At 45.7% G+C, this 288,358-nt stretch overlaps 1 protein-coding gene across 2 annotated transcripts; it reads right to left on the bottom strand.

Annotated features, from left to right (window-relative positions):
* Positions 1–92,125: 92,125 nt before the first annotated feature.
* PROSER2 (proline and serine rich 2) lies at positions 92,126–276,836 on the bottom strand. 2 transcript variants are annotated; one of them, XM_069228652.1, is made up of 4 exons: positions 276,702–276,836; positions 235,137–235,316; positions 131,239–131,518; positions 92,126–95,449 (listed from the first exon to the last, which is right to left on the bottom strand). In XM_069228652.1, the coding sequence occupies exons 2-4, from the start codon at positions 235,239–235,241 to the stop codon at positions 94,440–94,442; spliced, it is 1,395 nt and encodes a 464-aa protein (XP_069084753.1). In that variant the 5' UTR covers positions 235,242–235,316; positions 276,702–276,836; the 3' UTR covers positions 92,126–94,439. The 2 variants fall into 2 exon arrangements, with proteins under 2 accessions (XP_069084753.1, XP_069084754.1); XM_069228653.1 differs by lacking the exons at positions 235,137–235,316; positions 276,702–276,836 and adding an exon at positions 131,605–131,710.
* Positions 276,837–288,358: the final 11,522 nt, after the last annotated feature.

The raw sequence follows: 288,358 nt of genomic DNA, 5'->3' as shown, positions 1-288,358 counted from the left end.
AGGGAGACACAGAAGAGCTTCTGTGTCTCCCAGGAGTTTTAAAAAAAACAAATAAATTCTCGGGTGCGATGCACCAGAGGATTTTCTAACCCCCTCCCTGGTGTCGGCCACTGGTTGTGACCCGCACAAGGGAGGTAGTGCGGGCATCGGCCAGTGGCCGCCGCCCGCACTTAACAGGTTACGTTTTATTGATGAAAAATAAAAACACATTACTAACATCCATGCAGAAAACCATAATACATAGAAAAACCCTCATAGTGCTGAGCAAAGAACCAAGGATATAACTTTTGCAAATCACAGTTATTAAACTAATTCTTCAGTCGCAGGGTCCAAACTCATGGGCCTGTTTAAGTGATGGGGGCAAGATGAAGAACATGGAGATATAACTTCGAAATATAGTCAAATCTCTTGCTTGCAAAGAAGCAGCATTAAGACCCACAAGGTCCAGAAACCAACCACCAATTAACTTTTACGTAACGATGCTGTCTATATTACTTTAAAAGGGAATAAACCTAAGGCAGACACATCAGTTTCAATCAATCAAATAATGCGTCCAAGCCTCTTTCGGGGCCACATTGTGATCTTTAGCTGTGCGTACCCCCAAAAAACCTAGAAGGTCAACAGCAGTGGCAGAAGTGAGAAAATTTGACCCTTCCAGCCTGCTGCCTCTATTGTGTGGTGCAGCTGAAAGGTCATAAGATTTGGATTCTTACTCCATGTAGGCCTAAGATTTGTTTCCATATCACAGCTCTGCTTATAGATTAGGCTGTCGGGGCTTGCAAGAAGGTGTCCTCCCCAGACTGAACCTTCGGGTCCTTTGTGAAACACTTTTGCTCTGATGACAGAAAATGCCTCATCTGATTACATTCCCGCTCTTCAATGTATATAAATCCCTCACTAAGCTTATGTCGCCCATTTCAGGTGGAAATGAGTCTCAGGACCCTGACCTGGCTAGCTTTTGCTGCATTATCCAATTATTTCAGCTTTGGTTCCAGCTGAGTGAGTGAGACGACTACACACTAATCTGGTGGTTCGCAGTTCAACCACTTTCTGTCCTCTCGATTACCATTGTTCACATGTTAGTGACTCTTTGAGATAACTGATTCACTCTGAGTTCACTCTTCACCAGCCTACCTTTCGCTTCCTGTAAACCCTCCTGAATAATGTTATGTTTGTCTTGATCCGCTATGTAGCTGACCATCACAGATCTCACATGATACAGAAATTGTGCCATTTTTTAGGTGCTTGCTGTTCTATTTTGGGGGCACTAGAAGAGAAGAGGAAATGTGAATTGCACACTCTGAAGTATACTGCTAAAAAGAACACTAGCTTCACCAATAATACAAAGCAGTTCTCAGTGCATAAATATGTTGTCACACCACAAGGAGAAAATCACAATTACATGGTGGCTGCTGCAAATTAGCTGTGTTCCAGGATGTCTTCCCCACCCTTGTTCCTGGCACCACTACATAGGTAGGTGGCATAACTCAATTCTCCAGTTCCAATTTCCACCAGCGAGCCGAGCCATGAGTAGGTCTCCCAATCCACTCTCATGATGGAATTATAGCTCATACTTCACTTTGGATCCTCTTTGGTCACCACAACTGTTCCACCACCATTTTGAAAGACCTCCGGGCAACCTTGGAAAGTTGGATGCTTATTCATTCCAGATTTCTAGGCCCAACAAAGAACCCTGATCCAGATGATTCATCGTTTGAGTAGATGAACGTTTACGACACCGAGGGTGTGACACGTCGGAGTTCTCCCCTGATTGGGACAGCAAAATAGGCTTGTGAATGTGCTTGTGGTCGACTTGCCGCACCCTCAACTGGTGTAATTTTATGAGTATGCAAGGACCATATGACTGCATTACGCCACTAAACTGAGCACAATTTCGTAATCAGGATAGGTTGGACCATAACAATTGTTTAACTCCTCTGTTTTTTTCATATGTATGTGTTCTTTCTGATATAAGTGAACTAAAGAAAAAGTCAACAAAAGACAGATGAAATAAACTTGTCAAACTGCTGGATGGATAATCTGCTCTGAAAACAGATTCATTTAATGTCAAGGATTCTTCCAAAATTAAAAAAAGGCAGTGGATTTAAATCTGCTTTAGTATTGCACAGATTATTTTACTGGGTAATTTAGGGGGCAGGCATACAACGTTTGCACATGGCAGTAGCATGCTGAGTGGCCCTCCACACCAACACAAGAACGCACCTCTTCTCGCTGTCCTATTCCTTTCTCTGTTGCTTCTTTGCAGCCAAGTCAGGCCTAAGTTGCTCCTATGATGTAAGAAGACAGCATAAGCATATATAAATGGATGTGCAGTTACATGACGGATTGCATCATACCACACATAGGACATTAAATTAAGTGCATATATTGTGCACACTATTGCTGTACACAATGGCTTCTTAAAGACAGCATTGCAAGTCGCAGCACCACTTGGGAATTTAACTTTTGGCTCTCAGTTTTCTTTGAAGCACAGCAAGAATTGACTAACAGTTTCTTACTAGTATTGTGGGATACATTTAAAGCTGAAGAATGATGCGTATTTAAAAATAATACCTTAGTTTCAGGAATCCGTGGTTATGCCTTATAAAGTAAAGCTCTCATCCGAATTCCTTAGATGGTGATCGTTCAGCAGTGGCAGATAGTGGAGTATATTGTTCAACCCAACAAGTGTAGGACTGCACTCTGAGATGTTTTAGTTGGAAAACAGATCAGAATTTTTGTGCCTCCCTAGGAAGGTATACATTTCGGCCCAGATTTACTAAGATTTTGTGGAGCAACCCAGATGCAAAACCCATGGTGGGACTGGATTTACCAAGAAATGCAAATCAAGATTTGCTTGGTTTGCATGAGAGTTTATCCCAAAAGGAATGCAATGCAGAGCATTGCACTACCTTGCATCAGGAAGGTGTCACATATGCAGAGCACAGGTGTTCCTGTGTACCCACCCATGTCTTGTGACACAAACCCCTATTTACTAACGTCACTTAAACATGGGTTTGTGCCAAAAAGGTGCACCTACCTGTGGCTGGCGTAAAAAGGAGAAATATCTTTATTTCACTGTGTTACTTCTTATATTATGTGAATTTCTATTGGGTGACTTATCACCCGGTAGTGCATCCATCTGCTAATATCCTCTTTACGTGTCTGCTGCATTCTGTATCACACATACACAGAAGAATAAGGCTCTAAGAATATCAGATCTGGAGTGGTATGTTTGTTCATCACGCTCACTACATAAAGCAGAACGAACAGAATGTACCTGTTCTTGTCTAAATGCTCTGGTGTCGATATTTTGTGTTTGAATAACTGAACATATGCCAGGTCAAATACACATGAGGTCAAGGTCAGTAGGACTTCCAAAGCTATGCAATATGCCATCTGACATGATATTTTAGGGAGCCAAAAAAAGGTATCTAAATCTGGAGCATTTTGATTTTGAGCATTGTCCAGCACATTAGTGCAACAAAGCGACCTCCAAATGATTGCAGTAATGTCAGTGCAGCAGATACTTTGTTATTGTTCAGTTCTCAAACCAAATGCAGTACCGGAGATAAGAGTGGAGAACGTAATATCACTTAAATGTTACACAGTTTCAAATCATTTAAGAGGTCGCCATTTTTATATGTTTCCAACATAACACTGAAATTAAGATGCATTTTGGCAAACACCTGTGGGCCTTATGACAGAAGTGAACACTGTGGTGGTCATTATGACCGCCAGGGTTAACATGGCGGTATTACCGCCAACAGGCTAGCGGTAATGAACGCAAAATTATGATCATGGCAGTGATCCCTCCCATAGACAGCCAATGTACCACACCAACTGCCAGCGTGGTACGAACACCGAACTCGGCGGTAGGCACCTACAGGCAGCCGGAAGACAAGGATACGCCCACCATATTATGACATAGCACACCGCCATGATTTCCAGGGCGGTAGCAACGACACCAAAAGCCTGGTGGAAACAAATCATTTAAAAGGAGACACTCACCTTTAGGGACACACAGGAGTCCGCAATGGAACCTGAACTGCAAGTATTCCCGATGCTGTACCACGCCATTGCCGTCCTGGAGCACCAACGCCGACGAAGATGACGATGGTGAGTACTGCCGCCTAGCACATAAGGGTGGGAAGGGGGGGAGTGACACACACATGCATAACACACACCACACACCCAGTAACACATGCACAGGAATAAACAGCAACAGAACCCGGAGGAAATAAAAGAAGGACACATACACAGTTCTAACCACTGTATTCCTTTTCTATGAATATGGAAAATGCAAAAACATTCACAACTGCAGGAATAAAAAAATGCAGGCCCAAAGGCCAGTCCAAAGTAACTAATGCCCACAAGGCTCCTCCTTGGCCTTGGATGTCTGGAGGGCCTCCTTGCCCTTGGAGTTCTGGGGGGCCTCCTTGGCCTTCAATTTTTGTGGGGCCTCCTTGGGCAGGGATTTTGTTGGGGCATCCTTGGCCCTAGGTTTTGGAGGTGGCCCCATGGTCTTGCCAGTCTGTTTGCGAGAGGGCAGCACTTTAGCCCTCCGTTTTGGGGGGGAGGAGTGTCCTTGGTGCGGGGGGCCAGTTTCTCACTCATGTGCCCCTTAGTGGCAGCTGGAGACTTTGGGAGTGGCAGCTGGAGACTTTGGGGGTGGAGCTGTGTCAGACTGGGTGCTTGGGGTACTGGGCTGGGGTGGTGTGACCTTCCTCTTATGGGCAGGAGGCGGGGAGAGTGAATAGAGGACAAGGCGGGCAAGGAAAAGGTTGTTAGGAACAGTGGGGTGGGATGTGGGAGGAGGGATGGGAGTGGAGGTGGAGGTGGAGGTAGAGGGAGTGGTTGTAGGAGGAGGAGGTGTGCTGGACTTGGGTGCAGGTGCATGGATATTGTGTGTGTGTGAGGTGGAAGGCTGTTGGGGGTCTAAGTGCGAGCGTGTGTTTGTTACTGGAGGGGGCAGACAGGGTAGGGGAGGGCAAACATGATGTGTAGATGGATGTAGTGGTGGTGTCTGCAAGTGAGGTGGGTGTGCTGCATGTTGTGGTGATGGTGACTGCGCATGTGGTGTTTGGGGTGCTTGTCTGCCGGTCTGCTGTTGTGGTGAGTGTGGGCAAGGCTGTGCAGGTGGCAGGATCTGGGAATGTTGATCCAGTGCATGCAGGTATGAGTGAGGATGTGACTGTGAGGGAGGAGGAGGATGGGGAGACATTGGAAGCAGTGGATGATGTTGTGTGTGCATCTGGGTGTTGGCTGTGTGAGTGCTTGAGGACTGAAGTGTGCTGCCTGTGTTTGTCTGTGCGAGTCGTGTGTGTTGTTGTGGGTGCATGCTTGTCAGAATGTGTGCGTGGGATGGGTTGGAGGAAGGAGACTGGGACTGGGTAGTGGTAGTAGGAGGGGTATGGATGAAACAGGGACACTCTCTGCCATCAGTGAAGACGCCAGAGCCTGAAATGATCTCTGTAGGGCCGCCAGCCCACTGTGGATGCCCTCCAGGAAGGCATTGCATTGCTGCATCTGGAATGCTAGCCCCTGGATGGCATTCACAATGGTTGACTGCCCTACAGAGTTGGATCTCAGGAGGTCTATAGCCTCCTCACTGAGGGCAGCAGGGCTGACTGGGGCACAGCCTAAGGTGCCTGGGGCAAAGGAGATGCACACCCTCCTGGGTGAGTGAGCACGGGCAACTCAGTGGGGGGCTACTGGGAGGGCGGACTTGATACAGGGGTGGCAGTAGAACCTGTAGCTGGCGTGGTCCCAGAGGGGTCCTCCACCACCAGGAAGCTCCCATTGGAGGATGATTCAGAGTCACTGGTGTCACCTCCTGTCCCCACTGTGGTGCTCCCCTCGCCCTCCATCCCAGTGGTCCCCTTGGTGTCGGTGGACTCTGCCTCCTGGGTACCGTGGGCTGCAGCTCCCTCACTCACTGGTGCCCGTGCTCCTTCACCAGATGATGCTAATGCACACATGGGCAGGATGACAAAAGGAGAGAGAGGGGAGAGAGAGAAAGGGAGCACAGGGTCAATCTCAGCACCAGAAGCACAGATGGCAGATACATTACTGGTGCACACTGAGACTGAGAACGGGCAGTATGGACCACACTGGCATACCATTGGCTAAGTACCACAGCAGGTAGGCTCCAAACACTGCCAGCCACACACTAACTGGGACCAGCTAAACCCTGCCTGACATGGGACGTCACCTACCTAGCTGTCTAATACATGCTTTCAACATTATTATCCTGAGCTGGACCACGCAGCAATATCTGAACTGGCATAGTGGGGCATCCACTGACTAGTACTCTGCACCCAAATCCCATGCCAGGCATCAGATATGGTTGACATACGCACTGTACTCACCCCCTTATGGCTGCTGTGATGCTCTCAGCAGGCCACCACCAGTATGCGGGCCATCAGGGGAGTCAGGTTCCAATGGGCACCTCTCCCTCATTGGGAGACCATCTCCAACTGGGCCTCCGTGGTCTTCCGGGCCCAGCGTCTCAGGTCCTTCAACCATTTCCTGCAGTGGGTGCTGCACCTACTATAGACCCCCAAGGTCTGTATGTCCTTGGTGATGGCACGCCACAATCCCTTCTTCTGATGGGTGCTGATCTGCAGAGGAAACACAGAAGGTGGGACACCATGAACCTGACAATCCAGACTGTCACACATATGGCCAACAAAAGGCACTTCCCCTTATCAGGCACACATATGACTCGTACTCCTGCATTGACGCTGCCACCAGCCATTCCCCCCACACTCCTGACACACTGCCAGCACACACACACATCTCTATTCAGTCATGTTGCATGCAACGTACCCATGGTGTACTCGCCTGTTGCTCTGGGGGCCCATTCAACTGGCCATACTGGGGTAGGACCCCGTCCACGAGGCACTCCAACTCCTCTGACGTGAAGCGTGTGGCCCTTTCCCCTGTAGCACGAGCCATGGCAGGTTCCAGAAACAGGTCACAGCAGCACACACAGAGGAGATGTTGTTCTGTGAAAAGTCAGGAATCAAATGAAGTAGTATAAAGGAAATGTCGGTCATGTCCACGGTGGTGAACACCGTCACCGCCAGCATTGATCATCATTGGTTCCCATACTCCATGAAGGGCCATGTTAGCTAATGAGGAATTGCAGGACAGTGTGGACCGCCTTTCGCCATGATGCCAACGCCAACAGTGTGAGGTCACTTCCACCTGTCCTGAATACAGGACAGGTGGGTGCCATTTTCTAATACTGGTACACATGTACAGATTAAATAGTGCGTCATTGTAGTTGAATGTACTCACCTACAAAGTTCCAGTGTCCAACATACAAACATGCTCTGTATGCACTGCTGTAGTGTGGTCATGGTTCCTGTTGACACTCCTTTTCTACATTTGGGTCCCTTAGGTACCAACCACTGCAGAGGAATAGGCAGAGGCAAACACCGGTGTACAGACCCCTTGTGGACATATCTACACTGGAGGACCGGCATATCATACTCACCTATCTTCTGGACAGGGCCACAATCACAGAGCTTTATGCACAATTGGAGCCTGATCTGCTACCTGCTATCAGTAGCACCACAGAAATCCCCCCTCTTGTGCAGGTACTCTCAGTGCTCTATTTCCTGGCAACAGGCTCCTTCCAGGTGACAGTGGGCTTGGCTGCAGGGATGTCACAGCCAACGTTCTCTATCGTGCTTGCAAGGGTTTTATCTGCCTTGCTCAAACACATATGCAGCTACATCACATCCCCCCGGGTAGATGACTTACCCACTGTGAAGGCTGGATTCTATGCAATAGGACATATACCTCATGTTATTGGAGCCATCGACGGGAGCCATATTGCCTTTGTCCCCCCAGGGACAATGAACTGGTGTACAGGAATCAGAAGAGTTTCCACTCTCTCAATGTACAGATGGTGTGCCTGACTGACCTGTACATCTCCCACCTCACTGCCAAGTATCCAGGGTCGGTGCATGATGTCTTTGTCCTGAGTAATAGCAGTGTCCCACAGCTGATGGCACAACTACAAAGGCACAGAGTGTGGCTTATAGGTGAGTCTGTGTCCCCACCCGATGTATGTCAGTGTATGCCTTCAGGAGTCATACTGTGCAAGTCTAATGTGTGTCCCTCACTTCTTTATGGTGATTACGGCTACCCAAACCTGTCCTGGCTCATGACACTTGTTGGGAATCCGAGAACAGTGGCTGAACATGGGTATAATGATGCTCATGGGTGTACCACGAGGATTGTGGTAAAGAACTTTGGTCTCCTGAAGGCTAGGTTCAGGTGCCTCCTATGCTACTCCCCAGAGAAGGTCTGCAGAATTGTTGTTGTGTGCTGCATGTTGCCCAATTTGGCCCTCAGACGGCATGTAACCTATCTGCAGGAGGAGGATGGTGACAATGCAGCTGTGGCAGCAGTGGACACTGAGGATAGTGAGGAGGAGGAAGAGGAAGAGGAGGAGGATGTGGACAACAGGTCACATTTGAACCAGTAGTACTTCCAATGGCACTCAGGTAAGACTGTAGAACTAAGCAAGACTACATTTTAGTGTTGCACTGTGTGACTGCAGCATGATGCCAGTCATTCTCTTTCCATCCCACCTGACCGTCACCTCTATCTTCCCTTATTGCAGATATTGGTGTTGTTCGAACAGTGTACTGCTGTGATGTGTACAGACTGATGAGATGCATGTGTTGGATGGATCAACATGTTCATAACAGTTCGTTACATTGTACATTACCTGTAGATAAAGCACTATCACCCAAGTTGGGTCCAAGGGTGTTTATTGAAAATAGTTCTACAATGGGAAGTGCAATAGAGTGGGGTGATAGTTGGGAATAGTCCAGGGTATTGGTCCAGTCTGTTTGTAGCACAGGTCCTTAGTCCAAGGGTCTATAGAAAGGGGAGCAATGGCAGTTCAAAGTGGACAAGGTGACACAGTGGAACACTAAGGGGACATTTAGGAGGGGCGCATTTCCTGGCGGTCGTCTTGGTCTTGGCAAGTGTCTCTGGTGTCTGTCTTGGTCGCAGGGAACGGTTGCGGGGGAGTTCACCTTCTGCAGGGAGAGGGGTGCTGGTGGCCTGTGGGTCCTGTGACAGTGCCTCCTGTCCACTAGCTGCAGCAGATGTGGAGGGCTGGTCAGTTGACTGGCTAGTGGAAGAGGCCCGCTGGTGTGATTTGTACTCCCTCATGATGTTGGCCATATCACCCAGCACCCTGCTATGGAGACCACGGTGGTGTTGAGGGCGTGCAATTCTTTCCAGATCTCCTGATAGTGTTCCTCCTGCAGCCGCTGGTTCTCCTGCATGATGTCTATCTCCTGACCTATCTTGTCCTGAGACTGTTGGTAAGCCCCCAGGACATTGGTGAGTGTTGACTGGGGTCCCTGTACAGGTGGGCACACTGATGATTGACGTGTCTTGGAGACAGAGGTCTGGGGATGTTGGGTGGCTGCTGTTGGATACTAAGGGGGGAGGCTCTGTAGTGGAGTGGGTGTGGGCTAGGGTATCCGACTGACCAGTGGTCCCTGATGGGCCAGGGAGTTCATACAGATCCAGAACTCCAGAGTTGCTGTCATCACTGGGGGCATCTTCTGGTGGGGGACTGGGTAGCCGTGGCACCTCCTTGCTGCTGACAGTGGCTGGGGCACCTGTAGGGATTCAAGTGGTGTATTATGCTACATGTCTGTGACATATTCTGCATCCCTAGTTTCTCCTATATCATTGCTGTAGCCCTGTCACCTTTGTGTATGGTGATGTGTTGTGGGATTGTTAGTTCTCCATACTGTGCATGCATTGGTGGTGGGTGTCCATGCAGGGCTTGAAGGGATGTGCATGCACTGGGGTATGGTATGCAGGGCTTGGCATTTGGGTTAGCTAATTGTGGTGGTGCACTGTGCGGGATGGAGCGGAGAGATATGTTTCAGAGTGAGGGATTGTTGTGGCATGCAGATATAGGGGATAGATAGTAAAATTGACTCACCAGTGTCCAGTCCTCCGACAACTCCAGTGAGTCCCTCAGGATGCAGGGTTGCCAAAACTTTCTCCTCCCATGCTGTCAGCTTTGGGGGAGAAGGTGGGAGTCCACCGCCAGTACTCTGGATGTCGAGTTGGTGCCTTGTTGCTATGGAACGTACCCTCCCCCGTAGGCCGTTCGACCTCTTCCTGATGTCATCCCTTGTTCATGGATGCTGTCCCACGGCGTTCACCCGGTCCACGATCCTCCGCTACAGCTCCATCTTCCTGGCAATGGAGATCTGCTAGATCTGTGCTCCAAACAGCTGTGGCTCTACCCTGACTATTTCCTCAACCATGACCCGCAACTCCTCATCAGTGAAACGGAGGTGCCTTTGTGGGGACATGGGTGTTGTGTGGTGTGTGTGTTGTGCAGAGGGTGTAGAGTAATGTGGTGGGGTGTGTGGTTCTTGACGGATGAATAGGTGGTTGTGGTGTGTGTGTGAAGTTGTCTCTGTGATTTGCGTGGCTAGCTATTGTGGTCTTGTCGTGTTGGCAAAGGATTGTGGGTGATGTGGGTGTGTGTTTTATAGTGCTGTTGGTGGGTATGTGTGGTGTGTGTATTTGTGTCAGGTGTGGGTTTTTAGTTCTGGCCAATATTGTCTTGTTTTGTATTTGGGTGGCCTTATCCGCCGTGGCGGTGTTCACCACCAATGGTTTGCAGTTGTTGAATGTCCGCTGTGGTGATTGGTGGGTCATTATTTGGAGGGCGTAGTGTTGGTGGCGTAACGGTATGGGTGGTAGTACCGACAGTTTATCACGTTCAGTGGGTCTGGCGGGTTTTGTGGTTGTGGCTGTTTTCTGTCAGTTTTGGATGTATATGTATTAATGTGGCAGACGGATGTCCGCCTCCGAGATAGTAAACTGTAAACTTTGCACTTGTATAGTGCACTACTCACCCGTTAGGGTCTCAAGGCGCTGTACGCATACCGCTGTGGAACCCCTCCTGGCTTTTCCCTGTGAAGTGCCCACTCCTGGACAGCCCCAGGGTGAAGCCAGGCATCCAAGCGCTGTGAGGGCTGTTGTGGAGATTAAGCAAGCTATTGCCCAGAGTTACAGAGTGGGACCCATTAATTAGATTAGGCACCGATTAGATTAGGAAATTGAGCCCAAGACCCGCCGAGGTGGGAATTGAACCCTGGTCCCGGGCCAGATATCTGCATCAGGGTCTGCCGCTCTAACCATTGTGCCACACTTCTCCACTTGGAGGCAGTCAGCACGACGGTATTCCATTTTTACCGCCAATGTCATAATGAGGGCCTGTGTGTGCTTTCATACACGAGTACAAGCAATGACAGTCACCGCAAATGTCAAGTGGGGGATGTGGGGACAGGAGAAACAATAAAAAATAAATAAATGAATGAAATGTACCTTTCCTGCCGTTACCGTTGACTACTGCTGCCTCACTCCTCTGCTCCTGATGATTGCACAGGCTCCCCTGCAATCCTGGCACTGCTTTCATGCTATGCATAGCATAAAAGCAGCACCAGGATTGGTATGAGTGGCTCAGATTGCGGCCCAGACACAACCAAGGGGTCTGTGCAGCTTCTCCAGCCCGGCTGTGTTGAAACCTAAGTGCGCATGTGTGTTTGGCCAGCTTGAGACAGCCAGCCAAACACACCTGCGTACTTAGGCGCACTCTCTCCTTCCCCCTCCCACCTCCCGTGACCCAGCCCTGCCCCACCCCGCACTGCTGGCTGAGGCAGCAGATGAAAAATAAAATGATAGTCAACTATTGTTTTATTTTTCATCTCCTGGCTCTTGGACAGGGGGGCGACGCTCCTCTACCATTGTGGAGGAACCACCCCTGAGTACAAGGAGCCTACGTAAGATTACAGTAGAATTTCCAGTTTTTTTTAACAAAATGTGGGAGTCATTGAAAGCTTCACATATCCTCAGTGGCCGTAAAGCGTGTGTTCTTTAAAGTTGAGCACAGCTGATGATGTTTATAATCTGCGGGTTTTAAAAAGACACTGACGCAGAAATGAACGAGCAGAGACCCAAGAACCCAAACACCGAAGACTCAAATAAATGTACAGTTTTTGCAGTTAAATCGAAAGCCAGGCATGATGTTATAGTTCACAAGTATGCTTAATTTTTATTTACGCTCCACAAAGTGATTAGATCAAACATGTTTAGAGATATGGGGATTTTTCAGGGTATGGTGGGAGGAAGTATGGGGGAATGAGGTTTTTAGAGTTCAGGGTGTGCAGACATAGAGGACGGTAATGGGTTGTATGGTTCAACTCTGTTTGTTGACAATTTACACATATGCCCGCCTACAACCGCTGGCCAATGGGGAGCTAGAGAAATCTTTGCTTTCTAGTTGTGGATATTAGCATTAAACTATAGTTACCAACATATCCCTCCCTCCCCACCCCACCCCACCCCCTGGAGAGTACCCATCAATGTAGGGTCTATTAGTCTTTCACTGGTGCATAAGCATTAGTGTACAGTGTTGGTATATCTAGCTAATCTTATGGAGGCGGAGAAGTCACAAATATCTGGGGCATGTCAGTTCGCAAAACTCCTTAGATAACACGTTGATAAATAGGGCCAATGTCTCCCTCTATGAATCTGCATGTGCTGTTAATGTTATGGTAAGCTTTTCCATTCCCATGACATACCACAGTCTATGTAACCACGGCTGACGTGTAGGGTGTTTACGAGTCCCCCATACTGCAAGAATCATCTGGTGTGAAGCTCCTAAGGTAATACTTATGTGATAGTCTCTTCGTAAATAAAGTGGATAGCTGAAAGAGTTGGGTAGGCCCAGAAGAGTATAAGTTGGAAATCTAGGAAGGGTTGTAACTAGACAAGTGTCTACTTCCTTTAAAAAAGCCTCCCAAAATGAAGCTACTGTGGGGCATTCTCATAAAAGGTAAAGTAGGGTTCCTTCCTGCCTGCAGTGACTCCAGCAGTTCAGCTTCGGGCAAGATTATCTCTGTGAAGCCTGAGTGGGGTACGATATCAATAGATCACAATTTGTATGGCTGTTTCACTGCTTGTGGAGTTAATAGCTGCATGTCTAGCGCAGTAATATTTGTCCCCCCATTCTTCTATGAAGAGCTGTCTACCTAATTCTTGTTCTCAACATTTCTGGCTTGGAGCTTTATGTAATGGGATCATTGACAAAAGTAGATTATGGGGGACCGCCAGGGCCGGGGACCACGGAAGCACTGCCAACAGTCTGGCAGTGCTTCCCAGCCCATTCTGACCGCGGCGGTAAAGCCGCGGTCAGAAAAGGGGATCCAGCGGTTTCCCGCCGGATTTCCCCTGCATGGGCTGAATCTCCAACGCGGCGCTGCAAGCAGCGCCGCCATGGAGATTCCGACCCCCTTCCAGCCATCCTGTTTCTGGCGGTTTTTACCGCCAGGAACAGGATGGCGCGAATGGGTGTCGTGGGGCCCCTGGGGGCCCCTGCACTGCCCATGCCACTGGCATGGGCAGTGCAGGGGCCCCCTAACAGGGCCCCATAAAGATTTTCACTGTCTGCTTAGCAGACAGTGAAAATCGCGACGGGTGCAACTGCACCCGTCGCACCCCTGCAACTCCTTGTTGCAGGGCCTTTCCCGCTGGGCCGGCGGGCGTTCTTTTGGCGGTCGCCCGCCGGCCCAGCGGGAAAGACAGAATGGCATCCACGGTCTTCTGACCGCGGAGCGGGCATTTGGCGGTTCCCGCCAGGCGGGCGGCTCCCGCCGCCCGCCAGGGTCAGGATGACCCTCTATATGGCTCAGACACTTTCGATCATTACTTTTCAAAATGAGTCATTTTTCGAACGCTGTTAGTGGATGGATCGCCCCCCTCTAACAGAGCTGTGGGATAGTCAATGTCTGACCTGTACATAACGTAGTCATTCCAATTCTGGGAGCTTGTATTGGTGCCTCATCTCATCAAATGGGATGGGGCCGTCTTCATTAAAGAAGTGACTGATGGAGGAACAGTGTGTTCTTTGCCAGTGGCGAAAAGTTGCTGGACCCATACCAGGGGTGAAATCGGAGTTTCCCAAGAGTGGGATTAGGGGCGAGGAGAATGTGATAAGGCCTTTGTGTGTGGTGACAGAATCTCAGGCCCTCAAGGTCGACCGTGTAACTGGGGAAGAATATAACCCCTATGCTTGCTGAGGCAGTCTCACAACTGGGTGCCAGTGGCTGTTCGGTCCATAAATAGCCAGTGTTTTTCTGACCCTGCCTGCAACCACTCCACAAGGTAGCGGATTGCGCTGCTTGGTAGTATCCCTGGAGGTGTGGGATTCCCAGGCCTCCCTCCCCAGAGGTGCAATAGCTCCTTTCCCTGTGCGGACGCTGTCCTGCCCATATGAATTGGAATATGGCATTTTGTAGGAATCGCAGAACCCCTACTGCCGGGTCGATAGGAAGGGTCTGGAACAGAAAGAGTACTCTCGGAAGGACCACCATTTTTACAGCAGCAATTCTGCCCAGCCAGGAAAGGCGATAGAGTCGTCATGAGGCTAAGTCTTTAGTGATCTGTTTGAGTAACGCCTTGTAATTAAGGGTGGCAGTGGTATCCTAGGTAGTAGATAGTTGGAGACCCAGATATGTGATAGAGTCTTTTCTCCATTGTATGAGAAGACATCTAGCAAAGAGATTTTCTTTGGCCGGTGGGACCGTAAGAATGAGAGCCTGTGACTTATTAACATTTACGGAGAAGCCCAATGCCATTCCAAACTGCTCGACCTCCTCCAGGAAGGCTGGAAGAGCCATTGAGGGGTTATCAAGAGCAGCCATAACATCGTCTGCGGTCAGGCAGATGGAGTGTTCTCCTACAGTGAAGTGGGCCTCTGTTATATCCAGGTTATCATACACTCTTTGCACAAATGGTTCCATGTAGAGGGCAAAAAGCAAAGGCGATAGAGGCCAATCCTACCTTGTCCCTGTACTGATGGTGAATGAAGTTGATGTTACACCATTAACGCAAACCAACACCCTTTGGGAGCTATAATTGCTTAATATCAAGGCGCGAAAGCGTTCCCCAAATCACATCAGTGCCATCTCTAGATACAACCAGTGGACTCTGTTGGATACCTTTTCATGATTGACGGAGAGGAGAACTACTTGTCGCTTGAACCAGGGCGCCTTATCGAGTATGTGTAGCAGCTATTTGGTATTATCGCCGCACTGCCAGTGGAGAATAAAGCCTGACTGGGCAGGTGATAAGAGTCCAGGCATTAATGGGTTCAAGCGGGCTGTCAGTATGCTTGTGAAAAGTTTGAAGACGTTATTTAGGAGGGAGATAGGTCGATAGGACCCACATTGTTTCACGTCTTTCCCCAATTTGGAGATGACGCTTATAAATGCCTCCAGCATTGTCAGGGAGATAGTACCTGGGCCAGTATAAGAACTGAAAAGCTTGGTGAGGATTGGGACTAAAGTCATGCAAAAGGTTTTATTGAATGAAGCCAGGAACCTGTCCGAGCCTAGTGATTCATTTTTCTTCCGGCTCGCAATCGCCACTATAACCTCTTCTATTCGAAAAGGTGCATTTAGGTCGCGTGCCTGATCAGGACTGAGTCAGGTTATGTTTAACCCCTGTAGATACTGTGCAGGTCGCTCCAGCGAAAGCGTTAGAGCTGTGTACAGGTCTGCATAGAAAGCTCAAAAGTGGTCTGCTATGTGGCACTCGCCCGTGATCTCCCTCCCATCTCCCCCTTCTAAAGCCTCAACCTTCACTTTTTGTCATTGGGCTTGCAGTCTGTTAACGAGGAGTCATCCACTTTTGTCCTCTCAACATAGAATGCATGTTTCAGACATAGCAGAGAATACTCTGCCCTATCCATGTCAAACCCTGCCAGCTGTTTGTTGGTGGCCTCTAACTGCTGCTGGTACGGTGATGTATGTGTTCTAGTTCCCCTACCCGGTCCTGCAGTGTTGCACGCTGTTCTTTTCGTGCCTTAACATCTGCCGCTTATAAGGCAAAAAAATTGCCCCCTGATTACTGTTTTCATAGTATCCCAAAGAAGGAAGCTGGGGGTGTCAGGGCCAGCATTGGTGGGGAAGAAGTCATACATCACAGTAGTAATCTGCTGTATCACTTTCGGTTTATGCAGAAGAGTCTCATACAAGTGCCAAGGGAGATGTAGGTGTGTCGTTGGCGGAATCGCTATTTTCACTGTTACTACTGCATGATCTGATAGGGGTCGGGTATCTATATCACAATTTTGGATCACTTTAGTCCCTGGAAAATTATCTAACGTTGCGTATGTTTTGTGGGAGTAGAATGTATAGTCATGTGAAGTTGGGTGGCATTCTCTCCAGAGATCCGTTAGGCCCATTTCCTGAAGCCAACACTTACAATCAGTGGATAATCCTCCCACCCCGCCTTGTCTCAGGGCAGATCGGCCTAGGATGTTGTTAAAGACTATTCTGAGGTCCCCTTCTATCAATATTAGTCTGTCTTGCATGGCCATAGTCTCCACCACTGAGCAACGGAGGACAGATTCATGACCCTCATTGTTTGTGTATAGGGAACCAAGAGGTGCCGCCTTATCTCCACTACTTTGGCCTTGATTATCCCCTGAAATGAGCGGGCTACCGAAATGGCTACCCCTGCTGTCTGAGTGATCGTGGAGGAGAAAACCTGTTGTGGGAATGTTGTAGTATGGAGGGTGTACCAATCACTTTACATCAAGTGCGCTGCCTGTAAAAGACAGCTATCTGCCCCTGATCTTACTAGAGCACGGCTAGTCTTTTGACAGGGTTTTTCAACCACCTTAACATTCAATGATATTATGCGTAACCTGACCCTTATGAGCAGTCCATTTCAAAGGTGGCTATGTATCGCTCTTCCATGTGCCATGTCCTTCAAGGGTAGTGACAGTCTACGCTTTCATATATATCGATAATGCTCAATTTTTGCCACTCAGGGGAGAATGTCATGGGATGTGGGTACTCTCTTAAGGGAAAAAGAAAGGAAAATCCCTCTAACAGAACAATGATGTTGGAGTAAGGGTGTAGATCGCAGGAGGAGTACAGAGACCTCCGCTTTCCAGATCTTTTCCTAGCTTTCTGGCTTGTTGAAATAGGAGATGCCTCCCCGGCCATGGGCAGTTTTATTCCCAGGAGGTCACAAGCAGCTTTTAGAGAGCAAATTTGATGGAGCACGTCCTCTCATTTGAATATGAATTGGAAACGGATGACCACACAAATATGAGAAGCCATGCTCTAGAAGGAAGGTGGTCACCAAGCAATAATCTGCGTTTCTGCAGTGTCAGAGCTGATAGGTCCCGATACAATGTTATGGTGTGACCTCTGAACTGTACTGGATGTTGTACTCTTGCCTTATTCAGTATCTGCTCTTTCAGGGGAAAGTTGTGGAGACACACCAGTATGTCTGTGTTGCGCAAGTGCCAAGGCCGGGGAAGACCCACTCTGTGTGTTCTATCCACTTGATCTGCTTATCGTCTGAGGTACCCAAGACCTGAGCAAAGAGAGCCTGTACGTAGGATTCCACATTTCCATCTTCCGCTTCATGTGGAGCCCCCCTGATTCTGATGTTGTTACACCTAGACCTATTGTCTAGGTCATCTGTGTGGACCTGGAGGTCAATATGTTGTTCTTTGAGACAAATTACCTCTTGTTGGAGTTGTAATATTTCTTCTTTTTTGGGCATCTCTCTGTGTCCTCCAGTGCTGCCACTCTGTCACCCAGTTCAGCCACATCAGTGTGGATCACCTTCCTATCTATGGAAAGCTCCTTTTTGACTAACTGGAGGTTGTATTTTAGGGACATAAAGAGCGCCTCCACAAAGGAATGGGTTAATGGGCCCTTGACGTCTTCACCCCTGGGGAGAGGGTCTGGGTTGAAGGGCACAGGAGGGCTTTCCCCCTGGCCCCTTGCAGATCTTGAGAGCATGTCTAAGTATGCATTCCTTTTTGCTCCTCACCCCTCACCTCGGGGGCAGCGAAGGCAGTCCATGCCGTTAGGTGCACCAATGGTGTTATTGTCCAGTCGCTTGTGGTATGAGATAGAGTGTCCGAAATGAGCGCCACATGGCGTCTGTGGGGGGGATATGGGGGTGGGGGTCCTGCAGGCCAGCAGGGGTTCTCAATCCATCCCCCACCCCAGGTTCCGGGTATCCCCTCTGAGGGGGTTTCTTTCCTGTGTGTCCCTTGATGAAGAGGTCAGCCTACGAGAACTGATAAAGTAGGGCTCTCGGTGTGTGTCCTAGAGTGTAGCGTCCCAACCCTGTGCAATGTGTGGGCAGCCATCAGGTCCCTCCACCAAACCCACGCGCCCAGTCCCGTAGCGGGGCAGGGGGGCACCAGACCCAGCTGGAGGTCCTGCAGTGTCCCTTTAAATGGGCCAGTTATCGTCCTTTGCTCAGTCCTTGCTTTGGAAGCGTGGTGCAAGCCTCTAATGTAATTTTGGTCCCTAGGGCCCTCTGAGGGAGCTTAAAAACCTCCAGGCCTTTCATAAGTAGCTGGGTCGACAGGCCTGATGGTGCGATTGGCAACGAGGGTGCTGCGATCAGAAGTCTCTCATCTCCTGGTGAGCATCTGCTCGCTCTCCTCTGTGAAGCTCCACCTGTTGCTGCTGCTGCCTCTGCTGAGATGGAACTGAGAGCCTGCATCCACCTCCTGCGCCTCATCCCTGGTGGCCTAGTGGACATCTGTATGTGAGTATCTGTGCTTGCCATCTTTTGCTTATTTTCTGTGCTTTGTCATCTTTATTTTCATTTATTCTATTTCTTCTTTCCTGTCTCTAGCACCTTTCCCTCTCCCCGCACTTCGTTCCTCAGCTGCTGCTGCCCCGCCTCCTTCCCTGCAAAGCGTTTCCCCGCCCTCCTGCCTCCCAGCTGACTTGACCCCCCAACTCCCTCCCCCTCTTAATGGCGGCTGATGCGTGGCTGTGCCAAAGGCGTGCCAAAGGCAACCCTGTCTATTCCTGTCCGTGCCTGGACTGCACCCACCACCACGAACCCTGGTCCTCCAACGATCTGTTGCTACAACACGAAGACCCTCCACATGCTGAAGACCCTCCACATGCTGAACTCAGGATGCTGTACCACCTGTCTTCTCGAATAACCTAGAGGCACCCATGGACCGCTCTCCTGCCTCTGCTGCCTCCGCACCCTCACCCTACACCAGATGCCGGACCCTCCCAACATTGGGCTATCAAACACCCACCTAGAGCTCCTCCGCTGCATTCTCCTCAACATGTGCTTCCTCCACAAACACGGGGTAGAACTCTGTGACCTGCTAGACCTCACCCGCCGGACATCACCTTTCTCCCCTAAATATGGACGAACCCAGCATCACCAAACATCACCATTGCCATCCCCAGCGACTACAAACTACTCCACAAAGGCCGTCCCTCTCGACCAGGTAGTGGCTTGGCCATCATACACAAATCCCCCCTCTGCCTGACAACCAATGCAGAAGAACACTCCCCCTCATGGAGCACCTCCATTCCGAGATCCACGTCATCCCCAAGTCCACTGTCTGCAGCAGCCTCATCTACAGGCCACCCGGCCCCCGCACAGCCTTCAGTGACTCCATCGCTAACATCATATCTTCCCACACACTTGACTCTATGAACTACCTTCTCCTTGGCGACCTTAACCACCACATCAACAACTGCAATTACATCAACGCCGCCTCTCTGCTTGAGAACCTCACAACAATAGGCCTCAAGCAACAGGTCACCTCTCCTACACACATCGCTTAACACAAACTTGAACCCATCTTTTCTGCCAGCAACAACATCACTGTCGACGACATCTCCACACTACACTGGACCGACCACCACTACATTCATTTCACCATCACCACAGCGACCATCTATCCCCACACACTCCACTCCTCAAGCAGTAAATGGAACAAGATCACCAAGGAACAGCTCACTAACACCCTCAGCAAATCTCTTCCTCCCCTCACCACAGACGAAAACATTGCAGCATGGAACTTCCACCAATGGATCTCCAAATAAGCCAACACCCTAGCACCACTCCAAAAGACCTTAGCAAAATACAAAAAAGCCCAGCTGGTTCTCCCCCACACTCCAGGACTCCAGGTACACACGCAGACAGAAAAAAAATGGAGAAACAGCAAGCATACGGAAGATCTAGCAGCCTTCAAGTCTGCCACCACCTCATCAGATCCACCAGGAAAGCCGCTCTGCTGGACCCTATCAGTGCCACCGCACATAACACCAAAGAGGTGTTTGCCGTGGTCAAGGAACTCGCCAAACCGCAATCGGAAGCAGCGGACACCATTCCATCCCAGGACCTCTGCAATAGACTTGCCACCTTATTTCACTGAAAAATCAAAGACATCTACAATAGCTTTGACCTCAAGACCTTCCAAGCCCTCCAACAACCCTTCAGCTCAGACCCTCCGAACGTGCACAGATCCTGCACTGCTGGACCACCCTCACCATGGACGAGACACGCTCCATCATGAGCGACATCCACTCCAGAGCCCCTACTGACTCCTGTCCTCAACACATTTTCAACAAAGCCAACACCTCCATCACACCGAGCTCCAACACACTCTAAACTGTTCCATGGAGATGGCTACCTTCCCCGAGCACTGGAAGCACACCAAGATCCACCCAGTCCCCGAAGAAACTCCCGTCAGAAACCCTGGACCTCATGAACAACCACCCCATCTCTCTGTTTCCTTTCCCAGCCAAGGTCATCGAAAAGTCCATCAATGCACAGCTTTGCAAACACATTGAGGACAATGTCCTGGACATCTCCCAATAAGGCTTCAGGAGCAACCACAGCATGGAGACCGCCCTCCTCAGCGTCACAGATGACATCCGCTCACTCCTCAACTGCGGGCAAACAGCAGCCCTCATCCTGCTGGACCTATCGGCCACCTTCGACGCGGTCTCACATCACTCCCTCTGCTCCAGACTCGAAGCAGCTGACATCCGCGGAAAGGCCCTACAATGGATATGCTTCTTCTTGTCTGACAGAACACAGAGAGTCAGACTCCCGCCTTACCTATGAGAACCTACTCTTCAACATTTACATGGCCCTGCTTGCATCCATCATCAGGAACCATGGACATCATCTCCTATGCTGACGCACCCCAGCTGATCATCTCACTGACCAAAAACCCCACAACTGGCAAGAAGGATTTCCACAACGGGATGGAAGCCGTCACTGCCTGGATGAAAGACAGCTGCATCAAGCTCAACTCGGACAAGACGGATATCCTCATCCTGGGACCATCCACATCAGCCTGGGATGACTCCTGGTGACCTGCTTCCCTCTGCACCCCTCCACCTCAACAAACCATGCACGCAATCTCGCCTTCATCCTGGATTCATCACTCACCATGACCGGCCAAGTCAACTCGGTCGCATCCTCCTGTTTTCAGACAATCCAACTTCTCCGAAAGATCTTCACCTGGATACCAAGCGACTGCAGCAAAACCATAACCCACGCCTTGGTCACTAGCAGACTCGACTATAGCAACGCCCTCTATGCTGGCACCACCCAGAAGAACCTGAAGAAGCTACAGCACGTGCAAAAACGCCTCCGCCAGACTCATCCTGGACATCTTACAATGGGAGCACATTACCAGACACCTAAGGGACCTCAACTGGCTCCCCGTCAAGAAGAGGATCAATTTCAAACTCCTTGTCCCTGCATACAAGGCGTTCCACAACCTAGAACCCACCTACATCAACCATGCATCACCTTCTACTCCCCCACCAGTCCTCTCCACTCCACTCTACAGGCACTAACCATCGTACCCCGCATATGGAAGACCTCGGCTGGAGGAAGATCCTTTGCCTACTTCACGGCAAAGAGCTGGAAGACCTTGCCTCTTCACCTCAGGCAGTCACCGTGTTGCCTCAATTCAGGAAGGACCTTAAGACCTGGCTCTTCAACTGAAGCACAGAGGACTGACCCCTCAGCGCCTTGAGACTCTTTTGGGTGAGTGTATGAAAATGCCACTGTTGGCATGGCTACCCCCTAACTTTTTGCCTTTTGTTGATGCCAGCTTTGATTGAAAGTGTGCTGGAACCCTGCTAACCAGGCCCCAGCACCAATGTTCTTTCCCTAAAACTGTACCTTTGTCTCCACAATTGGCACAGCCCTGCACACAGATAAGTCCCTGTAAAAGGTACCCCTGGTACCAAGGGCCCTGTGGCCAGGGAAGGTCTCTAAAGCCTGCAGCATGTATTATGCCATTCTGGGGACCCCTCACTCAGCACATGCACACTGCCTCACAGCTTGTGTGTGCTGGTGGGGAGAAAAGACTAAGTCAACATGGCACTCCCCTCAGAGTGCCATGCCCACAACCCACTGCCTGTGGCATAGGTAAGTCACCCCTCTAGCAGCCCTTACAGCCCAAAGGCAGGGTGCACTATACCACAGGTGAAGGCATATCTGCAAGAGCACTACGCCCCTACAGTGTATAAGCCAATTTTGAGACATTGGAAGTGCAGGGTAGCCATATTGAGTATATGGTCTGGGAGTTTGTCAGAAACAAACTCCACAGTTCAATAATGGCTACACTGAGTACTGGGAAGTTTGGTATCAAACTTATCAGCACAATAAACCCACACTGATGCCAGTGTGGGATTTATTGAGAAATTCACACAGAGGGCATCTTAGAGTTGCCCCCTCCATGCCAGCCCAACTGCTAGTGCTAGGCTGACCGGTCTCTGCCAGTCTGCCACTTTCAGACAAGTTTCTGGCCACTTGGGGTGAGTGCCTTTCTGCACTCTGTGACTAGGAACAAAGCCTGTCCTGGGTGGAGGTGCTTCACACCTCCCACTGCAGGAACTGTAACACCTGGTGGTGAGCCACAAAGGCTCAAGCCTGGTGTTACCACGCCTCAGGGTACTATAGCTAGTGGAGATGCCCACCCCCTGGACACAGCCCCCACTTTTGGTGACAACTCCGGGGAGATAATGAGAAAACAAGGAGGAGTCACCCCCTCAGCCAGGCCCGCCCCTAAGGCGACCAGAGCTGAGGTGACCCCCTCCTTGGAAAATCCCCCATCTTGTTTTAGAGGATTTAGCCCAATAGGAATGGGGATGGGTTCCCTCTCCAAAGGGAGAAGGCACAAGGAGGGTGTAGTCACCCTCAGGGACAGTAGCCATTGGCTACTGCCCTCCAGCCCTAGCACACCCCTAAATTTAGTATTTAGGGGTGACCCTGAACCCAGGAAATCAGATTCCTGATGACCTACAAAGAAGGACTGTCTAGCTGAAAAATCCCATAGAGAAGAAGGAAGACGACAACTGCTTCAGCCCTAGCCTTACCCGCCTGTCTCCAACTTCAAGAATTAATGTACTTACCTGCACAGTTTGGATCTTGTGGTTCTAAAATAAATTAAGAAAATAATATTTTTCTATATAAAAACCTATTGGCCTGGAGTTAAGTCATTGGGTGTGTGTTCTCATTTATTGCTTGAGTGTGTACAACAAATGCTTAACACTATCCTCTGATAAGCCTAAATGTTCAACCACACTATCACAAATAGAGCATTAGTATTATTTATTATTACCTCTGTCAAGCCTCTTGGGGAACCCCTGGACTCTGTGCACACTATCTTTCACTTTGAGATAGTATATAAAGAGCCAGCTTCCTACAGTGAGTAGCTGCACTCTATAAATATGACTAATTGATCCGCCTTCAGTAATGGCGTTATACCTTTCCTCCACCTCAAGGTGCCAGTCTTGTCCACCCACATGGGCGGCCTCTGTCGCATGCAGGACATCTCTTCACCCACCGGTCAACTCATTGACCAGATCTCCAAAGCCATGTGCTGCTCCAGGAGGTCCGTGGGGCCCCCCACGTGGCACTGTCAATGCCAGGCGATACGCTCCTGTCTTCTCAGGGAGGCCACAACATACCCCGCTCCTAGCGAGAGCTCTCGTGGAACACAGGTTCTATGCCTTCCAGTCAGGCTTTGGTGGATGTAATTGGCGCTATAAACTTCTGCACATTCCTGGTAACCATGGCATCACCCTCTCTGGGCCATGGGCGAGCCCTGTTACGATCTCTCCATGAGGTCGGGAAAGCCCGGTAATGAGTGCGCTTAGTTGTGGGGTTGCCTTGCAGGCCTAATGGCTTGCCATTGCAGTGCTGGCCTGCGCAGCTAGTCACAGTGCTCCTAACTCCATCAGCCTAGCTCAGGGAAAGCGAGAGGCATCTATAGGAGGCTGGCCTAGCTTTAGTGGGTACTTGATGGCACTTACACCTTGTGCCAGGTCCAGTTACCAATTATCCCTTATTAGTGGATTATTAGTGTTCTAGCAGCTTAGGCTGATAGAGGTAGCTATAGCAGAGCAGCTTAGGCTGAACTAGGAGACATGCAAAGCTCCTACTATACCACTTATATAGGTACTATATCATAAAAAAAGACAATACTCAGAGTTACTAAAAATAAAGCTACTTTATTTTAGTGGCAATGTGCCAAAAATATCTCAGAGGATATACTCCCTTAGGAGGTAAGTAAAATACACAAAGTATACACACAAACCAAAATCAGGTAAGTAAAACAGTCAGAAAGTAGTGCAAACACTGTAGAATACAATAGGATGCAATAGGCCTAGGGGCAACACAAACCATTTGCTAAGAAAGTGGAATGCGAACCACAAATGGACCTCTAGGCTAGTGTAGTGTGTAAAGGGTTGCTGGGAGTGTAAGAAAACACTAAGGGTGTCCAAGATACCCCACACCAAAGCCCTGGAAAGTAGGAGTAAAGTACTACTATTTCCCCAGAAACACACTAAACTCGTGATGGAGGATTTTGCAAAGACCACAACAGACTGCAAAGCACTGAAGATGGATTCCTGGACCTGAGGACCTGCAAAGGAAGGAGACCAAGTCCAAGAGTCGTGAAAGTGTCCGGGGGGGGCAGGAGCCCACTGAACCCTGGATGAAGGTGCTAAATGGCTGCCTCTGGATGGAAGAAGCTGAAGATTCTGCAACAACGAAAGATGCTAGGAACTTCTCCTTCGTACAGAAGATGTCCCATGGAGTGCTGAAGGGTGCAGAGTTGTTTTTTTGGCAAAAGACCACAAACAAGCCTTGCTAGCTGCAAGAGTCACAGTTAAAGAAAAAGGGTGCTGCCTGGGCCCAGGAAGAACCAGGATGTCGCCACTTGGGAAAGGAGGCAGAGGGGGCCCTCAGCAACGTAGAGAGCCCACGCACAAGAAGGTAGCACCCACAGAAGCACTTGAACACAGGCTCAAGAAGTCTGAACACAGTGGTCATATCAACACGGCAAAAGAGGGTCCCACGAAGCCATAGATAAACTCAGGGAGCTGAGCATTGAAGGACAGAGTGCTGGGGACCTGGGCTTGGCTGTGCATGAAGGATTTAGTGGAAATGTGCACAGAAGCCCTAGTAGCTGCAGTTCATGAAGTCCACAGGATTACTGTCTGGAGAGGGGAGGAAAGGACTTACCTCCTCCAAATTTGGACAGTTGGACTACTGGACAGTCTGGGTCACTTGGGCACACCACCTGTGTTCCAGGGGCCATGCTCGTCAGGATGAGAGGGATCCCAGAGTAACGGTGACGCTGATGTTTGGTGCCTGCTGGAGCAGGGGGAAGATTCCGTCAACCCACAGGAGATTTCTTTGTGGCTTCCAGTGCAGGATGAAGGCAGGCAGCCCCCAAAGCATGCACCACCAGGAAATAGTCAAGAAAGCCGGCAGGATTAGGCGCTACAATGTCGCTTGTAGTGTTCTTGCTACTTTGTTACAGTTTTGCAGGAGTCCTGGAGCAGTCAGCGGTCGATCCTTGGTAGAAATTGAAGAGAGAGGTGCAGAGGAACTCTGGTGAATTCTTGCAAGTCGTTATCTGAAGAAAAGCCCACTGGAGAGACCTTAACTAGCCCTCAGAGGGGGATTGGCCACCTAGTCAGGTAAGCACCTATCAGGAGGGGTCTCTGATGTCACCTGCTGGCACTGGCCACTCAGAGACCTCCAGAGTGCCCTCACACCTCTGGATCCAAGATGGCAGAGGTCTGCAACACACTGGAGGAGCTCTAGGCAACACCCCTGGGGTGGTGATGGACAGGGGAGTGGTCACTCCCCTTTCCTTTGTCCAGTTTCGCCCCAGAGCATGGACTGGGGGTTCCCTAAACCGGTGTAGACTGGCTTATGAAAGGAGGGCACCATCTGTGCCCTTCAAAGCATTTCCAGAGGCTGGGAGAGGCTACCCCTCCCCAGCCTTTAACACCTATTTCCAAAGGGAGAGGGTGTAACACCCTCTCTCAGTGGAAATTCTTTTTTCTGCCATACTGGGACTGGGCTACCCAGACCCCAGGAGGGCAGAACCCTGTCTGTGGGGTGGCAGCAGCGGTAGCTGCAGAGAAAACCCCAGAGAGCTGATGTGGCAGTACCTGGGGTCCACAGTGGAGCCTCGGGATGCATGGAATTGGCACCCCAATACCAGATTTGGCATGGGGGGGCAATTCCATGATCTTAGACATATTACATGGCCATATTCGGAGTTACCATTGTGAAGCTACATGTATGTATTGACCTATTTGTAGTGCACACAATGGTGTCCCCGCACTCACAAAGTCCGGGGAAATGGCCCTGAACTATGCACTTAACCTTCAGCAAGTGAAGGTTAGACATATAGGCCATCTCATGCCACGAACAGATGTACACTGGGTAAGTGACATTTTCCGTTCGATGGCATGTCTAGCTGCAGATACACATGCTGTGCATAGACTAGTAAGCAGTTACCTCCCCAAAAGCGGTGGTTTAGCCTGTAGGAGTTGAAGTTGTTTGAAATAATGTTCGTAATACTGCCTGTCCTACTGTGGCTTGTTGTGTTGTTAACAAATCCACACAGTAATGTTTTCTAAATGTATGAGACGTAGACAATGTGGCTGCCTTACAGATTTCTGTCATAGGTATATTTCCTAGAAAGGCCATTGTGGCGCCTTTCTTTCTAGTGGAGTGTACCTTTGGTTTAATAGGCAGGTCTCTCTTTGCTTTAACATAGCAGGTTTGAATACATTTAACTATCCATCTGGCAATGCCTTGTTTGGATATAGGATTTCCTGCATGAAGTTTTTGGAAGGCTACAAAAAATAGTTTTGTGAAATTGTTATGTTCTATCAATGTAATACATTAGTGCCCTTTTGATGTCTAATGTATGTAATGCCCTTTCGGCTACCGAGTCTGGTTGTGGAAAAAAGACTGGGAGTTCAACAGTTTGATTTAGGTGGAACGGTGATATAACATTTGGTAAAAATGTGGGATTTGTGCGTAGAACCACTTTATGTTTGTGTATTTGTATAAAGGGTTCTTGTATAGTAAATGCTTGTATTTCACTTACTCTTCTAAGAGATGTGATAGCTATTAGGAAGGCTACTTTCCAGGTTAACTATTGAATCTCACACAAGTGCATGGGTTAAAATGGTGGACCCATGAGTCGTATTAATACAATATTGAGGTTCCATGAGGCATTTATAAATGCGGTAAAATATGGAGGCATTGAGCTTAATGCGTATCCTTCAAGGAGTTTGTTGCTTCCCATATTTGAAGAAACAAACTTCGAATATGGGAAGTCACAAACTCCTTGAATCTTTACGATTTGACTGTATTGCAGACAGCAAGACAAAATAAGAGGATACACATTAAGCTCAATGCCTCCATATTTTACCGCATTTATAAATATGCAGTGTATATGTTTTTCTAAAGGCTTTACCGCTGTTAGTCAGAGTTGTGTGGCAACAACATAATGGACACTCCATGTGCGGGTGATTTAATTTCAAGCTCTATATATTTATTTTCTCCACTTTGGCAATTTGTTTTGAATATTCCCTAGGAGGGAGATAGGACCAATATGCTATGCTGCATTTGAAGATCGAATCCTAATAGTGCATATTGTCTACTTTATTCTTACCACCATATCAGGAGATGGATGTTTTTGTAGTATGAACACACACACCTTTTCTCTAGATATAGAAGGACATATCACTCACCTCTAGATCGTTACTGTATATGATGTCACTATTTTCATTACTCATCTTACTAGTATAAGGCACTGAGCTTTTCTTTTGATTATTTTCTTTTCTCAGTTGGTCTTATCATGGTCCTGGTACAAACCTTGATTCATTACCAAGGTGTACAGTCAAATATATATTGATATATCCACACATGTGATAAGCAACTTCTACACCGAATGCTACAAGACGACCGTATTGTGACACAGATCAAATAACTTACAGTCTTTAATGAGGTATGATTCTTTAGTATAATCCTTGGTGGTTCTTTTATTGCCTCTATATAGATATCTTCTCTCTTCCTCTCGTTTGTTCGCCACTAGGGTCACTGATATGCATTTTTGTAATCTTGTACGATGGGTGACACAACGACTCACTCCATAAAATTCTTATCTATGGGCTATATCCATTCAGCATGCCTACTATTCCTTTCTCTAGCAATCTAGGCGAGCACCGATCGGTTATTTGCTAACCCACCTAACACAAAAGGAGGGGTACAATATTTTTGGTGATGGCAAAGATCGTACACTAGACATTGGAACTATTGGCTGACCCTGATATGTTTTGGATATTGTTTCACAGCCTTGAAAAAGTCGTTTTCACGACGAAACACGTGTCGGCTGTATATACATGGATTGGTACAACGTTTGCTGTTTTCATTGAATACCCAAGAAGAATAAAGGACTTACATCTGGAATGCTTGGATGTGCCGTGGTTCTTTCAACTTAATTGACAGATCTAGTAGTGTTGTGTACCATGGTTGATGAGCCCAAGTTGGTGCTATTAGTATCAGTTTGAGTTTGTTTTGACTTAATTTGTTTACTAGATACAGAAGGAGTGGGAGAGGGGGAAAAGCGTAAGCAAATATCCCTGACCAACTCATCCATAACGCATTGCCCTTGGATTGAGGGTGTGGGTACCTGGACGCAAAGTTTTGGCATTTTGCGTTTTCTTTTGTTGCGAATAGGTCTATTCGTGGTGTTCCCCAGATTTGAAAGTAAGTTTGTAGTATCTGTGGATGAATTTCCCATTCGTGGATTTGTTGGTGATCCCGACTGAGATTGTCGGCTAACTGGTTTTGAATTCCTGGGATGTACTGCGCTATTAGGCGAATGTGATTGTGAATCGCCCAATGCCAAATCTTTTGTGCTAAGAGACACAGCTGTGATGAGTGTGTCCCTCGCTGTTTGTTTATGTAATACATTGTTGTCATGTTTTCTGTTTTGACAAGAATGTGTTTGTGGGCTATTAACGGTTAAATTGCTTTCAATGCTAGAAACACTGCTAGTAGTTCTAGATGATTTATATGAAGCTGGCTTTGCTGAGCGTCCCATTGTCCCTGTATGCGGTGCTGGTTGAGATGTGCTCCCCACCCTATCATGGAAGCATCTGTTGTGATCACGTATTGAGGCACAGGGTCTTGGAATGGCCGCCCTTGGTTTACATTTATAGGATTCCACCATTGAAGCGAGGAGTGTGTTTGGCGGTCTATCAACACTAGATCTTGAAGTTGACCCTGTGCTTGTGTCCATTGTGTTGCTAGGCACTGTTGTAAGTGCTGCATGTGTAATCTTGCGTTTGGGACAATGGCTATGCATGAAGACATCATGCCTAGTAGTTTCATCACCAACCTCACTTGATAGTGTTGGTTTGGGTGCATGTTTAGTATTACATTTTGGAATGCTTGTACCCTTTGTGGACTTGGAGTGGCAATCCCCTTTTGTGTGTTGATTGTTGCTCCTAAGTATTGTTGTATTTGACATGGTTGTAAATGTGATTGTTGGTAGTTTATTGAGAACCCTAGTTTGTGAAGGGTTTCTATGACATATTTTGTGTGTTGAAGACACTGTTGCTGAGTGCTGGTTTTTATTAACCAATCGTCTAGGTAAGGGAATACGTGTATGTGCTGTCTCCTGATATGTGCAGCTACTACTGCAAGGCATTTTGTGAATACTCTTGGTGCTGTTGTTATTCCGAAGGGTAACACTTTGAATTGGCAATGTACGCCTTGGATTACAAACCTTAAGTATTTCCTGTGTGAAGGATGTATGGGTATGTGGAAGTAAGCATCCTTGAGATCTAATGTTGACATGTAGACCTGTTGTTTGAGCAAGGGAATCACGTCTTGGAGTGTCACCATGTGAAAGTGATCTGATTTGATGTAAAGATTTAGGGGGTTATTACAACTTTGGAGGAGGTGTTAATCTGTCCCAAAAGTGACGGTAAAGTGACGGATATACCACCAGCCGTATTACGAGTCCATTATATCCTATGGAACTCGTAATACGGCTGGTGGTATATCCGTCACTTTACCGTCACTTTTGGGACGGAATAACGCCTCCTCCAAAGTTGTAATAACCCCCTTAGTGTTCTGAGGTCTAACATGGGTCTCAGTGTTTTGTCCTTTTTTGGAATTAGGAAATACAGGGAGTAAACACCTGTTCCTTTCTGATGGTTGGGTACTAGTTCTATTGCTTCTTTCTGTAACAACGCTTGGACTTCTAGTTGTAACATATCCAAGTGTTGTTTGGACATGTTGTGTGCTTTTGGAGGCACATCTGGTGGTAATTGTAGGAATTCTATGCAATAACCATGTTGGATAATGGCTAGGACCCATGAGTCCGTAGTTATGTGTTTCCAATGTTGGTAATAATCTGTGAGTCTCCCCCCAACTGGTGTTATATGTTGGGGATTTGTGACATTGGAGTCACTGTTTAGTTTGTGGGGTTTTTGGGCTTTGGAATTTCCCTCTTGTTTTAGGGAACTGTCCACCCCTATATTGTCCCCAAAAACTTCCTCTTTGGTATTGGCCCTGGTATGTGGGTCTGGCCTGTGAGGTAGAAGGCTCTGTGCTTTGGGCCCGAAACCCCCCTCTAAAGTGTGGTTTCCTAAAGGTGCCTCTGCTGTGTGGGGAGTAGAGCGCGCCCATGGCTTTGGCCGTGTCAGTGTCTTTCTTTAGCTTGTCTATAGCTGTATCCACTTCCGGCCCAAACAATTGTTGTCCGTTAAAAGGCATATTCAGCACAGCCTGCTGTATCTCTGGCTTAAATCCGGAGGTGCATAGCCATGCGTGTCTCCAAATGGTGACCGCCTTGTTTACTGTTCTGGCGGCTGTGTCTGCTGAGTCCATAGCCGATCTTATCTGGTTGTTGGAGATACTTTGGCCCTCCTCTACAACCTGCTGGGCACACTTCTGAAACTCTTTGGGAAGGTGTTCAATGAAATGTTGCATTTCGTCCCAATGTGCCCTGTCGTATCTTGCCAATAATGCCTGTGAATTGGCAATTCGCCATTGATTGGCTGCTTGTGCTGCCACCCTTTTCCCCGCAGCATCAAATTTTCGACTTTCTTTGTCGGGTGTTGGTGCATCCCCAGAAGTCTGTGAATTTGCCCTTTTCCGGGCTGCTTCTACTAACACTGAGTCAGGAGTTAGCTGTTGGGTAATGTACACAGGGTCCGTAGGGGGAGGTTTGTACTTCTTCTCCACCCTAGGTGTGATGGCTCTGCCTTTGACTGGGTCTTGAAACACCTGTTTAGCGTGTTTTAACATGCCTGGTAACATTGGCAAACTTTGGTACTGGCTATGTGTTGATGACAGGGTATTGAATAAAAAGTCATCCTCTGTAGGTTCTGAATGCAACGCTACGTTATGGAAGGTAGCTGCTCTGGAAACCACCTGCATGCAAGCAGTACTGTCTTCTGGTGGTGATGGTCTTGTCGGGTACCAATCCGGACTATTATCAGATACTGGTGCATCGTACAGATCCCATGCATCTGGGTCATCTTGGCTCCTCCCTGTGTGCGTTGGTGACTGCATCATTGGGGGTGTTGCAATTGGTAACAGTTGTATTGAGTGCTGTGGCGATGGCTGTGGTGAAAAATGTGGTGGTGTCTTTTCTTTAGCCACCTTTGCCTTTGGCTGCGTTTCTGTTTCATGGAAAGCAAGTTTCCGCTTCATTTTAATTGGGGAAAGAGTTCTTATTTTCCCTGTGTCCTTCTGTATATGGAGCCTCCTCTGTGTATGGTCTGGTTCTCCATCTCTAATTCTTGTCCAAACTTGTGGCCTTGTAGTTGTGAGGAAAGGCCTTCTTCTTCCGTATAGGAGCTTTGTTTCGGCTCCGAGGCTGGATGTTTCGGCACCGAAACCTTCTCAGCTGTCTTTTTCGGCTCCGATGAAACCTTTTTAGCTTACGGAGTACCGACCTCTTGGTGCTGAGTTTGGTCGGAGCCAGTATCTCGGTGCCGAGTATATTCTGTGCCGGTATTTCGACCGGAGTCGTATGTCTTTGGCTGCTGTGTGCCCTTTTTCGGTGCTGATGCTTGGTCACCGTGCTTACGGGTAAAGCCATGGCCTGTTGGTGGTGGCGTCCCCTGGGCTTTCAAACATATTGAGTGAGTTTTGGCAGTGGCAGGTTTACTCAAGGTTTGCTGCCTCGCTGGCTGCTCGTTCTCAGGCTCTTCCGAATCAGGAATGGAGAATGTCGTGGTGTCCGGCCGGTGTCGACACCATTTGAAGCCTTCGAGCTCTCCGGTCCCTTAGCATCTTCTTTGACCGAAATGCCCGACAAGCCTCACAGGTATCCTCTTTATGTTCGGGGGACAAACACAAATTACAGACCAAATGCTGGTCTGTATATGGATACTTAGCATGGCATTTGTGGCAGAAGCGGAATGCGGTCCGTTCCATGAGCTTTGAAGACGCACGTGGTCGGGCCGACTAGGCCCTGCCGGGGAGTTGAAGCCCCAAGGGGCTGCCGGAGCTCTTCTTCTCTTCGGTGTCGATGTGCTCTTACTAACCCGATACCGAATGCAAACAATACTGTCGAATTTTCCGAATGTTATCTAACACGGAGCGAAGAGGAACACGTCCGAACCCGATGGCGGAAAGAAAACAATCTAAGATAGAGTCAACGCCCATACGCAATGGAGCCAAAAGGGGAGGAGTCCCTCGGTCTCGTGACTCGAAAAGACTTCTTCTTCACAATTTAATAAATGACAAAAGCTCCAAATGCAGAATTAGTTATATAGAGTTCCTCTAAGGCCATGATCTTAAGGTTCTGCTTCATATGTCTCAGCCTGTGTGTCATTTTTAACTTTTGAAATGTTGCCAATTGTTGTACCTTTTACCAAAGGCTTAAAGACCTCCAATATCATTAAATATGCAGATCCCACATTCATGTCAAAGTATTGCTCAATCTCTTATCTTAGAACCTCACTATGATTAGTATTTTTCAATAACCGTTTAAGTCATCTCAGATCATGCTGCCAGACTTCCATCTTCTCCCATCATCATACTCACAGGGGCATGGTGCAAAAGCAAGTTTATTCCTGTTGGTGAGGATGGCCTGGGTGCCACATGTCCTGCTTGTTGTATGCTGTAGAAATCTGCTTGTGGAATATTGAGGGCCTCCAAAGGAAAATTGAGGATGCATACTTTCTAGCTTACATAAATTATTTTCACTTGTTAATATTACAAAAGACTTGGGCATTGGCCCCCCGGGACATCGTGGCATATCTTGGCATTAGCAAACGAACTGTAAAAACACACATGCTTGGACGCCCCGCTGCGTGCCTAGCAATTTACACAACAATCAACATTAATGCCAAAATCGAAGATCTATAAAGGATCACCCCTACCTGCAAGTTGTTAGATTATCAGAATGTTTCCACGACTGTGAACAGCCGCTGCTGATAATTAACACCTATATCCACCCTAAGCCTACTAAGAAGAAGAAAACAATAGATTTCCTACTGTCAATTATTGCTGATCAAATGGCTTCCAATCCTATGCCTTTTATTTTTATGACAGGCCACTTCAGTATGAACCTCTTGCAGGTAGCTGTGCACGACCAAATAGTGAATACACAAAACTGGATCTGGCAAATTCCCTCATTTCACCCATGGATGCAAAGGAGAGACAGCAAGGGTTTGGCCTTTCTCAACAACAGAGCACCTGGGAACTTTAAATGGCCAGACTAAACCAGATGTCCACTCTCAATCTACCTTTCACTCAGCAACAGCAAACTCGATCTTAGATTACACACTGGTGACTCTTCCCCTATTCCCTAGGGTCTGCTTCTAAGAGATAGTAATTCGACTGGGAAGTGACCAACTTCAAAAGATCCTGCTAAACCTACACTATAGGTTCCATGACCAGGCTCAACAGGACTTGGGCACGGTCTCCACTATCAACTACAGAAGGCTAAATTGGACAACAAGATCTATTGCCCAACTGGAAGTCAAAGCAAGGAATCAATGGGAGGCCATATTCAACTTGTCCTCTGACCCATTAGAGCTGTGGGCCCAGCTCTCGGTCCTCCTTCTGGCACAACAAGGGCATTCCTTGAGCAAATAAAACCCTTTACTGGGGGACTGCCCTAGGAAGCCTTCAGCCTAACGCATCACAGCAAAAAAGAAAGTAAGCCATGCTCTTAGGCTCTTTTGAAATGCTCCATGCTCTACAACATGGAGGTGAGATGTATCCAAATTGAGACCCCATACAAAGAAATCAACATGGAAGTCAGCTAAGTCAGAGACAGACCAGTACTGAAACAAGCCTCTTATAGCTACTAGAGGAAGGATACCAGTGCATTTTGGAGACTGTGAACCATTCCACAGGAATTAGGCCCCCCATCCTCTAATATCTCAGAAGAAGCATGGATTGCTTACCTTAAGGAAATGTTCAGGCAGTAAGACTGTATTGGCTAAACCTGAAAGAGTGCCTACAAACTTAGGGGGTCATTATGAACCCCAGCAGTTCAGCCCGCCATATAATCAACACAGGCAGCCTGACGGTGGAGGGAATCATTATCCGACGGGGCTGCGCTGCTGCCCCTCGGATAATGATCCCTACTGCCACCAGCCTTTCCCTGGTGGGTTCCCCCGCCAGAGGAAGGCTGGCTGAAGGGATGCTCCGGGCCCCTATGGAGGCCCCTGCACTGCCCATGCTCTTGGCATGGGCAGTGCAGGGGCCCCTGTGCAGTGCCCTATCGTGCAGGTCACTGCCCGATTTACGCGCATCTTCATCCATGTGGAGCTGTCAGCAATGTCCCGGCCCAGCAGAATGTTCTTTATGCGGCCGGCGGGGTCCCAGAGGGGCTGACGGTCAGTTAAATGACCGCCAGCCTGAACACGGCAGTAAACACCCCCGTGTTCATTCTGAGGGCCTTAATGGTAAAAAAAAAAACACATGATCCCATCCTGTCAGAGGACATAATAAAAGTAATCACATCAAAGCAACATTATGGAGCCCCAGGCCCCAAAGGCCCACCAAAGGCCATTTTCAAAGAAAATCCTCAATACTGGGATGAACACCTTTGTCACCTTTACAACTACACCTGGCAGCTGTCAGGGTCGATTAGCGACCCAATCTGCAAACCAGGAAATAAGTCATTATTGTGAAACTAATGGTTAATAACTTTGCTACACAGGGAGGCAAAATGTTGCTGGCTGAACTAATTGAATGTGCAGCGCAAAAATAACTAGTCCTGGTAAATCAAACAGGTTTCATCAAAAACACAGGAACAATCACACATATCTTAATGCTTACCCTGTTAATTGACAAAGCCAGGTCTTGCTTTCAAAACCTTCACATTTGCTTTGTGGATTTCCATTCTGCCTTTGGTGCGGTACAGCTGTAAGTACTTGGGTGGGGAATCTCTCCGACACTCCTCGGAGCCATCCAATTGCTATATACCAATGCAAGGACACTGGTAAGACTGGGCACCGGGTCAACTGTATGGAGGAAAATTTACACGAGCAACGGTCCAAAGCAAGGATGTGTCCTTGCCTCATTCCTGTTCAATTTGTACTTGGCAGAGCTGACAACAATCCTTAACAAACATAACTCGCACACCCATACACTGTTCAGATTTAATGCCTCACACATGCTGCATGCTGACAATGTAGTTCTGATCAGCTACATGAATATTGGCCTTGCCTGAAAAGTCTAATTAATGCCACAGCAACATAAGTGGCAAAGCACAGGCTCCAAATTAATATTAATAAAACAAAAAATGTGTTATTTAGCTCAAGACGGTGCCCACCACCAACATTTCATCAAAAAGACTCAGCCTTGGAATCAGTGACAGAGTACAAGTACCGGGCAATAACCTTTGATTTAAGTGGCACATTCGCCAGGCACTGCTGCTAGATTCAAAGAAAAAGCAATTCCCTGTCAGCTTTCTCCTTCTTTAGAGACACCTTAAAGGACTTGTCTCTCCAACTGTTACTTCAAGTTGTGGCCACAAAATATGTACCCTCAATAGCATATGGAGTTGAAGCTCTGTGGGGGACAGCAGACAAAGTAATTGAAAATGCAACTGCTGACACTTATTGGCGGGTGTTCAGCTTCCCTCCGCATACTTACCCAGCCCAAATAAGACTTGAATTTGGACTACGGAGGCAGAACCTAATTAGTCTTGGTTCTAACTTAAAAACCTGCTACAAACAGATAGGAGGCACACTAAGCAGTGTTGTGTGGAGTGTTATATCTGATCCTTATAACACCCAGGCACATGATCATATAATTCTAGCGTTAACAAATTGCAGGCTGAGTTACTCTAGGTCTTATCTATCACTAAAGCTGCTTTCAACAGTCATAAATTCAGCAACCAAAAAAAGATCACATGCATGAATGCCAATAGGCTCATATGGCCTCCTAAAGCCACAGCCATATTTAGGAGATCTTTTTGGGGTTATGGGCAAAGTTCAACCTGCTGAGCCATCGGCTGGGCAGTTTTACCACCTTATGCTACTCCCTGGCTTGGCTAAGACAAACTATGGTGACTGCATGCCGGCTGTGTCAATATGCAAACAAAGACATTTGTCACATTGTCTGTATCTGCCTCATACTGAAGGTAGAGCGAAAGAGACTTTTGAAGCACCACATCCTAAGGAACTGAATTTGCATGTGCTGACATATGTAGTAGGCTGAAATAGCCTATTTACAAGTAGAGGATTTAGGACCTCATTACAACCCTGGTGGTTGGTGTAAAAGTGGCAGCAATACCGCCAACAGGCTGGCGGTAATTACCTCCAAATTATGACCAGGGCGGATAGATCTCAGATAGACAGCCACTTTACCACACCGAGCGCCAGGGCGGAAACAACAGGCACCACGGTGGTAGACGCCTACAGCCAGGCGGAAGTCAATCTTCCGCCTACTATATTATGGCATGCCAAAACGCCACCTTTTCCTGGGCGGTACCAACGACATCAAAAGCCTGGCAGAAACAGACCTCTGAAGTGAAAGGACTCACCATTGGAGACACAGGGAACAACCACGTCGCCATGGAGCCCGAGCTGCATGTCTCCCCATGGTATTCTATGTGCTGCTCCACCATGAACACCAACGCCGGCGGTGAGTACAGCAGCCGAGCTCACAAGGGAGGGGGGAGGAAAAAGAGTGACACACACACACACGCACAACACTTCCCACCCCCCCAACACCATAAACACAATCAGCTGCAGTAATAAAACATATTTACCCCGTACCTCGGATGAATAATGCAAGGACAAAAGGATTTTGAAAAAGTGAATGTAATGAGAGCAACACATAAAGATAAATAATTTAGGCAAGATAACAGATATATACATATGTACATAAAAAGGGACTCAGCCCAGTCCACAATGTTCGTAGGCCACATGGCCACAGGCCAAATTGCAAAGCCACACATGGCACCAGCCACAACATGGAGAGAACACTGCAGGGGCATCAGTTGGGATATAGGCAGGCACCTCAGGGGGATGGGAGACGGGGGGGCACCTCAGCCGGCAGATGGGACAAGACTATTGGTCCTGGAGGGGGCAACATGCCCTGTGCTTGGTCCTGGGGAGTGCAAGGCCACAGTCTCTCAAGTGGGTGACTTACCCACATGCTCTGGAGGGAGCAACATGCCCTGTGCTTGGTCTGGGGAGTGCAAGGCCACAGTCTCTAAAGTGGGTGACTTGCCCACATGCTCTGGAGGGGGCATCGTACCATGTGCTCTTGATCCTGGGGAGGCTGGGGTAGGTGGGTGACTTGCCCACATGCTCTTGAGGGGGCATCGTGCCCTGTGCTCTTGATCCTGGGGAGGCTGGGGTAGGTGGGTGACTTACCCACTGGTTCTGGAGGGTTCATCATGCCCTTTGCTCTTGATCCTGGGAGGCTGGGGTAGGTGGGTGATTTACCCACTGGTTCTGAAGGGGGCATCGTGCCCTGTGCTCTTGATCCTGGGGAGTGCAAGGTCATAGTCTCTCTGGTGGGTTTCATACCCACTGGATTTACAGGGGGCAGGCCGCACAGCAGCCCATGGAGGCAGGATTACATATGATCCACCGGCGGTGACGGCTGCTCAGTGGTGGTGCTGCTGCTGGTGGGGGGAGGCTCCAGCCCATCCCCTGCAGCCTCCGACGGCTGCCCACTGGAGGTGGTGGTGGTGCTGCTGATGCTGGTGGCGGGAGGCTCCAGCCCATGGTTGGTGGTGGGGGCTCTGTCAGACTTCCTGCCCCAGGCCCCTTGCCCTTCCTGCCTGCTGCTGCTGGCTCCTTGGTCTTCCTGGCAGCAACTGGGGCATGCTCATTGGTCTTCCTGGCAGCAGCTGAGGCAGGCTCCTTGGTCTTCCTGGTAGCAGCTGGGACAGGCTCCTTGGTCTTCCTGGCAGCAGCTTGGGCAGCCTCCTTACCGTTGAGGCTGCCTGGTGCAGGCTCCTTCACCCTCAGGACATGTGGCCTGGATCCTTTCCTACCAAGAGTGGGTGTGGTGACTACTGGGCCCATGGACTGGGTGGCTGAGGTGCTTTGCTGGGTTTTTGCCACCCTGGACAGACATGCAGGACAGGGGGAGGAGTAGGGAAGAGGTAAATGGTGGATAGGAAACGTTTTTTAGGAACAATGGGGTGGGAAGAGGGAGAAGGTTTGGGAGTTCAGGAAGAGGGAGTGGTTGTAGGAGGTGCCTGTTTGCTGATTTTGGGTGCAGGTGCATGGGCTGAATGCTGTTGTGAGGTGGATGGCTGTTGGGTGTCTGAGTGCTTGCGTTTGTGTACCTTGGGAGGGAGGGGGACAGACACAGTGGGAGAAGAAACAGGGGACGTGTGCATGGCTGTTGTGGAGGTGTCTGACAGTGAGGCGTGTGTTCTGCTAGGTGTGGTGGTGATGCTGGTGGTGGATGATGATGTAGTGCATGCAGGTGTGAGTGTAGAGAAGGAGACAGTGGAAATTGTGAATGTTGTTATGTCTGCATCTGGATGGTGTTTGTGTGAGTGCCTGTGGGATGATGTGTGGTGCTTGTGTTTGCCTGTGCCACTCTTGTGTGTTGTCTTGTGTGCATGTGCGTCTGCCTGTGTGCTTGGGATAGGTTGGGGTTGAGGAGAATGGGATTGGGAAGAGGAATTTGAAAGGGGGAGGGTGGAAACAGGGACAATGGCTGCCATCAGAGAAGAGGCCAGAGCCTGGATCGATCTCTGATGGGCCGCCAAGCCAGTGTAAATGCCTTCCAGGAATGCATTAGTCTGTTGCATCTGGGCTTCCAGCCCCTGGATGGCATTCACAATGGCTGACTGCTCTACAGAGATGGTTCTCAGGAGGTCAATAGCCTCCTCACTCAGGGCAGCAGGGCTCACTTGGGCAGGGCCTGAGGTGCCTGGTGCGAATTATGCCCACCCTCCTGGGTGAGCGGGCACGGGCAACTCAATGAGGGGCTGCTGGGAGGGCGGTGCTGGTACAGGGGTGGCGGCTATACCTGTAGATGGGGTGGTCACAGAGGTCTCTGCCACCACCAGGGAACTTCCATCGGAGGGGGCATCTGTGTCAGAACAGCCCCCTCTGCCATGGTGCTCCCCTCGCCCTCCATCCCACTGGTTCCCTCAGCGTCAGTGGAATCCGCCTCCTGGGTCCTGTGGGATGCAGCTTCCTCCGTTGCCGGTTCCTCTGCTCCCCCACCAGATGATGCTAATGCACATAAGGACAGGGAGACAAAACAAAAAGGGGGGGAGAGACAAAGGATACACTTGGTCAATGGCTGCACCAACACCACTGTTGGCGTACACAGCACACTCACACACAGGGTACAGGCCTATGCACTATGCATTGCACTACCAGTGATACTGCTAGCCACCAAGGCATGGGGAGGGGCACACACAGGCAAATCCAGCATACCTAGAATCCATGCAGCCTTGACCAGTAGTGGATGCCTACGAGCTAGGTAGCAGGATTTGTCCTTCAGAACCCTAGCCACCATGTCAGGCTTGGCCTAGGGGCACCCACTGACACACATCCCCCACCCGGATACCACCATACCATACGTAAGTTGTAATGATGGGCACTGTACTCACCCCCTTGTGGCTGCTGTGATGCCCTCAAGCACCCGTCCAGCTCAGGATGGGCCACCGCCAGTATGTAAGCCATCGGGGGGTCAGGGATCGACGGGAACCCCTTCCTCGTCTTCTGTGCCCAGCGTCTCAGGTCCTCTCACCGTTTGCGACAGTGGGTGCTCCGTCTGCCATAGACCCACAGGGTCCGCACTTCCTTGGCGATGGCACGCCATATACCCTTCTTTTGATGGGCGCTGACCTGCAGAGGAAATACACACAGAAAAATAGCATTAGTCAGACAGTCCTGCCTGTTACACTTATGGCCCACCATACGCCTTCACATCACCATTTCCACACGCATGGCCCAGCATACAATCTGTATGTCGCCCAGGGGACATCCACTCACCCCCCTTACATGAGGCCTTCACTCACCACTCCATGCATTCCTGCCACATGCATTGTGCCCACAGTGTACTCACCTGTTGGTCTGGAGGCCCATACAGCAGTCCGTACTGGGGTAGGACCCCATCCACCTTTCTCCAACTCCGCCGAAGTGAAGGCAGGGGCCCTTTCTCCAGTCACACAGGACCATGGTAGCTTCCAGACACAGGTCACAGCAGCACTTGCAGTGTAGGTCCTCTCCTGTTGAAGGTCAGGTAGCAAGTGAGGGATCAGATAGAAAATGGCGGTTACGTCTGCGGAGGTGCATACCGTCACTGACGGCATACATCACTATTGGCCACTGTAACCCATAGGGCCCATTTATAACCAATGAGGAGTTGCATGGTGGTTCCCTACCGTCTCCCGCAACGGTGCACAATGGCAGTGGAATTACCTCACTTCAACCTGTCCCTCCACAAAGGACAGGCGGGCGCCATTTGAGGGCGGGGGCTGGATAATTACTGTGTCACTATTTTAATTTTGACATACAGGACAATTCTCACTGACCCATTACAAGTTGAAAGCATGCATTGTACTGTTGTTGCCCCATTGTTGCTTTTGTGACCGGCTCCTCACTCTTTTGCCCCATAGATTGCTACAGCTGCGGTTGAATAGGAGATGGAGACATATCCCTGTGTACAGACCCCTGGTGGACTTGGCAACAATGGAGGACAGGCACATCATCCTCACCTGTAGACTGGACAGGGTGTCAGGACTCCAGTAGTGCGCGGGAGCAATTGCCCATATATTGAAGCCACCATCTAGGTGAAACCACGCACATTGTGTGGTAAAAGTCATCTGCCCAGACATTTGGGCATTGGTGGTTTAATTGCTTTCGTGAACATTTGCCACCTTAAACATTAGATGCCACCTTGAAACATTATCGGAACATTAGAGCAAGTTATCTGCACTCTTATCGTTTGTCAATACACGTTGTAATGGACATAGGAAATGGGAAAGTCAAGGAAGACTTCATTTCCGACCTTCCTCTGCAGAAAATTACTTCGGGTGTGGTCAGGTTATAAATACCTGTCACACTCGGTTAACCGATGCTTCCTATTCTGAGCGTCTTTGGAGAACGGGTCCCTTTTGCGTCTCTGCCTGAGGTTCCTCCTTCCTGTCTGAATCTGCTCGCCGCCGGCTCGCAGCAGTGAGGACTTTCCTTTCCTTTAGGGCATTCTTGACCTCTCGGTGAACTCCGAGATCGGAATTTATTTAGATTTAAGAAAATGTTCTGAACGAGTTGCTTTGCAACATTGTTTCCTGTTGGCAGTTATTTTCCGTGTGACTCAAATTAACCATTCTTTCCTTGTAGCATTTGCCTTTTGAAGTTGAATACACAATTGCTTGTGTATATTCCGCTAACTCTGTGCAATTCAAAGTAATCATGTGCTCGGCCACTTTCTCTGCGAAACTCGGCTACACAATTGCTTATGTTTATTCCGTTTAAGCTAAGGTGTAATTTTCCTACATTTTGAAAGCGCTAATTTCAGGTTATAAAATCATTTGAGTTTCTATGATATTTCTTAGCTGAAGAAAGTGACATTGTGCTAGGTTTACATATTCTTGTCAAAATCGAAGTAAGTTTAATTCATCAGAAAGATCAATACTATAATTTCAATTCACCAGAATGGCATTAAAGAATTCTAATGTTAATGTATGATTAATAATTATACAGGCAATATTTTTGCAGCACATTTTGACATGCAGTGATTTGGATTTCTGGAGTAACAGTCATACAGAATTTTATTTCTTTGGACAGAAATAGAGATTAGTGAAAACTTTGAGGGGCAGTGAATTGTTGTTGAATATCTTTTACTGCATGTGCTGTATTAACCTTTTCCTTTCCAGATCTCCCTCCTGGCTGTACCTTTCCAACTACCAATTCCCCCCTTCCGGGCCCCTCTAAAGTTCAGCGCCATAACGGCATCTGACTTTGGTGTTGCCTGGAAGTGGGACCCTTATCAGCATCGTGCAGATCCCGAGAACTTGGACCTCCTGACACAAGGTCACAATCATAGAGCTGTGTGCCCAATTGGAGCCTGACCTGATATCTGCTGTCCGTCACCCCACTGGGATCCCCCCTCTTGTGCAAGTTCTATCAGTGCTCCATTTCTTGGCAACTGGTTCTTTCCAAGTGACAGTGGGCTTGGCAGCAGGAATGTCACAGCCAATGTTCTCAATAATGCTGACAAGAGTGTTGTCTGCCCTGATTAAGCACATGTGCAGCTACATTGTAGTTCCCCAGGTGGAAGATTTGGCCACAGTGAAGGATGACTTCTGTGAAATTGGACATATCCCCAACATAGTTGGGGCGACTGATGGAACACATATTGCATTTGTCCCCCCCCGTCAAAATGAATAGGTGTTCAGGAATCATAAGAGTTTCCACTCAATAAATGTACAGATGATGCGCTTGGCGGACAAGTACATCTCCCACGTCAATGCTAAGTATCCTGGGTCTGTGCATGATGCCTTTGTCCTGAGGAATAGCAGCATCCCAAATATGATGGGCCAACTAAAGAGGCACAGGGTGTGGCTAATAGGTGAGCCCTGGTTACCACCCAGTATATGTTAGTATATGGGTATGTGTGGGCAATATGGGATAGTGTGTGGCTAAATGTTGTCTCTCAATATTTGCAGGTGACTCTGGTTACACCAACCTATCTTGGCTGCTGACCCCTGTGAGAAATGCCAGGACAAGGGCAGAAGAACATTACAATGAGGCACATGGGCGAACCAGAAGGGTCATTGAAAGAACCTTTTGGCCTCCTGAAGGCCAGGTTTTGGTGCCTCCACCTAACAGGTGGATCCCTGTGCTACTCACCCAAGAAGGTCTGCCAGATAATAATGGCATGCTGCATGTTGCACAACCTTGCCCTGAGACGCCATGTGCCTTTTCTGCAGGAGGAGGAGGCTGTAAATGCCCGTGTGGCAGCAGTGGACCCTGTGGACAGGGAGGATGAGGAGGCAGAGGAATAGGATGAGGACAACAGAACAGCAGTGATCAGACAATACTTCCAATGACACACAGGTAAGACAGTGTTACTTCACATTTCATTGTCATCCTTTTGAAATTATTTGGCACTGGCATGCTGTTATTTCCCACTTCTATGCCCACTTACTGTACCCTTTGGCAATTCATTTTACAGATGTTGGTGCCTCACAATAGCTCCTGGTGTGATCACTGCAGCCAGCTACAGGTCATTCATATGTGCTCATTCACTGTTCAGTTGAATTTGCAATGTTTGTAACTGGTTAAATGAATAGATACTTAAAAAATGTGACATAATCCATACTTCTATTTTTCAAAGGGTGTTTATTGAAGTGCTAAAATATTGAGGGGCACGTGCAATGGGATGGGGTGATGATGGAGGAAATTCTAGGGTATAGTTCCAGTCTGTAGCACAGGTGCATTGGCCATGGGGACATAGGAAGGGGAGCAATGGCAGTTCAAGATGGACAGGGTGACAGAGTGGGACACAAGAGTGACAATCAGGAGAGTCTCATTTCCTGGCCAGGGTCTTGGCAATAGTCTCTGGCTTCTGCCTGGATCGCAGGGAACATTTGTGGGGTGGTTCTCCTTCTGCAGGGGGAGGGGTGCTGGTGGCCTGTGAGTCCTGTAGTGGGGCCTCCTGTCCACTAGCGGCAGCGGAAGTGGAAGGCAGTTCAGATGTCTGGCTAGTGGCAGGGGCCCGATGTTGTGTGACTGCCTCCCTCATTATATTGGCCATGTCTGCCAGCCCCCTGCTATGGAGACCAGGGTGCTGTTGATGGCCTGCAAGTCCTACCTGATCCCAGGTACTGTCCCTCATGCAGCCGCCTGTTCTCCTGCACATTGTCCAGGATCTGGCCCATCGTGTCCTGGGAATGTTGGTATGCTCCCAGGATCTCTGCAAGTGCCTCCTGGACAGTCGGGTCCCTGGGTCTGTCCCCCCGACGCACAGCAGTCCTCCCAGTTTCCCTGTTGGCCTGTGCCTCTGTCCCCTGAACCGTGTGCCCACTGCCACTGACCCCAGGTTACTGATTGTCTTGGGCATGAGGTGTGCCCTGGGGTCCCTGTAGAGGTGGACGCACTGCTGACTGACGTGTCCTGGGGACAGAGGTGTGGGTACGCTGGGTGGGTGCTTTGGTGGTGTTTCCAGATGGGGGAGGCTCTGTGGTGGTGTATGACTGGGCCTGGATAACCGACTGTAATGGCATGCAGGTAGGGGGGTGATAGTAGTAGAGAGTCGACTCTCCTACTCCCGCCAGGCCCTTAGGATGCATGATTGCCAAGACTTGCTCCTCCCATGCTGTTAGTTGTGGGGGAGGAGGTGGGGGTCCACCGCCAGTCCTCTGGATAGTGAGTTGGTGTCTTGCTGCTATGGAATGTACCTTCCCCCGTAGGTCGTTCCACCTCTTCCTGATGTCATCCCTAGTTCTGGGGTGCTGTCCCACAGCGTTGATCCTGTCCATGATCCTCCGCCATAGCTCCATCTTCCTAGCTATCGATATCTGCTACACCTGTGCTCCAAATAGCTGAGGCTCTACCCTGATGATTTCCTCCATCATGACCCTTAGCTCCTCCTCTGTGAATCGGGGGTGTACTTGTGGTGCCATGGGTGTTGTGTGAGGTGTGTAGGTGAGGGTGTGTTGGGTAATGTGTTGGGTAATGTGTTGGGGTGTGTGATGTGGGGTACGTGAGTGGTGTATAGGTGTGAGTAGTGTGTGGCTCTAGTTGTGTCTGTGGTCTTGCTGTTTTTCTGGTGGCAATTGTTTGTAGTCATAAAGGGTTGTGGGTAATGTGGGTGGGTGTTTTATAGTGTTGTGAGTAGATGGGTGTATTGTGTGTATGTGTGTCAGGTGTGTGTTGTTTGAATTGTCCAATGTGGTGTTGTTTTGTTTGTGTGTGTCTATTTTGAGTGCAGCAGTATGTACCGCCAATGGTTTACCGCCGTTGAATGTCTGCCGAGGTGATTCGTGAGTCATAATATGATGGGCGTTACTCTGTTGGCGTAACTGTGTGGGTTTGGATACCACTAGTTTATCACCGACCTCTGGTGTGGCGGAATCGTGTATGTGGCTGAATAGTGACGGATTGGTGTGTGTGTGTGTCGTAATATGGTGAATGGATATCCGCCGCGGCAGCAGTATGTTTGTGGCAGTCAGCGTGGTGGTAAGTGGGATACAACTTTGAACGCTAAATGCACTGACTGCACTTAGTTTACCTTTGCCCACTTATCTTGTAATCTGTAAGAGCAATTAGTACTTTATTGAGCAATCTTTACTGCTAAATGCACTGATAGCGCTTTGTTCATTTTTACCTCCCACTTATCTTGTTACCTGCACATCCAATGAGCACTTTACTTAGTGGGCCTCTAAATTCACAGGTGCAGTCCTTATAATCAGTTGTTTGCACTCCATCCTTTTTTATCCACATACTGCAACTTGGTAACACACTAGGCACTTTTGTGCAAAAAAAGCAATAAACATTTTAAGATAAATGCTGCTGACGGGGATATGGACTATGGCACTGAGGATTCAAAAACATAGGGAAAGTTGGGCTTTTATTGTAGTTTTAACAATGAGCTGATTGTTTTACTTAACTTGATTTAATTGTAAGTTTTTTATTAACTGAATAATAAAGCTATTCATTTGTATTTGCTGTATTTGCTGAATGCAGCTGAAAAACTGTCCAGCGAGACAGGACCACTTTGCCAGTGTTCAAAGGGTTTTTTCTACCAAGCATTATATTAATCACACCACTGAAGTCCCTCCCAACCAATATAAATCCCAGAGAGGGGTATCCCAATACTAATCTCAGAGAGGCATCCAAAGAAATCGCACCTTGCCCAAGCAAAAATGTACTAGCCAATTGCTGTTTGGCATACATAGGCAATAGGCTACAGTGGTATCTCCCACTGACCCAGAGATCATTATATACTTATCCAGTTTTTAAAACTTTACTTACTTAGGACTACTACCCCTTCTGGGGTATAGGCCATCAACCACGACTCTCCTGACACCTCTATCCTATGCCTTTGCTTCAATCTGACTCCAGGTGTAACTCATCTCCTGGCAGTCACACTTGAGGGCCTCAGCGCCAAGTGTTTCTTGGCATTTCTCTGTTCTTTTTCCCTTGAGGCTTCCAGGTCAGGGCTTGCCTCGTGGTGTTTGATGCAGGCTTGAAGAGGGTGTGACTATTCAGCCCCAGCATCTTCTCATAATTTCTTCATGAGTAGGGAGTTGAAAAGTCTGCTGCCATAGGCCATTATTGCTGATGGTTATTGACCAGTGGATTTGGAGGATTTTCTTCAGGCAGGTTTTGATGAAGGTATGAACTTTGTTGGTGATGGTCACTGTTGTGCTCCAAGTTTGTGCACCATACAGAAGGACTGATTTTACACTGGTGTTAAGAAGCCTGATTTTGGTTTGCAGTGTTAGGTCCTTGGAGTTCAGATCTTGTTTACCTGAATGAAGGCAGCCCTTGCTTTTTTTTTTTTTTTGCCTTGATGGCAGTATCTGTGCCGCACTGCTGATCTATGAAACTGCCCAAGTAGGTGAAGGCCTCAACGTCTGGCAGTGCATCGTGCAAGAGTAACTGCAGCTGTGCTGGCCGTGGTCAGGATCTTGGTTTTTCCCCTGTGCATGATGAGACCAAGTTGTGCTGATGTGGCTTCCACCTCGTTGGTCTTCTCTTGCATCTGCAGATTGGTATGAGAGAGTAGGGCCAGGTCGACTGCAAAGTCCAGTGCTCTCTTGCAAGGTTTCTATGTGTTGTCCTCCATGGACTATCCTGTAGGTCATTCTCTTGTAAGAGTTCCTTAGTGGCATAGGAGATCCAAAGGGCCTCTCTTTCCACGCTGTTGAATGCCTTCTCATAGTCGATGAAGTCAACGGAGTGGGGAGTTCCATTCCATCAACTGCTCAATGATGATGCGCAGTGTTGCAATCTGGTCTGTAAAGGATCTACCTTTGCGGAAGCCAGCTTGCTGATCTTGCAACTGAGCATCTACTTGTTTCTTCAATCTTTTCAGGATAAGTCAAACACTTTGCCTGGGGTTGGTAGAGCAGTTATCCCTCTTTTCTTTGCACAGTAACTCAGGTCACCTTTCTTGGGGATCTTCATGAGCTATCCCTCCTTCCATTCTGACAGCAACTTTTCCTCTTCCCAGATCCTTGAAAACATGGGGCAGAGCAGGTCTACTGATATTTCCATGTATGCCTTCACTGCATCGGCAGGAATGTTGTTGGGTCCTGCTCCCTTCCCATTCTATGATGTTTGATGGCTTGCCGTATTTCTTTCTTGTTTGGTCTGCTGCAGTTGATTTAAAAGTCCAAGTCAGCTGGCAGTTTGTCTGGTGAAGACTGTGGCACAGGCTGATTCAGCAGATCTTCAAAGTACTCCACCTATCTACATTGTTGACCTTCGTTACCCTTGAATGTCTTCCCAGCTTTGCATTGAACAGGTCTTTCTGGCTTGCTGTATCCTAGTTACGTTGTAGAATTCTTCCACGTTTCCATGACTTGCTGCTTTCTGGGCTTTTGTAGCAAGACCAGTGATGAATCTTTGCTTGTCTGCTCTTAAGCTTCTCTTTGCTTCAATGTTGGTTTTGGTGTATTTGCCTTGAGCTTTTGCTTTATCTGCTCTTGTTCGGCAGGAGTTGACTGCAGCTTTATGTTCCTTTCTCTCTTGGATTTTGCAGAGAGTCTTGGTAGAAACTCATTCTTTATGCTGCTATTTCTTTGAGTGGTCATTGTTTTTTTGATCTTCTTACTGGGTCTCTGTCGTCTTCTAGTCCTTGCAAGACTTGAAACGTGTTACTGAAGGTGAGAGAGTATTCACTCTGTTTCTGTACAGCTTTGATGAGGGTGGTATTTTATCGCTGGCGTTGGTTTGTCGGTCCATGCTTTCTTCAGCTTTAGTTTTATCCTAGCCACAACCAGGTTGTGGTCTGACCCCACATCCGCTTCTTTCATTACCATCACATCCTGCAGGGACCTCTGGAAATTCTTGGCAATGTAGACATGGCTGATATGATTCTCTGTTAAATGGTCTTATGACACCCACATTGTCTTGTGTATTCCTTTGGATGAGAAAAGACAAACTTTCCCTGCTTGGCATCAGCAAGAAAAGTCTGGACAGAAAAAATGGCTCCCGGAGGAATGCTGCTGTATTCTGGACACGGGAAGACAGCATGCAACATACTCGGGGAGTAGCACTGATCAATCACAGACAGCTGGAAGTCAAGGAAAGACATGGGTCTTCCTGTGGTTGTCTGATGATAAACAACATACACATTTGTGTGTTCTCATTTGGATCGAGTGGGTAAACAGTTTCTTGTACCAAGTGTGAGTTTTGCGGCTTGCAGTGTATGGTTGAAGCACCTGGTCATTCTTGTGCACGCCACCCATGTACTTATTGTAATAATGTATATATGTGGCCTTGTGGACTTCGGCCATCTGGGGGAAGTACTCTTATCATGAATTGTAGTGAGCACGTACACATCAGGCCTTTCCAAAAACTTGACTGCAAGCAGTTCATTGGAACACAAAACAGTACTCTGGGATTTTTTTAAGCTTCTTGCAAGCAAGCTCCCGCAGGAATCCTTTACAGTGACAAAGAACTGTACCGCAGACCACAGTACCAGCTTTGTAGAGCTCACTGAACAGCTCTACTCCTGTATAGAAATTGTCCACATAAATGTTATAACCCATGTGAAGGAGTGGCAGGATAAACTCTCATACAATCTTTTCTTTGACCCCTAATGTGGGAGGGCAACCTACAGGGTTTAGCGTGGAGTCCTTCCCTGTATAAACTTTCAAGTTGTACACATAGCCAGTAGAGCGCTCACAGAGCATGTACAGCTTGATGCCATAGCAAGCTCTTTTGCTTGCAATGTACTGCCTGAACAGCAGCCACCCTCTGTACAAGATCAAGGACTCATTGACTGTTATATTCTTTCCAGGAGTATTGATCTCTGTAAACCTGGCAGACAAATGTTCTACAACAAGCCGAATCTGTCATGGTCTGGATGGTCCCTGGGCAATGCAGCAGAATTGTCACTGAAATGCAGCATGTGCTGCAATAGCAAAAAATGATCTGTGCTCATGTACGGTGCAAAGATTGGGGTGGGTACCTGCACTAACCCCATTTTGAGTGTAAGGGCCAGAAATATCTTCAACTCCTCCAGGGAAGAGGGAGCCCACTGTATGCCATAGAACGGGGCCCTAGAGTGCCTCCATGCCTCCCTCAGAATTTGTGCAGCATACACATTTGTTTGCTGCACAATTTGCTGAATGTGGGCAACATCCAAATAAAGATGTACGTAGTCAATTGGCAAAAAGTTGGCCGTATGGACTTTACATCCAGTGTCACCAGTAAAAGGTGGAATTTGGGGCTGAACTAAGTTCGGGGACAGCAAAGAGAGCACTCTCTCTCTGCTTGCTGCCACAGGCACCTGCTCTCTAAGTTGGGCTAACTCGCTGGGGTCCTGCTGCACAGACTGTGCTTGTGAAGGGACAGCATGACTGTCCTCATTGTCTTCCTCAGAATCACTGAAAGAGGAGTTGTTGGATGGGACTCCTCTGAATGAAAAATCACTCCCTGATTCTGCTCCATTGTCCTGTCCCTCAGATGCTTTCCCAGTATCCTGATCCTGCCTTACAACTGTCCTCTATAACACGAGTTAGGGCCTGAAGCAGTCATCCAATGAGATGCCATCTCTCCCACTCGCTAAACTGGCCCTCTAACACACTAGCCTATGTAGAAGGCAGATATGTTGTTCGGAAAACTGTTGGTGGGTGGTTGTGTGTATGATGTTTGCCATAGTAAATGTCAATCACCTTACCTTTTCTTCTTCTTCTCTCTCTGTGTATATATATATATATATATATATATATATATACACACACACACACATATACAGAGAGAAAGAGAGAAAACATATATATATATATATATATATAGAGAGAGAGAGAGAGAGAGAGTCAGTCAGTTGGATTCTTTTCACATTAAAAAAAATAATAATGTTGTTGCTGCACTTGTCTAGTATAATAGGGGAAGATCCTTAACCTTCTGGAGTCAAAGAAGAAGGCTCTGTCTCCCTTACTGCTATTAAGGTTGCACGCCAGTACTTTTAGTTTAGGATTCATACAATAATTTTCCATGCCAGGGCACCAGGGGGAGTCTTTGGTGTCACTGTCTGGTGAGTGTTCTCATTTACAAAGAGCAATGATTGTCTCCCTGCTGGGTCCATGTTCTGATGCCAACATTTCAGGGAATTACTTGGGTTAGTTGCTTTCTTATCCCTCCAGGAAGCCTACACACCTTATGTTATTCTGCCATGCTCTTACTCTAACATCTTCTGCTTTGTTCTCTATACTATGAGATGGTTGTCAGCTGCAAAACTGTTACATTCAGCTCTCTGACCACATCTTCATGTTTGGATATGCAACCCTGTCTCTAGCACAATGTTCATCATATTCCTTAAATATTGACGTACAAGTACTTTACTATTTTGCCTAACTTGGGGCCATATGTATGAACACATTTTCCCATAGACACAAAATGGGTAAAACTCTTTGATACAGCTTGCCCTTGGTTTCCAAACCAAAGATAAGTGGAAGGGGCAGAGAATACATCTTTGTTCCATATCGTCTTCTTTTGTGCTGTGTCATGTTCTTGCAAACCAAAAAACTATAAGGATCTGGTCCCAAAATATCAAGCTGGAAATTTTAGTAAGGTATGTGACTAAGCCAAAAAGAATAATCTCAGAACATTGATACAGAAATGGAATGACCTGCACTCCTCTCTGATTTCTTCTCACTAGCACCTTCCTGGTACAGCTTGGATGGAAGGAGCCATGCTGGTTGCATAAATGTGATTATTTCTACAGACGTAGGTGTGACACATTTTGCATAAGTATTATTTATTATCTGTTTCATGAAAAACTATCAAAATGTGGTTCTTTAAGAGATTTAAAACCAGCTATATTGGTATATTTTCTTTCTTAAGTTGTAATACTTACAAAAGCATTTAAAACAGGAGTTTCCTTTACTTGAATCCTCCTTTCTACATTAATTTGGCTGAACACCTTTCAAACTAAAAAGTAAGAGAGCACGTAAAACTGGGCGAGTCATATCAGGGGCATACCAATTAAGAAGAAAGGGGTATGCAGAAATGGTTGGCAAGCATAGCTGCCATGTTTCCTAGGCCCATGTGTGATGTGCTGCTATAGACTTGTAGTTCTGATTTGTAATGGATTAAACAGGACTACAATTACTAAAATAAAAAGTAAAAAACAGGACAGGATTAGCACATTACACATGGATATGGGAACCTTGACAACTATGGGTGAGGGGCGGACTTTGGAAAAAGATGTGAGACAGAACAACCAACATAACAAAGATACATCGATATACTCTAAAAGAAAGATATGCAAAATATGAGGAAGAAGCAGCATCTAATAAAGAGGAGTAAGACTGAATTTATTATAAAATTGGCTTGGGAAAGCATTGCCACATACTGCAAAACGTGGTAGCGGTTGTCTTCAGTCTCATGGATTAGCTCAATTGCTGTGATGTAGCAAAGGAGCTAGCTGATGTCACATTTGGCTCTCGCAAATTCAAATAAAGTTGATTTTGATACCGAACTGAATTTAAATAGCATTCATTTTTTTAGTTTAAATCTCTTATTAAATTTGAAGAAATTATCAAATACAGATGTGGGAAGGGGGGTCCAATAGAGGAGGAGGGAGGAGAGGGAAAAGGAGAGAGAAAGAGGGGAGGACAGGGGAGGAAAGAAAAGACCAGGATATAATATATGCCCATCACAGAAACCAATGAGGGGGGACAGTGAATGCATAAGTAACAATAGAGCCATTGAGGTCTTAACTGCCCCTGAGGCACACCACCAGTCAGTCTAAGCACCCAGAGATATCTAGGGCAGGTGAATTCCCAGAAGTCACTGGCCAAGAGGTGGATGCAAGAGCCTCACATTTTATCAACCTGGGGTAGTGATGCTTCCACTGAGGTGGTGATCTTTTCCATAGCCAACCTATCTTACATTCTACTCAGCCAGTAGGAATGTGCAGGCACAACATCTTTGCTTCAGTTTGACAGGAGAGCTTGTTAAGCCACTCGCAGTGCCAAGGTAATCACCTTGCTCCTAATAGACCTTAGTGGAACAGCCAGGGGGTCAGGAAGTCCCAGCAAGGTGTAGCTTGGAAAATGGGAGCTATTAGTGCAGAAGATATCATCTACATTCTTGAGTGACTCCTTCAGGTATCTTTGACATTTGGGATAATGCCCGAGGAGGTGAGTAAGGGTGCATACCTGACCACAGTGGCACAAACTGAGACCCGTGGTGCCGGCATTCGAGTTCACCACCCTGGCTGGGGTGTACTACCAGTAGTGGATCATTTTGACAAATAATTCTTTCCTTGCTGCACCGATTATGGAGGTGCGAGTTCTATGTAATAAGGCAGCCTATTCATGAGGTTTAAAAATGTAGTCTAATTCGGCTTCCCTCCTTTTCTTGGGACTTAGGGCCAGATGTACGAAACTAAATTTTTGCGACTCGCAAATTGCGAGTCGCAAATTGAAATGCAGGTACAATGTCAGTGTTGAAATAGCGACTCGCATCCGGAGTCGCAACGCAGAGAGCGAGTCCGCTGATTGCGAGGTCGCTTTTTGCGACCGTGCAAAAAACAAACTCGCAATTTGCGAGTGGGTGTCGCAAATTGCGAGTTGCTTGTAAATTGGTTGCAGGTGCTGCAGAACACTCCAGAAACCACTCCAGAACACTCTGGAAACACTTCCTGGCACATGATGATGACATCACAGCCAGGAAGTTTACAAATACACCTGGGAGGAGGGAGGACCACCCTTTTTAACTGCTGAACTGCACACAGGAGAAACAGCAGCTGCAATGGAAGGAACTCCTAGGAAGAGAAAACTTAAATTCTCAGAGAAGGAGCTGGAGGTGCTGACAGATGAATGCTGTCAGCACTATGACAAATTATTTGGGAAGGCAGCCCTCAATGTGTCAGAAGCCACCAAAAGACAACTGTGGCAGGAGATCCAGGAAAAAATCAACTCCCTGGGGGTGAGCCACAGGAGTGTTGAAGAAAACAAATAAAATTGGTATGACCTCCACTCCCGGACCAAGGAGAGGGTGGGCTGAAAGGCTCCGGGAGATGAGAGGCACAGGAGGGGGACCATCTTCAGTACCACCACCCACACCCCTGGAAGAAAGGGTGGAGGAGACCCTGGAGCAGGAGGCAGTGTCTGGATTTGGAGACCTGGACACCTCAGAGCCCACCACATCAACCGGTGAGTACCATGTGACATGCCTGTACCCCTATCAATGCCATACCCCCACCCACCATGTAGACAGGGGCATGCTCAACCAAGATAGCTCCATTTCAGGGTAGCAAACACCAGAATGATGCATTATGGGAAATGTAGTCAAGTAGGCAGTTCATAGGCAATTGTTTATTAGGAAGTGTGCAACAGATAGTAGACACTGACAGTCTGTTCCCCATGTCCCACAGGTCTCCCACAAGACACCACCACAACCCACAGCAGCCAGCCACATGAGGACAGCTCAGGAGCCGCCAGCACTCCCACCTGCACGGCCAACATCATCCCTGAAATGTCCACACCTGCTGCAACTGTGTTCCAGGAGGCTGCGCCAGCAACAGGCAGGAGTGATACAGTTGAACACACAGGGCAGCCACCGCTGCGCAGGCGACGCAGGTACAGGAGATCAGGGCTGCAGGCTGCGTCCGGCCGTCAACCTCCCAGCAACAGTGAGGCACAGTTGCTGCGTGGTCAGCGCCTCCAAAATACCATATTAGGGAGGATTAGTGGTGTGCTGCACCGCTTTGTCCGAAATAACGAGGCCAGCATGCAGCATCTGAACTCCAGAATTGACATTATTGCCACAAACACTGGGGACCTAGCCCTGTCCATGAGGGATCTGGCGGCAGGACTACTGGCCCAGGCTGAGGGTGGGCGGCGCAGGGACCGTCAGCTCCTACAAAGACTAGATAGGATGGCCACATCCATCGGCAGACTGGCTGTGAACACCACTGGCCTGTCGAGGAGGACAGTTGGCCTCCAGGTCGAAATGGGCCATTTTGCTGGAGATGTGGCTAGGGGCCTGGGACGTATCACACACGTGATAGACTTAATGGAGGCACGGCATCTGTCCAGGGGCACAGGGAAAACACCCCAGGACAGCGAGGAGGGCTCTACAGTGAGCAGTGTCTCTGCCACAGACACTAGGGTGCTCTGGAGTACCAGTACCAGGCTGAGCACAGCAGAAGCACTAGGGACCAGCCAGGCTGGCAGGGCCCGCCGAAGGACATAGACATTACCCTGTCCCTGTTGATGTGGCACATGACATCAATGTGCCCCATGCATGGTTTGCATTTAGATGACCATGAACAGTTATTATTTGTAAATAGTTCTATCTCTGCACAAATTAAATAGTTTTTTGTTCCACTTAACAAATGGAGTTTTTGGTCAATAGGTGAGTATGGTTGGAGTTGACACGTACCTTCCAAAGTATTGGTTTGCGATGTGTTCCCATCTCAGTCTGCCTTGATTAGCTATACTCCGATCCCCATGATGGCGATGTGGTTGCTCTTGCTCTTCATCATCAGGATCTGGGTCTGCAGGGGTGAGAGGTAGCCCACGTCGGGTGGCTATGTTGTGAAGGATGGCGCATGCGACCACAATTTTGAATGCTGTAATGGGGGTATACTGGAGGGCACGTCCACTGCGGTGGAGGCATCTGAATCTTGCTTTCAGGAGTCCAAAGGTGCGTTCGATAAGGTTCCTGGTCCTCTTATGTGCATTGTTGTATCGCCTCTCACATTCATTGGTGGGTGTCAAAAACGGAGTCATAATCCATGGCCTTAGAGCATATGCACTGTCACCTGTTGGGCACAAACATCACACTGTTAGAAAGTCCTGGTTGGTGTGCACAGTGACCTGTCTGTATGTCTGCAAGGTGTATGCAGCTCTATCTAGGAGGTATCCGTCTCCAAACTCCCCACGTTCCAGGCGTTGGTGTATCCCACTGTGCCTAAAAATGTAGGAGTCATGGGTACTGCCTGGAAACTTAGCTACAATGTCAGTGATGACATAATGGGCGTCACAAACAACCTGTATAATCAGTGAGTGGGTACACTTTCTGTTACGGAAAAGATGTTCCAGGTTTGCAGGGGGGCATATTTGAATATGTGTCCCATCTACACATACTATGACATGGGGAAAGTTGGCAATGCGGTAAAAGTCCAGCTTGGTGCTGTTTATTTCTGCCTCATTCCTTGGTAGGTATATGAAGTGAGACGTGTGTGAGTAAGGCATCTAGGAATGCCCTGAGGAACCTTGACACTGCACTTTGAGATACCCCACCTGCCACAGCAATGACCCCCTGATAGCTCCCTGAGGCCAAGAGGTGCAGTGAGCACAGCACTTGCACATGCGTAGGGATGGCGCAGCCACGCAGAGTCTGGTGTTCTAGCTGTGGTTTAAGTAAATCAATTAATTCTAGTATGGCTGCGCTGCTAAGGCGGTATTTGTCGTATATCTCTTCCTCAGTTTGCTGAAAAAGAGTCTGCCTTGTTCTATATATCTTCTCCTGTCTGTGGCCCCTCCTCCTCCTCTGCTGGGCTGCGTGGACTCTCCTCCTCACTGCTATCAGGTATATCTCCACCATCTTGAGTAACCCAGATGCCTTCTGGGTCTCCTTTTATACTTTGGTAATGGTTACCACCTGCTCTGAGTTAGTGGTAAATTGCAAGTGCAAACTGGGCTTTTTGCGACTAGTCGCAATTTGCGAGTTGCAATTGCATAAGGTTTGCGACTCGCAAATTGCGACTTGCTATTTGCGGGTGGCAATATGGGGTCGCAAATTTTGCGAGTCGCAAACGGCTCGCATTGCTTTTTGCAAGTCGGAAATGGGGTTTTTGCATCCAATTTCCGATTTTGCACAGTCGCAAATAGCGATTCAGCCCATTTGCGACTCGCAAAACTTTGCTACATCTGGCCCTTAATGTAATCTGTATGGGAGTTCAGGAAGGTGTAGATGTTGGAAAGTAAATGTTTGTCTTTTTTGTGAGTAACCATTTTTCAAATTTAGTAAGGGGCCTCATCGAGTGAGGGTGGACAGAAGGGTGTGAGACCCAGTGCTTAACCACTACATAGTGCCAATATCCATTGTCAGGTATGCCGAAATGGTCTCGGAGCTGTGAGAAGTAAAACACCCCTAAGTGGCCATATAAGCCACCAATACGCTGGGGCGTGGCTTGGCCGGCCAACATGGTGGGCGCAAGTTAATGGAGCTCTGTGGTGGGCTCTGATCCAGCAATCCAGTCAGCCATTGGGAGGCAGATAGACCGCTGTGGTGTAAGGTGCACTGGTGCACAGCTCGCTGGGCACCGGCTGCGCTGTTCGAGAGGCATACCGATGCACCGGGAGCTGATGCAGCCTGCGCGGCAGTCGTGGTGCTGAAGCCGGGCCAGGAGTGACTGCGGGCGGGCACCGCGACTCGGACGCGCCCCACAACAGTATCTGTATTCATGTCAGCAGAGACAACAACTTACATCAATTTCAGAACACGAAATGCAGCAGGTAATAAAGAAAACACAGTCATCACTATAAAAGTATAGGGCACCAAGTTCAAGGTCTCCTGTTACATATTATATGGTAGTTTAATTTATTATGCCAGGCCAAGGGATTCCTGCACGCCTATGACCGTAATTAGTGGCCTGTAAATTAAAATGCTACTAGTGGGCCTGCCGTGCAGCCTTTCAAACCTGTCACAGGCCTGCCACTGCAGACCCCGCATGCGCAGTTTACAACCACGTAGGCTTGGCATCTAAATGTACTTGCCAGGCTAGAACTCCCCTTTTACTACATATAGGTCATCCCTAAGGTAGGCCCTACGTAGCCCTATGGGAAGGGTGCAGTGTAGGTAAAAAGGTAGGACATGTGCCTATTGTGTGGCCTGTTTTGGTAGTGACAAACAGCTTATTTGGTTTCTCACGGCTGTGAGTGCTGCCCCTTTCACACGGGTTAGCTTTAGGAATGCCCTTGCATATGTCTAAGTGATATTTTCTGATCTATGAGGAGTAGCATAGCCATGTTTGGTATGTTTGGAATGAAAAGGTTTGGAATGGTGTAGATTTTTTTTATCACCATTGTGGAAATGCCACTTTTAGAAAGTGGGCATTTCACTGTGCTTATGACTCTTGTGCCTTGCAGCCTGATTCTAATCTGTGCCTGGAATTGAGTGACAGCTGGGCTTTGTGCTTACTTTCCAGGCAGCCATTACACAGGGAGGGTGGAGGTGTAACAGGATTACATCAGCATACTGAATGGTCTTCCTTAACTGGGAGAGGTGGGGTCCACTTACATTTGTATAGGCTGTGTTCTGCCCTCACACAAAGGGCTTGTTTACCCCCTACTGGTGTCTCGAGCCAGGGATGGGTCTGAAAGGGGTTTTGTGCACTTCTAAATGTCCTTTGATATGCCCCCTGAGATCAAAGACAAAATAAGTCCAAGGGTTGTTCCCCATCTTTTTGGACACTGTGTGGATTTGGCACCAGGTGCTGCTGCTAGGACTTGTCAGGAACCGCCAATGGGACTGCCCTGCTGCTGTGCTGATCTATGACCTAAAAGGTCACCCAAGAGGACTGCCAATTTATTGTTAGGACCCTAATGGGTTGGCCTGCTGCCTGCTCCTTAGCCTGTGTGCCCCAGTGCTCTCCCAGGGGTCAGTAGAGGATTCCCCCTGCTGCCAGTGCTGCCCTTGGTCCTACTACCATAGCACCTGGGGAGCGCTATACTTTGTACTGGAGCTCGTGGTGTATTGTGTTGTTCCTGGAGCACAAAGCGAGCGCTGCACTCTACTCCTACTCTCAGAGTGGAAGCTCTGTATCTGTCTGTAGGAAGGACGTAGTGAGCGTTTCGGCAGTCACCGTGGTTGTGCCCCCCTCAATTTTTTCCCTGTCCAAGAGGACCGTAAGGAGGGGAAAGCACAGCAGAGCCACTGACGGTAAACCTGAGTGCACAGATGAGGCGTGCACTCTCTGGTGCCCCAGGGGCCCAAGTAGGCACTTAATTCCTGCTGTCAGAGCCCGAAGGACACACTGCTCCAATCAGCTGTCGTGCCTCAACCGCCATAGTCCAGGAGATCGAAACGAGTATCTGTAGTGGAGAAGGAAAGAGAACGGATGGTGACTGGGAGAGGGCCAACTCTCCCCACAGGTACCGGGAGGAGTCACCGAGGACGGTAGCTACACCGCACGAATGCGGGCAGCAGTCCAGTGGTTGTCCTACGCGGGGAACCCAGAGAGGTCTCCCCACCAACAAAGGTGGTGTGTGTGCGTCCCCCGGTGGTGGCATACCTCTGGGGGCATTTTTGTTTGCACCAGCCATTTGCGAGACAGGATGGAAGCCTCAACAGAGGTTCTGTTTCCGCAGGCGGGAAATAGTACTGGATTCTGTGAAATAGAAGCGCTTGAGCTCCTGTGTGGACAGGGGTGTTCCTGTCTACCACACCTCCTGTGGAAAGAGTACAGAGGCGCTGTGTTCTTCATATAAAAAGGATTGAGGCACTGTCTGTACTTTCTTTTCTTTTGGGGGGGGGGTGAGTCCACCCCCTGTGCCACTTATCAAAGGAGCGCAAGAGCACTGTGCCTTAGAGTGAGTCAACCAAAGTCCACATGTATGTGGTTGTCACTTTGAGGTAATTATGGGATATTCTGCTGCTGACTCTGATGACTTGTGCCTGTCTTGTCGGATCTACCTTAGGAGGGGGATGCTTTATGCTATGTGCAATGAAGAACGTTCTTCTTTTTTTTATTGGCATTCATGATTAGGATTCATAGAGGGAAATGTTTCTTTGTGTTTGCACTTATGATGATAATGGTTTGATAAGTATCTGGTTGGCACAATATCACTGATCCATGTCGTTTTGGTCTATGACATTTATGCAATACAGTTTACTTTTTGTATAACTAGATGTGAAATCTTTTTTTGTCGTATATTTATTGTGTCACTGGGCTGTGCATATTGTGCAAAGGCTTTACAAATTGCCTCTTTTGGATAAGCCTGATTGCTCTTGCCAAAGTTACCAAGGGGGTAAGCAGGGATTATTTTAGGTGTGTAGCTCCCTTGCCCAAAATAGAGAGGTGGTTACTACCTGGCTTAGGTGCCTCCCCTAACCAACCAAGAACCCCGATTCTAATAGGCTACTATTCAGTAATCTGAATGAGTGGACTCTTTCTAGCACATGCCGAGCATTTTCAAAAGTACAAAAATTTGCAAATTTCATGTGAAAAGTTTTTTTCTCATAATTGGTGTTTTATAATACATAGAATCTAACCAATTAACTAATGAGGTTGCAACTGAAATGAGTTACCCAAGTCATTTCGAAGGATAGGTAAGATGATGAATAGCTATGCCACATTTTCGTGTAAGACAACATTATTTCTAATAAAGATGTAGTTTCTGATGTTCGGTTTAATCTGCCTGCTCCTGCTCATGTCTCCTCCTAATCAGTGTCCCGCTGCAAAGCCATCTCTCCTCTTCTCTTTACAAGACAGCAACTGAATGACGTACGCATGATAGTGATGTACAAAGCTGTTAGAAAGCCTGTATTTTAAATGAAGCTTCCACCATGTACCCAAAGTATCATTTTCAAGGACAGCAGACGGAAGTGTTAGTGGGAATGTGTAATTTCTGTGAGCCATTTTTTTTTAATATGACTCTTTTTATTGCTTTTCATCAAACACATAACAAACAACACCACAAGCTCATAGCATGGGGTCAACATGTAGTAAGCAACATAAATGAGACACAGTATGTGATCATGTGACTTTTCCAGCTGGCAAACAAGAAGAGAACATCAAGGTAGGGGAACCTGGACAGCGATAGTTGAGCTAACTTCTTGAGTCTAACTGTCCTACCCACATATCCCAGATATAATGTGTAGGAAAATGGCTTCTTGTTGCAGTTACCATCCCCACTTTTTGCTGGATATTGATGCTGACAGAGTATGCTGGGACCCTGCTAACCAGGCCCCAGCACCAGCGTTCTTTCACAAAAAATGCACCAATGTTTCCACAATTGGCACACCCCTGGCACACAGATAAGTCCCTTGTAAAAGGTACCAGTGGTACCAAGGGCCCTGTGACCAGGGAAGGTCCCTAAGGGCTGCAGCATGTGTTGTGCCACCCTAAGGGACCCCACAACTAACATATGCACACTGCCATTGCAGATTGTGTGTGTTGGTGGGGAGAAAAAGGCAAAGTCGACATTGCATCTCCCTCAGGATGCCATGCACACAAAATACTGCCTGTGGCATAGGTAAGTCACCCCTCCAGCATGCCTTAAAGCCCTAAGGCAGGGTGCACTATACCACATGTGAGGGCATAGCTGCATGAGCAATATCTAAGTCCATTCTTAGACATTGTAAGTACAGTGTGGCCATATTAAGTATATGGTCTGGGAGTTTGTCAAAACGAACTCCACAGTTCCATAATGGCTACACTGAACACTGGGAAGTTTGGTATCAAGCTTCTCAGAATAATAAACCCACACTGATGCCAGTGCTGGATTTATTAAAAAATGCACACAGAGGGCATCTTAGAATTGCCCCCTGTATTTTACCCAATCCTTCAGTGCAGGACTGACTGGTCTTTGCCAGCCTGCCACTGAGAGACGAGTTTCTGACCCCCTGGGGTTAGAGCATTTGTGCTCTCTGGGGCCAGAAACAAAGCCTGCACTGGGTGGAGGTGCTTCACACCTTCCCCCTGCAGGAACTGTAACACCTAGCAGTGAGTCTCAAAGGCTCAGGCTTCGTGTTACAATGCCCCAGGACACTCCAGCTAGTTGTGATTCCCCCCTCACCCAGACACAGCCCCCACTTTTGGTGATAATGAGAAAAACAAAGTGGAGTCTCCCCCTCAGCCAAGTCCACCCCTAAGGGATCCCTTCCTTGGAAAATCCTACATCTTGTTTTGGAGAATTTAGCCCAATAGGGATAGGGATGTGCTCCCTTCCCCAAAGGGAGCATGAGGAGGGTGTAGCCACCCTCAAGGACAGTAGCCATTGGCTACTGCCCTGTGACCCTAACACACCCCTAAATTCAGTATTTAGGGGTGACCCTGAACCCAGAATTTCAGATTCATGATGACCTACAAAGAAGGACTGCTGACCTGAAAACCCTGCAGAGAAGATGGAAGACGACAACTGCTTTGGCCCTAGCCCTACCGGCCTGTCTCCTGAAACAAAGAACCTGCACCAGCAACATATCCTGTGGGCCCAGCGACCTCTGCCGACTCAGAGGACTGCCCTGCAACTACAAAGGACCAAGAAACTCCAGTGGACAGCAGCCCTGTCTAAACAAGCAAGAAGAAACCATCTTTAAAGGGACTCCCACCTCACTCCAGAAGCGTGAGCCCCCACCACTCTGCACCAAACGCCCCTGGCCCGTGTCCAGAGAAACCAATGATGCAGAGAGGACCCACAGGTGACTCCGACGATGTGTCCACCCTGGGCCAACCTCTCTGCACCCCCACGACGATGCCTGCAGAGGGACTATCGAGGACCTCCCGGACCGCGACTGCCCAGTGAAAAGAAACCCGACGCCTGGAAGAAGCACTGCACCTGCAGCCCGCAGGCCTGCGAAAAACCAACCACCGGTGAAGCAGTGACCAGCAGGCGGCCCTCACCCTTGCCCAGTCGGCAGCTGGCTGGAGTAGCCCCCCAGTGCCCTGCCTGCAACATCTGAGTGACCCCAGGGTCCCTCTATTGATTTCTATCACAAACCCGACGCCTTGTTTGTCCACTGCACCTGGCCGCCCATGTGCCGCTGAGGGTGCACTTTGTGTGCCCACTTGTGACCGCCCCCCAGTGCTCTACAAAACCCCCCTAGTGTGCTCCCTGAGGATGCAGGTACTTACCTGCTAGCAGACTGAAACCGGAGCACCCTCGTCTCCATAGGAGCCTATGTTATTTGGGCCCCTCTTTGACCTCTGCACCTGACCGTTGCTGGGTGTTTGGGGTTGATTTGAACCCCCAGCGGTGGACTGCCTATGCCTCAGAGACTGAATTTGTAAGTGCTTTGCTTACCTCAAAAACTAACCTGTACTTACCTCCCCCAGGAACTGTTGAATTTTGCAGTGTCCACTTTTGAAATAGCTTATTGCCATTTTATGCAAAGCTGTGTACATTACTGTTTTGATTCAAAGTCATATCTATACCTATGCAAAGTACCTTACATTTAATGTACTTACCTGCAACTTGAATCTTGGGTTCTAAAATAAATTAAGAAAATAATATTTTTTCTATATAAAAACATATTGGCCTGGAGTTAGGTCATTGAGTGTGTGTTCTCATTCATTGCCTGTGTGTGTACAACAAACGCTTAACACTACCCTCTGATAAGCCTAACTGCTCGATTACACTACCACAAATAGAGCATTAGTATTATCTATTATTGCCTCTGTTAAGCCTCTTGGGGGAAACCCTGGACTCTGTGCACACTATATCTCATTTTGATATAGTATATACAGAGCCATGTTCCTACACAATGGTACTTGCGTTGGACCTCCCCCCCCCCCTTGCCCCATAGACCAGTTTCTCCAGTGTTGCACAAAGATCCATTCTATTTATCCATTCTCATGTGGTCGGTGCCTGTCCCTCCCTCCAGTGCCTCGCGACATCCCTCTTGGCCACCATGTAGGCCATTGCTAAAACTGTGCCTGTTGCCTCTGTGTCCCGTCCCCTCCCCCCCCCCATGGAGTCTGTTACCCCTAAGAAAATAATTTTGCAGTCTAGGTCTAGAGGGAAACCCAGCAACCGACTCATGTGTCTATTGAGTGAAGTCTAGTACGCCTGTGCCTCCTAACACGACTGTATTATGTGGAAAAATATACCCAGGGAGAAACTACAGCACAAGCACCACAGGTCTCTTGCTCTATCCATTCTCCACAGAAACTCTGGGGAATAGTAAACTCTGGGGTAATATTTAAATTGTATCAGGCGCAGACTCATGGAGACAGCAAATGCCCTAGGAGCCATCTGTGCTTTGACCCAGTATTTATCGTCTAACATGCCAACATCTTCCTTCCACCTAGATCTCAGAGCCCCCAACAGCTTGGATGTATTTGTGGCCAGGGTTTTGTATAGCCTTGAAATATCATGTCTCCCACGGCATCAGTCACCAGCTTGCATTCCCAGGGGTTAAAGTCAGGGAGGGCAGCCAGGCAATCTCTATGGCTTTCTAGGGCATGACGCAGCTGTAGATAACAGTAGAACTGGTAGCGATGAAGGCCAAAGATGTCTGTCAGTTCCTGAAAGGAACGCATGTGGCCATCTCTCCAGACATCGCCCAGAGGGGAAATGCTGCTTACGTCCCAAGGTCGAAACCTGGTCAATCTTGCCGTCCCTGACATCCACGACCCATGCCATAGTAGTGTAGCCTCTAACAGAACGCCACAGCATTTCACATGGTAGACCTCTGAATACCAGCAGCTGATCAGGACTAGAGTCACCGGCAGAAGAGAATGTGGGGGAGGGCCCTGCCTTGTAGCAGGGAAAGCAAACCATGGGCTGCAGAAGTGTGATGTCCAGCCTATGGGCGTCGTCCCCATTGTCAGCGCAGAACCAACAGTCTACTGTGAATCACGGCGAGGCCCAGAAGTATAGGTGGACATCGACTGATCCCAACTCTCCTTCGAAAGCAGTGCAGCAGCACTTTAAAAATGAGACCCGCTGGGTGTTTCCCGCTCATGGAAAAGAGGTTATGTGTGCCTGGAGTTCACCAAAAAATAATGGTGGGATCTCAAACGGGTAGTGCTGGAGCACATATAGAAAGCGGGGGAGAGCAACCATTTTAAACAGGGCTCTATGGCCAGCTATCGAAAGCGGGAGCCTGAACCATTCAGTCATGTCCCCTCGCATCACCATTGGAAGGGTATTGAGGTCTCAGTATCTCTGCTAGGTCAGAGAGACAGAGATGCCTAGCTATTTAAAACAGTCCCCAGCTATCCATCAAGACCCCATCCTCCTCCCCCACCAGTAGAAGTCAATGACCCTAGCATCAATCCAAACTAATTCTGCAAGAGGCTCCACAACTACAACAAACAGCAGTGGTGAGAGGGGACACCCCTGCTGGGTGCCCCTCTCTATTGGGAAGAAGGTGGCAAGGGCTCCAGTGACAGGCACCTGGGCCTAGAGTATAAAACCTACACATCTGCAGAAGCGGGGACCCATACCCGACTTATGAAGGACCGAGAAGAGATAGGCCCAATGGATCAACAAGGAGCAGCATTGAGTCTCTCCTTAGTTCATCTGCTTGGGACAGGGCCCCGTCCAGCCTTCAAAACACAGTGGTGGGTGCCCGAGAGGAGCAAAAGGCCATTTTGGTCTGCCTGTACTATCGAGCAGAGCAGCACCACCACCAAACAGCTAGCTCAAATATTTACCAGAATTTTAACCTCTAAGTAAATAAGATATTTGGACCAATATGATCCACAGTCCTACTGCAGCTTCTCCTGCTTCTGTATGATTGCTACAGTGGCCCTCTCAGATCCAAAGGTAAAGAACTGTTCTGGAACGTCCCTTTGTAAAGTGCCAGGTGGTGTGGTATTAGCAGTATTCCATAGTGATTGTACAGCTCAGAAGAGAGCCTGCTGGGGTCAGGGGTCTTCCCGAACTACATGGCTGAAATTGCAGCCTGGATCTCCTCCACAGTTAGAAGCTCATCTATGTTCAAAGACTCAGAGCATGATACGCACCTGACAGGGATGTCCAGGATAATGGGGCATTTCCTCTAGCCTTCTGGGGGCTCTCTGGCTGCATCCAGCACTTGAAAATTAGATGCGAAGCATCTCGTTATGGCTGTCACGCCAGTGATCATCTCTCCCGACGATGATCGCAATTGTGTAAGAATACTTTATGGGCGATCCACTGTTGCCAGCTAAAACAGCAGGTGCCCGCCCTGTCTCCCATTTCGTATACAGTGCGGGTGGAGCAGAGTCTGCTGAGTCTGGCAGTATCCAGCAATTTATGTCTAAGTTCTGAGCGCCCCTGCGTCAAGTCCTGATGCTCAGTTGGGCGAGCCAGGGGTTCCGGTAGCAGCCTCAAGGGTCTTTATCTTGTCCTCCAAGCGCATAATGTCAGCCTCGCGATGGCGTGTTCTGGCTCCTATTGCACTGAAGGCTCAGCCTCTGAGGACGGTCCTAAACATTTCCCAGAGTAGCAGTGGGGAGTCCACTGAGCCTTTAAGGTCAAAATATTCCTTGATAACAGTGTGCATCTTGTCCACTAACTCATCATCGTGCAGCCACAAGGCATTCAGTTGACTCAGTTCTCTCTCCCCCCTGGCCACCCCCACCCACTGACAGTAGCACTGGCGCATTATCCGAGAGGGCTCTGGGAAGAATGCATGAACCGGAGGTCTGGCCCAGGTCTGTGGTAGGAAGGAGTAAATAGTCAATATGGGTTGAAGGGCAGTATGAGGGTGAGTGGAAAGTGTAGGTCTTTTTGAAAAGGTGGTGAAATTGCCAGACGTCCATGAGTTCCAACGTCTCAGCCCAGGACTTAAATCTAGATGTCTGGGGCCCTCCCGATCTCGAATTTGTGTCCACCTCAGAATCCATTAGGGTGTTAAAGTCCCCTCAAAACAATGTGAACACAGGAGCGGCCGCTGACAGGTGTCACGCCACAGCTTCTAGGGTCGGGCACAACAGCTGCGGAGGCACATACATGCTACTTAGGGTCCATGCCTGCGCATCCATTACGCTGAGTATTCTAATGTATCTCCCTGCCCGGTCATGGTACACTGAAGTAACCTCTAGAGGGAAGGTGAGTTGCAGTACAATAACCACCCGCCTGGAGCTCTTATTATATCCAGATAGACAGAAGCGTGAATAACCACAAAGGCCCCAGAAGGGGCAGCGCATACCTAGCAGATGAGTCTCCTGGTGGACCACCATAGGTGTGTATCTCCGCATGTACGGCAGTACCACCCTGCATTTGAGTTTGTCATTTTAGGAAAGTACCCTCTCTTTGGCATGGTTTCCCCCACTTTTTGCCTGCTGTCAGTGTGTTTTGACTGTGTTCACTGGGATCCTGCTAACCAGGAACCCAATGACTGTGCTCTCTCCCTCTAAATGTGGCTGTTCCTGACTTAGTACAACCCACAATTGGCATACTGGTGCCCCCAGGTAAGTCCCTAATATATGGTACCTAGGTACTCAGGGGATCCCCATGGGCTGCAACATGTATTATGCCACCCATGGAAGCCCATGTAAAATATGTCTGCAGTCCTGCCTTTGCAGCCTGCGTGAAAAGGTGCATGCACCCCCTCACTTCAGGTCATTGCACCAGGTCACTGTAAGTCACCCCTATGGTAGCAGGACTCCATCTTCAATTCCCTGGACTTCATAAGTGCAGGGAAGCCATTTTACCCATGTATTGGACACAGGTCCAGCTACATAATGGTAACTCCAAACCTTGGGCATGTTTGGCATCAAACATCTTTGAATTCTACCCCAATACTGTTCCGAGTATTGGTTGTATGATTCCATGCACCCTGAGGGCTCCTTAGAGGACCCCCAGCATTGCTCCTACCAGTGTTCTGGGGTTTTCCGGGAAGCCCACGTTGCTGCCACTCCACAGACAGGTTTCTGCCCTCCTGCTGATTAGCCTGCTCAAGCAGAGGAAGGCAGAACAAAGGATTTCCTTTGGGAGAGGGAGGCAACACCCTCTCGCTTTTGAAATAGGTGTTACATGGCTTGGGAGGGGTAGCCTCCACAAGCCACTGGTATGCTTTAAAGGGCACATTTGGTGTCCTCTTTGCACAAACTGGTTTGCACCATTCCAGGGACCCCTGGTTCCTGCTCTGGCACGAAACTGAACAATGGAAAGGGGAGTGACTACTCCCTGTCCATCGCCCCCCAAGGGTGGTGCCCAGAGCTCCTCTAGGTGGCCACTTGATTCTGCCATCTTGAATCCAAGTTGGGAAGAGGGCCCTGGGAGCATCTGAGTGGCCAGGTCAGGCAGGTGACTTAACAGCACCCTCCTAAAATGTGGTCACCGTGCTAGGTGACCAATCCCCCTTCCTGGGCTATTTAGGGTCTCCCTCCAGGGTGGGTCTTCAGATTCAATATGCAGGATTTCAGCAAGACTCCTCTGCATCATTTCCTGCAACTTGTGGCCAACGGGACTGCAACTGGACCCTCCAGGAAGCAACAATCTGCAACTCCAGCGACAATTCCACTTTGCAACATTGTTTCTCCGGCTCCTTCCAGCAGCTGCAACATTTCCCTGGAAATGCATCCTCTGAGGGCGACAAGTCTTCAGCCTGCACAAGAAGGAATCTCCCTTGGAGTGAAGGAGTCACTGACCTGCATTGGTGGGCACCAACTGCAATGACATCCGGCTGCATGGATCTTCTCTCTTACAAAACTGCATGGATACTGCAACACAGTTGGTCTGGAGTGGTCCTCTCTACCAGCTGTCCAACTTGGGAGATGGTGAGTCCTTGCCTTTCCTTTCAGGACAGTACCCGTGTGCACCAAGACTCTTGCGGCTACCAAGGCTTGTTTGTTCCTCCTCCAAGGTATCTTCAGGCTCTGTGTAGCCCCGGCCTCCAGCACTCTTCCCCTCAAAGCAGTCTCCTGCCTGCTGCTCCAGCGACGTGGGTCTCCTTTACAGGTGTGCTAAGTGGGCCTCACTGCGACTCCTTTGCCTGCGAGTTGCCTGTGGGGCTGCCTCCTTGCCTTCCAACTCCCCTCTTTGGGTTGAGTCCCCCTGGACCTTCCTGGTCCCAGGCAGCTCTGCAACTCTTCATCTGCGACTCTTGCCTTTGCCAAGGCTTGTTGCTGTTTTTTTCCACACAACTGACTGACTGCAGCTCTTCTTCCGACATGGGACATCGTCTGCATCGCTTCCGAGACTCCTCTCCTGCTCCAGTGCTGCAAAGCTGAGTCCTTGTCCTCACCGTCGACCTCTTCCTGCAACTCCAGAAGGGTGGGTAGTGGCTCCTGCCCCAACCAGACACAAACTCGAACTGGACTTGGTCCCCTTCATTTGCAGGTCCTCTCCTGTCAGGATCCACCTTTGGTTTCTTCCAGTCTTGCTTGGGTATTGCACAGTCCTTTTCCAAAGTTTACCTGTGGGTTTGGGGGAAAAACAGGTACTTACCTCTCCTCGACGCTGGGGGGGGGGGGGGGGCACCGTGGTAGTTACCTTTTGGGGGTCCTAGTTCCTCCAGCTCCCTATTACAGATACCACTTGCTTGGGTGGGGGACTGACGTGCGCATTCCACCTACTTAGTCTATGGTTTGATCTCCCCCTACAGTCTCCATTATTTTCTGCTATTTCATTGTTTTCCATTGTGCGCTATGCCAATCCCGACTTCTAATATGTAGTGTGTTTACTCACCTTCTAGTGCAGTATTGCCTATACAGTATTTTAGTACTCGTATTACCATAATAAAGTGTCTCTATTCGTCCAACACTCTGTGGTTCTTTCTTGTGTGTATGTGGTGTGTGACTGTCGTGGTACTGAAAAAGATTTGCATTTCTCCTAGATAAGTCTTAGCTGCTCATCCACAGCTACCTCTAGAGAGCCCCGACTTCCTAGACACTGTCTACACCTCACTAATAGGGGATACCTGGACCTGGTATAACACCATAGGTGCTCACCACACACCAGGCCAGCTTCCTACAGTCATTAAGACCATTAACGCTCCAAGTCATGATCCTATGATCCCTCGACTGACCAGTCATGATAAGTAGTGGCAAGTGGTTGGAGGAGTGCATAGTTGCCCATGCCAGCTGTGTGATGAGGTGAAACCTGCCCCTGTGTTTGTGTGCCTGGAACTAAACATGCAAACATCCTACTGGGGTTCTGAAGGTGGTACAACAGGCAACCACCAAATCCTGCTCCCTCCCCCACCCTATTTTCTTCCCCCCTGAAGCATCTGTCTCCCTAAGAACAAAACAATTTAACAACCCTTACAAACCCACACAACTGAGGATGGAGCTTCCATCATTGAAAAAAGGGATACAGCAGACTGTTCTGGCCCTATAGAGGAGACCAGGTTAAAACTGGGCATATAGTCACTTTTCGCCTCCACAGTCTCTCACTCGGTCCTGAGAACCCTCCTCAGAGATGAGACGTTGTCCATGTGGGAGGTATGACATAGCGTCTAAGGATCTGTGGCGCCACCTACCTCCTTTGCATCTCCTGGGCAGCTGTTTCCATTCTGACTATGTCGTCTCTTGCCAGAGTCTAGGGCACTGCCCCCTAACCCCACCAACTGAAAACAGATTCAGCAGTTATGGTTAGAAGCACTAGCTATAACTTGTACCCCCGCCATGCACCGCTTATGATCTTGCATATGACATCACTCATGACAGGTTCAATGACATCATTTATGACATCTCAAATGACATTATTGACGACAGCACAGATGACATCATCCAACCTTCATTTCCCCACATACTGGTGTATGAATTATGGCTATACACGTAGCATAGTTCACATTAACAACCAACCACAGATACATGGGAAACCCTCACTGAGTATGGTGTTCAATCTGTTTAGAACTGTTCAGAAAAAGCCAAAATAGTGAATGCCAATTCCAAAACAAATGCCCTTCTATGGACCGCCCGTCTATGGAAAAGCAGACCTAACTATAACTACCAACTGGTGACCACCAGTAAGTAGTATAATTGTACATTTTTATAACCTTGCCCTTTGTATTAAGTGTACGTGCCCTTGTTGATACCCTCCTATCTTCTGTTGTGCTGCCACTGCCCGGTCATCTTGCTACCACTGCCCTTTGCTGTCTATATGCAGGACCCTGCCCCCTTTCTCCAGCCCTCTGTAGTTGTACTGCCGATGCCTGTTGAGCTTGCTCTCTCTGCCTACTGTTGACCATGTACAAGCCCCTTCTCCCTCTCTCCGCGCTCCACTGTGCTGCCACTGCACCTGCTTGCCCTGGTCAGCGTGTTGCATCAACCACCTCCCCCCCACTCTCCATTGCCTATATGCATACTCTTGCTCCTCCTTCCTTTTTGTGGTCCTTTGCGCTGCTACTCCCCCGCAACCATCTGGTTGTCCTCTCTAATTTTCTAGAGCACTAAGCATAATTTCTATGACAGAAAGAACCTACTCATTTTATTCATGCCTAAAAAAATGCTTAGGTTTTACAGCTTTGATTCCATCAAGGTGGCTTCAGGTGTGCCACACTAGTATCAAATACAACTGTTAGCACTCTAGTTCTTTATTACTGCACTGTGGAAGGCTGCAGTAGCACACTGTGGAGTTATCCGACACACTGTCGCTGATGTAGAAAGTACATGTTCCAGTCTACATGTCAGAATGTTTTACTGAGAATTTATAGAATATCTGTACTCATTTTAGCTTGCTAGAGCACTAACCATAATGTATATGACAAAATGAACTCCCACCTTTTGTTCTTTGCTAAACGAAAGGATTTAAGTTTTACAGCTTTGGATCTATCAAGATGGCTTCAGGTATGCCACACTTCTGTCATAAATACTGAATGTTCTCACTCTACTTGTTCATTAGACCACTGAGGGCAGCTTCAGTAGAACAGTGGGAAATCTACTGATGTGCTGCTACTTCTGTTTGAAGTACATGGTTTACTCAAAGTATTAGACTTTATTCTCACCTGGCTAAGGAGGACAGTGTGAATTTATAGAAAACGTGCTCTCATTTTACCTCCAGGAGCACATTCTGTAACCTTTATTAGAAAATCCTGAGAGAAAACAGTTTTTTCTCCAACATGGTTCATAGAATCCCAGCAAAGAATCAACTTTTTTCACTAGGTAAAATTACCTTAGAACACACCACAATGCATAAAATTAGCATGGCGCTACCAACAAATGATTTATGTTGTGACTCAAATCTGCCAGCACCCTTTATAGCTGCTCTTTTATATGACTCTCACAACCTGCCATTCACTACAATGCATTTAAATAGGTCCAAGACCCTGAGTTCTGTAATGGCTGGCACAGCATGTTGTGGCCATTCATTCGGGTGGGGGGGGGGGTCGTCCCTTTGGGAGGCCTCCCATGCCCCTTGAGGTCATGATGTACTCATCTTGCCCACTTACATTTAAACTGGCCACTCAGGGCATATCTGGACAACAACAGTCCAGACATACCTATTTTATAACCTCTTCATGACCACGCAGAGCACCTCTTTAAATGTGGAATTCTTGAAAATGGCTGAATGGATTTAAAACAAAAACCACATATGTATGTGTATATATCGATATACATATATTTATAAAACATATATATATATATATATATATATATATAAATATCTCGCGAGAGATATAATTCATATGTGAGGAATTCAATAAAGTAAGCCAATAATAATCTAGTCAATATTTTGGTCCTATGCACTTTTTCCACAATATTCTGGCAGCACAATAGCTTGGAGTCAATTTTAAGGTAGAATACGCACACACAAATGTGGTCCAAGACTCCACACAGAGTTTGAATATCTGTTTGCTCTTAATAATTCTTACCTTTCTTTAGGTAGGATGCTAAAGCTTCTTCTTCTGGAACAAATCATTTAGGTATATTAAAGAAGATCTTCAGTCTGGCAGGTTTAGGCATGAGAAGAGGCATATACATATTGGCAACCTTTCCCTCTTTTCAAAAACCAAGTAAAGCAGGTTCTTAGAAGAGAGTGAAAGAGGAGTTGTTAGGGTGGTTGATCTTGGAGGAATGTGAGCTATTCGGATGACATTTTCTCTACACAAGTTGAAGCGGGTAGTGTTAAAAGGCTTGGTCAAGATAACTTGACTGTTCTCTTACTCATTCATTTTTTCCCTGCCACAAGGTTTTCTTCACTCTCTGTGACTTTCCATTTCCTGCAGGATTTTTAAGCAAAAAGGTTCTTCCCAGATCCCCTTCTCCCATTGTCCACCTTAATTTTGCCCTGTTCCCCAGTCTTCCTGCCTCCTAATATGTTCCTATATCCATCATTCAGCAACTATCTTTCTGCTTCAACCTAGAATCTGAAGCTAAGGTACTGTGTAATGCACAATAATTGACAAACATAGCTGGAGCAGCTTCTGTTTGCAGTTTAAAATGCATGCTTTTGCAAATTTATGTAAATGCTTTTTTTAAATGTAAGCCCTTTGAATTGTATTCAAAATGACTTCCATGGCTCAAGGTTGTTACATTTATACGCAAGATAAAGGAGATTCTTAGCACCATAAAATTGGGAAAAGAGTGAGTGAGGTTAGAGGGTGAGGATTGGGTTGTGTTTTCATCAAGAGGTCCCCCTCTCCCCCGGATTACCCCTTGAATTTACACTAAAAGACAATGGAGGCCTGGGGTGGGGAGCACTTGGGTTTGGGTCCAGGAATGCAGTATCCTCCTGGGCCTTTCCGGCTAGTTGGTGCTGCCCATAGGTTTTAGGTGGGAGCATGCTGTGGAACAGTCTCTTTGATCGTCATCACAACCAGGGGCAGGTTAGTGAGTATATTTTGTCCAGTCAGGTATAGGCCCAGGGCTTTCTAATTGTTGAAGGCATAGCATGGTTGTTGTCTAATTTTGTACTACAATCGCTTTTTTTCACTATGTCCGGTAACAGGGTAGTGTAGGCTTTAAACGTTTTTCAGGAGGAAGGGCTGGAGGATTTATTGCAATAAGGCATTCTGGAGCAGACTTGGGTTGGGTTGAAAAGACCCAAAAGAGTTTCATCGGATGGTGTTGCTGCGGCCATGATGGCTTGTTCACCACTGCGGAAAAAATCATTAAAGGCTCATGGGAAGTCTGTCAATAAAGCATCAGGGGCAAAAAGAAATTGAGCTCGAGGTGGTGTGTGTAGGCATAGCTTCATTCTCCCTCATACTGTCCTCACAATCAGAAGTTGTGCTGCTGAAAGGGGGGTTATTTTAGGGAGCGAGTTGGGAGCCCTGGGCAGGGAATCCCCTCAGTGGGCCTACATGTCGAACAACTTTGGGCAGCAGGGGGCGTCCAGCATGTCTCTGCAAATGATGCGCTGGACGCTTTAGAGAAAAGGTAGTTTGGCACACCCAAGATTGCAGCTCCCATGCAGGTCTCGGAGGTTTGGATTATAATTTCAGACTTGAAAGCAGATGATTTGTTTAATGAGCACGGAGGGCAGCAAAATACGTCTGTGGGCAGCAAATTTTTCATGGGGCCAGGTACCTGTAGATTCTAGGCAGTTGTCACCTATGATTAATTAGTGGCAAGTGGTAAACTAGGAAGTTACATCTTCTAAATCAGGTCGATTCGTGGTAAAAGGGAAGGCTCAGGTGTTAGGAATCGAGGTACTGGTCAGAGATGGGATCAAGTTACGGGGCACAGATTGGGCAGTGGGTGTGGATAGCTGGCTACTTTTGTGCCACAGAGAAAGGGCAGTCTGGAGCGACTGGAGGGGCCAATGGTTGTGTCGGCCCTTGTGTGCCAAGCGGCACAGACAGTTTGGCCTCTTCGAAGCTGGCAGGTAAAGTGATTATTGGTATCCCAATCCCTGTCAAATCCAGGGCGGTTTGTGGACACTGGGCTGAAGTGAAGGATGTGTCAGGAGCGACCGTTCGTATGTCGGATCAATCTTGCCTCAAAGATTATCTGGATAATGGTAGAATTGAAGATGGGGAGTTACCGAGTACCAGTCCCGGGGTGAATATGGTGCTGGATGTGGTGCAAGATGCAAGTGATTTGACACTGGATTACAAGGAAGGTTGTGAGTCTTTGGAAGAGGGTGAGATTGTGAGTGATTGTGTGACCAGGACTGTTGCAGCTAAAGATGTGAATGCTGGAGGACTTGGGGATAATGGAGCTAGTGGAGCTGATGTTTTGCAGAAGCAGTTGCTGAGATGGGCTGATGAGGCTCCCGAATGACGCAGATCCAGTGTGATGAACAAGGAACCGCCTGCACAGTTGAAATCAGGAAAAATTGCTGGGGATAATGAATAATGGCATTGTAAAAGGGCGTGGTGGGCAAAACGTTTTAAGATTGGTCTTTGTTACAGTGAGGAATAGCCCAGAACAAAAACACCCAGTTACGCCGAAGTTTGTAGGTAGGAAATTGGTGGGTATTGAGGCTAAAGTGAGTGAACAAAGTATAGGTGAAGTTAAGATGGCGCCTGGGTAGTCTGCGGGGTAGGAAGGTAAGGAGTCCTCTACAAGGGTGGCAAAAAAACTGATAGTGTTAAAAACAAGAAACTTCCTTATATTGGTTTTTCTGTGTCTCTGGGTGCCCATCTATCTCAAGCCACTAAAAAAAAAAAGATATGAAAGCGAGAAATGGGTGATGTTTTCAAATGGTTGCATTGGGAAATACAGGCAAAAGAGGGTTCCAAAGAAGAGGAGTAGGAGTTAGCTAGGAGACCTAAGGTACCTACCAACATTGAGAACTGGACATCCGCTTTCCTGATTTACGCAGTTGTTTTTGTGGAACCCCATACAGAGCGATCCTTTACATACTTTAAGTACATGGATGTGGTAAGTAGGGTGCAAATGGATTATGGTGGTCTTGCCTGGTTCCACTGTGATGAATAATGTGTTCATCTTGCAGCAAACCCAGACAAGGAATGGGTGATATTGAACCCTGAAGGTGGTTGGAGGAACAGGGAAAGGTGAATTGTCCCAGATTAAAGCATGTTGCTCTTTCAACAGAGGCTCGTGCATGTGAGCTTAATGCAAATTAAGACATAATTATGCAAACTGTGGTGGACGGCACCCCATCAAGCAGTGCTCTGGTAAATTACCATATATGTGGCATGGCGGGCAAGGCAGGGCACAGCAGGCGGTTACAAGAAAAGGGCCCTATGCCAATTAAATTTGATATTTTACAGCATTTGTTGTCTTGGTATTCAAACCAGACAGAGGCAAAAACTATTTTTCGAAGTTTCAAGGATGTTTTTAAATTATGTTACCAAAGACCTTGGGTGCAGCAATGGGCAAATAATTTGAGGTCCGCTGAAACTCATTGGGAGGTAGTCAGAGCTAAATTGGACAAAGAAGTTTTTGAGGAAAGGATTCTAGGTCCATTTTATGAACGGCCATTGGTGAATCTTATGATCTCTCCATTAGGTGTGGTGACCAAGAAGCAGTGAGGTGAGTTTCAGCGTACTCTCAAAAAAGAGAGGGATAGGGAGGAATTATGGTCCAGTGTATACCCTCCAAGTAGAACTGTCAAAAATGTAAGATACACTGCTCCAGATAGAGAGAAAGGAACAAATGGCGTGGGTCCTAAACTTTAAGATCAAGAAACCTCACACATCCGTAAGGATGTCATGCTTCATCATCGGCTTAGCTCCTCGTCAGACCGGCACTGCAATGTCTGACGGGCACCACCCCAAATGGGGGGACTCTTTGCCGGAGATCTTTTTCAATGATGGTGCTGTGATCCCAGGAGTGAGTAGGCAAAATAGGAGATCAAAGATAAAGTGGTTAAAGTTGTCTCTCAAGACCTCCAACCGGTAAACGATTTATTAGACCAGGTGGAAGGTAGGGACCAAGGTTAAAAAGTATAGTCAAGAGAGTGAAACAGAGATAATGGTCAATCACTCTATATCAAAAGGAAAAAACTGGCGGGAGGTTGGAAAATTTCCAAACCAGCCCTTTCATGGGTCAACATGTTTCGCATCCTGGTGGTCCATACGGATCCAGTGATGCTTCGTCAGGACCTAGATTACTATGTGTGTCTCCTAATCATAAAGGCCAAGTGTACCTCCTTAATCGAAGAAGTGTATGGATTACTCTTAACCAGAGATTTTCAGGAAACATCAGTATGGAACCAGTAATTCCTAACTGTCGCCCATCCCCATATAGGGAGTGCGCTCCCTAGGACCACGTAGACCAATGGTCAGGCGCAAATTACATTTGGAGATTCTGCCGTAGCCGGCCGGGAACCTACCCGTGTCCGTGGTTCCCGAATAAATTATTCAGGAACCACGGACCAGGGTAGGTTCCTTGTCTGGGTTTGCTGCAAGATTAACACATTATTCATCACAGTGGAACCAGGCAAGACCACCATAATCTTACATTTTTGAGAGTTTCAGCGTATTCATGATCTTTCGTGGCCAGCAAGTGAGTCCATCAACGGCTTCATTGCCAGTGAGGATTCTGAGGTGAAATATGACTTAGTGGATGAGGCCATCCTTTTAGTACATGATTGTGGCCAAGATGGCTAAGTCAGAGATTAAGTCAGCTTTTCAGCTGTTACCGGTTCACCTGGAGGATTTTTCCCTGCTGGGTCTACATTTGATGACGCAATTTACATAGACAAAATGATGCCAATGGGTTGTTCTATTTCATGTTCCCTTTTTGAATTGTTCAGATCTTTCTTGCAATGGTATTTTCAGTTCAGGGGTGGTTTTAAATGTTTTACTCACTATTTGGATGATTTTCTATTTGTTGGGAACTCAGGTTCAAGTGAATGTGGCAAGGCTCTGGAGACATTCAGTTGTGATGGAAGAAACGAGAGTACCATTAGCTTTGGAAAAAAACTGATGGCCCTGTTATCTGTCTAACCTTTTTAGGCATTCAGTTAGGTTCAGTTTCCATGGAAGTGAGTTTACTGTGTGACAAGATTCAGATTGTGTTGCAGCTGTTGGAAGAAGCTTCAGTGTCAAAAAAGATGGAATTGAGGAAGATCCAATCACTATTAGGCAATTTAGGCAACCTTTGCATGTTGGTGGTGAGGGCTGAGAGGACTTTTTGTAGACAACTTGGTTTTTCTATGTCAAGTGCTGTTTTGCCTCATCATAGAGTGTTTGTCAGCAGCCATAAGGGTGGACATGATAGTTTGGGTGACTTTTTTGAAGGATTTCAATAGACTCACAAGGTTATCGCTGCAGGATGAATCGTTAAGTCAGGTGCAGATTTTTTATGATGTGACAGGTGCCCATGTTTTTGGTTTGTTTTAAGATGGTCGCTGGGTGGTGGAACAGTAGCCAGCTGATTGGCTGGTGGCCAGGAAAAGTATTGCATTTCTCGATTTGTTTCCTTTGGTGGTGGCTTTGGTTTTGTGGGGCCTGCTGGTCAATAGATGAGGGACTTTTCATGTGGATGATTGAACTGTAGTGATATTGGTCAACACACAGGTGGCAAAGAATGAAGACGTTTTGAGACTGCTCAGGGTTGTTTAACCCCTTCTGTGCCGGGGACGTAATGGTTACGTCCACCGGCACAGTGCTCCTGTGCCGAGGACGTAACCATTACGTCCTCGGCACTGAGTTCAGAGGGAGCGCTAGCGCTCCCTCTGTGGGCTTCCCTCCCACCCCCCCCCCACCAAGGCAGGGATGGAAGGGGAAGCCCTTCCCCTTCCACCCCTGACCCCACCAGTGACGTCTGATGATGCCAGCACATATTTGCACGCTGACCTCAGCGCACATTCGCACACTGACCTCATCAGAAGCCACTTGAGCTTCCAGTGTGATCGGAAGAGAAATGCAAAGCATTTCTCTTCCAATCATGTGATAGAGGCCTGAGAGGTTTCAAAGGGAAGGAAAGGAATATCCTTCCCTTTGAAGTCTCTCAGAGCATTTCAGAAACCGGATCGTGAAGCGATCCAGCTTCTGAAATGTCCACTAGACACCAGGGATTCATTTTTCAAGAGAAACTAGCTTAAGGGGAGCGACTCCTTGGGCAAGGGTCGCTCCCAAGGGGGGCAATTTTTTTCAAGGCCTTTTCTGCCCCCCCCCGGGGGCAGATTGGTCTATTGTTATTAGGCTCATCTGCCCCATGAGGGGGCAGAAACCACTAGGCACCAGGGATAATATATATTTTTTTTAATTGTATTTTCAGAGGTGGGGAGCAACCCCTTAGGCCAGGGTCGCTCCCCTAGGGGGCAAATTATATGTAGGCCATTTCTGCCCCCCTTGGGGGCAGATCGGCCTATTTTTATGGGGCCAGTCTGCCCCCAAGGGGGGCAGAAACCACTAGACACCAGGGAGGTTTTTATTTTATGGCAAATTCACGGAAATAGAGCGACCCCTTAGGCAAGGGTCGCTCCCCGGCGGGGGGGGGGGGAGGGGTTGGGGGCAAATCGGCCTATTGTTATTAGGCCAATCTGCCCCCAGGGGGTGCAGAAACCACCAGGCGCCAGGGATTATATATGTATATATTTTGTTTTCCCTCAGAGGTGGGGAGAGACCCCTTAGGCAAGGGTCGCTCCCCTAGGGGGCAAATTATACGTAGTTCATTTCTGCCCCCTTTGGGGGCAGATTGGCCTATTTTTATGAGGCCAGTCTGCCTCCAAGAGGGGCAGAAACCACTAGACACCAGGGATTTTTTTTTCTTAATGATGAATTCATGGAAGGGGAGCGACCCCTTAAGCAAGGGTCGCTCCCCCGAGGGGAGGGGCAAATTTATTGTAGGCCATTTCTATTGTTATTAGGCAGATCTACGCGCCAAGGATCATTTTTTTTTTGTTTTGTTTTTTAGAGGTGGAAAGCGACCCCTTAGGCAAGGGTCACTCCCCGGGGGGAAATTTTTTTTTTTTTTTTGTTTGGCCAATCTGCCTATAATGGGGGCAGAAACCAAGGGGAGTGACTCCTTAGGAAAGGGTCGATCCCTGGGGGGGGCAAATTTATTTTAGGCCATTTCTGCTACCCTTGGGGGCAGATCGGATATTTCTATTAAGCCGATCTGCCCCAAGGGGGGCAGAAACCACTAGGCACTGGGGATTTTTTTTTTGCGCCAATTTCACACAAGGTGAGCAGCCCCTTAGGCAAGGGTCGCTTCCCTGGGGCGGGGAAATTTTTTTTGGCCATTTCTGCTACCCTTGGAGGCAGATCAGCGTATTTCTATTAGGCCGATCTGCCCCTGGGGGGGGGGGGGGGCAGAAACCACTTAGGCACCAGGGATTGGTGTGTGTTTTCTTTACAGGGCAGCCCCTTGGGTAAGGGTAGTTCTTCATTGGGGCACACTACTGTTGGCCATATCTGCCCCCTTATTAACCTATTTTTTGGAAGGCCCATCTGCCCCCAAGGGGGGGGGGGGGCAGAAAGCCCACCAGAGACCAGGGAAGTTTAATGGGGCCAAAGTTGTTCTGCCCATCAGTGGGCAGATGGGGCAATTACCCCTGAGCCACACCCCAGGGGGGCAGAAAGTCGACTAGATGCCAGGGAATAAAAAAAAAAAAGAAAAATAGTGGGGTGGTGGCTACCAACCAGTATGGGCCTGGTTATGCCCCCACCCCAACTGAAGGGGGTAACAGTCTTTCAGCTCTCCACCACACACTAAAACATCTTATCCCACAGCAAGCAAGAAGACATTTGATTATTTTGGGTTTTGGTTTTACATTTGGACCATGAGAGCTTGGCTAACTCTCAAAATGGTCCTACTTGGAATGGTGAGGGCTGCACTTTATGGACTTTTGGATGCTGCCATGTAGAAAAGTCCACAAGACCTAGACACATCTGAAAACTAAACATCTGGGTGATTCCAGGGTGGTGTGTTTCACATGCACCCCGCACCCTTTTCTTACCCACAATGCCCTACAAACTTCCAACTTTGCTGAAAATCACACAATTTCCCCACATTATTGTGAGGGAACCTTCCGGAATCTGCAGGAATCCACAAAATTCAATTTTGACATGTTTTTGGCTCTTCCCTGTCACAAGCACTTGCCCCACCTACACAAATGAGGTATAGTTTTTTACCGGGAGACTGAGGGGAACGTTGGGTGGTATGAAATTTGTCCCAGTGCAGTAATCCTACACAGAAATGTGGGAAAAATGTGATTTTTAGTCACATTTTGGGTTTGCTGAGGATTCTGGGTAAGAAAACATTGGGCAAGTCACACCTCCCTGGAATCCCTCGGGTGTCTAGTTTTCAGAAATGTCTGGGTTTGGTGGGCTTCCCTAGATGGCTCCTGAGCCCAGGACCAAAAACACAGGTGTCCCCGCAAAAACAGGTCGTTTTGTATTTGATAATTTTGATGTGTCCAGATAGTGTTTTGGGGCATTTCCTTTCCCGGGCAGTAGGCCTACCCACACAAGTGAGGGACCATTTTTATCGGAGTTTTGGGGGAACGCTGGGGGGAAGGCAATTTGTGGTTCCTCTCTGATTCCAGAACTTTCTGTCACCGAAATGAGAGGGAAAAGTGTTTTTTTTGGCCAAACTGGGAGGTTTGCAAAGGATTCTGGGTAACAGAACTTGGTCAGAGCCCCACAAGTCACCCCATCTTGGATTCCCCGAGGTGTCTAGTTTTCAGAACTGCGCAGGTTTGCTAGGTTTTCCCTAGGTGCTGGCTGAGTTAGAGGCCAAAATCCACAGCTAGGCACTTTGCAAAAAACAGCTCTTTTTTTCCTTGTGAAAATGTGATGTGTCCACGTTGTGTTGTGGGGCATTTCCTGTCGCGGGCGCTAGGCCTACCCACGCAAGTGAGGTACCATTTTTATCGGGAGACTTGGGGAAACAGAGAATAGCAAAACAAGTGTTATTGCCCCTTCAATCAATCAAAAACAAAACATTATAGAGCGCGCTACTCACCCGTGAGGGTCTCAAGGCACTTGGTGGGGGGGGGGGGGGGAGGCAAGGAGGGTCACTGTTTGAACAACCATGTCTTGAGGTTCTTTCTGAAGAGCAGGAGGTCTTTGGTTTTGCGAAGGTTGGTGGCGAGGGGGGTTCCAGGTTTTGGGGGCAAGGTAGGAGAAGGACCTGCCTCCTGTGGTGGTGCGTTGAATGCGGGGGACTGTGGATAGCATGAGGTTGGCTGATCAGAGGTTGCGGGTGGGAGTGTGGAAGTTCACTCTTTCGTTGAGGTAGGTCGGGCCGGTGTTGTGGAGGGATTTGTGTGTGTGGATGAGGATCTTGAACGTGATTCTCTTGTCTATGGGGAGCCATTGAAGGGATCTGAGGTGTGGTGAGATTCGTTCGTGCGCCTGTCTTTCTCTAAATTTTTTCCTTCCAAATGTAAAACAGTGTGTCTATTAGAGAAATGCCCTGTAATTCACATGCTAGTATGGGCACCCTGGAATTCAGAGATGTGCAAATAACCACTGCTTCTCAACACCGTATCTTATGGCCATTTTAGAAATACAAAGGTTTTTCTGATACCTATTTCTCACTTTTTATATTTCAACAAATGAATTGCTGTATACCCGGTATAGAATGAAAACCCATTGCAAGGTGCAGCTCACTTATTGGCTCTGGATACCTAGGGTTCTTGATGAACCTACAAGCCCTATATATCCCCACAACCAGAAGAGTTCAGCTGACGTAACAGTATATTGCTTTCAAAAATCTGACATCGCAGGAAAAAGTTACAGAGTAAAACAATGAGAAAAATGGCTGCTTTTTTCACCTCAATTTCAATATTCTTTTATTTCAGCTGTTATTTTCTGTAGGACATACTTGTAGGATCTACACAAATGAACCCCTTGTTGAATTCAGAATGTTGTCTACTTTTCAGAAATGTTTAGCTTTCTGGGATCTAGCATTGGTTTCTCACCCATTTCTGTCACTAACTGAAAGGAAGCTGAAAGCACAAAAAAATAGTACAAATGGGGTATGTCCCAGTAAAATGTCAAAATTGTTTTGAAAAATGGGGTTTTCTAATTCAAGTCTGCCTGTTCCTGAAAGCTGGGAAGATGGTGATTTTACCACCGTAAATCCTTTGTTGATGCCATTTTCAGGGGAAAAAACAACCAGCCTTCTTCCGCAGCCATTTCTTGGTCTCCTTCAGGGGAACCCACAAAGTCTGGGTACCTCCGGAATCCCGAGGATGCTGGAAAAAAAGGACACAAATTTGGCCTGGATAGCTTATGTGGAGAAAAAGTTATGAGGGCCTAAGCGCGAACTGCCCTAAATAGCCAAAAAAAGGCTTGTCACAGGAGGGGAAAAGCCCTGACAGCGAAGGGGTTAAAGTTTAATATTCTATTCAGGGCGAGATATATACCAGGTACGGACAATAATATTGCAGATGCATTATGTCGTTCGCAGTGGCAGAGGTTCTGTGGGTTGGCTACGGGAGTGGATGTGAAGCAGATGAGGATGCCACAGGACCTCTTGCAGCTGGGCAGATGAGAATCCTCGATCTGATTAAGAAGTCTGTGGCTGTATCCAACAGAAGAGCTTACAGACAAGGATGGCATGAGATTTTTCTCAGTGGTGCTCAGAGGAGAAGTAGGATGACCGGGGAAGTTTCTTGAGGCAGTCCTATGCTGTGTGATTTATTATGTCTCAGATTGGTTTGGGTTTATCAGCAGTTACCATTTCAGGCAAATTAGCTGGGATTTCATTCTATGGAAAACGTTTTTTGGGTTATGATCTTATGGAAGGTGAAGTTTGCTGTAGATTGGTGGCAGGCTGGGTAAGGCAAGGGGGAGCCAAAACAGACAGAAGGAAAACTAGTTCACCTGACTTCTTGCTGGAGATTTTGGTGCCGTTACCAGATATTTGTTTTTCAGGTTGGGAGGTGGCGTTGTTTTCATTATACGTGGTTCGACTGTTTCATGAAGCATTCTGTATTTCAGATCTACTAGATTTGAGAGGGTGGGTTGGTCTTTTGAGGAAACAAGCTTCCTTTTCTCCTCTGCCAGTTCGGATATGGTTGCCACATTATAAGACTGAACAGTTGGGCAGAGGCCAAGAGATTCTTTTAGTAAGTGTGGAGGATGTTTAACATTGTCCTTGGCAGAAGTGGTGTGATTTTGTGGAATATACTGGAAAAGGTGTTGGCCCAATTTCTATACATGAGGATGGATCTTTTAACTTCTTTTCAAGTTTTGAGAATGGCATTAGCTGTGTTGGGTCTCCCGTCTGCTCAGTCTGGGACTCATTTGTTCCGTATTCGGGTGGCTACTGAAGCTAGAAGAAAGGGTTTATCAGAGGCATGATAAAGGCAAAGGGAAGGTGGAGATCTGCTCGTTATACATGTTATGTAAGATCGCAGGAGTTTTATTGGTTTTGCTATTTTTGCTCATGTTTTGTTAATATGTGTTTTCCTTCTTAGGCTGTGTGGCCGACCCCCTCTACATTTGTACGACCATTTGGATTGTGGTGCATTCTTTTCGTTCGCTGGACTGCCAAGGAAGCAGAAAAAATAATCTATGGAGGGAGCAAGGACTTGATGGTGCCAGGGTAACGATTTATTGTTGGGAAAAAAAGTTGGAAGCATTGAGGCGAATTGTTGGGGTTTTTATCAAGATATCCAACTCTGAGAACTTGTCCTGATTTGCTTGTTGTTCATCTGGGTGAAAATGATTTAGTGAAACGGTCAGGAGTTGGTTCATTGAAAGCAATGAAAACAGATCTCTCAAGAATTAAGGAGGCCTGAGAGGGTATGCATTGCTTATGGACACAACTGGTTCAAAGGACAATATCAAGGGGGGCAATAAAGCCTAGAGCTATTGAGAAGCAGTGTTCCAATGTCAGAGAGATGAGATGTTTTTGTCGCTCCATGGGTATTTCAGTACTGAAGTACAAGTTATTTACCTTTGGTAACGAAATATCTGGTAGAGACTAAGGGGCACATTACGACCTCAGCGATAAAATCACCTACTGCTGCGGGGACGGCTGCCAAAAGACCGATGCCACGGCTACCAGCCATCCGCCCTATTATGACCACGGCCGCAATATTCGCCAGAAAGATGGCGGACATCCAGCTGTGGCCATGCCGGCGGATGGCGGTAAGGTGGCTCTGCTGCCAGCAGCACCACACCAGTAGACTGCCGCAGACCGTATCATGACCCATGATACGGCCTGGCAGTGTTCTGCTGGCGGATGCTGCTGCTGGCAGCAGCGCCCCGTCCTGTCTCCTGCCGGAGGACCCCCTGACAATATGTAAGTCGGGTGCTCAGACAGGGGAGGGGGTGGGGGATTGTTGTGTATGTCTGTGCATGCGTGTATGTGGGTGTGTTGCGTGTTATATGTGTGTGACTGTATGGATGCGTGAGTGCGAGTATGTTGTGTGAATGCGTGTGCTTGTATGTTTGTATGTCAGTGTGTGTGGATGTGTGTGTGAATGGAAGTATGCATGCATGTATGCATGTTTGAATGAGTGTGTATGCGTGTAAATGAAGGTGCGTGTATGTAGTTGGGGGGTCTGGAGAGTAAAGGGGGTGGGTGGGGAATCTGGGGAGGGGAAGACCCCCATCAGTGACAGGGAAGGGATTCCCTGTCACTGATAGTGCCTACTGCCATGGTTTTCGTGGCTGTAAGGTTGCCACGAAACCATGGCGGCAGGCGGGGTCATAATCCCGCAGGTAGGCAAGTGACAGCCGCAGGGCTGGAGACTAAAGTCTCCAGCCTGGCGGTCATTACTGTTGTGGCGGTTGGTGTGGTACATTCCGCCAGCTCTTTTAGCAGTAATTTCCTCCATATTAATGCTGTCTGCCGGGGTCATAATGACCCCCATAGTCTAGTTGCAGATTCCTTACCATAGAATTTCCCCCAGGTGTCAGACTGGATCCGAAAAAAATTCTTTGAGCAATACACTTGCACGTCGGTAGGTGGTGTCAGTCGACTCCGCGGGCATTGTAGTCGCCGTGATGACGTCATGAGTAGTACATAGATGCCACCTCAGCGCAGTGACCTCAGTTTCTTTTAATGACTTTCCACGCCGAAGCTCAATGCCGCTAAGAACACTGAGATTGGTGCACCAGAGCTAAGGACCTGAAGGGGGAATCCCTATCCCTAGAAATCAGTTTGCAAGCGGGGAGGATGGGTGGGTCGGTAAGGAATCTGCAACTAGAATATGTCTCTACCAGATATTTTGTTACTGAACGTAAGTATAGACGTCTAGTTGCAGATTCCTTACCTTAGGTTAGATACCCAAGAAATGCCATCCTCGGAGGTGGGCTGCGAACCAAGGTCATACTAGAAAGTCCCACAGGATCGAATGACCAAAGTAGCTGTCCTGGCGGACTCGACTGTCCAGGCAGTACTGTTTAGCAAACGTGAGAAGGGATGCTCACGTAGCTGCCTGGCAGATATCCAGGACAGGAACTTTGCATGCTAACGCAGTGAAGCAGCAGTCGCTCTGGTGGAATGAGGGCGCAAGCCCTCAGGGGGTTGCTTATTGGCCAAAGCATAGCACATCTTGATGCAAAGAAGTACCCATCGAGAGATGGTACGTTTTTGCACAGCCTTCACTTTCTTCGCACCCACATACCCGACAAAGAGTTGAACATCCACCCGGAAATCTTTAGTACTATTAAGATAGAATGCCAATACTCTTTTTGGGTCCAGACAGTGGAGTCTCTCCTCCTGATGGGAAGGATGTGGGGGTGCGTAAAAAGTAGGCAGGTGGGTGGACTGGCCTACATGAAAAGGTGTAACAACCTTGCACAACACCACTTTGTCAGGGTGCACAGACCAGAATGGAGGTTTGAACGAAAGGGCCTGAAGCTCACCCTGTGAGCAGAAGTGATGGCAACAAGAAAGACAGTCTTGAAAGTGAGGAGCCTTAAAGGGCAATTGTGCATCTGCTCAAAGGGAGTACACATTAAGTAAGTAAGGACAAGATTGAGGTCCCACTGAGGCATGATAAATGGAGTGGGAGGAAATAAATGGGTGAGACCTTTTAGGAATCTATTTACAACAGGAGATTTAAAGAGTGAGGGCTGATCAGGTAATCTAAGAAAGGCCAAAATGGCAGATAAATACCCTTTAAGGGTGCACAAAGCAGAGCCCTGCTGGGCCAAAGAAAGAATGAACAAAAGAACCTCAGATAGAGAGGCAGAGAGGGGAATAAACAGATTTGTTGGTGCACCATGCCACAAATGTATGCCAATGACAGGTTATACCGATTTGGTGGAGGGATACCTAGCTGCCAAGGTAACATCACAGACTTCGGATGGAAGATCAAAAGTCGTCAACTGTCACTGCTCAATCTCCATACATTAAGGTGGAGGTTAGACAGGTTCAGCGGAGAACCATCCCCTGCTGCTGAGACAGAAGATCCGCCCGAAGAGGCAGTCTGAGTGTAGGATCGATGGCCATACTCAATAGCTCTGGATACCATACTCTCCGTGCCCAGTCTGGAGCTACCAAGATGACTTGGGCCTGGTCGTTCCTGATCATCTTGAGAACTCTGGGCAGAAGTGGAATAGGCGGAAAGGAGGCTGGAGTTGCACTCAAAACTAAAAGCGTCTCCGAGTGAGTTCCGCCTTGGAAACTCCAAAGTGCAAAACAGCAGACATTGCTCGTTCTCTGCAGAGGTGAACAGATCTAACCAAGGCTGTCCCCAGCTGAAAGAGACCTTGTGCCACCTCCAGATGGAGATGCCATTTGTGATCGGCTGTGCATCGACGGCTGAGTTAGTCTGCTCTGGCGCTGAGAGGACCCGCCAGATGTTGAACCATCAGGGTAATGCCCTGATGTTCCAGCCATGTCCAGAGGCGTAGTGCCTCCTGACAAAGGATCCAGGACCCTACTCCGCCCCGTTTGTTGCAGTACCACATGGCGGTAGTACTGTCCATCAACACCTGCACTACTTTCCCTTTGAGAGAGGGAAGAAATGCTTGCAACGCAAGTCTGATCGCTCGGGGCTCCAGGAGATTGATATGGAGCCCTGACTCCACCGGAGACCAGAGGCCGCTGATCTCCACCTCTCCCATGTGGCCGCCCCAACCCAAAAGCAACACATCTGTCACTATAGATAGATCTAGCTGGGGAAGGGAGAGGGATCTGCCATGGACCCAATGTGGATTCAAGAGACACCACTGCAGGTCTTTCGCAGTCCCCTCTGAGATCTGGACCATGTCTGAGAGATTCCCCTGATGCTGCACCTACCGGAATTTCAAGTCCCACTGCAGAGCCTGCATATGCCATCTGGCATGTGTCACTAGCAGGATGCAGGAGGCCATGAGGACCAGCAGCCTTAGAGTCAGTCTCACCAAAACCCAAGACAGTGGGTGAAAGATCTGAATCATTGCCTGAATATCTTGGACTCGCTTTTCGGTAGGATAAGCCTGAAAATGCACTGTGTCCAGAACAGCTCAGATGGAAGGGAGCATCTGAGAGGGAGTCAGGTGTGACTTCGGCACATTGACAGTGAACCCCAGCATATGCAGGAGGCTTGTCGTAGTCTGAAGGTGGGAGACGACTTTCTGGTGCGAGTCTGCCTTCAACAGCCAGTCGTCGAGGTGGGGAAAGACTAAGACCCCCTAACCTGCGCAGATGCGCTGCAACCACCGCCATCACTTTTGTGAACACCCGAGGGGCGCTGGTAAGGCCGAAGGGGAGCACGGTAAACTGATAGTGCTTGTGACCTACCATGAATTGGAGGTAAGGTCTGTGGGCAGGCAGGATGGGAATGTGGAAATAAGCATCCTGCAAGTCCAATACTACTATCTAGTCTCCCGGGTCCAAGGCAGACAGAACCTGAGCGAGGGTGAGCATTTTGAATTTCTCCTTTTTGAGGAAGTAGTTGAGGTCTTGAAGGTCTAGGTTAAGACGTAAGCCCTTGTCCTTTTTTGGCACCAGAAACTAGCGGGAATAACAACCAAGACCTACGTCTGGCACAGGGACCTTCTCTATAGCTCCTTTGGCCAAGAGAGCAGCGACTTCCTGGCGGAGAAGTGCCAAATGACTCTCCAGAAGTTGGCCGATAGATGGAGGCATGGCTGGTGGGGCAAATTTAAAAGGGAGGGAATAGCCCTTTTGAACTATCTGCAAAACCCACCTGTCTGTAGTGATGGATTCCCAGTGGGGCAGGTGATGGTGAATCCTGCCGCCAACTGGATCAGAGTGAGGGGATGGATTACTAGGGTTTGGAGGCTCCAGCGGGGCAGGGATGGACTGGGCAGACCTCTGTTTCCCTGTCCTACGCCACGTGGGATTCCACGACCCTGGCCACGCAGAGGCTGAACAGCATGGGTGGCACGGTGGCTGGGTGGGGAACGCGACAGGGAGCCCCTTCCGTGGCCGTGAAATGCAGACTGCTGAGGGTGAGAAGCAGCGGAAAGACCAAGGGACCGAGCTATAGCCTGGGAGTCCTTGAATCTCTCCAAGGCCTAGTCCACCTTGTCTCTAAAGAGACAGGAGCCATCAAAGGGCATGTCCATGAGAGACTGTTGGACATCCCCCTAAAAACCAAAAGTACGCAACCAGGCGTGGCATCTCAAGACCACTGTTGTAGCAACCAATCTGCCCAGAGAGTTGTTGTGTCCAGGCCACATCAGATCATGAACTTTGCCATCGTTGACAGCTTGGATGATGATGATAGCACGGGCCTCCTCCAGTATCTGCAGCAGAACTTGCGCAACCATATCCCAGAGAGAATGGGTATAGTGGCCCAAAGGCATGTGGTCTTCACAGACCGCAGCACAAGACTGGAGGAAGAAAACAACATCTTACCAAATTGTTCCAGCCTTTTTGATCCCCTATCCGGGGGTGCGGAAGGGAATGCACCTGAGGAAGAGGAAGCCTGGATGACAAGACTCTCAGGTGGGGGTGTTGGGACAGGAATTTAAGGTCGTTCGGGGCAGGCCGATGGTGGCATGCAATAGTCCTATTCACAGGAGCCCCTGTGTTGCGTTTGGGCCAAGTACCCAAAAGGACATCGGTGAGGGCTTCACTGAATGGCAAAAGGGGCTCAGATGTGGAAGACCCTGGTTGAAGCACCTCCGTCAGGAGGTTGGACCTGACCTCTACAGTAGGTAGCTCAAGACCAAGGACTTCAGCCGCCCTACTGACCACCATAGCTTAAGTCGCTCCCTCCGCCGTAGCCACGGTAGGAGGAGACAGCATGCCAGCATCTGAAAAGGTGTCCAGTCCACCGGCCTCGCCCAATTCCTGTGCCCAGTCCAAAGATGGGTAATCCTGGTATTCAAAGGAGTCTACGGACGCGTCCAATCCTTCCCCAAATTCGTACCCATAGGGGAAAAAGGTCCAAATCTGACCTGGGGTGAGTAGGCCCCATCGAGGACAGAGGCGGCACCGCCCCGACTAGTCGGGGATAAGGATCGGGTTGACGTCAATAGTGGGCACTACCGATGTTGGGAACGTCGACAATCGAACGGGTGCCAGGGAAGGTCTCAGTGGCACGACCGGTGTCAGTGCGGATCCGCAAATGGATCTGGAGGGGACCTCGGTGGCCAGAGCCAAAGCCACTGGCACGGAGCCCAAAGGCCCCTCGACCAAACCCATAGGGCCCGAAGGTGCTGTATCGGGGTCGGTCTGCCCAAAAATGAGGCGCATGGCCTCATAGAACTCTAAGTTAGGCAGGGGTTGCTCCGGCTCCCGGACATTCGGGGAAGCGTGGAGCGGACACAGAAGCAGGCTCAGAGGATGGAGGCCTGGAGCGTCGACGCTCCTCCTGTGTCGCATCAGCCGAGTGTTGGGGCGAAGTCGAAGGGTCTCGGGACCTCTTTGACTTATTCTTCTTTTTCTTACTTGTGCCCGAAGATTTGGAAGAAGACTAATGGTGGTGGCTCCGTGAATGGTCTCGAGACCTTCCTCTCGAGCGAGCCTGGGACCTACGTTGAGTTGAATGGCGGGCCGCCATGGGGTTAAGAGAACACTCCCTTCAGGCCTTTGGGTGCATGGTCCGGCAAGCGGAGCACGACTGAGTCGTCGTCGCGCTCCAGGAACCACAAACAAACCCAATGCAGATCCGTCACCAAAACCATGTGGTGACAGTCCTCGCACGGCTTGAAACCGGTCTTTTGGGACATCCTCGACGCACCAAAAAAACTCATGAAAAACTCGACAAAAGGGTCGAAGTCAGTCAAAAAGAGACCAGGGTAGCTCTCTCCAGATCAGCGCGTGGCACGCAAAGAAACAAACTGATGTCACTGCGCTGAGGTGGTGTCTATGTACTACTCCCAAAGTCATCACGGCGACTACCAGGCCCGCGGAGTCGACTGTCGCTACCTACCGAGCAAGGGTTTTGCTCGAAGAAAAATCTCCAGATCCAGTTTGATGACTGAGGGAAATTTGAAGGTAAGGAATCTCCAACTAGTCTCTATCAGATACATGAGGAGATTGTGCAGGAGAATCCATCTTTGTTTTGACAAGACGGAGTTCACCTGTCTGTTTTAGAGATGGGTATTTGATAGATTAAGGCTGTTGGTGGCGAAAATTGCTGGGTGCTGGGGGAAAGGTTGTAGCATTAATGTCTAGCTGTAGGCTTTATGAGGACCGAGCACTTTAGGGGGTGTAGGAAAAAGCCTCCGGGTTTTCTTGGGTGGAGGTGTCAGGCCACTTTTTGGTGATGGGGCAGGTCTCAGGGTGAGTGACCACAGCATAGGGATGGCTGGGATATGGTATGGGAGCAATGGATTGGCCAAAGGGGATAGGGGAGAGAATGGTCATGTCAGAGGGTGCATGATGACTAAGACTGCTTTAGGGGGAAGGGGTATGAGGAGATTTGAGGGGTAAGAAAGATTTTACTAAAGGGGTTGGGGAGGTTCTATTTTCTATTAGTGAGGTTTTGTTAATTTTGTAAGGCACTTGGCTGAGATAATTTGATGTTGAATTGCAGGCCTACTCTATTAAAGTGTAAATTTCCCCCAGTAAAGTTGTAGAGTGTCTTATTTGGTACTGCCTTGCCCAATGAGGGCCCGGGGGATCCAGAAACGCAGTATCCCCCGCGAATTTTGGGCTAGTTGGTTCTGCCCATGAGACACAACAGGGTGTCACTGGTGGCATGAGCTGTGGGCGGGGCTAGAATAGGTTTTACATTGGTGCATATTGTGGGACGGCCTCTGGCTGTCGTCACAACCATGGGCAGATAAGCAAGATTATTTCATCCCTCCTTTCAGGCTATTGCATTTTCAAGGTTTGTTGCAGTTTTAACAAGGCAGGTCCAATTGTGTTTTCTCTTGCCACTGGTAGACAGGTCTGTTTCACTTACAGCGGTGTCGGGGTGCTTTTTAGTGATGGGGTGTTCTCAGGGTGGGTGACCACAGCACAGGGATGGGGGGATATGGTCAGGGAGCAAAGGACGGATTGGCCAAAGGAGACATGGACAGAACGGTGATGTCAGAAGGCGTATGATAACTGACAGTTTTTTTGTGGGGGTGGGAGGGCGAGGGGTATGAGGAGATTTGAGGGGAAAGGAGGAGTTTGATAAGGGGGGTGGAGGTTAGGAGGTTCTGTTTTTCATCAGTGAGGTTTTATTAGTTTTGTGAGGCACTTGGCCTAAGTAATTTGATGTTGAAATACAGACCTGTACTATTAAAGTGGCCTATTCTCCCAATAAAGTTGTGGCGTGTCCTATTTGTCACTGTCTTGCCTGATGGACCTCCTCTCCAGCAGCACAACCACGCCATCCCTACCAAACATGATAAACACATCTTCAATCCAAGACTGGTACTAGAAGGCCTACTGTGTTGACCCAGAGTACACAGCCCTCCTCAACTGAGCTACGACCTATTGTAACTTTTATTAACCACAACATATCACAAAGATGCATTTTTTAGTAAGAGATTCTTTATTAGCAGCTATCATCGTGGCTTCACAGATTACATACAATATGGCTTTTGAGGTTAACATTTTCGTTGCAATGAAGATTTTGACCCATAAAACGCACAGCAAAATAAATAGTTGTATTATGAACAGAGGGAGAAAAATACACATTCTAGTAAATAAAGTATAGATAAGTCAGGATCATTTTCTTAATTTCATGAACTGCTTCATCGCCCGATAAACTACTTCATTGTGTTAGAAATACACAGGTAATTACACTCCTTCAATGCTGCTTCAACTCCAGTGACTGGTGGGCTGGAAATAACTTTTTGAAATCTTAACTAAAACCCTCGTCAATACTAGTTTCCCTTTCAAACTCTGGAGAAAACTTTAATTGATGTTTCTTTTAATTAAAACAAGATTCGTGTAGTTACAGTACTAAAATTATATCACTTCTCGCAAGTCATTATTTGTAAAATATGATGTTTTCAAATATGAAAAGGTACCTTATTAAAACAAATGGTCAGAAATGAAAGTGTTGAGTAGAAAGAAAATTGTGACCAAAATGGCAAAAATAAATCGAAACATTTTTCTGAGATGTTCCACGTAACGCGGAACCACTCCCTCCCTCGGCCCATGTTGAAAGAAAGTAGCACTAAATGGGCACTCCCGGAGAATTATGGCACCTTGTGTTCATCTGCACACTTAAAAAATTGTTGTCTTTGTTACCCATGTGCCATTAAGGTTCATTTACTTTAATCATCAAATATGGAATGCAGATACTTAAAACATGACATCCGTTGTGGATTCAGTTGTTCATTTGGTGACGTACATGCCTAAACATGAAACAACATACCAAACGCTGCAGCATGTATGTGGATTAAAAATAATAGTCTCAAAACGTGAACGCACCACTCACGGCACAACCACCATACGTGCATGTGTTGAGTTCAGTTGGGGGGGGAGTGCGAAGGGGCATGTGAGGAGCCAGAAAGTTGTTGCCAGAAACAGATCATCAATCCGGACACCTTTTGAGGTAATTACAAAGCGTGTGATGCAGCGTTAATGAAACACACGCTGCAGCCGGTGCTGGAAACATTTCACAATAAGTCTAGTCTGACTTCACAATGCGTTTGTTCATGTAGCTACAGGTTGTGCCACAAGCCTACATTCACATGCCGTCAGCTGAACTGTCACGGTCTACACCAAGTGTTTCCAGGGCCGGGTCCAGCCCTGGACTGACTGGGCCAGGGAAGGTCACAAACAGAAGCTTGAGAGGCTTCGGAGCAAATGTGTGCACGTGCTTCCGGGGCACCCCTGAGAAACGGGATGTGCCTCCGAGTCATCACATCACATCAGATGTGTTACCAGGAGGAAACAATATGCCGAACAGGACTTTGGTGAAGAAGGTGTGGATGTGAAAGTCTCGTACCCAAAAACAGGTGGCTAGGCAATAATCTGATGAACACGGACTAAATATAAAACAAATCCTTCGGATAGCTACATGTTTTAACGTCATATGTTTATATATATATATATATATAGATTTGTGTGTGTGTGTGTATATATATATATATATATATATATATATGTGTGTATATATATATATATACACACACACACACACACACACACATACACACACATACACACACACACAAAAACTATAAGTATATATAGTTATTACAAAGCTGACAATTTTATTACCTCGTCCTTCTCACCCATCAATGTCTGAGTTTTACCTGGGGTTCCCCAGGCATTCACAGCATAGAATAGTAACTAGATTTTACATAAGGCAATAAAACCTCTTCCTCTCTTGCCAGTGCATGGAGTATGAGTAGAGACCTCCGACAATGTGGGTTCGGGATACTCCTGTCGGTTCTCCGAATCGTAAAGTACTGGATTATTTAAAACGCTACTTTCAGCCAATTTAAATAATCGATATGGCTTCTGTTGAAGGTGTGTTTTCGCCAAGTACGCCAGAGTACAGTTTTTAAACCACACAGGTCCTTTTACAAGTAGAACTAACAAAGTCTGTGCTTACTGTGGGAAACTGCCTCTACACAAACAAGGCTCGTTGAGTGTAAACCATACATTTTCTCTACCTGTCCCCCCTCGGATACGGTTCTCAGTCACGTAGCTGTTGATGGATTTCCAGTACGTGCTGAGGTCTGACTACTCCCTTGTTTGCAAGAGGACAGCTGTCTTTTGTTGTTGTGAAACGCCCAACACTTGTGAAGAATCCTACTCAACTGGTCTCGCGCGCCCTAAGGCAAGCCACCTGAGAGACCGCAACATTCCACCCATCAACTTTATCATCACGCTGTCTTTTTCAATAGGCCCAGTTGACGTAGCGCTTCTTTCCGAGATTCCTCTGTTGCTCCCCGACCAGAAAACTGCACCGATATCCCTTGAGGCCTAAATCCTGTCGGCCTGGGCAGTGAACAAGTTCTCCTTATGTCATTTTGAACCCGTCCCTGGCTGGAATCATGAATGCTATGCGAAGGGATTTTGCGAGTAAATTTCTTTTCGGTAGGAGATGTGGCAGCGGGGATAGTAACCGTTTTGCCAAGCGGGATGAATGGGCTTGGTTCACTGGTTAAAACCTTGTTGATATTGTCCGAGCCATTGGCAGGAGGTCTGGTAGGCGAGTACTGTGGCTTGTGAGGATTTGTGGCATAGTCTGTTTCAACCTCCACAGGTATCTCCACTTGAACTGGTGTTTCTTTTATCAACTGCAGTTTAATCAGGGCCTCATACTTAGCTTGCTGGGATGCTGCGTCTCGGAATGAGGCACTTCGGTCCCGACCAATCATCTGACTGTGACGCATCCGATCTTCAACCTCCTCAGCCGATAAATTTTCGGTGTGCAAGTTGGCCAACACCTGAGCTCTGCGCTGCAGTACGTTGACATTCGCCTTTGAAATTGTTTTATTGTACTCCTTTCCAGCTTTGCTGATAACAATATTATTTGGATAGTGAGCGACTTTGCCCAAGGGTGGCGAGGGATACGTGAAGCAGTCTTTGTGGACAGGTGGCGGAGAAGTTGCGGCATCCCTCCGTCTTTCAACAGGTTTCTCCCCATTGGGGGAGGTGGGCGAGCTGCTACCACCGTCTGTTTTTTTGAAAATTTGTTCAGCAATGATGACTGGAGTTGGAACCGCTCCAAGGAGTTTTGGGCGCTCCACTGGATATTCATTGCTGTGTAAATCGCTATTCCTCGCTGGCTCCATTGAAGAGTGCTTAGGGGAAACTGCTGGAGGACTGTGTTTCACAAGCGGGGTTTCTTTCTGTTCTGGCTCCTTCTCATTGCACGAAATCACCTTACCTATTAAAATATAACAATATATTTTTTTAATTTCATGAATACATCGAAAGCCTCACCTCTATTCTGGTGTGTTTAGCTAAGTGCACAAAATCAGATACATCTAGTCATGAACAGTTAAAGCCATAGATTAAAGGGTGAATTACATACTTTGAACATATTGTAAGTACAAGTAGGCCATAACTAACCATGACAGATTACTTTTTAACATTTTCTTCCACCTGGACTCCTAGACTTGTTCTCTGCCTTTAGTTGACTCTCTAAGTGTCTATAATCAGCATTTTAAATTAGAATGAACTTATCGAATGGTATGTAAGATCTATACAACTCCATTCACCTATGTGAGAAAATTTGTTTTCAGTGCTTTGATCAACTCAATATAGTTAAATCAGTATATTTTACCTTACATCATTAAAACAGAAGCACCACCTTCATTCACCACCACCCACCCCTCATAATCATGACACTATAAATAATACTCATTTGGGAAACAAGCATGAAACTTACTGGATGGTAAAGCCTTCATCCTCCAACCTGCCCTGTATCCCAATTATCCGCAACAATCTCCAATTGCTTCGATAACGGAGAGGAAAGTAATCTAGGGCAAAACCATGGTCAGTGATCCAACGAATGCATGGGCAGCACCCTTTTTATGTTTATCTTTTTGGGTCTGGTCTTCAAGACAACGTTATGCATACATCCATACATACATACTTACATAAAGGGTCTTTTGGTCAACTACCTTCTTCCATTGATCTGTCAAGTTGTCATTCACAGTTTGGTTCTGCCACGACCACATGCAGCATGCAGCAATGAGTTAGTCTACTTTATCCATTGGATCTGTTCACGTTGAGGGACTGATCAAAGCAATACCACTTCGTTCACATCTGCCTAAAGTAGTTCCTTTCTTATCAGTGGCAAATCTGGTATAAAGTATGTTTTTCATAGCAACTTTAAATACCAGTTATTAATTTTGCTCCAAGTCAGGTGCCAGTTTGATGGGGATTTGTTTTCCATCTCCATTTTAAAGTTGGATAAAAAATGTTTATGTGGTATTATAGCTCCCTGTGAATTCATTCTGGCCTTCTTCACAAATATTAATAAAATGCAAGGCTAAACTGAAAGGCTTCCAGTTTAAAAAAAAAGAAGAAAAAAAAAAATCAGTAGTAACATTGTTTTTTTCATTTTCAACTTTTTATTTAAAGCATACGGGAGGCTGCATTTTTTTTGTGACATATGCTTTCAATAAAATTACAATAAACTTTAGCCACCACGCCAGCCTTTCAAGGCCTAACAGGGCTGCAGCATGTAATATGCCACCCTGAGGGACCCCTCACTCAGTACATGCACACTGCCTTGAAGCGTGTGTGCTAGTGGGGAGAAAATACAAAGTTGACATGGCACTCCCCTCAGAGTGCCATGCCCACAAACCACTGCCTGAGGCATAGGTAAGTCACCCCTCAGCAGGCCTTACAGCCCTAACGCAGGGTGCACTTTACCACAGGTGAGGCCATAGCTGCATGCACAATATGCCCCTACAGTGTCTAAGTCAATTCTTAGACATTGTAAGTGCAGGGTAGCCATTACAAACTCCACAGCACCATAATGGCTACACTGAATACTGGGAAGTTTGGTATCAAACCTTTCAGCACAATAAACCCACACTGATGCCAGTGTGGGATTTATTGAAAAATGCACATAGAGGGCATCTTAGAGATGCCCCTTGTAAGTTAGCCCAACTACTACTGTAAGGCTGACCGGTCTGGGCCAGTCTGCCACTTTCAGACGAGTTTCTGACCACATGCGGTGAGTGCCTTTGTGCACTCTGTGGTCAGAAACAAAGCCTGTCCTGGGTAGAGGTGCTTCACACCGCCCCCTGCAGGAACTGTAACACCTGGCAGTGAGCCTCAAACGCTCAGGCGTGGTGTTACAACAGTGGAGATGCATGCCCCCCAGAGAACCCCCCCCCCCCTTTTTAGAGGCAAGTCCAGAGGGATAATGAGAAAAACAAGGAGAAGTCACCGCCTCAGCCAGGACCTCCCGTAAGGTGTCCAGAGCTGAAGTGACCCCCTCCTTGAGAAATCCTCCATATTGCTTTGAAAGATTAGAACCAATAAGGATAGGGATGTGCCCCCCTCCCGAGAGGGTGTGGGCACAAGGAGGGTGTAGCCACCCTCTACTGCTCCTTGACCCTAACACACTCCTAAATTTAGTATTTAGGGGTGACCCTGAACCCAGCTCTTCAGATTCCGGATGACCTCAAGACAGAAGAAGGACTGCTGAGCTGAAAACCCCGCAGAAAAGAGAAGGAGAAAACAACTGACTCTGACCCGGCCCTACAGGCCCGTCTCCTGCCTAAAGATGCAAAAGAAGAAGCAACGCGTTCTGCAGGACCAGCGACCCCTGAAAAGCCTCCAGGGGACTGCCTGCCTCAGCGAGGACCAAGAAACTCCTGTGGACAGCGGACCTGTCCAACAAGAAGATAAAGAAACCATCTTTAAAGGGACTCCCAGCTCACTCCAGAAGCGGGAGTCCAAGTGACTCAGCACCAGACACCACTGGCCCGTGTCCAGAGGAACCAGCTGACCAGAGAGGACCCCCAGGCGACCAAGTGCCCACCTTGGGTTGACCTTTCCACGATGCCGCCTGCAGAGGGAATCCCAAGGACCCCCTTGACTGCGACTGCCCAGGATGAAGATATCAAACGCTTTGAGAAGCACTGCACCTGCAGCCCCCAGACTCGTGACAAACGGACCACCGGTGCAACAGTGACCAGCAGGTGGACCTTCTTGAACCGTCAAAGGCTTGCCCGAGAAGCCCTCCTGTGTCCTGCCTGCAGTGACCCCCGGGTCCACCCATTGAGTTCCACTGAGAACCCGATGCCCTGTTTGCACCCTGCACCCGGCTGCCCCAGTGCTGTTGAGAGTGCGTGTTTGGTGCCTACTTGGGGTCCCTCCAGTGCTCCTCTAAACCCCCCTGGTCTGCCCTCTGACAACGCGGGTACTTACCTGCAAGCAGACCGGAACCGGAGCACCCCCTGTCTCCATAGGCGACCATGTTATTTTGGCTCCTGTTTGACCTCTGCACCTAACCAGCCCTTTTGTTGTTGGTGCTAGGTGTTTGGGGTTATCTTGAACCCCCAACGGTGGGCTACCTATGCCCCAGAGACTGAACCCGCAAGTTTGTTACCTCAAAAACTGTACTTTACTTCCCTCCCCAGGAACTGTTGAACATTGCACTGTGTCCACATTTAAAATAGCCTTTTGCCATTTTAAAGAACACTGTGTACATTGTTGATACTATTCAAAGTTCTAAGTATTACTATGCAAAGTACCTTTCGTTTAATACATTTACCTGCTAAATTAATCTTGTGGATCTAGAAATAAATTAACAAAATATATTTTTCTATATAAAAACCTATTGGTCTGGAGTGAAGTCACTGAGTGTGTGTTCCTCATTTATTGCCTGAGTGTGTACAACAAATGCTTAACACTACCCTCTGATAAGCCTAACTGCTCCACCACACTACCACAAATAGAGCATTAGTATTATCTATTATTGCCTCTGTCAAAACTCTTGGAGAACCCTGGGACTTTGTGCAAACTATATCTAATTTTGAGATAGTATATACAGAGCCAGCTTCCTACACTGAGGGTATGGCAAACGGAAAGAGCAAAGGATATCTAAGAATATTGTTGGGAATTTCAGCCTGCGCCAAAGCAAGATTCTACACCATAGCAGTCCCACAGAAGTCTGTGCTGTCTGGAAAGAATGGGTTGATGACCTACTAGATAGTCTGAGATGGCCTAAACTTGACCAAAGACTAACGTTTCCCACAATTTCAGCACAGTTTAGGTTTCCCTGCTTTACTGCTTCTTTTCTCAGCTCCTGAAATTTAGGTAACCCTGTGACAGTCATTTGGCTCAAGTCTGGAAATAAGAGTATAGGGCTCCCTGGATAGATTAGTTCTCGTTTCAACATACTTGCTTGCAGTACCCTCTTACATGCATCTTACTCCAGAAGGGTTACCAAGGATCATGGCCCCATCTTTATGACCTTTGCTAGAGCCCATCATGAGAAACCTTGCTGCTTTTGAGCATTCTGGACCTGTGTAGGTTTTATTAGGTGCAGCAATTGATGGTTCACCTGCTATTAGTGCACAACTTTGAACCATGAAGACCTTAATGAGTCACCTTTCAATGCTGGATTGAAGCTGACAGCTTTTCAATGTTCCCCTCTGTAGAGAAGATCTTCCCCTCAGTCTCTAATCTCCATTTCTATTTGGTCCAGATTGGATTTCAAAGCTATCATCCTCAGCTCTAAAACATCCAGTTAGCTAAGCACAGTCTGAGGGAGGCCACTGGGTTTTGTTTTCCTTTCAACACAGGTCTTCTCAGTCAATAGGTCCTTAAGTAGTGCACAAAGTTCGACTCCCAAAAAAGTGTTTTGCAGATGCTGTACCTTTCATCAATTTTGCAGCTGGGGTTCAGGATGCCACTTCTGGTTCTCTATGTGTTTTGCCCATATTGACTTCTGTCTGCATAGTCAGCGAAGGTAGTGCGTAGGGGCCACCAGTGACGCATGTCTGTGTCATGGACACACAGGTTAAGTTCCTAAGGAACTATGCTTCTGATGTCCAATTGCTCTAATGTCCCTTGAGAGCTATCCCTACCCTGAGTTCCTCCGTGGGCCACTGCCATCTGATTCCTGAGCGGAGGCAAGGGACTGGGGTGTTGATGTCCTCGTTTCTAGACTGGTCCACCATCCATAAAGATGGACCCAACAATACAGAGTCCAGATAGTAAGCCACAAAGTACTGTAGTTGCTTACTGACCACCCTTCCTGGTGGACCGGGTTCCAATCAAACAAGACTTTAGACACTGCTGCATAGCAAGAAGGGTGCCATCTTGCCCCTAGCCATCAGTGGGAGCACAGCAGCTTTCGCAGCTGCAAGAATATTGCCCCAGCCAGGTCTCTGCAATGCTTTTGCAGCTGTATACGTGCTTCCTGAATCCCACGTGATAAGCAGCATTCAGAGCTCCCTCTTGGGACGAGGGCGAGCCAGAAACTGCGAGACCGCTCAAGGAGGTGTAGAAGGCACTGCCAATCCTCTGCACACCTACTCAGGCCCCTGTGCAATAACCTTTTAAATACCTTTACGGTCCCCAAAGTCCCCCTTTTGACCTTTCTGACAAATAGGTTAAATTTTAAATCATCTCCAAACAGCATAACGTTCATGCAGTTTCAGGTGAAGATTAGGTATTAAAGGTGATGCACTAATTTATGGTGGTAGTTTGACTCAGTTACAATGCATGGCAATGCTAGCAAATAAATGGCTGAAAAATGCAATTTCCAAAAGCTATCACAAAATGGATACTCATCTCGGACTACAATGTCTACATAGCCTAACACATCACCACAAAGGAGCATGGCTGGTAAGGCCGAAAGTGTGTAAAACAAATCATTATGGTGGTTGACAGAGTGATTTGTTCTTCAGTCTAGCTAGAAAGTGCAGCTGTCTGTTATACCTACTGTTTCCAGCTTTGTAAGGTATACATACAGTGGGCTTCGGCAGAGTATGTTGCACGTTATTGGGTGTTTGATACACTTCCTTGTCCTAATACAAGAGAGAGGGAGATTCCGACCAGGGAACCACAACTAGACGCTGACTGCCTTGTTGAAGATGCTGAACCAGATCACAGGCCTTTGCTCAGGTATGAGGGTTGATGCCTCCACAGGGAATCTGAAAGGCAAGATAATAGCTTAACATGCTGTGCTCGAAATATAACTTACTGAGAGGGAATAGAATCTATTAACACCATGATAGCGTTGTTTTTATGTTTCACTCTCATCGTGACTATTTCAATCCTACTGTGTTGTATGGTTCTGGTTATTGCGGCTCACGCCTTATTATCTAAAATGCAGTCGTTTTATTAAAAACAATCTATAAAACTTAAACTGCCTTTGTCATTTGTATATGAGATCATATTGTAAATGAGAGAGCTGGTTGGGACCTGAGTGACCACGACTTCCCTGAGAAGTTCTAAAGATGTCATGCGCTCGGCTGCCCAATCATCCCTCCCCCTTGGGAGAGATGAGGCACTGCTAGTTAGCCAGAGCAAAACCGGATTGAGGGTGACAAAGGTCCTTCCAAGTGGGTCAGACTCAGTCCCCCACACCAGGAACGATCCTGCTACCTAGAAATCCAGTAGTCTCATTTAGGATAATGAGAGCCCACGCGACATGGCGCCGCCAAAGATTGGTCTGGCTCTAATTTTCGGGTCCGACTGACTCTTTTGGTCTCATATATATATTGACTCCTCGGTTCCGTTAACGGAGATGTCCGTGGCACTGAGGATTTCCTCCACCACAATATAGGTAGATCCTATTTTTTTGTGGTTAGTTGTTCAAGCTTGAACTCTGAAAGGAAAACCCCGATATTGGTGTCCCTTCTCTGAACTAGCGCTGTTTTCATAATGGCGAATCCCCAAGTAGTGAACATCGCACTTAATATGCGACACCCGGTCACGGGACATCTGTTAGCACATGGTCTAACGAACCAGGGGGGTCCGGTCACGTTTGTGGTGGACGCCCATGCAGCCTATAGAACAGAACTTTTTTATTCTTGGGTCGTATTTCCAGCAGTTGATGGGGCTTCACACACTTTTCATGATTACACTGTTGCGAATGCCCCTGGACAAGGTATACTTAGAGATACCTTTATCTTATCAAGAACACCATAATTGGCTTGATGGCGCCCTCCCACATACCATGGCACAAGTTAGGTTAGGTCCACTAAGTAATGATGGTCCTACCTGGCCTTTATTGGCTACATATACACCACATCCTGTGGTTGCTCAATTGGCAGTGGCTGAAGTTCGTCGTTTATATACAGACTTAACGGCTACATATAGACGCTTAGTTCAATTTGTAATGCAGACACTAAATACAAACGCAGCGCGTGCTTCTCAAGCGCAACCACATGCAGTGGTTCCGGGTATCAATCCGGCCACTGTGCACTCAGTTATGGGCAAAGTACCGGCTAAACGAGAGGAGACTCCATTTTGGCTGGCGCAAAAAATTAATACGCTGGAAGCAGTATTTCCCCATACGGGACCTCAGGATAAACATAGAATATTGACAATATGTTTGCCGTTTGGTATGGTTCCTACTGTGGACCATTGTAATACATGGGGCACGGTGTTTGCCACGCTCTACACTACAGCACACGGTACACCGACATTGGCTTATTTACCGGAAGTGCTAAAACAAATTCAAGATGAATATGGGGCTGCCCCAGCCTTAGATTTAGGGATGCAACTGATGGGCAATTTTGCTACGGTTTCTTCTATTATATTGAGTAATCTAAAAGGGGAGGCAGTGGCACTAGCGGTGCGTATGCGTCTTTGAGACGTCCCGCAGCTTAATCTGGAGCGGGAGCTGCCGAGAATAATAGCAGAAACATATTTGAGTATCGGTCGCGATAGCCTAGGGGCTAGACCGCAAAAAACACAGTTTCAGGGTAAGAGTAGTAAGGATACTACTAAACAACAGCAACCTGAGGGTACTAAAAAGCGCTGGGAGAAAAAACAGCAAACACCTAAAAAAGAAAGGGGAGAATCTCCGCGACCGGAGACCCAGCAGGCTAAATATAATCTCAGAAATAAGGATAATTTGAAGACGCCTGATAGATATCAATATACTGATACACGCTAATCTCTTTCCTTTCAGGACTCATCAGAAAAGAGAAATGAGAGAGGTGGGCGGTCAGAGCGGAGAACTGAGTACGTGAAACCGAGACAGGAATCACAACCCTCTTCGGAGGTTTCTGTCAAGAAGGAAGAGAAACCGATCCAACAAAAACAACAGTTTAAAAAGAAAAAAGTGGCGGCGGTCTCAGACATGTCACACAAGAAGAGAGTTCTCTTGAAGAACAAGACATGGGCAATAGCACTGTTAGACAGCGCGGCAGAGGTCACAATAGTTTGCCGGAATCTTCTAGAGCATCTGGAGGTGAAAGCAACTGATGACTTCATACAAGTCGAAACAGCAGATAGGCGTGTCTCTGATCCCGATAGAGTTTATACAGTAACTTTACAGTTGGAAGGGGAGATTGAGCGCACAATAAACGCCATCTTTTGGGATCGTGTAGTCAAACTGTATGACATTCTGCTGGCCGAACAGGATTGGCCCCCTGACTTTGTTTGCGACTATCCAGTTGGGGAGGAGGTTATTACACCTTCGTTCTCACCACTAGTTCCGGGAGAACACGCAGAGTCCTATAGCATTAAATGGGCTCTGGCACAAGCACCTGCCTTATATAGAAATCATGTAGGGTGGGATAGGGATTCACCTTATCATGTAATTCCGATTAAAGGCGAACCTCAGCCACAACCGCAATATCCTATAAAATTTGAAGCAAGGGCATCGGTAAGGAACATTCTTACACAATTGGAGTACCAGGGAGTAATTGAACCCTGTCTCGCCGATGAATAATCCCTTATTCCCTGTAGCTAAACCGGACCATTCTTATAGGATAGTGGTGGATTACAGACATTTAAATGGACATACACGCACATATGCAATACAGAATTCACACAGCGCTGCGCATTATGAATATAGAGCGTAAAAAATACAAAACGACTTTAGATATCTCGCATGGTTTCTTCTGCCAGAATATAGCGCCCGAAAGTAGGGATTTCACTAGCTTTAGCGCGTTTGGCTCTCCGAAAAATGTTGTCGTTTGCCTCAGGGGTATAAGAATAGCCCAGGACTGTTTTCGGCTTGTGTCACTGAAATTTTGCACGAGTTGGACCCTGAAGCTTTGTCATATGTCGATGATATATATCTGACAGATGACGAGTTGCTACAACATTTAAGGCGGGTAGCCCGCATTGTTGTGGGATTTGCCGAAATTGGCTACAAATTTAACTTTAAAAAAGTCAAAAATTGCCTTCCTCAGTGTCATTTTCCTGGGATATGAGCTGTCGAATGAGGGCAAGTGTCTAGCGCCACACTTTTTGGAAAAATGTGCACGATTGCAACCTCCTAATACGATTAAGAAAATCCAGTCGTTGTTGAGATTTCTAAATTTTGACAGAACTTACATTCCTGATTATGCTACACATATAAAGCCTTTATACGAGCTGATTCGCCCAAATTTTTTGAGTAGATTTTGGACGATTGAGCATAGACATATTCTTCGAGACTTGAAACTGATCTCTTAGCTGTAAAACAATTACACACACGGGACAATAAGATATATCTGTCATCAGAGTAATAGCTGGGGCCGTTGGGTTTACGTATGTCACCTTTAATGAGGGTGAGACAGTCCCAATAGGATACAAGTCTCACTTGTATTCTGCTGCAGAACAACGTTTTGCACAAACTGAGAAAATTCTCACTGCTGTACAGATGGCTGTAAGTAAAGAAAGACCTCTTGCCCAGGGCCAACGCATTATTGTCGTTTCCCCGATTCCAGCCTTAGAGGCTGTTACGAAAGCGAGTGTTCCTAATGCAAAAGCACTAAACCCGCACTGGATACAATGGGCTACGTCTTTGACAGCCACTGATGTAGATTACATTTTTGACCCAAAATTGCAGACTCAAGAATTTCTTCAATATGAAATGGAGTACCCAGTTCCCACTGCCTATTGATCAATATCAAGTGGTGATGTACACTGATGGCTCTGCGCAGCCTGTGGTGGAAACTAGACAACAGTATTCTGCTGCATGTGCGGCTATATGGAGGGGGAGAAGTTCTGCCCCCAACATACTTATAAAAAGACCTTGGGAGACTGTACGGCACAGTTGGCTGAGCTGAAAGCTCTGTTATTAGCCTTGGAACATGCGGATCCAGCACAGTTTACACTACTTGTTTGTGATTCCTATTACTGTGTTCAGTCTTTCAATGAATATTTGCATTACTGGAGGTTAAATGGGTTCAGAGATTCCAAGGGCAACACCATAAAACACAGGTTACTGTGGGGGAAGGTTGCGGATCTGAAGGAAACGCTTTCTAAAGTCCATGTTGTGCATACACTTGGCACCAGAGCGTTGGAATACACGTTGCTGGTAACACTTTGGCTGATGAAGCCGCGAAATCGGCAATGGCAGTTGCCACTGTAGCCGCAGTAACTCGTTCGAGTTCCAAACCAGACAGAGATTTTGGCTGCCATAAGGGCTACGGCTGATGGCACGCCATATCCTAGAGGATTCCCTTCAAAATATCATTATTCCATGGGTGGTATGCTGAACGCTGAGGTTAATATCCCAGGCGTTGGTGTACGCGATGTGCCCAATAAAATTGTGCAACCTCAATTGATCACTGCAGCTCATGAGGGGGCGGCATCTGCACATGCTGGCATGGCTGCCACAATTTCACTCTTACAGGCTCGTTACTGGTGGCCTGGTCTCTATAAAGAGACAAAGCAGTATGTCCTTTGTTGTGACATCCGTCAACAAATTAAGGTTTCCACGGCTAGACGCCCGCAGTAGACGCCCCTTCTGATATCGAATAAACCTTTACGGTATGTGTACTTGGATCATTGTGGTCCGTTGACCCCAGATAGTACATACAAATATATATTGGTAGCTGTAGATTCATGCTCCAGATGTGTGGGTCTGGCCACAGCACTCGCCTGACGCTCGGACTGTTATTAAAGATTTGCGCATCTTTGTCGATACATATGCAGTTGTGGCTTTTCATTCGGACCAGGGCCCTGCTTTTGCCTCTAAGGCATTCAGGGAACCCCATGGCTTCGTAGGGGGTCCAACTTCAGTTCTTGTCTCCATTTCATCCCGAGGGAAATTCTGTTGTGGAATGTTTAAATCACGATTTAAAGCAATCCTTAACAGCCAGAGTTATAGGTATGGGTCATAGCTGGCTAGCCCACCTGTATGGAGTACAGAGAGCACTGAATAACTTGCCTAGAAGGTCCCTGGGGGGGGGTCGTACTTCATATGAGTGCTTGTTTGGAACACAAATGTATGTTCCTGATCCAGATGGTCCTGGTGTGGAGGCGGCAGATATGCCTTTTGACATAAATGATCGTGTCACTGTTTTGCAGGATTTACAACAATTCCGTGAAGATAACTCTTCTGCCAGTGCTGCCTCCACAGGAATTAAGGATGAACTAGTAACGCCTACTGGTTGGATTCCCAGAGTTGGGGATCTTGTGCGTGAAAAGGTCGCAGTGAAAAAATAATTTGGCCCTTCGTATCGAGCGCCAGTCCCTGTACTAGGGATCCGGGGCACAAGAATTGTGATTTTGACGCCGTTGCAAGGGGCCAAAGGAAATCGCTTTGTATCCATCGACAATGTCAAGTTACAACATGTGGCCGATTCTGCACAGCAGACCAAGAGGAACGCCCAGTAGTTCCCGAATCCCTCTCACTACTGGGGATGATGTTCAGCTGCAGGTGATTTGCACCGATGCTGTTTCCTCTCTGAGCTTGGGGAGGGTGGAAGATGATCTTGCGATTGTTCCACACACGGCGAATAATTTGGAATCTTTTGATCAAGTTGCTGTGACTACTGTTGTTGCTGAAGCTGTTATCTACAGTGTACCACGCCGAGAGACACAATCTGCTCCTTTGTTTACGGTTGCACCTTTTGCGAGAACTGCCTCCGGCTGCTTTAATAACAATGATGATGCCGTGTCAGACTCTTCGTGCTCTTCAACACCAGCCCTGGGTACATGTAAGCTGTTGTATTGGCTCAAACATAAGTATTTTGTTTTTCCTTGGTACTATCTGTGGCTTTTTATGACTGTGATGGCTTTTTTCCTGTGGCTGGGGTTTGTTGTCACCTTTGTTCTGGTGATACATGGTCATTTTCTTCCTGAGCGATCTGAGATTGAGCAGGTGGAGAAGGTGTTGAAACCACATTTTTCACCACACATAGTTCGAAGAGACTTGTCCTTTGTGAATATTTCTGCTGTACCTATTTCGGATGGGATTGTGTGGGATAGAGTAATGTTTGATATATATGGTCCCACTGAAATAATTCAAATACCGTATGTTCTCAAATTATCAATGAATGATATCATTATACCAAGCATTGTATCTGACGATTGGGATGTGAAGACAGTTGATTCTATGTTGACAGAATTGCAGTATTATACTGTCTATGAAAATGAAGATGCTTACCAGTTTAGGGATAATTATGGTGACATGTTTTGTTACAATTATTATGGACACCACTTTATTCATAAAGCCAGTAGCCCTAAATCAATATTTGAGTATATGCAATGGGAACATTGCCCGACTCCTCCACAGGGGAGTTCTAAAACTTATTCTGACAAATTTGCATATTTTTCTGGACATCATCAACAGAGTGCTAAGTCATATTATTTTAGAGTTACTCCGCATGCTAATAAGCAAATGTTGTTGACTGATACTAAATTACTGTATTCCAATTTGTTTGTATCCAAACTATCTGTTGAGGGGTACGAATACTGGTCCAAAACTGTTGATTTGAAAAGTGTTTGGGGAACGAAAAATTGGCAAATGTGGGGTAGGGAGACATTGTTTAGGGCATGTATTATTCCTGTCCAGATGATTTTCTTAAATGACACTGTACAACAGACTAGCTGTTTAGGCTTACCAACAAATAGAGAATTAAATATGCCTGGCATACCTGTCCCTTCCAAACTGAAAGATTGGCAACATTATATTAATGCCACGTTTAGTGAGCTTACAGACTGGGTCCAGAATGGTACACTTAACACTTCATTGACACGTCCAGGCGGGTGGTTATTGTGGCCAATAGACACTAATGGGTGTCATCAACGTTTTGTCACCTCTTCGGGGGGTTTCAGGACTAGTAGGGCAGACCCTCGCTACATATCACCAGAACATGCTGATATCATTACTACATATAGCGTGGGGAAACTTTGTCAACAATGGTTAAAGTCATCCACACTAGATGCAGTTAAGACACATCTCACGTTACTGTCTAATTATACTGACTTGCAAGATTTTTTGTCAGGTCCAAGAGTGCCCTGGAATTTTTTTTTTTTGTATGAAGTGTACAATGAGATATGGAAACTCTCACAACAGAAGGCAGCGGCCCGGTTGAGGCAGATAGATCAGGAGAATTTGAAACAAGCTTTGTCTGTTGTGGATAATGGAATGCATACCCTGTCAGACCGTGTATCGTGTATATACGATCATTGACAACATTGTTTCCTCTGCTATAGACATTATTAGATCAGATATGTCTTCTTTATATCATGGGCAGAGTCAAACGCGGTCCATTCTGCAGTTGGGTTGGACTCTACAGACATTGAAGGCGGGTAGCGTTCCGTGGCAGCAAATCAGAGCCAAGGAGATTTTTTTTCCTTTAATTTGACGCGTCAGCAGCAGCTGATGGCTAAAAAGGAGGCGACATATGTTATGTTGAATATTGAAAAGTTGGAGAAGTTGCCTTTTACTGTGGCTGAGATTCCGTCAGCTGAATGGTTGATACACGGGGTTATAAATTTGCCTATTTCCACTCTGCAATTCACTTCTTGTTTGAAGCATATTCCGGTGGGCAGATATGAGAAATTGGGAGACAGTTACATACATGAGGTGTGGGAGCTTCCCTTTTTATACAGATGTCTTAATGGTATGAGGGAGGTTTTTCTTAGCGGTAGCGAATGTAAAACTTCTGTCAGCCATTCAATGGTTTGTAAGCAGCTGTCCTTGCATGGGGCGTGTAATTCCTCGGTTGCGAATTTAGCTTGCTATCTAAATGGAGTTCCAGTCCCTGTGATTAAAAACACATTCCAGGTGCTTTCAAACGGCAGCTACGTCCTTCTTAACAGTGAAGCCTGTTGTGGCATGCGTGCCGGAATAGTTTACGTGGTTGTCGTCACCAAGGCAGTTACGTGCTGCGGAAATGTGTTGTTTCACCCCACTCAACTTAGGGAGGTAGCAGACATCTGGCCTCACATTGCTACTTCCAAGGTGAATTTCGACAAGTCGAGTCGACTAAAGGCTCTATTGTTTCAAAAGCATGTGGCCCTTACATCTGCACGCGAGACCTACGCACTTCAGGTGGCGAGGTCATCAGCAGAAATACAGTCCCTTTTAAATACTAACTTTCCGAGCCACTTTGGTGAACACGTGGGACGTATATTTAATGCGTCCAGCACTGCTGGAATTGTACATTTTTTAAAACCGTTGGTGTTGGGTTTGCTCATGCCTTCTCTTCCATATTCGGTTTGATACCTTCGGCTATTCATTCAATTTTCGGAAGCATCTTTGGAGGATTTCCGATCACTTTGGCTTTATGGGCTGGTGTTTTTCTGTTGCTGTTCTTCTGCAATGGCTGTCCCGCCGCGACCAGATCCAATATGAGCGCTCCCATCAGCGCAGCTGTGTCGTGAGCGCATGATGCAGCATTTTGGAGCAACACTCCTGGGACATTTGGAGTGTGGCTGGTCTCTGTCATTCCGACCAGTTTTGGATTGTGTGCAACCTGCGTTTCGGTGCCTCTGGTGCTCGTTTGAACATGCAATGGCTCTCTGTCTCTCACTGCAGCGCCCCCCAGTGGTTGATGCTAATCTGTTGATGTTCCCGATTAGGGCTCATTCCCAGACATGTGCACTGCGGTTGCGTTTGCTTCGTGAGGCAGTTTACGAGATTCCCTTCCTGGTGGAAGATGGTATTGTCTCGTTCATAGGCCCTGCACGGGATGCCGCCTTGGATGGTTCTGGGGCTTTGGAACACACCTGCTCCATGATAGTAGTTGGCGTGGATTTTCCGGTGTTGACATCTGCCGAGGTGGAGGATATCCTGCTTTCCGTGGCTTCCATTTGAAATTGGGTTTTCTTCTAAATTGACATTGTATTGATTTGGCTTTACCGTCACATGCTTACAAAATTAAATATGGTTCTGTGCTTTGCTGTCCTCTGGACTTGTCAAAATAGGTTTTGTATATTCTTATATCTGGGGCATATTATTTTTGTTTTTCGTTTTTGGTTAGAACCACTTACTACTGACAAGGGGAGGGTGTAGTGTGGTCATTTTTATGTATCCTTTGCGCGTTTGCTTCTGGCGTTAGGCCTTTGCGCACTTTGCCCTGGATGTATTTTATTCCTTGCTTGCAGCATAGAGCCTCTGTGCACTTTGCTCTAAATGCATTTTATTCAGCTTCGTAGTGTTATTTTTCAAATAGCCAGTTCTACGGTCTTGTTTTATTTTTGATATCACACGGTTTAGCCTACTTCAGCACTGGAGTTCTCAATAACACATTCTTGCTCACTCTGTGCTTCAGTCAAGGATACAGTCTGGTACATTGCCGATAGACGTGGTAGGAGTTTAGTCTCTGGATACATTCTTGCGTAGGGACGTTTTGTGATCACACTGACATGTTAGTTATAAAAACACTTCCTTGGCCTAATACAAGAGAGAGGGAGATTCCGACCAGGGAACAACAACTAGACGCTGACTGCCTTGTTGCAGATGCTGAACCAGATCACAGGCCTTTGCTCAGGTTTGAGGGTTGATGCCTCCCCGGGGAATCTGAAAGGCAAGATAATAGCTTAACATGCTGTGCTCGAAATATAACTTACTGAGAGGGAATAGAATCTATTAACACCATGATAGCGTTGTTTTTATGTTTCACTCTCATCGTGAATATTTCAATCCTACTGTGTTGTATGGTTCTGGTTATTGCGGCTCACGCCTTATTATCTAAAATGCAGTCGTTTTATTAAAAACAATCTATAGAACTTAAACTGCCTTTGTCATTTGTATATGAGAGAGCTGGTTGGGACCGGAGTGACCACGACTTCCCTGAGAAGTTCTAAAGATGTCATGCGCTCGGCTGCCCAATCATCCCTCCCCCTTGGGAGAGATGAGGCACTGCTAGTTAGCTGGAGCAAAACCGGATTGAGGGTGACAAAGGTCCTTCCAAGTGGGTCAGACTCAGTCCCCCACACCAGGAACGATCCTGCTACCTAGAAATCCAATAGTCTCATTTAGGATAGTGAGAGCCCACGCGACAGAACAAACCATCTGAATCTATATTGTGAAGACGGATCCTCTAAAGAAATACTTGTGCTCCAGGGATTTAACTAATGTTTTCATTTTTCAATTAAATGTTTATTTTATTGTAGTAGAAATTGCCAAACACATACGACATAACAATCCCCCCACACCACCGCAGTCAAATTATATCCTATGTTAAATAATGCTTTCCTTCAAATGAGGCTACAATAAAAGAGGGAGAAGGGATGTGTTCTGCTGCCATCTGAGCATTAAGTAACCTAACCTACACAAGATGAACCAAGGTCACATAACTTACTTACAAAAATATCATGTATTTTTTTAAAATTTCAACTGATATAATACTTTTTGCCTTATATAATGGGGGTCCATACTGTTCTACGTGCATTCAGTGTCTATGTGCGTGCACCCCTGTGGCACAGCTCTTAGCAGTAAGAATCAGGTGAACTTCCAACTATATAGTTATGATACCAGAAATAATTTCCAGATGCAAAGTAGGCCAACAGACCAAGGTAATATCACTACCTGTTTAGATAAGACGTGCAACAGATTGAAGAAGAGTTGCCTGTGCTGGAAAATAAATTAAACCTAGTTTCTGGGATTCAGATGCACTTCAGACTTACTAATTTACTACTGCCAGCTCAAATACTGGAAAAGCAGCAGTTAAGCAAGTGCAACAGAATATGGACTCTTCTGCTATCCTGTTCATGTTCAATCTGGTTTTCATAATAGGTAAGGGAAAGAGACCACATTGTTGGGCTTCTGTGGTGACACACTGCGTTTAATAGACGAGGGTGCAGCTTTCCTTTTGGTTAAGCTTCACCTGTCTGTGGCTTTTGACTCAGTGGACCATTGTATGTTATCAGAGCATTTAGTTCCAGTGTTGTAAGTCATGGGTAAAATACTGGAAGAGTTTTAATCCTTCTTCAGTAATATAACTCAGCAGTTTAAATTTGGTCCATTTGTGCCATGGAAAAACAGATCTCGATGTGAAGTGAAATAGAGATTTTCATAATCACTTGTTTGAAAAATAAGCTACTTTACTTCTTTCATCTTTGATAAAGATACAACTGGCTGATGAAGTAAATAAACTGGTTGTTAACTGTTTTGTTCTCTGGAAACCAATACCTTTGTTTCTCCCTTTTAACTGGAAAATTATGTCATTTTAATAGGTGCGGTAATTCATTCTGTGTCAGGACTACATGCTCGGATTATGCACAACTTTCTCCATTTTTTAAGTGCTCAGCAGCCTATCATATAATGATATCACAATACAAGGCCTACCCCACTTGTGAGCTCTTGAAACAAGCAACATTGTTCCACCAATCCTGGCTTTCTTAGTCCACATAAGACAGTCTCCAGGGAACAGCACTTCTTTCCTCGCTGAGCAGCAGCCAGTGAACTGCCTTCTTGACTACTGTTTTATATGGAATAGAGCGCAGTGTAAGCCATTACTGTTTGGGTACTGTGTGTAATGCCTTTTGTTTCTGCATGTAGTGCACTGGGCTAAAAGTGCTTGTTGACACTCGCCAGTTACAGCAGGACCAAGACTGGTCCACAAACTCTCTGTCTCAGCTGGGGGAAATGTCGGGCCCGGAAAGAAGCAAGACCCTTTGCTGCGCAGGACCACGCAGCCAGGCACGGTACGCTGGAGGGTTGGTCCTGTTGAAGCACTGTGGTCAGAATGAGCTAGTCTTTCATCTTGCATCTTGCGTCTTGCTAGTCCCTGCTTCCGGCGGGACCTGAGAGGGAAAAAGCCAACAAATACTCTAAGTGTGGGGAGTATTAGGCTCCAGTTGAGAGTTATGTTCTCTACACAATTTCGAAAAACCAACACTTTTGTTTCTCAGAGTCCCAGAGTGATTCTAAATGATTAAACACTTGGGAGGCATACTATGCCTATTTTTGACGTGCTTTTGTCACTCCCTAGGGGGCCCCCCTTTGTATTCAAGTGCAAGTTAGGACAGGTTTTTCAACGACTGTGTGGGCTTTGCTTGGCAAACAGCCGTACCAGGATGGGACGGGATCACAACCAGTGAAAATCCCGGGATTTACCGTAGGCATCCCAGGCATCCGCCGCATCGACAAGACAACAAACGAAACGCCCATCAAGGACATCCGAAGCAACTAAAGAACACCAAAACAAATACTTTGAAATCTACCATCAAACTCCTCCCTTACTGAATCAACAGTGAGCAGAGCTTGCCTACACAGAAAACAGTCTGATTTATCAACAGGAGAACCCTCCAGACTTCCACGAGTCTTCCTCCAGTCCTCAGCCGCCTGCCTGCTGCTCAGCTGTGGTTGGACTCCCGGATCCGGAGCCCCCCCCTTTGAGAGGTGAGAGCCTCCCCACCCTCGCCTCCTGGCTGAAGGGCAGCTGTTCTCGCTGGAATCCAGGAGCTGCTTTCCTCCCGTCATTCGCTGCTTTCCTCCCGTTACCGGCTTCTTGGCCGCTCAGGGGGCCCTCTCTTCCACGCGTTCTCTGCTGGGGGCTGCTCCTAGCCCCTCCCCCCCCAAAGAGCAGAGGGCGGACGGACGTCAGAATGGCTGGGGGCACTTGATCTGGCCTTGCCCCTTCCCGCCACTCATTGTTCACCAAAGGCCTCCAGACCGCCTTCGGGAAGCACGCCCTCCTCTGCGCTCCTTCACCGGAGGACACCCTCCCCTGGAGGGCATCCTCCTGTCCCAAACTCGCGACAGAGCAGCTGGAGGGCAGTCGATTTTGTCCTGCCCAGCAATCACTACTTCGCCGCAGGCTCCAGGACGCTTTCAAGGAGTGCGCCCTCCTCTGCACTCCAACACCAGAGGACACCCTCCATCAGGGGAACAATCCAACATTCACCCTCCCATCCCCAAAGCTCGGCTCGCGCAGCACTGGCCTGCGAGGATTCACCGAGGTTCTCAGGTGTGTTTATGTTATGCCTGAGCCGAAGGCTACTTAGGCTCTAAGGGCCACTTCTACGGTCGAGATAGATGGCGTCTCCACACACGTCAGCCCTCATCCTGCCTCTGGGCCCCCCAGTGCTACATATCAACAGGGACCCTCACCACCCCCCCCATCCACCATTTTCCTCCCTCTGTGATCCCATGTTGCCCCCCATTTTGAACCTAAAGCTGGCACTGGCACTAAAGTAGGACCAACAATAAATCGCCAACTGGCAATCAACACAAAAGTAGGACCACCCAATCCTAAGCTAGTAACACCACCAAGGCAGGACTAACATTACAGGAGCACCTCCTCCCAACCCCCTTGATCACTAGAAACTAACAGAGGACTCTCCTACCCCAACAACACTATAGTACAACCAACTTCTTATCCTGATCCTATAATCGACACTAAAGCAGGACCAATCTCTGACCGAGCATCACTGCAACCTTAATATAAAAAAATAAATAAAAACTTTTTGGACCTCTTTACATCCTATTCTGGCATCCAACAATCTGGTCCTTTCTCATTCCTATCTCCTCCCCCCAACCTCCTAATTCCTCCTCCATAGCTCTCAGATAGACACTACTACAAACACATCCAACCTCCAACCTGCCCTGCCAATAACCTCCACTCCCAACTATAAATCCTAAGATGTTGAACTCAGCACAACCCGCTAACTCACCCATTTCTACCTTTCTGAAAACCCGCAATCCCAACTCTTTCTCCATACCCCCCGCCAACAACCTCTCCCCCACTGCGCTTAAAAACTTTAAACACAAACTGATCAGGCAACATGCTGAGTTGCTAATTGCTAACACCTACTATAATGCCTATAAAGGTCCTAAAAGGACAGATCTTATCTTCTTCACTAAACGCCCAGCTAGATGGAACACTTTCCTTACCAGCTACCTCCACACCTCCGAATCCACCAACACCCCATATGGCTGCAAACTCACAATCACCAGCTCTCCCACATTCCAGGGTAATGCCATCATCTCCATTTTCAGAAACGGAACCATCATGATACAAGCCAATGACACTAACTTACGCACTTTTAAATCCATATTCCCCACACTAAAATCAGCCATATCACAACCTCAATCTCCCAAACACACGAGCCCCACCCTAGCAACCCCCCCCCAACACAACCCTCAGCACCCCCACCATATCAAAGGACAATCTCTACAACCTGAGCGGCTCACTCTTCGTCACCAACCCCTCTCCCCCGACTCAGCCCCCAACTCCCTAAACCCAACAACCATCAATCCCAACATCCTGAAATGCTCACAAGCCTACACCACTACAATCAACTTGCACAAAACCACCCCTCTCCCTGAATCTACCCAAGATTCCCCTAGAACAGCACCCTCTCCCAATCCCACAGACAAGACTCAACTAATCAAAGAGACACCCATGTTCCGCCCACATCCTAGGTCACTTCTAACGCAGTCCCGATACCAATTCCAACTACTCTACTGCTGTCTCCTCCTATATATCACCCACAGATTTAGAGAACCATCAGGCCCAATCTCATCAGACCCCACACAGTAGGAAGCACACAACCCACACTCCCCGCTCCAATCTCACTCTCACATCTAAAATTAACGAGCGGTCCACCAACCTAGAATCCCAATAACAGACCATTATACAGGGCATCAACGTGATAGCGAAAAGCCTGAATCCGATTCTGCACCCCCAACTGATCCAAGCCCACACTCCACTCCCTGATATAACCACCCCCATAGTCCTAACTGGCCCTCTAGGCCCTACTACCTCAATGCCCAAAGGCCAAAAAGAACGAACGCTCCACTGTCACACAATGAAGCAGTAAAACCCGCCCAATCTTACAACACGCCCTTGCCCATACCTAACCCCCATCCAATATCCAGGTTATCACAGGTCTAGGCTGAAATCTCACACCTTCAACCTCACCCAGGCCTCCAGCTCACCTCGTCAACATCCCCCTGATCCCTTCCACTTCAGACCCCAAGGTCTATCAGCAAACCAACTGCATGCTCATTAACTGCAGATCGGCAGTCAAACATGCTGTGAATCTAGCTGACGCCATCCTTAACCACAGCATTTACACTGACTTCATCGCAGAAACTTGGCTGACTGAACAGTCTCAACTGATCATGGATACTCTTGTTCCACCAGGTTTCTCAATTACCAACAAAGATAGAAAAGACCGCCACAGGGGAGGCATTGCCATCATTCACAAAAATAATATTAAAACAGAGATAAAAGACACATTCAACTACAACTTATTTGAACATCTCAACGCCTCCATCAGAATGAGTGACAATTCCAATGTAACCTTTCACCTACTCTACCCTTCCCCCAGGCAACACCCACCCTTTTGGGTATCACCTAGCTGACCTAATAACGCACTGCTCACTCTCATGCCCCAATTTCATCATCTTGGGTGACCTCAACCTCCAATGAAATCATGATAATAATGCTCTAATCCAATCCTTAAATGACCTTCTACATAGCAAAGACCTTGCCCAGCACTGCAAGGGCTGAACCCACATCAAAGGAGCTACACTAGATGCGATTATAGCTCAAAAAGATTCACTCACGATTGAAGATATTCTTCCTGTCGGCTGGTCAGACCATCACATTATTCTATTCCATCTTAATAAAACTCCCCAACACACAAACCACTCACAAAGGGCATTCAAAATGAAAAGAAACATTGACCAAATTCCATTAACAACCCTTGAAGAAAAGAAAATCAGCTCTCTACTACCGCCCTCATCTGCCAACCTCTCAACTACTGAGCTAACCACCCAGTACAACACAACTATTACTGGCATACTTGACCAATTAGCCCCTATGAAACTGAAAAGAGTGAGAAACGCACCATCCAGAGCCTGGCTTAACGATCTCAATTCAGAAAGAAGAAAACTGAGAGCAGCCGAAAGACTCTGGCGATCCGACCCCTCCCCAGCCCACCTTGAACAACTCAAAAGGGAACAGAGAAACTACAAAAAACACATAACCAATGAAAAAAAACACCTTCTTCCGCAATGCCCTAAACAGAGCTAAAAACCGCCCAAAAGGAGCTTTTCAACATCAAACAACAAACTACTAAACCCCCTTAAAACCCTCCACCTACAACCAAAGACAGCTGTGATAATTTCGCTGACTTCTTCAATGAAAAAAATGACCAATATTTAGCTTTCCCTTGAACCAGATACTCTACCAAACATAGAGTCTACCCAGCCTAGCAAAAACAAAAATATCCACTGCCTACTCCCCTCTACCAACCCGCCATTTAGAACTGAAGACTATCACCCTAACCGCAAACAAAAGTCAACTCCCAAAAGCTGGGAGACCTCCCACCCATTCCTGGCGACAGATATTACCAAACTTCTGTCCACCTCCAAAACATCCTCTCACCTGGCAGATCCCCTCCCATCCTCCCTTGGAAAAAAACTCTACCTGTGTCTCACCCCTGTCTGGACCAAAATCATCAACAGCTCCCTTCAAACCGGCACGATTCCGGACTGCCTCAAACTGGGTCAAATCACACCAATACGAAAGAAACCAGGAACAGACCTGAACAACCTTTACAACTACAGACCAGTATCCAACCCACCCTTCCTTGCCAAAACTCTAGAGAGATGTGTTCTCTATCAACTAACCCAACACATAGATAACAACAACTTTCTTAACCCTCTACAATTAGATTTCAGAAAAGGTTGTAGCACAGAAGCAGCTATTCCTAACATAGTAGAGGACCTTTGCAACTCCCTTGAGGCTGACCGATGCTTCCTTCTGATTCTCCTAGACCTAACAGCGGCCTTCGACACTGTTGACCACAAGCTCCTTCTGGACTCCCTCCAAAAGAGAATTGGCATAGAAGGTACAGTCCTCCGCTGGTTTTCTTCCTTCCTACAAAATCTAACAACAAGTAAAAATAAATAACATGACTTCGGCCACCTCAATAATCACCAGAGGAGTCCCCCCAAGGATCTGTCCTCTCACCCACACTCTTCAACATCTACATGGACCCACTCACTACCATCCTCAACCGAGCCAACATCCACTTCTATCTTTATGCTGACGACACTCAACTTTAAATGGACATATCCTCTATAGAAGACATACACCGCCTGAACAACACCCTTAAAGAATCTCAATGTTGGCTATCCCAGAACCACCTGAAACTCAACCAGGATAAGATGGAAATACTTCTCCTTACAAAAACGAATCAGCTCCCCCAGATGCAAGCGGCTTAAATCCATAGACGCTCTCAAAAGCAATCTTACCCCTATGAACACGGTCAAGTCGCTGGGAATCACTCTGGACACCAAACTGACTGTGCAGGACCATATCAAGAAGAACGCCAAAAATGCTTTCCAAGGCCTAAAACTGCTGAACAAAATCAAATTATTCATACCCCAAGACGACCTCAAACAGGCCACACAAGCCATGGTGCTTTCCAGACTAGACTATGGGATCTCCATCATCACTGGCACGACCAAATCCCAACTTGCCCTCATGAGATCCACCCTTCATGCAGCCGCCAGATTGGTGACTAGAATTAACAAAATATGCCCACATCTCCCCTGCCCTGAAAAGACTAAAATGGCTCCCAATTGAAGCCCGCTGCAAGTTCAGAACTGCCTGCCTAACCCACAAAGCCCTTCACACTGGGAAACCAGAATACCTCGCCAATAAACTCCTGCAAGCAGTCAAACAAGAACACTAAGAAGCTCATACACCTTCCTCCTCTTCCTGCCCAAAACCCAGAAGCAAAAAACTCAGACTTGCTTCTTCTCAAGCAACGTCCCCAAAATCTGGAATTCCATACCAGTCCACGTCAGATTCAACCCTTCCCACCAGATCTTCAAGAAGCAACTAAAAGAATTCCTCCTCAACCAACCATCACATCAAAAACTGAGTGTTATTAGCCAGTGCTATGTGACAGTGCACTTGAAAAACATGGCAGATGTCCAGAGAGGGGATTTTGGAGAAAAGGTGTGTGAGTTATAGCTCCTACTCCTTATTGATGAGGGAGTTTGTAGATGCCATTGACAGTTCTCTGCAGAAGGCAGTATTGTGGGTTTTGGAACCTCTGAGCAGACAAATTCTGCTTCTTCTGGTTAGTCACTGCACAAACCTCCTGATGCGGTAAAGCCTTGGTCCTTTGCAACCCTCAGAACCTCGGGGGACTAACAAGGGCACAGGACAGGTGGCAGCCAAAAATGTAGGACCCTTTCCTTCCCCTGAATTTTTCAAACTGCAATGGGAGGGCTTTCTTAGAAGAGTGAGTGGAGGCAGAACACCCTTGGAATATTCCCACAGAGTATAAAACCCCAATCAGTAGACCTAGATGACAGAGACAATGCAGAGGAACGTGGCCTGGATGACAAACTGGGTTCCAGCAGACTGTGGTAGCAGAGGTTGGCACAAAATGACCAAGGATGGACAGCAACCCTGTAGAAGGAGGCAAGAGGGCTAAGGAGCCCAGGGACATGCTAAATCCAGTAATAATTCATCACTAGCGATCCTCTGAATGGATCCTGGTGGCCAAGGTTGCTCAATATGTGGGCTACGGACTTAGAAACCCCCTCGAAAAGGAGGTCAGGGAACACCTTAAAGCTGAATGCCCGTGACAATTCCTAGAAAGCGAGGTGGCACCAGCCCTAGGAATCGATAAGAAGACAGTGACTTATTACCAAATTTGTAAAAGATCCTAAGAAAGTGTTTGATCGCTCTTGGTAGGCATGCCAAGGTAGCCTGCTTGATACTGTGGGGCCACTAACAAAAGATTCACAATAGCACAGAGGAAGCCAGATAAACAGTAAATTTAATACTGCCAAATATTCGGTCTAGGTGGGCCTCAAGGGTGATAGGTTTCTTTGGGAATACAAATTGTACACAGTCTATGGAGCAGTGCAGATTCCTGCTGGTAAAGATCAACCCACAAGCTGTGCGACTTGGCCAACATGGAGGGGGGGGGGGGGATCAGTAGTGGAAGTGTGTCTCTTCAGACATCCCTTCATTCAATAACTAGACCAATCTGTGACCACCTTTTTGTCTTTAGATAAGGCGCAACAGTACATGAGTCAGGTTTTTGGGAAAACAAATTGCGGGGGGAGGGGTGTTGGCGAAGTCAGGGTGTAGGCGAAGTCAGGGTGTACTCTATTAGCCACGGTTTACTCCAGCCTTCCCGGGAAGAGAGGCAAAGAGCTCCTACCAGAGGCAGGACTAGAAAAACTTAATAAGCCTTTTCCCACATAGAGGCTTAGGCAGTGATTAAGGTTCTGGGGGGGCCTTACGAGGGGGTGCTAATGCACCAGCAGGCAAACAGTACCTCTTCTTGTAAACCAAAATTGGGTGGGGATACGCATTTTTTTGCACAAATGGAGAGCGTATATAGGGGATGCATGTGTCCACTAAAGGGTAATTGAGCTGTTGTTGGTTGCTCAAGCCTTTTTTGGATAGTTTTTCCTAGGGCTCCAAACATGGCAGCGCATGCTTCAACAGGACTGGGTAGAAAAAAAGTGTGTCAGAAGTGCTTAGAAAACTCAACTGGATTTCAATGCCTGATCAGATTTTATAAGGAATACATGCAGTTTTAAAACTAATCTCAAAACAGTAACCCCCAGTCTATCTATCAGTTAAGATCACCCCATACTGGTAATGTAGGAACCATTGTAGTAAAGAAAAATCTATTCTCAGGGTTCTTAGGTTCCACTCTGGTTGTTTCTTCCTTTTCAGTGACAGCAACTGGATTTCCGTCTCAAAATATTGATAAATCTCATACAGAATCTCCACTTAGAAGAGACACATACAGCATGCTCCTTCCAAATAGAAACTGGTGTGGAGTCACAACCACTTTTAGGAGCCAGTAAAAATTGTACTAACTCCTAAAGCACCATTAGTAAATGGCAAAAAAATGTTTTTGCAGCTGTAAACATCGATTATGACTGATTGCAACTGTAAATATGTCGGCCTGTGGATGTCATGCTAAAGTTCCATGTCCCCTGTAGTGTACACAAATCCTATAATGGCACAGTACTAGGTTACCAACAAAAACGTTTACCCTCCTATGCTCCCCACAGAACTTTCAAAGTTTGTTGGTAACGAGATGTTCTACAGCAGACAGTAAATGGTGGAACCATGAAACAAGATCAGTACGAGTCCCAGTACTTCAGTGTAAAAAACACTTAAATCGAAGTCTGAGGCCACTCAGTTTACACGAGGTATAGAAAAGGTCTAGAAACCAAATTGTTTCACATCTCCTATAAACGAACCCCGCACAACTGGGAGACAGTGACTAAAGAATATCAAGCTTACCACCTTGCACCGACAGAGCACTAACTTCCCCATCAGCAAATATCCAGATTCTCGCACGGCTCTGAAGTAACCAAAAGGATTTGTGAAGCACAATCAAAAACGTACAAAGTGCATAAATGGATCCTGTGGTCCTTTCTATAGTGAACTCACACTGGTTCTTTTGTATTACTCTGCCCAGCATCTGAATCAGTGTTTGACAGTACATTTGCAACAAATGTAGTCTCCGGATTTATCAGTGGTCAAGTTTCCTAGCTTCACGCCAAAAGTGCACAGGCTGTTAAATGCCTCTTGGAGGACTAATTGTATGTAATGATTTTATTCTTTAGTACCTCCGCGATTTGGCAGATTTCTCTCAACACTGCATGATTGCTTCGAGAGGCACATTTTCTAATCCTTTCACTTGTATTTCTATTTATACTCATTTTTGTTTGGAAGTTTTACAGTACAGTCGAGTGAAATCCTCAAACATCCACCTTAAAAAGACAGATTTTGTATTCCTTAACTCAAGAAGAGTAGCTGTGTGCAACTGGCAGGATGAAGTTTAATCCAGTTTTGGGCTTTAGAAGACAACGTCTTATTTTCTAGGTGTGACATTTTTAACTAGGGACTCGCTAGTCGGTAAAGACACTTTATTCTTAAAAAATCTATATGTTCTTGGGACTTTCACTTCCTTATCTTAGTAGGTCGAAGTATCAAGATGGCTTGCATCGTAAGTCAAACACAGACGTTTTGCCCGCGATGGAAAGCCAGTAAAACTTTCTCAAGATAGCCATTATGCAATTACGCTGTACAAATGCAGTACTATCTGCGCTCACCCTTAAAGTCAGAATGTGCACCACAGCTCTGAAACCAGCCTGACGCAAAAACTGATTTATTTCCACGGAAAATTAAGGTGATAGGATGCCGAGTTTACTATCAAGTTTTCAAGGCTATGCCTAAATCCAGGATGAAACACAGATTTCTCTGCATAAACATGGTTCAAACTCAATAAGAGAGCTCTCACAGGCTTATATCTATAGAAATTTTCGGTGGATAAAAGCAGCAAAAATGTCTGCTTCTGAAGAGTTCATGAAAAAAGACAGACATCTAATTTCTGATGCACGACATATCAGAGTTCAATGCTCTTCTCTGAATCCTCAGAAATAACAGCCTCGTGCACATACAGGCAAGCAGACACCAGATGAGTTGATTATGGCCTTCGGCAGAAGCATTTACAATGAGGAAAACGGGGAAAAACAAGGAGCCATGGAGCTAACTAAAAAGGCATATACGTTGAAGCGGACCTGTCCTCCTCCCTCTATTCTTACATGCTGAAAATGATTTGTCAGAATTGAGAAACACTAGACTTCCTCCAAAGTGCAACACTCTTCATTAAACAGAAGTAAGGATCCTGTGGTCACTGGTGTCAAAAAACAGTTTCCAGGAAGAACGTAAAGACACGCGCGCACCCTGAGACAGTATCAGTTTCAATGTTTTATTGAGAAGAAAATGCTTCCGTAACACCCAGAACCGCTGGAACAAAATACAATGCTTCAACGTTTTACCAAAAAAGGGGAAACAGTGTAATTTAACAAGAATTGTGGAAGTTGCAAGCATCAAGACTATCCTTTTTTTTTTTAGGTCTCACATAAGCCTATGTGCTATCACTTGCAAGATCCCTTGTTTTCTATACAGTGGGCTAGAAGCCGTCCATGGTTACCATTGGTTGGCTTCACTGTCACTCATTAGCTTGCTTCTTACTACTCAGCTGCTTTCGGTTTCTTTCCTCGTCACGCGTTTGTCCGTCCCCTGGAACATGGACACATTACTTATGTCCTTCCACTGGACATTTTGTTAGGCAATACTTGTTTCTTTGTGTTTAAACACTCTACTAGGGTACTTCTTTTTCAGCTGGCTCACTTACGTACTTATCCCCCTCCTTCCCTTGTCTATGCAGCTCGACTCCACCCACCGTCACTACCTCTGTACCTGCTATTGTTTCTTGCCCCATTCATCCCTCCTACTGTGCATGTCGTTAATTTTTATCCCTATCGTCCCTCCCGCTGTGCATGTTGTTGACTTTTGCCCCCACTCACCCTTTCTCCTTCCCTTCAGTCGCAGTTGCTGCTTGCCCACACTCACCTGCCCTCCTTCCTTTGGTGCTTCTCCCACTCACCTGCCCGCCCCTCTTTCAGTTGCTGTTTAACCCAACTCAACCGCCCTCCCACCTTCTGTTGCCATTCCGCACCAGCCATTAAAAAAAAAAAAAAAAAAAAACGAACACTATGATGCGGTAACAGTCGCAATGTGTCACACTGCTTTTTTTGACCCACACTCTCGATGTTGCACACCCTCCCTCCCTCCATGATTCCCCTGCCCTCCCAATTTGCCGCATCATACAGCCTACCCCCTTCCGCTGCTGGAGATTCTCAACCATATGCCATAACAAACAAAAGTGGCATGATGCGGACCACACTAGCCACGTCATAACGCTATTTTTTTTTTTTAAGCTGCACTCTCCATATTGCATACTCTGCTCTCTCCGGGATACCTCCCACCACCAATGGAAAAAAATAAAATAAAAATAAACTCTAGGCAAGAGCTACTGGCTTTGCCAATGCTTGTTTTAAATTACAGATGTCCCAAGCCTTTGGCCTTTCTTACCATCTCCACTCTGCTGTGTGACTTCCAGCTGCTAACAGTACATTGTTTTACCCACACCAAGGTAAACCATACATACTACTAGGAGCTCCTTGGACTCCCCTCCCATCTATTCTAACCCCTAATAGGAAGGGGCAGGGGAGAAGTTTCAAGATAGCAGCTCATAATACACAGACGCTTGGGCTGACTGGGTGACCCACAGGTTCATTGCAAGCCTTAGGCATCTATCCTCCATATGCAAAATTAAATGTAGTGCATTTATATGCATTTTTTCTTGTACAAAGGTCAGGACCACTATGTGGGGGCCTAGGAAGCATTCCCAAATATGATGCTTGAAAAGTAACTAGACTTTATACCTTTACATTATGCTAAAGCCTTGGGATCTGCAATCACATTATAAACTAATCAGATTAGTCCGCTCTTCTACCCTAAATAGAAGTTATGAGCATTTTCTAACACTAGCAAAAACTGTGACAAGTCTCAGTCTATGTCAAGCTTTTGGAGGTTGCGTTACATACAGGAAGTGCAGAATTATTAGGCAAGTTGTATTTTTGAGGATTCATTTTCTTATTGAACAACAACCATGTTCTCAATGAACCCAAAAAACTCATTAATATCAAAGCTGAATATTTTTGGAAGTAGTTTTCAGTTTGTTTTTAGTTTTAGCTATGTTAGGGGGATATCTGTGTGTGCAGGTGACTATTACTGTGCATAATTATTAGGCAACTTAACAAAAAAAAATATATACCCATTTCAATTATTTATTATTACCAGTGAAACCAATATAACATCTCAACATTCACAAATATACATTTCTGACATTCAAAAACAAAACAAAAACAAATCAGTGACCAATATAGCCACCTTTCTTTGCAAGGACACTCAAAAGCCTGCCATCCATGGATTCTGTCAGTGTTTTGATCTGTTCACCATCAACATTGCGTGCAGCAGCAACCACAGCCTCCCAGACACTGTTCAGAGAGGTGTACTGTTTTCCCTCCTTGTAAATCTCACATTTGATGATGGACCACAGGTTCTCAATGGGGTTCAGATCAGGTGAACAAGGAGGCCATGTCATTAGATTTCCTTCTTTTATACCCTTTCTTGCCAGCCACGCTGTGGAGTACTTGGACGCGTGTGATGGAGCATTGTCCTGCATGAAAATCATGTTTTTCTTGAAGGATGCAGACTTCTTCCTGTACCACTGCTTGAAGAAGGTGTCTTCCAGGAACTGGCAGTAGGACTGGGAGTTGAGCTGGACTCCATCCTCAACCCGAAAAGGCCCCACAAGCTCATCTTTGATGATACCAGCCCAAACCAGTACTCCACCTCCACCTTGCTGGCGTCTGAGTCGGACTGGAGCTCTCTGCCCTTTACCAATCCAGCCACGGGCCCATCCATCTGGCCCATCAAGACTCACTCTCATTTTATTAGTCCATAAAACCTTAGAAAAATCAGTCTTGAGATATTTCTTGGCCCAGTCTTGACGTTTCAGCTTGTGTGTCTTGTTCAGTGGTGGTCGTCTTTCAGCCTTTCTTACCTTGGCCATGTCTCTGAGTATTGCACACCTTGTGCTTTTGGGCACTCCAGTGATGTTGCAGCTCTGAAATATGGCCAAACTGGTGGCAAGTGGCATCGTGGCAGCTGCACGCTTGACTTTTCTCAGTTCATGGGCAGTTATTTTGCGCCTTGGTTTTTCCACACGCTTCTTGCGACCCTGTTGACTATTTTGAATGAAACGCTTGATTGTTCGATGATCACGCTTCAGAAGCTTTGCAATTTTAAGAGTGCTGCATCCCTCTGCAAGATATCTCACTATTTTTGACTTTTCTGAGCCTGTCAAGTCCTTCTTTTGACCCATTTTGCCAAAGGAAAGGAAGTTGCCTAATAATTATCCACACCTGATATAGGGTGTTGATGTCATTAGACCACACCCCTTCTCATTACAGAGATGCACATCACCTAATATGCTTAATTGGTAGTAGGCTTTCTAGCCTATACAGCTTGGAGTAAGACAACATGCATAAAGAGGATGATGTGGTCAAAATACTCATTTGCCTAATAATTCTGCACTCCCTGTACATACCCAAGTAAACTTTGGAACTGGAAAACAAACAAATTCTTGTAAACTAGGAGCCATTGCCCCAAAGTGCATACACCCAATCTAATGAATGGCTGTGCAACCATGGAGGTATATCTTGGATAGCCTTTATGTGGTGGATGTACTAACAAATAGTATGTAAACAATGGTTTCACATGATTCAGTGAATGCTTCTAGGGGTAGATCAGTGACAAATTATTGGGTTCCAACTGGCAATTCAAGGATGCCACCCACCCTGCTTTGGCTGTTTTTCAATGTGATACTTCTGGTACTGTTCAAGGTGTTTATATAAAGCAATGTTGGTCCAAGATTATCCTGTATAGGCCTAACAATTCAGCAAGGAAGAACCTCTGGACCATCACATCTCAGGCGCATGATATATTTTCTCCATTGGAAAAGGCAAAGGCAGCAGATGTTTGTCACCACAGAATGCAGCCACCAGGGGAGAATTCACTGACGAGTGTCAAGTGTTGTGACATGTCTTTCTTTAGGAGCCAGGTGATATCTATCTATACTCAGAAAGAGGTAGAAGGAGAGGGCTGTATAAGGAAGATGACACGTCTGTTGGTTTGCACCTAAAGAAGTTGGCATGAAGAGGAAGAGTAACTTTGTATTTTAAAAGCTTACATGGCAGAAAAGCAGGTTTCTTGGTAAGGGCTAAGCCAGCAGCTCCACTCTAAAGTATGATGAGCACCTTCACAAATGCTCTTGAAATCCAAATCAATAAAAAAGCAGCTTTTTCAGCCTAAAGCTCCAAGACGGATTCTGAAGGAATATTGTCTCTTGGCTACAGAGCTAGTGAGGAGAGACTGGTTCTACAAATGCTTTATTACCATCTGTTGCAGAAAAGACGAAATGGTTTAGCATTTCAACTGGTTTAAAAGTCCTATTTTGTGGAGTGAAGAAAATACACTTATCTATGCAGTTCTGGCACTCGTTTATGATTCTAGGGGTATTTTGTGATCAGGGGATGAGCTAGATGCCTATAAATTGAGTCCCAAGCAGGGAAGAGGTGGTGCCTCATGACCATGTTGAGGTCCCAGATGGTGGAGTTTAGCCTTGTATGGGTGAGGTGACAACGCTTTCTCCCGGGGGTTGTGGGGGGTTGGGGGAGGGGAAATCACAAGATGGTGCTGGCCAGGTTTCCATCATGGCAGTAGAGGTGTTGCTCCACTTGAGGAATCTGGGAGAAGAATTGGGGCAGAAACTGTAACAGTGGCTATGCACCCCCACCATTCGTGACTCCTATATCTGGATGCAGTTGTGGTTCAGGAACAAATGGAGGAGGACGGTTCTACAATGGTGACTGACCGAGAAGGAAACTGCATGTTGTAGTCATTGTTGCTGGAGCAGTGAACCCATTTTTTAAGGACCTCTTTGCTAAGTGGAGGCTCCTTTACACGTGTGGTCCCTGAATGCAAGCTGCTGGAAAGACCTGAGTTGCGGAGATGGTGCATGGGAACCTCAGCTGTTGGCAGCAATGCCCCGAAGAAGAATACGGGCAAGAGTATAAAAGACAAATATTTTACTCCAAGGCCTTCCAGTCAGGAAGGGAACCACTGAGGCAGACCGGAGAGTAAATGTTTATAAAAGGAATCTTTGTTAAAAGGCGAATCCCTCCTTAAGGCTCCCATTAGGGACTTGCAGGCAACCTCCCACAATATTAAGGTTAATGAGTCTTTTGAACGTGAGTTTGGAGACATTTCAAGTCAGAGTGAGATTTCAGTGGAAGAGGAGGAGGTAAACCATGACAGACCGGATGCCAGGGAACTTCAGACTATGCATTAAGGTATATTATCTAGCTGGAAAATAAAACGTTGGAGAACAGTGCCAGATTCGGCAAATGATGGCATCCCAACTGGAATGCTCCGATGTGAGCACTGTGATCGCAAAGCTGGCCTCTGGGAAGGAGAAAGGGCCGCTGTCCTTTGGTCAGTCAATTGACAGAAACTAGTCAACTAGGAGACTGAAGCAAGGATCATTATTTTTCCAGATCGGAGCAAGGAATCGAGGAGAAGGAACTTGAAGGAATCAAGGAACTGCTGTGTACTGGCAGCCCTAGTCTGGCGTTGTGTGAGACCTAACATGGTTCATGAATGGATGTTCCATACCTGTGCTCGTATTAATGCCCTCAGGAGGCAGGCTATTTTTTGGGCCACAATCTTCAGATGAAGCCCATGTACCTGGAGTATTTTGTTCGGGCCCCTTCCTCAGGCAGACCAGGGGGTCACTGGGATATGGGGTTTGCAGAATGGCAAGTATTTTTTTTAATGTCAAGTGGGTGAAGAGCAGTGATATTTTTTGCCTTAAGCTTTGAGGCAGAGTTCAATGGGACTTGTTTGGTGCTTATGTTGTTGATGTGTCACGTAACCTAAATGAGCTTAGTTAGGTTGCAGTGTGGTTCTGTAATATTCAAAAGAAAATAGTTCTAAATTAAGAACAAATAAAATGTTGTGTTTGAAGAACAATATACTCTTTATCTATTGCCATCTGCAGAGAATTAGGATTGGAAGTATACTGCCTCAAGGCAAATAATTAAAATGTTTCACATACAGAAAATACTGCAATGGAGAAAACAAAAACACTGCTGAAAGAAGTCAAATGAAATGAATATATATACAATTTGAAAAGGTTACATTCCTGTCAGGAGATGTGCTTACAACAGCTCACAGGACGAGACGCAACCATGAGGGAATGCAAGGCGCTTCTGCTACAAGGGGAAGCATTTCATACAACATGTTTATGGGGCATTAGCACAAGACGAACCAAGTGCATCATAAAACTGGAAAGCTAAAAGTCACACCTTGTCTTACATTCAATTCTTTCTCGTTTATGCTTTCTATACAGAAAACATTTGTTTTACCTAGTACATCGCAACATTTGTAATACTTATCCTATAGGATTATTCGTTTGCATTTCCGGACAGTTTGATTTCAAGGCTTGGGAGGGCTATCTTGGAGTCAGATCTTAGTGACCTCCAAAAGGAAAAGCCACCCACTGTTTCTTCTCCACATTTCCCTTTTTCGCCTACTACCAACCACTCTCCACTGTTTCCCCATCCAATTCCCTCAGTCTTCCCCTCTGCCTCTTTCCTGTCTTATCCTATACCACTGGCAGTAAAGTTGCATCACCAAATACAAGTCAAATAAAGTACAACATAGGACACGCCTTCGGAAATGCAGGCATTTACATCCAGTTTGTATGTTTTTAAAATGCAAGCAAACTATCTGTCAGTGAGCAACTATCACAGGAGCTCTGGCCCCATCCACCCTGCCAGTGCCATTCGACACTGAATGCGTTTTTAGGATGTCATGACCCTCCACGCTTCAAAAAACAATATGAAGTAAGGCCTGTTACCCTGGTTCAGGATGTAGCCCCCTCCCTCCTTTGCAATATCATTTGGGTGGAAGCATGCAACTCATTCATCGTGGCAAGGGTCTAATACGGTCTGGAAGATCATGGTACAATATATATATTTTTTTTAACTGTTTCGCCACCCAGACTTAAACTCACTATCTTTGTAATGAAAATGCTGGGCAGTGACACCTGATGTAGGAATTTCCGTTCAAGGGATATTTTGAACCTGATTTGGCATCAGAAAGACTAACAACCTATTGGAGTTACCATTGGATTGAAAGCGACTTGAGCAATCTACATCAGGGCAGCCTTGACACCACTGCTGATACTGTGGAACCAATCAACAAAGAGATAAACAAAGGGTTCTGATGTTCTAGGCTACACTCTATCGGTTAGCCTCTCATGAATACCTGGTCCCAAAGGTACAACATAATTCAAACATAAAAGTGTTTTCTAATACAAGTCCCTAAATTGTAATGGATATTTATAAGTGGGAAGGGAGATTCAAGTACTAAAACTGTTAAAAACCATATATTGTGAGCACACGGTACACACACCAATGGCCACCAGGAATTATGATCAATACATTTTATATTCTGATGCACAAACTACTTTGTGATTTGTATTATCTCTTTATTTACCTTCTTTCAAAGAGTCCAGACCACACAGAATGGGGCAAATCGTTATTAGGCCTATCAGAAATTCACATTATGCAGGAGTAATCTGTGTAATTTTGGGAATTTAATTTTTCCGTTGTAAAAAATAAAAACAAAAAAAAACAGAAATGAGACGATTATGCCACTTTGAGCAATTACATGCCATTTGCAGTAAAAAAAAAAAAATGAACGCACGGAAACAACACACTGCAAGCAGCTATTTGCGGTGATTTGTTTAAATGCATCCTTGCTCCAAGGTGCATTTTTGTGCTAAAATATAGTGCAGAACAACCAATGTTCACAGAATTACACAAAAGCTAATTACGCAAAATTTACACACCCCAAGTCTTTATAAAAAATTTCACTGCAGAATCACTGCACGCAAATAATCTGTGGGTGGGCAAATTTGCAATTACATGGCTTTTGTCTTGGCATATTATGGGTTTAGTGCCTTCACTTACAGGGAGGTCTTTTTTTCTTACATGACAGTGAATTGTAATTCCTGTTTAAAAATACTCGTTATAAAATTGAATTTGTTTAACAAATGCTACAGGGAACCATGCTGCATCAAATAAATAACACTGAGTGTGCCACAATCTATGCTATACCAGTAACTTCTAAAATAACTACTAGGGGCGTCTTTTCGCCCTGTCCCATTTCTTACTGTCCATTTTTATCAGGTCTTTCCAGTAAAGATCAAGATTGGGGCAGAAACAACATAATTAACAACCGACAATACTCCCCTGCATAGACATAAGCACACTAAGCACTTAGAAGGAACCTAGGACTATACCTTGTAGAGCCTCCGCTTTCAGCTCAACACTCGCGTGATCCTCTTCCTCCGGTTCACAATTCTCGTGTGCCTCCTCGTTCTGCTCACAACTATTGTGTGTTGGCGGTACCAGGTCAATAATGTCTTCTGGCTCCGAATCGAACGACGCATGGTCTTCCAGCAATGTTGGCACAGTGGTGCCATTCAGGGTCAGGTCATCTTGGAACGATTTCAAGGTTTCCTCAAAAAACAGAAGAGCGCTCTGTTCCTCGTGTGACAGGAATTTTAAGTGGTCATCCTCCTAGAGTGGGGAAAAAAAAAACACATTTAGCTGTGCATGGGAATGAAAGGTAAACACTTACTAAAGTCTCAGTGACCGACTCACACCTGCTTCAGATCAAACATTGCTGGGAGCAGTGGCGCGGTGGAAAAGTACTGAAACTAGAGGTCTACGCCTTGTTACGTTGGGATGTGTTCTCCTCACGCACGGAAGGGAAATGTTGCGACGGAGCCAGGCAAGATATTTTTTTATTAAGTGGCAGTGGGAGGAGCATTATTACACAATAACCTAAATTTAGTCGCATGCCAGGAGCGCAGAGCAGCAGGTGCCTACTTGACATAATACTGCTCTCGAGTATACGTATGCTTGGGTATTTAAGGTATGCGGAGATTAAGATTAAGCATTTTCACGGTGCCAGGTCTACTGTACATTGAAGTATAGCGTGAAGCACACAGTGCTTACTTCTAAAACTGGTTCTGTATATTACTCATTTATTGCGAATAACTCGTGCTGGGATACTCCTCACCAGGGCCCTTGGAGTTCCCTCGTGCCAACGGGGCTCGTCACCTCCACACTCACGTCTTCCAAAGAACATGGCCCTACATGCTGTAAAGTGTTCTACCCCACCCTGTGGCATTTCAACATCCCCATGGGTAGAATACAAGGCCTATAATGAGAACACAATCCGTTATTTTAAAAAGCATCATGGAAATACTTGGGACCTGATTACAAGCTGCATGGTGGATGGGTGCCTAATTCACTGGGTGTGGTAGAACAATTACCAGCTGGTAATCGCACTCCTGCGATTTGCAATTATGAGTAATTCCACCCGGAATGGGGAACGACATATGGACCTGGTTTCACCTGATCAAAAACAGCATGCCGCTTCCAATCTCAGACCGGGTAGCCGGCCCTTTTGCGTTCTACTTTACTACCTTCCCACAGGTAATAAGAGAAGAGGAGGGAATGTCCGGGGCCAGGGAGAGTACCTCTGGGATGCTGGCGGCAGGCATGAGGGAGCCATCCATGCTCCCCTCATGCCATAGGACGGAACCAAGAATATCGCTCCACCGACTTGAAATCATGACTTTGACGTCATTATCTCACATCTTTGCTGAGTAGCATTCCTTACTTATGAGGTATCTAATAATTACAGACATTCCGTCTAACCCATAAAAAATCTATTTTCCTTCTTCGAAGGTCACACCTCCCCAATAAGCCCACCGTTCTGCCTGCAGGAGGTATCACAAAGGGAGGTCACCCTACTCTGTTTGTCTGCCCTTGGAGAGATCGGGCCCTTTCTAATAACTTATTTTTCTGTGGAGGCCCCCCCCCCACCCCGGAAGCCAGCTGCGAACAAGGATCATTGAGATATTATAACCCCAATCTGCACAAGAGGATGCAAGCTAAACAGAGGAAGAGGCTGGGTGTCGGCAGTGGTGGTCACCTCCTTCCAAAGTTTGAGAATCACATCAGCACCAGAGGGCAGGTGTGACTGCTTGACATTAACTGACTCTCCCTTGCTGAGGTCGAATGCTCCTGCACACAGCTTCTGTAGTGCAGACTTCCTAGCGTTCTGAGAGAGACGCTCATCCAACTCAGGTGCCAACGTGCTGCCCAACGGAGCAGCAGGTGGCCCGCAAATAGTGCTGTTTCATCTGTGCGTCTGCTGGCATTAGGTTATGAGGCCACACCACCATCCAATGTTTGTGGTATAGGAGTGGAAAGAGTCTACCTTAATACATCGGTGAAGGAGCAGTGCAAATCAGGAGGCAGCTAAGTAGACAGCCAGAATCGGAGAACCAAGCTGAGAGATCCTGGCTTGGCCATTCGGGGTGAACTGTTCCTATTGAAGCAGGCCCAAGGCTGATTTGAATATGGCTGGAACTAATCTGAGGTGGCATGGTAGACAAACCAACCAGTTGGAATACCACCCAGAGCGATTGGCAGTGAGACTATTCGCAAGCATGCCTCCCATCAACTTTTGAGTGTTCAATGTAACAAGCCACACTCGCGAGACAGAAGTCAAGCAGGTATAGAGGAGAGAGGCTGGTGGAGTTTCCCTATTGTGGAGGGTGAGGCAGTAAGAAGAGAGATTAGGGCTTATGTTGTGAAAGGCAGACCATGGAGCAGCAATTAGCCCATGTCAAGGAGGGAGGGGATTCTTAAAGAGCAGACACCATGTGTGTGCAAATGAATGGGCATTAACATGGGGCCAGGTAACTGTTAAAAGCAGACATTATCCCAGGAAGTAGAATCCTTCTAGAAAGCAGAAAGAGGAGGTGTTTGGCAAAGAGCAGGAACCTGGTAAGTGCATTATGGATTCTGGAATTGGGGTGGGTATCTAGAGTAGGCCATAAATATGACTCAAGTGCCAATGACTGATTCTCCCGGAGAGAACTCATGCGAATCTCATCGGATGCTCTCTGGCTTGCTTGCTTGCTCAGTGCATTTTAGGGATTTGTGTTGGACAACTGTAAACCACTGCCAGCCATCACAGGCCCTTCTTTTAGTCTGTGAAGCCAAGGCCTGAGTCCTCATCACCTGATGACGTTCAAAGAAATGCCAGTAGGACATAGACTCCAAAATATGATAGTGTGTGCCTGGAATCAGGTCACTGATTTGGAGAGTGCACGTTTTATACCAGGAAGTGAGATTTCTTTTGTCACTTCCCAGGTGATCAGCAACAAGTTATATTTATGAATTATGATTTGTCAGAGAATGACCTGCAATGCAATTACGTGTATACATTTTCTTGTTAGAGATTATTTTGCTAAAAGTGTAAATATCTTTTGAGACTGATTTTCCCAAATAATCTGGAGGGCACCCAGTACTTTAATCATAATGTAGAATAGCTACAATCACCAAGATAATAAGTTTTGCCTGGGGAGAGGGGTAGAGAGCTGGCTACGAAAATGGGCACTTGAGCCATTGAGCTCCAAAGGCCATTTACAAAAACAGTAGCACCTACATTGATCCTGCAGCAACCCGCTCCACCTGGCTTCTACACCAAGCTTTGAGGGTGCTCCAGATTCAGCTTTGGCTGTTTGACCTGCGGGTTGAGCAGGGACAATGGCACGAAGTGGCTGAGGCAAGCGCTTTGTAGCTTTTTCTGCACAGTGTTCCACAAGAGTGGTGGTGCAGTGGCCGACAACCTGGTCAGGGCTTGTGGATCTTGGTGCTTCATGAGGGTCAGGGTGGGCCCCTCACTGCTCCCAGTATGTCTCCCAGTATGTCCAGAGGGTGAGTTATTGGCCTGAGGTGCCCAACCCCCCTCACCTGGAAGCCTTGTGGAAGACTGCGACTCTCCTACGGCAAGGAATCAAGCCGAGGACTCAGCGGGTGCAGGCACTCGAGGCCGCAGAGGGCCGTGAGCATGAGGATTGGGTGGCCTGAGATGCTGGACTACTGGACTGACTGCAGGTGAGGAGGGGTCCGGGAGACCTGATTTGCGGTGGCTATGCCTTTCTATGGTGCAACTGGACTCGCTTGGCAGGGGAGGCTGGGGTCTGTCAGAGCTAGCACTACTGTTGGGTGGCCTGCTGGACCCGGTTAGTGGACATAGGGAGCAGCCCTCCCCTCCCCCCCCGTTTGGATGCTTTGAGGGTGGCAGCTTTGGCCATGGCTCTCTTCAACCCCCTAGAGTGGTGCGCCCCCTTTCTGGTGCCTTGAGACACGAACTGGCCCTTGGCAGACCTTGTGGTTGGTTTATCAGGTGCCTGAGATTAGAGCCTGTTGGGGCCTAATACCACCATCGTGCGGCAGACTGGCTACCACTGCAACTTCAAAGTGTCTAAAATCACTTGAATTCTCTTACTGCACCCACTCCCAAAATAGGTGGTTCTGGAATCTGGCCGATTCGCTGTGTGTAGATTTAGAGGGCAGAAGCATACAACCCTAGAACAGTTCAAGACAACTGAGTGTCTTCTGCACCTTCATGGTGGCCCTTTTGGTGCATCATGGGACATTGGTCAGTACATACAGGTTCCAGTAGTGGCATTGTCTATTTTCTTTTATGTTGCAAAGTAAATTTTTCCCTCTTCCTTTGGGAGATGGTTGGGGACTTGACACTGTATGCCCGTCACATGATATTTTATACATGACTGGGACTTCTGGCTCTTTGCTTGGTTTATCTACAAACGTTTGCTCTGCCCTTTCTGTGTTTTGTAATATTTATATGCAATTATTGTCACAGACCTTTAGGCAAAAGTGCTATAAGAATTCTATGGAATACATAAGTCTATGCAAATACCACCAGTCCTCATAGAGGTAGCGTTGTCCAGAGTCCAAAGATTTGTGCAAGTTTGCCATTATCCTCGCTAGATTTACAAAGGAGGTATACGCTTAAATATTGCAATTAATTCATTTAGAATCTAATTTTTCAGACTTTCAATTAATGTCTTTGCAGGTACTAAATAAACTGTTCAAAAACAGCATACAAATGACGATTGTAACTAAATAAAACTCAGGCTAAAAACTATTCCCACAAAAAGCTTTCTTTTTCTCAAGCATTCTTAGTGAAGAAGGGAGGCATTAGAGGAAGTGATTCCTCTAGGAACATGAAGTATACAAAGGTTCAGTCAACCACGTCATGTATTCTGCTTCCTACTTACTAAAAAGGCTGCCAACTAATTGACAGGATATAGGTTTGACTAATGCATTCTTCTACCTCGCCGAATTGCACGCATAACTACAGTAACAAACACCTGCGTGTGCTTAAAGCAATTCATCACTACAATAGAACAATAAAACACAACAATGCAAAACAGAGCACTTTTAAGGGCTTCAAGCTTTTCTTCTATTGGATTAACATGACTCCAAAAAAGTGCACCATGAATGGAATAAAATGTAAAGTTAGTAAGAAAAAAAAAATACTCATGGAAGTACCTTAAACTGAGTGCTAGTAACAAATGTACAGAGTAAAGAAACGGAATTAGTTTAGTATGAAACACTATATGAAAATCAAGTTATCATAGGAAATTGAAGCCATTACCCACTCGAGTACAGGCAAGAATGTTATGATGAAAAGGGAATGGAATGTCCTAAAATTACTAGATCTCATTTTCTTGATATCTGTGAATGCTTTTAATTCACTGTCTGATGGATTACATTGAAAGAAAGAAGTTCCAGTAGTCCGTGCATAAACAACAGTAAATGGTTAACACTATTTATTGTACTGATTTGTAAAGTGCTGGCCTGTGCTATTTCACCACTTTGTAAAGCTAGATCATTCAGAGGCAAATGGGCTTCTCGTGTGAGGTCAGATGGGTGGAGTGAGGCATTTAGCGCCAGGAATTATTTATGTATACTTATATTATCAGTTGACGAGGAGAGGAATATATGCACTGCCCTGTCCTCAACATAGAGGGGTGGGGTTGCCCCTTTGCATCATTGTTTGAATTTGATTCTCGGGGCTACCAAGAACCAGTGGAGATCTTTTAGGTGACCAGATTTCCTTAGACTGAGCAATAACTTATTTGCTTAATTTTGCATTATTTGGAGCTTGAGTTAATTCCTTTTTGTGTGCTCTTACAAAAACTATGTTGTAGCAGTCACGAGGTAAGGGAATCAAACTTATGGTTAATTCAATCCGCGTTTACACTGCAGAAATAGGGCGATCTGCTGTGAATGCAGTATATGGGGCTTTTGACCACTTGCGAGCTGATGTCTAAAGGAAAGGTATTTTATCGAACCAGATTTCAAGGCGTCTCACCGACTGATTTGGAGTAGGAGTGTTTCTCATTTCCCTTGGCCACTCAAACACATATTTGTTTTTATGTGATATAGCGGTTTTCAGACTTTCAGTTTTTGAACCGTTCAGGTTAAGGTCTCTGTCCTATATCCAGAGTAGTACTTTCTTGGACATGTTATGATTGAGTTGGGGGCGCGGATTTAGGTCAAACAGCAGACAGTACCCTTTTAGTATCAATTCGAGACAGTGAAGCATGTTATAATCTTTTGCCCCGCTTACCAGAATACTAAGAAAACAATGATTTTATCACTCTGCCAGAATATAGGGGCCAGGGACTACAGTGAGGCTTTACAAATTTTAAAAACCTACACAAGCGGGTCGCTACTTGATGGCTATGTGGAGGATCAGGAGAAGACATTTGTTTCATTGTGTGCTGTAAGATAATAAGGGTCTTTTAAGTACATAATAATTTGAGCTAATTTTTAAGCCTTATCTCTTAAATGTAGTATTTTAGAACAAAACTGAGATCGTTGCAAAGGCATTTGATATGGTTTTACTTTTTTATATTTATTGTAATCCATACATTGGTTTTAGTAACTCTACAGTGAGGTTTTTATGCGCTTTGATGTCAATTTGCCTAATAAAGTCTTTTGAAATCGTTATGTTCATATTTTGGTTTGAAGGGTCACCTGGTTGGGGGAAGATTTGAATATTGTCTGTATACACCCGGAATTGAAGTTGATAGATTTAGAGATATGATCTGTGCCATTGGTCTCATGTAGATGTTAAACAGTAATGGGGAGTGGGGGATTCTTGAGAGAGCCAGCAACTAATGACTTTCTTTGTGGCGGAGGATGAATCTATTTTGCTTTGCTGGCATTGGTTTGTAAGAAACAAGTTTGACTACTAAATTGTTGTTCCGTGTACCCTTACCCACTTTTCTAGTATGTTAAGCAGGATATTGTGGCCTACGATGTGGTTGACTGGCATCAGAATTTATTGGTGGCCCACATCACGGAAGGACAGAAATGGTGGCAACAGGTGAACTCTAAAAGTGATGGGGAAAAATCTTGCATAAAGAATGAAGGGTTGGGAGGAGGCTGTGGTGTGAAAGCAAGTGAGTGGTTGTGGTGTGAAAGCAAGTGAGCCCTGGACAGTTTGTTTCACGAAAGAAATGTAATAACACAAATATACATTTTCTGTATTATCTTCTTTAGCAACTTGAACAAAAAAGGCATAGATTCTTCAGAAGAGAAGCTCTAGTTATTTCAGAGAATTACCTTGACCAGCTCGATCCTCCCCAAAGGTGTGAATACCAGTCAAAAGAGGTTGGTCGGTATCGTTGGAAAAGGGGAACCAAGTGATGCATGTACTAGGTACGTTTTCCAAACAAAATACGCTCAAAGCATATTTTAACTGGAGTTCCGAAAAATCAATAAATAATCCACTCTACTGTTCGAGACGTCCAGGCTGACAGGGGTGTTCGTTGTGCCAGTGTATTGTACAGATAGGCCAGGGCTGCTCAGAGTGCCAGTAGTGTTGCATCTTTTAATTTACGCATGGCGATGGTCTTCTTTGCCTTCAAGCAGTATATGCAATGGTCTAAAATGTGCAGAGTTGTTGCTGATGTTACTGCAGAAGCAGCACGTGTAACAACAACATGGTGAAAAGTAACACACTACCAAGGTCTTAATACAATTATGATGGTGAATGTTTACAGCAAGGATACAAGGTAGGGTTTAACTCGCTGAAGTGTCCAAGGTGCTGCTTGAAGCAGTGGAGGAAGCTGCTCTTGGGATAGCTGCTCCCCCCAACAGCATCTCGAAAACGTTTAGATGTTAATTACGAGTGCCTTATATTTTTGCTGCTGATCCCTGTGCAAATAAACAGCTGCATAGTGATAGAACAACGAGTTGTGCAGCAATTACCGTGTCCCTACATTTCTCCATGTTGAATTTCGACAGTACAGGAAAAATGTATAGTAAATACCAGTGCAAACGGATTTTGGAGGGTTAAGCATCACAATGTGCATGTTATGCTCTATTTTAAAGTGCACAACCTATAATAGGTCTTCATAATCTTATCTTTTACATTCTGATCCTCGGGGAATCTGATTTTGAAAGATGCAATGATTATCGCATCATCAGATGCAACACTCGTTATGATGGCACTGTTTTAAAGCAGCTTTACAACAAATCAAAATCATGCCTACACATAATGCAAACATTTATAAAAACGTGCATAATACATACAAGTATACCTATATAACATGGACAAGCACAATAAATATCCAGGCCAACCTTTTACTGTAAGTGGAGGCACGAAAGATAAGGGAGGGTGAGGGCTGGGCCAGGTGGCTCAGTGGACTATTGAATCCACTCCACTAATCTGTATGACTGCTTGGTTATAGGCTTGAATTTCGGTGGGAACACTCAGCCCTTCATCTATCTGAGGCTGATAAAATGAGTACCATTAAGTTGGGCAACACACATCTGTTATTTCAGCGCCAAGATGCCCTTCGAAGTGAGCATGTGCTTTACAACTGCAGGCTATGTGGATCGTGACCGAGAAATCAAAAGCGGAAAATGTTTAATATAATGCACATTTTTATCCTGTCGATAGCTTTTCTCATGGGGCTACTGGTGGCGCACAAATATGTAACAGCTCTTAAAAAAAAAAGGAGACACCAGCTCAGATTTGAACTCATCTGCACAGCATCAAACTACTATTAAAAAGAAAGTGAAACAGCTAGGCAGTGTATATAGATCAGCGAACAGTTCTGTGTTATTTAAAGAGGTCAGACTAATGAAGGGAAAACACAGTCCAGGGCATTAGAAGAGTATTTTTTCTTTTAACAGAGCGCTAAAGTAAAGAAACAGAGAAAGAGGCACTGCAGTGGGAGAGAAAGGAAGGTAGGGGTGGATGAGATAAGAGGTTGAGAAAGAGAACTAATACACTTTTTTATTTTTTTTTATTTTTTTTAACAGCAATCGGCACTACGCAGAGTCATCTGTGTTTTAACATATAGACACCTCGTGCAGGGCACAGCGCTGCAGACTGTGTTCTAATGACTCAGGCCGGATGCAATCTGCTCCACTGGTGGCTCAAACATACAGCTAGCAAACCATTAGTGACGAGTTAACTTTCTCTGGCAGCAAAATCACGTCGTTCACGTGGCCTCATGCAGGGATTCGCCTGCAACGCCCAAAGGCTACATCCCCTCAGTGCCACTAACCTACTATATATGAACTCCCTCTCCTGAGGCAGTGAAGGGCTGCATGAAGGTAAGCCCTGTGTCAGTAATGTAACACGCAGTACACTGCTGAAACTGTCTTGACTACCTGATCATTGCTTCTAGGGCGGGCCCACGAGATCTGACAGAGAATATTATTTCAGGGCAAAAATGTGAGTGTTACAATAAAATGTTTCTGAAGGAGCAAGCTATAAACGGAGCTGGGCAGAGTTCACAGACCTCATGTAGGCGCTACCACTTGACAGGACGTTTTTACCTCAGGCCTGAAATTGCTTTTTCGGTGCCCCTTTCCAGTGAAACCGTACTGTCATGTAAGACTGTCGGATTCGGTGAAATCTTGTAACGGTCTTGTGACCTATTGTAACACAAGGAGAGAATATGAATACAAACACATATCCTCAAGCATGCATATTAAGATACTTATCTAGAGTAGAGGGGCCAAGGTGAGTCAAAGGGGGCCCCTGAAGGAGCCCAATAGGCCAAGACGTACTACTCCAAAGGCTGCAACCTGTTAGTGCACCTAGTGTCCGTGTTCCAGCCGCTCGTGGGCACTGTTCCGAGTACCACGTGACAAGTCCCCTGCCAACAAACAAATTACCCTATGGCACTAACCAACGCCAAAAGGTCACTTTCCCAGCGGTAATTGCATTGTCTGCCAATTCACAAAAAAGACCACTTGAGGATATGTGTTTGTATTCTCTATCCGGACATCCAAATTCTATATGTACTATACATATGCCTGTTGTCAGACCGTCTGAATGATTTTGTTGCTTTTACTACTACATATTATTATTATGACCCGATTACCAGCCTGCCATCTTTTTATAGCCAACCCTGATGACTAGGTGTACTTTCCTTCTACTAGTCTTAATTAAATTTATATATCCACAACCCACATCTTTTCTCCTTCTTTTCCACAGAGTGTGAATATAAGGGGCAACCCCCCACCGTCAGTTTCCAGACCAGAGGCAAGTTGCCTTTGCTCACAGGGTAAAACCATACCAATAGGTTTCTCCTGCCCCAGGACCTTGTTTTCTTGCATGTGTATGTGTATTCCGCCCACGGCATGTTTTTGACACCTCTAGTGTGCTGTGATTTGTAGTGGCAGATATCTCACCATTATTTATCCGTATCCTTTTTCTCTCCCCTTAGGCCACCCCCAGAATGTCTAAGGTAGGCCTTTTTTCTTCTGAGCATGTTTCCTTTTGTTGAGCATTTAACTCTGCTCTTCATTTGTAGGGATCCCCGACCCCGATGAATGCCACAGACCTTTTTGGCTCTTAGTGTGGGCAGAAACATGTTGGTCCCCAATGTTTAGACCACGTGAGCCATTATCCTCAACTGAGTCTTCCCCCCTGGTTTTACTCTTACCTACAAACACCTACATTAATATGTTCCTAAACCAAAATAGGTGATTTGTAAGGTAATTGTATTATTCTCACTCATATCTGGATCCCTTGTATTATCCAGCTAGACTAAATTTCAGCACTCCCTCTGCAGTTCTTTTAACAACAAGGTTGAGTCCGCCCAGGTAGTATCATCTTACCTGGGTGGGGCTAGGTTGTCATATGATGAATAATGTGTGTGAGACCACCTAGTCTGTAAAGGGAACTCCCCTAACAGTTAAGCCACTGATCATACTTATGAACTTTTTGTTCATCTCACGCTAAACCAGCGCCACTCGAACAGGCCTTAAAAGCCCTGTTACTTCTTTAATATGACCCCACACACTTGGTGTTCTTGCACTGTCTTGTGACCTAACTTTCTAGGCTTTTGCTTATGAAGGGGTGGTTGGAGATGGGTCTGTAAATTGATAGAACTGACATGTCGGTAGTTTGGTTCTTAAGTAGTGGGGTTGTTATGGATGACTTAGTTCGATGGGTAGGTACGCTTCCATGTTGCAGGGAGGCATTTGTGATTCACAAGTTTTGGGGGACAAGTGTGGTCGGAAGTTTTTTGATAGTTGCTCCTGAGCATAGTTCTGCTCGGACATTTGACGCCTTAACTTTGCTTGTATTTTTGAAAGCATGGTCGAGGTTTATGGTTAAGAAGGATGAGAAGTGTGACTGACAGCTCACTATCTTGGTAGGAATGTGAAGAGCTCATGACTCTCCTGGATGGTGGTCCAAATGTTTGAGATTTTATTCTCTACGGTCAGTAGCACTTCACCAAATCAGTTGGGGACTTCTTCAGCAGTTTCTGAGACAGAGATTTCCTGGAAGTTTTTTGTAGGGAGCAGACTCTTTCTATAGCGGACCAAAATGAGGTGTACTGTCCAAAGAGTTTAAGAAATCCCCAGAAGTACCACCGACGCACAAATGATAAACTAAATGCTCTTTTTGGGTAGTTTTGTCAAGCAGTTTGGCATATCAGAGGGTAGTGCTAAGCACGTAAGGCACCCACTCATGGAGTGAGTGAGATACACAATAAAGAACTCCAACAATTTATAACAATACCGTGTACTTTTATATAATGTTTTACACCAGGATCACCGGAATCAGGTGGGTGCATTTGGAGCTGGTAATTTTTTTACATTTTGAAAAAGTTGACAGCAATTTTTGGGTGAGGTAATATTATCCTATGGGGAAAAAACATGTACTGAAATCGGACACTTCACAGTGACAGGATTGCTCTCCAGGACTTAAGTTTAGTATGGGGTAGAGTTCAAGGCTACACCATCGGGAGGCTCTGGTGTGTCCGGATGCAGAAGTGTGATATGGCGTCAGGTGTCCCATTCACTTCAATGGGGACGGTCCGGTTACAAAGTTGCTGCAGGGATGGACTGGAAGATCAGTTCTGGGGTACCCATGTGGGGCTCGACCCTTGAGGTCCCCAAGCACATAGGGACCCTGTCAGGCCACTCCTCCTTGGGCTGTGGGGCGTGGGCTAGGCAGCTTGGGCGCAGTGGTGATGTCCAGTGTCTGTTTATGGCGATCTCGGTCCTCACAGTTCTTTCTCGGGTGCCTACGGATGCAGAGGAGCAGCTCTCTAATCCAAGGGAGTTCTTCCTGGCAAATTGCGAAGCACTGGCAGCTCTCTCAATTTCTTGGAGGATGCAGCGACAGGACAGGCCAGTTGCTCCTTGACGGTCGGGGCAACAGGCAGGCCTGGCGCCAAGTCAGTTGTGCTCCTTATTTCTTGGGTTCAGCAGGCTTCTTGTCCACTCCTCCTTTTGCGTCTAGCGAAGATCTGAGGTCCTGGTATCAAGGCAGTCCCTGGAATTCTCAATTTAGGGGGCATTAAGAGAAGTGAATGGTAGTAGCCAATGGGCTACTTTACTTACCCTTGGGATCACTACACCCCCTAGATGACCACATCCTGTGGGGAGTGGGCATCACCCTGTCCACAATGCCTAAATTCCATCGCACACAAGATGGCGGAATTTCCTAAGTCATGTTGTGCTGCAGCTCTTCGGGGCTCTTATTGGTACCCATGCCCTAGGTACCAGAGGTCCTATTTACTAGGGACGTACAAAGGTACTAAAAGGCCAGGTCACTTGGGGATCAAGTGACCAGGTGTCTTGTTTAGGGAAGAATCACTGGTACTGGGAACCTGGTTAGCAGGAACCCAGTGCACTTCAGTCAAAGTTGCATCACAAAAAGACAGGCAAAAAGTGGGACGGGGGTACTGCACCCAGAATCCAGTTCTCTTGCTTGGTTTGTGGCTTGGTTGATTAGATTTTCATAGTATAGCTTTCATTACTAAATGGCATTGTGGTAATTTTACATGCAAGTTTCTCGTGTTCTCTGTGGACAGGGTTCTCCAGTTTGTTAATGTAACTTTTTAAGTTTGACAGAAACATTTGTTTTTGGAAAACTTGCTATCTGGTTTAGGTTGGTTTTGGAGGAGCCACAGTGCCAAGTGTCTTGGTGGAAGAAGTTGGTAAGGGAACATGAGTCAGTTCCATCTGATGAGTAAAGGCAGGTGGGTGTCAGTAAAGGCTTCTAGGTCTATGGTCAGTGGAACATTTCTCTGGAATTTACAAAGGAACAGATTGGGAATCCTTTCTGTGTTTGCACTATGGCGTTTGCAACCCATCACTACCATGAGGGTAACAAGTAATGGTCTGACCAAGAGGTCGCCTTAACTACTGCACATGTGAAGACAAGACAGAAGGTGTGTCCCATTCTAGACACATTGTTCTGTATCCATGATAGACTTAGAGTTGGCCAACTGCCGAAGGCTAGCTCATGAGACAATGGATATGTTATGCAAGTTACCTAATGCTGATTCAAAGACGTTCCTCCTTATTACTGTGCTTGTGCCACTCAAGGGCCATTTTAGTTCCACTGTGTTTTAATTGGATGGGTTGTATCCATTAACTGCTGAAGTCAGGAACTGGCATTGCAGTGCATAAGGGGCTTTTCCCTTCACCTTACCCTTTCCCTGTCTCTCTATGCTAGCCCTAATTTTTCTACTATCTTTGTTGAAATATTACACTATCAGTGCCCACCTGCATCTCTAGCAAACTCACACTGCACCAACACTGTCAGGGACAGGCATCTTTAAATGGCTTTTATACAGTTCTAAGGTGGACATCTACGCATGTACATGCATTGTTGCTATCTAAAAAGGATTTATACGGTTTAAGTTGTAAGAGGTTTGCCAGCTCAGACTTTTTAATGCCAAAGAAGATTATGTTTATAAAACTGAGGTACTTAAACTGGATTCTGTGTCCCACAGGTATTAAGTGCACATTTTTTCTGGAGTTCTGACACAAGATCACATTTCTTAATGTCCACACTGTTCTTACTGAGAGGCTCTGGACATTTTGGAGAAATTACGAAACATGGCGGCATGGCCAGATATAAACCATTGCAATCCTAACATTATTCAGCTTAAAACTACTGACGCATACACAAGTGTCAGGAGTAAGGAAGTCCTTTTCACAAGGCGCAAAGTGGGCAGAAACATATGCAGGCCACTGTTGATACTTGTGCTTTTGAGGTTCTTGGATCTACAGCTACAGCCAAAAACTTGACTTTAGCTTACAGTATAGGGTAGACTCCTGTAGTAAGGAGAGAAAACACTGTCCCACTGAGTGACAAATTGCCTAAACTGGCAGTTCTGTTTTCCTTTTGTTGAATATCAAGAAGTTGCATCCCATTAACAAAACAAAGTATACAAAAAAGTGAAGGATGGAATGCTCAAATCAATCTAAGCCACTAGTAAGTACTCAGGCCACATCCTAATGTATTGTTCCTTTGCACACCATGTCACCTCACTTTTGACTCAGCCAAATCACTCTTGATTATGTTCACCCCATTTGCAAAACAACAGATTCGAAACAATCATCTCTCTCAGTACTGAACACAGCTTGTTTATCCTGCATACTAATAAACTCTGTGTTATGAGCTTAGGACAAAGACCAACAGCCAAATAACCTAATTAAGCTGGACATGGGGCAAACATATAGGCAAGACAAGATGGGGGTAGGGAGCAGAGAGGAGAACTTTGGAGTGGTAGCTATCATTTCAAATGAAGTCTTCCACAGTCAAAGGTGCCACGATGTTTTCTCACACATACCTTGGAGTGGGGCAGACTGTTTTGTCTGGAGTAGGGCAGATTGGAGTGAGCTAGACTGTTTCGGACTGGAGAGGGGCAGATTGTTTCCTTTATTGGAGAGGGGCAGATTGTTTCCTTTATTGGAGAGGGGCAGATTGTTTCCTTTATTGGAGTGGGGCAGACGGTTTTGGGTTGGGTTGGAGTGGGGCAGACGGTTTTCGGTTGGGTTGGAGTGGGGCAGACGGTTTGCTTTGGGTTGGAGTGGGGCAGACGGTTTGCTTTGGGTTGGAGTGGGGCAGACTGTTTGCTTTGGGTTGGAGTGGGGCAGACTGTTTGCTTTGGGTTGGAGTGGGGCAGACTGTTTGCTTTGTGTTGGAGTGGGGCAGACTGTTTGCTTTGGATGGAAGTGGGGCAGACTGTTTGCTTTGGATGGAAGTGGGGCAGACTGTTTTGGATGGAAGTGGGGCAGACTGTTTTGGATGGAAGTGGGGCAGACTGTTTTGGATGGAAGTGGGGCAGATTGGAGTGAGCTAGACTGATTTGAACTGGAGCAAGGCAGATATTTTCTTTATGGAGTGGAGCAGAATGTTTTGGACTGGAGTGGGGCAGATTGTTCTGGATTGGACTTAGGCAGATTGAATTGGGGCAGGGTCAAGTAGGGTAGATTGTTTTAGATTAGAGTTGGGCAGATTGTTTTAGATTAGAGTGGATTTGTGAAGGGCAGATTGTATTGGATTGGTGTGGGGCAGGATGTTCTGGATTGGAGCGGGGCAGATTGGAGTGGGGTAGATTGGAGAAGGGCAGATTGTTGTAGACTGGACTGGGACAGATTTTTCTGGATTAGTGTATGGTAGATTGGAGTTGGGTAGATTGTTTTAGACTGGAGTGGGGCAGATTGTTTTGGATTGGTCTGAGGCAGACTGGAGTAAGGCCGATTCATTTGGATAGGAGTTAGGCATGTTGTTTTAGAATGAAGTGGGGCAGATTGGAGCAGGCAAATGGAGTAGATTCGATTGTGGTGGGTTGGAGTGTGGTGGACTGGGGTGAGTGGTTTGGAGAGGGGTGGATCGGATTGGCTTGAGTAGGGCAGATTGGAGTGGGGTGGATTGGGATATACTTCACGATTATTTGTTAAAGCAAAATTTCGGAACTTACACATAAGAAAGAAACAATGTTGCTTTTTAATATTTAGAACAAACTAGTCTTCATATTTTGCAAACAGCGCCCACGAGCAAAAACAAAACATGAGTACAAAGTGAGAAAGGAAGACTTGGCAAAATAAATGAAACAAGTTAACAATAGAAAATAAAACTGCAATTTTGTTTGTTCCGCTGGGCACGTTTTTGCCAGTCACACATCGTCTGTTTGCAGGGCCCTAGAATCTAAAAAGTACCACCTCAATAATGTTGGGAGCAGCGGATGGGCACTGATGAAGTTGAATCAATCAGTGCTTGGTCCCTGCTCCACAGACAGGAAAGGAAATGATACTTGGCCTGCAGCAACCAATTACGAGGTTGTAAAGACGAGTACCACGCAAGCCAACAAATTGTAAGCAACTGACAGTCTCTAAGCCCACTGTAAGACTACAATAGTATTGAAGAGACAGCGAATGTGCTGTCTAGCTGAGACCTAAGAAGTGCATATACAAAGAAGCACAGAGAGTGCACTTTGGGTCAGCCTATGTCAACTAGTGGCTTTCATGTTTTTTTCGCTGTTTGCCATTTGCTTGGATGGGCTGCTCGTCAAGACTATGGCTTTATGTGGATTGTTCACTGTCCTGTATATGTTCATCAAGTAGTTGATTTGGTGTGTTTGTTCTTTGATTCAGTTAGATTACTGGCATGATATTTTAACTGTTTGCAGATTTATGCCTGTTTTCTTTAGAAGTGTATGCTGATTGACATTGTAGCAGGCTAAGTCTATTCACTACACACTTTGCAAATTAATATGTTATACTTTGCTGACAGGATAACATGCTGTTGGATTTACAGCTTCTTCGCTTATAAAGATACAAAAGCACATAAGCTTTCTGACAGATACACCAAAAATACTGGCATATTGTCAAAAGTATCCATTATGCAATATTTTGCAGATTATTCCTTTTATATTTACCAACTAAAGTGTAAACTCATCTATGGACTTCTTTTTATAGCACTTTTCAGAGAGCGCAGCTCAAGATGTTCAACAAAATGGCCTTACTCCTGGTTTCCATAATGTTTTAGCCTAAGAAGCTGTTTTAATATGGTGTTTCATTGTTAGGACAGCCAGGAGCAACACATACAAAGTCATTCAACTATTACCTACTTCTACCCTGAAAAAGAGTCAGACCTATTAGCTTAGCCATTGTATGTTTAAGAAAAGCGAGACCTACTGGCTTTGCCAGTGCTTGTTAACCTAGCCTTTCAATGCTTGTTCAGTTACACAGCGAGCATTAGGTAATTTCTCCTCAGATACTGCTGGTAAACTGAAAAGCACAATCCATACTTTGTATTAACAATCAATACTCAAATTCTAAATGGATTCAATGTATCTAATGGAAAGTCTGTCAATGTTACCATTGCTGAGAAAGAGTATCTGGAATAAGACACCCTTTCCATCCAACTAAGGGTTCCAACTTAGGGTCCTAGGGCTTGCGTCAGGCATGTCATTGGCATTTGGACAGCATGAACACGCAGAGGTGCGATTTTTATGGTACCAGGAAGAAGTGGCTTCACATCGCATGTATTTTCTCTACCTATCCAATAATTAAAATACACGCCTCCCATAGAACAACAGCCATCGCTACTCAAATAACCTGCAACTTAGATAGCAACAAAATGCTGGCTAAGCTCTAAGGAGTGTTGAATTCACTAATGGAGCACAGCCAAAGTGAAAACATCTGCTGAATGTAACAGCAAAAGATAGACCTGGAAAACGGAAATCTTGTTGAGCGTATATACGTACAGACCCTCATCTGCGCTTTAGTCCTGCAGCTGGGCCAGTTGTGCTGCCGGCGGACTGCTTGCTATGGATGCCGGGCTGCATCCCTGACTGAAGTTATTATTTCACTGCCATTCCTTGTTGCTGCAACCTTTGTGGCTGCTGATCAGGGTGTTCTCCTGAGGCTGCAGGTGGGGCCTCAGACTGTTGCTGCAAGCTGAGATGTCTTCAGCTGTGTGGTGGCACCGCGACTGAATGGTAGCACTACGGCCTGCCCCTCCTGCAGGAGCTGGCTCCCCTGCTGCAGCTCCATTGGCTGGGGGTGGTTGCATTCCCTCTGCAGCCCATGCCTGCTTTGGATGCTATGTGACTCTCCTTACCTGGTCTGGAAAGGACAGTATATTTTGAGGACTGTTGGGTAGAATACTGCTAATGCTCGTGCCCCCTAACGTGTTGGTGTCTGGCGGGGCTGACATTTGCCCATGCCATTGGAGATCTGCTATCCCGCCTGCTGCATTACTGCCTATGGGACAGTGTGTCTACCCCTTCCTCCCTTGGCTGGGTGTTGGTGTAATGGGCAGACTCTCCTATGGAGATCCTCACTGCTTTCCATGCTATGCGCCCTGCTCATACCCCCCAGCGTGGACTGGGGAGTGGCAGGGCAGCCATCAGATTCATGCTCTACCTACCAGGTGTGTTTATCCTACACTTGCTGCCAATGGACCCCCTTTTACTTCTGGTCAGTTTAGTGCAGGGCAGAGCTGTCTAGGTGGCCCTGAGTGGGCTGCCAGTGGAGGGGCTTCCTCACCTCTCCAGGATCTCACCTTTAGGTGACTGTAGGGTGGATCGGGAGCCCCGTTATTTCTCCGGTTTCTTATAGAGCCCCAGCCTTTCTTGTTCCTTGGCTTAAAGGCCTAGAGATGGGGAAGCTGGACAATCAACAATCCAAGCTGGTCTTGGACAAGCAGCATACCCAGAAACCTGCTGATTATGGTGCCACCGGTGGGACTCCCTGTCGGCCCCAGGGGGGACTCCATACACTCAGGGATTTCTGGACGTGTTGGGGGAGGTGTGAAACAGCCCCCAGGGCACTAATGTCAAGATGGACACATTAATCAGCCGAATGGACTGCATGAGTAATCGCTATGACAACCATGATGACCAGCAGGGGTGTAGCTTAGGCAGTATGACTGAGGGGGTGTGAGCTTCCGATTTTCCAACAATCACTGTGGCATAAAATGTTAAAATAAATTATACGACAAGGAGGGCGCACAAGAGGGGCTTATGGGGCAGTGGAAAGGGAGAGGAATGAAGACTGGCAGGGGTTCTAAGTGAGAGAAAACACATTTTGTGAAATAATTAAATAAATTCCTGGTAAAACCTCAGCCATGCCAGACAGAAAACACCTGAATCCAACTATTTATCACAAAATACATTTATTACGGGTGTGTAAAACCCCAAACACACCCCCGCCCCGTGATGACCAGTTTTCCCACCTGGAGCAGTGGATCTGAGTCGTTGGACTATGCTGTCACACAGAGGGAGCATCTCCTATGTATGGAGAAGGTGCCCGAGATGATGAAAACAAAAATGGAGGACCTGGAGGCACACTCCAGGCATTACATCAGGGTCCTGGGCCTGCCTGAATCCACCCCATCACCTTAGTGTTATCCTACATACAGACTCTTACGTTCCTTGTTTGGAGAACATCTCATCCTTATGTTTTTGGTAGAGCAGGCCCACCGCCCTCTGCGTCTGCATCCCCCACCATGGACCGCACCTCCTGCTGTTAAGGCAAGACTACTCCACTACAGAGATGGGGATATTGTCCTGCGCATCTCCTGTGAACAAAAGAAATTCCAATACTAGGGCAACAAACTATTCTATCGGGACTTCACCTCTACCGTGCTGGCGGCCCATAAAGAATTTCTTCCAGCAAAGTGCATACTACAGAAAGCGGACATCTCCTACACTCGTTTGTCCTACCAATCTTTGGGTCAGCCTTCATGGAAATACATCTCTTTACAGATGCCAAGCAGGCCCTCAAGTTCTGTCGGCATTGCTCCTGCAAACATCTGGATGCAGACTCCGTGGCTGATGCAGGGGCAGATAACTGCAATTATAACAATTAACATTCCTTAACTTTCATTCTGCAGATCTATATATATGGCCCATCTGGGACACCTGTCCTGAATGACCATCTGCCTCTTTGGCTTACCCAAGGGATGAGTCCCACAATGCTCTTCGATTGTGTTGTTTGTTGGGAAGGGGATTTTCTTCAACTGGTTTGGATGGTTGACGTGGGTGGTAGTATGGTGGGGGAGGCTGGATTATAGGTCAGTTTGAAGTTTCCATGAAACTCTAAGGTTCTGTGCTTGCTACCTTTATGTACTGCAATTGCTCTGGCTACCATCTTGGTGATATGCTGCATGACATGCTCACTCGGTTTCTCTGTGCTGTCCTGGTTGGGCTCCCTTTGGTTTTGACTGCGGTCACACTGTTAACTTGGAAGATCAGTGGCCTGAATGATGCTCAAAAAGTTCAGCACACGTTTGACTATCTTCTCCATCAGGATGACACTGTCTTGTTACTAGAGACGCATCTTTCCCATCATTCTTGTGACCACTTGCAATCTGGTTTGAGCGGAGAGGCACACCTCTCCATTATTTGGCCTATGCCTGTGGGGTTGCCCTTCTACTCCGATGTAGGCTGCAGTGTCGGACCCTCAGGTCTCTTGCTGATGGCGAGGGTTGGTATGTCATTTTGCATGGGGTGCTTCTGGATAAGCGCACCACTATAGTTTGTATCAATGGTCCTAATTTTGACGCTCCATGCCTCTTTGCGGATGTATGGGATAAGGTTGTAGCTTTTGGTCACTCCACAGTGATTTGGGGCAGTGACTTTAATGTTGTCCTAGACCCTACTATTGATAGGTCTCCCTTCTGCTTGCGTGAGCATGCCCACTCGCAACTTATCTCTGCACTCGTGTCGGAACATGATTTGGTTGATGTGTGGCGGATCCAGCATCCCCATGCAATTAAGGGAACGTTTGTCACCACCTAAAAAGATGCCTGGTTGTGCATTGACTATTGTCTTCTTAATCGTAATTTACGTGGGTGTGTGGTCGATTAGTTGGCTCAGACTCTTTTGTATCATGTGCCTGTGTTATTGTCTCCCGGTAACTCATTGTCCCATACCTTTACTTGGTGACTTCCTCCTAATGCACTTGGCGGTCCCCTATTTCATTCTGAGATTTCTGCCAAAATTGTCAAATTATTTGATCACAATTCGGGCTTTGTTGACTCTCCTGGTGTGCTCTGGAAGGCCTTTAAGGTGTCTGTGCAAGGCATTTATATCTCTAAACAGTGTGTTTTTTTGTGGGACCTTTGAACACACCTGTGCACTCTGGAGCGGGAGCCTCGTGAGCAGTGTGCTGAAAAAGAGGTGTGCTTCCTGCATAAGGAGGCCCTGGCTCACCATTATGGTGAAGGTAACGGGGCAGGTCGCATGCTAGCGGCATTTCTCAAAAATACCTAGTTTATTTAATATATTACAGAGTTGCTGGATTCAGACAGCGAATCCCATTACTCCTCTGATTGTACTACTTAGACCATGCTCCAATAGTATGCGGAGTTGTATACCTCTCATGGGCAGGTGCGATAGCTAGACTTACTGAATACTTTGATTCCATTCAGTTAATTTTGCTTGATAATAATCACAGACTTTTCAAGATATCCCCTTCACCACAGCAGATATCGTTCAGGTCATTAGTAGCAAGGCTGTGGGAAAGCCCCCAAGTCTGGATGGCCTTACGACCCGTTTCTATAAGTAATGCGCTGAGCTTCTTGCACCCCACCTCCTCTGTAGCGACTATGCCTCTTATATCGCTCTCATCACCTTGGACCACTTTTTCATTGGTCTAACTATTGCTTGCATGTCATTGCTCTGTTTATTCCATATTATGATTCTCCTAACCACCTTTGTAGTACTGGAAACTTCATAGTATTCCGTAACTCTTTTTTCTTTGCTTGTACTGTATATTTCATGCTTCTGAAATTCAAAAAATAGGAATAAAAAAAAGCATCCACCACAGGCCTATGAACAGCTATTCGCATTGCGCTCTTAACTGCAATGATAACCACTCAAAATGAGACCTAACTCACATATGTTTCTGTTAAAAAAATATAACTACTGAAAGGGAAATAGAATGTTTTTGACCTAAATGCATCTGTAACAAATTGAATAGTGGGGGTCTTATTTAGAAGCAGAATTTGTCCAAGCTGTAAAAGAGACACCATTTAAATAGCTGCGGTGCATAATCAATCCAGTGTGCGAAAGCAGGCTCTGCACAACTGAGAAAAACAAATATTTGCTGTTAAGCAAGAATTTTCATTTCCTGGTTCATTTAAAAGTGGTCAGTGAAAATGCTTGGTCATCTATCAATGCGTGTATGAAACACACATATTGTAAAATAAAAAATAAAAAAGCTTCACACATGGAACTAGACACACCAACAAATTTAAACAAGTATGTATTTGTTCAAAAAGGTGTGAAAACTTAAGTGACCACAAAAGGAGGTTCTTCCAACAGGAACATAACGGGCTGAAAAGATCCCTGCACCTGTTTGCATACTGGGGTAGTAGAAATACTCAGCACTGGCTCCTCAGCTGTGGCAGAGGAGCGTCACCTCCTTCCAGCAGCAGCAGCTGCAAAACTTGTAAAATAAAACAATAAACCATATTTATTATCCTTTTATTTTTCTGGGGGGCAGGGCCATGGGAATGACAAACAGGAAGGAGGAGTGGTGGCATTGCTGTTAGTGCACATGTGGGTTTGGCCGGTCGTCTCAGTACTGCCAAACCCACATGCACACTGAGCCGTCGGCCACCAGAGCTGTGTTGCTAGGTTCGAGACAGCAGGCACATGCTCAGAGTATGCCTGGGAGCGCAAACCAAGGGCACTCTGGCCAATGCTGATGCTGCTGTCATACTTCCAGCAGCATGAGAGTAGCATTACAATTGGCCACAGAGCAGGCTGGAAGCCTTTGTCCTGTGCGTGCAGTGGACAGTGGAGCCTGAAGAGCCGATACGCAGCAAGGAAGTTTTTTTTTGTGTTGTTGTTTTGTGCCCTCGCCACTTTGTCCAGATACCAGCCACGACTGGAAATACACAAATCCAAAATAGGAGGGAGGCCATCTTTAATTGTCCCTGGTGGACTGCCAACACCAGGGCTTTAAGAGGGGTGGAAAAAATGTGGGCCTCTGAAAGGCGGTGAACTAGGGAGCACAACCATGAATCACTTCCATTTGGCATGGCCTCGGTGAATAAGTGCGGCTTAAAACAGGTAATCTAAAATCCTGTACATCCCAAAGTGTGCCCCCTGACCAGTATTTTGGAGCCTCTCTGTGAGCGTTATGCTATTGCATCCAGACATATCACACAATAAAAGACATGCACCTAAAACAAGCCAGACCTATTGGCTTTGTCAATGTTTATTTGCGGTTTCACTGAAATGAGTAACAGTGATTTTGTTGTGAATAACTAGAATTGAAAATAATTATATTCTGAAAAATTAATTTTGGGAATTAAATATTACAAAGGTCTGTGTAGGGGTAGTAGTCTTTGGAGTGTCCCAGTCTCTCACGTTCTTCCCTTCACACCACTTTCTTCTGTGGTCACTCTCTCAGTTAGACCTACAGGCCCTCTTCTCACCACCTTCTGAAATCCTCGATCTGCGTTTCTCACATACACCTGCATGTATTTCCTTGCATCCCCTCCGCTTCACCATCCTCACTAGACACAACACATCCATTCACCTCTAAGCACGGTGTTATTTTACTTTTGTACGGAATCACCATTACAATTGCCACACATGACTATTGCTCTATGTGGTCTGTAGAGAGACTGAGGGTTGTGAACAACTTTATAATACACTGACAGGCACTGTGAGAAACTTGCACTACTTTCAGCCTCTGCTCTGCATATCTTGATTTCAGCCTCTACTTCACGATCTTGATCCACAGGAATGATGCATGCGTTCAAAGCACCAATTTTGTCCGAAAAAAGGTGGTAATCAGAGGCTTGATTGATAATATTAGTAGCTTACTGACTTGATGTACATAAGTGAAGGCAATGAGAAACATGGTCTTAAGAGCCAAGAGGCTCAGAGTTCCACAGTGTAGAGGCTTGGAGGAAGCACACATCAAAAACATAAGAACCAAATTCATATCCTTAGTGCAGCATAATTAAGGGAGCAAGAGGAAACCCTATGAAAGACCTTTCAAAAAATGATCATTATAGGTGACTTGGAAAAAAGCAGGGCTGATAAGGTAAACAGCCAGAATAAACAGCAGCCACAATGACATCCACCACCTCCTACAGAAGATCAAACCCTCACCGCTAGTTCCACTATCTTCACGGATGGCAGTGAAGACTGAGATGGAGGAACCTACTCTGCTACTTGGAAAACAGGACTTTCTGAACAGGCAGCCAAATTGAAGAATATATGTAGCGATTCAGGAGCACTGAGCCCAGTCTGGGACTACCAGAAAGAGTTGATCCTGATCCCACCTGACCTTTCACTGGAGCCGTGGGATCAGTGGCAGATGATGAAGCACCAAAGTGAGGGATAAGTCCCATGGAAAATGATGCCTAGTGATCCTCTGAGGAGGAACTACAGGGTGCAAAAAGGTGGGCTTCAGCATGCCTGGAGGTACAGATCTATTGAAAGTGTACCCAATTCAGCAAAAATGATTTGATCCCTTTCCAGATGCAGGTGGCACTTGTAATCAGCGAGAAAACACTTGTTTGCTTCTTGTGCCCTGATACTGAGGGAGCCCACCAGGTGACTGGCCATCAGGGAGATCCTGTGAGGCTCCAGCCTAAAGTCTCTAGACAGAGGACATGGAATCCCACTCTGCCTGTTTGTTGCAGAGCCACGTAACGGTTGTCCTATTGTCAGGAATTGGACTGACCCTTGATAGAAGGCAGGAAAGCATTCAGGGGGAGATGGATGGTGCACACTTGCAAAGAACTGATCTTATAGCGCTGTTCCATCAGTGGCCAGAGACCCTGGATCTCCATGTCATCCAGGTTCCCTACCGAAATCCAGAGAAAATGCAACATTCACAACTTTAAGTTCTGGCTGTGGTAAAGAGAATGGTCTGCCAAAAGCCAGGTGGGTTTCTATTATCCATCACTGAAGATACTGGACCACCTTGTCCAGTATGCAGATGTTGTCTGAAAGATGCTCTTACTGCTTAGGCCATTAAAGGCAAAGGTTCCACAAATGATGGGCATGTATGGACATGCTTACATAGAGGTGGAAGCTTAGGGCCAACGGGCATGAGACACCTGTGTAGTTAATCGTAGTTTGTTTAAATGGGATAGCAGGAGTTAGCTTAGCCGAAGGCTTGTAAACTCGTGCCCCCGTCACCTAGTGACTTTTAACCTACTTAGCTGGCTCTGTCTTAGCCCCTTTAATTATTTATTTCTTCTAAGATGGCTGCCTTGTTTATAGTTAGGCCACTTGTTATGAGTTTTATTATCAGTGTCACTGCGCCAAGGCGTCAAGATCAAGCACAAACGACAAACAAACAGTAGGTGTTCACACTTAGGGATTTTCCCTCTCTATACTTTCGAGGGATTGTTGATATTAATTGCCGTTCCAAGCATGCCTGTTATCTATTGTTTTGGAATACACCTACGTCAGGGGACCTTGTAGATCTGTATAAATACATCACACTTTTAGACAGATAATCAGAGGGATTTCGACCAGAGGGCATCGCCACCATCGCTGATACCGATACTGCAGTCATCTTGACGCTGACCCAGTCTTCGTGTCCCTGCGGAGTCTGAGATAGAGACCTCATTCCAAGGTAACGAGGGTTGGGGGCTCCTCTCATGGACACGGTTTTGGCAGATTAGGTTTAGCAAACCAAGCTCTCCTTTAGGTAGGAGGTTAGGCCTATTCTCATTAGGGTATTAGGGCATATTATATATATATATATATATATATATATATATATATATATATATATATATATATATATATATATATATATTTTTTTTTTTCTTTCATATATTGCAAAATGGTGGGGGTCTTTATAACAATGACTCTTCTTCACAATACTGTTGCCAGTGTATTTGTGCCGCTGCATAGTATAGTTCAAATTGGGGTGCTCCCATCCCGCCCCTCCCCAGTGGTAAATAGATCTTAGTCAAGGCCACTCGACAGCGACCTGTGTTCCAGATTAGGTCCGTCAGCAGGCTAGTTAGGGCTGTGAAGTAGCTCTTGGGGAGCTTGAGTGGTAATGCCGAGAAGTAGTACAGTATTCGTGGTAGTATGATCATTTTTGCTATTGCTACTCTTCCCATTGATGATAGTGGGAGTGAGCACCAAAAGGGCATGGAACTTCTTATGGACCTGATCGTTCGGTCTAAGTTACCTTCTCTGAGGTCCTTCTCATCGTGATATATTTGTACCCCTAGGTATTTGAAAGTGGTGTAGCACCATTGCAACTTATGTGTAGAGATTATTTCCCTATGAGGGTCTGGTATTGATTGCATCAGAAATAGACATGATTTCATCCAGTTTATCTGTAGGCCCGATATATCTCCAAATGTATTTAACAGGTGTAATAGGTCTGACAGGGATTCCAAACGATTGCGCAAATATATCAATGCGTCATCTGCGTATAGAGAGACGATCTTGTGTGTGTTTCCGTCAGGGATGCCCCACTTTGAAGCCTCTTGCCGCAGTCGTGCTGCCAGTGGCTCTATTGCTAGTGCAAACAGTAGCAGTGACAATGGGCATCCCTGTCTAGTACCTCTGTTTATTACAAATCTCTCCGATGTAGTTTCTCCCGTCTTCCCTCTTGCTTTCGGATCTGTATATAGTGTTTTTATCCATCTTATGAATATTTTACAGAAGCCCATACTATTTAGGGACCTCATCAGGTATGGCCAGCCCAGTGTGTCGAATGCCTTTTCTATATCCAGTGAAACCGCCGTCCTTGTATAATCTAATTTTGGGGTTTCGGTTATTAGCCGAAGGAGGCATCTGATATTTGTGTGTGTACTTCGGCCTGGTATGAAACCAGATTGGTCCGGGTGGATTAGTATTGGCATTAGTGGGAGAAAGCGGTTTGCCAGCACCTTCCCTAGTATTTTACAGTCAGAGTTTAGGAGGGAAAATGGGCGGTAGGATCGAACATCTAGTGGATCACGTCCTTTTTTGTGTAGGACCACTATAATTGCCTCACGCTGTGATTCTGGTAGGTGACCTTTTTCTAATGCTTCTTACAGCATTGCTAAATATGGTGCTGTTATTTGCGTAGCCAACGCCTGATAATACTCTGCTGGAAATCCATCCCCCCCGGAGCTTTATTATGCGCCATTTGTTTCAGCGCCTGTTGGATCTCCTCCAGTGCAATGGGTTTGTCTAATTCCGACTGCTGTTCTTCTGTCAGCTTGGTTAATTGAGGTGTCTGAAAGAATTCATTTATTTGCTGTTCGGGCGGGGGAGTTTTTGCTTCGTATAGGGTGGCATAATATTGTTTGCAGGTCTTATTGATTTCTAACTGTGTGTTAACTATGTTGCCTTCATCTGTACGAATGGCATTTATATTGGAGTGTAGTTGTCCGCCTCTTAATAGCCAGGACAGCAGCCTACTGGATCGGTCACCTTCAGCGTGTATTCGTGCTGTGTAGTGCCGGTAATCATATTTTCGTAAGCGCGCATCAGTTTCAGCCCATTGTTCGCAAATTGCAGTTATGTTAAATAAAAAGCTATTATAACTTTACTGCATCTGTGTCATTGCCTGTGTTTGTATGAGACATAATATATCTGTGAGAAAGGGTAATCTCTGTTTAACCACGACAACCCTGAGATATCTTACTTTGAGTCCATTTGTAAGCGACTGCCATGAATCACCTTTTACTATTGTGTTTCTGGTGAGGTGCTGCTAGTGAGCCGGTAAGGTTGGGACAACAGTTGCGACTTGTTGTAGGAAAGACTCAGTCGCCTACAAACAAAAGTACTGTTATCCTTAAATCAGCAGTCTTGCTCAGAGCAAGAGTCCAAACTACGACATGGCACCACCAACAATGGTGTTTAGGCACTAATTTACAGATACCCTATCACTGTCTCACAGACAAAAGGTACCCTAAGTACCGTTATACGGAGATGTCCGTGGTCTTTGGGAGAATCCTCCTCAGCTGAACAGGTAACACCTAATTAAGCTGTAGGTTGTTCGAGCTCGAACTCATAAAAAGGAAAAACTTCCCCTATTTGGTGTTCCATTTCCTTAAACAACTATGTCCAAAGTAACTGCACACCAACTGGAAAGACAAGATCGAATTCTGCTTTCTTTCAGCCTCAGACGGCTGCTGGAGTGGAACTAAAAGGTACTTGGTGGTGGCATCAGCAGATGAAGAACAGAAGGGAACTGATGCATCTGCTGGCAAACTCATCCTGTATCATCATCTCTGCCCTTTGAGCCAAGAAAAGGCTGAGCTGGTTGTTGGACAGGCTGCAAGTGCTGCTTCTGGCAGTAGGCAAGGCCCCTCAAGTATACAGCTCCCAAGATTTTTGTATTGATTTTCTCTACTATTGGAAATCAGATGTGGCTTTCTATTGTGTTGTGCTTTGGCTCATAACGGTCTTGGTACTGTTAAATGCTTTACTCTATTTTCTGTAAGTTAAGCCTGTATGGTCTGTGCCATGGCTACCATAGGTTGAGCCTACGTATATTTGTTGAACTTGAATGCTGCACCTGAGAAGATTTTAAACTTATTACTTGGAAAGGACAAACAACCTTCCAAACTACTAACCCATTTTCTTACAATGTGGCAGGGAAAATACGCTCAAATTAACTTGATCTGTATAGGATTGAATTATAAGGCTCTCAAAAGTAGGGTGCTACTTCAAGAAGGTTTATCATCTAGCAGAGGTCTGTGTTGATGTGCAACAGGGCAACTCCCTGGCAGTGCCGAGCAAGACTTGGGCCACAGCAGCAGAAGAAACAATGCTAAATAGAGGCAAGTGTTATGAAGTCAACAGCCCAGGCCTAGGCTGTATGATCTTGGTCAAAAGGTCAGCATTAGTTTCCACTGTGGGCAAATGCAAATCCAACACCTCTGCGTCTTTGTTTACAGCCACTGCAAAAGAGGCACTTTCTTCAGTTGGGTCCACAAAGGGTAAACTTGTTTCTGGTGAAATGTTTAAGCCAGAGGCATTTTGGAGGTCAAGATATAAGCCTGCATCAGTTTAATGGGGGTATGGTGGTCATGTTGTATGCCTCATCATCCTCATTATAAGGAAATGCTTGTGTCTTTGCGCTGCATCAGAGGTGGAACCCAACAAGCACTCCATCTTTCTGAAATACTGTTTTAGATGAAGAACACCCTTATTCTGAGGTTGTGACACTAATCGTATAGGGCAAGGTAATCAATGTTAGTAAATTTCTGCAGCAATATTGGACATAAAAATAATAAAATAAAATAATTGTGATGGCAAGATTACCATTTAAGTGTTTAATATTTGTAATATGGTTGTATGTAAATAGTGTTTCAAATATTTTAATTTTTAACTTTGTATATGTAAAAAGTTATTTTGATGTTAACTGGGTATTCTTTTTTTAGTACCGATCATCTTAATTTTGCTTTGAAAGTATATTTAAATACTTTTGAAAGATCATCTGAATTTATATATTGGCAGCTTTTTTGGGATTGTGGGGAAGTAGAGTGAAATCTTTTTAAAATGTATATATTTTACAACCTTTTACATTATGTTATCAATTTTAATTTGATAGCTTAATTATTAATTATCTAATTTATAAATGAACAGATACTTTTTAAAAATGTTAATTACTTGTTTAGCAGTTAATTAGATTGATTATAGGAATGATGAAACTGAAATATTTTGTATATTCATTCCGTGTATACTATTTTAGTATTTTTACATAATGTTTTTAAATTATTGTATACTGTTAATTTTTTTCTAGTATTTTAATTGTTTTTGTGGATGTTGGGTCTTCAGGGTAATACATATTTTATATATTTTTAATTGGTAAATACTTTTTAATTTTTTATTTATAATCTTGATTTTTAACATAATTATATATAATTATAATTCTTATTTGTTGTACAGTATTAACAATATAATACAATATTATACATTTTGTAAAATATGTGCTGAAATACATTTCATGTTTTGTTTGTATCTGTATTGATTTTTTTTTTTTTTTAATCAAATGTGGTAAAAGTAAATCTGGCCCCCTCGAAGATCTACATGTTCCATACTGTTATTATGGGCCAGCGCAAAGCGCTAAATCCATTCAGTAATCTCTCTTTGGGATTCAAACCACGCCCATGTCACGTCAAGTCACTTACATTGGTTCGTGGGCTTGCCTTTTAAAATCTGCTTGCTTTCATTTGTGAAAGGCATGCATACGTCATACCTTTTACTGTGTTTAGCCCACCTACACAGCACCGGTAAACTACTAGAAACATAGCTCGATGTTTTGAGCTTGGGGTCCGGACTACTTTATCTGTTTATATTCCTTGCAGCGCCATCGCGCTGCATTTTATATGGTGCGATTGCGCTTTGTTTTTTTTCTCTTTACACTGCTAATAGCTTTGAGTCAAGCAAATGCGAGACCCGTTGCATTGAAAATGCTTGTTTTAGTTTGTTTTTGGAGAGAACAAATTTAATCTGAGAAAGCCCAATTAGGTTTGTTTTTTTACTTGATTTTGTAATTGGTTTTATTGGTCACGTTTTTTAGTTTTTTTTTCTTTTCAGTTTTAAAGTTGCTATTTAATTTTTTAGTAATTTGTTTAGTTATTTAATAATTGTATTTTAATCGGTTCAATTTCAATATATAGTGTTTTATAATAACTTATTAGTTAATTACCTTCACCACTTTGATTGTCATTCATTTTTATCACAATTGTGTTACTTCAATACCATGTTCATTAGTTGTTTAAATTTATTTTATTTTTATTTTTAAGTGATGAAATGTATTTATATTTTCAATATTATATTTAGGTATTTATTTACATTAGCATATTTTTTTCAAATTAATATAATGTTAAATATTTTAAATGTAATGACGATATTTTGGTCCACCATACTTCCATAGTCGATAATTTTATCCTTCACATAGAAAGTATGTAAAGTTGATATCTGTGTCCTGAATATTTCCGGCAATAATTAGCATCACAGTATTTATATTGCGGATATTATGTCATGGAAGAGAAGCAGAGCACAAAATGAGACATGATCTAACTGATGTTAGTTCTGGATCTGCCCGGGGAGTTGGCACAACATCCCAGCACAAGCTGGCACTGGCACAAAAAACAGAACAGCTGTTAAAGCCTATGGCAAGGGGGTTGAGGCATGGCCCAACATCAGAGGTGGAACAGGTTGAGGCTGAACTTGGTCTGCCGGTACTCTAGGAAGAGCTTCTGGTGGAAGACCCAGTGGAGGCCCTAACGGACCCATGAGGCCGGAAGGTACCCCTCGTTCAAGGCCTCATTGTTTTGGGGAATCAATGACAGCCCTGAAAGCTCAGGTTGCATCAGGCCAAGAACAGGAATAGGGTCTGAATTGGGTTCGACCCTCTTAGCTAAGATTCTAAAAGTTCTTCCTGGAGAATGAGCATTGGAGGGGAGAAGCAAACAGCCTCACCTTAATTTTGTTTTGTTCGCATTAAAGGCAGAGAATGTGCAGCTCCGTGAATGACATCTGCTTGCGGCACGCATGTAACAGCTTAAACCCTGTGATTTTTGGAGGAGGCATTAAAAGTATTGAAAAAACCTTTCATAAAAGGAATTGAAAATGGTAGCAGCAGAGCTGCATTGAAGAGTGCAAAAAGAGAAGAAATTAGATCACTGTGTGGTGTTGGCGCCTATATGGAGCTCCATGTGGTCATATCCGGAGGCATGATGGAGTCAGAAAGCGCCACCTACTGGCATGCAGCAGCTACTTTAAAGTTTTCCAGATCCAGACTGGCACATGGAGAGTTTTACAAGGTGAGGCATCTGGAGTTACAAGTATCAATCAAATAATCTGATTACAAGTTAAGCATGCAAGCTTAGAAGAGCCATCAGTGTCTCATCTCAATCAGAGATTAGTACACCACAGTAGCCCCCTCCTAAGTAATATGACACTCTTTTGTCAAAATTAAAGAACCCCTGCAGAAACATGATGGTACTCCCTATTTTAAGAACATCAGCCCTGTCTGATACGTGGCAGTACTTTCTCCCAAGCAACTTAACAGCTGCTCCTCATTATATTCCCACAGAGCTGCCCACATTCCCATTCATGGTGCCTTCACTCCGCTCTGAGAATTGCTTAGAATAAGCAAGTTTCATCTTCACTAATGGCAATACGGAGTGTTTGGATTTGCTGTGTCTTATACGACTACTAAACAGCAAGAAACTTGAGCGTATGACAATTCTTGCTACGGCCAATCAACTACAATTAAATAGAAATGAGCAGTAGTGCAACTTAATTATGTAATTCCTATTTCCCAGTGCCTGTGCCAGAGTTAACCCACCAAATGAAACATTTTCCTGCCAATATATAGTTGCACAGTCCTTACTCTATCCCACAAACCCAAAGGTATAGCAGAATCTCTTATCAGTTAGATTAAAAAAAACACACTGTTTGGCTAAGAGTAACTCTTCCCATCTTATCTAACACTAGGGCAGAAGAATGCAGGAAGCGTGAGAACAGAGGTCCCGTAAGGCATGTAGTCTTCTTTGAGAAACTTAACTGCAGCTTGCCTAAGGAAGAACTGATTGCTAGAGGTGGACAGGAAATAAACAGAATATCATAACTGCAGCTCATTATGGGCTACAAGGCACAACAAGTTGAAAACTATTGCCTATGGCCTAGAATTAAACAGAAGTTGTGCACAGGGTAGTGAGGATGTGATTAAAACACAAAACAGAACGGGAATGAGACTCAAGTACAAGACTCTGAGGTCGTGTTGAAGGAAAGAGGAAAGAAAAAAAAAAATCACTTTTAAGAAAATTAGTTACTTACCTGTAACTGTAGTTCTCCAGTATTGGAATATTTCATAGATTCACATGCTTGAATCATTCCCAGTTGTCGAGATGGAAGCCCCCAGTACAAATTACACAAGTAGTGTTGAAATATATTAACAAAAGGGCCCTAGGCCTCTTCAATTTAACAGTCTATCAGAGTCATTTTAGGAAAAGGACCAAACTTGAGCATCCACCAATCAGACGACACCACTCTCTAGAATCCTCCTAAGAGAAGCTCCAGCACCTCAGATTTTCCAAGCACAAGTGCGTTAAAGAGAGGAAAATAGAAAGAGAAAGAGAGAAAGAGAGACAGAGAGAAAGAGAGAAAGAGAGAGAAAAAGAGAGAGAGAAAGAGAAAAAGATATATATATATATATATATATATATATATATATATATATATATATATATATATATATAGATATAGATATAGATATATAGATATAGATATAGATATATGTGAGCTTCTCTGGGGAGGTGGGTGGGTCGCATGTGAATCTATGAAAGATTCCAATACTGGAGAACTACAGTTACAGGTAAGTAACTAATTTTCTTACTCCAGATTTGGAACTTTCATAGATTCACATGCTTGAATCAGAGTAGTGAGCAGTACTTATGCACATTGTACCATTGTAACCATGTATGATACAAAACACATGCATATATAAAACATATATATATATATCTCAAGGAATACTTCAAACAAAATACCATATATGTCAATACTATTGATACTTGTCTTCACTTTTCTTTATTCTCCCTTTTTTTTTTTTTTTAAAGTTCTAATTCTCTACCCGAACATACGAGACAAACAATGTGCATACCTGCTCAAGGATGGAGGGTTGAAAGAGATGGCTCACCTTCACCTGAAGACTGCTTGACCCACTGCTACCTCTCCTTGAGATAGTGATTCCAAGCAGTAGTGCCTTGTAAATGTATGACAGCTCTTCCATGTCGCTGCTCTGCAAACGTCTTGCAGGGAAACCCCCACGAACAGCGCTGCTGACGAAGAAACTGCCCTCGTAGAAGGAGTGTGTACTGATGAATGCAGAGGTTTACCCGCTGCTTGATGGCAGAATCGAATGGCTGAGGCGATCCATCTGGATATACTCTGCTTGGAGAGTGGTTGGCCTCGTCTAGGTGCACTGTATGCTACAAACAATTGATTAGAGCGCCAAAAGGACTTAGTTCTGTCCAAGTATAATTGAACACATCTCTTAACGTCTAAGGAGGGTAATGCTCTTTCCGCAGGAGTACAAGGATGTGGAAAGAAGGTTTTGAAAACTAAGGGCTCGTTGATGTGGAAGTCCAAAGGGACCTTCGGGATTAAATGCGGATTAATACGCAGCAGTAGCCTGTCTTGTTTAATCTGTAAGAACTGCTCTTGTATAGAGAGGGCCTGCACCTCACTGACACGTCTGGCTGATGTGAGAGCCACCAATAAAGCAACCTTCCAAGAAAGGAATTTCAGAGAAGCACGATGAATCGGTTCAAACAGATGCTTCATCAACTGTGCTAAAACAATATTCAGGTTCCACGAGGGAGGAGGTGGCTCTGAATGGAGGAAAAACCCTGAAAATTCCTTTAAAAAAACCCGTTTGATTAAACAAAAGGAATACAGCGAGGGTGAAGCGTCTGAGCGTCTGTATGATGCTATTGCCGCCAGATGTACTTTAATGGAGGAATGTGCCAGGGGCCTGCTTGCGCTTATTGCCATAAATACGTCAATATTTGGTCTGGCGGTGAAGATAGTTTGTCAATCTGCCGCTGATGACACCAGATAAAAAATCGTTTCCATTTGCAAGAGTAAGCCTTATTAGTGCTTACCGCTCTGGACAAAATGTCCCTACACTCCTGTGGGATATTCAGAAGTGCGAACTCCCTTTGCCCAGGAGCCATGGTAACAATCACATCAACTGAGGATCCGGATGCAATACTTGTCCTTTTGTTCATTGTTAGCAATTGTGGAAACGGTTTCAGCGGAATGTGAGGCTTGATTGATAGAAGAAGAAGCTCTGCAAACCAGTCGAGGCCAGTACAGAGGTATCAATATCAGGGTGCACGGCTCTGCCTTCATCTTCGTGAGGACTTTTGGGATCAATGGAATTGGAGGAAAGGCGTAAGCAAAGATGTCTGACCAGACTATGGAAAACACATTCCCCCAAGATCCCTTTTGGGTATGCCAGCTTGCGAAGTACTGGCATTTGGCGTTCCACTTGTTGGCAAACAGGCCTATTGTTGGCGTTCCCCACTGGGAAAATATCAAGTCCACTATCGACTGGTCCAGCTCCCACTCGTGGCAGCTCGATCTTTGTCTGCTGAGCGAGTCTGTTCTCTTATTCTCTATCCCCGACAGATGCACAGCTGTGAGTGTGATGCCTTGCTGCGAGGCCCAATTCCAAATTCTTTGGGCTTCTTTGGAGAGGGTGAGAGATCTGGTGCCTCCTTGTTTGTCAAGGTAATGCATCGCAGTGGTGTTGTCTGTTCTTATTACTACGTGTGATCCTGCTATTTTCGGGAGAAAAGCCTGCAAAGCGAGATACACTGCTCTGAGCTCTAGCAGATTGGTGTGCATCACTCAACTCTAGTGGTCACTTGCCACTTACTTGAAGATCCTGCAACACAGCTCCCCAGCCCTCCAGAGATGCGTCCGTAGTGATGGTCCACGGAGCCGGACGATGTAAAAAAATAAAGGCCGATGGACAGATGATGCTTCTGAGACCACCATGTCAGGGCTTTGGCTATTGCCGGGGTTATGTCTATTCGATCTTCGAAGCTTCGCGAAACCTGAAGCCATTGACGGTTTAGTTGCTCCTGTAACTGATGCATTTTGATGTCTGCAGAGAGGAACCAGAGGTATGCATGATGACATCATGCCCAACAGGGATTAGAACAGGCGGACAGAAACACAGCTTCTTCTCCGTATTGACTTTGTTAGTGTCAGTAACTTTTGTTGCCTGTCTACTGTGGGACACACCATGGTGGATTGCGTGTCCAGGTGTGCCCCTGAAAAGGTGATACTGCGTGCTAGCAGAGGTCTCCCAGTTGATGGTGAGGCCTAAACTGTTTAGCAAGGAAACGCACCTTCTTGTTGATCTGCGTGCCCTGCGTAGGTGCTTGCTTTTATCAGCCAATCGTCTAGATATGGAAAGATTTGGTGTTTCCTCCTCCTGAGGAAGGCTGCGATTGGCGCTAGGCATTTGGTGAATAATCCTGGGAGCTGATTTTAGGCCAAAGGGAAGGACACAAAATTGAAAATGGCTTCCGGCTACAGTGAATCTCCGGTATTGTCTGTGGGCAGCGTGGATGGGAATGTGGAAATATGCGTCTTTTAGGTCTAGTGTAGACATGAAATCTACCTGGTTCAGACGCAGGAGGACATCTTGCATGCTGATCATGCGGAACAATTGCTTTTTTAAGTAGATGTTTAGTTCCCGTAAGTCGAGGATCGGCCTCCAATCTTTCCACTTTTTGCGAATGAGGAAGAACCTGGAATAAAACCCTCTTCCTCGCTGTGACCGATGTACCTTCTCTATGGCTCCTTTGAGGAGCATCTTGTTGATCTCCCTCTTGAGTTGTTCTGGGTACCTTGAAGGAGTCCTGTGAGGAGGATTGGAGGGAGGCAGTTGGGTAAATTCTAGAGTGTGGCCCTGTTTCACTAATTGGAGGACTGACTTGTCTGATGTGATGACTTGCCATTGTTTGAGGAAGAGGGATATCCTTCCGCCTAGAACCAGAGGAGGAGAGTTGGGTGTAGCCAGTGCCTCGGATGTATCAGGCTCTACGAGCCGAGTCTTTAGCAGGGCGAGTTGAGCGTCCTCTATAGCCAGATCTACCATAAGCTGCTTGCAGCGGCTGCCTGGTGGGTAATATTGACGGAACTGTTGAGAAGAGGAAGGATAGGTGGAATATCTATACTGCCGATATCCTCCTCTATATGAAGGTTGGCCACGTCCTCTAGCTCGAAAGGAAGGCTTTCAAAACTGGACAGTCCCTAATGATCTTGCCGTATCAGTGTCAGATTTGATAGATTGTAAAGCCTCGTCAATATGTTTGCCGAATAACGCCTGGCTATCGAAAGGTTAGTCTAAAATCTTATTCTGTACCCAGGCCGGAATGATGTAGCCTTTAGCCAACCTTGTCTCCTAAGAACAGCTGCCCCTGCGAGCTGTCGAAATGCAGTCGTGGCTATGCCCATTGCACAGTCTAGGAGTTCCGCTGACGTGCGCTGACCTTCTTGCAACGCCGTCTTTGCCTCTGATTTTCCATCCTGCGGCAACTGGTTAATATGTGGGGCAATGTCTGCCCATAGCTGTTTGTCAAACCTGCTCACCACTAGTGAGTTAGCAGCTCTTATCACTAGGCTAGCCATCGAGGAAAACCTCTTTCCGATGTTGTCTAGTCGTCTACCCTCTTTGTCTGGGGGTGCAGAAATCGGAGCAGACAGATTCTTGGACTTCCTCTGTGCCGCCTGAGCCACCACTGAGTCTGGATGAGGATGACCAATTAGACATGCCAGTGCATGTTCGGGTGCCTTGTATTTCTTGTCCAAGCGAGGCAGCACTGCTGTGACAGTAGCAGGATTGTGCATCACTTTTAGGCCTTCTTCCCATAAGTAACTGACCAGCGGAATAGAGCGCAAAGATTTTTGTAACGGCTCTTTAAAATCATAAAGAAAACAGTCTGTCTGTTTTGATGGCACTGGCAAAGCGAAACGCTTAGCTGCTCTTTCTAGGAGATTGTGAAATCCTCCGATATCGTCTGGTGGGGACTCCACCTTGATTGGGAAGGAGAAGGAGGAGCAGGGATGATGTATTCATCCCACTCGGAATGAGTGTCCAGGACCTCCCCTTCTTCCTGATCACCTTCTGACATGTCAGTGTCCTGAGGTAGAGTCATATCCGGAGTAGCCACATTTGTGAGAGGTAAAGAAACCGGTCTCTGATGTGGAGTGGTAACCTCAGAAATGGGCGATGGAGGAGGTTGCTCCCCTTGAGGAGGAAACCATCTGCTGTAATCAGCCAGCGTTGCTCTGAGGTTAGACAATGAGGAGGATGGAATGTATGCCCCTTCTTGATATTGTTGGTCTACTCCATAAAATTGAGGGTCATAAGATTCATAAAATTCATCTTCGTCCTGATATTTGACGTTTAATTGCGATGGACTATGGGCTGCTCCAAATGGCCCCTCGTTGTCTGAGTCTTCATCCCCCTCTAACAAATGCACTGGAATGAGGGAGGTCACCTTACTAGGTGAGGTGTGCTTTGGGGTCAGTTTCTCATGTGTTTTATGATGTTTTTCCCTCATCGACGACGTCGTCTTCGACTGCGGCGCATACATAGTCTTCGTAGACAGTGGTGTCGTCGATGACTAACGCATGGAGATTTTGATGGGATGACAGCCTCACCGACAAATCTACCATCGGCGAGGCCGTCGACGATGGTAAAGCCGATACCGTCATAAGCGCCGTCGACGATGATGAGGTGTAGACGTTCGTCGACGATGCCCCTCTCGTCGACAGTGGAGTACTTGTCATCGACGCTGTCGCAGTCAGAACAGTCGTCGACGGTGGAAGGGTGCCAGTCGTTGGCGGTGAAAAAGCACTCACCGATGGTTTCCTCGACGATGAGTCCATCGTCGACGGTGCCTTTTTTGTAGAAGTAGAGGAAGGTCTCTTGAAAGGCACAGATGGAGGTACAGAGGATGACTTCTTATGCCTCTCAGAACTGCTGGCATGACCTCTCTCTTCCCTTTTCTGGAAGATTTTTGAGGTGAAGTAGATGGGCTGCGGCCCTTGTAAGACCGTGAGACAGTCTTTTTGTGGGCTTTTCTTGATTGTTGGAAGGGAGTTCTTGTGTCTGATCTCGCCCTCTTTGAGGACTTTTTAAGATATTGAAGAGTCATCACTATTAGAGTCAGAGGCTGGATTCTCTCTGTATTTAAGTTTTTGCAGCCAAATCAATAATCTGCCTTCTCTATCCTTAAGAGTCTTAGAGGAAATGGTACAACAAACCTTACATTCCTTGGCTGAGTGGTCTGGATAGAGGCAGTATATACAATCCTGATGAGGGTATCTAAATCAAAAACCAAGTGCAGTAAGCCCAAAGGAAAAACGCATCAATCCCTAGTAGTTTTTAAATATTTAAATTGTACATAAATGGCATATAATAGAGTAAAATGTAGTGTGCACTACCAGCAAAGTTCCTACTGCACAAAGGAACCAAAGGGGTGAAGGAAAAACACCCCAAATGTTAAAGAGCAATAAAGTGGGTTGTGCACCACCAACAATTGTAAAGACATATAAATAATATTCCAAGAAAGTCGTAGATTTTCATAGATTTCTTCCAGAAGGTTTATTTGATGCCACAGTAGATTAATGAAGAGCAACAAAACAGCAGCCAACGCGTTTCGCCCTATATACTTGGGCTTCTTCAGGGCGGACAACATTTGAACGCACCGCGTACTTTACCCACAAGACGGGCGGCAACACGACCGGGCCCGTCCTGTTACACTAGTTTCTTGAATTTGGAAAATCCGGCCGGCAATATGATAGTCTGCAAAAGTATCAGACGTTCCTTGAACCCTCATTGGCATCCTATACTCACTTCACAAACGACTTTTGACCCTATATTGGAACTTACTACTTGCCCTGAAGAAGCCCAAGTATATAGGGCGAAACGCGTTGGCTGCTGTTTTGTTGATCTACGACTTTCTTGGAATATTATTTATATGTCTTTACAATTGTTGGTGGTGCACAACCCACTTTATTAATCCTGATGAGGGTCTTCAGAATGTAGTCTCTTCTTACCACAGGGTTTGCAATTTCTGAATAAACCCTTCTCTTTATCATATATGTTGATGATTTTTTTCCAATCAGTTCAGAGAAGTTTTTCTCAGAGAAAATATGCTGAAGCTAGTCCAAAAGGTGTGAATAAAGAGCAGAGCTCTGAGGAAACTCCCTAGCACGACGTGCAGTAGAAAATCTGAAGTGCTGGAGTTTCCCTCAGGCGGATTCTAGACGGTGGAGTCGTCTGATGGGTGGATGCTCAAGTTTGGTCCTTTTCCTAAAATGACTCTGATAGGCTGTTAAATTGAAGAGGCCTAGGGCCCTTTTGTTAATATATTTCAACACTACTTGTGTAATTTGTACCGGGGCTCCCATCTCGACAACAGGGAATGATTCAAGCATGTGAATCTATGAAAGTTCCAATACTGGAGTAAATAAGTATAACAAGCAAACCAGCACAATCTCGTCCAGACTTGACACAGTGCCCAGGACTCTCAGGAGATTGAGTAGCACTTTGACATCAGTTAGGCCACAATGCCAGGATACAAATCTGAGACAAACATAGGCAAGACTGAGATGTCTAAGCAATGCACTCCAAACACCATGAGAAAAGGCATTATGCAAGAGTAGCACAACTCTGAAAAATTAATGCATGTTCCACACAGAAAAATAACATTAAATCATTCTTGGTGGGGGGGGGAAGCTTTGAAGAGCTACTGTTGGTGAGAAGGATGGTGGTGAGGGGGCCAGAAATTACTAGATTACATGTCTCAAAAATACCCATCTAGTAGAAGAGACATTGGGGAGGGAGGTATGCAATTCAGAAGCTATGACGAAAGGACATATCGGGAGATAAGGGGCCCAATTATGAGTTTGGCGGATGGGAAATTCCATCTGCCAAACTACCGATGGGGTGGCCGCCGCCTATGCAGTGACCTCCCGGCGGTGTTATTAAGAGTTTGCTGCTAGCTAGGCAGGCGAAAATCTGAGTTTCCACCTGCTGGCCTAGCGGGAAACAGACTACAGCATAGTCTTCGGCTCGTAAATCGAGCGGCAGCAAAGCTGTCTCCTGCAGGGTGCACCAGCACCCTCGCAATGTTCACTGTCTACTATGCAGACTGTGAACATTGCAATGGTGCTGGCCTGGGGGCCCCTGCACCCGTTCTCCGCCAGCCTTTTTATGGCGGCACTACTGCCATGAAACCGCTGATGGAGAAATGTGTTGGAATCCCCAGGGCCTCGCTGCCTTGGTGGATTAGGACAACCACCAACCTCCAGATGCTGGCGGTTTCCTAGTGGCCCGGTCGGACTGCTGCATTGGTACAGAGACCGCCACACTTGTAATGAGGCCCCAAGGCATTCAATCCATTAGTCCAAGTCAAAGAAATCCCCAGGAACAACAGTTATCTCCAGACGTGCCCACACAATACAAGAGACATTCTATGCATGTGGAGGGAGTACTTTCATTTATTGAAATTCCTCTAGAGTAACTGATTTTGCATTTAGGATTGTATTATTTCATCAGTAAATTCAACCTTTGTTCAGAAAGATCAATTATATAATTTGAGGACCAAAGCAGTTCTGCAATCCAGCTCTAGAACATACAAGTACATGGTGTTGTTTTTGATTAAAGAAGCTATAGTGTGTTCTACAATGCATGCCAACATTAATACTCACTATAAACACAGGTCTTGGTAAAGTAGTACACAGAAGGTCTTGTGCTTAATATTCGAGGTCAATGTTTGCTGGAGCAGCTCATCCAGCTAAGTAGTAGGTAATTCACTTCTTACATAGCCTACTGAGTAACTCGGAGGTTTTAAAACTAACTTCCTGCTTGTTTTTTCCTTCGTGCAGGAATTAAGAGTCCTAAGCTAAGCACTTACAGCAACAATGTAAAAACAAATAAAAAGCAAGCCTGCAGTTCAACAGAGCAAATATTTAAAGCTTTAATCAAGATCCTTTTTTTCACAGTGCATTAGAGGATATTAAATGACTGGTGGGCATTGTACAATGAATGGTCTCCGAGCAATGGATCAAAGTTCTTTTTGCATCTTTCACTATTGAACACTTCACATAATGTCACTGTTCATTACACTAAATATTAAGCGAGGAGTTACAGTCTTGAAAACTTATCTTTAAACCAGGGGTCTCCAACCAGTAGTTCTGGACCTACAGCTAGCTCTCAAGCCAAAGGTAAGTAACTCACAGCCATGGAACCTAGACTAGTACATCATTCAGAGTGTCTGGAGCCGAGCTCGCCACAGGACCATCATTGTGGAAACCAGTGAAAACTAATAGCAGAGCACCATGCTTGCACACAGAGACTGACTAGGGAGGCCTGCAATATCGGTCTCAGTGTGTGGGTGCGTGTCTGTGCCCAAACATTTGCTTCAGGAAAAGAAATATGCCAGCAGTAGCTGTATCAAAGTGGCTTTACCGGGACACTAGTATTTTGAATGTATGGGTCAGAGTGGGAGTTTAGAGGGCACGTGTGTCATTTATAGGTGGGAAGATAAATAAGGTATATCCAGACGTTCGTGCATATGTCCAATGTATCCCTGTTTGTCAGAGACCCTTTCTAGCAACAAACCCTTCATCCGGTACTTCTTGTGGCATATGGAGAAAACATCCAACACTTTGGTTTCCATCCCTGGTATTATTGTGGCTGAGGCAAAATGGTGATCCTGCTTGACATTTTTTTGCCTTGTTGGCCTATCTGTAATCAAACCAACACAGTGGGGATTCATCTTTGCTATACTGCAATCACCCAGGGCATAATGGTGGCCATGCCCTGACATATTAGTGCCTTCTCCTGGTATAATGTAGAAATCACTGGGATTAGTGATTATTTTAAGGCATTGCCGTTGGTAACCATACTTGATGTACTGTGGTGGTTAGTACTGCTAATCCTATACTGGATGATTACTACTACATGCAAGTTTGGTTTCACTTTTGTATGAATATTTGCTAGTATTTCTGTGCCACTTTCATTAACCAGACAAAGTTCTCTTTGTAGAAAAGGTTGGAGACCCCTGCATGGAGCAGAGTACATTTTTGTTGGTGTGTCATCTCTGGTCTTTCATGAACGCATCAAATCTTGCGGTCAGAAGATCTACATGTGCAGTTGGCAGTAAATCAAATTTTGAAGACTGGTCATTACAACTGGCCACACTGGTTTCTTTCGAGAAGATTTTTGCCATCAGGTCCAAGAAAATATTTAGTACAGTGTATGTGAACTCTCTCTGCAAATGTTATGCAGATTATCAAAATGCTGTAATAACACTGAAAAGGTTTGATTGCATTTTTTGAAAATTTGCTAAATAATTATACTCAACCTTAGGAATTCAATGTAACGTTCTGAGCCTAGTCATTTCTTATCATTTGATTTTGTAACACTATTTGTCTAAGTACCTATGGAAGCACTGCTTCATGTTTTTCCTCTACACCTCCTCTACTTCCAGACCTTCTTCAATCCACTTCCCCTATAAATCCTGCAGATATACGTCATAATCTAGTACTTTTAACTTCTAAAATTCAAATTTCCAGATTCCAAAAACTAATATGTACAGTGTGTAGCAAAGTAATTGGCGATTTACTACTGCACTCCCTTGCCAAAACCCACTTTTTTTGTATTCTTGCCTTAGTAACTATGGCGTGTAAGAAAATATAAGGCCAACTGTCAGGGGATGACCGAGCGGTGGAGGCTGACGTGGCTGCCACACCCACCCACCCAACCATAATATCTCATCTGCACCTGGAATGTTCTGCGTGTACCGTATGCCTACGCGCTACACACAGCCAAAAGAACAATATTGCAGTGAGAGAAATTAAACAATGCCAACATCCTACTGCAAAGGTGCCGTCATTTTAAAAGGTGCAAAGTACTGCCTAGAAAACATCAGTGGTCTGTTTCTAACAAATGGAGGAGAGGAAACAGGTTAATCTAAATGCCAACGGAGAGGCTGTTCTCCTGAAACAGGAGACCTTAACATGGAAAAGTAGGTGTCGGTCAAGTTCAGTTTATAGACCTCGCTTGGTGGCATTCGTGGAGAGAAAAAGGGGAAGGAAAATTAGGTCACACTTTACATCAGACAATAAAAGGTATTGGGATCCACTGTTTACATTCTAAAGAGTAAAAGCAAACACAGTAGGTGACATTTACCATTTGCATATCTGTGGCAAGATCTTAGAGGTGTGTGAGGGAGCATTAAAAGCTAACTGAAAAACATATTTACACATTACTCTTTTATAACTGCCGACATCTTGAAGACTTTATCCATCTCGCGTACCACCTCAAATTCTCCAGGTACATGAGGCAACCATCTCAAGGGTCCGTCAAAATGAGTGAGGCAGAGGGACGTGTAGATTTCAGTCTGCCGGAGGAAATCTTCCTGGGCAACTGCAGAAATATTTGCTGAGGGGTACTTGATCCTTCATGCAAAAACAAAACCTCAATGCCAAAAGATTGCCTTTTTTGTAAGATTCCTCACTAAAGAGGAGCGAGTAGTCTGTAGACTGCTGGGAGGTATATCAAATAATTAGTATGGGAACAAACTGAAAAGAACATCTATTAGAACAGAAGGTTTGATCTAGAGGATGAATTAATATTAGACAATATTTGAAGTTATTGTTCTGTAACAATGCATAACAGAATTAGGACATCAAGTAGAAACAAGGGACCATGGGTGTAGCGTCCTTCCCAGCCTGTATACTAGTAAATGAATACGTCAAACATAGTGCTTGGTCTTACACGTCTTTATTGCTCTACATGTAACCGCAAACTCAACATTCTGAACATGAAATCTAGTCACCACACCGAGCACTTGCGTCACAATTCTACAGAGTTCATCAGGAACCAACTCATGAGACACTACATATCTCCCCTAGTTCAATAAAATACATTTCTTTTTTAATATACACACACCCACCCAACCATACCAACACACACACACACACATATATACAAATGAATGCAGGGCGCGTGGACCCCCCGCACAGCCCCTGGGACTACCACCTCCCCGGGGCTGTTTAAACGTTGGAAGGGGGTTCTCATGGAGCCAATAATGGACCTGGTGCCCACCACCCTCATGCTGGCTCTTGCTATGTCCCAGGGTACCCACCCCTGGGACATAGCTGGTTGCTGTGACTTGGTAGGAGCTTTGACAGCTCCAGCCAAATCACAGCAAACGCCCCGGTTCCAGCAAGGGAGAGCTGTCAAATAGCTCTCACTTGCTGGAAGGGGACGTTTCCTCTGTTTCCCTGCCTGCAGATATGTGGGCAATAGAAACAGAGTAAACAATTGCTTTTGCAGACAGGAAAGCTGCATGTTTAGCAGCTACCTGTGTGCAAAAGCAATGCTGGCTCCCACAGGAGGCGGGGAGCTGGCTGGGACCGCAGGGGCCTTCCGCCTCCCCCGGCATCCCATTACACACTGGGAGCCCTGAGGGGCACCCAGGACAGATGGCCGGGACACAGGGGATTGGGTCTCTCTGGTCAAAATCGGCCAGGAGAGGGAGCCAAATTGTCCCCCTCCTGCATTTAATTAAGGCCGGGGATTCCCGGGGCCGAGATCGGCCCTGGTAGGTGGGGGCCACTCAGCCCCCTCATCCATTGTAGAGAGGTGGACCCCAATTGATGGGGGTCCTTGGGGCCAAAATCAGCCAGAGGAGAGGGGGAGCCCCATGGTTCTCCCTTTTAATTGCTAAGAGTATGCAAATGTGCAAATCACCTGGAAGCTGCCCCGCTTGGACCCGCACCGTCTACCTTAGTAGTATGCATGTCTTCCCCCTTTTTTCCAGGATGATGGGCAACTTCTCAAAGGGACCCTAGGGTGTTTCCCGCGGATTTTGATGGCGTGTTCTTGACGCAGAAGAATATGAGGACATCTCTACAAAACAAGCACTTACGTAATATAGGTAAGAGGAAGGCACCTGGTTTGGTGGTGATTTAGTTCTTTGTAGTCTCGTTGGACTTTTTATTTGGAGAATTCTGGAAAAAGATGCACGAGGAACAATCACAGTACCAACCGCACACAAGGTTACTGGTAACATTTTCTTGTGCTCTATTATGCAGCAGAGTACATACATACTAGACATTTACCCAAGGAGGCAGAAAGAACTCCACTTGGGTAGATATTTCATGCAAAGCTGTGGACACTTGTTGGATAAAAGGGCAGGTGAGGTTCCTTTGTGGCAGAGTCACTCACACAATTACTGACACACCTATAGCCACACCCACTCACAGACACACTCACTCAGACACTCAGGCACCCACTCACAGACCCACTCAGACTCACGCATCCACTCAGACTCACACACCCTATCACACCCACTGTAACACCCAGACATCCTCTTACACCTCCTCTCACACCCAGACAGAACCTCTCACAACCACTCTCACATCAACATAGACCCTCTCACGTTCACTCTCACAACCAAAGACACCCTTTCACACCTATTCTCACACTCAGAGACAGAGGCCCTGCCACCAACTCACGCCGCACACAGCCAAAGGCCATGCGAAGCGTGAGGTGGGGTTCGGTGGTTAGGGGGTTGGCCGCGGGCCTGGCCCTGCAGACAACCCTGTGGTGCACGGTTGGGTGGTTATAGGTGGTTAGCAAAAGGCCAGACCCTGTGGTCAACCGCCACCATGCACAGCCAAAGGCCTTCTGCAGCGGTGGTTGGATTAACGTATAGTAATAAAAATTACTTTATGTTAAAAGAACCATAGAAATTCAGCAGTTCTAGTTAGTTATTTTAGTACCTATAACTTGCGGCTTAAGGTAACTATAACTCGTGCCCTCGCCATGCACTGCTAATTACCCCAGATATTACAACACTCATGACAACTTTTATAACGTCAATAAAAATATCAATGAAACATTAGAAGTCAAGTTATTGAACAAAAAAACAGTGCAAGGCAGGGGCACGAGTTATAGTTAGTTATTTCAAGTAACTATAACTGCTGAATTTCAATAGGACAATAGCTTCCCAAGTAACCGACAGTTCGTCTTTCACATTTGTGATTTTTGATATTCATCGTCACATGTGACAGGTTGAGTATGCTGTTTCAACAATTGATGTGCAATAATGACTTTTCGTATCAACATGCGCCTCTATCTTTGCTTGTTCCAGTAATAATTTCTGCTTACTTTTCATGCTTGTGACGGACTAATTCTGGATACTGCCACCCTCCATGTCAGCAGCAAGTCATTCAGCACGTTCCTCAGTTCTGGCAGCCATGAGAACTCGCTCCAGACTATGGGTTTTTCTCACCATTTGTTGTCAGAATGAATCTGACAGACATCCATAGATAACTCGGAAATGTTTGGCTTCTTCATCATTGAATTAATTGAACATACAGTATTTGATAAGTGTATCAAGTCTCTCTAAAAATGTGTTGATAATTCCGCCAGCCTTCTGTTGTTCGTGACTGAAAATGGATCTTTCATAATCGACATTCTGCATTGCATTGATCTTGAGATTTAATACTTCTTTGATTTGATAGTATGTGACTGTCAGTTCACAGCAGTTTCTTTATTACCTCTCTTACTCCTTTACCTGCAAGATTTGTGAGGTATTTAAAAATCTTTTTGTTATCTGCTTCTTCCAGGGCATCGATGAAATCTGACTTCCTGGATAGAAATGTTTACCTGTCACCAATATTTTGCGTTTTGGCGATATCAAAGGGGAGCGTTGGCTTCAAGAATGCGGCAGCATCATAACCTGTGGACTTTCTGCTGTCTTGTGCAGAGCTCACTCTGGCAGCTTCTGCTGCCCACATGTACTGGCACAGGTTGTTTACCCTTCTTGCCTCTTTGCATTGTATTTGTTTTCTCCTGCCTTTGGCGTGGTCGTACTGTATGATTCATAGCTCAGTGTTGCATAGTGGCGCAGTACCTCTTTCACAGCCTTACTAGCAAATTTCTGGCCAAGAATAAGTAAACTTCTCAATTAAACTTTCGTTATCTTTAAATCTTCACACTGGCTGGAGTGGTTGTTTGTCTCAACATACGTCAAATGTCGACTATCACTTCGACTGAGGAAGATGTGGCACTACCTCCCTGGTGTGGGTCACGACCAGTGGCAGACACCAGGGAGGGGGTTAATAAATCCTCGGGTGTGTCTCCCCCTGCCCTCCCCTTTGTGACGTGCGGCGCGCTGAAATCACTTTGTTGATTTCCCCATCGGATGAGGAAGCTGCTTTGCGGCCGCTTCCTACTCTGATGGGGAAAACGGCCCCAAACGGCCTTTCCCACGTTCGGGAAGGCCTCGTAAGAAAGGAGAGACTCTCCCCTTTCTTACAAGGCCTTCCTGAAAGTGTTTCCTGGCCCCCGATCGCAGCACAGCTGCGATTGGGGCCAGGAAACACCACTAGACACTAGGGATTTCACTTGGGGGGGTCGGCCCCCTCAGAAAACCGGCCAGCCTCCCCCCCGGGGGCATATTTTTTGTTTTAAAAAAAGGTAGGTGTCCCCCCTGAGGGGGTGGGGGGCGTGGGGGGGGGGGAGGGGGGGCGCGATTGCTCCCCCCCCAGGGGCTAAATTAAAAAAAAATTTTAAAAAATAAAAAAATACAAAAAAAATAAATAAATAAATAAAAAGAAATGGACAGGTGGTTGCCCGTGGGGGCAGGGCAACCCCCTGTGGGGGCAATATTTTTTTTTTTAGTTGTTGTAGGGTTTCCCTGGGGGCCATTTTGGCCCCCAAGGAAACCCTACAACTACAAATATATATATATATATATATATATATATATATATATATATATATATATATTTGCCACCAGTTGTCCTGCAGTTGCAGCTTGCGTCTTCAAAGCAATGCACATAGTTCAACTGATGCATTTCAACTGTAGCTTTTAGGCAGCAATAAAAAAGTCAAGTAAGTATTGTGATTATGTTTCTGCTACAAAAGGGTCAGACTTTTGCCTAGTGGCAGTTTTAGTGCCATAAAGAAGCGCGCAGAAGGTTTATATGCCTACTGCAAAGAGCAAATCTGTATTTTATGTAAATAGCTGAGTACATTAGTAAAGTCAGCCATTACCTGCGCTTTGATACAAATGAAATGTATGTGCGGGGTGGAGGGCGGCTATGGAGAGATGAAGGGCACTTTTGCTGGGTGGTAATGAGGGAATCCGAGGAGGAGGGAGTGGGACCACCAATAATGATTGCTGGACTGGGCACAGGAGGTGCTAAAGACTGTGACGAATGGTATGTGACAAGGTGTGTTTTGAGTGTCTTGAAAGAACGTGCTGATTGAGGGAAGAAGTGCAGGTAAGGTGGCCTCTACTGTTGCACGTATCTCACACACACCATCGATTTTGTGACTGTCTACGTAGGCTAGTGTTTTAGAGCAACAGTTTAGCCAATAGCAGAGATGGATGACTGCTGCCATCACTCAGGTTATAGAGGACAGCTCTGACATAGGATCAGAGACTGAGACATCAGATACTGAGACAGCATCTGATAGATAGGACAATGGCGCAGACTCTGGGAGTGATTTGTCAGTCGGAATAGTCCCATTCGATAACTCCATTTCCAGTAAATTATGAGGGAGGTGATTAGGACAGTCTTGCTGTCCCTTCGCAAGCACAGTCTGTGCAACGGGCTAATAGTGGGTTAGCCCAACCCAGAGAGCAGGTGAATGCGGCAGCAAGGAGGGAGAGAGACAGAGAGAGAGAGATCTCTTGGGAGCTCCCCAATTTAGTTCAGGCCCAAATTCCACCGCCCAAATGGTATTGTGGAGACATCAAAATTATCTATCACAAAATAAACTGGTTTTGTAAGGCAGGCACCTGTGCTTTTGGTCCTGGGTTCGGTGGCCATATAGAGAAACACACTAAACCCAAACATTTCTGGAAACTAGACATTCGGGGGAGTCCACAGAGGTGTGACTTGTGTGGATTCCCCAAAGTTTTCTTACCCAGAATACCCTGCAAAGCTGAAATGTTGAATAAAAACTCAATTATTCTTGCATTTCTGTCACACAAACTACAGGAATATGCTGGGATCCACAAAATTCCTACCACCCAGTGATTCCTCACCTGTCCTGATAAAACACTACCCCACTTGAGTGCCTAAACCTAGTGCCTGCGTCCGGAATGGATCACCACAGGGTCAACAGCTGCCTCATGTAAGGACCAACATTGACTGTTGTGTGATCTATTCCTGTTGCGGGCACCAGGCCTACCCACATAAGTGAGGTACCATTTTTATCGTGAGACTTGGGGGAACGCTGGGTGGAAGGAAATTTGTGGCTCCTCTCAGATTCCAGAACTGTCACCGAAATGTGAGGAAAAAGTGTTTTTTTACCCACATTTTGAGGTGTGCAAAGGATTCTGGGTAACAGAACCTGGTCAGAGCCCCACAAGTCACCCCCATCTTGGATTCCTCTAGGTCTCTAGTTTTAAAAAATGCACAGGTTTGGTAGGTTTCCCTCGGTGCCGGCTGAACTAGAGGCCAAAATCTACAGGTAGGCACTCTGCAACAAACACCTCTGTTTTCCGTCAAAAACTGGGATGTGTCCACGTTGTGTTTTGGGGCATTTCCTGTCGCGGGCGCTAGGCCTACCCACACAAGTGAGGTATAATCCCCATCTTGGATTCCCCTAGGTGTCTAGTTTTTAAAAAAATGCCAAGGTTTGCCAGGTTTCCCTAGGTGCCGGCTGAGCTAGAGGCCAAAATCTACAGCACTTTGCAAAAAACACGTCAGATTTCAATGTAAAAATGTGATGTGTCCATGTTGCGTTTCCTGTCGCGAGCATTAGGCCTACCCACGCAAGTGAGGTACCATTTTTATTGGGAGAACACAGAATAGCAAAACAAGTGTTACTGCCCTTTGTCTTTCTCTAAATTTTTTCCATCCAAATGTAAGACAGTGTGTAAAAAAGACGTCTATTTGAGAAATGGCCTGTAATTCACATGCTTGTATGGGCACCCCGGAATTCAGAGATGTGCAAATAACCACTGCTTCTCAACACCTTATCTTATGCCCATTTTGGAAATACAAAGGTTTTCTTGATACCTATTTTTCACTCTTTAGATTTCAGCAAATGAATTGCTGTATACCCGGTATAGAATGAAAATCCATTGCAAGGTGCACCTCATTTATTGGCTCTGGGTACCTAGGGATCTTGATGAACCTACAAGCCCTATATATCCTCGCAACCAGAAGAGTCCAGCACACGTAACGGTATATTGCTTTAAAAAATCTGACATTGCGGGAAAAAGTTACAGAGTAAAACGTGGAAAAAATGGCTGTTTTTTTCAGCTCGCTTTCAATATTTTTTTTATTTCAGCTGTTATCTTCTGTAGGAAAACCTTGTAGGATCTACACAAATGACCCTTTGCTGAATTCAGAATTTTGTCTACTTTTCAGAAATGTTTAGCTTTCCGGGATCCAGCATTGGTTTCACACCCATTCCTGTCACTAACTGGAAGGAGGCTGAAAAGCACCAAAAATAGTAAAAATGGCTATGTCCCAGTAAAATGCCAAAATTGTGTTGAAAGATGTGGTTTTCTGATTCAAGTCTGCCCGTTCCTGAAAGGTGGGAAGATGGTGATTTTAGCACCAGAAAACCTTTGTTGCTGCCATTTTCAGGCAAAAAACCCACAAGCCTTCTTCGGCAGCCCTTTTTCTCAGTTTAAAAAAAAAAACGAAATCTTCACTGTATTTTGGCTAATTTCTTGGTCACCTCCAGGGGAAACCACAAACTCTGGGTACCATTAGAATCCCTAGGATGTTGGAAAAAAAGGACACAAATATGGCGTGGATAGCTTATGTGGACAAAAAGTTATGAAGGTCTAAGCGTGAACTACCCCAAATAGCCAAAAAAGGGCTCAGCACTGGGGGGGGGGGGGGGCAGGCCCAGCAGCTAAGAGGTTAAGGGACAAGGGGATATGTAGGCTAATGCTCCATGTTATTTCTCAAGAAGATTACACTGAAGCATTACAAGTTTTACCCTAGGAAGTGAAAACAATGTCCTACTATTTCATGAGGCAAAAGGAGAGATTAATGGTTCCTAGGAAGGCTCTGGACATACCACCTAAATTTTTCTGAGGTTTATGCTTTAATGTGGTTTGGATCTTACCGTGCATGCTAGAGCATGCCTCACTTTCCAGCATGACACATCTGATAGAGCATTGGTAGGTGTCCACATAATGGTCTGAGACACTGCCAAGAGAGATACTGCTAAGCGAGAAAAAACACACAAGTACAGCTGGACCCACCACCAGGGCACTATGCAAAATTTCAGGACATGCTCTTATTTACTTTGAATAGGAGTTGATAAATCCCTCATTAGCCAACTGCCATACCGGCACCTTAAGTAGCTTCAACAGGTAAGAGCCTGCAAAAGACAGTCAAATATTGGGTAGAACTTTGGGGGACTCCTTCTCAGAAGAATCATGACGTCGGGTTGTATTTCCATGCGTTGTTAGTCTTGTACATGTAACCAAGAACCTGGAGAATCACGATTTACCAATATGATTAAAACTAATGATCCAAAAAAAGAAATGTTTACCACACTAAGCCTTTAAAAGGATGTTGTGCAATTCTAAAGAGGCAGGGCTAGGGTGCTTGTAATCTAAAGCATTGTTTGTGTGTTTTTACTTGCCCTATCGCCAATAAAAAAAAAAAAGACATTAAAAAAATCTTGCACTGAGCGCAAATAGAGCAAAGAGTACAGGTGTGGCTAAAGCACAAATTCCTCTGCTTAAATTCCAGCTCTTATCTTTGGCAAAACACTCCATGTACCCATGCTTACTTATGTGGTAAATATTAATAAGGTGAACACAACAGCAGATATCGCAGACAAAGGTGTATTTGTTGCAAGAGAAAAAGAGAAGAAACCCACAGCAGACCCTCTGAAAACTTTGATGTTCTACATAGGCAATATGGGCACTCAACTTTAATCTTTAATTTATTACATATTTCTTTGGTTTTCAACATGCTTGTTTGTGTAAGCTTTATTTTTTTGTAGCCTCTTTCAATTTCATAAAGTAAACTTCTTATGATACAAGTTGAGCACCTCAGGAAGCATTTAAATTGGAATCAAACCTTAAGACAGCTCTTTATGTCAGCACCAGGCACACCGGAACCTTGCTTGTCAGCAAACCACACCACAACTAGTGTATGCCTCTGGGCCACTCACTTGTACCTCCTGGGTGATATTTTACAGTATTGTAGGAAAATGGTTCCCTGTTGCAGTTACCCCAACATTTTGCCGGATATTGATGCTGACTTGACTGAAAAGTGCGCTGGGAGCCTGCTAACCAGGCCCCAGCACCGGTGTTCTTTCACTTAAAATGTACCATTCTTTTCACAATTGTCACACCCCTGGCACACAGATAGGTCCCTCGTAAAAGGTACCAGTGGTACCAAGGGCCCTGTGACCAGGGAAGGTCCCTAAGGGCTGCAGCATGTTTTGTGCCACCCTAAGGGACCCCTCACCTAACATGCACACTGCCATTGCAGATTGTGTGTGTTGGTGGGGAGAAAAAGCAAAGTCGACATGGCATCCCCCTAAGGATGCCATGCCCACAAAATACTGCCTGTGGCATAGGTAAGTCACCCCTCTGGCAGGCCTTACAGCCCTAAGGCAGGGTGCACTATACCACAGGTGAGGGCATAGCTGCATGAGCAATATGCCCCTACAGTGTTTAAGTCTATTCTGAAACATTGTAAGCACAGTGTGGCCATATGAATTATGTGGTCTGGGAGTTTGTCAAAACGAACTCCACAGCTCCATAATGGCTACACTGAAGACTGGGAAGTTTGGTATCAAACTTCTCAGAATAATAAACCCACACTGATGCCAGTGCTGGTATTATTACAAAATGCACACAGAGGGCATCTTAGAAGATGCCCCCTGTATTTTACCCAATCCTTCAGTGCAGGACTGACTCGTCTGTGCCAGCCTGCCACTGAGATGGGCTTCTGCCCCCCTGGGGTGAGAGCCTTTGTGCTCTCTAAGGACCAAAAAAAAGCCTGCACTGGCTGGAGGTGCTTCTCACCTCCCCCTGCAGGAACTGTATCACTTGGCGGTGAGCCTCAAAGGCTCATGCCTTTTGTTACAGCACCCCAGGGCATCCCAGCTAGTGGAGATGCCCGCCCCTCCGGCCACTGCCCCCAATTTTGGCGGCAAGGCTGGAAGAGATAATGAGGAAAACAAGGAGGAGCCACCCACTAGTCAGGACAGCACCTAGGGTGCCCTGAGCTGACGTGACTCCTGCCTTTAGAAATCCTCCATCTTGGTTTTGGAGGATTCTCCCAATAAGAATAGGGATGTGCCCCCCTCCTCTCAGGGAGGAGGCACAAGGAGGGTGTAGCCACCCTCCAGGACAGTAGCCATTGGCAACTGCCCTCCTGACCTAAACACACCCCTAAATTTAGTATTTAGGGGCAACCCAGAACCCAGGAAATCAGATTCCTGCAACCTACACAAACAAGAAGGACTGCTGAGCTGAAAGCCCTGCAGAGATGACAACTGACCCGGGCCCCCCCTTCCCCTACCAGCCTGTCTCCAGACTCAAAGAACGTGCACAGCGACGCATCCGACAGGGACCAGCGACCTCTTAAGATTCAGAGGACTGCCCTGAACTGAAGGACCAAGAAACTCCAGAGAACAGCGGCACTGTTCACCAACAGCAACATTTTTGCAACTTTGAAGCAACTTTTAAAGAACTCACTCTTCCCGCCGGAAGTGTGAGACTTCACACTCTGCACCCGTCGCCCCCGGCTTGAGCTCCAGAGAACCAACACTGCAGAGAGGACTCCCAGGCGAATGAGACCTCGTGAGTAACGTGAGACGACACACCTGCACTCCCACAGCGACGCCTGCAGAGAGGATCTAGAGGCTCCCCCTGACCGCAACTGCCTGGTGACAAGGAACCAAACACCTGGACCCAGCACTGCACCCACAGCCCACAGGACAGAGAAGAACCAAACTCCAGTGCAGGAGTGACCATCAGGCAGCCCTCTGCCTAACCCAGTCAGTGGCTGGCCCAGGAAGCCCCCCTGTGCCCTGCCTGCATCGCCTAAGTGACCCCCGGGTCCCTCCATTGCTTTCAATAGCAAACCCAACGCCAACTTTGCACACTGAACCCAGCCGCCCACGTGCTGCTGAGGGTGTGTTTTGTGTGCCTGTTTGTGTCCCCCCCCCAGTGCTCTACAAAACCCCGCTGGTCTGCTTCCCGAGGACGCAGGTACTTACCTGCCAGTAGACTGGAACCAGAGCACCCCTGTTCTCCATAGGCTCCTAGGTGATTTGGGCTCTCCTTTGACCTCTGCACCTGACCGGCCCTGTGTTGCTGGTGCAGTGACTTTGGGGTTGCCTTGAACCCCCAACGGTGGACTGCCTATGTCCAGGAGACTGAACTTGTAAGTGCTTTACTTACCTGAGAAACTTAACCATACTCACCTGCATTTTATGTATTTACTTCAAATCTTGAATCTTGTGGTTCTAAAATAATTTAGGAAAATAATATTTTTCTATATAAAAACCTATTGGCCTGGAGTTAAGTCTTTGAATGTGTATTCTCATTTATTGCCTCTGTGTACACAACAAATGCTTAACACTACCCTGTGATAAGCCTACTGTTCAACCACAATACCACAAAATAGAGCATTAGTAGTATCTAATTTTGCCACTATCAACCTCTAAGGGGAACCCTTGGACTCTGTGCACACTATCTCTCACTTTGAGATAGTATATACAGAGCCACCTTTCTACACTCTATATAAATACCGCATACATACACACTAAAGTTGATGGTAAAAAAGTAGGAGGTAAAGATTGAATTACTTGAACATTCAATTAGTACATTAAAAAACAAACCAAAAAATCCTCACAACAAAACTAAGGAAATAATGTCAATGATGAAGATCTGGAAAGACGCCCCCAGTGTAACAAATATATGTATTTCCAGTAACAAGGAGGTTCAATAGACTTAACATTAATTAAAAAATATAACAAGACAGAGAAATTGTCAAGTGAAAAGGCCACAGCTGAATTTACAGGTGGTCTGTTCACAAAAAGATGAAATGGTCTCAGATTTAAAAAATAATCAAAAAGTCTATTATTTTATATTTATTCAATCTATGTTTACCATAAACACACCTCAGAGCATTTCATGGTTTCTAGCACTTCCCGAGGAGCAAATTCCTCATGTTCCATTTAATCTAGGACATAGTTAACATACTATTGGAAGAGTGGAACGTTGGGAGCTTATCAAGTATGATAGAGTGGCTCACAACCAATAATGGTTGGCACATACTCCCTGCTCCAACATTCCAGCGTTTAGTTTTTGCAGCACAAGCTTTCTGGGTTGTGAAAGAAGTTGGCTGGCTTGTATCTTTCCACTGCTCACATTTAGGGAATTACTTTTCTTTTTCATTCAGCATTTCATGAGAGTGCATGTGTTTCCTAGCTATCTACCTCCTGTGCTGCTTCCCCTGCCTCTCTCAAAAATATGTATCACGCAATGCTGCGTTGCTCCACAGAGCTCCCAGCTTGTTAGGTCAAAACACCGCAAAAGGATTCCTTTTTGCTGGGGTAGGGCTAAATAGCAGAAATTAAGGGTTGCCCTATGGATTCCACATACTGAATGAAAGCACAAGCTGTGGTACTCACTCACTGGACTGATGCATAAGATGTACTTAGTATGTCAATTCTCCTGGAGCCCATAAATCTGTTTAGGTTTGTTCATTTAAATTTCATTTAATTGACTCGTTAATTGTTTAGGGTTTTTAAACATTAAATTTGTATTTAAATCACCTTTGTTATTATGCAATACTGACAGGTGCTGAGGGCTATAACATTTGTTAAAGGCTGAGCACATTACTAATTGTGCCTCTAGTAACCTTTCAGTGACATGCAACAGAATTTGAGCCAGCCATTCTTCAGCAGTAAATCTCATGTGACTGACCCTTCCATATCTTGAACAGCCTACTGCAGCAGATACGAGCATATGTTAACTCAGTAATGCCAGCTTGCGGTGCTAATTCTGTTATGTGACAGACTCCAATACAAGTCTGCTCATCTCTTACAGTATATCTTACAGGGTATGCTAAGCATGTTTTATAAAACGCATGTCTACCAGTTACTACTCGTCCTGAGTGCTACTCTTTAAAGACATAGGACAGTCGGTCGTGCCGTCTGTAGACAGACCGTGTCCAGTACAGTAAGGTTGATGATAAGAAAAGTGTTGCACATTGTGATCTGCCAGCCAACCACGAGAGTGAGGTGTCTGTAGGGTTGCTTCTTCAGTGAATTACTTAGGCAGGAGGAGGAAACGGGTCTTTCACCGTTGCCTAACCAGCACCAGCTACTTAGTCTGCTTAGGTCTTGGTAGACCTCCTGCTGTACATAGTACAACTGTACTTTCCTAGCTTTTAGTGCTAGAGTGTTTCTGTCAGTGGGTGTGTTGGGTGTACAGGGCTGGGTGCAAAGTTGAGTGTTTACGTTGTTTCTAAAGTCACACTTGTGATTGTTGATCTGTGTAATTTCAAAGTAAACATTTTAATTTGTACTCTAGGTTATTCACAGTAGAAATTTTCTCTTTAGATGGTATTTGCTTCAGGCAGCATTTTCCTGATAATCCATCCTCCCCATGTCTTTGTTTTGTTGCCTCCTCCTGCCTGTTTCCATCTTGTTATCCCTGGCCACCCTTCTCCAAAGCATGTGTTTTCCTACAACATTTGGAGCAAGTCAATAGGACAGCAACCAGAAGATACTTTGCCGAGCAGGCCATATCTTGAACACCTGTGGCCAGAGTAAATGTGGGTGGTATGATTGTAAGGAAGGTTTTACCTAGACTAATTCTTTGGTAACATTGGGACAAGTCTTTTGACTATGACACAAATGAGGCAATTATCCCTGTGGGGTGTTCTTACTCGTCAAACTAAGCAGACTGGATGTGGCCAAATATTGAGACTTTTTAATGTGGTTAAAGGTTGTGTAGAGTCCCAAGAGAACACAAACAAGCATTGGCAAAACAAATCAGTCTGACCTTTAACATAATTACACAACCTCAAGTATTTACTAAATGTCCTTCTTGAGTCAGAAGGAACAGCTTGAAGTCTTCAACAAGATTACAGCTCTTCAAAACATTGTTAGCGGTTTCTCTCGAGTCAGAACAAACTGCTCAACAAGTCTATGATGAAGCTGCAATAACTCAAATTGTTAAGTGGCCCTCTGGTTCAGCATAGACATATTTCAATATATAAGATATTACTTTACATTTGAAAAAAAAACAACACAGAAATTCACTGAAAAACACAAAGTTTGAAGCAGTTATGTGCATTTAACATAGTGAGGGTTTAACTTACTTAAAAAATAAATAAAAAATAAAAAAAGTAGAAATTCACTGAAAAAAATCCCACTACCGTTTAAAATAAAAAAGCACTTGAATTCGCCAATTATTCATAACTTAACATAAGTGTAATGTGCACCTAACCCAAATAACAGTCCACCCTGGACTGGCATGTACACAGTGGACTCAATGTTGATAGAGCATACCAGGAAGTGCTAACAGAAAAAAGAAACACGCACTATGGATGAACATTGGCTGCATACATTTTAATGAAAGAGAAATATATATGTAAAATGACTGTAGTAACAGAGAGTAAATGTAACAGTATTTATGTAGATATTACCATGATATACAAGTTGTCTTATTATTACTATATATATATCCATACAAATTATTATATATATATATATATGGCTTGGACGGTATTTAACCAGTCCAAAGCTTTAATACTGTGCCTGGAGTGGTAAATGGCTTTTGTCATTTTACAGCTCGGCGAGGATGACACTGTGTCAATCCTATGCTTAAAGATTTTGCTGTACAAATGGCAAAAGACTTTGTCATTATCTAGCTCGGCGAGGATAGCACTGTGCTGATCTTATGCTTAAAAACTTTGCTAGATAAGCAGACATTTGAGGTGAGCAAAGCTAGAGTGTCGCTGGTGTTGCAGGGTGCTCTTTACTAGAACAGCTCTCCACCTAAAATTGGGAACTTCCCAGAGTTCTCCTTTGTTTTGTGCATAATTTATGCGTCACTCTAACTCTGAAAGGGCCTTGGTTTGAGATATATATATATATATATATATATATATATATATAGTAAAAATGCTTCCTTATTACAAAGCATGATAGTGGTACAAATGATACTTATGCCAGTTAAGTTTAACTTCCGAATTTCACCATATATGTATTATATAGTGGTGACTATATATTCATAAGATCTATATTTATAACTTAGTGGCACTCCCCACTGTAAACTATAGTTTGGACTGGATTTCCGTAGGAAATTGATTTTTTGGCTAGCTAATAACTTTGGCACTATTTATCAAATCTTCATGAACCTTTCCACAAAAACCTTTAGGCCAACTCAGCGCCTTTCTGGAAAGTGTTGGGGCAATACAATACATCAAGCAAGATCCTAGAAAAAGGAAGAGTCCCAAAATGGGCCTTCCTCATGCAATATTCTAAGGGAAATTTGGCGTATAGCTAGCTCTTTACACAAAGTGTGCTTTTTGTGATTTGGTGTAAATACATTCTGTAGTTTATGGGTAATTAAGGTCCAAAATGTATGTATACATGGGGACACGGTGTTATAGCAGGACTGGCAGGTCAAAAGATAAGATCTGATTGAGTGCCTCATCTCGACAAAGATGTATGGCAGTCATTTTAGGACTCTGGGATGAGTCCCTATGTCCTGAAACTAAACTGAACTAAATTAAAAAAATAAACAGAAGAGGGAGTGGGGAGGTAGGAGCATTTTTTTGTTTTGTTTTTTAGATTAAGCATCTGGAGAAAAGGCTTGCGTAGGGAACACTCAAAAATATTTAAAAAGCTCCCAGGTGCTCCAGCCTCAGGAACGGTGTAGATATTAAGTGGTCCTGGGATTTGAAAGCACTTGCATGTGGGGTGGGGATCATCCCACACCCTCCCAAGCAGTGTGTGTCTTCTCACCAGATGTACACCTTGCCCACATGCAGCTGGCAGAGAGGAAGAGGGAGCCATCTCCTGCGCCAGCATAAAGTGTTTCAGCTGGGTGGCTTGCTGGATAGGACAGAAGTTGGCTCCCTGCGCTGCCCCAACATAAACAAGGCCTAGAGGTGCCCCTGGTGGGACTGGGGCACCCAAACTGAAAAATAAAACAAAAAACACACACACACACACACACACACACACACACACACGTGCAAAGTCGCTTTCACAAAGAGCAGTGAGAAAAGCCCACTGCCCTAATGCTCAATTTTCCAGGGAGAGAGCACCCCAGAATGCCATGCAAGGGCTTCTTGGCCGATTCCTCACTCCTTGTAGTGCCACAAACAGTGGCATGGGCACCGGTAAGGTACTGCTGAAGTGTTGTGGGGGCTGCAGAAAGTACAGCACTCCCTAAGAATGATTTGAGATATATTGGGACGACTTGCGAGAATACGGTGCATCTATAAATAAATAAATATATTTTAATTTAAAAAAAAAAAAAAAAAAAAAGGAAATGGGACTCCAATTGCTAGCTCCAACTAGAAATAAGCAATAAGCTATTGGTTTATATTGGACTAGAAAAAAAGGCACATTTTTCAAATAGGAGGCAAGTGGGCTGAGATACAAGAGAATAGGGTGTTTTTCAGGCGAGAGCTTTATAAAAGAGAATAGGGGCCGAAAGTATAAGAATGAAGTGTCCTTTATTTTTGTAAAGTGAGGAAATCTCGCAACAGGAGGTGAATAATTTTATAGACTGTTCCATTTCTAGTCAAAATATAATGAAAGAGGAAAACAACAATGGGAGATTCCTTTAACAGTTGTAGAGGATTACTCCCTAAATTGCAGCTGGTCTTTATGGAGAAATAATGAGGCCTGAGGTAAGTGTGCCACGATTTAAGGGATTTTTAAAATAGAGGTACTCACTGGGAGGTTTTAATAATGGAACTGATTTCATGTTTTTAGTTTAGTGGAAGTGTCCTCCAAGAAAGTAAGGAGATACAGCGATTCTGGAACTCAAGAGTCAGCCTAAAAATACTTCAGCGTGGAGTGTGATAATAAACAGTGCTTTAAATGAAAACATAGAAGTGCAAGTACTCTCTGTTTAGAGTACTTGTTTGCTCCTGAGAAGTTCCAGTACTCATCCTTTGCAATGTATTGCAACAGTGCGGAGAAGTGCAGGTACTCTCCCCTTCAAATTAAATAAGTTCAGATACTCAATACTGGGTAGTACCTGCCTAATTAAAGTACTGATAAGAAATAAGTACACCATGGAACAATAAGAAACAAGTCCCCATAATAAATAACAACGTACCTTTGAGTAATCGAGTTTTCTTTTTATAAGACTTAAAACAAATCCTAATGAGAGGAATCTTAGTGACACAAATACATTCATTTTATATATTAAGAACAGGTATTTTATTAACAATAAAGAGACTTGGTAAGTGAACTAATCCTACATAAAGAGCTGGGGGAAATATATGCACTTATGTATAAAGATTTATGTTAGGAAATAGAACAGAGTAGCTGAAGGTATGAAATATAAATGCTGGATAATCCAAAAATGTGATTTTAAATTATATATGACAATTAGGAATGACGGTAGACAAAAGATTTAAATGAGTATGACATGTATATTGATTTTTAGATAATCTCTCTACATATATACTTTGGTCTAGCTTTACTAGAAAGGGGTATGCACTATATGATTTGCTGGAAACAGGAAATTATTTATATAAATACACTTTATGCATGGATTGTAAAACCTGCAAATAAATGAATAATAGATGCCCACTATAAACCACAATGTAAAATCTATTTCTTGCAGTTTTTTTTTTTTTTTTTACAGTTTTTAATGCTGTGCATTATTTAATGTTTGTCCTGAAGAAGGTGGGTAACTCAAGATCTCACCAAAAAGGTGTGTCTGCATTTTTTGATTTTTATAAAGTTCAAAATTATTGATAATGAATAGTCTTTTGAGATATTTGCAATATGATAAAGGTTAAATTGTATAATTGTGGGTGTTTTAAAATAAACTTATTATTGTATATATATTTTTAGTGTTCTATATGGTATACATTAGTGACAAATAAGATCTGGAAATTATACAGGGCTCAAAAAAATCAACTCGACCACTCGCTATGGCGAGTCTTATTTTTTAGGACTTACTCATCCCTTTTGGCGTTTTGACAAAGAACAGTTGTTCTGTTCAGTTGATAAGTGGAGGGGCAATAAAAGATGCCTTTAAATCTTGTTCTTATGTCACATTTGCTCTGTGTTCACAGACAGAGGTCAAAAGTCAGTTTGTCTTACAATTAATTTTCCTTCTGACTGCAGAGTCCAACTCAAACAGTTGTACAATAGTTGTATATTATACCACATCCATGTATGTGTACACACACACAAAATTAGAGTGGGGGTGTCAAAGGACCCTAGTAATACACAACTATGTGGATTTTACACAAGAGAATCCTACCATGAGGAGATGTGGTCTAATGGCCACAGCTGCAACTCTGAAACTGGAAACCAGGTTGGAGGATTGCTATCAGGTCATATCCTGTAATTTTAGACAAAACACTTAGGGCCCAATTAAGACTTTGGTGGTTGAACGGAGCCAACCGCTGAAGGCGTTGGGAGGAAGCTGCCATCATACCAGAGGCCTCCCCCCAGTCGTATTACGAGGTTTCCGCCGGTCATACCAAGGCCAATGCTGTGGCATACCAGCTCCCTCAGAATGCGCACTGTCTGCCATGGGCAGTGCAGGGGCCCCCCCTGTGGTCCCCAGCACTTGCTGTGGGACCCCACCAATAAAAGGCTGGAGGAAAGACAGCTCGTGATCAGCATGGCGGCGCTAAACTCAGCGCTGACATGGCTGACCACGACTCTGAACTCCACACCCCTGTCGGTAATCATGTTCCTAGTGGTGGCAGAAGTCGGACTGCCAGGGTCGTAATCTGGCTGTTGGAACACCACACCGAGTCTGGTGGTCTTAAGACTGCCATACTCGTAATGAGGCCCTTAATGTCCACATGCCTAAACAAAAAAAAAATACAAAACTAAAATGAACCTGTATTTGTGTAATGTAATCTGGTGCTCATATTCAAAATATTTTGCATGTTTTCCACCTCGACCTAATCCATGGCATAGTTGTAAATAATCCATTATAAAGCATTTAGCAGACACTGTAACAAAGACAACTGACATGATTATGAATGCTCAAAGCACATACGTTTATAAAGAGCTGAAGCAGAATGGTGAAAAACAGGAAATGTAATTAAGAAACTGTAAATAATGATCACCTGCAAGAATGCATACATAATAGAAAATAAAGCCAGGCGAAGAAAGTCAACACACACAAATGGAAGAAGCCAATAAAGCAATATCTCCGACCTACATAGCCATTGCTGCCCTCACCAGTGAGGTGTGCTGCACAAAATAAACACAGCAGAGGTGAAATTCACGCAAATGCAGGTGCACGCGATAAATCCACAAACACAGCTGGGATTATATATTTTTACAGGATTTCAAGAGAAAAACGTGGGTACACAGAAGACCATTCCAACACACAAATCGGAAATGTTTTCTAATATAATTCAGCTTCACAGGGATATCATTGCGGCTACACCACACACAATGAATGCAGTGCAGAGAATAAAAAAAATAACAATTAAATCTTAAATAGAGTTACAACTTTTTTATTTTAGCGCTGCCTTGCCCGTCTCTTTTTAGAGAATCAACGCAGACACCCTCAGAACCACAGAACCATCCACAGATTACTCCAACTTTAAAGCATGTGCTGTAGCCAAAGAAAACTTTTGCTGACAGAGAACCAGTTCAGACTGTCTTGCAGGGTGGGGTGGGGGTGATGTGTTACAGGTATTGGCAGTTTTGGACTGATTTTTTTAAGCTAATGTAGGGTTTAAGATTACTCTTAGCAGGGAGTGTTTTTGAGAGTTACTTGTCATCATAGCCAACTCAGCAGGCGTGGCCCGTCTTTTAGGCAGAGGGGCCACGCCCACCCACCTTTTGCCCCTCATAAAGAGTGCCAGTCAGGCTGAACAAAGGTCAGCCTGACAGACACTCTTCATGTTCAGGTCAGGCAGCCAGGAGCGAGACATGCACGATTTGCGCAGACTCCTGGCTGCCTGAGCTGAACTTTGCTGGGTTGAAGAGGTCAAAGCTTCTGTGGGCGTGACCTCCTCAGCTCAGCAACCGTGCATTGAGGCCCCCCCACCCCCGGGTGACGAGGGAAGGGTCACCCATTGACTTCAACCGGAGCTTTCAGGTTTACGCCCTGAAGCGCCCAGGGCGACAGTCAATCAGTGACACCTCGTCACAGAGTGGTGTGATATCAGCAGTCTCACTGACACCATCCCACTCTGTGACAAAGTTGGGACTGCTGCCTTCCCTCACTGGCTGCCCTAAGTGAGGGGAGGCAGCAGTCCCAACCATCCTGGGACCTCCGAGGCTGAAGGTAAGTAAGTGTGTGTGTGTGTGTGTGTGTGTGTGTGTGTGATCTTTTTAAATGAATGTTTGGTGCATGCATGCATGTTTGAATGTTGTTGAGTGTTGTTAATGGATGTGTGTGCGTGCGAAAGCGTGAGTGTGCCTCCCGCCCGCCCCCCTCCCTCCTAAAACTGCCAGTTGCCACTGCAACTCAGAGATACATAGTAAGAAAATTACATATATGTGCACAGTTATATAAAACAATATAAAATTCTTCATAACAAGCCTATCCTCACGATTTGTTTGAACAGCTTACCAACACCAAAACCCTTGCCTACTATGGTAACCTGTGAGACTCCATTTAAGCAAAGAACCTGCTTAGTTTTCACCACATTTTAATAACAATCCACCATTTAAACCCTACTGCATTTAACACATACTTTTCGCAATTAGTGTTACCTACTATAGCTTTTCATATTAAACAGACCAAACCTATGAAATCTGACATAACCTTTCCCAATGAACTAATTAAGGCTGTAGACTTTACCATTGGCTTCACACATCACTATAACCAACACAGCCCAACTCAAATGTGCATATGCTAGCTACCATCATACATACAGTTATAAAACTACAAATAAGTACAAAATTACAGTTGACAAAACAATATACACTCCATCGCAAAAGGTCACAATAAGGATTTTACAATGAAAATCTTCTACCCCCATGGTTTGTCATAGGAGATGATGAACACCAAAACCTTTGTTGACTAAGGTACTTTGTTTGATGAAATTTCACAGATTACCAGTCTGCAGCCTGTAAAAGCATGATAATCCACTTTTAAAGGCCAAAGACAGTCAACAGATGCTTCTCACAATAGTTACGCCTAGCCTACTGACTTTGTCACAATGTTTTATAATAAAGAGTTCAGACCTATGGCTTCGGACATAAAACTTACCAGTGAAACCACCAGGCCTGTACCCTTTATCACTGGCTTGTCTTCATCATCAACTCGGGCATGCTGTATTACGAGTAAGCTTTCCAACAAGCAACAATTAAGAACAGTCACAGAATTAGAAATGTGCAAAACACTGAAGCTGATAAAGCAAAATACTAGGTCTCCTATGAAAGTCTATCAAGAATTATCACAGTGCAAACCTTCTATCCCCCACGGTTTAGTCAGGGAGGGATGGGGGGGGGTTAAACACCAAAACCCTTGCCTACTAAGGTAAACCGTGAAATTTCATGTACGTAAATGCCTCTGCCGAATCTGATAGAGAAATAACAACCCACCCATAAATGACTATTGACCTAATCATATCCTTTTCAAAACAAATAAGTCAGTTCCACTGACTTAATCATAACTTTTTATATTAAACATAACCTTGGTCACTGGCTTGCCAAAATCATCAACAAAGCCCTCCTATGTTGAGAATAAGCTCTTATACACAACAACCAAAGTAGAACAAACATCACAATTAAGCAATTATCTAGAAGAAGCTGTTTAATAGCATGGCAGTGGCATTTGTTTAACCTTAAATGGCAAGTAAGCTCCATCCATCAGTGGCACACAAGACCAAAGGTCAAACACAATTGCTTTGCTTGATTAAAAAAAAAAAAAAAAAGCCTGATTCAAGCAGCTGGATAAATAAGCTATTAAAGCTGCTTGGAGGGTAAACACTATTTCTGTGGAAACAAACGGCTTTTTGACCAATCAGAATCTGTACTCAACTGAATCACCATTTAGGCAGAGTTGTGCAGTAATCCTGAAAGCTCTTTTTTGATTACATAAGGTGAGGCAACACTCTGCTGTCAGGCCAAACTTTAAAAGGACAGTGAACTTCCACAGAAAGTTACTGAATCTTAGTTATGTTGAACTCCCCACCAGGATACTGGCAGGAATTTTGCTGGATAGGCTGAATACATAGGTAACGGAAGCATGCACACTCCCCCTGACCGTTACAAAGTTTGGAAATGGGGTATCCTCCGCGCATGGTACTGGAGCCCTAGCTACTATCACAAGAAAGCATTGAGGGTGGGTAGCGCCACTATACTCAGCTGTTGTGGACTACTCAATGTCATTTGACACTGAATATAGCCATAGTGTGGAAAAAACATAATTCAAACGGATGCCATGAAGGCACGTTTTGCAATTATTAGTGACTTTCTCACTTTGAAGGTGTGAAAGCGGCACTAGCAAGCTGCACCACATTTCTGTCCCAGATGTTCAGGTGGTGAGAAGGACTTCTATCATATGTAGTGGAAATGTTCAGGGATATAGCAGTTCTGGATGAATGTGGTAGACTGTGTGGAGTGGATGGGCAGATTGGTAATGAAAAACTCATTAACGTGCCTCTTGGGGCTGATGAAGAGCATACATACAAATTAATAGACTTAGCGCTGATACTAGTCAAGAGATGCATTGCTGTGTCTTGGCATGTCTCCCTAGCACTGCCACTGCTGCTCTGATTAATGAAGCTAAAAAAGTGGACATACACGTAAATTGATACAAAATGTAAAGTGCTGAGCTCAAAGGGTGAGGGTGTCATGCACAGAATGTTGTTCTAATCAACGTTACTTCAGGTATGAAGCACTTTATGCTTAGAGACAGTTGGCTTTGGGGAGGAAGGGGAATTTGATGTTTTAAAATCTAAAAGCAAATATATCCTGCTCCTTTTTAACTTTATAATGACTTCTATGTACTTTTATCCCCGGATTGCTTTCTCTGTATGGGGCAGACGTCATTTTTCCTCTTTCCCGTCACCCTCGACCCGAGACTCCATTTTGGTTTTACGCTCCTGCTTTTTTTTCGATGTTTCAGTATTTAAGTGGATATGCAGCACGACCATGCCGATGAAGCGCCAAAAGCAATTCTGCGCTTGTCCACGCACAGCACCAGCCACGCTGCCCGTTTTGCCAAAGGATGTAAGCACACATGTGGAAGTGACTGCACTCTGTATTACTTACAAAAAAAAAGACCGGCTCTTCAAAATCAGGTCTAAATATTTGGATTTCTGCTCCTCCCATAATGGCTTTATAGGCAGGACAAATGATTATTATATTAACATTTTAATACGCTCTCAGTGCATGAACAGTGTGTTACAGACGGTTTCGTCATACATGGCACTAAAATGTGGGACATATTAATACATGCTCACTGGTGAAGCACACTGTTGAAATATGTCTTTTAATCTCTACCTCTGGCTTTGACATGCTCTTTATCACTGAGACCTGGACGTCAAGTGACTCAAATTTTATCTCCGTGGGAGCCTGCCTAGAAGGCTACAATATTGTTCACCATCCACAATCTTTACAGAGAGGGGTTGTGAAAGGCTATCATTTATACATGGCATCTCAAACTAAAAGCTTTACAACTGAAGGAATTTGACCAGGTCGAATTAGTTTATCGCTCTCTGGGGCCTTGTACAGACAAAGTCAAACCTTTGCTGACTTTGTGTAATCTTTTCTTATTTCATACATTTTTCATACTTGGGGAGTTTAATATATGGCCAGAAACTTCCAACATTTCATTATCTTCCAATTGCCTGCATTCCTTAACAGCTACGGGCCTCCATCAATTGGTCACTGGCCCCACACAAGTCCATGGGCACACTTTGGATCACATTTTTTCCTCTCAAGGACTGATTAATATAACTGAGGTATGTCCTCTAGTTGGACATCATGTATTAATTACTCTTTATTTGCAGCCACCTGATAACTTTGGATTTGGGGAACCGGTTAAGTATAGGCCCTACATAGTCTTGGTTTAAATTACCACCAGATGAATTGGGGGAACATCTATCTTCTCCGATGACCTGCACCAACTCTGTTAAAGAGGCATAGAATTACAGGGCCTGGATTACATGAGCCCTAGATATCACATTACCCTTAAAAAGAGACCTCCACGTCATAGTCCTTCGATGCCTTGTTTTAATGATGATCTGCGAGCAGCCAGAAGCGATTGCAAGAAACTTGAAAAAGTGTGGCTCTCAAGCTCTTCCATAAATTTAAGATAAGACTATAAAAAGGCATTAAGAAATTACAAGAAACAGATTAGAGTTGTCATGACAGAATATTTTGCAAATTAAATTTTACCGTTTTCCAATTCTGCCTGAACCATTTTCTCCATCACACGTAACCTGTCTAGCCCCTCTCTGTGTTCAACATAAAGCTACTCGCTCTCAATCATTATGGGATGACCTAGCAAGCTATTTCGAGAATAAGACTTAAGATATTTTGTCAGCTTTCTCTTCGGACTCAAAACCATCATCTACTTCTGTTCTGGCAACAAAAGCTAATCTGTCCTCTGCTAAGGCAGACACTGTCAGTCACACTAGACAACTCAGGTCTTCTATCAGAAAGGGAATTTCTTAACATTGGCAACTCAGTTTCATCTGGCTTTCCATTGGATCCTCAACCCCCTAGAATCTTGAAACTGTTATCCACCTATGTGGCAGGACTGTTAACTGCCATCTGTAATCAGTCCCTGCAGGCAGACACTATGCCTTTAGAGTGGGAAAAGTAACTCCCTTTATTGAAAAAAACTGCTAGCCGATCCGGCAGTACTTAGTAATTGTATGCCCATTTCTCTTCTGCCCTTTCCCAGTAACGTTCTGGAAAAGTATGTCACCAGTATACTCTCTAGCTTCCCGGAAGAACACATCCTATTGGATGGACTCTTCTTTCCATGGAACGGAAGGAGCCTTGGTTACTGCATTAGATGATCTACTTATGGTTGCAGACGACGATCATCGGGTAGTTCTGGTACTACTTGACCTATCTGCTGCATCTGAACCTGTCAGTCAAATTGTGAAGTTGACCCAGACAGAGGCAAGTTTTGGATATGGGTCTGTAAAACAGTGGAAATGCAGGGCAGGGGCACTTTCTAATTAGTGAGGATTTCTGCAGCTGTGCAGTTACATCTGCGCTTTGGCTGGTGGCGGGGGTGGAGCACTTAAATAGCCTTTCTAGGGCTGCTAAAATCAGAGTATTGGAGGTTCCACCCTATCCGGTCATCTATGAGCACTCAATGTCTGAATTTTTGAGAGAGAAAGCCTTTAAGGATAGTCCTAGGACTCCTTGCATGTGTGTGAAGTGTTAAGAACTCCACCCAAGGAATTAGAGGCGAAGGCACCGTGTTGTTGTGTTGGACTTTGGGAAAGCGCCCCAGAAACTGTGACTAGAGCTGAGCTAGAAAGTTCATAAAGCAAAGCATGTTCCAGCAGTAATTTGTGGGGTTTGTTGGCTCCTTTACAGAAAATCAACAATAGATGTTGTGGAACCTAAAATGTTAGGCAAAATTTCCATCTGCATTAATCGACTCCAGTAGAGATCACCAAGACCAAAGTCACATAATCTCAGCGCAGTCACTATACCAACATTTTGTGAGGTTTTTCAATGCTTTAAGAACACCAGAGCACACTGTTGAATAAAAAAACAACACATAGCAGGTATGTCTAAAGTGCTGTTTATTAGCGAGCCCCATAGCTAAACCACTCTGATATTTTCTCTTCACTGTCTAACAGATTATATTCTCAAACTTCCATGAACATAAACACATTAGACTGACAGAACAGGGATGTGCGCGCCCACACACACACACACACAGACACAGACAGGGACAGGGACAGGACAGTACACGACAGTCAGGAGCACAGCAGGACAAGAGCAAAACACAACACACAGGCACTCAACAACAGAAGCAGCATGTGGCATCAAACATACATATTACAAAGACTCCACTAAAAACATACATCAGTCTATAAGATTTTGATGACCTGTGTCAATAAGCTGATCTTTTAACCCATTCTATGCGTCGGACGCCAGAGGGATTTACTTTTGATATATTTAACCTTGATTGCTGGGGGAAAGCTTCCTCAGCAACAAAGGCTAAAAACATCCTCACCCTGAAATGGATTGCGTGCCAACATCTTCACAAGAAAAATGACAGTAAAATGACCCAATCGGCTCACTTTACTTTCATTTTCTTCTGTGGTCTGGGGCATATATCAGTCCCCTCAGCACCAATTTCAAAGGCAGAGGTACTGTTGGAAAAGGGTCAAACTCCCATTTTCAAAAAGGTACCTCTCCCTAGTGGCTCCCTGCTTGGGGATCGCCTCAGGAGGGCGATCTCCATGGAGGGATCCACTCTACTAGGCATCTGGGAGAGGCGGGCGGGTGAGTCAGCCCCTTGGTCAAGGGCTTTTGCACCCCCACCCCTTTTAAAAATACAAATAAAATAATGAAGTCTTTTTGCCCACTCCCTGGGTGGCAGAAGGGGGCAATAGCCCGGAGAGGGCAGAAAGCCCACTAGCTACCAGCGACTTTTTAAATGTAGGAAATGGTGGGAGCTGCCTAAAATGGCAAGGCAATGCCCCCACCCACCCCCAAATATAGGCACAGTCTTTCTGCCCCCTCTTCCCCTCGGATCCAGATAGGTTAATACCCCCCCAATCTGCCCCATTGGGCCTGGGGTGGGGGCAGAAAGCCCACTAGGCACAGGGATCTTGTTTTTAGAAAAGTGGGGTGGCGGCTGCCCAGAATGGGCACTGCAATGCTACCACCCCGACCCCCCCCAGTAGGCAGATTTGGTGTTGGGAGGGGGGGGGGGCAGAAAGCCCACTAGACACCAGGGATTTTTAATTAACTATTATTATTTTTTTTAAATAAAAGAGGGATGGGGCCGCCCACCATGGGCAAGGCCATGCCCCTACCCCACATACGGAGGGACAAAAGTCTTTCTGCCCCCCTGAGAGGCAGATAGGGTAATTACCCCTGATCTGCGACCCTGGGGTGGAGAAAGGCCTCTGGATGGCAGGGAATTTTTTTACAAAAGACAAATAAAAGAGGGGTGTGGGCTATCCACCATGGGCATGGCAATTCCCCCACCTCAAATAAATGGTGACAGTCTTTTTGAAACACACACACAGACAGACACAGCAGTAGGGACTGTCCACCACCATGGGCATGGCTATGCCCCCACCCCAAATGAAGAAGGAACAGTCTTTCGGTCCTCCGCCCCTGCAGACAAGCACCTCATCACAATGGCAAGCACAAGGACATTTGACTCTTTTGGGTTTTGATTTTTCATATGGGCCAGGAGAGCTTGCAACTCCCAATATTGTCCCACTTGAAATGATGGACGGCTGCGGTTTTTGGACTTCAGTACGCTGTCCCCTGGAAAAACCTACTAGACTCAGACATGTCTGAAAAGTAAACCTCTGGGTGCAGGGTGGTGTGCTTCACATGCACCCCACACCATTTACTTACCCACTATGCTCTGCAAGCCTCCAACTTCATCTGAAATTACGCATTGTCCCTACATTTCTGGGATGAAATCTTCCAGAATCTACATGAAAGCAAAATTCCGACCACTCAGCACTGTCCCATCTGTACTGAAAAAACTAGGCCTACTTGTGTGGGTGCCCAAAGCAGAGTCACCCTAAAAACGTATGTGAAATAAACGACCCTTTTGGACCCGCTTTCAATTCTTTACTCAATTTTTACTTGTTTTTAGCTCTTCCCTGTCGCAGGCACTTGGCCCACCTACACAAGTGAGCTACCATCTTTATTGGGAGACTGAGGGGGAATGCTCTGTGGAAGGAAATGTGTGGCTCCCCGCTGTAAGAAAGTAACATCTTGCCTGGCATGTTACCCCCATATTTCACCGTATATATGTTTTTTTAGTCTATGTGTCACTGGGACCCTGCCAGACAGGGCCCCAGTGCCCGTAAGTATGTGCCCTGTATGTGTTCCCTGTGTGATGCCTAACTGTCTCACTGAGGCTCTGCTAACCAGAACCTTAGTGGTTATGCTCTCTCTGCTTTCCAAATTTGTCACTAACAGGCTAGTGACTAAATTTACCAATTCCCATTGGCATACTGGTACACCCACATAATTCCCTAGTATATGGTACTGAGGTACCAAGGGTATTGGGGTTCCAGGAGATCCCTACGGGCTGCAGCATTTCTTTTGCCACCCATATGGAGCTCTGGCAATTCTTACACAGGCCTGCCAGTGCAGCCTGAGTGAAATAACGTCCACATTATTTCACAGCCATTTACCACTTCACTTAAGTAACTTATAAGTCACCTATATGTCTAACCTTCACCTGGTGAAGGTTGGGTGCAAAGTTACTTAGTGTGAGGGCACCCTGGCATTAGCCAAGGTGCCCCCACATCGTTCAGGGCAAATTCCCTGGACTTTGTGAGTGCGGGGACACCATTACACGTGTGCACTGTACATAGCTCACTACCTATGTACAGCGTCACAATGGTAACTCTGAACATAGCCATGTAACATGTCTAAGATCATGGAATTGTCACCCCAATGCCATTCTGGCATTGGGGGACAATTCCATGATCCCCCGGGTCTCTAGCACAGAACCCGGGTACTGCCAAACTGCCTTTCCGGGGTCTCCACTGCAGCTGCTGCCACCCCCTCAGACAGGTTTCTGCCCTCCAGGGGTCCAGGCAGCCCTGGCCCAGGAAGGCAGAACAAAGGACTTCCTCTGAGAGATGGTGTAACACCCTCTCCCTTTGGAAGTAGGTGTGAAGGCTAGAAATGCTTTGATGGGCACAGATGGTGCCCATCTCTGCATAAGCCAGTCTACACTGGTTCAGGGATCCCCAACCCTGCACTGGCGCAAAACTGGACAAAGGAAAGGGGAGTGACCACTCCCCTGCACCTCCCAGGGGAGGTGCCCAGAGCGCCTCCTGTGTGTCCCAGACCTCTGCCATCTTGGAAACAGAGGTGTCTGTGGCACACTGGACTGCTCTGAGTGGCCAGTGCCAGCAGGTGACGTCAGAGGCTCCTTCTGATAGGCTCTTACCTCTCTTGGTAGCCAATCCTCCTTCCTAGGTAGCCAAACCTCCTTTTCTGGCTATTTAGGGTCTCTGCTTTGGGGATCTCACCAGATAACGAATGCAAGAGCTTATCAGAGTTCCTCTGCATCTCCCTCTTCACCTTCTGCCAAATCGACCACTGACTGCTCAGGACGCCTGCAAAACCGCAACAAAGTAGCAAGACGACTACTAGCAACCTTGTATCGCTTCATCCTGCCGGCTTTCTCGACTGTTTCCAGGTAGTGCATGCTCTGGGGGTAGCCTGCCTCCTTTCTGCACCAGGAGCTCTGAAGAAATCTCCTGAGGGTCGACGGAATCTTCCCCCTGCACCCGCAGGCAACAAAAGACTGCATCACCAGTCCTCCGGGTCCCCTCTCAGCACGACGAGCGTGGTCCCTAGAACTCAGCAACTCTGTCCAAGTGACTCCAACAATCCAGTGATTCTTCCGTTTAGGTTTGGTGGAGGTAAGTCCTTGCCTCTCCACGCTAGACTGCATTGCTGGGTACCGCGTGATTTGCAGCTGCTCCGGCTCCTGTGCACTCTTCCAGGATTTCCTTCGTGCACAGCCAAGCCTGCGTCCCGACACTCTAACCTGCAGTGTACAACCTTCTGAGTTGTCCTCCGACGTCGTAGGACTCCCTTTTGTGACTTCGGGTGGACTCCGGTTCACCTTTCTTCTAAGTGCCTGTTCAGGTACTTCTGCGGGTGCTGCCTGCTTCTGTGAGGGCTCCCTGACTTGCTGGGCGCCCCCTCTGTCTCCTCATCCAAGTGGCGACATCCTGGTCCCTCCTGGGCCACAGCAGCATCCAAAAACCCTAACCGCGACCCTTGCAGCTAGCAAGGCTTGTTTGCATTCTTTCTGCGTGGGAACACCTCTGCTAGCTTCGTCGCGACGTGGGACATCAGTCTTCCAAAGGAGAAGTCCCTAGCTCTCTTTTTACTTGCAGAACTCTAAGCTTCGTCCATCCGGTGGCAGCTTCCTTGGACCCTCAGCTGGCATTTCCTGGGCTCCTGCCCACTCTCGACACTCTCGCGACTATTGGACTTGATCCCCTTGTCTTAAAGGTCCTCAGGTCCGGAAATCCACTGTTGTTGCATTGCTGGTGTTTGTTCTTCCTGCAGAATCCCCCTATCACGACTTCTGTGCTCTCTGGGGGTAGTAGGTGCACTTTACACCTACCTTTCAGGGTCTTGGGGTGGGCTATTTTTCTAACCCTCACTGTTTTCTTACGGTCCCAGCGACCCTCTACAAGCTCACATAGGTTTGGGGTCCATTTGTGGTTTGCATTCCACTTTTGGAGTATATGGTTTGTGTTACCCCTATACCTATGTGCTCCTATTGCAAACTATTGTAATTCTACACTGTTTGCATTACTTTTCTTGCTATTACTTACATAAGTTTGGTTTGTGTACATATATCTTGTGTATATAACTTATCCTCATACTGAGGGTACTCACTGAGATACTTTTGGCATATTGTCATAAAAATAAAGTACCTTTATTTTTTAGTAACTCTGCGTATTGTGTTTTCTTTTGAAACTGTGTATATGACACCAGTGGTATAGTAGGAGCTTTACATGTCCCCTAGTTCAGCCTAAGCTGCTTTGCCATAGCTACCTTCTACCAGTCTAAGCTGCTAGAAACACCTCTTCTACACTAATAAGGGATACCTGGACCTGGCACAAGGTTTAAGTACCTCTGGTACCCACTACAAGCCAGGCCAGCCTCCTACACACGCAAATTTCAGAACTTTCCATCACAAAAATTAGAGGAAAATGTGTTTTTAAACAAATTTTGAGGTTTGCAAGGAATTCTGGTTAACAGAACCTAGAGAGAGCCACACAAGTCACCCCATCCTGGATTCTCCTGGGTGTCTAGTTTTATTTATTTTTTCTTTTTTTTCTTTCTGATTTGATAGGTCCCAAAATCCACAGCTAGGTACATTGCAAAAAATGGTCAGTTTTGGGTGAAAAAACGAGATGTGTCCACGTGGCATTTTGGGCCATTTCCTGTGGCGGGCACTAGGCCTACCCACACAAGTGAGGTGCCATTTGTATATCGAACAACTAGGGGGCATGCTGGGTGGAAGGAGGTTTGTGGTTCCCCTCAGATACCAGAACTTTCTGGGTAACTGAACCTGGTGAGAGCCACACACGTCACTCCATCCTGGATTCCCCTGGGTGTCTAGTTTTTGAAAAATGTACAGGTTTGCTAGGTTTCAATAGGCGTCGGCTAAGCTAGGACCCAAAATCCACAGCTAGGCACACTGCAAAAAAAATGTACAAAAACAAACAAAAAAAAAAGGGTTGGTTTTGGGTGGAAAAATGTGATCTGTGCACATTGCATTTTGGGCAGTTTCCTGTTGCGGGTACTAGGCCTACCCACACATGTGGGGTACCATTTTTATTGGGAGACTTTAGGGAATGCTGCGCAGAAAGCAGTTTGTGGCTTCCCTCGGATTCCAGCACTTTCCATCACAGAAATGTGAGGAAAATGTGTTTTTAGGGAAATTTTGAGGTCTGCTAGAATTCTGGGAAATAGAACCTGGTGAGAGCCATACAAGTTACCCCATCCTGGATTCCCCTGGGTGTCTAGTTCTCAAATATTTACAGGTTTGCTAGGTTTCCCTAGGTGTCAGCTGAGCTAGGATCCAAAATCAAAAGCTATGCATATTGCAAAAAAAGGGTCAGTTTTGGGTGGAAAAATGTGCTGTGTCCACGTTGCGTTTTGGGCCGTTTCCTGTAACAGGCACTAGGCCTACCCACACAAGTGATGTACCATTCGTGTCTTCCAAATGTAAAACCGTGTATAAGAAAAAAGTCATTTTGAGAAATGCCCTCTGATTCACATGCAAGTATATATATCCCCAAATTCAGAAATGTGCAAATAACCCCTGCTTCTAACCTCCACATCTTGTGCCCATTTCAGAAATACAAAGGTTTCCATTATACCTATTTTTCACTCTCTTTTGTTTACCAAATGAATTACTGTATACACGGTACACATTAAAAAAAAACATTGGAAGGTGCAGCTCAGTTACTGGCTCTAGGTACGTATGGTTCTTGGTGAACCTACAAGTCCCATATATTCCTGCAACCAGAAGGGTCCAGCAGACATGATGATATATTACTTTTGAACATCTGCCAAAGTTAAAACGTTACAGATGAAAAGGTTGGCACAAATGGCTGTTTTTCAACTCCATTTCAATTGTTACTTTCTATAGGAAAACCTTGAAGGATCTACACAAATGACCCCTTGCTGATTTCAGAATCTTGTCTAGTTTTCAGACATGTATAGCTTTTCGGGATCCACCATTGGTTTCATACTTATTTCTACCACTAACTGGAAGGAGGTTGTAAGCATCAAAAAATAAAAAAAAATAGGAAAAACAGGCTGTCCAAGTAAAATGCCAACAGTGTGTTGAAAAGTGTGGTCACCGGATTCAAATCTACCTGTTCCTGAAAGCTGGGAAGATGGCAAGTTTAACACTGTAAATCCTTCATTGATGCATTTTGCAGGAAAAAATAAGACGTTCTCTTCAACAGCACTTTTCCCCCCCAAAAAACAAAATTTAGCTGTATTTTTGGCTGATTTCTCCATCCCCACCAGGGGAATCCACAAACCCCAGGGTACCTTTAGAATCCCCAGGATGTTGAAGAAAAAAAAAAATGCAAACTTGGCGTGGATACCTTATGTGGACAAAACGTTATGGGGGCCTAAACGCAAACTACCCCAAATAGCCAAAAAGCACCTTAGCACTGGGGATGAAAGGCCTAGCAGCAAAAGAGTAAAACAATGTTCATGTCTCGTTTTGTAAGGAGTATTGCAATCTGAATATCTGTCTGTTAAAACTTCAGTCGAAACAGATAGATTTTAAAAAGTATAAAGGGGCAAGACAAATAAGGTGCACATATGGTATATGCAGATAAAATAACTATTGTGACTCTATAATATGTAAACCATATATTGTATCCCAAAACAAATTCCATAATAATTAAATAGGCCCCTTTGTTCCAAACAACGCTGACCATATCAAAGGGGTCTAGTTAAAATTAGGAGTATACTACACCTTGATATAAAATGTGAACGAGGCTTAGTCCCTTATTGCTAGAAAGGTTTTGCTGAATGTGTGATATACACATGATGGTAATATCTGGCATAAGGGAATTTACAGGATGTAACTTCTGTGAAATGCATTTAATAACAAGAGAAATGGATATGGTTCACGCTGCTAAATTAATGAATGTGGATTAAAAACACGTATAGAGTATTGACAAATTTTACGATGCCTTTCTTTTTTTTTAGCAATATTTTAGTGGTCATATGTTACAATTTTTATACAATTTAATAAACCTATAATGAACTAGTAATAGAACTACACATTTTATCTAGTTTGAGTACATATTTAAGTTCAAGCGACAATTCAAATATGGGTCCCAGTTGCATTAAGAATTTCGAACTGATGCAGACACTTTTAAATGCAAGTCTAGAGGTTTCTGAAATTCTGTCTTGCTGTCTTTTCAGTTAACGCCAACCAGAATCTACTGCTTGCAAAACTGACAAAACTAAACTTCGAAGTAGATATCTTTTTCCTGCATGGAACTCTGGTAACAAGCACTTATTCAAAGGTGGGAGTCTGCCTTCCTTATCTTTCCGTATTAGCCGGCCTGAATCCTTAACATAAAGACACACCCATTAAAAGTTATTATTCTTTTATTTCACATTCTGTTCAGTGTTTTCACTCAGCTTCTTCAGTAGCACCACACACCTCAGCTCTGGAGTGGCCATGATCATACACTGTGAACACCATTTAACGAATACAAGTTATTGAAATTAAGTAAAATCTGCTATCATCCCTTTATTATCGGAGATCCATGCATGGGTTTCAATAGGGTAAAGAACTAGAGGATACAAATACTTCATCCAGATATCCCGTTTCTTACAGTAGTGTACCCTCTGTTTAGGATCGGTGAAGAGTTTAACATACTTTCTCACATCTCAAGTAACGAGCAGTTAAAGTAGGAGAAATATATCGTTTCTAGAAAACAGCATCTCAAACCTCTTCCTGAACCCAAATCACGTGGTTGGTAAGCTTGTTTGGAATGGCCTTCTTCCGAGAATCACTCAGTGCTCAAACCTCCAGGAGAATAAGAGACTGAAACCACGGGTATTTTGGAACAAAGATCTTTCAGTGAAAGCTGCAACTACTATCCAGTAGACGTAAATTCAGGGTCTTCCTAGGTCCAGTCTGAGAAAACATCACTCATGCTCTCATTGAAGCGCTGGTCTGTCTATCTTGTGAAGTCATCTTTCCACTCTGAATTTTGACATTTGCACGATTCCTGACAATTAGTGGAAGCCTCAAGCACACGTGAATTAAGGCTACCTTAAGGTCCATCTCTCATCCATGTCAGGTCTAATGCAGAGTGAGACCCACATTAATTCTGGAGGTTATGGGTGTCCACGCTGAGAAGAGGTTCAAGCCCAACTGTGGCACACATCTCTTATTTGGTCATCAGCTTCAGACTGCTCCAGTGACGATCACTCATCTTTGACATTTTCTCTTCGACTCCCTCTTCCCAACTGTCACAGACAGACACATAGGACACACATACACCCACTTTAATATTCCAAATCTAGCACCCAATAAGAAGACTCTACAAGAATGTACATGCCCCATTCACTTAAGTTCAGCTTACACAACAATCAGTTGAATGGACGCTCCTGTTACATAACCCAGGCAAACAACTTCTTACTGTCAAGTTGTATTTTAAAAACACAGTCCTCAATGCAGCAACCTAGTCTTGCATAGTCCCTATCAACCATATCCTTGCTGAAAATAGTTTTAAAATTTTAAGTGGATTAATCCAAGTCAGGAATACTGATTGTTAAACACTGGTATAACAGGGAAATGTAAGAAGCCACCATGTATTCTACAACCAGCTACTTCCTCTCCCTAAGGTCCATTTCTTGCAATACCACTCTTAATACTTTGCTCCTAGTGGTGCAAGCCACCAGTGTACTAAAATGTCAAAATTAATATAATGCAACAGCAAGTTCACATCTTGTTCAGCTATGTTTCAATATTTTATAGTTATGGTAAAGTTCAGACTCGTGTCATTCCTGTAGAAAGGCACCTTCTCATCGGCTAAGTAGCTGCTTCTGTTTGCTAACTGAAATCTTTAGAGATCACTCAAACAAAAGGAGGCCGTGGAATTCATGCTCAGCACAGGTGTACAAAAACTGCCAACAAGGAAGTATCAGAAATACCACATGTCAAAAATGCCTTCAAGAGAAGCACCATGAAGTGCAAATTTTCTTAAAACACAAATTCGAGAAAACGAGCAAAGGAATGCAAACAATGCCTACAGGAAAAGTGAATTTTGTTCTTTAACATTTTCTTAACCAAAAATGGTACAAAGCTGCTTACATCAAAGACTTAGGGCCCTATTACGAGTTTGGTGGTCTTCAGACTGTCGAAATTTGCAGTGGTGGTCTTACCACCACCAGGATCACTGATCCCAAAGGGGTGTCAGCAGTCGAAGTCATGGTCAGCCAGGCAGTGCCCATGGCAGCACCACTGTGCTGATCACAACTTTCCGCCAGCCTTTTCATGGTGGTTTCACTGCCATGGAAAGGCTGGTGAAAAGCCAGTGCTGGAGGCCACGGGGGCACTCTGCACTGCCCTCAACAATGCTGGGGGCAGTGCAGGGGCCCCACTCCCAGCACCCTCAAAATGCACACTGTCTGCTATGCAGACAGTGCACATTCTGAGGGCGCTGGTGTGCGACAGCATTGGCCTCGGCTCCTTTGAGGGGGCTGAGGCTAATTAGCAGCACTGTTTCAGCTGGGTTGACCGGCGGAGTCATCGAAATACGACATTTCCACCGGTCAGCACGGTGGAAACATCGTAATATGACAGGGGGTGAGGCTGCTGGGTTGATGGCGGCCTCATCTAGCCGGCTTTTGCGGTCGGACCACCAAAGTCGTAAAGAGGCCTTAAGAGTCCCTCTGCAAAAAGATAGCCACCGTCACTTCGATTGCTTGTGCAGTAATTGTAAGGAAGCACATTGAGACAAATGCCGAAAAACAGAGGATTGTTTTTCGTTTTTTTCTATTTTCTTTGTTTTCCACTAAAAATTAATACAAGAACACGCAGCAAACAAGAGCATGGTAACATGTCCAGAGAGACAATTCAGTAAAGTGTTAAAGGCAGGATGAAATAACATACAATGTGGAGCTGGTACTGCAGTATGCGGTGCAGGCAATAAACAGTTTTATATGTTCAGGACCATAGATCATATGGCCATGTATGCCCCCATACATCCAGATTGTAATGCACATCATCTAAAGGTATCTAACATGTGGGGGTCACCCTAATTCAGTGGGTCGCAGTGTCATCACTTTGCTCTGGAGGTGGGGTCCTTTCCCTCAGTGACTCCCCGGATGATCTCTCCTCCACCATCACATCATCCTCTCCTGGGGTCCAGTTTAGGACAAGTTATTAATACTGCATCCCATGCCAGAAGTATGGCTATCCTACTTATCGCTCTATTCTCCTTCCTCCAAATCCCTTCACTCTCACAGTCTGCCCACTTAATGACTTCCTTCCATCACCTATACGGATCTTGGCCCCCAGCCGATTTCGATCTCATAGCTAACTGACTGCGAGCTAGCATCAGTGCCAGGTCTGTGAACAGAGAGGTAACCTTGTGAGCAGCGCTGCATGTGTGGAAACCCTGCAGACACAACTGGAGGTCGGGGCAGTAACTTCAAAATATCTGCCCGCAGCACTACAGATAACTCTCACAACAACGTCTCAAGAGTGGGTGATCCCGGGACAAGTCCACACCATGAGGTAAAAGGGGGCACCCTATGTGACACAACGGGGACATGCAGAGGATGATCTGGGGGACACAGTGTGTATGCACCGCAGGATAAGATATGCTCTGTGCAACAAATAAAATGGAATTAACTTAAACCAGGCATTGCTGCAATACCTTAGGGGTGTAAGTCAACATCCACCACCAGGTCACTTCATCAAGAGAGCCCTATATCTGACACACACCGCTGATGTAATGTAGTCAAGTCTGTCCAAGCTCCCTTCAAAATGGCACTGTATAGAAGGATTACTGCCTTCGTCTTGGGTAAGGATACTATCATTGCATTGTTCAGTGACGGTGAAAGCATGCCCTGCACTAGTGCCCTTTTATAGACTTTCATCAACTTAGGGGCAAGTGCCGCCGCATACGTGGCATAGAACTCAATGGGGAGCCCGTCTAATCCAGGAACCTTACCCTATGCCAACTCCTTAATCGCAACACTCACCTCCTAAACAGTAATTGCAGCATCTGTTTGATCCATCGTTTAAGGGTTCAGGGCCGGGGGGAGAGGAGGTGGAGGAGGAGGAGTCTACTATATACTGCAGTGTAGGTCCGAGGTGTCAAAACATAGTTTGACAGTCCAGATCTCTCAACCTGGTGAATGCCCTGTACTTTTGCATTGGGATAAAACTAGGGGTATGGACCAATTTCCCCCAAAGTGTAAGAATAGATTTCCAAATAGTAGTGTAACCCCCTCAGAAAATCAACTTGTCAAAATTCCATTAGTTTGGAGTCAAACGTGAGGTCAGGGAGGGAGGGGACACTTGCCAGCCCGAACAGTGTACTCCTAAGTAATACTTAAGAAGGAATAACAAACAATGTGGGCTCCCCACCACACAGCTCTTATCCAGCTCCGCCATGTGTAATACGGACTGAACAAGGAGAAATCAACAGACCCCTGTATATAATACAACAGATGTAATCCAGTCAACAAAACATACAGTAACCAGGTTCTGCCAGTGCAGGTCAAACGAGGTAATCTGCTGTGCCAGGCGTAAATCCTAGTACAGTGTGTTCCAAGCCTGGTATCACCGAGCTTGAGATGGACCCCCTCCTTGCATCCCAGGGAGGGACGAACCATCTCCAGACCTCAATGAAGCTGCCGCCTCCACTGCCCTGGCCACCTGTTGCTTAGAGGGTCAGGTTCCCCCACACCTGTGGAACCTTTACAGCTTTGGTCGTTGCGCCCCTGGGCGCTCTGGGGGGACATATTGTTTTGACATATTGTTGAAGAGTTCCAGCCAGTCACAATTCACTGTGGGATCCGAGAAAAAATGGAGTTTCACCCTATGCCTGCACCCTCAAGCGTGCCAGGAACAACAATGCATAGATCAACCCCAGCTCTCGAAGCCTCTTCTTCACAAAAGTGACGGATGCCCTCCAGTTCTGAACCTGAATGGTGAAGTATGGGTAAAGTGAAAACTTGACATTCTCCACCGGAAAAGGGCCACAGCTTTGTGCAAAATTAATTCTTTGTCCCGGAAATGTAGTAGCCGGACTATCACAGGACTGAGCAGAGCCCCTGGCAAAGGCAGGTGAGCAGGGGTGTTATGCACATGTTCTAGTGCATAGAACCAGGATAAATCCTCCAATTCAGCAACCTCCGACAGCCAGCCCTCCAGGAACCCAAGCATGGACTCACCCTCCATTCTCTCAGCAAGGCCAAAAATCCTGATATTGTTACAATATGCCCTTCCGTCCTGGTCTTGAATCCTAGCCTTAAGTCAGTACATCTCCAGATTGGTGATGCAGTGATCGAAGTTTGCAGATGCTGGTATTAGGTACTGAAGGGCAGTCTTTAGAGTAAACACCATCCATTTAGAATCTTCCCGGATAAGGCCTAACTCCACTGCTATTGAGTCGATCTTGACCTCCAGTCACTCCCCAGAGGTGTCAAATCACGGCCATCAGATTATCAAGCTTGTCATTGAGTTGAGTTGTTATGAAGCCCACGGCGCCCTGCTTGAACCGCTCTCCTGCGAGGTGCCCAGTGGGGCATCATCCTTTAGTCTCCTTCACTGGCCCATGTACGAGTGGGATAAAGGGAGACAGTCCATCACCAACAGCTGTAAACAGTGTAACCACACTCAGTGCCACTGCAACTTTGGGATTGAGATAGAAGGCGGGGTGCGCTTTGTCTGATATAAGCAGGATTGTCCTATTCTGTGTTCTTCCAGCCCCCTCTCAAACCCTGCCCTCCTGCAACTCTGGACCATATCCACTCCACCTAGGACAGACAAGGAGTTCACAGGTTGACTCTTCCTCCCCTCCCATAGAAAAAGTAGCCTGGTGGTAATCCCCGGTTAGGGAGTCCCTCTACCACAACTCTGGTGGACACTGCAAAAACTCACCAGTCATGTATCATGTGCTGGCACATCGTGCACTGGTAGGGGAGGTCTAACAGTTGCAGAAGATGGGGAGGTCGGGGGGGGTTTAGTAAATCTAGTGGGATCCCCAATTCCCAGGCACTGGCCTAGTGCCACAGGATCCCATGCGCTGCACTCTGGGTTCCAGTGCACCTTCAATGTCAGGTCACTATTCACACTCCAGCCCTCCCAACAAGCAGCTCAAGTCACACAAGGCAGCAGGTCTTCGCTGCCCTGTTCATCTTTTCCTGTTGGTAGCTGCAACCAAGTAAGTGGGGCCAACGGTATCTTCTGCTGGCGGGAGAGAGCAGGCAGGGTCACTGAGGTCTGTGGTGCAGGCAGTCTGTTAAAATGTGGTAGGGAGAAATGGTGGCCTCCAAAAGGAGCAGACTCATCGTTCTCACTGATGCTGTGGCCAGTTCAATGAGGGCAGTGAGCTCTTCAGACACCACACACTGTAAGCCAGTTCGGAGCTTCCATCTTCCTGCAGTAGGTGGTCCCAGTAACCCCCAATGTAGTGCCGATCGGCCACAGCGCTTGGTCCAGATCACCAGTGGAGAAAGTCCCCGCTGTTCAGTCTGCACAGCGCTGCCCGCCATCAGGAAATGTACAAGCAGGGCTGGCAGGCTTGGCGGTGCAGCAACCAGAGGTGGGGTGTGTGGGGGAAAATCAAAGCCCTCACCGGAAGCAATCTTCCTGCTGTCCACCTAGGTGATGCAGCTGCGGTGGCAGCAGTATGAAGACTCGTGGGCACTGCTTTTGATCACAGCGGAGCAGCCATCTTAGTTTGACGAGCTGCTGCGATCTCCCTTGGAGTGTCGTAGTCCCTAGCGGTGGTCTGGAACCAATGATTGTGAAATTCTTTTTCCAGTGTCTATCCATCTATGGACAGATCTTAGGACAATACTGAATACATACATACTGAAAACAATAGTCAAAGTGTCAGGGTGTGTGGCACAAAACGTGGACAGAAATAAAGACTATGCATGAACAAACTGAACGCTACAAGTTTTAGCAGTGAAACCAATGTTTACTTCCAGAGTCAGAAAATTTAGAAATTAAAACCTTTAATCTAGGAGCCAGTTATATGGGTGAATAGTAGGAGTATTAATTAGCATTAGGTATGAACAAGGCACAGAGAAGGATGAGGGAGAAGCAGTTATATTTCATTTGATCTTCAACTGGAAATAGACTGAGGTTTAAAAGAAGGAAAGGAAAGAAGGTGGAGCTACAAAATACATGCACTGCCTAGTTAACTCCAAAACACTGTGAAATAACTACATAACCTCACTGGCAACATGCGCACTACCTCCTTCCAAATTGAGGTGAGATAGAGAAGAACCATTGTGTGGGTTAGAAAAAAAACAACAGCAGTATGTTCCTAGCCAGAAACATCCCTCAAAGAAAATTTATCAGTAGGCCCCAGAAAACCCTATTTGTTGCAAGGAGCCATACATACATACCTGTTGCTGCCATGACACCAACCACTGGTATCCATTAGATGTCATGTTTACTGGACAAACGTGTTGCCAAAGATCAATAAATGATCATGTTATTACAAAGGAATCAAAGTATCCCTTTATTCATTTTATTATTTTTTTATAAACCAGTTTTATTTGTTTTTCAAAAGGCAAATGAGAACAAAATATATTGAATTCCAATCAGTCCCTCCAGCCCACCCCTCAACAATCACTGAAGAGCAGAATCATGGGCAAACACAGACTCCAGCATGGTGGCCAAGCCACAGTTTTCCCACCATTTGTCCCAAACCTTGGTAAATGTCTAGGGACAACCCCTAAAATACAAATAGGCCTCTCATGTTTGGCACACCAGTCCATGCCAGATCTCCAGAAATGCAACTAGGGGGGCTGGGACAATTTCCAGTTCTTTGCAATCTCTCTCTCTTGGCTACCAATGTCACCAGTCCCAACCGGCGTCAGTCACCTCTTGGGCCCCGTGAGGGCCTCTAAAAGTCCCAAAAGGGCTATCTTGGGGGTGAATGTGAAGGCTGTACCTAGGACTCTGGAAAGGATATGGCCTATCCGAGACCAGTAGTGACTGATCCACGGGAAGCTCCACGCCATGTAGAAGAAGTCTGCCTCTAGGGCCTAACACCTAGGGCAGCTAGTGTCAGGCCGAAGGCCAGCATGCCAGAGTCGACGAGGTGTCATGTACGCGAGCTGCAGATAATGTAACTGCACTCGTCTGAACCGCAATGGCAAGTTCTCTGGGACTCATACAGGCCATCCGCCACTCCACTTCACTCAGATCTCCAACCTAGCCCTCCCATCTCTGTCGGGTTAAGTTCAGCGCTTCAGGGGCGTTGTTGAACAGAGAATGATACAGCTGGGAGATCCCTTCCTTGCCCAAATTGCCCATCAACAATCAAGCCTATAAGGGGCTATTTACCAGCAGCTCCGCCAGATCAGCCGAGTATCGTCCAAGTGCCTGTCGAAGCTACAGTTATCTGTGGAACTGTTTGTGGGAAAGCTGGAAGAGGGCCTGCATGTTTGCAAAGGAATGCATATGGTTACCCACCTAGACGTCACTCAATAATGTAATCCCAATCATCTCCTAGCACTCCAATCCCTCTAGTTCTGTCATATGATCGATTCTGCACCCTCTCCATAGCGGGGTTTACTGGGCCAGCCTTCTGTCCCACTCAAGAAATCTGTTGGCGGCTAACCAAACAAAATAAATCATTTTTATAAGTTCAGGCATATGGAATAGGCCTAATGTTCAAATAGTGTATTGCCCCATCCAGACCTAGACAGTGCAAAGTATTGTATTTGAAATATAAATGCCTTAATGACTTATTAAGCATGTGGCAGTACTACATTTTATAAAGAAGTATCCACTGATGTCTTGTTGCTGCTTAAAAACTCACGTCCTGGATACCAAGTGCATCTTCCCAGGAAGATATTTTTGTTTCCCGATTTTTTTTAAGCAGGGACGACAGAAAAATATTTACTTTTAGAAAGATTTTGAGGGTTTTTTAAGAGATTGGAATGAGGCTCAATTGTGAGAGCCTAATATGTAAATGCACTGAGAGACTGTGGTTTGGCCAGAATCCTAATTATCGTACCTGGGCGGTGAGCTTTAAGTGAAATCACTGATATGGTGTTCTGATAACCACTCCATCCTAGTACTGCTCCCCGAGGGCTGGCCCCTAACCCCCATGGCAGGGCTGGAAGGGGAATAGTTTCCCCTTCCACTGCCACCCCCACTCCCACCCCCCATGGCCCTCCCCCAGTGACGTCTGATGATGTCTGCATGCAGTCATGTGCTGACCTCATCAGAGGTCCCCTCCCATTGCGCTGGAACCATGCTTCCAGCACGATGCGGAAGAGAAAGGCCTTTCCTTTCATGTCTCAACAAGCATTTCTGATGCCCAATCGCGATGTGATCGGGCAGCAGAAATGCTCACCAGACACCAGGGATTTTTTTTTATATATAGTTACTCATAAGGGGGCAAAATATTTCTAGGCCTTTTCTGCCCCCAGGGGGCAGATCTGCCTATTATAACTTGGCGACTCTTTAGGCAAGGGTCGTTCCCCTGGGGGGGGGGCAAATTTATTTTAGGCCATTTCTGCTCCCCTTGGGGGCAGATCAGCCTATTTTTATTAGGCTGATGAACCACAAGGCACTTTTTTTTTTGCGCCAATTTCACGCTCCCTGGGGAGTGGGGGTGAGGGGGCTTGGTAGGGGGGCAAATTTATATTAGCCCATTTTTGCTCCCCTTGGGGGCAGATCGGCCTATTTCTATTAGGGCGATTGCGATTGCCCCCCGGGGGGAGAGAAACCACTTAGGCACCAGGGATTGTGTGTGTATGTTTTGTTTGGGGGAGCAGCCCCTTGGGCAAGGGTCTCTCCCCATGGGGGCACATTACTGTTGGCCATATCTGCCCCCAAGGGGGGGGGTGGGCAGAAACCCTACCACAGACCAGGGAAGAATATTTTTTCCAAAATAAGAAGGTGGGGGTATGGCCAAATAAATGTGGCCAAAGTTATTCTACCCACCAGTGGGCATATGGGGCAATTACCCCTGATATATATATATATATATATATATAGTGTTGTGGTGGCTACCAACCAATATGGGCATGGTTCTGCCCCCACCCCAACTGAAGGGAGTAAAGGTATTTCAGCTCTCCCCCTGCACACTAAAACATCTTATCCCACGGCAAGCAAGAGGACATTTGATTATTTTGGTTTTTGGCTTTACATTTGGGCCATGAGAGCTTGGCTAGCTCAAAATCGTCCCATAGTGTTTTGGGGCATTTCCTTTCGTGGGCACTAGGCCTACCCACACAAGTGAGGTACCATTTTTATCGGGAGACTTGGGGGAACTCTGGGTGGACGGAAATTTGTGGCTCCTCTCTACTTTCTGTCACTGAAATGCGAGGAAAACGTGTTTTTTGGGCCAAATTTTGAGGTTTGCAAAGGATTCTGGGTTACAGAACCTGGTGTCTAGTTTAAAAAAATGTGCAGGCTTGGTAGGTTTCCTTAGGTGCCGGCTGACCTGGAGGCCAAGTTGCAAAAAACAGCTCTGTTTTCTTTGGGGAAATGTGATGTGTCCACGTTGTGTTTTGGGGAATTTCCTGTCACGGGCGTTAGGCCTACCCACACAAGTGAGGCACCATTTTTATCGGGAGACTTGGGGGAAAGGTGGGTGGAAGGAAATGTGTGGCTCCTCTCAGATTCCCCTAGGGGTCTAGTTTTCAAAATTGCACAGGTTTGGTAGGTGTCCCTAGGTGCCGGCTGAGCTAGAGGCCAAAATCTACAGCTAGGCACTTTGCAAAGAACACGTCAGATTTCAATGTCAAAATGTGATGTGTTCATGTTGCGTTTCCTGTTGCGAGCATTAGGCCTACTAACACAGGTGAGGTATCATTTTTATCAGGAGACTTGGGGGAACACAGAATAGCAAAACAAGTGTTACTGCCCTTTGTCTTTCTCTACATATTTTCCTTCCAAATGTAAGATAGTGTGTAAAAAAAGACAACTATTTGAGAAATGCTCTGTGATTCACATGCTAGTATAGGCACCCCAGAATTCAGATATGTGCAAATAACCACTGCTTCTCAACACCTTATCTTGTGCCTATTTTGGAAATACAAATGTTTTCTTGATACCTATTTTTCACTCTTTATATTTCAGCAAATGAATTGCTGTATACCCGGTATAGAATGAAAACCCATTGCAAGATGCAGCTCATTTATTGGCTCTGTGTACCTAGGGTTCCTGATGAACCGACAAGCCCTATATATCCCCGCAACCAGAAGAGTCCAGCAGACGTAACAGTATATTGCTTTTAAAAAATCTGACAAAGTAGAAAAAAGTTGCAGAGAAAAAGTTTGAGAAAGGTGGCTATTTTTGTCACCTCAATTTCAATATTATTTTTATTTCAGCAGTTAGTTTCTGTAGGAAAACCTTGTAGGATCTACACTAATTACCCCTTGTTGAATTCAGAATGTTGTCTACTTTTTGGAAATATTTAGCTTTCTGGGATCCAACATTGGTTTCATACCCATTTCTGTTACTAACTGGAAGGAGGCTGAAAACACAAAAAACAAATAGTAAAAACGGAGTATGTCCCAGTAAAATGCCAAAATTGTGTTGAAAAATAGGGTTTTCTGATTCAAGTCTGCCTGTACCCGAAAGCTGGGAAGATTGGGATTTTAGCACTGCAAACCCTTTGTTGATGCCAATTTCAGGGGAAAAAAACGCAAGCCTTCTTCTGCAACCCTTTTTCCCCATTTAAGAAAAAAATAAATGCTATATTTTGGCTAATTTCTTGGTCCCACAAAGTCTGGATACCTTTAGAATTCCTAGAATGTTTGGAAAAAAGGACGCAAATTTGGCATGGGTAGCTTACGTGGACAAAAAGTTATGAAGGCCTAAGTGCGAACTTCCCTTAAATAGACAAAAAAAGGCCTGGCAGCGAAGGGGTTAAAAGACCTTTGTGATCAGGAATTCCTACATCAATATTTAACAATACTCCATTTACAAATTCAACAGAGTGGTGTTAGGTTAGGTCCTTGGGGTACACCACAAGTGAGAAAGTAAGGGCCAGGAATTAGGAATTTCTGTTTAATTGTTTTCTATTGTTTAAAAAAAAAAAAAAAAAAAAAAAAAGGGAAGACCCGTGGCCAGATGTTTCCTTGTCCTGGTTCCGAAAATAGGTAGCAAATTTGCAACCAGGCACTTATTTTGCAATCTGACTGGTGTGCTAGTAGGGCAGTTTGTAAAATAAGGAATCTAAATGGGTCGGAATCCTAACCTACCTAATTGATATTCATTATCTAGGTTGCAAATTCGGACTCAGTCGATTGGTCGCAAAAGCAGCCCACGGGACCACTCCAGAATTCCCTTGAAAACTGTACCCCAATTCACAAAGGGTTAGACGTCCAAAGAGGATTACGAACAGTTTACTGCCCGAACTTTTTTGAATGCTTTGGAAATTGAATTCTAACCACACACCAAGGATACATATGTTACTGCATCAAACTTTGGATGGATACCCACAAAACTATCCTTCCATGTGCAATTTGGCAACCATCTTGAATTCCATTTTAGGACTTGGTTTTGCAAACTGGAGTATTTGCAACTGCAAACTGTTTATGTTGATAATTTGTACTGGAGACAGTGCAAAAGTTCAGGACAAGGAGACAAATGTTACATTTAAATGCACATTGTCAAGTTATTTCATGGTACAAGCCAGAGTGCCACATCACGGAAATGTCAGTATAACAACTCTTCTGTAATATTTCCCCGTTCAGTGAACTCATCTTTGACATGCATTTCTTTCCATGCAATAGCTATAGAAATAGATGCTTGGGAAACAACAAAGACTAATCACAGACTTTTATTGTTAATCTCCCTTATTTCAAATGTACATGTATCGCCTGTGCACAATATTGTTTTGTAATTAAAAATAATATCTTACTTCATTAAGCAAATGGTTAATTTTCTGCCATGCAAATTACTGGAAGAGTGATACAACACTCTCCTACTCACCAATAATTTCTCTGAGCGACACAAGAAAAATCCAAATTTAGCAAAACAGTACTCCCAGAAAGAATACACCATAATTTTAAAGAGAAAGAAGGAGTGACAGAGCAGAAAGACGTCAACCTTATGACTGCATAATGGTGCACAAGAACAGATAAGAGTCAGGAACTACTTTCAGGGAACAGCAAATCCTCTCCTGCCAGCCAAACAAAAGGCAAAATAAATGAAATGCACCATCAACTTGTAATAAAACTGAAACTAAGGACTCCATGGGGCTCAAGACTTTATGCAGTAAATGGCACTTCAGTTAGGTTTATCAGTGGGTAGTGCTCAGCATTTGTTGTACTCACAGAAGCAATAAATGGCACACACAAAAAGAATAAATCAAAGACCAAATTAGAAAAAATAATACACTTCTTTTTGCATATGTTTCAAACCCAAGAACTTTGTAATCAGGTAAGTACTTTTTAAGCATAAATACATTTCAGATTTAAAATAAATAAATAAATACATAAATAAAAACAAGATAGTGCAATTCTCAGAGTTTTTCAATGTTAACCTACGGAAGAAAACAATGTTTAGTTAACAACAACTTACAAAGCCAATCCCAGAAAGTTATGGTAAGTACTGGCCACTGATCAGAACCACATAGCAGGCAGGCAACACTGTGGTGGCCGGATGCAGGAGTGCAGTAAGGCGTCGGCCCAATGGTTTTCATTGGGAGTTGGTCCTCAGGTCAAACAGGCTGCACTCTCTGGCTAGGAAGCCATGGTGTTCATAGGCATAGGTGCACTTTTGGTTCTTTTCTCCAGGGCCCAGAGGCAACGGATGCAGGGGTGTCCTTAGGTGTCAGTTTTCTTTGTCTGGGAGTACTTATGGTCAGGGGGTCCTGCGAGTTGAGGCTGCAGGTGTCGTCGGGGAGTCCAGCAAGGGAAGACCCAGGGTGGACTCGAGCTCAGACAAGCTGGGGGACGTCATTGACACCTGTGACCCACCTCAGATGGACTCGGGGGCGACGGTGCAGTGGTTGCTGGAGGTGTTGGGTTTTCTCTCACCACAAGGCTGCAGGAGAGGGGGGCCTGCTTGCAGAGGTTGAAGGCAGCTTTGGAGAGTTCAAGAGGGGTGAAACCTGAGTGGACTCGGACCCTGGACTGCAGGGGAACAAGTTGGTTGGCTTCACCTCGGGACGTGGCGGTCAGGTGCAGTGGTCACTTCAGATGTAGGGTCTTTGCTGTTCTGGAGGCTGCAGAGTCCTTTCTTGAGACTTTATTGCAGAGCACATCCACTGCCCGCAAAAGGCTTGAGTCTTTATGGAAGGTAGGCAGTCCTCCTGGGTTTCTGAAGGCTCAGCTGCAGGACGAGTGATCTTTTTGAGCAGAGTCCATCGAGGTTAGCAGGCAGGTCAGCGGGGTTGGTACCAGGTCAGCTGCTGCTTCTTTTCCTCTTCTGCAGGTGCGACTCTTCCTTGTCCTTTGCATCTTAGGTCGTCAGTATCCGAGTTCTAGCTTTCAGGGGTGCCACCTAAATACTCAATTTAGGGGCCAGGTGGTAGTCAATGAGTTGCCCACCTTTAGGGTGACTACACTCTTTCTATGACCACTTCTGCCGGGAAGTTGGCATAACCCTAACGCTAGGGGCTTAATTCCTTCCAATCAAGGAGAAATTTGAAAAGTGGTGCCAACTTCAGCTTGTCCACCTTAGGGGTGGGACTTGCATGAAGTGGGCACACCTCCAATCTGCCTACTTTTCCCACCTGTGCTGCCACTAAAAGTGGGGTCAGGACGGAGGTAGTGGTGGGGATGGGGGGCATTTGGGGAAGGTGGGGGGTGGTCATCTCCCCCCACCTGGAGAGACCTGGGTCCCAATATAAAGACAGCTATACCTTTGAAGCTTACCGCCCTGGAATGTCCATCCGACCTGGGTGAGGTGATAACAGCACCGCCCAGCGCAGGCTTTTGTTTCTGGCCCTCAAGAGCACTGGCTCTCACCTTGGGGGAGTGGGGTCGGAAACAAGTGTGTGGTGGCTGAAGTGGTCAGGACCAGTCAGCCAACCCACTAGTAACTGGCAGATTTTCAGGCGGCCCCTCTAAGGTGCCTCTGGGCATAGTTATTCATAAATCCCTCACTGGCATCAGTGAGGGTTTATTAAAAATGAGATGTTTGATACCAAACATCCCTATAATCAGAGAAGCCATCATGTAGCTTGGAAACCTGTAGTGGCCAGCGCCCGGCACATACATTTAAAATGGCTTCCCAGTCACTTCCTATGTCTGAGAATTGAGAAAGACATAGCAGGGGCATATCTGCTCATTCAGATATGCCCTCACATGTAATAAAATGCACCCTGCCTTACATCTATAAGGCATGCTAGAGGGGTGACTTACATATACTGCATGCAGTGTTCATGGAATATGCCACACAGGCTGTGTGCCATGTCGTGTTTTAACTTTTGTCTGCACCAAGACACACAGCCTGCAGTGGTAGCCTGTCATGTGCTTGGTAAGGGGTCCATTAGGGTGGCATAATTCGTGGTGCAGACCTTAGGGACCCTCCTTAGTACCTCAGGCCCTGGGTACCATTTACTAGGGACTTGCATGGGTGATAAAGGTTTTGCCAATTGGGAAACTCTACTGTGCAATTTTGGGAGAAAGATCTGGCTGTGGGGTCCTGGTTAGCTGGAAACCAGTGCTCTCTCAGTCGAAATTACACCAGAAATCAGGCAAAAAGTGGCAGGGGCAACCATGTCAAAAGAGGCACTTTCCTACACTAGGCCAAACAAAAGAGACTATAAGAACCTAGATGCAAGACCGGGTAAATGATTGCATGAACCAGATTTGAGCTGCTTGTGTTCACACCTGGAGGGGGATCTAGGCTGGCAATTCAGGCTGGACTGTTGCTACAGGAAGAGGACTAAAGCTGGTTTGCATATAGCTGGTCTGGAATAAAGCATAGTTCAATCACTACTCTCCCCTTTGTTAATAATCTGGTTTCACACAGAATCTAAGATCATCTCAGCAAAGACCTCCGTATGCGTACTTCTGATTGACTCTCCTAGCTCCCAGAAGTCTAGTTAAAATTTTAAGCAGGACCCCCAAAAACTATTACTTTGTCAGGTTCTCTTGTCTGTAGTCAGTCTGTAAATGCAAGAGGACCATCACATAGCATGGCATTTAAGACACCCCCTTATATGTGGTGTCTGTATATTAAATGACACGTACAGCTGCATGAAGGGTCTCTGTACTCCTTATTCAGCAGGTAGTGTGACTGGAATCAGTAACAGGAGACTATGCTTTATGGTGTAAAAGATTCGAAAATATAACTTTTGATACACCTTCGACTAGGCAAAGATACACATATGGTCAAAAAGGCAAGGAAAACACCCTCAGAGAACTCAATCAGGCCCTTGCTAACATTCTTTATGAAATTAAAAAACAGTAATCCTTCACCCAACATACATTTGTTCAACAATGTAATTATATAAACTTACCTACAAAGGTGTTGTGTAAAGGTACGCCCAATGTAGTGACCACGAAGTTATGAGTCCTGATGCACTTTAACAAACTTTATTGCGTTTTCATCATATACCTCATAATGATTCAACATCTCATGAGGCAGCATTTCAATTTATCTCAGCAATTTAGCGATACTGCATCATAACAATATCACTTCGTACATTATTATTCAGAGATACATGCTGACAGTATCTTAACATCCCGCATTCTTACCCTGTTCCCAAACTGTAACCACAGCAATAAACTGGCTGTGTCCATATGTAGGAAGTTGACTCTGTATATACTATTTCAAAGTAAGAAATAGTCTGCACAGAGGCCAAGGGTTCCCCTTAGAGGTAAGATAGTGACAAAAGTAGATCATTCAAATGCTCTATTTTGTGGTAGTGTGGTCGAGCAGTACGCTTATCAGAGGGTAGTGTTAAGCTTTTGTTGTACACACACAGGCAATAAATGAGGAAAACACACTCAAAGACTTACTCAAGGCCAATAGGTTTTTAAATAGAATATATTTTCTTAGTTTATTTTAAGAACCACATGTTCAAGATTTACATAAAACACTTTAAATGTAAGGTACTTCTCTTAGATACTTTAGGAACTTTGAAAGAAAACAATATCATGTACAGTCTTTGTAAAAATGGCAATAAGCTATTTTCAAAGTGGACAGTGCAAAAATCACCTTCCTGGGGGAGGTAAGTAAAGGTTAGATTAGGAGGTGAGTAAAACACTTACAAGTCTCAGTTCTGGGGCATAGGCAGCCCACCGTTGGGGGTTCAAGGCAACCCCAAAGTTACCACACCAGCAGCTCAGGGCCGGTCAGGTGCAGAGGTCAAAGAGGTGCCCAAAACACATAGGCGCCTATGGAGAACAGGGGTACTCCGGTTCCAGTCTGCCAGCAGGTAAGTACCTGCGTCCTCTGGGGGCAGACCAGGGGGGTTTTGTAGAGCACTGGGGAGGGACACAAATAGGCACACAAAACACACCCTCAGCGGCACAGGGGCAGCCGGGTGCAGGGTGCAAAGCAGGCGTTGGGTTTCAGGTAGGTAACAATGGAGGGACCCGGGGGTCACTCTAGTGGTGCAGGCAGGCACGGGGTGGTGGCTCCTTGGGGCAGCCACCACCTGGGCTAGGCATAGGGTCACCTGGGGGTCACTCCTGCGTTGAAGTTCGGTTCCTTCAGGTCCTGGGGGCTGCGGGTGCAGTGCTGGTTCCAGGCGTCGGGTCCCTTCTTACAGGCAGTCGCGGTCAGGGGTAGCCTCAGGATTCTCTCTGCAGGCGTCGCTGTGGGGGCTGGGGGGAGGGGGGGCGGTCGTCTCTGGTTACTCACGGGCTCGCAGTCGCCAGGGAGTCCTCCCTGAGGTGTTTGTTCTCTGGATCTTGAGCCGGGGCGACGGGTGCAGAGTGTGAAGTCTCACGCTTCCGGCGGGAAACGTGGAGTCTTTCAAAGTTGCTTCTTTGTTGCAAAGAAGTAGCTGGTTTTGAACAGGGCCGCTGTTCACTGGAGTTTTTTGCTCCTTTAGTCCAGGGCAGTCCTCTGAGGCTTCAGAGGTCACTGGTCCCTGTCGGATGTGTCGCTGGCGCAGGTTTTCGAAGTTGGAGACAGGCCAGTAGGGCTGGGGTCAAAGCAGTTCTCGTCTTCCTCCTGCTCTGCAGGCTTGTAGGTCAGCAGTCCTTGTTTCTTCAGGTTGCAGGAACCTGATTTCCTGGGATCTGGGGAGCCCCTAAATACTGAATTTAGGGGTGTGTTTAGGTCTGGGAGGGCAGTAGCTAATGGCTACTGTCCTTGAGGGTGGCTACACCCTCTTTGTGCCTCCTCCCTGTGGGGAGGGGGACACATCCCTAATCCTATTGGGGGAATACCCCAAACGCAAGATGGAGGATTTCTAAAGGCAGGGGTCACCTCCGATCAGGACACCTTACGGGCTGTCCTGACTGGTGGGTGACTCCTCCTTGTTTTTCTCATTATCTCCTCCAGCCTTGCAGCGAGAAGTGGGGGCAGTGGGCGGAGGGGCGGGCATCTCCACTAGCTGGGATGCCCTGGGGCGCTGTAACAAAAGGGGTGAGCCTTCGAGGCTCACCGCCAAGTGTTACAGTTTCTGCTGGGGGAGGTGAGAAGCACCTCCACCTAGTACAGGCTTTGTTCCTGGCCACAAAGTGACAAAGGCACCCTCCCCATGTGGCCAGCAACATGTCTGGTGTTTGGCAGGCTGGCAGAAACTGGTCAGCCTACACTAGAAGTCGGGTAGGTATTCAGGGGGCATCTCTAAGATGCCCTCTGTGTGTATGTTACAATAAATTGCACACTGGCATCGGTGCTGAGAAGTTTGATACCAAACATCACAGTTTTCAGTGTAACCTTTATGGAACTGTGGAGTTCGTGTTTGACAAACTCCTAGACCATATACTCTTATGGCTACCCTGCACTTACAATGTCTAAGGTTTTGCTTAGACACTGTAGGGGCATAGTGCTCATGCACATATGCCCTCGCCTGTGGTATAGTGCACCCTGCCTTAGGGCTGTAAGGCCTGCTAGAGGGGTGACTTACCTATTCCGCAGGCAGGGTGAGGTTGGCATGGCACCCTGAGGGGAGTGCCATGTCAACTTAGTCATTTTCTCCCCACCACCACACACAAGCTGTGAGGCAGTGTGCATGTGCTCAGTGAGGTGTCCCCAGGGTGGCAGCTGCAGCCCTTGGAGACCTTCCCTGGCATCAGGGCCCATGGTACCAGGGGTACCAGTTACAAGGGACTTACCTCAGTGCCAGGGTTGTGCCAATTGTGGATACAAAGGTACAGTTTAGGGAAAGAACACTGGTTAGCAGGGTCCCAGCACACTTTCAAATCATAACTTAGCATCAGCAAAGGCAAAATGTTAGGGGGTAACCATGCCAAAGAGGAATTTCCTTACATCATATACTTAAACTACTAAGATGGGAGAAGGTGGATTCATTAGTTTCAATTCTATTCCCAATAACGATTTACTGCGTCTTAAGATTCATTGCTGCTATATGGGTAGGGCTGGAACCTCCGTCCAAACATTAGGCCTGGCCCAAAGTTTGAAAAAAGTGCTAAATATTTACCATATTGGACGTACACATTCTCCACTTTTGTTACCAACTTTTGACGTTTTCCTCACTGCCCACTCTGAAATAACCAAACGGTTACTCGTAGGACACTATAAAGTTCTAAAACAATTTTCTTTTTACCCCATTAACTGTTGCATCAGAAAGAAAACGCAGGATGACATGATGCGTACATATGCATCTTGATGAACTGGCACCCATGTCATTCAGCAGGCGCATGCACAAGTGACGACATATGCCCATTCCAAAGTCACCATTAATGTATAGAGCCACTAGATGAAACGGGTGCTATTTTATTTATTTATTTAATGGTCCTAGATGGCAGATGCCACTTGGGTGGTAAATAAAATTCATTTTCAAAAGCTCTAATGCACATTTTTTCAAGGGACAGCAGCAATCTGCACTCCAAGAAATGTAAAAAAACAAAAATAAACGTTAAGAAGACAGGTGGACAAGCAATGGTGGAGAAAGTGGAGAGGAGCACCGAAGAGCAGTCAGAGTTGATAAAAATAAAGCTTTGCGGCTAGAGAAGGGATAAAAAAAGGAGGGGGAATGGTAGTGCACAAGAGAGGTGCAAACTACAGGCAGAGGGAGAAGCACACGAAGGAAAGAGCTGCAAAGCACATTCACTCCAATGGAATGCTTAACGGAAAAGGTAGTTCTCTAAAAGTAAGTAGTGGAAAGATGCAAATCAGCCAATCAAAAGGATGTTTGGAGAGAGTAAGACAAGACCGGGAGGATAAGCCACTGAATAAGAAGTGCAACAAAGTTGGTAGCATGGCTAAGCACCAGCCAAGATGGCTGCCATTTAGCGGAGCTCCACAGTTACGTTTTTAACTGCCCCAAAGATCTGTCTAATTATCCAAATTGCCCGTCTGGAGCAGGGGGCCCGAGAGGCCTCTAGAGCGGCAGGGTGGCAGTTTCAGGGGGCGGGGGCCACCAGGAGATGGGCAATCTGCACCTTCAAGAGCGGCGCATGTGTGACCTGCGGCCTGGTGAAGGAGGCGCAGCTGTGGGAGGCCTGGTGCCGGAAGAGGTCCGGTGCCCGATCGGGGTTCCCTGGAGGGTTTGGCTGGGCAGAGGACAAAGGGCGGCTGCGGCAGGTGGAGCAGTGGCCTGGAAAGCAGAGGGCCTCCCCCCATGTCTAGTGATTGAAGCCGGGTGTCCGGGGCTTCGGTGAGGTCGCATTTTAGTGGAGCAGAGGTGCAGACGGACAAGTGTCTCTGCCTCCTGCACGTGGCCCGATGTGGGGGCTACGAGGCCCGTGACGAAATGGCCGGTGGGAGCGATGCAGCCTGGTTTGGACACCTGCCCTGATAATAGCCAGGCCCCATTTGGAGTTCCTTTTTCCTGCATTCACTAGATGAGCCTCAGTGGTGGTGATTGTTGTTCGGGGACTGGCGTCCCGCCTCCCCCCCGCCAAGAGGGGGAGTGGGACCGGGCCCCGGAGGCGCACTATGTAGCACCTGTGGAGAGGAGTGTTGCCCACCATTCCGTGCTCTGAATTGGAACATTAGGGACCTGTGGACAGGTGGGGCCCTAGTTGAAGGATTGCGGGCGCTCACCCAGCATGGTCAGGAACAAAGGGCAGCCCTCACAGCAGGCAAACAAAATGGACAAATATGCTGTACAGAGACAGTCGGGGTGCCTGTGACAACACTGGGATGAGACGGGGACAGGAGACGGAGCAGGACCCCACCCCAAACCCCGAGTCAACCCTCCCTGGGAACAATAATGGCCGCCATTCAGGACATAAAGGGATCTCTGGAGCCCAGGCTTGACGTGGTGGTGGTGGATTTGGCCCTTCTGCACGCTGATCTTAAAGTCTATGAAAAGGTCACGACTGCGGGGACAGACATCGCCCGTCTACAATCTACATCCAAGAAACTCGAGGACCAGGTAAGGTGCCTCACTGCGGAACATGAGAATGGCGGCAACGCCTGGAGGATCAGGAAGGGAGGGCGCAGAGAAATAATATCAGAGTTGTAGGGATTCCGGAGGGAGTCAAGGGCCCAAGTGTTGAGCTGTTTAAAGAGACCCTAATCACGGACTTCCTTCACCCTAAGAGACTATCTGTGTTTTTTTTACGGTTGAGCGGGCTCACAGAGCTCCGGTCCCTCTCCTGTGCTGGGGGACCCTCCAAGGACCATCAATCATTGCGTGCATATTCAATTTTCGGGACCGGTATGCCATTCGAAGGCTGCTAGATCACAGGGGGACCTGCAGTACGAGAATGCTACTGTTCGCTTCTTCCCAGACTTTAATTTGAAGGTCCAAAGGCCGAGCCAAAGCTTTCAAGAGGTAAAAAGAAAAGCTCTACTAGACCGTGAACTCAAGTATATCATGCTCTTCCCATTGCGGCTGTGGGCAATCGCAGATGGCCGGACATGGCACTTCACCGTGCCGGAGGCGGCCTGGAGTGGCTGGAGGGATCTAGAGCTGCAAGCCGCGTCAACCATCGAAGTTACAAAGGGAGGCCTGATGGAAAGAAGAAGATGACTTCTCCAACACAGCGGCAGGGGCCGGGACAAGTGGGAACTTCGGCATCATAGTTGGCTTGGGTGCTGGTGGCAAGTTCAGTGCCCACCTACAACTGGCAGGCGATGCAACATATGACACATAGAAATGTACAACGGGGGATTGATCTGAACTGACTGTTTGCACAGTAAATGGTGAAGGTCAGAAATGGTGGCGCTGGCCCACCCATGCAAAAGTTAGAAATCTTATGGGTGACAGGCGCTCCGTTGTTTGGGGGGGGTAGGCTGGTCAAAGCCTGCTATGCAGGGTTGCAGGGTGGGGGTAATTCCTAGTAGGGGATTGTTGAATTACAGTTCATGGTTATACCTTGTTATCATGCTATTGCACAGCCTTTCAACGCTATGGGACAGCACTCAGGGCAGGGAGACACGGGTGGGGGTGCAGTACCGTGGGATTGGTACTGGAGTTCGGTTGGGTAGAAGAGGGTCACCAAATGGCAGAACTAAGAGCTCACACCCTTAGGGTCATGCCATGGATTATGGATGGTCTGGGTAGTCTCATCAAATGGACCATAGTCCTTCAGTTCCTGCGCAGGCATGGCCCCTATCTTGTTTTACTGCAGGAAACATAGCTAAAGGGGGAGCTACTACAAGGCGCTGGATAGGTTTGGGTACCAATTGGTTGCACATGCAGGCTACACAGTGGGTTCCAGGAGAGTGGGCCTCCTTCTTAAAAAGAAAAATACCATTAATTCTGACACGCACTTGGAGGGACTCACTGGGATGATATGTGGCAGTCTCGAGTCCTAGGAGGAGCACACCCTTAACCTGCGCTCGGTCCATGCTCCGCCGAGACTCCAGGGGTCTGCCCTTGCGGACCTGGGCGCTTTGCTGCTTGACTTTACGACAGGTCTTTTGGTTCTGGGAGGTGATATGAATCTGGTGGTTGACCTGGGGTTGGATACAGTTTCACATGCGAGGTCACCAGACGCTTCAACGACAGTGAAGTTCTTTTTGGACTTCTTTGGCCTGGCAGATTTGTGGAGGGAGCAGAATCCGGGGAAGAGACACTTCACTTATTCCTCGGTCCCCGATGGTGGCTCATTGAGGCTGGCATTTCTATTCATGACTTTTACTCATGTAGGTAGGTTCCAAGAAGCTGTGCATTACCCGAGAGGGATCTCCCACCATTCCCCTGTGGGAGTCACTGTGCTGGGTCCTCCACAGTCCTACCCTGAGCCGCCTCAAATGGATCCCTGGTATTTAAGAGACAAATCCTTTGATGACAAATTAAGGAAGAGGGCGACCTAATATTTTGAGGAAAATTTGGGATCAGTGGAGTCCGTGTGCATACTGTGGGAAGCCTTTAAAACAGTAATAAGGGGTCATGCACAAGACATAATCGGGGGGCCGGAAAAAGGAACATTTGCAGGCCACGGAACTTGAGTGAGAAAGCGCAGACTTGGAAGCCCAGTGTCACGCACAGGGAGGAGCGGATGATGGTCTCCCCCACCAGCTTTGCCTCAAACAATATGAGCTGCATACTCTGGCTGAACAACACGCTCTGGATTATGTCCTGGCATCTCAGCATCGGCTGTATGATGTGGGGGACAAAGCCAATAAATTATTGGCCTGGTTGGACAAGAGAGAACAAGAGCGCTCGTGGGTCAGGGGGGTACTGACTAAGGAGTGGACCGTATGTGAGTCTAACGAGTCCATAGCAGAGGCCTTTGCCAAATACTATGAGGAGTCTATACTTCAGTGACTTCAATGTCGGAGACGGACTGTGCAGACCTTCTCTCAGGATATCCTGTTACCAGGCTCTTGGAGGCAGAGAGAGGGGAGGTAGATGCTGAACTGACAGCAGAATAAGTTGCCTCGGCGTTCTGGGGGGGCTCCAGTCGGGTAAGGCGGCAGGGCCAAATGGGCTTTCAGCAGAGCTATTTAAATGCCAGGGGAGCAGGGTGACCAAGCACATGTTGGCCATGTTCTGGGAGGCACAGGAGGTGGGACTGTTGCCACCGGTTCAGAAGACCATCGGAGTGATTCCGAAGAAAGATAGACCTCCGGAGAGGTATGCTGCTTCTTATAGGCCCCGGCAAAGGTTCTGGCAAGTAGACTGCGCACACTTATTCCTAAACTGGTCCACTCGGCCCAATCCAGCTTCATGCTGTCCAGATCCACACGTCTGAACTTGCGGAGACTCTACAGGGTCCTACACATGATGGAAGGCCAGGATGAGGACCAGGCAGCGCTCCTATCTCTCGACGCCTGGATGGCCTTCGGCAGTGTGGAATGGCTGTATATTTTTGCGGCTCTTTGGAGGTTTCCTGTGGGTCCGCGGTTCCTGACTTGGATTAGACTGCTGTATTGGGAACCAGTGGCCCGGGTATGGGTTAATGGTACGTTATCACTGCCCTTTGCCCTACACAAGGGGCACCTGGCAGGGGTGCCCCCTCTCCCCCATTTATTCACCTTGGCACTCAAGCCCTTGGCAGAATGGATCCGACACGATCCTTTGATTCGGAGTATAGACTAGGGTGCAACATGGGAGGAAAGTATATCCCTGTACGAGGAGGAGGCTATATATTACACAACCCCAGTGGTCCATCGACAGGATAATGCAGGTCTTTGGAATATTTGGGGATCACTTTGGTTACCAGATTAACTGGGATAAATCGTTGGTCTTTCCCCTGGCTGGGGCCCCGCCCACAATGCCCCCGAGCTGTAACGTACCGATCTGTGTGGAGGGCTTCAAATATCTGGGGATATTTGTCACTAGGAACCAGAAGTGCTTTCTACAGAAAAACCTCAAATCTCAGCTTGATAGATTCTATAGGGATGTGGCCCACTGGAGGAAACTGCCTCTTTCTCTCATGGGCAGAGCGGCCCTAGACAAGATGATGACACTCCCCGGCTTCTGTATGTTTTCCAGAACACTCCCTACAGGATACCGGCAGAGGCGTTCCGGAGCTTAGACCGGGACATCAGATTACTGCTGTGGGACGGCAGATGTTCCAGTGTAGCACTGTTGAAACTGAAGCTTGGGGTGTATGAGGGTGGGCTGGCAATCCCAGATCCCTTTCGCTAATATTGGGCGACGCAATTGGTCAACATTAATGATTGGGCCTTCGAGGACCAAGAGGACCCAGAGTTTCAGGTGGACAGACAGATGTTGGGGGCTGGGGGTGATATGAGCCGGCCCTCTATACCCGTGCAAGTTTGCAATCGCTGCCGGTGCACATTGCAACGGTAGTGCAGGCGTGGCATGACGCCATCAGTTTTCTGGGCTGGGAATCAACCTTGACAGCACAGACTCCACTGTGGTGTAGTGACTTGTTGGGGGACCTTCAGACCTTGGGTGGGTTCCACAAATGGTCTCTTCTGGGGATCAAACACCTGGGGGACGTCTGGAGAGGTCAGGCACTTGTGACATTCGAAGTACTACAACAAGAATATGCTATGGCAGGAACGGAACAGTTTAGGTACCTGCAGCTGCGGCATGCATTGAGTCAGTATGTTCTGGAGCATGAGCCGTTGCCGGAGGTGGCTCCTCTGGAGGACCGCCTTTTGACGGACCCCTGGTGCCGAAGGCAATATCTCTGTTGTACAAGAAATTGTTGATTAATTCCCCAGACCCGATGATAGCTTTACGGGCCAAATGGGAGGTGGACCTGGGTGCATTAAATGACGAAGATCTGGGGGGGAGGGGGGGGGGGGGGACAGAGTCCCAGGGTCATAGCGATCAAAGCACAGTTTAGATTGATCAAGCTGCAGATTCTGCATAGGGCATACTGTTCCAGGGTGGTGATACACAAGATTGGTAGGGCACAGACTGCGCAGTGATTGCGACGATGTGGGGCCGAGGGCACCTTGTATCACATTCTATGGACATGCCCAGCGCTGTTGACCTACATGCAGGGGGTGGCGGGTAAGATGACCACGGGTGATTGGGAGGAAGGTCCCACCAGACCCCAAGCTGCTTTTATTGAATATTGTGGATGAGGAACACTGGCCGAAACAACATGCACTATGGTTGGCCATTGCAGCAATGGTAGCTAAACACAATATAGACTGGGCGTGGGGTACTGGGTCCCCACCTCATCTACAGTGTCCCAGTGCAGAAAAAGTACTCTTGGAGTAGGGGTTGCCCCAGGAAGTGGGAGAAAATTTGGGGACGATGGTGGGCATATAGGGGCATGGAATAATCCGCTATCAGCAATGGCGCAGGTGGGTGAGAGAAACTGTGCGGGTTATGCTGCTGTAGGCTACCTGGGGGATGCTCGATTGAGATGTGATATTTTTTATGCTTGACTTCTACAGAAATCTGACTCAAAGTTGTTAATAAATAATGGACGCTGTATAGTTCAATGGCTGTTTAAACATCCAATAAAGAAAAGATTTAGACAAAAAAAAAAAAAAAATGCAAGAAAGTCAACCAATACTAAGTCCACCACAAGTTTTTGGTATGGTCCATGTAGGAAATCTGCCTTTTCTGTGCGGTCACCCCAATTGTTCGCCTTTTGCTGGATCCTATTTTATTGCTGGTTTTCAGACTCCGCACACTGGGGCACTATTGTCCCATGCACAGTGTATGTGCGCTGACCCCTAAAACATGGGGAAATTAGCTAATCCCTTGTTGATGTAGGTCTCAGGTTTAATGAGATGGCACAGTGAGGAGCTAACACCTTCAACAAGTGAGCATGTACATTGCCAAATTACCCGTTGCTGGTTCTAAATCTTGGTTAAAAAGTACCTAAAGCAATCAACATTTTAACATTTGTCCAATCTGCTAAAATAAAAAAAATAGCTTACCAAGTTATAGCCCCTTGAAATGGTTTCAAAGTCACTGATTCCGCCATTCAGTGAAATGCCAGGTTCCATTTCAGTAAAGGTGTATTTCATCAGATTTCTAGGCATCCCAAAGCATCACTTCTCACAAATGATCCATACCAGTGACATACTCCTGAGATCCTTAAAGAGCTGCAGACTTTCCTACAAAATCAAACATATGTATCACATTTAATTTCAGAGCTTAACTCTGTTCTGAGAACATGGCTTAACAGTGATGCATTAATACAAAGTTAACAAAATGAGGTTTAAACAGAAACATGTTTTTTCACCCACTGTTTTGCCGACACATCATCAGGTCATAACCACTTATTGTGACCACTGAGTTGTGAAAAGCAGGATTTCCCTATGAAATTCTGTCCTGCGCTGAGCTTCTAAGTGGCCCAGGGATCTGCAATGTAGTGGATTTTCACTGCACTCAAATTTACTGGAAAGAAAATCCAGCCTGTAAAACTACATTACGGAAGAGCTGCAGTGCATCCCAATCCCTTACCAAGGTAAAGGGGCATCTTGTAGCGCCGCATCCTCCCCTTCCTAAGCTTCGACAAAACAACCCCACCATGCCTGGCCACGGGATTCACTGATTACCTGATAAGAGCAGATGGCAGTTGTGCATGTCAAAAATCATGGGATTCTTATGCAGTAAAGCGGGGCCTCAGGAAAGCTTCAAGCAAGCGCTAGTTGAAGGAAGAATCATGGAGATATAATATGGATCCAGTATCTTTTATGTTGTGGACCCACGAACGCACCAGCAACCATCCAAGTCCAGCATCCGTAAGCAACTCTTGCACACGAACGCCCTGGAACTTCAACCACTGCTGATGCCGTCAGGGTTCTAAATACAGCATATTGTACATCATATTCTTCCCTTACAACAAAAGTTTTTTTTATTTTTTTTTATACATAATACAAAATATCACAGGTAGTGACAAAAGACTGTGCAAAGAAAGAAAAACAAATAACTAAAGCGATTCAACTCAAAACAAAATCAGACAACTTAGAATGTTATCTAACCGTTCGATTGCTGCACTTCACTGTCTCTCTTTATTAAAACTTATTTCCTGAGTATTAACGGAACCTGTCTCTCCCTCATTACTCTGTTTCGAATGACTCTTGCATCTCTAGAACATTAGAGGTTATGTTCTTCCTAGCTTGATTATGAATACCAATAGATATATCAGTCAAAATAATGTTATCTGTGTTCATGTAATAATCCCTGTCAGAATATACCTTTATAAAAATGACAGCTAAAGATGTGGCTATTGGGACTACACTATTTCTGTTCCACCATCCCTTTCCTTAAAAACAAAAAAGAGGTTTTGTTAGCTTTGATAACTTTCACAGGCATGGAAAATTTTGATTCTCCTTTAAGAACTCTTTTTGGTTTTCTGATCAGACCATAATCTTGCACATCAACTTGTATGTCTTTAACTTTATTTCTGAGATAATAATTGCATTTCGTTGCAACCTTTGTTTTTCTAAAACTCTGATATGAAATTTGCTCCAATCAATACCACAGAAACATGTAGGTTTATTCTCTTCATTTTGAATCAACCAAGGTGGTATTATTTGGTTATTACCTCTCTACTGCTGAGAAGAGTAAAAGGAGACAACCCTGCAGCAGAATGAGGTGAGGTAAGATATGCCCAAATTGTTTCTTTAAGAAAACAAGATACATCTACATTGGCAGCAATTGCAGTTTGAACTCCCTCTTTTAAAATTCGGTTGGCCCTTTCTACCAGACCATTGGATACTGGACTATGTAGGGCCACTCGAGAATGTTTTATGTTGAATTTTATCATAAAATCCTCCATTTTCCTGGATATAAAATGCACTCCATTGTCTGTAACAAATAAGGAAGGAGAGCCTTCAATTAGGACAAGTTTACCAAGAAAAGATATAACCAATTCTGAATTAGCAAATTCTACAAATGAATAATAGATCCATTTGGAAAAGTAATCAACAACAACAACAATTAAATATTTCATGGTTTTTGGCCCGAAAAAAAAAAATCTATGGCTTACTTATCCCACGCTTTATCTGGAAAAGGAACATTACACAATTGTTTGGTAGTATACTTCCAGTATATATCTGACACGACACAGTGTGAACAACTGTCCACAAAATTTGATACCGGTTTGTCTAAACTAGGCTACCAACAGACTTCCTTCAGTTTTTTGCACGTGGCAGAAATACCTAAATGCCCCTCATGTGCGATCTTAATAATCTTTTGCCTCAGTTCATTAGGTGGAACAAGTAGTCCACCCCTCATGCATATACCATTCTCACTTGATAATTCCATAGCTATTTGATTAACTGTCCTTATGTCACCGCTGAGATCCTTTTTCGAAAGCCAACCATTTTTTAATAAAATGCAAAACAGGTAACAACACTTCATCTTTTGACATGGCCAATCTCCAGTCATCTTTTGTAATGGTATCATCACAGGCTGAGAAAGCATCCCCTATGCCAACAACACATTCCGTATCCTGATCCACAATCACATCATTTGAATACGGCAATGGCATGCGTGAAAGACAATCTGCACAAGCATTTTTTTCTCCCTGTACATTTCACACTAAGATTATACTCCTGCAACTTGGTGAGTAAGCACACCAGGCGAGCAGACGCTTTACCCAACCTTTTTCCACTAAGTAGAAACACTAAAGGTTTGTGATCAGTGTACACATCACAACTAGCACCCCAAATATATGTTTTACATTTTTGTACTGCCCATTCACATGCCAGTGCCACCCTTTCAATAGTGCTATAATTGCTCTCTGCTTCTGCGAGTGTTTTTGAAGCAAAAGCGACTGTATTCTCCTGTCCATTGACCCACTGGCCAAACACAGCACCAAGTTTCTTATACTGGCATCAATGGTTATGAAAGACTTGCCCAATGAAACAAAAGGTTTAAGAGCAGGAGCAGACAATACTAACTCCTAAATGTTCTGAAAGGCACTAGAGGCTTGATTGTTCCACACTTTTTCAGAAATGATCTTAACGGTTGAACCATCATTGCATAACCTGAAACAAATATTAAGTAATGCTCGCACAACCCCAAGAATAAAACGCAAGGCATCCTTATCAGTAGGAGCTGGAGCATCTTTGAAGATTTTGGTTTTATGCCATCCCCAGAACCTGTCTGACCTAACTATTCTACTTTATCCAGCATATGTTTGCACTTCTGACTTGACTGTCATGCCCCATAATTGCAAAATGTCTAATACTTTCTTCAAGACCTGAATATGTTCCTCAGCTGTTTCTGTGTGATAAGTATGTCATCTTGGAATGCTTGGACATTATCCATTTCCCCAAATAAAGTGCCCATCATTTTCTGGAAAACACGTGCAGCAGATGCCAAACCAAATGGTAGTCTGCGATATTTAAATGCACCATATGGCTTGACAAAGGGGATTAGTGCCTGGGAAACCTCACAGTGCTATTTGATGATATGCTGAATGTAGGTCTAAAGTAGAAAATACCTTACACTTACCTACACTTGTTACCATTTCTGGTATGTGGGAAGAGGATGACAATCTACTAATATATTTCTGTTAAGAGATCTCAGGTCAACACATAGCCGTGAGGAGAAAGGGAGAAACCCATTCTGAATTATCGACTGACATTCTTATTTCCTCAGACACCTATTTACCTGATAACTCTTAATTTTTGCCTAATGCTCAAAGGTACTGGCCTGACCTTACGCACTATGGGCAGAGCTTCTTTCTTTAGTTTAATACAATGCTCAAAGCCTTGAACAGTCCCAACTTTATCTGCAAACACCTTGGGAAACTGAGATTTCATTTGTTCGAACACCTCATCTGCAGATGATACAGACATAACACAATCACTTCTACTGACAATTGGCATGTCTCCCAATACAATAGGTATGTCATGTCCAGGACATAGAATCATGCCAAGTCTTGCCAAATCTTTCCAGCCCACGTCTCTCCCTTAAGTCACAATATATATATCTTTGTAACAATGCATTTCCCCAAAGTCTCTAGATTAGATCAGAAAAATCCAAGAAGTTCAATATCCTGCTTACCAAATGCTTTGGGACTCATGTCAGGACGTTCCAAAACATCTGATTTAGTCCAAAATCTAAAGTATGTACTGTCTGCCAAAATTGTTATGGGTGCTCCAGAATCTGCCATAACTGTCACCCTCTGCCATCTATGAGTGCTTCACACAAAGGATCCTTGATATACTCAGTTTTCATGTGCACAACAGGATCCAGTGAATCCACAGTCATAATAACATTAGAAACCTTTTCCACACACTTCTGAGTTTTGTCTTCTATATCCTTTGTATATACATTACTAATCTTCACTTTACTAACAGTGATGGTCGGGCCAGAACCAACCGTTGTACTTCTACACACCACTGGAAAATGTCCTACTTTGCGACATTTCAAGCATCTTTTACCAACTGCAGGACAGGAAGCACTATTTCCCATGTGATTGTGAGAACCACAGTGGAAACAGACTCTTGTTCCTAGCATCTGCCCTCTTCCCTGTTTGAAAGACTTCTTGCTAACCGCACAAATCAAATCATCCTCCATTACACAACTGACTGTAGATTGACCAGTATGACTAGATAAGACTTTAAAAGTAACAATGGACCTCTCTATACTCTTTGCAATATCAATCGTTTCTGCTAAACTAGGATTGCGACAGGCTCACAGACGTTCCTGTATTTGTTTTAGAAAAGCAGTAAAAAAACACAAACTGGTCTCATATATATATACACACACATAATTACCAAAATTGCATTTAGCTGCTAACACTATTTAATGTTGAAACATATTCTTCGACCGATTCCTCAGCTGATTGCTTGCACATGGCAAAGTGAAACCTTTTTAGAAGAACGCTAGATTCATCCGTCTTTACCGTCCAAATAAACATTCCAAACAGCATATCTACTTTGCTGCGCAGGAATAGGTGGCAAATTGTCAAATACACGTTGCCCAGCGATTCCCAAGTGAATAAACAGCAAGGCCTTTTTCCTAACAGGGGGATAGGCATCAGCATCAATAGCTGTGAGGTAGTTCTCAAATATTCTCAGCCACTCACTCCACTTTATATCAGGTTTGCCGACATCTAATGTAAAATGGCAGAGAAATATGTACAACAGCAATGGATGACTTCTCAAGTGGCATAAACCACCTGAAATTGTTTTTTTTTTTTTTTTTTAAACAATCCAGAGTATTCAGCAAATTAAAATGCGAGTTAAAATGACAAAGTAAGTGTGTTGACGGAAAAAAAAAAAAAAAAAAAAAAAACACGTGAGCTCACACTGCCACTCTGAATACACAGTTAATCCCACAAAGGATTATTGACAGAAAAACCTTAAAAAAGGTATAAATAATTTCAGTTTGCTCGGCTCACATCCGGAAATACCTCAAGCTCGTACGACAATATGGAAGAATCTGCAATGTAAACAAACTAACGCTGCTCAGAAACTAACGCTGTGTCTGTATCCTGCAATACGTAGGACGCTGAAAAGCAAAGCGTGAAAAACAACTGGTAACCCGATGACCCCTAGACATTAGGAGAAATACTCCAATGGCAGGAGAGAAACGTTGACACATGACCAGACGGTATTCAGATGACGTTGGTCTGGATGCAGGTAGAACGCAGCGGCGTGTCCAGAACACTTCTTCGAAGACGTTCAAAATGACGCTGGTTTGCTGGTAGAGAACAGCAACGTATCCATGGAACCAGCAGATAAGTCAAGGCAGAAGGTCACCGTTAATCCTTATGACTCAAATAAAAAAAATAAAAAAAGTATCCATGGTGCCAGTGTGGGTTTCTATGCAAGTGTCAGGCAACAAGCCATAAATGGTGCCAATAAGATCCGTCTGTGGGTCCACATCCGTTGAACACACAAAAATAGCACCTATCCTGGTACCAAAATATGTAGTACAGCGGGGCCTCAGGAAAGCTCCAAGCAAGTGCTCGTTGAAGGAAGAATCATGGAGATATGATAATCTGGATCCAGTATCCTTAATGTTGTGGAACCACAACCGCACTAGCAACCATCCAAGTCCAGCGTCTGTAAGCAACTGTGGAACATGAAGGCCCTGGAACTTCAAACACTGCTGATGCCATCAGGGTTCTAAATACAGCATTCAATAATAAACATCCTTACAAACAAAACTACATTTGAAACACATTTGCCCATTAAAAAGCATACAATATTACACTGCAGTGCATCCCACTCCTCTACACCAAGGTAAAGGGGCACCTTTTAGTGCCACATCCTCTCCTTCCTGACCTTCTCGGCGACACAACCCCACCATGCCAGGCTACAGGATACATTGATTACCCGATGAGAGCAGATGGCAATTGTGCATGTTAAAACCCATGGTATTCAAATTCCGTGCAGAATTCTGCCTGATAAATTTGGGTCCACGCACCTTTTCCCTATTCCCTGGAGTTGAACTAATAATAGGAGCAAATTGTGCAGAAATACCAGTAGATAAGAGAAGTTCAAGTAACTTGAAAAAACTACACACATTTCCTCTTCCCTTGTAGTCAGGGCCTAAATGTTCTATTTCCTTGATTAATCCATACAATGTTCTAGGTATGATTTCCAAATAAATATCTTCTATTTGGGTTTATTTGCACTCAAAGTGCTACAAAAATAGGATAATGCTGGACTTGGCTCTATTGGCATGTGATGCACAAACTTTCAAGCAAACAGGAGGGCAATTAATCTTTTAAACATATCTCCTTCAAGGATTTATTCTCAGTCTCGGACCGAGAGGAACGCCCACAACAGTTGGCTTCACCCTTTCCTCAAAGGGCAGATGCATGCCTCCAGCCTCCTTCATCCTTTATCTACCCCCTCAATCTGTGGCATCTGTATATTAAATGACATGTACAGCTGCAGGAAAGGTCTCTGTACGCCTTATTCAGCAGGTAGTGTGACAGAAACATTACAGGAGGCTGTGCTTCATGGTGCAAAAGATTTGCAAACGTAACTTTGGACACAGCTTTGCCTAGGCAAAGCTACGCATATGGCCACAAAGGCAAGAAAAATACCCTCCGAGAACTCAATCAGGCCCTTTCTGCTAACATGCTTTATGAAATTAAAACACAGTGTTGTGTAGCCAGTTTAGTTATAGCTCCATGCACGTTGTTTTAACACACTTGGCCGCTGTGCACTTTAACCTAGATATGTTTTATTCAGCTTCACTTTATTATTATTATTACAATAACCATTTTTACAGTCTTGTTTTATTTTCATCTGTCTAGCTGTTTTTGCCTAAGCCAGCACTATATTCTCAAACATGACATTCTTGATCACTCGTGCTTCATTCAAGGCTGCAGCTCGGTACATTGCCAGTGAACGTGGTAGAAGTTTAGTCTCCAACATTCGTACAAAATACACATCCTTACGTAGGGACATTTTCTCAGAACATCAGCCGTGTTATTATATAAACACTTCCTTGTCCTTTACACGTTAGAGGGAGATTCCAGCCAGGGAACCACGACTGTATACTGATTACTGACTGCTTTGCTACAGATGCTAACGCAGACCACAGGCCTTTGCTCAGGAATGGAGGTTGATGTCTTCCCAGGGGAACCTGAAAGGCAGAATTAGAGCTTAACATGCTGTGCTGAATTTCAACATAGATAGGAAATAGTCCATCGATCATAGTGACAACATGATTGCATTGTTTGTATGCTTCACTCTTCTTGTCACAATTTTAGTAATATGTTGTGTCGTCCTGGTTATTGCAGCTCACGCTTTGCTATCTCAGATGCAGTTGTTTTATTCAATTCATTATTGAAACATATATTGCTGCTGCTTGTTATTTATATATGAGACTAAGTTGTAAATGAGAGAACCGGATGAGACCTCAGTGACCACGACTTCTCTGAGAAGCTTAGTATGTCATGCGTTCGGCTGCCCAATCATCCCTATCCTTTGGTAGAGATGAGGCACTGCTAGTTAGCTGGAGCAAAACTCGGATGAGAGCGACAGGTGTCACCTGCAGTGGGTTGGACTTAGTCTCCCACACCGCGGGCGATTCTGCCACTCAAAATCCAGTAGTCTAATTAGAATAATGAGAGCCTACGCGACATGGCGCCGCCAACGTTTGGTCAGGCTCTAATTTTCGGGACCTCCGGTCTCATTATTATATATAATGACGCCTCAATACCGTATACGGAGACGTCCGTGGTACTGAGGATTTCCACCCCAGCTACGTAGGCTATCTTATCTGCAGCTGGAGGTTGTTCAAGCTTGAACATTAAAAGGAAAGCCCTATTTGGTGTGCCTTCTCTGAACATATAGTGTCACTACCATGGCAAATCCATAGCAGATACAAATAGCGGTTAATATGAGACACCCTCTAACTGCAAATTTATTAGCGAATGGCCTATCAGCCCCGGGGGGTCCATTCACATTTGTGGTGGATGCCCATGCAGCTTATAGAACAGAACTTTTTTACTCTTGAGTCACATTTCCAGCAGTTGATGGGAACACAAATACATTTCACCAATATACACCTGAAAATGCGCCTGGACATTACAGAGCATACGCATATTTAGAAATACCTTTATCTTATCCAGAACATAATTGGCTTGATGGCGCTCTACCCCACACAATTTTACCAGTAAGGTTAGGTCCTTTAAGTAATGAGGGTCCTACCTGGCCTTTATTGGCCACCTATACACCACATCCTGCGGTTGCAAATTTAGCAGTAGCTGAGGTTCGTCGTTTATATACTGAATTAACAGCGATCTATGGACAATTAGTACAATTTGTAATGCAAACACTAAATACAAACCGAGCACGTGCTGCTCCAGCACATCCACATGCAGTAATGCCAGGTATAAATCCTGCGACTGTACATTCGATTATGGGTAAAGTACCCGCCAAACGAGAGAAAACTCCATTTTGGTTAGCACAAAAGATTAAAGCGCTGGAGGCCGTTATTTCCCCATACGGGACCTCAGGATAAACATAGAATATTAACAATGTGCGTGCCCTTTGGGATGGTCCCTACAGTAGATAACTGTAATACCTGGGGCACGGTATTTGCCGCGCTCTATACAACCGCACACAGTACACTGACACTTGCCAATTTACCGGAGGTCTTGAAACAAATTCAAGATGAATACGGGGCTGCCCCGGCCCTAGATTTGGGGATGCAATTGATGGGCAATTTTGCCACAATATCCTCAATCATTTTAAGTAATCTTAAAGGGGAAGCGGTAGCGCTTGCAGTGCGCATGCGGCTTTGTGACGTTCCTCAACAGGATCAGGAACGAGAGCTGCCCAAAATAAAATCGCTGAAATTTATTCTAGCATTGGTCGAGACAGTTTAGGGGCCAGACCATCTAAACCCCAATTTCTGGGTAAATTGAGTAAAGATTCCCCCAAGCAAGCACCTGAGGGCAATAAGAAACGCTGGGATAAAAAGCAACAAATCCTAAAAAAAGAGAGGGGAGAATCTCCACTTATGGAGACCCTGCAGAATAGATATAATCTCAGAAATAGAGATAATATAAAAACGCCTGATAGATATCAATATACTGATACACGCCAATCTCGTTCCTTTCAGGAACGATCGGAAAAACTAAATGAGAGACGTGGGCGATCAGAGCGAAGGACAGAGTACAAGAAACAGACAGGAATCACAACGCTCTTCAGAGGTTTCTGTTAAAAAGGAAGAGAAACCCGCCCAACAAAAACAAGAATTCAAAAAGAAAAAGGTGGCAGCAGTCACAGTCAGACATGCCACTCAGGAAGAGGGTCCTCTTGAAAAACAAGAAATGGGCTCTAGCACTGCTAGACAGCGCTGCAGAGGTCACAATAGTTCGCCGGAATCTTCTAGAGCATCTAGAGATGAAAGCAACTGATGACTTTATACAAGTAGAAACTGCGTACATGCGTGTCTCCACGCCTGATAGAGTGTATAAAGTAACGCTACAGTTAGAACGAGACGCTGAACGCATAATAGAACCAACGTTTGGGATCACGTGGTGAACATATATGATATTTTGTTGGCCGAACAAGATTGGCCACCTGAATTGGTCCGTACCTGCCCATATGGAGAAGATGTCATTAAGCCTTCCTTCTCACCCCTAGTTCCATAGGAACTCGCCGAATCATAGTCGATTGAATGGGCTTTGGCACAAGCACCCACATTATACCGAAATCATGTAGGATAGGATAAAGAATCCCCTTACCATGTAATTCCAATTAAAAGTGAACGTCAACCGCAACCGCAGTATCCCATAAAACATTAATCAAAAGCACTGGTGAGAGAAATACTCATGCAACTAGAGTACCAGGGAGTAATTGAACTCTGTGTCTCACCAATGAATAATCCATTATTCCCAGTAGCTAAGCCCGACCATTCATACAGAATAGTCTTAGACTACAGAAATTTAAAGAGTCATACACGCACTTATGATATACAAAATTCACATAGCACAGCACTAATGAACAATATAGTGCAAAAAAAAAAATACAAAACAACACTGGATATTTCCAATGGTTTTTTCTGCCAGAATATAGCGCCTGAGAGTAGAGACTTAACAAGTTTCAGTGCACTAGGCTCCCAGAAAAAATGCTGTTGTTTACCTCAAGGATATAAGAACAGCTCAGGACTGTTCGCAGCTCGTGTTACTGCATGAGACTGACCCTGAAGCTTTGTCCTATGTAGATGATATTTATCTTACGGATGATGAATTGCTACAACATTTAAGAAGGGTAACCTGCATTGTTGTCGGATTTACTGAATTTGGCTAAAAATTCAACTTCAAAAAAACAAAAATCACCTTCCTCAGCATCCTGTTCCTGGGATATGAGCTGTCAAAAGAAAAATAGAGCCTAACGCCACAATTCTTAGAGAAACGCGCACAGTTACAACAACCAAATATGATTAAAAAACTCCAATCTCTATTAGGTTTCCTAGTATGTCAAGCGCTCGGCTGCCCAATCATCCCTATCCTTTGGTAGAGATGAGGCACTGCTAGTTAGCCAGAGCAAAACCCGGATTAGAGCGGCAGGTGTCACCCGCAGTGGGTTGGACTTAGTCTCCCACACTGTGGGCGATTCTGCCACTCAAAATCCAGTAGTCTCATTAGAATAAGGAGAGCCTACGCGACAACAGTAATCCTTCACCCAGCACACATATTTTTACAACAATGTAATTATATAAGTTTACCTACAAAGTTGTTGTGAAAAGGTTCGCCCAATGTAGTGACCACAATGTAATGAGTCCTGATGTAGTTTTTTTTTTTTTAAACAAACTTTATTGCATTTTCACCACATACCCCATAATGATTCAACATCTTATAAATCAGCATTTCAATATAGCTCAGCAATTTAATGATACTACATCATAACGATATAACCTCATACATTATTATTCAGAGATACATGCTGACAGAATCTTAACATCCCCCACTCTTACGCCCCTCCCTGTTCCCAAACTGTAACCACAACAATAAACTGGCTGTGTCCATATACATAACGTCCGGTATACTAAGATGGGAGAAAATGGATTCATTAGTTTCAATTCTATTCTCAATAACGGTTTCCTACGTCCTAAGAATCATTGCTGCTATAGGGATACGTAACATATGCTCTTTATAAGTAAGGGCTCTCAATTGTATAGTATGCCCTCTCAATTCAAGGATCTAAATCTTGCGTTTTAAAGCTTTCCAGCAGTAGATCCCAGCCCATCGAGAAGGGTGTCTTCTGTAGTCCCCGAGATTCTTCTCGCCTCAGTGCAATACTCTCCGCTCGGCTACACTTTTGTACCTCATCACTCCATTCGTCAATCCTGGGTGGTACTGCCAATTTACATAGTCTAGTGAGTTGTCTTTTCGCCAGCAGGAGCTCTATGTTTATGAATCTTTCCTCTACTTTAGTCCCTCTGTGGTGTGGTGATTATTATTAGAAAACAGTGCTATATAGTGACCCTAATTGTCGGGTCAGTGATATTCCTAAATGTGTGAATAATTCTGGTCCAGTAGGACAACAGCCAGGAGCAATCCCACAGCATATGAAGCAGGTCTGCTCCTTTCTCATGGCAACGAGGGCAGGTAGCCTTGGCTGCAGGGTATATTTTGTTAATGTGGTAGGGGGTTAGGTATGCCCTATGGAGGATGGTGAACTGGATGAATTTTAATCTGGTGTTACAGGTCACCCAGTCTGGGTATTCAAGAGCCTTCTCCCAGTCTTGATCAGTGAACATTTTGGCCAGATCAGCCTTCCACTTTGCACGTAACAGGGCACCGTGAGATGCGATCTGCGGTTCCAGTAAAGCCATAGCACCAGCTGGTTACTTTCACCCATCAAACGTAGTGCTTTTAATAGCTCATGGGTCTCGTGTTCTTGGCTATCCGGCACCCAGTGTGTGCGCACAAATTTAATTATACTGGTGTGAGTAAGAAGGAGAGTATTTGGAAGGTTATGTATATTTATAAAGTCCTCATGGGACAGTAGTGTACCATCTGCGAATAGGTCTCCCACTGTTTTGACTCCTCCTTGTTCCCATATTACTAGTCTGCGTTTTGTTAATATACCAGTCGTAGTGGGGAGGCCCCGTATAGGGAAGTTTGGGGCGTAGGGTACCAGAACAGTGGTGTATTTCTGTGCCAACTGCTGGTATTTTAGTGCTATAGATAATACTGGATGCGAGGATAAAGGGTGAGCGTCTGAGCATAGGAGACAATGGAGACAGCCCTGGTCCAAGTGTGCCCTGGTGTAATCTATCTCAAATAAATTACGATCAGCCAGCCAATGGGAAAGCCACTGTAACTCTGCTGAAAAACAGTAGGCCCTAAAATATGGTGTCCATATGCCCCACTCCCCAGTCTGTGAGGAGTTGTACCTTAGCTAATTTTACTCTGTGGTGACTGTGCCCCCACATGAGCTAGGTTAAGAGTATTCAAGTAATGGAACGCTGTCATGGGCACCAATATGGGGAGATTACAAAAATAATAAGCAGTCGAGGTAGCACCACCATTTTGACCAGTGCTACTTTGCCTGCCATCAATAGCGGCAAGGTGGACTAGAAGGCTACTTGTGATTTAAGCACAGTAATTGATCATGACAAGTTGCCCTCCACAAGGTCTGCGTTCGTCTGGTATACTTGGACTCTACAGTACCGGAAGGTGCCAGGGGCCACTTGGATCTCTATATCTTCTAAATGTATTGACGACGCTGCTTATGTGTCCCCATATGAGTATACCCATGAATTGGTTGTATTGATGCGAAGACCTGATAAGTCACCAAATGTGGGAAAGAGCTGGGTCATGTCAGTGTGGCCACCCCGGAGATCACCGAGGGATAGTAATATATCATCAGCATAAAGTGAGATTATGTGATTAGCCCTACCTAATTGAATTCCCTTGTGTGCCATCTCGTACCGGATTATCTGAGCAATGAGTTCCATGGCCAGGATAAATAACACTGGCAAAGGGGGAAGCCTTGTCATGTACCTCACCCTATTGAGTATGTTTGAGATATATGGGAACCTGTACGTGCCCTGGCGTGGGAGCTGCATATAGTAATTTAACCCAGTCAATGTAGTTCTGGGGTATCCCACAGTTATGTAGCGTTGCTAGTATGTAATCCCACGGAGTTGTGTTGAAAGCCCGTTGTATACAGAGTAAGACACAGCCTGCGTGATGGAGAGTCTCTTTACTTGCATCTATGATTTGAAAAAGGCGTTGAATATTTAGGAAGGTGTTGCGACTTGGTAGGAAGAGACATTAATCCACATGTATCAAGCGTGGGAGCAAGGGTAGTAGTCTTTTAGCTAATATTTTGCTAAGAATTTTATGCTCCAAGTTCAAGATGGACAAGGGGGGTAAGAGGACATTGCAGTGAGGGAATTGTCGGGTTTCAATAGTAAAGTCACAAGGGCTTCCCTGGTGGGGGAGGGGTGGAGGGAGTTGGCCTTCTTCCTGAGATGCGTTGTATAGTCTTAGCAGTTGTGAACATAACTGTGCAGCATAAGTAGAGTAAAACTCCACTGGGAGACCATCAGACTCCGGTGTTTGATTTCAGCTACTGTGATGGGGACTGAAAGAATTTCGTTGTCAGTAGCTTGTGTTTTGGGGAGGTGTGTGCAGCGCAAAAAGTCTTGTAAGGTGGTATCATCGGCTAGGGGAGGCGCAGCATATAGCTGCATAGTAATCGTGAAATACTGTATTGATCCCTAATTGTGTAATCACAGGGCCTCTGTAGGAGTATCAATTAACATGATCGGCACGGGGGACAATTCTGGGTGTATCAAGCGAGTCAACAGTGTACCTTGCCGGTCAGCTTCAGAGTGCACCCTCTGTGTATATTGGCGATAATTTACCACCATAAGGCTTTCGAGAAATTCTGCATATTTTGTCCAGTCTTCCTGTAATTGTGGTCCTTTACGGGGGGTTATGGGATGAGCTTGCTCCAGGGGGCCCATGGAATCCTCAACTTCCTGTAAGTCTTGTTGTACCACTCAGGTAGCCCCTACTACAGTGTTAATGATCATACCTCGTACCACTATTTAAAGGGCTCCCATTCAACACCTGAAGTTGAGGCAGTGTGTGTATTTTTGGCAAAGTATGTGGTTATGGTCATTGTGGGTTTCTCTCGGATCACCTTGCCTTCCAACAGTGAAGGTTGGAGCCTCCAGGTGTGGATCAGGCGAGAACTCAGCCACACTGGAGCAATATTTCCAGTGGATTATGGTCGAAGATGGTCTTACCTTAGTATGCAATGCTAGTGATATGTGATTGTACTCTCGCTGGGCATAAGAAGCGGTCAAACCTAGTGTGCAGCGTGTGTGGGTACAAGTAGAAGGAATATTTGCTCAACCCGCAGTTATAACTGCACCATTGTTTTAGTGTACGGTCTTGGTGTATTGGTGCTGTTCCCGGGACTGAGGGCTGAGACCTGTCTAGTCTAATGCCAAGGACTGCGTTGAGGTCCCCAATCAGTATCTACGTGCGATGAGTCCAGTCTGATAACGCTGTTGATAGGTGCGCATAGAAGGCTCCTTGATCAGTATAAATGCTCCCTAAGACCACGGGCTCACAGTGTAAGGACCCAAACACCATCACATATCTCCTTTGGGTATCTATTCTAGTCTAAGAATTTGAAATGAACCCCAGCTCATATCCATAACACCGCTCCCCTTGCATATGCAGAATACAATGTGTGAATTGGTAGGCCGTGCCACCTTTTACAAACTTTTGCGGCGTCCGATGTGACCAGGTATGTTTCCATTAAGAAGGCAATATGTGATTGCAGTCTAAAGATGAAGTTGTCGAGAATCCTGTGTCGTTTTTTTAACCATCCCGATACCCCTTATGTTCCAGGTTATTAAGTTATAGTGTTTCAATACTGGCGCCATACTTTAATTTAAAGCATGATAGGACTGCAGGGATTGCATATTGACATTTGTCTTCCCCATCCTGTACCTTATGACACAGCCCAATAAACTATGAGTCCTGATGCACTAACCTGTGATGTAATGACATACCACTGTTTTAAGACACGAAGGACAATGCAGCAAAACTAAAATTCCTCATTGACAAGTTGTTACCTTGGAATTAAGGGCCAGATGTACAAAGCATTTTTTCTGTAACAATCGAGCTGCTTGTGAACTGAAAAATGCTTTTTCTCGCAGTGGTATGTATTGAGGTTGTGCAACCAGTATGGACTCCCATGTATATAGCTGTTAATACAGTGGCCTGCTCACAAACAAGGCCATCCTCTAAATTTAAAGTCTTCACCCCTACCTATATTAATTACTCTTTAACCAATGATTTGGTTACTTTGGTCTGTTTATCTTGGTAGTTCATTCAAAATCTTAAAATGTTTTATCTACATGTCTCAAGTGTCTACCCAAGTGTCTTTGGAAACTAATAAACAGTTTACTAAAACACCGCTGGAAAAGGCTACACTGTAAGACCTGATAGGAGCCAAAAGGGGTACTTTAAAGCTATAAAAGCAGAATTTGGTAGAAGTGGATTCTTTAATCCTGGTGAAACCATGCTTGACACAGACCCAGGACCAAGTTTACGTCTGAGGTGGCAAATAAGAAAAAGCTCAGTAAAGCCACAGAAAAGAAACCTCACTCTAATTATCGTGAAGATCAACAAATACAGAGCAAATGTGTCACAAAAGGTTATGCCAAGTGGGTAACCCTAATGTAACAGAGAATAGTGACCACTTCAACCTAGCAAAAGTAATTTGATGCAGCATTAACAACACTGACATCATCCACAGTTCCTAGCTACTGTGGTTGTAAGTCATAAAACTTGCCAAAGATACTCTTAGCATTATTAACATAAACAGAACGTCCTCAGTTACTAGTAGCTACTTTTGGGTGTTTTGTTGTATTACCCTTACCAAATTGTTTGTACACTAAAAGTTTTTTTATTTAAAACACAATTTTAATTGAAACTAAAGATACTGTTCTTTGTCTGTTAGATAGTAATGTCGAGGCTTGAACCACACCATGGGAAATCAGTGCTTCTCTGAATGACTTTAGTCTAGATACAGATAAAATAGCTGCCCATGTTTTCCAAAAGGATAGAGATAGATATATATATATATATATATATATATACACACACACACACACACACATATATACACACACACACACATATATACACACACACACACACACACACATATACCAATAATCATCTGGTCTTACTCACCCGCCTTGCAGACAATGGTTCTTTTTTTTTTTTTTTTTTTTTTTAAAGAGATTAACTTAACTCAGTTTAGGATGGCCGTTTTCTTCTTTATGTCTTCTTTCGTCAGGAATTCAACATACCTTGGCACAGTGCTTCATGTCTGCTTTCATCTGAGAGCATTGAAAGGTTTTGCCTCTTTTTTGTACCAATGACACCAGCTTCTTTTTTTTGATAGACAGCAAAATCTAGGTATCTCAAGAAGACTGTTTAAAGGTTGTTGCTATTCTTGGGAGAGGCCTTGGAAATAGGCCAGTACTTCCCCATCCCTGGTAGTTACTGATAACAGCAGGTACCAGCTTCATAATAATTATGAGCTCTGCAGGAACACTGGGCATATGTTGGATTCTCACCAGGAGACCTCAGCTGCTGAAAGCAGCCAAACTCTTGGGAGTGAAATCAGGGGCCAAACGAGGAATTGCTGTAGAAATTGGACGTGGAATTCTCATTACCTGCTCCATCCAAATTAAGTGGCGACATGTAGTGAGGGTCTTTATGGGGGACTTGAAGAAGTGGACACCAAAAGCAAACTCCTCAGTGTGGCCAGATTCCATGGGATACTGTCCCTGACCAGTATTCGCTGTGAGAAACTAGAAGTTCATACAGAATTTTAGTTTCTTTTTAGCCTGAGTTGAAGCAGCAGCAGCTCCTTCTTTTGCGAGTTGATGATTTTTACAAAACAAAGCCAGAAATATGTGGTCACCACACTGGCTCTGGCTAGAATGTTAAGTTTTAAATATGCAATAGTACACATTGCTGCACCCAAACTGATACCAAAATGGGCAGAAATACGAAATTGTTGCAGTTATCAGATCAATTCACTGGCTCCCAATAGCCTAAAGTCCTGCAGGCCGTAGCTATGAAACGAGTCTAGGCATCCTTTTAGAAAACCACTAACCTTTCTCTTGGGCTTTGTTTCGGGCAAGGTATATTACCAACTGGTCTATCTTTTAGGATGAACAGAACTGTAGTGGGGTGGGGAATGAAGAGTAGCGTGCCTAGCCTGTGCTCGCTTTCACAGTTTGGAATGGGCATTCCCTATCCCTCGGTTCACTAAGCAACCATCTCGTATTCAAAACATTTTTAATAGCTAAGTCCCCACCTCTTTAGTCAGTTAAGCCATGCAGTACTGAAACATAGTTAGCTCCACAACCCTATTTCTCGTCCTAAAACTTACTTCAATGAGGTGTTTCACTTCTTCTCAGGCCCACGTGTCCTAGCCAGACGCAATCAAAACGTTCATCTTAACCCCTCCCTGTACTACAAGTACCCTTTACCATTATAAGGGCAAGGAGCCAAGAAAGAAACCTGTTTTTTTTCTGTCTGCTCGGGTCCTTTGCTGTTCCGGTCAGGTAAGCCATAGGAGGCTGGGCCTCTTGGGGTTGTTGCTTCTTGCCCCAGAGTGTGTTTAGCCCTGTTTGGCATTGTGATGGGCGCTTTGCTGGGGTTTTTGGGGAGAGGACTTGGAGGTGCTTGGGGGTCTGCTGTGCTTACCTGTATGCCCTCAGTCCTGCTTCCTCTGCCTGCCATGTGGTGGTTTGTGCTTCGCTCCTCGTGCTTTCTGTCCTTATGCGCGCCATTTTACAGGGGCTATGGTTTCTCCATTCCCGCATTCCAGTGGCACGGTCTTGTGGTGCCCGCCCTCTGCTCCCATGCAGGCTTTCAGGCATGTGTTTTCCCACTGCAGCCCTCAGCCGAACCATGTCGTGCGGTGTCTGTCAGGTCATTGTTTGCCTGTTTTCTTCTGTGCTGCCTTGCTTCTGGTGTTCCAAAACCACAAGGTCAAAATTTCGGCTCCATGATGACTGATGACGTGCTGGCCCGCGTTGCTTGCATGCCCTCGTGTGTTTGGCGGTCGGCATGGATAGCTTGTGTGCACGGTCTCCTTCGATCTCCCTGGGTGCGGTGCACGGAGTGTTTTTTCCTTTTTTTGTGCTTCAGTGGTTCCTTTTGCCTATTCCAGTTAGTGTGTTGAAAAACAAAGTAAATCCTTATTAAATACTTTTCTTGACCCTTTCCCACATTGGTTGTTGTTGCTGTTACACTAAACAAAACAAAAAAAAAAACTACTCTTTTTTTAACTAAACATTCCTAATGATTGTTTCAGGTTCTGTCTCCTGGGGACCATTGGGTCCTTGTTTCTGCTGTTGGCCTGGTTTCTTTTGCAGGTTTTTTGTTCGGGCTCTGGACTACCCGATGTCCTTTTTGTGTGTGTGATATATATATATATATATATATATATATATATATATCTGATGAGGCTCTCCCTGGCACCTCCCATTCCATGGGTTTTTCAGAGGCAGGGATGTGGAATTCCTATCGCTCGACGCCCAGGACATATTGTTTGGGGTCAAGGGCAACAAGTTTTCAAGTTTATTTTGTCCTTGGGACAAGTGGGCCCAACCCCTGCAGCACAACCCATTTGGCTGCCTTTTTACAGAGAAGGGAACTGTCTGCAGTTAAGGTAATATGTATGTCAATTTTTTAACAACTTGTATTTATGGTTAATTAATGAAAAGCATTCTTTATTAGGGTGAGCACTGTAAATAAACGTTTTACGGTCACATGGCACTACTGGCAGTAATTCCAGTAAAAAAAAGAAAAAAAATAAGTGTACACACGTTTGAAAAGTTGAACAATATGAGGCTAAGTATAATGCTCCCAGAATACTCTCTGATTAGATGCAAATGTTTGCATAAGCTTGTAAGCAAGAGATATAATTCTTTGCTTTCAAAATAAAATGTTCAGGAAAAATAATGCAAGTAGGAAATTTTAGGTGCTATTTCTTTGAAGCGTCAGTTAGTTAAATGTGTTGATGCATGCTAGTATTTCCCAAAATTATTCCTAATGGAAAAATCAGTGTAACCATTTTCAACAAGATTATGGGAAGCATGAAAATAAACAAGCAATGGCAAAGCCAACCGATCCAACACTTTTTGTGAGTCTTTTGGTTTCGTCAATGCGTTTCTTGTTTTGGCATGGCTTTTGTAACACTTTATTGTTGTGGTAGCTGCCAGGCCCTCACCATTGTAACGAACACTGTCAAAAAGAAAAAAAAAAAAGTTTTTGGTCTCACACATTGCCACCAGTGGCGTAACAAAGGCCCCAAAGCCTCACCCGAAGGGGCCCTTAGCACAGCATCTGCCCTGAGTGAGTCTGGAGGGGGGCCTCCAAGCTCTTCCAAGCAGCGGGCCCCCCTCCAGGTTCATTATGCCACTGATTGCCACAGTAGTTCCTGGCACTGAACAAAACTACTTTGTGTGCGAATATGCTCCGTGTGGAAGAGTGAATGCGATCACTCACAGTAAAGCCAGACGATAGAGAAGTAGAAGTAGAAGTTTAATAAAAACAAAATATCTTTGTTAATGCCAGATCTAACTAGAGACTCTATTCTTAAAGAAAGTCACAAAAGTGCACCCATGGTATATATCTTTGAATTAGTGGCTTTCATGAATTCACAAGAACTTACAGAAGTAGACCAGGAAATCGGACTCCCAGAAAATATTTGTGAACTATATTTTAGCACCGGATTTGCTCATGTTAAAATCTATTGAGCGTTTACAAATTCACTTTCCCTCTATCCACATTTTCCCCAACCCTAAAAGAACTTCTACTATCACCAGAGGGAAAATTTCCAACCTTTCTCATTATGGGAAAAGATTAGAGAAGAGCTGGTGAAAATCCTTAAAACATACAAGTTAGCAGGTTTTCAGACTTAGGCATTCCAGCCCTGGAACTATTGCTTACTGCTCCCTCCAGCCCCAGTATGTAGATCTGTGGTAAGGAGGTAAAATAAGAAAATTGCTACAGTAGGGACTGAAATTGCAAGTATTCAAGCCCTACTACAGTAGTAGGTAGCCCTGGCATAATCAGAGAGGCTATTATCAGAGCTCATACAGAAAGAGACTGCTGTCATAATTTGTTGCCACACTACATTGCACCAAAGGGACAAGCACATTTTGTTTACAGAACAAGTAGATTTAAGAAGCAGCCTTTACCATGGGCAAGTAGATTTTTAATTAAATTCCACACCCCTGAGAGGATCAGTTTTATCTGCTTTTGTTCTCGCTCTGACGCTTTTTTGAGATCTAAAGACTATGGGTTATGAGTTAATCTCCCTTCTTGCCCACCTCTTCAGTCTCCTCCTTTCAGGTGTCCTCGCCTTCCTTTTCCCGGCCTTCTCCTGACTATGATGAGGATGCCTGAGGCAGAGGCGCTGCCTCGCTCCAGATTTCTTAAAAAAAAAAAACTGATCTTTTGGCTCTGTTTCGCTTTCTGGGTGTCAATCTGAGTACTCCGAAATATGATGATGTTCCCGAGCCTAGTTTTGGTCTTTTTCATCAGTTTAATTCACGTCTAATTTTTGGGACGTTAACAAGGAGGTGTTGGATCTTCTGCTGCAGGAATGGAAGGCCCTGGAAAAGGCAGACTTCCCTCGAATTCTGACCCGCCTTTATCCTCAGGCCAAGGGTGATGCTGAATGTCCCTCCTCCTTGAAGATTGGTGCCCTTCTTTCTCATTTAGCTGGTCATCCATCCATTTTGTTGAAGGAAGTTCCCATTTCTGACTTTGTGGACCGTAGGGTGGAGGCCTCCTTGAAGAAGTCCTTTTCCGGTCTGAGCCTGGCACTCCGGGCTGCTATTTATGCAGTATACACCTCGCTTTGGTAAAGGACTTTCATTCTCTTACTCTCGCCTTACAGGAAGGTATTGACTGTGCTGCCTTGTTCTGGCAGATGGAGACTCGGGCAAAGTTTCTGGAGGATGTGTCCTGTGATGTTTTAAAGGATTCTGCCATGGCTTCTTCTGTTTCAGCCCGCTGTCGTGTATCTGCATGATTGGAAGGTGGATGTGGCCCTGAAGTTAGGGTTATTACTTATGCCCTTTACTGCAGTCATCTTTTTGGGGGTGATTTGGAACCTATGCTCCATAAAGCCTTTAAAAACAAAGAAGCATGCTCAGTTATTTCGGTCTTGCACCAGACTTGAGCCATCAAGTAAAGTTCCTTCACAGAGGCATTACTGGGGTTTTTCTAAATGTTTCTGCTCCAAGCCTAACAGGTCTTCCTCTTTTCCTGCTAATCCTTTTTCCAAGCCTCCGCCTCAAGGCTGGGAAGAGTTCCTGACTATCCTGCCCTTCCAGGAGGAGGTCGTCTGGCTGCTTTTCTTCCTACTTGGGAAAGTCACATTTCAGAAGCTTGGGTTTTACGCATCATCTCCGAAGGTTATTCTCTGGACTTCGGCAGGCTTCCTCCACCTTGGGGCACGGTGGAGTCCCTCTCGGGCACCTCCGATTTGTCTGCTCTTTTGCAAGAAATTGCGGATCTTGTCACAAAGCGTTCTGTTGTCCCTATCCCAGAGGAACAAGAAGGGGAGGGATTTTACACTCCGATCTTTTTGGTTCCCAAGCCAGGCTGAAACGTTTGACTCATTTTCAATCCTCAACTACTGAGTCAGTTCCTCAAGAAGCCTCATTTCAAAATGGACACTTTGGAGCACATTATTCCTCTGGCTCGCCCAGGGGAATGGCTGGCCTCCTTGGACTTAAAGGACACATATCTTCACTTTACCATTGCTTGCTTCTATCAACAGTTCCTCCATTTTTGTGTAAATAGCGTCCATTGGCAGTTCAGGGTCCTTCCCTTTGGGCTGGCCACCTCTCCCAGGGTGTTCACCAAGGTTATGGCCCTGGACGATTGGCTCCTCCATCATCCTTGTCTGTCTGTGTTCTGGTCCCAGATAGTTCTGGTTTGCCACACCCTGGAGCACTTTGGCCTCCTGTTGAATTGGGAGAAATCTCATCTGACCCCTACACAGGATTTTCAGTTTTCCGGAGCTCGTTTCCAGACGGCTGTGGGCAGTCAGTTTTCCTTGGAACCGTACGATGATGCTACGCAATCTGCTTTCATCTCTGGGTCAGAAGAGTACTGCAACAGCTCTGGAGTGGCTGAAAGTTCATGGTCACATGGTACGTTGTCTTTGAATTTTGCTTTGTTTTTCATTTTTGTTTCGGTCAGTATTCAGTAGTCCAGATTCTTGTTGCTGTTGTTTCTTTTCTTTCAGGCTTCCTGAATCTTTGTCATCCCCTAGGCTCGTCCGCACCTGGGTCCAGTGGTCCGGTATCTGCTGGTTCCACTATCCTCCCACATTTGGCACTTGGTCCAGTGGTGGCTCGGCCCCTGCAACTTGGAACGGGTGTTCCTCTGGCTCTTCAAGCTCCGAGGGTGATTACTACAGATGCCAGCTGTCTGGGTTGGGGGGCCACTTTGGACTCTCTCATGGTACAGGGGATTTGGACCCCTCAGGATTACAGGCTCTCTTTGAATTGGAAGGAGCTGAGGGCAATTTTTCTGGCTGTGGTGCATTTTTCCCCAGTCATCAGGGGTCACATGGTGATCATCCGGACAGACAACATGGTGGCCAAATCATACATCAACCAGTCCGGCACGGGATCCCGCTCCCTTGCCTCTCTGGCTTTCCAGGTGAGGTTTTGGGCAGAGTCTCACCTTCTCTCCCTGTCTGCCACATATATTCATGGTAAAGACGATGTTCTAGCCAACAATCTCAGGATCCAGGTATTTTCGCTCAACTGTTTCACAGGTTCAGCACTCCTCTGGTGGACCTCTTTGCTTCTGCAGCAAATTCTCTCTTTCCGACATTTTTCTCCAGATCCCCAGGTCCAGGGTGTGGGTGGGGAGGGGTGGGGATGCTCTATCCCTTCCCTGGCCTCCTGTAGGTCTTACCTCCGTTCCCTCTTTTGCCCAAACTTTTGGCCCAGCTTTGGAGAGAAAAAGGTGTTCCTCATTTTGATGTCAACAGTGCCAGACTGGGTTCTGCCATACCATCCGTGTACTCTCTGGATACCAATTTTGCCACCTGTCAACGGATGCATATGACGGTTTGGCTCTTGAAAGGAGGGGTTTAAAGTTGCACAGCCACTCCTCTCCTGTGGTGGCTTCCATTCAGAAGTCTTGTAAAGGGTCCACTACGAAGGCCTATGCTCATCATTGATCTTCTTTTGTTCAGTGGCGTGCTGCTCACTCTTTAGATCTGGTCTTGTGTCCTACTTCAGGAGTTTTTCAATTTCTGCAGGATGTGTTTCAGAAGGGTCTGGTGGTGGCTACTTTAAGGGTTCAGGGGGCTATTATTAAGGCCCTTCGTTCCCCGTTCAATCTGCCGGAAATGCAGTCTCTGGGTTCCCAACTTTTGAAGGGTTTTTCTTTGTTGAAACCTCGGGTTTGTTCTAGGTTCCTGCCTGGGATCGGTCATTGGTTCTTCTTGCCCTTCAATCAGCTCCATTTGAGCCTCTGGATGTCGTGGTTTGAAGCATCTTTTCTTGAAAGTGTTCTTCCTGGTCACCATCACCTTGGCACTTGAGTAAATTGGCATCTTTGTCTATCCGGCACCCCTATTTGCAATTGCTCTCTGGATAGGTTGGTTTTGTGTCTGGGTCCTGGTTTTATTCCCAAGGTGGTCTCCTTGTTTCACCAGTGGCAGGATATCACTTTCCTGTTTTTTCCCCCACACCCTGCAACTCCTGAAGACGAATTTCTCCACACTTTGGATTTGGTTTGGGCCATGTCTGTTTATCACTCTTGCACTCAGGATTTTCGCCTCTATGAGAACCTTTTTGTAAATTTTGGTGTATTCCTTCATGGCCTGAAAGCCTCTACTCCTACTTTAAGTTGTTGGATTCGCTCTTAATTTCCCTGGCTTATGTTTCTCAACGAATTCCTCTGCCAGTTGATATCCAGGAGCATTCAACAAGAGGTATGGCGGCTTCCTGGGCAGAAGCTCAGGGCGTTTCCATTCTGGACATTTGTCAGGCAACCACATAGGCCACTCCCTCTACTTTTGTGGCCCATTATAGGTTGGATGTCATTGATCCCGTGGCCTTCAGCTCCCAGTGTCTGCTGCAGTGGTTCCCTGAATGATCTGGTCTCCTATCGTCATACCATGCTGGTTTGCATTGAAGATGTGCGGCATTATGCAGTGGTCCGTGGCTGTTTCTTGTTGGAGTCAGGTTGTTCTGTTTTTTGCTTTAGTATATCTTCATTGAAGTACGTTTTGAATGAGAAATAGGGTTAATGAGGAAATGAATTCATTACTTACCGGTAATTCTTCTTACACCAGATACCCTGTTTCTTGTACCAATACTTGCGCTCGCCCCCTCCCCCAATCTCTTTTACTTTCCAGTTACCAACCTGACTCCTGCTCAGTTGACTTGGGCTATGGGATATTCAGGCCGTTTTCTGGGCTCCTTGAACTTATATTGGTCAAGGGTATTTGGAGTATAGAACGGGGAGGAAGGAAGGGCCTGGCTTAAGTGGAACCTATTGATTGAATCTGGCTAAGACACGGGCTTGGGTAGAGGTGAAACACCTCACTGAAGTAAGTATTAGGAGGAGAAACAGGGTATTCAGCGTAATGAGAATTAATTGTAAGTAATGAATTCATTATGTGAAAACAAGACAACATGTTCTGGAACGACATCCCCATATCCATCAGGACTACCCGAATCCTGCTCCAGGTTAGCAAAGAGCTACACCTCTTTAAAGCTCAGTACATTGTGATGCAGGTACAGTGCACACTCGCTCTCGAAAAACAGCTGCTCCTCCAATGAGATATTGACTAATGCCTTTGACAGTCTACAGCACTTCGCTGCCTTTCGGCTAGGGTTGCGCTGTATAAATGCCACATACATAGACGTATGTAGTGCCAAAAGGCGCATGACAGTTGTCAAGCAATTTAGAAATGGATCCAACGTAAAAAACAACAACTTCCTTTTATCACAATCCTCGAACGAGCAATTAATTTTGAGGTGTTTTGAAAGAATATATTAACACACTGACCTCATACGTGTAATTTAAAAGACTGTCCGTGCACGCATACCGAAGAAGGAACTGTAAAATGCAGGGCCAAAGGTAAAGAAGAAAATGCAAAAAAAGGAAAATACGATCTTCTAGGAAACAGTGCCCAATATCCCTGGGAATCCTGGTCACGTGCAGGAGACATAACTAGCAAGTCCTTCGGGTAGGCTTATAGCATTAAATATTACAAACACAATTATTTTTGCATCTTGTGCTGTGTTACTGTCACCACAACTGCACGTCTGGCACATCAGCATCATCAGTAAACGTATGTTTATTAGGTACATTTTCTTGTACACAGTGTTTAATTTGAGTCGGTGGTTAACGGTGTGGGCCACCAGCACTTATTTTTGGGGACCAGCACTGATTTTTCTCTGTCAGGCCGTGAAACACAGCAAGAAAGAAAAACACAGACGTCGGAAAGACAGAAGAAGAGAACTATGGAAAAAAGTCATGAAGGTAGAAAGCTGGAACCTGCAAGAGTGAGATGAAGGGGCAGGATTGTCTGGTAAAGGATTAAAGTGGCCCGAGGTGAATTAAAGGCTATACAACTTTGGCTTTCGGCACACCGAAGTTTAATGCATGGGCCATGGGCATCTGAGCGAAGCTTTGGCACTCATTCTTTTACAGATCAGACACTGACGGTACATTTGTGAAAAAACAATATAAGTGTAAATAGGATTTTGGAGTCCTGGCACCTTCTGTCCACGCATAGTTGTGGCATTGAGAACTACTTTTCATGTCTAAGTGGAGCCGAGTACAATGTATCTGTCCCTATAATATAAATAAAACTGAATGAACCGCCGTTGTGTTTGCTTAACTCAGGACCACACAGCCCTAAGAATAAGAAGGAAGCCTAAGATTACCTCTGCTCCCATGTGCTGATACTCAAGGGCGCCGATGAGAGAAGTTGGGTAAAGTCAAACAAACTTTCAGATATGTAACTTCGGGTTCTAAATCACAGATTGTGCTACTGCCATCAGGTCACCAAAATACAAAAAATAAAATTTCAAAAGTCCTCTAATATCTGGTCCAGAGGAAATAGCACTTAGAAGAGCAACATCTTAAATAACTAGCAGAAGTCAATTATGAAAAAAACACAGAAACAAAACGGAAGATATAAAAACAAGGGTTTCTAGATCCCAATGTAAAGTGAACACCGGACGTATGACAAGAAGTAACCTTGTTCAAGCTGAGCCTCACAAACCGGTTATGCAAGATTTTCCAGACAGGTTTCAGATTCCTTATGAGTGTATAAACTGAGAAAACAATACACGTTTTTATTAAGCTGCGAAAGTTCAACAGTATTTCCGAAAGCAGGACGGGCAGGCCTTTATTCAAAGCAAAGTCTACCAAAGTACCAAACTGCAATGCAGAATATAAAAAGAAACACCCCTTAAGCCTGGCCATACCAGTAGTATTTTATACTAAATTCTATCTGCGTGTTAAGTCGTTGTCTACCTGTGGGTAAACTAGGGGGAAAAAGGCTATATATTCAAGGGACATGAAAAGATATGCCAGGTTAGGTTTAGAGTTTAGACTGACCACTAACCAGTATTCTCACCTAGAATCGAAATTAAAAAAGCTACTGCAAGTACTACGTCTTCCAAACGTGAATTTTTGTACGGATGTTTTTTCTAATTAAGACATTTTTTGTGACCACTGACGTAAATAACAAGGATTCATTCACCTCTTTTACATTACAAGTGAAATATGCAAGTACAATACGGAGACACTTTGAAGGAGGGGCGAGTTCAGTAGCTGTCTATCTTACTGCTGTAGACAGTTTTTGCTGCATGGGAGCCAAGATCAGAGCATTCCTGCAGAAGTGCATTAAAGAACAGTTCGATGCCAAACTGCTCTTGTTCACCCATAGTCAGTTCCATGTGCTAAACTCCAACATTTTCTAACCCATTTGGGAACTACTGAGACCACTCCTGTTTGACTTCTTCCAAACTATCAGAAAGGCCCTGCTGTAAAGATTACCTTATGTTATGTGGATTTGTAGAGCGTGGCTAATCATCCTTGAGGGTATCCAGGTCTGAGGGGGGAGCAGAAGATCATGCTTATTTCGCCTGGAAAAGCCATGTCTTGAGGTTCCTTCAGAAGTCCATGAGGCAGGGGCAGGTTCTGAGGTATTGCGTTTGGTCGTTCCAGGTCTTGGCTGCGAGGTACGAGAAAGAGCGTCCTTCTACTTCTGGTCTTCTTGATGCAAGGTAGGTGTGCTCTTGCCTGGGATGCAGATCAAAGGTGTCTGGTGTGTTGGTAGAAGTTGAGGTGGTGGTGGAGGTACGCTGGACTGATGTTGTGGAAAGCTTTGTACGTGTGAGTGAGTAGCCTGAACTGACATCTTTCCTTGACCGGGAGCCGTTGGAGATTGTTGATGTGTGGAGAGATGTGGTTATTTCTCAGGACGTTCAAATTAAGTCTGGAAGCAGCATTTTGGGTAGATTGGAGTCAGTGTAGAACATGGCCTGGGATTCCGAAGTAGAGAATGCTTCCATAGTCAGGTCTACTTGTAATAAGAGCCTGGGTGACTGTACGTCTGATGTTAAGTGGGATCCATTTGAAAATCTTGAGTAGCAGTCGCAGGATGTGGGAGCATAATGAGATGATGGCGTGGATCTGCCTGCTGATGGAGAGGCGGGTGCACGGATGATCCTGAGGTTCTTGCCATGGTTTGCAGGGGGGAGTGCGGGCTACATTTGGTGGACCATTAAAAGGCATCCAGGGAGGGGGAGGGGGTGGGGGGGGTTGTTGTTGAAGATAAGGACTTCAGTTTTGTCTAGGTTCAGCTGGAGGCAGTTTTATTTTCCATCCAAGCAGCGACGATGCTCATGCAGTTTGCTCCGGCTGTGATGGCTAAAATAGTAAGGGAGAGGATGAGCTGTGTTTTGTTGGCATAGGATACTAGGTTGATGCAGTGGGCTCTGACGATGTGAAGGGCATCATGTAGACATTAAAGAGAGTTGGGCTGAGTGGCGATCCTTGAGGGACTCTGCAGATGAGTTTCTTGGGCTCTGAGGTGTGGGGGTGAGTCTAACTCATTGAGTTCTGTCAGCATGGAAGGAGGATAACCACTTCAGCGCCAGTTTGCAGCTATCTAAGTGTTGAAGCTTCTGAAAGCTGCAGAGAGGTCGAGGAGGATGAGCGCAGCCGTTTCTCCTCGGTTAAGGATTTTTCTGTCATCCATGGCCGCAATGAGAGCTGTTTCTGTGCTGTGGCTGGTGCGAAAGCCAGATTGAGCGCAGTCCAGGAGTTGATGGAATTCTAAGGGGTCTGTGAGTTGGGTATTGATGACTTTTCTCCATGACATCTGCTGGAAAAGACAAGAGTGAGATGGGTCTGTAGCTATTGAGGGTGTTGGGAACCTCTGTTGGTTTCTTCAATAGGGCTTCGACTACTGCATTTTCCAGCAAAATGGAAACATGGCAGTGGTTATGGAGGTGTTGATGCTAGTGGTGAGCACAAGGAGATGATGATTCTTCAAAGGTTGTATATGAAGTGGGGGCATGGACCTGAGGGGGCTACTGAGTGGATAGTATTCCTTAGGGCAGTGGGGTCTTCATTCCAGAGGGGCTTCCAGTTGCTTAGCTGCTGTTTGGCTATGATAGAGGTGTCCTGCTGGGCATTCGTACTGACATGATGTGGGTCAAATATATGTTGTAGATCTTGGCAATCTTCTCTTCAAACAGGTTGGAGAGGTCACTGCAGAGTGTTTGTCAAAGAGTTCTCCAACCCGCAGCTGCCAACAACGACATCATCCCATACCAATGGTGAAGAGTTCCTTGGCGTTGTTGGGGTTGGCTTGGAGTCCGAGAATTAGGGCCTTTTTCTTTGCTTCGCATATTTGGTGGTGGTAGACGTTGAGGACAGCTTTGTATGTGGATCTTGCAGCTGAATTTCAAAATAAGGCAGAGCTTGTCACTGGGGCTAGTGGCATTAAACACTGGTAGCCCACAAAAGCCCAGTTCAACTAACAAGGCAGATGAGAATCTTGTAAAGAAAAAAATAGAAAATTCCTACTGTGTTCTGTAAGTTTCTCATAAACCCCTTGATGTAACAAAATCAGTAATGCAAAGTCGTTGTTTGGACTGTGTGAAGGGTAAACAAGGTTCAGTCCCCCACCTTTGAACTCTATTATAGGGATTATCTACGAACACCACTACTACTTGAGAGCTCCATCTTATGAACTGAAGACAGACTTAATAAACTTGAACAAAAGTGCAGTGGCCATCAAAGAGAAAGTGGCAAGTGGAGGAAGTCCGATTGAGGAGTTGGACCATAGTGTCCAGTTGTAGGATAGACATTTTGGTGCTACCAATAAAACAATATGGATCAATGAGACTGCAACATTGGCCGCCAGGGTGGAAAATCCAGAATACAGAGCGAGATGGTGCTGGTGTGGAATCCTGGGGATACTGGGGGATTCGATGGTGACAAACCCTGGTTGTTACTTGCTTAATGGCTGTGATGTAAAAGTAGTTCCTCTCTGTATAGAAAAAGCAAGGCATCTCTGGAGCCATTGATTCAAAGAAAGGGGCCAACACTGATATTCAATGTCACGGATGACAAATAAAGATACTGCATCTTAGAAGCATCGAAAGCAATGGAAAGCTTTCAATCAATGTTCACAGAAGACCATTTTTCCCGACTTGGCACCTAAAACAATGAGGAAGATTTAGGTTGGACAATTTCAAGAAGTACTTTCTTGAAGGAGGCGCATGAGTGGGATGGTCTCTGGTAGCCAAACTAATGGTGACTTGGAAGGAAAGGTAATGTCAGTTTTAAGGAAAGGCAACCTTACTGGAGAGGGGCAGCACCAGTGTGTGTAAATGGATAGTAAATGAGACTATATTGACTGTTGTTCTTTGTTAGTTTGGTTTCACAAGCACAGACATTAACAGACTGGTCTGTCCAAGTGCGTACTTCATTCTTTTCATTCTTTTCTTCCACATAGAAGGAATGAGGACTCACGAACTATGTTGGATGTGGAGACTTACTCTGATTTTAAGAACGTGTGAGTATGTGGGTTCTATTACACTTCCCAGGAGTGGAATGCATTATGCTTAAAACTGTCATAACAACTGGATACATTGCAAGACGAAAAAAAGGATGATTTTCGCAGGATGCTTTGTCTTTATGGATGTATTTTCAAACTATTTAAAATGAAACCACTGCCTTGGTTAGTCCACAGGTTCTATGACTTACGAGAAATGGGTTGAAGTGGTTAAGTACCAATTTGTTACTGACAATCTGAACACCGAGGTTTTAACTCTTCCTTGTCACTGTCCTTCCTTTCTCCCAAAGTTTAACCATGCTCATCAACTTGGTGACTATTGCCTGGTTACTACACAGGGTCTTCTCCGCAAAATGATAATTTATGAAGCACAGAGAAGGAATGTCTGAAGTTTAAATATGATAAGTTTCAGGACAACCATTGTTGCCTCTGTACTGTGTCTACTGTCCTCCATTTTAATGACTGATGGTGACAATAGGAACTCAGTGTAAGTTCCATAGCTGCCAGTATACAGAGGTAAAATGACAAAATCAGTTATATATTCAGCTAGGTTGGAAGCTGAAGAACAGTAGCAGAGATTAATTCATCAGAGCAAGAAATTGATTCTTGTTAATTAAAGTTTGTCCAACAGCTCCACTTTCAGTTGTCCAGTTTTACTGTTCACATCATTTACCGTGTATAGATAGCTAAAGCAATAACAAGCTACTTAATATCATGTTATCAACAGGTTCGTGATAGAAAAAAAAAAGTCAAATTAAGAAAAAATTCCTTTTGCACCACAGTATGCTAACCATTTACTGACATTAGCACACAACAATTTTCCTGCTGAGTAAAAGCAGACAGATTGTTTTGTGTTGTTGGATGGGTACATGTTAGAGCTAAATGTGTGCAGATCCTGAATACAAGAGTTTAGTAGACGGCATAAACGGGACATGAAATGTGTGTACAGCTGCCCACCCAAGAAACTCATTAGTTTAAGTTGACCACTTGAGAAAATTCCGTCTGTTTAACTAGGAATAGGTCGCATGTCACATTAGAGCGCTAATTGGAACGACTAAAGTGCGCCCAAGCTTCTTAGAGGATTTCGGAGGCTGGTATTCAAGATTTTATGGTGCGACACTCACACTGCCCTCCGTCTCTCAAAATACTTCATCCTCTGCAAGTATATAATTACGGTTTACTGCATCTTAACTGAAATGCATAATGGCAGTGGTCCACACCCCACTTGGAAGGCGTGCGGGCGGCGCAGAGGGAGGAAAAGGATCTGTGATCGCTTACAGAGCGCCTTTATTTGTAATTACCAAATCCCAAGGTAAGCACGCCCTTCGCGTTTATGTTACACTGCAGTCTTTGTGTGAAAATATCCTAGTTCACTTCTCACAAGAAAAATGTGAAACAGCCGTAACCTCTGTGGTTGAAATATTTTTTAATCTAGGAAAATCCTGAAAGCTCCGAAATCGCGACTTATTTGCGGTTTGGAGTCCCTAGTTATCTCCGAGACTGATGGATTGTGGGACGCCAAGTTTAAATATAATTTCTATCGAAGAAATCCGACTGTAAAGTTCGTAAACAAACAGGAGGCGTTCCAGCAACAGGTGTGCGGCGGCCAGGAAAGCACTTGGTCACTATGCGTGACATTCCGTTGACCCAAGCAACGGTCAGATCACTAATCTGTCAAAAAATAGGGTAGTAATTAGTGACAACCTAATAGAATGTGAAACTATTACCGAATGTGATTGGTGGATGTAACCCGAATACAACACATTTAAAACTTGTGTGGATTTCATTCTCAAATATCTAAAATTATTCAGGAGGAAAGGGTGTCAGAACTTATGATCTGAATCAATCAACTGCTGAAACTGATACTGGTAATGAATATTCTGGTTGCCCTGGTTTACCATTTATCTGGCAAATCAATTTGGTCATAAACGATTTGCATACATATTTGATAGAACGTTGCCTGTGTGCATATTACACATTTAGGCTTTCATTGCGAGTTGTGCTCATTGGTAATTCTGCAGATTTTCAGTGGAACTACCACCCCACACGATTACACGTTCTACCATATGAGGAATTACACACAATAATATCACCTGTGCCATCGCTAACGTTTTCCATCTGTTAGTGGCAGGAAGAAATTGTTGTCAAAAAGGCCAGCAATTTGGGAAAACGTGGTAAATGGACAAGTAATTCCGAGACTCGACTGTTGTGGGTCTCAATGTTGTGATAGCCCGTAAATGGGTCTCAATACCATTCATGGGCTTACCACACCATTTTACTTTCCAACTTTCAATAGGCCCTTAATAAACTGAAAAAAATATTTCAAGCACAATAAACATGGTGACAAGGCAATTGGCAAATACGTAAAGTGTAACGTTCATTGGAGAAAAAAGTAGCAGCATTTTGACGCACTCAGAAAGCATAAGCAGGGCCCATCAGAAAGTAACATTTGCAGCAGTACATCAGAAGAGGAGGTAATGGACATACAGTACGTTTTCAACATTTTCAAAAAGTGCAGAAAACTGAACAGTGTGGTAACATAATGCAAAATAAACTAATAAGCAAGACGAGGTATAGAAATTATGAACAGCCAACATTAGGCTGAAAAGAAAAGGACAATCAGTGCCAAATCAAACTCAGAGTACCAGAACAAACAGAATTAGAGATACACGTCCTACACAATCCCGGAGGAAGGTTGCCAAAATAATAAACAGCAAAACAGCAATTGACAAAAAACTGAAATATAGGGCTTGTCAGAGCCTAAGGGCCTATAATGTAATAATATTTTATGGGAAGGTAATTTGCCTGACTGATGGCATCGTGCTCTTTATGAATGGACTGCTGTAAAGATGCTCTTTGGGCGAGTTCTCTACATATTTGTGCATCTGAGTACCCCCTGTATTAAGTCATGGCTTGCAGGGATAATGGGCTACAATGTAGACAATAGCACAGCCATACTTTTGACCTCCACATGTGGAGTGCAGTTTCAAGCTCGGCGACTTGTTTCCTTTGGCCTTTCCTTGGTGGCTGCTGACCAACAAACATCAACCAATTTACATACAAAAGGCTAGCAGAGAAGCTAACAAATGTAACAGCTTCAGCAACCTTAGACAAAGGTGAAACGCAGCTATATACGGGATGAAATTTGGTCCACAAGTGAACAGGTTATGTGTTTTGAAGATTAGAAACAGCTAGACTCAACACACTAGTTATGCTTCAGATGGGTGAATTCCATATAACAAGCTAGTCCTCACAGAATGACGGTCTGGAAAAGGAAGCCAAGGTACAGTGTTGCATTCAAATTATGGTCCATAAACGAGACATGGAAGTCTTTACTTCTTTCCATGCTCCTTTCACATGTATAGTAAATGGGTGTATCAATAAAATAGCCCATGAAAGTGGCTCGTTCAAGGGTATGCATAATTTAAACAACTTCCTAGAGTGGTTTAAAAATAAATCCTATTTTACTAGACACAAAGGTGCGCAATGATTGTACTTCCCAAAATAAAACTTAAATGAGTATTTTTGGGACCCCAGTCCAAATAGACGGATCAATTAGTCCCAGCCACAGAATATAACTATCAACTGCAAACACCATGCAAGTACTTGCAGACATGAAAGAAACACTGATTTTAAATCTTGGAGTAACTTGGAGAGCGAGAGAGACCAATAGGATAAAATGATGTAAAACCCATTAAGCTGATCACACAAAGTTACCCTATCTGAAAAGAAGAGAATTTCTCACTTCCAAGTGAATAAGCGTACAGTATACAGAAAGGGTGTACAGCTCTCACATGACAACAACAGATTGGTTGGCTATTAGTATTACAATTATAACGTGCAGCCGAGCATGACTTGAATCCCTCCTAGGCCACATCTATGACCCAGGCATATAAGGACCACATGGTTTCAGTTCTTATGATGAAAATATTTGTAATACTAGGACGTGATTAGGGATCCTAAACGTACATTGTGGTTTTAGGGAAACAGGCAGTAAGAGGTCAGAAGGGTCTGCAAATACAAAGCTGCGATGAGCTGAAAACTAACAGAAAAAGTATCTAAGATGTGAGAATGCTCAAAGCGTGTAATGTGGAGGGGCTTCAATGAGATAATGGATGTTACTTGAGAGATGGTTTATTATTTTTAACATCCAGTAGAATTTTCCACACTTGCCGCAATGCACAGTTGAGGCCAAATCTTCTCACAATGTTTACCTGTTCTTGTTGTTGCATTTCCCGTTGCAGAAAGTGGAATCTTTAACTGAATTTACCATAGAAAGATGACTGCAACATTTACTCTAACAGCTTCCTTGGCACCTACATTTCTAGGCGCTTTATTATCCTCGTTCCATGTTGGTAGCATTTTTAAAGGACAATCGCTGTTGATGCTTAGACTTCTTAAGACATAACCTTCTTGCTGACTGTTTGCTTTTGTGCACTGTATCCATTTCATTGGTACTATACCTTCTTAACCCAACTGTTTGACGGTATAACGTGTGTCTATAACTACCTACATCAACAGCTTTACCTCCCGTCCCTCCCTCGCCTTCCTTTAAACCAATGAGGCTTCCTGCCTCCCACTAGACCCTCCCCTTCCCTTTTAAACCCCCCCCCACCACTACCCCCTCCTGTTCTTTTTGTCTAGCCCATGCTAGACTTTCCCTTTTCACTTACCTTCACGGCGGGGCCTGGAGGTCATCGTTGGATGCACTCCTCGGGAAGCGGAGCTCCGCGAGGTGTGCTTCGGCCGGGCACGTCTTTTCTGTGCAGGCGGGGCTGCTCGTAAGACGCGTCCTGGGAGGCGGCTGACGGGGTCAGCCGGCTCTTGGTGGCTGGGGCGTTCAGTTCCGGTTTTTCTTCGCCGCGGAGGGATGCCGAAGAGTGTTTTTGGGTTTCTGTGCGGGTAAGACGGGCGTTCTGCCCGCATTTTGACTGATATTCTTAATTTTATCCTTTATTTGGATTGGTTCTGGGATATGGTTCCTGGGCCCTGTATATTTTATCTGTGGATGAGATCGTGCCTACAGATTCAGTTGATGGCCGGAATCCAGGTGCTAGAGCTCAGTGGCGAGGTCAAGTACCTTTGGTGCGGCAGGTTACCTGTGTACAGTGGTACGACTCCCGCCTACACCCTTAAAATGTCTTATGAGGATTGTTTCTTCTTCCTCCTCAAAGGAGGGAGGTGCTGATGGCAATGCCACTCCTGGGAGCCCCCAGATTCAGGGTGGTGGTGCTGTGCCCATCATGTCCAGGGAGGAGGTGCAGGAGGCTGTTTCCAGAGCTCTTCATGCGGGGATGGCCTGGCCTAGTGGGGCTTGGGCTACCCATTCTCCTGTAATTGCAGGGAAGTCCTCTTCTGAGAGTGTGGGAGGGGATGCTCCATCTACGTCCTCTGGGGGGTGATTTTGGCTCCTGGAAGGTGATGTAGGTTGTGATGGCACATGTACGGGACAATTTGGGGTTTCCTGTGTTTAGTCCCGCCAACGCTGGCTCTCACTTATTTCCACGATATCAGACGCTGTCTGAATTTTCCATGCCTTTTCGGGGACCTGTGAAGGATATGGTGTTTTGGGAGTGGGGATGTGGATATGGCTCAGGTTCCACGGTTCATTCAGATACGTTCTTTACTTTAGGGTAAGGAAGTATGGCCTCCCTCGGTCCTCCTGGTTTCACGTTTGGCTCCCCTGATTGGCAGAACAGCTGTCAATCCGGAGGATTGTGTGCCTGCTGATGCCACGGCCCGTAGGGTGGACTCAGGGCTTAAGAGGGCTTTTGCGGCTGAGACTCTGGCTCTGAGGGCAGGTATTTCTTCTGCTTATGCGGCCCAGTCGTTGGTGCAGGACTTGGATGACCTGGCAGTGGCTGTTCAGGATGGGGCAGAGTGTTCGGAGCTCCTGGCTGGTATGGGACAGCGGCCTGGTTGTTGGCGGATGTGTCTTCAGATGTGGTCCGTACTTCGGCTCTGGCTTCTGGGGCTTTGATTGGGGCTCGTAGGTCCCTCTGGTTGCGTTCCTGATAGGCTGATCCAGGGGAGAAGGCGGCCTTGTTGAGACTGCCGTTTGAAGGCCGTAACCTATTTGGTGGGCATTTGCCGTCCATGCTTTCCAAGGCATTTAAGGAGAGGAAGCATGCCTTACCTTATGAAGGGGGTTCTTCTTCGGGTAATGGGTGGAAGAATCATTCCAGATCTTCTCCTACTAGGGATGCTCAATCCTTTTCATTCCGGAAACGACGTTTTCTGCCGCGTTTTTCGCCTAAGGAGTCTGCTCCTGCGACCCGGGGTGGTTTCAAGTAGGGGTCCTGACAATCACTGTGGGCCTGGCAGAGGGCCGGTTGGGGGAAGACTGTGTCACTTTCTGTCAGCTTGGGAGGACAGTGTAGACGATCATTGGGTAATAGACATTGTGACCGATGGTTATGTCATAGATTTTGTTGTGGTTCCTCCAGATTCAGGGGTACGTCCCACACCTCTGCCTTCAGGGGTGTCACGGAGAGGAGCATTGTTGAACGGAGTGCGAGACTTACTGGTCAAAGGGGCCATTTCCCGCGTTCCGCTTGGCGAACGGGGTCAGGGCACTTATTCGGTCTTGTTTCTTGTACTGCAAGTTTCAGGGGGATATCGGCCTGTGCTCAATCTAAAGGAGGTGAATACCTGGATCGGGACAGTGCATTTCCGCATGCTGTCCATTCAGACTATTTTTCCTTTGGTCAGACGTGGGGACTTTCTGGTGTCACTGGATCTGCAGGATGCTTACCTACACGTGCCTGTGGCAAGATCCTCTCAAAAGTTCCTGAGGTTTGCTGTGGATCGGGTGCACTGTCCATTTTGTGTTCTGCCGTTCGGCCGCAAGACTTCTCCTCAGATTTTTTTCGACGGTACTGGCCCCCCTGGTGGCTTTGCTACATTCGGAAGGGGTGTTTACTCATCCATATCTGGTCGACATTTGCTCCATTCTACCTCGCAGGCCCTATTTCGGAAGCAGGTTGCCCAAGTTCTGGAGTCCGGCAGAACCACGGTTTTTTTTTTAATCAACGGGGGGCTATCGGTTTAGTTCCATCCCAGGATCTGAGTTTTCTGGGGTCTCAGTTTCGGACTCTTCTTGGCTTGGTGGCAGTGTCAGTGAAGAAGTTTGTGGTGCTCCGGTCCATGGTGTGGATGGTTGTGGTACAGACGGCCCTCCGTGCTTTTCTATGATTGCGGCTGCGAGGTCATTTGGTGGTTCTGCGGTGCTTGTTCGGGCAACGTAGTGGCCAGGGCTTATGTCATACTTCAAGGGGGGTCCTGGTCTAGGGCTTTGTTCGGTCTGGCCTGGAAGATTTTTGTGTGGGCTCAGGAGTGGGTTTCTGCTCTCAGGGCTGCATACGTTTGGGCATTGTGTTACTTCCTCTCAACTTTTCTCCATCCAGAGTTCGCTGTTTCTTCATCGGGTTCGGCTCTGGGGTCTTCCAGTGCTGGATGTGTTCGCGTCCGAGAAAAACGCGTAGCTCGGTCACTTCGGCTCCCGGTTTTCGGTGTCCCCAAGCCTGGGAGGTGGACGGGATGTCGTGTCCTTGGCCGAGGGGCCTTTTGTATGCGTTCCCGCCGTTTCAGCTACTCAGGCCTTTGCTGTTAGGGGTGCGGCTTCTGGGGGCCAGGGTTGTCCGGATGGCTCCCCATTGGCCTAGGGCGAATTGGTTCCCATTGCTGCGGCCATTCAGTCGGATATGGCCTCTTCCTCTGTGTCCGTCTCCCCTGGAGTTTCCCGGCCTCTCGTTGAGGTCTTAGGGGAGGTTACACTTGACGGCCTGGGAATGGCCCGCCGAGGTTTGACGGGTCTGGGGGTGCCTGTGGCTTTAAGTTCTACTTTACTGGGTTCCAGGCGGCGTTCCACTTTACTTCCTTAGGGTAGGCCGTGGAAGGTTTTTTTTTCTTCTTGATGCTTGAGGCATGTATTGGATCCTACCGGCACGTCTCTCTTTGATGTGATGCAGGTCTTGCAGGACGGTGCACAGTTGTGGTTGTCTGGGGTGTGTCTGCTGGTACAGTGGGCGGCTATTCAGGCATTTTGAGGTCCGTGGCGCAGCCTTCCGGTTAAGGGTCGTTTGTTGCCGGGATTTTTTCAGGGGCTTCTTCATTTGTTTCCTCGCCCTGTACGTTCTTTTCCTTCAGGGGATCTTTCTTTGGTATTGGAGGTTTTAACGGATTAACCTTTTGAACCTCTGGGGGACTGTGTTTACGTCTTCTTTCCTTAAGGACGTTCTTTTTGGTGGCCATTGCTTCGGCTCGCCGTTTAGTTGTATTGGGGCCTTGGCCTGTTCCTTTCCTTTTTGGGAAGTTTTTCCGGATCGGGTGGTTCTGGTTCCGGTACCTTCTTTTATCCCGAAAGTTGATTCTTCTTTTCATGCTCGCCAGGAGGTCATCCTTCCTTCCTTTTGTCCGAATCCCGCTTTGGTGGAGGTGGTTCGTTTGCATTTGTTGGATGTACGCAGGGCTTTGTTGGAGTGCCTGAGGGTGGTGGCTCCTTTCCGTAAGGGTGATTCGCTTTTTGTAAATTTTGGGCCGGCCCGTAGCGGAGATGCCTTCCACGGCTTCTGTGAGTCGGGGGGTGAGATCATTGATTCTGTTAGTTTTTTTCCTTGATAGGGGTTGTTCCTCATCAAGGGGTTTGGGGTCGTTCTACCAGGGGTATGGCGGCTTGGGTGGCAGAGTCTCAGGGGATTTCAGTGGTGGTAATTTGCAGGGCCGCCACTTGGGCCTCGCCTTTGACGTTCGTTCGGCATTCTGGCCGGTCGGACTTGGGTAGTTTGGAGTCGGTATTGGTTCACCGGGTCTTATCCTCTATGAAGTCTTAGGGGTGGGGTTTTGGTGGCCTTTGTGCATGATATTGAACTTCTTGCAACTCAGTGTCCGTCTCCTGTGTGCTTCTTGCTAGGTCTCATTGGTTTAAAGGAAGGCGAGGGAGGGACGGGAGGTAATGCGTCCATTTTCTTGCGATAATGGCATTACTCCTAGTCCTACTCCCTCGCCTTCCTTTCCGTTCCCTCCCGCCCTCCCGGTACGGACTGTCTGAGTTGCTGCTTGGGCTTGGTTTTTGTACAGGAGGGGGTAGGGGTGGGGGGGGGGGGGGGGGTTTAAAAGGGAAGGGGAGGGTCTAGTGGGAGGCAGGAAGCCTCATTGGTTTAAAGGAAGGCGAGGGAGTAGGACTAGGAGTAATGCCATTATCGCAAGAAAATGGACGCATTATTTTGTGTGCCAATATGGCATTAACAACCATTTTAGATAGTGTTAAATACCACTACCTCTCATGTGTCAGGTTGGAGCAAAGGTGGTGTGGAGAAAAAATTATAAGAATGTGTAGAATGCATTATAACAGTTAATTCAGACAATCGAAGACCAGATATCATATTGCCACTTAATATTACAAAGAACATTAATACTGTGTGATACTGTAATGTAAGATAAGAATGTGCTCTTTGAATGCGGCCAGGGTGAGAGAGTACAGAGCTGTTTCTCCTGAAAGTAAGTCGCCCACAAAATGCTGGTGAAAGCCAAAGGTGGAAACTCAACTCGTATCACACCCTTCCATCTATCAGAAAGTTAGCTTGCTAATGTTTATTAAGAAAACCAAAACGCGGTTTATATAAACAATAAACATCCTAGGAGACAAGAGCCTCGGCTACTACAGCTCTGCTCCTGTACACCCCTATATCGCGCTGTTCGTATTCTCCCTAAATGGTGTCGTTTCAATGTTTTTTATAGCTCGGTTTGCTCAGCTCCTGGATTTCCCTAAATGGCACTATTGCTGTGCTCATGACGCTGCTTTTACGTGGCCTTGCTGCCGAATCACCCCTAACTGCACTCTTCTTAACACCCTCTAATCTCCAATGTGCTGCTTCCAGACCTCTTATGTCATGATAGAAACATATATTTCCCTTGACCACTAGCTGGTGTCCTGCTTCCCAAAGTCCCCATGTAGTTCTGCTCGTAGGTGTCTCCCTTCTGTGCTGCAATCACGTTTCTCTACAGCCGTGCCCCTCCCGGGTGGCCCCACCAAGGCTTTCCTCCTAGCACTACCCATCCTCCAACGTTGTTCTCGGGACGCCCGCCCCCTGATATCCCGCGCCCAAGAGCCTCAGTGTGCTGGCTCTTCTCTCAGACAACCGCCCACACAGTCTCGGCCCTTAGCCCCTTGCTCCGCGGCCCCCGAATCCAAGGTCTACCTCCCCATCGCCTGAGTCCAGCATTCTCCCCTAAATCTGACCTGCGTCCATGTCTATCACGCCTATTTCCCAGTCTCCGTCCCTAATGCCCTGCTCCAAGCCACTCCCAAACTACTTGCCCCCCGCCGACCCCCTCAACAAATTGCCAAACTTCATGGTCCAAAAGGAGTCAAAAACACGTACTGTTTTGGGGCTTCCACTAGGCTCCGCGTTAACCGTCCTTCATTTCCTGGTAGATTAATTGTACACTTTGCTCAGCTATGCAACAGGTCTTGTATTCACCACAGGTCTCCCAGTATTGCCGTTTTAGCCCACACACTCTAACTAACAAGTAGCGATATTATCAAATTAACTTCTCCCCTATTGCCCATCTCCAGTATTTGCCCTGTACCTGCTCTGCTCACAGCCCCACCCATTGCACTCCTCCAAAGTTGCCCCCACTCTACTGCCATGCCCTCTAGCCCTCAACATTACTGCTTCTAGAATGTCTCTCCCCTGATGCCCTGCACCACTCACATTCGTTAGGCTTCTGTCCCGCTCTCCAGTCTCACCCCGCAGCCTGTCTCACAGGTATCCCCGCTACAGCTCTCACTCGTCCCCTCTGACTGCGCTATTTCCACGCGTACTTCACCCGCACAGAATCTCCTCTCTTCTTGTGTGGCAACTCCCCAGTAACAGGTATGTTACACCCCAACACGGGCCTTACCTCCTGTCCCCAACAGGAGACTTCAAACGCCCGACTTCTTTCTGCTTTACTTCTGACTCTAAGCAATTTACATAAGCCAAGGTGAGAAATCCTGAAAACTGGATTTACGTTGATTGACAAGCAGCGGGACGATACTTGGGCTGCCTCCTGGTTGTGCTTTCCAGTGAGCCCTGCTATTGGTTTAAGAAAAGGACCCGCCCGTAAAATGACAGCCCGCCTATCCCAAAAGAAGACGCCCGCGCCGCTGCTCCGGAAGGCGTGTCCCAGCCGCGCTCGAGCCGGCGCTCCTGGTCGAGTCCTTGAGCTCTGGCTCGCGATACCTGTGCTGAAGAGGGCAGGTGATCCCGATACCTCCAAGATTCGGACACCTAAGGTTATGGCAATTGTCGAGGTGTAGGTCTCTTTTCAGCGCGAGGTGGGGTCATCATGGCTCAGTAGAAGGTGGCGATTGAATGTACCTCTCACCGCAACCCGGGAGGGTTCAGGTGGCGTGGTGATGGCGTGAGGGGTGTGGGTACGGGCACAACAGAGGAGATGGGCATGACAGGAACCCTGAAGTTGACACGGACAATAAGACTGTTGCAGACCTAATCCTAGAGGATGCTAGAGGCTTTGATTGCCTTTACAACCAAGAGAGTACCAATACTTCTGTCTGAAATGTCTAATGTGGCCTGGGAATCGTTTGTTCCTGATGCTAACAGGCGCCTAACCACGTATGTTATCAGTCTTTTAAATGGACAAGCACTCAGTACCCGCGCTTCTTTCTTTTGAAAAACAGAGTACGTGCACTCTCAGCACTGCTGCAATACATTTATTTAATGTATATATATGTATATGTTCATAATCTTTATTCAGCTAAACCAACAGCAAGCCATAAAAGCACATAAACAATAAAATACATCAGTAACCATAAGACAATAAATCAATAAGACTCATAAAATATTTAAGGTCATAAAATATATAAATTATCGTGCTGCATTCTGTCACCATTTGTAAAAATACAATGGATACTTTAAACAAGTTTTTAGAGTGCAATAAGTCTTTTTCTAACATGAATGGCTTTTAAGATATAATGTGCCACCCTATAGCACACATTCGGGGAGTCTAAGGCTAACAGGAATTCCCTTGCATCCTGGTGTGTTCTTAAATTAAGAAAGATAGCCAAACCTACTTGCATCCAAGGAGAAAGACAAGTAAAAGCCAACAGTGGTTTTAGTAGATTCAATTACCTTCCCATCGTCCGCCTTATATTGCATAAATGTGTCCTTAATACATTTTTTAGATAGTGACAGCACGTCCTCTGGTTTGGGTTTTATAGATCTATTAAAAACAGATTTAAAAGAGGAATCAATAAAAGCTAGCCATGGTACACACATGGCATTATCCAATTTCATACTGTCTAATATGAGTTCTTTTGTAAAAACAGAGGCTTCCTTAGACCATATGCTGTGCCATAAAAGCAAAGGTCTCACCTGTAGCACATCTTCCAAATATTGTATACCCATTTCTTGATGTGTAATTCCGTTAGATGCTGAGGTGGGCAAACATAGCATACGTTTTAGAAAACAGTTCTCTAGTTGTAGGGGAGCACTTTTAGTGTATCCCCCCATCCCCGCACCATATGCTACAGTAGAAACAACTATAGCCCTGTAAATGTTCAACATAGTGCCTATGGGACGACTCCCTAGTTTACTGGCAAATCTAAATTTAGCTCCTGAATTTCTTCTTAGCTTGTTCCTACCTGAGCAAACCAGCTGATCCCACTGCCCATTGCTGGAGAACAATACCCCCGGATAGCTAAAGCAAGTGACAGTCCTAATTTCCATGTTCTGAATGTAGAAACTCCTACATTTCTTTACTTTCTTGCCACATGCCATAGTAAATGTTTTAGATTTGTTAATTATCATACCCCTTGATGGCATGAACTGTTCATATCCGCACATTAACTTCTGGCACCCCACGGGTGTTCTGGAGATCAGGACAACATCATCTGCATAAAGTAGGGCAGGCACAGGGTGTCCAGCCCCATATGAGGGATCAGCCTGTAGTCCCTGCAAATGTTTATCTACCCCATTAATAGATAGGGAGAACAATAACGGGGCAAGGACGCAACCTTGACAAATACCTCTTCCTATCTTGAAAGAGGTGGTGCATTCTCCCAGTTGGCCGAAGTGAACTTTGGATGTCATATCTCTATATACGAGAGCCTAAAAAGTGATGATATACCCATGTCTTATAATGTAGGCCATGGGAGGGCATGTTGCACTAGATCGAAGGCGCTTCTAAGGTCTGCAAAACATAGATATAGAGCATCTTTTCTGGCCTTGGTGTACTACACTATAATTACGTCTAGGTTAACACATTGCTCTATGGTACCTAATCCTTTCCTAAAACCAAACCGTACAGGGGACAGGATGTTATTTTCCAGGACCCAATCATTTAATCTTACCAGAATGATTCTACTAAATGTTTTCAGGAAAGAATCCAACAATGATATTGGGCGATAATTTTTAGGGTCGGCCTTATCTCCCTTCTTATATATTGGTATAATAATGGAGGTGTACCAAGACAACAGGATATCCCCAGATATGGTTACCACAAGAAAGTATGGGGTTCACCATTAATGTAGGGCTCAGTACACGGGAACTATCCGTGGGCTCATGGACCTCGTTGGGTTCAGAGACTGTGTGGTGTGGGTGCTGTAACAGGAGTGTGGGCGGGGTGGGAGGAAGGGGATTACCTTTACGGACTAGGTGGTCTCACACACTATATAGTGTCATGCTTCATCATTTGACCACCTAGCCACCAGCAGTTACCATCATTAAAGTGTAGACTCCACACAGGCAACTGTTTAGGTGCTTTTATATCCCCCAAGCTTAGCTGGATCCCATTATTTCCAGATAAAATTTATTTTTGCACTCCCTCCCGTTCCTTTAACAGGTGAGGTTGAGTCCGCCCAGGTGGCACTGTCCTCCCTGGGTGGGGCTAGGTGGTCAAATGATGAAGCATGACACTATATAGTGTGTGAGACCACCAGCGAGTGTCTGTATCCTGGCTGTCCAGGTTGCAAGTGTCTATAGAATACACCTAGTGGGAGCAGTTCTGGGGTGTCTCTAGCTTAGGGGCAAAAAGAGGTCATGGACAGGATATCTCTCACCAGCCGAGGATTTTAAAAATTGATAATTACACAATCACCCCCACGGTCTTTCCCTAGGGGGCCCACCCACCAGGGCCCCATGCTACTCTCCGAGTTAGAATTATCTGGTGGGCATAGTCCATTGAGAATAAATTGTTCTGCACTAGCCAATGCATAACCTTATTCTTCAGGTCCCCCTGTTGCTCACTCTGGTCAGGCCGTAGAGGGGGAACATTGGCCATAATAATGACATAAGGGCAACACTCTGGAGATAGATAAACAGTAGGCAGTTCTTCTCTGATATGTAGGCGGGCAGACCTGATCTTCTGGGGGTTCAGGGTGAATCGTTCAGATGCTTCGGGATTTTGTATAGGTCGTAAGCCATCTGGAACGCAACCCAATGGTCTCTTCTTAGTGACTATATGCCACCCACTAGGTTGGGCTATATTTTGGGCCTCCTATACTTGCCCTTGTATAGGGGCCCTATATCCAATGCTCAATGCAGTACCTGGCAGATCTATTGTGTCTGTGCCCTGTGATATATGTGTAGAACCTGTCTCGTTATGGGTAGTATTCTGTGCCACAGGAATCTGGAGGTAGGAGGACACCATTGGCAGAGGGAGCTTCTGGCAAATTGCCAGTATTTTTTCCAACACCCCCTCCAATTTGTCCAATTTATCATTAATAGGCCTAAGCAAGTTATCAAGGAAAGATGTGAAATCTTTCCAATCTGTAGATACCATATTTACACAGAACATAATAGAGCCCAGGTTACTATCAGCCCCCCTTCTACACCGTTTTTTCCTTTTTACAATGGGTGACTGGCTTGCTGGTGTAGGGTTTATGCTGGATGGGGTCCTAGGCTCCATCTGGGCATCCCCGTTCCTCATGACCGTTGTATCTGTTGTGAGATGAATATCGGTTGCATATTCAGGGGGTACGAGGGTACTCTCTAATCCATCTCCCAATCCTGCTGCTCCCAAGGAATAATGCCATTCGGCAAGGTCAATTTCCTTTGAGATGACCCCTACCGCTCGAACTAGAAAGGAGTCAATCGTGGTACGGCAAGGTTCCATAGCTGCCTTCTGTTCCCACCCCTTACTTTTACCCATAGTTAGGATTTTGTGTTACCACCGCCTGGGATAGGCAACTTCTATCTGGGGGGCCAATGGGGCCGGAGCTCCCCAGATTGCAGGCCTTTTCTTATTGAAGTTATCAAAACTTCCAGATAAGTGACTGAAGAGATGTCAAAAAGCCAATAAATTTATAAGAATAAAATGCATAAAAGAGAAAAGGTCACAAAACCAAGCCACCAGCAGTTACCATCATTAAAGTGTAGACTCCACACAGGCAACTGTTTAGGTGCTTTTATATCCCCCAAGCTTAGCTGGATCCCATTATTTCCAGATAAAATTTATTTTTGCACTCCCTCCCGTTCCTTTAACAGGTGAGGTTGAGTCCGCCCAGGTGGCACTGTCCTCCCTGGGTGGGGCTAGGTGGTCAAATGATGAAGCATGACACTATATAGTGTGTGAGACCACCTAGTCCGTAAAGGTAATCCCCTTCCTCCCACCCCGCCCACACTCCTGTTACAGCACCCACACCACGCAGTCTCTGAACCCAACGAGGTCCATGAGCCCACGGATAGTTCCCGTGTACTGAGCCCTACATTAATGGTTAACCCCATACTTTCTTGTGGTAGCTAGTCTTTCAGAGAGGGAGCTAGTATGGGATGTTTCCCACTTAATATATATTTCTTATCTCCCTCACAACTCTCTGGTAGTGTGAATATATCCCCAGATATGGTCAAATTGAATAGTCTGGTCAGAATTGGTACCCAAAAATTGGTGTTATGTTTAAAGACGTCCACTGGTACCCCATCAGGTCCTGAGGCCTTACCCTCAGCGCTGGTTAGAATGGCAGAATTATCTGTGGATAATTGGGTGGCCCTAACTTGCTCTGGCGAATTAAATCTACTGCCCCTGTCCCTTCCTCGAAGGCTTCTGAATAATGGGCCACCCATGTTGCACAAGCTACACTAGATCCCAAATCTGGTGGCGCCCATTCTGAGACGAAGGGGGCATTAATTGTTTCCCAAAACAATTTAACGTTGTAAGTTTCCATCGCCAGGGATAGTTTAGACCATGCTTCTTCCCTTAGTTCTTTCATCCTTTGCTCCTGTGCCGCCTTATATTCTTCTCAGAGTGACCTAATTAGTATCGAGTCTCTGGTGTTGTCTGAAAGGCTAATTTAAGATTCTTCCTGGCTTTTATGCAGGCATGGTTGAACCACCCCTTATTATTCTTAGGCCGCCAATGTTGAGGGTTATGGGTCAGGAGCCCCTGTATTTAAACAGCAATTATACTAAAACACCTTATTAGCATTGGTGATTCGATATCGTCCTGTAAGCAATAACCAGTTTCTTGCGGGCAGCCACGTATGACATTCCGCAGAAAGTCAACAGGCTCGATATCTTCCACCAATTTACGTCTCACCCCAATGGTTCTATGTACCTCAACCTGATTAGGGGTAGTATAAAAACACATAACTTGGCCCCCCAAAAAAGGTTGGGAGAATAATCGAATCATGATCACTAAGTAGGGTCATCTCCGTATAGGGTGTGTCACAGCCATTTAGTGCAAAGGATGACACAATATTATGGTCTATAACCGAGGATGATTTGGGACGCCTATGAGTTGGAATTATCTTGCCATTATCTACGTGCTTACATTCCATAAGCGTTAAATCAAATGTGGACAACATCAAATCAAGGGGCTCCTCATACTCATTGTGGCAAAAATGGTCAAACCCTGCCCCATCAGGGGTGGTAAGCCCACAGGACCGAGAAAGGGTGTGGAGGCAAGGCTGGATATTAAAATCTGCAGCCCAGAATATAATGGTATTGAAGCAGTTAGGGCGTAAAAACTTGTTTAAACTTTGGTCCAGGGTGTGAACAACCCTACAGCGAGTAGCGTCAAAAACATTGTTATAATAATTAATTATGACCACATCAGCCATATTCTTATACTTAAGCCATAGCAATCGGAAGTATGCGAACTCCATATAAGTCTTTTTTTACCACTACAGGGAGTTTATTAGAGATAAGCACCAGGAGCCCCACCTTTGCCCTCCCAGATTGTGATGGTGTAGCTGGCAGGAGGTGTGAGGTAAATCCATGCACATAGACAGGTGAAGCGTACCAGGTTTCTTGGATGCAAACCACTCTAACTTGCTAATAATTCAGCCCCACTCTTCTGTCTCAATTTTACTACGTAGACCTTGGACATTCCATGTTGCAAAATAGTGGCACCCATTAGTGTTGTCGACAAGCACCTAAATTTGTTGATCTTCCATTCCGAGGGTGGCTGCTTTTTGAGCTACTTCTGTCGGTTCCACATCCCCATTGTGGATTGTATCTCCAGCGTCCATACCATCTGTGGCCTGTTGTACTAAGAATGACGTGTTGGGGCTCAGGACCATCTTACGTTTGACAGTTCCCTCTGTCCAAAACCTCATTGTCTTACTGTCTACAGAACCCTTGTATGGCAGTCAATCATTATCTGCCAGTGAACTTAATGCCTGGTATTTATTACTTAGAGGTAACGGGGAGGTAGAATGTAAATTATCAATATATTCGGAGCCTGGGTGTGCCAAGGTAATCCATCGCTGCATATGGAGCGAGTGTCTGTATCCTGGCTGTCCAGGTTGCAAGTGTCTATAGAATACACCTAGTGGGAGCAGTTCTGGGGTGTCTCTAGCTTAGGGGCAAAAAGAGGTCATGGACAGGATATCTCTCACCAGCCGAGGATTTTAAAAATTGATAATTACACAATCACCCCCACGGTCTTTCCCTAGGGGGCCCACCCACCAGGGCCCCATGCTACTCTCCGAGTTAGAATTATCTGGTGGGCATAGTCCATTGAGAATAAATTGTTCTGCACTAGCCAATGCATAACCTTATTCTTCAGGTCCCTCTGTTGCTCACTCTGGTCAGGCCGTAGAGGGGGAACATTGGCCATAATAATGACATAAGGGCAACACTCTGGAGATAGATAAACAGTAGGCAGTTCTTCTCTGATATGTAGGCGGGCAGACCTGATCTTCTGGGGGTTCAGGGTGAATCGTTCAGATGCTTCGGGATTTTGTATAGGTCGTAAGCCATCTGGAACGCAACCCAATGGTCTCTTCTTAGTGACTATATGCCACCCACTAGGTTGGGCTATATTTTGGGCCTCCTATACTTGCCCTTGTATAGGGGCCCTATATCCAATGCTCAATGCAGTACCTGGCAGATCTATTGTGTCTGTGCCCTGTGATATATGTGTAGAACCTGTCTCGTTATGGGTAGTATTCTGTGCCACAGGAATCTGGAGGTAGGAGGACACCATTGGCAGAGGGAGCTTCTGGCAAATTGCCAGTATTTTTTCCAACACCCCCTCCAATTTGTCCAATTTATCATTAATAGGCTTAAGCAAGTTATCAAGGAAAGATGTGAAATCTTTCCAATCTGTAGATACCATATTTACACAGAACATAATAGAGCCCAGGTTACTATCAGCCCCCCTTCTACACCGTTTTTTCCTTTTTACAATGGGTGACTGGCTTGCTGGTGTAGGGTTTATGCTGGATGGGGTCCTAGGCTCCATCTGGGCATCCCCGTTCCTCATGACCGTTGTATCTGTTGTGAGATGAATATCGGTTGCATATTCAGGGGGTACGAGGGTACTCTCTAATCCATCTCCCAATCCTGCTGCTCCCAAGGAATAATGCCATTCGGCAAGGTCAATTTCCTTTGAGATGACCCCTACCGCTCGAACTAAAAAGGAGTCAATCGTGGTACTGCAAGGTTCCATAGCTGCCTTCTGTTCCCACCCCTTACTTTTACCCATAGTTAGGATTTTGTGTTACCACCGCCTGGGATAGGCAACTTCTATCTGGGGGGCCAATGGGGCCGGAGCTCCCCAGATTGCAGGCCTTTTCTTATTGAAGTTATCAAAACTTCCAGATAAGTGACTGAAGAGATGTCAAAAAGCCAATAAATTTATAAGAATAAAATGCATAAAAGAGAAAAGGTCACAAAACCAAGAGTGCAGCTCCAGCCCAGCCTCTATCAGCCACTGATGGGCGCAGACTGGCCCGCTCTTGGCCTGGTCTTCGCCCCGGCACGTGCCCGGGCGTGTCCCATGCAGCAGAAGCACGAGTCTCAGTTGAAGCGTCTTGGGCACAGCAGAACATCGTGGGCGGCTTCCTCCCTCTGGTCTCCTGGGAGGTGTGGTTCAGGCCAACCTTCTGCCCCCGGGTCAATGAGCAGAGTGATGTGCGCAACGCAATTGCAAGCCTCAATTAAAGCGCCTTGGGAGCAGCAGAGTGTCGAGGGCGACCTCCTCCCTCTGGACTCCTGGGAGGTGTGATTCAGCCCAGCCTTCCGGCCCATGTCAATGAGCAGAGTGATGCGTGCAGCGGAAGCGCAAGTCTCAATTAAGGTGCCTTGGGCACGGCAGAGCGTCGTGGGTGGCCTCCTCCCTCTGGTCTCCTGGGAGATGTTGTTCAGCCCAGCCTTCCGCCCGTGTCAATGAGCAGTGTTTATATATATATATATATATATATATGAGTGTTGGAAATGGCCCTTTTTGCAGGATTATGCCCAAACGTTTTGCCTTCTTCCTCCTTTTTTTCTGATTTGTTTTTGCTGCTTTATTGTCTCTGCACACTTTACCACTGCTGATCAGTGCTAAAGTGCAAGTGCTCCCCATGTAAATTGTATTGGTGATTGGTTTATTCATGATTGGCATATTTGATTTTCTAGTAAATCCTTAGTAAAGTGCACTAGAGGTGCCCAGGGCCTGTAAATCAAATGCTACTAGTGGGCCTGCAGCACTGATTGTGCCACCCACATAAGTAGCCCTGTGAACATGTCTCAGACCTGCCACTGCAGTGTCTGTGTGTGCAGTTTTAAACTGCCAAATCGACCTGGCAAGTGTACCCACCCCTCTGGCCACTGCCCCCACTTTTGGTGGCAAGGCTGGAGGAAATAATGAGACAAACAAGGAGGAGTCACCCACCAGTGAGGACAGCCCCTAAGGTGTCCTGAGCTGAGGTGACCCCTGCCTTTAGAAATCCACCATCTTGAGTTTGGAGGATTCCCCCAATAGAATTAGGGATGTGTCCCCCTCCCCTCAGGGAGGAGGCACAAAGAGGGTGTAGCCACCCTCCAGGACAGTAGCCATTGGCTACTGCCCTCCTGACCTAAACACCCCCCTAAATATAGTATTTAGGGGCACCAAGAGGGTGTAGCCACCCTCCAGGACAGTAGCCATTGGCTACTGCCCTCCTGACCTAAACACCCCCCTAAATGTAGTATTTAGGGGCACCCCAGAACCCAGGAAATCAGATTCCTGCAACCTGAAACAAGAAGAAGGACTGCTGACCTGAAAGCTCTGCAGAGACGACAACTGCTTTGGCCCCAGCCCTACCGGCCTGTCTCCTGACTCGAAGGTAACTGCAACAGCGATGCATCCGACAGGTACCAGTGACCTCTGAAGCCTCAGAGGACTGCCGTGAACCAAAGGACCAAGAAACTCCAGTGAACAGCGGCTCTGTTCAACAACAGCAACAACGTTGCAACTTTTAAAGACCTCACTCTTCCCGCCGGAAGCGTGAGACTTCACACTCTGCACCCGATGCCACCGGCTCAAGCTCCAGAGAACCAACCCTACAGGGAGGACTCCCAGGTGACTGCGACCTTGTGAGTAACCTGAGACGGCCCCCCTGGTCCCCCACAGCGACGCATGCAGAGACAATCCAGAGGCTCCCCCTGACTGTGACTGCCTGTAACAAGGAAACCGACGCCTGGACCAAGCACTGCACCCGCAGCCCCCAGGACTAGAGGGAACTGAACCTCAGTGCAGGAGTGACCCTCTGCCTAGCCCAGTCGGTGGCTGGCCCAAGAAGCCCCCCCTGTGCCCTGCCTGCACCGCTAGAGTGACCCCGGGTCCCTCCATTGATTCTAATACAAAACCCGACACCTGCTTTGCACACTGCACCCGGCCGCCCCTGTGCCGCTGAGGGTGTGTTTTGTGTGCCTACTTGTGTCCCCCCAGTGCTCTACAAACCCCCCCTGGTCTGCCCTCCGAAGACGCAGGTACTTACCTGTTGGCAGACTGGAACCGGAGCACCCTGTTCTCCATAGGTGCCTATGTGTTTTGGGCTCCTCTTTGACCTCTGCACCTGACCAGCCCCCTGCTGCTGGTGTGGTAACTTTGGGGTTGCCTTGAGCCCCCAACGGTGGGCTGCCTATGCCCAGGAACTTGAACTTGTAAGTGCTTTACTTACCTGACAAACTAAACATTACTTACCTCCCCCAGGAACTGTTGATTTTTTAACTGTGTCCACTTTTAAAATAGCTTATTGCCATTTTAAATAAAACTGTGTATGTTACTGCTCTAATTCAAAGTTCCTTACTTACCTTTGTGGAGTACCTTGCATTTTATGTATTTACTTCAAATCTTGAACTTGTGGTTCTAAAAATAAATTAAGAAAATATATTTTTCTATATAAAAACTATTGGCCTGGAGTTAAGTCATTGAGTGTGTGTTCCTCATTTATTGCCAGTGTGTGTACAACAAATGCTTAACACTACCCTCTGATAAGCCTACTGCTTGACCACACTACCACAAAATAGAGCATTAGAATTATCTAATTTTGCCACTATCGTACCTCTAAGGGGAACCCTTGGACTCTGTGCACACTATCTCTTACTTTGAGATAGTATATACAGAGCCAACTTCCTACATATACTTTATTTAATAACGTTTGGAGGATAAGGGCAATTTCACGTAGAAACCATGATGCTAAGGGCGGTCATTTTAGTTTTAAATTTCAATCGAATGAGTCATTTGATACTGTCATGTCTACAGAAGTATAATTTTAATTAGGTCTACCATTTTGACAGAGATTTGTACACCTGCATAAATAGTTGCTATTGTAAGTGTCCACAAGTATACTTGATGGGACAGTGATTCAAAACTTTATGTGATAGTAACTATTATATCATCAGTACTATGGCTCATAGTAATATTATAAATCAACCAACATTATTTTTAAACAATCCTGGAAAACCAACAATGAAATGGAAAAACTGGCACAGAGCATTTGAAAACTACCTAGTGGTTATTGATGAGAAAAAGTATGAACCCGAACGGAAAAAAGAAGCATTGATGTTTGGCCTGCTAGGCAATGCTAGTCAGGAGATTTTCGATAATTTACTCAAATCTGAAGCACCTCCTGGTCAGTTCATACATTTTAGCGAATATGAAGAGGCAGTTAAATGAATGAAAAAACAATTCACAGAAGAACCTAATGTTATGGTTGAACAACATAGTTTTTTTAAAAGGAAGCAAATGGAAGATGAAAATATCGAAGAATATATTGCTTCTTTGAGAGTCTTAGCATCCTCATGCGAATTCAATGAAATGACAGCTATTTATATTCAAGAGCAATTTGTGTTTCAATGTTACTCAAA

This window comes from Pleurodeles waltl, chromosome 4_1 (genome assembly GCF_031143425.1).
Source record: "Pleurodeles waltl isolate 20211129_DDA chromosome 4_1, aPleWal1.hap1.20221129, whole genome shotgun sequence".
Lineage (NCBI taxonomy): Eukaryota > Metazoa > Chordata > Amphibia > Caudata > Salamandridae > Pleurodeles > Pleurodeles waltl.
This window is presented reverse-complemented; position numbering and strand designations above follow the sequence as displayed.

What these genes read in the sequence shown, in the direction of transcription:
- PROSER2 (XM_069228652.1), bottom strand. Translation starts at nt 235,241, where the DNA reads ATGCCTAGAAATCTGATGAAATACACCTTTACTGAAATGGAACCTGGC. An exon ending in TTTCAAGGGGCTATAACTTG is followed by an intron (nt 131,519 to 235,136) that starts GTAAGCTATTTT and finishes TCCCCACTCTAG; the next exon opens with GAGGATGACCACTTAAAATT. An exon ending in GAAAGCGGAGGCTCTACAAG is followed by an intron (nt 95,450 to 131,238) that starts GTATAGTCCTAG and finishes ATATTTTAATAG; the next exon opens with GTAAGGTGATTTCGTGCAAT.